The sequence below is a fragment of the Calypte anna genome, chromosome 15, assembly GCF_003957555.1.
Source record: "Calypte anna isolate BGI_N300 chromosome 15, bCalAnn1_v1.p, whole genome shotgun sequence".
NCBI classification, from domain to species: Eukaryota; Metazoa; Chordata; class Aves; order Apodiformes; family Trochilidae; genus Calypte; species Calypte anna.
The window spans coordinates 1,250,023-1,522,879 of NC_044261.1; the positions used below are offsets into that span (position 1 = coordinate 1,250,023).

The window sequence follows — 272,857 nt, forward strand, 5'->3', positions numbered from 1 at the left end:
CACACAGAGCTGCTCCCCCTGCACCCAGAGGTGCTGGGCTGAGGGGCAAGGAAGCAGCAGCAGCCACAGCTCCCCTGGGAACTGGAGGCTCTAAAATCAACCCCAAATGCTGCCAGGACACAACTCACTGAACTGCTCTTGATCTCCATCCTTGCTTTTTAGCTCTAAACACCAGAGGGTTTGGTTTTTTTCAGCTCTGACATGCTTTGATTTACTGCTGCTGGACCAGAGGCAGCTCCTTAATGAACCCTGAGTCTGCTAATTGCAGACGAGGACATCTTATGAGAAAGCAGGAATTGCTGATCAGCTGCAGGACATGTGTTCCCCAGCTAACACACAGGATTTCCACCTGGAAAGGCAACAGCCAGAGCTAAAGTTTCTGCAAAGAAGGGGGAGCAGATTTATTCAGCTTCTGGGCAAGGGAAGGGCAGTCCTCAGGCATCTGCCCATCCATACATTACAGGGGGAGCATTAAACACAAGGTTCTCATATTCAGAAGTCTTGCAGATGAACAGAAAAAAAAAAAAAAAAAAAGAAAAAAAAAGGAAAGAAAATAAAAAAAAAGGAAAAAAAAAGAAAAAAAAAAAAAAAAAAAAAAAAAAGAAAAAAAAATCCTTCTTAACACAACTTCTGTGTTGGGAGGGCTTGACTTTGCTCTCAGGCAGGAATCCAGCCTTTCCTGCTTTTTCACCAACACAAATCTTCATTCTTACACTGCAATTCCAGTGTAAAATCCCCCCTCATGACCCCTCACTAAGGGATGCCAAGTTGCATTGAAACCCAAGTGAACACATGTATTTTGCAAGCCTTCAAGACAGCCAGAAGAGAGAATTAGAGGAAAGTTGCAGCCAAGCAGATATTTCTGTTCACAGGAAGGCCACAGATAAAACACGTCCTGGCATCACATCTCTCATAGAACTGCTCCAACACAAACCCTGCTGATAAAAATCTTTTGGGCATCAGGAAGCAAAGAAAAGCTGCCTGGTGTCACCCCTGCTCTCAAAGGAGGTGTTGAAACTGAAAGCAGACAAGATGAACACCACCTAGGACAACAAATTGCTGTGCAAACCAAGATTCCAGCTCCAGCTCCCCCAGCAGTAACTTCCAGAGGCTGGCAGTGCAAGGTCCAATTCCCATGAGTTACAGCAAAGGGCACTCAGATGCTCCCATTAATTCGGAATGGCTCTGGGGCTGCTCTGTCAGGCTTGATGCAGCATCAGCTGCCGAGGCTGCAGTTTTGCACCCAGGTAGGAAGAGCTTGGAGAGGGCACCAGGAGAGGCTGGGAGCACAGCCCATCATCTGACTGCTAATTTATGGACAAGTGTAAAACATCCCAGCAGAGCCTGGGGAGGCAGCCACAACAGAGCAGGGAACAGACAGCAAAATCCCTCCAAATGGAGCCTGAAAACTTCTTTATCAGAGCTCCCTGGGGGTTGGAGATTTCCTGGGCTCCCTAACACACCAAGCACTTTTGGCTTTCAGTGCAGGAGCTGAGCACAGAGGCTTCATCACCAGATCACACTGATAATTCCCTTCTGGAAACTACAGCCTGCAGCCCCAGCAGAGCCTTCCCCACCCAAACCAGTTCACAAACTGGGTTTGCTTTGCAGCCACCTCCAGCATGAAGCAGCCTGCTGGGATTAATAGAGGACAATTTAGTGTCAAGGACAGGCAGGGTGTTACCTTCAGGTGAAATCCCTGTACTAACCCTCACAAGACTTCTGCAGGGCACCAGAGCTATTTCTGAGAGCAGGAAGGGTCTGGTCATGGTACCCACAGGGAACTCCCCTGCAGCTCTGAGAGCAAGGGAGAGGAAAGGGGAGCACCCTGAGATGGGGACAGAGAAGAAGGAAAAGCACAGGCAGCTCCCTTGGAGCATCCAAGTATTTTTTACTCCATAACTAATCCAAAAGGTGGTGGGGAAGTCTTGAGCATCCTTCTTGCAGCAGGACCCACTCATCAGGCTCAAAGGGCAGTTTATTCTGATTTTTTTTTAATATATAAAGGATCACCAGCAGTCACACTTTACCAGGCAGTCTGGGGGGTGAGTTACAAGCTCCCTTCTACACCCACCAGAAAATCATTTCTCTGTTCTCCAAGCAGATGAGACTCAGCTCCTTCCCTCCAAAACACCCCAAGCCCAGCTCTACCTCTCTTCCTTTGAGGAGGAGCAAAAAATCCTTGCTACCTACAGCATGGGAGTCAGGAACCCATCCACCAAGAGAGTTATTCCTCTGCCCTTAGCCAGAAATCCTCTGTTTAAAGCATAAAACCTCACAAAGAGCTCTGGACTTACCCCCACTTCTTCCCTACTGACACAAAAAGGGAACATAAAGCAGAACAGGCAGCAAAGAGTAAAAAATAAACCCCCCCTCTCACCTCCTGAAACACAACCCTGCCCCTTGGAGGAGGATGCAGTGACTCAGCTCTTTGCTCTTAATGGCTAAAAGGCTGACACAGGGGAACTTAATCACCCGAACCAGGGAAAACCTGGTGAAATAGGTAAGTGAGGAGGCATGTTTGAAACACCAACCAAGAATTAATCACCTTTTGGCCCAAATGACCACTGTGGGGCAGCTGCTCTAAAACCACTTTCTTTTTCCTCTGCTGGCAAAGAAGAAAGGAGTTTGGGTTTAATATACTAGCAGTGTTTAAGAATAAAGCATTTTTCTCTATGAAACTATTCTATATGTGCTTAACAAGGGTAAAAAAAAAAAAAAGACTAAAAAGAAATGTATATTCTGCTACAAGCAAATTTCTTTTTTTTTTTTAAAAATAAACTCTGACCAAGCAGGGTAGGTAACTGCTGTCAAGTTAGATGGTAACAGAATTGTAGGTTAATAAATATAAGACAAATATATCTGTGTCTCACTGTAATGTCTGTTAGGAGATGATATGAAATCCTTGGATTGAGGGGCAAGTTTCAATCAGAAGTGTCACTATTGAAGATTATTTTATCTAAAAAAAAAAACAAACCTTTTTTTTAAAGAGCTTCATACAAGGGCACAGGGAGCTTTGCACATGCTTTTTCTTGGGTTTTATACTGAGAGCTGAGTGTTCCTTGAGGAAGTGGAAATAACTCCAGTGATTTAGAAGTATTTTACATCTCCTCAATAAAAGAGAGGGGGGAGGAAGAGGAGGAAAGGGATGTGGCACCTTTATGATCCTCTCAGTCTTTCCTCTGAGAACTCCTCACAGAGAACTATTTACAGTGAGTGAAAATTATCCTGGATCCCAAACTGAGCATTTCCTTTCTGGGTGAAAAGCCTGGATTTCTTTTTCTAGGTGAAAATTTCTTTTTCTAGGTGAGCAAGGAGAGGATGTGGGGAAAGGGAGCACCAGTGAGAGGGGGGAGTCTGGGGATGGCTCCCACATCCCCCCTGCAGCCTCCTTCATCTTCAGGGCTCTGTGGAGCTCTCAGCTGTGCCAGCCCTGGAGGAAATGATGATAATTATTGCAGTAATGAATGTGCTGGGCCTGTTTGCTGTAACTCTGCCTCCTGTCATTAATACAGTAAATAACCACACAGGGAGTCCTGTCTTAGGGTGAAAAGAAAGGCTGTGCCAAACCCCAACCATATGTAGGCTGCTGTTTGCTCCTCAGCACTTGGTGGTGCAGATAATGTTTTCTTTGTTTTGCCTTTCATTATGTTTCTAAAATCTCCATTTCCATGGCAGGGGGCCATGTATCCCCTCCTCCCCCCCCAGAAGAGCCCTGGGTTGCCCCAGCCCAGTGCTTGCTGCTACCAGGAGAGAAACTGGAGCTGGAAGAGGGGAAACTCTTCCAGCCCTTCCCTTCTCTTGCAAATCCTGAATTCAGTTCTTAGCAAAGAGAAGGATGTGGCTCCTGTCCCCAGCAGATTACAGCCAGTTCATAAAGTGTCCTGAGGAGCCAGGGGTGCCAAGAGGGCTTGGGGACACCCCAGCAGTGTCCCAACCCTGGAGCTCCAGAGCTGGATACACAGAGGCTGCTGCCTGAGGAATTACTCACAGATCCTATCAGGATTACTGTGCTGACTTTATGGTCTTTAAAGCTGACCTTCAAAATGACAAACTGAGAAGAAGGAGCAGGGTAATGCAGCCTTGGGTTTGCTGAAATGAGACACGCAGGGCCCAGCTGGATTTTCCTGGGAGGATGGATGAAGAAGAAGCAGGTTTAACATCAGCAGGGCCAAAGGAGCTGCACAGGGCTGTCTGGGGAGAGCAAATTAGGTTTTCTTTGTGCATTTGTGAGGTTTCTGTCTGAAGACTGTAATTTATTTCAAATATTTGTCGTGGAGGGTAACAGTGGGAAGGGAAACTTTCACAGCCAAGCTGCAAAAGCCCTCAGCTACTAAAAGCTGTTAGAAAGCCTGGATCTGTCCAAAAAAATGTACATTAAACAGGAAAGGTAAGAATATTTTTTTTTAGTTGGACAAAACAAAGTACTTTTTTTCCTGCTGATTAATTCTTTTCAAGTCTTCTACAACCATTAATAAAAGAGATTCCCTCATTCCTGTATCAGCTGAAAGCTTCAAGGTCCCTATCATTTCCCATGGACTATTCTTATATCTCAGCTTAAGTTTGGGTGACTGAATCAGGGGTTCTGCTGCCTCTGATTCAGCCAAACCAAACACTCCTGAGCAGCACTACTGCAAGTTGCATGCAAAACACAAACCCTTCCCTTTGCAATAGGCAAAGCTCCAGCAGCTTGAACGGGGCCGTTGTGTGGGCAGACACCCACATCACCTCCCAGTTCAGCAGCCACTACTTCATCTCACTAAAATACACCCCTTTATCTCCCTCCCTGGTGCTACAGCACATGGAAGCAAAACTGCTGTTACTTTCTTTCGCCATCTTCTCACCAGACATCAGATGTGGAAGAAATTAATTACGGCTAATTAAAAATTAAATCCCCCGTCGTGCCTTCGGTCACCGTACTCCTCCCTCTGACTCAGAACCTGCAGATTAAAGGCTCTGTTACCTTCTCCCTCCATCACTTTTCATTTGGGAATTATTTGCTTACTTCTCCTGGGCTTTGGCATCAAGCTCTGTCATTTGGTCCCCGTGGTTCAGGCTGCAGAGCTCCAGTCCAGCTCCACCTCTGCTCCGTGCTGCTGCTCCCCGCTGACCACCTCAGCACCTTCCCTGTCACTCCTTACCTCACCACCCCCTGCCAGCAAGGGCCTCCCTCTCCTCATGTGCCCAGCTGACTCTCTCCAGCCCCATCCCTCCAGGGAGCAGCTCCCTGGGAAGTTTTGCAGCCAGGGTTCCCCCGGGGACATCACCTCTGCTGCTCGACTCACCTCCAGCACACGCACCGGGAGCGTGAGCGCTGCTGTCCCTGCCAAACCTAGGCAGCAATTTTCCATGGGGAAGAGGGGAAAAGGAGGTGCAGAGACCTCCTCCCAGCAGGGCTCAGCACACAGGTGCTCAATAAATAAACAGAGGATTAAGGAAGTTATTTTGCAGCAAGTGGAATGCTTGCCAGGTAGATGACAGAACTTCACCGCCGCAGTCGTTCGCCTACGGGTCAGCTCTGGACCAAAGAACTTCAAGGCCACCTGGATGGATGCCCCACAAAAACTGTCACCCTACAAAAACTGTCACCAGGTTCTGGGGTCAGATTTGATGGAGATGCCACCCCAAGGCTCTGACCACTGCCCAAACAGCTGCAGAACTTCCTAAGCATTCACAAAGACTAAAGTGTTAGTGACGCAGCACTGCTAGGAAGGGCTCACAGAATTCTCCCTGGAGGTTTTGCTTCGGTCTGTGGCAAGAGAAAGACAACAGCAGACACCAAGAAACCTTCACCTTAGTTGCAAGAGCTCTTATAAACCTTGAATTTTAGCATCTTGTTGGAAAAAAAAGATCCTGGAGCTCCATCTGTCACCAGGACTTCATTAGCGTGCAAGTGAAATGTCACCTCAGTCTCAGTCACAGCTCCCAAGAAGTTTCCTTCTGGAAGTCCAGAAAATGAAATTAACCAGCAGAAAAGTGAAGCTTTTATGAAGACACAGGAATCAAGAATAATTCCTCACTGCTGGAGCTGGGCTGCCCAAGCTAAAGACAACACACACTTTTGCACCATGGAGTTTTTGAAGTGAGCTGAGTTACTGGTGACTGAATTACCTCAGTTGTGTGCTTTACAAAAATATTATTTTCACACTGTTACACCATCACCCAGCCTATGGAAACACACTACTCCAGCAGTTACTAGTGCAGCTAACAGAAATGCCCCATGGAACCACATGCTAGCTACCTGCTACACATCTACCACCACAGCCACCAAGCATTAAAGTTACCTGGGTGTCCATCTTGAATGCTGTTAAAGTCAGCTGCTAACAATTATCCCAGCTAAACCATTCAAAAGGTGCTTTGAACTTGTTTAAGGTCCTTGGTGACACTGTGCAGCTGGACCAGGTCCTCCCCTGGATAGCCCACCATGAATAATTCACTGTGGGAGTCAGGGACTTTGTCCTGTGGCACTTGCATATGCTTAGTGGCCACTTTCCCCAGATAAGAACTAGAAACTGTATCTTCCCTGGCATTACATAGCAGGCCCACTGATGAGCTGCTGCAAGCATTATATGTTAATTACAAACTACCAAAATGAGGGAGTGCAGCCAGCTGCTCTTTTCACCTGGCCCAGCCCAGGCCCACTCCAGAGCTGCAGGCAGGGTGCTGGGTGCTCCTCTGCTTCTCCAGGAACTGGGATGCTGGAGGCTGCAGGAGTTGGCTCAGCCTGGGAGCCTGGAGGTTAATAATGCATATTCTCTTGGTCATAGTATCCCTCTTCCCAGGCTGAGGCTAAGACGTGCTTAAAAATTAAAAGTGCAGATATCCCACAAAGGGGGAGCAGATGCTAAGACTACACATTAATCTTTAATGTGATTCTAACCCACACACTAAAATTTGACTCGTTTCCCTGCACTGCTGCACCCCCACTTCACCCCACAGGGCACAGGGGTGGGCACAGACCTGCCCTGCAGCAAACAGCCCCAAAACTGGGGTGATAATGAGTACTCATCTCTCACATACTGTGTTCTCCCTTTTTGCTTCTGCAGGGTCCCCACGTGTTGTAACCAGACCTGAGGAGAGGCAGCCCCCCCTCTGCTGCCACCCACCCCCCACATGCAGCCCCCCACACAGCAGCTGCTGGAAAATCAGACCTGGAGCTCCAAGTGGTTTCTGCAGCTGCTTAAGTAGAGAGAAAGAGCATTTATTAAATTCTTACAGGTTTATCTAGCAGCTCAGTCCCCAGGAGGTATCAGGTGGTGCCTCTAAATGCAATGTGAATATTTATGCAGGTGTCTGGGAGCCAGGACAAGGCAGCAGAGAGCATGGGCCATGCAGGATGAGGAGTGATGGGCACTTAGAGCAGAAAACTGAGCAGGGGAAGAGGCTCAGGCTTCCTGTCCCACAGAGTCACTTCTGTAGCTTCTGTGTACACTTGTATCCCAGGAAATGCTGATAAACACTGCAAAGCCACTCAGTTTAGCTCTTCAGGCACCTTCCAGAAAGGGGAGAGGAAAAGAAAATAAGTTAATATGGCACAGTATAATAAATAGATGAAGAGTGTATGAACATGTCTTATTGATTTCAGGGCAGAAATCAGGGGGAAAATTTATTAGTTCGTGTTGGGCTGGACATCAGAATGGAGATGAGTGTCCCACTGAGTGTCAGGAGACAGAAAAATAAAACATGTTGGTGCCCAGACAAACTCTAGGCAGGAAGCACTATGCTGATCCCTCACAATCACTTATATTTTTATCCCCTCAATCACAAAAAAAAAAAAAAAAAGCCCTGTTACTCCTTCAGATAGTTACAACTTTGAAGTTGCCACCAGATAAAATACTTCTCATGCCATCTGTAGGGAATGCTGAAGAGTTGTTTCACCCAGAAAAACAAGCACAGAATTAAATGACAGAAGGAAACCATATTTTTTGCTGACAAATGCAAAGTGACAATTCCTTTTGTGCTTGGAGTCCAGGTGCTATGATGGGCAGGTACAACTGGGGCTCTTCAGACAGCCTTTGCAATGCAGGCTTCAGAATTTAACCCAGAATCCTGCTTTACTCCAGTGCCCACCTTGATAAAAGCAGAGACAAGAACACTCATTGCATTCCCTCCCTCACACACCCAGAGCACTCAGTCCATTTCTGCAGCCAGTTCACAGAGTGTGTCCCCCAGGAAATCATTTTAATGTGTCCTGCTCTTCCCTGGACATGCTGCAAGCACAGCACTTAGGTACCTGCCCTAATTACAGGAGGAATATTTTAGCAGCTGGAAGTGGCTTCATGCTGCAGTACCTTTGTGCAGAGAGATCACCTTTAGCCACTATTTATTTCAGGAGTTCAGATTCCTGCCTTCCTGTGACATGATGAATGACTTTTAAGTAACATAATATCTGGTTTCCTCTTCTTTCACACACCCATTTCATTGCCAGTTGTCTTCAGTGACCAGATCTGAAAGGATTGTTTGCAGTCAAAAGGGAAAGAGAAATTCTTTACCTCCTGCCCAGCCTCCTCTTGTTCATATTTAATTGAATTCTTGCTTGTGTTTAAATGCTTATCAATTATTCACCCCTGAGCTCATTCATCCCAAACATCCCAAGTCAGAAATAGAACTGCTCAGCTGCTCTGCTACAAATTCTGAATTACTTTTTTTTTCCTTTTTATTCTGTTCTCCATGTAACTGCAAGCTACCAGTGAATTATCTGGGCCTTTCCTGGATAGATGGTTTACAGAAGGATGCAGGTTAGCAGGCAAGGTGCAGCAGTGGTGCTGAGTCAGGAGGTAGCTCTCCCATCACTGCTGGAGCTGGTGGTGCCTAAAGAGCAGAGAGAAAAAGTCCTTTCCTTTCAGACCAGCAGCTCAGACCTCTCTGCCAGCCTCAGTTTCACCATCTGAAAAGAATTAAAGTAGCCAAATAAAATCCTTGACATCTCTTGTTTATTACCCACATTCATTCTCAAGCCAGCTGAGAAGAAACAAACAAAGCAGACAAAAAAGAACCCCCCCAAAAGAACCCCAGAGGGAAGAGGAGATCGTTCAGCCCTGGCAAAACAGATCAAACCCACAACCTGCTCTCTGAGAGGCTCCCCAAACCACACTGTGCTTCAGTCACACAGCAGAGAATATTTCAAGATGCAAAGACCCTTTTTCTGTCACTTGAAGATTGGAATTCAGTATTTTCATGTTGCCTCTGAGGCCCAGACAGCAATCCCAGCACTGCTGAGCAAGAGATGTGCCCTCTATACACACAACTACTTGATAGAGCCAGGGCAGTCCCTCTGATCAGCTTTAAAACCCTGCTGAAAAGAGACTGGCACATACAGAAGCCTTTTTGCCTTTTTTCCTTACAGTTTTCATACCAATCCAGCACGGCCATGACAAGGTGGTGTTGTGCAAGTCATGGAATAATGGCCATTTAAAAGCTGATCTTCACAGCAAAACCAAGAAATCATGGCAAGGTGATATAACTGACCTGACACTTCACCAACTGCCTCACTTCTCCTCCCTGTGAAATGGGAATTCTTTTACATTTGACTTTTGGCTGGCATGGCTCATACTGGTATCTGGAACAGAAAAACCCATTTTCCCATGGTCTGAGTCTCCTGGCCTTCCCAGAGATTTGGCATTCCAGAAAAAAACAAGCAACAACAGAAAAAATGTCACAGAAACCTTTGTCTGTACCTTTTTTGCTGTGCCATGCAACAGAATAAACCCTTTCTCTTCTCAGCTCTTTCTTTTAAAATGAACATGTCTTTCTGTTTGCCCTTAAAACTGGGGGGAATTTCTTAGAGCAAGGATTTAAAGTTTCATATAATGTGGAAAACATTCAGACAGAAACCACCCCAGCAAGCAAAGCTGTGACTCAATGGGAGAACTGGAACATACAGAAGTTAATTAGTACAACAAATATGGAAGTAATATTTTTGTTAACTTTGTTCTCCTGCTGACAATGGAGGGGGTGACACGTGGAGCTCTGCAGCTGAAAGGGGTCATTATGCTCCCAGGGAAGGTGTTTTTCCTGCCTGGAAGCATTCTGCTGGCTCCATGTCATGGAGTGATCTGCAGAGGGGCTCAGCACACAGGACAAAGTTTCCTGGTGACAAAAACCAAACCAGGTGGCTTAAACACATCAGCAAGGTTTGGTTTTCCAGCATGTGCTGATAATTACTGGGAACGATGAACACATTTATGGTGATTTAATAAATTAATCTGTAATTTATCCCCCTGGGGAGTACAGCAAGAGGATGGGTACAGCAGATCAGGATCTGTGACACCTGGAGGCTGCTCTCTGCTTGGCCAAAAAATCCTTAGTGTGAATTTTCCCAGAAAATGCTTACTGCCCATGGGATAGCACTGAACACTGAGCATGTGTCCCCAAAACCTTAGAAACCAACCTGCTTTGCAGGATCCATGCCCCTTAAGTCTACCCCCATATCAGTCTTTCCACAGCATTGTACTCCCACATAAATACACCCTGCAAGCTTCAGCCCCACAGCTCAGAACTGTGGCTAACAAAGCTTCCTCCCCCTGCAAGGCTGCTGGGAATATTCAGACATGAACCATTTTGCAGTGCCCAAATGCTAATGTACAAGAAAAGCATTAAAAATCCCAGCCCTAGGTTTCCAGGGGCTGTAATAAATCTATTTCAATCTCACTTCTCATGCAGGTCACTAAACCTCTGCCTATAATATTAGGAGTGTGCTGGCTAACTGGCCACAAGCTATACAAAAGCCTTTTCTCTCCAAGTTCAATCAAAAGGACAACAGCATATGACAGAGCCCTTGTATCTTTTGGTATTTTAGCCTGTCACAGCAGGGACCTCCTGCAGGGCTTGGAAAAGGGGGTTTTTCTGCTGGCCAAGCTAAAGCTAACAAAAATACCTAATGAGTAGAAGAGCTGAGAAGCTCATGCATTTAGCTGAGTCTAAAGCAGCATGTGCATACTGAACATGGGCATGAAAAATTCATTCCAGAGATGCTATCAGAGACACCTGCAAGTGACTGCTTAGACTGAAAAACAAAAACCAAAAAACCCCCCAAAACCCCCAAACTATTTTGATAACTATTTTTACTTCAATTAAAAATATTTTTTGGGGAAATGATACCATTCCCTCACACCCCCATTCTTCCCAATACCATGAACACTGTCCCCAATTTGTGTCCTTCAAGCTGTGCTCTGACCCTTCCTTTGCTGCCTCTAGCACTGCTTCCTCTCCCTGCTTACCCCCACCCATCTGAGCCCCATCCCACCCAGTCCATGGAGGAGGAAGATGGGGTGGTGTGAGGAGCAATGTGACCATTCCTCTGGGAAAGGAGAGAGGGAGTTGGAGAAGCTCTGCCCTGCCCTGGAAGAGGAGGAACTGAGGATGCTGGAAATGTGTATGAGGCTGAGGGACCTTAGGACACACTGCAGGCTGGGGTTTGGGAATGCCACCCACCTCCTGCAAGTGCCAGGCACTCCCCATGGGGTGAGCAAAGGTGGAGCAGACTTTTCACCTCTTTCTGTGTTCAGAAACCAGCAGTGCAGGGAGAAAAAGCCAGAGGTTCAGTGTAATAGACAGCAAAACACCCACCCAGGTGGTGCTCAGTGCTGTGGGTGTAACACACTGCAGAGGGAACTTCAGAAGCATCTGGGAGAAGCAAGGCACAACTGGTGGTGGGTCTGGAGTGGATGGCTACAGAGAGGCCAAGGGAAGCAGTTAGAAAGGCAGAGTGACTATAAAAACATTGGGTAACCCTTGTTCTTCTTCTCCAGGCCAATCCTAGCCTATAGGCTTGATAACGTGTCATTTCCATGATTAGGTATCTGTTAGTTAAACACACAATATATAATTACTAACTGCAAGCTGTGGGAGTCCTTAAGAAGGGTTAGAGTTCCTAATGCTCCAAACAGAAGGATGTTTGGCTTGGATTCCTAAAGAGACACATTCTGTGAGGAAAATGTCCAGAGTTACAAGTGTGTGTGTGTTACACCTCATTGGAGACAAGGTGTAGTTTATTTACTTGTCCTTCTAGCAAAGGTGAAGAAGGATTCCAGCAAAGACAAATATATGAAAGGAAATGTCCTTTGGAAGGCATCTGTTAACCTCACCTGTGTAAAGGGAAACTTGCATCTGAAAATCCAATATTTAATCAAAGCCTTCTGTAATTAGGGAACTCAGTTGTGTGATCTCTAATCCAGAGAGGAGCACAACTGATGCAGTGCCTCCTCCCATTGCTCTGGCAAAGCTAAAGAGTCAATAAAAGTTGGCTTTGTCTTGCAGTTCCCTACATGCTGCAAAGAAAGCACAGAGAAGGATTTTACAAGCTGTTGTAGAGCTGAAGGCTACAAGAGTAGGGCTGGTAAGACTGGATCCTTCAGCAGCATGGGCTGGTGTGTCCTTCCCAAAGAAAATTCAGTGAAAGAGCTTTTGGAGCATTTAGAGCAACAGGTACCTGAGTAACAGGATGGTTCACCTTCTTTATTCAGCTTTTATTTCAGAAAAGCTCCACCTGACAGTGAGAAAAGTGTTCACTTCCTGCCAGAAAAAGGCCAGCTGCTCTGAAGCAGTGCAACTGCCCTTGGGAAGGTAGAAGGAGGCGTCTTCATTTTAAACTTCTGAATAAAATTTCCACTCTGGAGTTCTGGGAAAACTTTCAGGAGTTTCTGATATTTGCATGTCTAGTGACTGCAAATCTGTTTAAAGCTACCTTAAGCATTGTGTAGGAATCTGTCACAGAGAGCCTGAGCTTATTAGAGAATAAAGAGTTCTTCATCACCACCTTATGCCTGCATTACAACTTCCAGTATAGAAGTGCATGCAGTGAGGAGGTTCAACAGGTGCACCAGCAGGTCAGAGTCTAATTAATGCCTGTGTCATCACCCAATATGCAAGTTTTAAATAATGCAGAGCTCAAAGCAGTAAAACTCTGTAAAAGCAAAGCCTGGAAACAAAAACTGTTGTTTCATTAAACTTAAAACACAATTTGACTCTGTCATACCAATGTATATGAGCTATCTGCATTAAATTGTGTTTAATTTAACTCTAGAACTATAGGGCCCAATTAAAAATAATGAGGCCTGTCTCCAACTGTCAGGCTTAATTAGAGATAATGGGAACTGATAGCTCCTGGAATAGATTCATTTTTGTCTGATAGACGAACTGGGGCAGGGGTCTTGGCAGGGGTCATTGGAATAGACCCAGCAACAAAACATGGGTCATTCAAGCTTAAGGAGTCTTAAGGAACCCAGTTATTAAATAAGGAAGTAGGAAGTAAATCAAATCCAAAAGCACATGAATAACCCCAACAGATTCTTTTTTTTTTTTTTTCCTGTATATTGCAATTCATCTAACCATTAAACTGCTCATTCTAGACCTACAAAATATATAACCCGTGAAGGTTAAACCTATTTGACCAGACAAAAGACAGACTAGAAAAATAAGTGCCCCACTTCATATTCCAGTGCCAATTTCCAGGAGTTTAGCAGGATCAGTATTTTCCTTTGGTAATGCTCTGAAGATTGTAGCAAAGTCACCGAGCATCCATTTTACAGCAGTGTTCTAAAAAGCAAGCCAGGGAAAGATAATTTGAATATATTAGGAATATATTCAATAAACCTGGCTGCCTTGATAGTGCTGAACAGATTACTTCCTATTCAGCCTCAGCAGTAAAAATAGGAGAAAAACGTCAGGCTTTGCTAAGCACTTCCAGGGGCATTTGAGCAGGTTCAGAAACACACCCCAGAGAAAGGGAACCATTTCTCCTTGGAGGACCATGAATGGGTGATGCAGGGCCTGACAACTTTTAGGCACTAGACAGTAGCTGTCATTTCAGATGAGTAATTAATCTGGAGTGGGGAGGGAGACGTGGAGCCCTGGTGGCTGCTTATTGGGCTGGGCTGACAGGCAGCGTCTGCCCGCGGCGCTGGGACCCTGCCTGGGGTTGCTCAGCTCTCCCTGGTGCAGCTTGCCCGTGCAGCTATTGTCAGCAGCAGTGACTCTGAGGTTGGCGTTGGGCAACCCTTGCCTGGCCTTTTGTTTCCCTGTGAAGACACTTTTTTAATCTAATGATATCTTTCTCAATGCCTAACGATGCTCGTGCAACGTGCCGCCGGGGGCATTTCATCCTCTGCCCCCCCTCCTCCTCTCCTCCCCTCCCCAGTGCACACGTAGGGCCCTGCCAAGCCATGCCTTGCATTTTAAATCTCTTCTCTGGGACCTGCAAGGAGAGAAAGAAAGAACAGTTGAGCACTGGAGCTTCTCCCCAGTGCCACTTCTCCTGAAGGAAGGGGGGAATTCAGAAGCTGGTTTGTGGCTTTCCATGGCGTGTCCCTCGTGGCAGGTGAAGGCCCTCAGGAGGAGGCTCTTTTAGGGCCACATCAGAACAACCCCAATGTCTTGTTGTTAAAATACAATGCAAGGCTTCAGGCAACTCCCAGTGTTGTTCCCTTCCTCCAGTCTCTGTCATTTGTAGCAGTTGTTACCTGTACTCAGCACAAAAAGACTTCTCTGAGGATGCACAGCTCTCCCTCTGTTGGGAGCTTGGTGAACATGGGCATTAATAACTTTTAACCCCCCCAAAACCACTACTGAACATATTAATTGCTGCACCCTTCACCTAGAAGTATCAAATGTTTTGTTAATTTCATTCTGACTTGAGCTCCATGACTTTGGTCAATGCCAAGGGGTGACATTTTCAAATCCCTGTCTTGATCCCAGCCTCTGAGTCTCCTTGGTCTGTAACACCTTTGCATGACAAACAAAAGCAAAATGAAAAACCATGACAATCCAATGAACTCCTTCATATTTTAAATCCAAAGTGAGTTAGCACATTGAAGGATGAAGAATTAAAACAGGGTTGAGTTAAATTACATAGCTAAGACATCCACTATCAGTAAATACTTCTGGGAATCTGGGAATCTGACCATGCAGATGATTTGTGATAGAGATGGGAAAAGAAATATTATTTCCCAAACATGTTTAGACCCATGGCTGGCATTCTGCACGCTTTGCTACATTACTTCCAACTATTAAAATAAGGAATTTACTTGTGTTTCCAGCTGTATTTCTGCTCTTCATTCAACAGCTCATTTCCTCCCCCAGAAACCAGCTTCCCTCAGCTCTCCAGAGCTCCCTTCCCGTGCAGTGCAGTAGCTGAGAGCCAGCAACAGGGGATGGTGCTGCACCCCAGAGACCAGACACTGACCAGAGACCAACTTCTCTGAAATGGCTTTTCCCATACAGAACATAAAACCATGAGAAAGAAGGAATTATTATCAGCTGCTCAGAAATGACCCTTGGCTACACGTGTTTGGAGGGAGAAAGAACCCCTGGCACCAGTGGCATTTGGACTGGATTTCATTTTTTAAATCCTTACTTGGAAGGAAGGTAATGAAACCCTAATTTTAGACACTACTAATGGTTTGCAGACGTTGTGAAACCTCTTAGTTTTCAGGGAACACTGGAACATAAGCATTTTTCAGTTTAAAGGAGTCTCATGTATGTTTCTTAGTGGGTAAAACATGGGAATGTGCATTCTAACAGAACCCTGGGGACAAACTGAGCCACTTCAGCCAACAGCACACACTGTGAAGGACAAAACCTTAACCAAAGATCTGCATTCAAAACAATGTTCAAGCAACCCCCATTCCTTCAACATATTAATATCTCAAGTTTGGAGCACCACTCAGGGGCAACTGAGGTGTTTCAGACTGTACTGCAGACAGCTACAGTCATACAGCAACAACCCCAACACCACCTCTGGCAGTGCAAGGGCTATGCCAAGATGACAAAAGGCAGGAAAATCAGATTTACTGGAGGAACCTCCTGCTCACCTGTCACTGAAGTGTTCTCATTTCACCCAGTGCCACCATCCAGCATTGCCTTCTATTTTAAATTAGGTCCTGAGCTTCAGGGAAGGATCCACAGCATCCAAAGCCACACGTTGGGAGGTGCTGAAGTCATCCACACAGCTGGGGACCTGGGAAGGTGAGAGGGAAAACATCAAACTTCACTGGCCAGGTTGGAGAGACACAACATTCTGATGCTGAGTGGAATGAAAAATCCCAACCAACCAAACAACAGAATAAAAAACTATTCCCTTGTCCATGCAGCCTGCAGAATGGTGCAACAATGCTAATTATACAGTTCTGGGGTAAAAGCAAAAAGCCAGCTCCTAGATTTCAATTTCCATGCAGCAAACTCTACAGAGAAGATGATTTTATTTATGGCTAGTTCTGCCTCCCTCGTGAAACCAGAGGTTCTTTTGACTTCAATAGGCAGGACTAGACCCTTGGTTTCTTTTCAATTTCACAATAAAATCAGCTCCCTGCAGCCTGACAGTGCAAGCCTCCTGAGAGGGCTAAAATGGGCACTCCTGCCTTTCCTCAGCAGGTGCAGCTCCTGAATCCATGTCTAAAGCTCCACAAAATACCCTTAAAATTTGGAATAAGAAGTGAGATGTTGCTGTCACTCAAATCTGAGGACTGTCCCCACTAGAAGAATCAGGCATTTATCTTACACTGCCATTTGAGGAGAACTGGAAACACAAAGAAACTCAGTGGGCAGTCAGTCAATTCCCCCTAGCCACATCTTTAAAAAAATCCCCCCAAAACCCACAATAAATCACAAAAACCAAAGAACAAACCATCCCACCACCTTATGGAAGATAAAAAAAGACACATAAATCATCTTGAAGATAAAGAAGATTTTTTTTTCCCTGTTGGGTGACTCTAGTTTTGAGCAGGCTGTATTGGAGGACACATCCCAGTTGGTCACCCCTGTACTGTAGCAGGAACTGCCAGCAGTTTATTCTCTGGTGACAGTAACCCAGGAAACAAATCTATGATGACACTGGTACATGCATTCATGAACTTTGTGGCCTTGTAGGTCACTGGACAAATCTCTCTAAACTGAACTGTTGACAGTTCTTTGCAGGGTTCCCCCCAGGAAACAGAAGGTTAATTGACCATTCTTTCAAACCATGAAATGCTTTTGAAAATGTTAGTTTTAAGTCTCATAGCCCTAAAATCTGATGAAACAGCATGGCTGGAGTGGGGTGTCTTCTAATTACTGAAATTAAGAATTTTGGTTGTGGAAGGTAGGGAAATGGTTTAATTAGATTTCTGTGCCATGGAACAACTCTCCTCTCAGCTGGGATATTGTTTAGAACAGAGATGCTGAGGTAGCAGGGTACCTGCTGGAATAACAGAACTACTTCTTGATTATGGTAATTTGGCAATGGCCTTATTAAGAGAAAGGATCTTGAACTTTTCAGATACTTGGAAAAATTCACAGATGCTTATCTTTGCTCCCATGGAATGGCTCCCAGACCTCAAAGGAATGATCACAGAGCTGGTTTCTGCAGAATGCTTCCACCTGTAGGGTTTTTGTTATGCAAATACTTGGATCTTGAGAACCAGAAATCCCAGAAAACACCCAACCTCCTGGAGCAACCAGCAGGAAAGCAGCTTTGCTCTTCTGAGGTATGATACATGAGCAAGACCAGTCATATATTCACCCAAGACTCAGAGAAGCTGGGAAGGAAATGGAAATCAATTGTTCTGTCCCAGATTATGGAAGTCATTTCTCATGCTGCAGTTGGGCTTTGCACATTTAGAGTGTTGTCCTGACAGCCCCTGGTGCTATTTTTTTTTTTTTTTTAGATTAGATGTGTTGGTGTTTATGCTGAAAAACACTGCACAAACAGAAACCAAAACTCCAGAAACCTTGGAGAACTTCACATCAGTATTTTTAGCCATGGTTAATAAACTTCATGCAATCAAGGAAATCTGAGTTCTGCAGAATTTTAGATTCCAAACTAGACCTTGGCCTTTCTCCAGCTGTTGCCTTGCACTGCACTTCTGTAAGAAATACCAGTTTAGATATTGCCAGATTGTCATCTTCAGCTGCTGCCCATCTCTCTGTGCAGCTCAGCACCATCCTGGGCCAGCTGAGCTCCACTCTGCCCAGATCAGACCTTGCTGGGAGGCAAGGTGGACCCAGCCTGGGCTCTCTCTGGTGCTACCCAGTTCTGCCCCAGGGCTCCATCACTGACTTTGTCTTTCAGGGGCTGAAGATTCAGCTGTGCCTCCAACCCAGGCAATGAGGAGTCCCTCAGAGGTGAATTTCCCCAAGTACTGATGTGAACATTCATTGTTTCTGCAAAAAAAAAAAAAAAAAAAGGTGTATATTTAGCCAAAGCTGAAAGCAGGTAGCTGGAAAGCTGTTCTTCTAAAAGAAAAGGGGTAAATTATAAACAGTCAGGCTTTGTGTGGGTCTGGTTTTCTGGTTCTGACAGCTCTTAAAGCCAACATAAAACCAGCTCTGTGCTGTTCCTGTTACAGGGGCACTTGGAAGCTCCAGGCCCATTTTCCCAGGCACTCTGCAAGCAAACAGCAGTGAGATGGTTTCAGCCTCAAAAGGAATTCCCTATGAGATGCAGTTGTGTTTCATACTTTAGAAAAATTCTACGAGACATGTAAGTATCAGGAGAACACTTGAGGTAAACAGAGCAGCCATCTCCAGCTCATTTTTTTTTTCCCCTAAACTTCAGAGCTATTCAGTAACACTGCATTCTAAAAACTGTATCTTAACCCACAGAAAAAATTCAGTTGGGATACCAGCTTCTCCCTCTGCTCTGAGCCCAGCTGCACTGCAGTGGGTCACACAATATGATGGATTTTTCCCCAAATTATTAACAACTTTACATAGAACTCAGTGGGCAGGTGAGATGGCAGTTTTCACAGCTATGCAGGGCAGCAAGATCATCTTCCTGAGGATGATGATTAATTTTTTACAGGCCAGGCAACCAGCAAAACAACTTTGTCCCTGCTGAAGAGAGAGCAGCAGGCAGGAGTTTTAGTAATGAGGACAGTGATAGTTAGAAGCTGCCTAACTCCTTATGAAGGAATCACCATATGTTTGCTGCCTAAAGAGGCAAAAAGCAAAAACAAAACAGCAACAAGAAAAAAGAAAAAACCAAAACCAGTCAGAAAAGCAGCCATTTGCTTAGAAAGTAAAAATGGGATCCTACTGGGAGTCAAAGGCAGTTTTCCCTTTGCTTGGGATACAGATTGTGAAAGTTTTCCACAGTAAAGGCATCTGGAAATGTAGTTTTTTTCTGAGCAAGCCAGGCACTAGGACCTCCAGTGTGTGCTGCTTACCTTAGCTGTGAGGAAGGGCTTTTTGTCCGTTACATCCATGCATGTAATCAGTGATTGTGCCTTTTGTCCAACTCAGATTCACCATCTGCATGCTCCCAAGTGGCCAGACAAGGGCTAAAACCCTATCCCGATGGGATTAATCTGCAATTTCACACTAGATGATTTTTAAGTATCATTTGTTACGATACAGTATTCAAAAAAGCAGAAGGAAAACCCCAACGGTCAGATGCTTTCGGGTTGGAAGGACAGGAGGGAGGCTGCAAAGTTCCCTGTGTTTCAAAATGGGGTGCAGGGAATGCAGTGGCACAGGAGTTTCATTCAGATGTGAATGCCAGTGTCTCAGGAAAAGAACCTGCAGGCAACTGAAGTAGCTGCTTTTTCTTTCTGAGGGAAAGAATTCAAACCCCAACGTGGAATCCGTGCCCTGGCAAGGGGATGGAGTGGAACCTCCTCCCCATCTCGTGCAGGGACTGGGAATTTGCATGCTGAGGTTGGAGTTGAAAATGTAAATAGAATATTTCACTTTTGTGCTGAGAGGAATAGAGGGATGAATTGTAAAGGCACTGGGTAAATAAAGGAGGAGCTAAAGAATCCACTCTTTCACATAAAACAAAGCTGGCTTGAAGTGTGCAAGGAAATTATTCCCTTTTAAGCAGCACTAACTGCTTTTGGAAGCAGCTCGTTCCCCTAACAGAGGGCACTGAGCTTCATTCCCATCATTATTTTCCCCACACACTTTAGAAACTCAGCTGAAGAAGGATGAAAACTAAAATCAGAAAATATTCCAGGCGAGGAGTTAGAAGGGTCAGGACACACTGATGTCCTTTGGCAAAAAAAAGGAGTGATGAGCAAACATGAAGCTGCTTCTCAGCCATGCTGAGGAGTTCAACACAGGAACATGAAGTGAGGGAAATGTTTTTATCTTCCATCCTGACTGGATGGCAGATAGAAAACACACACAAAGTCTTCACAGAGTTCTTATAAATATCTAGTTTTGAGTGGTCCTCAACTCTCTCACACCCCCCTACCTTTTTTTTATTCTCTTTTTTCTTTTTTTTTTAATTTAAACTCACCTTCCAAAGCACACTTCAGAGCAGGAAAAATAAAACAAAATTGTTTATGATGGTAGCAAAATGAATCCAGTTCAACATCCACAAGAAACTACAGTTTAAATGACATTCAATAGAAATTTGAGCTAGTTTTAGGAGAAACTCACACACAAGGAAGCCAATTCCTTAACAGAGCAAATCCTTCTTTTGTCTCTGTTTTTTTATCACATATTTGCTACAAACGAGTTACTCAAAGACAGGAAAACTTAACTGCTGAATATCATATTTTTTATAAAAAGCTGTATGTAATCTTGCATGTTGCAGAAATAAACTACCTAGCAATGAGATTAATAGATATGCTTACTACAGTTTTTTCTCTCTGTAAAAATGACTCCAGTTGGGTCAGGTGAATTTGCCCTGTTCCTTCCTTTAGACAAGACTATCAATTAATGCAGCCATTGGCCATGATTTTTGTATTCTCTTGTTTTAAATCACATAAAAGAACCCAGCTGATGTATGTTTGAAAACAAATACACACCAATATTCCTGTTCACACTTGTTTCATGCTGTTCTCTCAGGCAGCATAATGTCTCCAGAGTAACATTAATTGGGTGAGAAAACACCTAAAAAAGGGCAAAATTGGTTATCATCCATCCCTATGAATACAGCCATCAGTTTGGAGTTTACCTGCACTGAAACTGCTGATGTAACACAGAAAAGTGATAGAATTTCTGAAAATACACAGGGAAGTGCCAGAAAGGAGCAAATAAACAGTAAACAAAGTAATATAACACAAACATGGACAAACATGGCTCCTAGGGCCAGCTGCTCACTGAGGAAACTCTGCTTTAGAATCTGTTGGGTAATTTTTAACAGCCTTTCAGCTGGTAACTGGCAGACTCCACCACCTGCTCTGCCTAACAACCACAAACACCCCAGCCTCCAGATATTCCTCTGTGTGTTTCCCGAGGAGCACCAGAGCATTTGAGGTTGGAAGTGAACCTCCAGAGGTCTCTGCTCCAAAACCCCTGCCAAAAGCAGGGCCAAAGCAGATTTGCCCCCAGCTCTGCCCAGTCAAATGCTGATTATCCCCATCCTCCTGGATTATTCACCATCCTCCTGTGCCCCACTGCAATGCTGGGCTCCCCTCCTTGTGGAAATTTCCTTCGTGATGTTTGATTTAGACCTTTCCTTGTTGCAACCTGTACTCTTCCAAGTGTTTGGAGAACTAAGCTCTTGATCCCTCTGCATTTCAAGTTTAAGCTCCCCTAGTGAGCAAGCCGGGTATAAACCACCCTTGCACCTCCTTACCTGTTATAATCTTGGTTTGCAAACCAGCTGAGGAGGAACGAAGCTCTGCCCTGAGTGCATTGCCAGGAGGAAAGCACTCAGGCAAAAAGTCCCCACACAACGGCTCCAACAGACTCCAAAAAAGTCTGAAAGAAACAGCACATTTCACCTTTATTCCTTCTGCAAGTATGAAGCTACAGGAACGCAATTAATAATCAGTTTTTAAAAGTGCTTTTTAAGTTACAGGGTAAGTACCTGACAACTGTAAATTGACCTTGCAATAAGCTACAAAATGGCACAAGACGTTGCTGCAATTAAGGAACCACTTGCAGCTGTGCAAACTCCACTCCTTAGGCTCCAGCAGTACCCGGATTTTTTCTTTTATTCTGCTTTTTGTTTCTCCAGATGTGCCTGGTAGAGGCCTCGATGCTGAGAAGTATTGATTAGTCTCCATTTCTATTGCCAGTAATTAACAGAGAGAGGTTTGATGCTCATCAAAGTGAACAGATTCTCATTACGAGCAGAGAAAAGCTCTCTCCTGTCTTCACATTTCATTCCCTCTATACCATGCAGTTAACTGTCAAGGAAAGCAGAAGGAAATCAATTTTTCATGAGATCATCTCGTGTTTTCATCCTGCAAGTCTATTTTAAGTATTTCCACACTTTACACAGAGCCCAAATGACCCGGTTTCATCACCACTTTCAAACTGCTTCTACACACAGGACACCTTTCCTGGCAAGTAAAGCTGGCACCCGTTTTGCTGATGGGTTTATAAGCAGAAAACTCGGGTCTCAAGAAAAAAACCAGCGATATTCAGGGGGTGGACTCGGGGTTTGACCTTGTTCCAACCATTGCCCTCCCATCCCCCTGGCAGAGGGCGGTGACACCGCACCAACCTCACACCTTCCCGGGCAGCTTCACTGAGGGATGAAAAACCCTCTGGTGACAGGAGCACCAGCACTGTGTGGGTCAGAATCAAGTCTTTCATTTCCTATTAGGTTTTGGGGGGGTTTTTTAGGTATTAACTGAAGTAAATAAGCCTGCCCACACCTCCCAGGCACCCTGAGGCCAGGTCCCCAGCCCCTCACCCTCAGTGCCCGGGGCTGCTCCGGGCCCTTCCCGCGCTTCAGGGCGAGGAGCGCTTCCCCTCAGCCTCTGCCCTCCAGCAACCAAAGCCCCTCCTGGGATGGAGCCCCACGGACCGAGCCCTCCCCGCTCCCTGCCCTCAGGGAGCCCCCAGGGAGCCCTCGGGGACCCCCAGGGCCGGGCCGCTTCCCTCAGCAGCGGCGGGACGGGCAGCGCTACCCCCGGGCTCTGCCCGCCGCCCTTCCCGCCGCTCCTGTGGAGGCTGCCGGCAGCTCCCGGGCTCCTTCCCGCGGAGGGGCCGGGCTGGAGGCCGCTCCCAGGCACGGCGGGACCGGCGGCGGGGAAAGCGAACGGGCGGGGAGAGACGGCCCCGGGCGCTGCCTCCCATCCCATTCCCTCCCCACCCCTTCCCGCTACCGAGCGGGGTCCGCGGGTACCGGCGCAAAGTCCGCTCCCCTCCACCCCCTCCCAATTTATCCCCTCCCGCGGGTGCCCTGGGTGGGTCTCCCTCTGCTTTCTGTAAAGTTACGAGAAGTTTGGGGGATTTTTTGTTTTATTTTTGTTTTGTCGGAGTTTGGTTGGTAAAGGAGGGATTTTTGTGGTGCCTTTTTTTTTTTTTCTCTTTTTTTTCCCCTCTTTTTTTTTTTTTTTTTTTTTTTTTCCTTTTTTTTTTTTTTTTTTTTTTTTTTTTTTTTTTTTTTTTCCTTTAATTCCCCTGCCCATCCCTTTCCCCCGCCCCATAGCAGGGTCCCCCGGGGGCGGGGGCTGGAGGGGAGGGGGGTTTTTTGGGGGGGTGACGCCGGGAAACGCAGCGCATCCCCCGGCCCTGCCCCGGCCCTGACCCTGCGGGCGGCCGCGGCCGCGCATGCTCGGGGCTGGACAGCTCCGGAGAGGGAAATTTAAACCGGGCTGGAGCCCGGCCCCGCCGCCGGCACCGTCCCCCTCAGGGCCAGCTTCAGCTCCATCCCCCCCCGGGCCCGGCACGGCCCCTCCTCAGAGGGAGACCCCGCCGCGCTTGAGCCGCAGCCGCGGAGCTCCGGCCGGGCCCCCCCCCCTGAGCCCCCCGGCCCCGCCAGGTTTGTGGAAGGAGAACCCAGCGCTGGTCCGGGGGGTGCGGGGTTGGAGGGGTGCGGGGAATCCTCTTTGGCTACGGGCTGAGCGCCGGGAAGGAGTCGGGGAAAGCTCGGGCAGGGGGGTTCTGCTCCCCCCGGCAGCGCCCGGAGCTCTGCCCGCTGCTCCCTGATGCTCCGCGGGTGTTTTTGGGGAGCTGCGGGGAAGCCCCGAGACGGGAGCGACTCCGGTACCGGCCCCCGAGCTGCCCCGCCGTGCATCCCCCCGCACATCCCCTTCCACCGGGGGCAATGTGCCCGCTCTCTGCTTTTTTATTTTTCCTCCCCACCCCATAAAACATTTTACAGCGCAAATCAAAGCAGTGCCCCCGGAGGGGAAGGGCAGGGTGTAGATCGGGGCTGGTTTTTCCTCGGCCCGGGTGTTTTTGGGGTGGTTCTGCAGCCGGGGCCGGTGCTGAAGTGCTGGATAGCTACTGGGGCCTGACCGCCGCCTCCTCTGCTCTTCCCAGGAGATGATAGAGAGCCAGATCCCGGCCAGAATGTCAGGAATCCTTAGGAATTCAGGGCAAAGCCACCACCCGCCACAGGAGTACAGGTGAGGCATTTATCCCTTTCAAATAAACCAAAACAAACCAAAAACAAAAAAATGCTCACTGCCCTCTCACAGCCTGCTAACTGGGGTTTGTTTTCTTGTTATTTCCTAAAAATAAATCCCTTGGCGTATTGAAAGCCTTTCTTTTTCTTAAAAACAACAACAAACAAACAAACCCAAAAGTTAACTGCATCATTTCTCTCAGTTTCATCTCTAAACTGTTGATCAGTTGCTATGCATTGCTTACCTAGAAACTTTCCTGTTTAAATGATGTTTGATGTTTCAAAGCCACGGGTTGACTCTAGTAAACTCTTTCCACTGTATGAATGTTGCCAGAAAAGGGTATTCTTGCTAAATAATACTCATCTAAAAGTTCCTTTTCAGATCACATTTTGTATTGTTATGAAGCAGTCAGAGAGAGGTTAAATCAAGTGTGATTGGCACTAGAGGAGCTTTTCATTAAAACAAGTATTGCTGCAGTGCTCCAGAGCCCTGACTTCTGTCAGAGATCTTCTAATATCAGTGGGGACAAACCTGGATTTGCCAAACCTTGGGTAATTTACCTGTGATTTATAAAAGCTTTGTTGGGAGTCAGGGGACAGTTCTGCATGAATTACAGTGCTCTGGGTTAACTTAGGTTACATCTTGTCACATGATGCAAAGTCCCAAGAAATACAGAATAGCAGAACACAGTCCAGTTCCCACAGTAAAAAAAAATTAAAAAAAAATCATCTGTATTCTAGTTTTAAAATGAGGAGTAAGAGATTATGACCTTCCTCCCAGCCTGGGGGTGTTTTCACCCATTTCTGGGGGTAGAAGTGGTCAGTGTAGGGACTCCTGGATCACCCTCCTCTCTTCAGAACACAGACACTGCACTGCAGCCTCTTGCAGCTCAACAAGTGATTTGTTATTCTCTGAACAACTGGGGGAAAAGGTTTGTGGAGCTCTGTTTTGCTGTTTATTAAAGCCCTGTTTGCTCCGGGCGTTTTTGTTGGCTGTGTAAATATTTGTAAAGGAATTATTCAGTATTTAATGAAGGGTGTGCATGAGAGAGGCTTCTGGGGACCTCTGAGTCTGTGTCTTCAGTGCCCTGAAGAACACAGCACCTTAACAAAGACCTTTTTAATGCAGAGAACTATTCTTTGACTCAGGGCTGCAGAAAACCACTCTTTTGGGGGGGAGGAAGACAGGATTTTTCTGGCTGCCTGTAAAGGAATTGTGAGGATTTCTTCTTTTATTCAGAAGTCAGCTGCATTTAAAAGCTAATTTCAGTTCTCTGTTAAACATTTTGAACTCAAAGATCCCAGTTCTCCACAGTTTTTTAGCACACTTGCAGTCTCCCTAAGGCAGCTATAAACTGAATTATTTGACCTCCTTTAACAGTGGCAAATTCTGATAAAGGTGCAGAAAATCTGAACTGCACCATAAATGCAGAGCAGTATTTGTCCTACTTCATGAGAAAACACTTTGGATTATGTAAAAGAAAATCTTTTAGACTGAATGATTTTAAGAAAAGAATAGACCTGTCAAATTCTATCAGCTCTGTTTACTCTCCTGCTGTCACCACAGTCCAAGACTGGAACCCAGAGTCCTGAGTTCTCCATGGGGGAGCATCAAGGCTCCACAAAATGGGGAATGGCCTCCAATTAGTGAGTGGGAGGCTGGGGCTGTGCTGAGAATACTCTTCTGTCTCACTTGGAATCTTTCAATGGGACAGTTGGACTTGCAGGAGACCAAGGAGGCTTTTCCTGTGAGTGTCAGGGAGGAAACACCAAAAAGGGAGGGAGGGAGGGAGGGAGAGGCTGGGTGTGTAAGCAGGGAGCAGATCAGCAAACACCTAGAAGTCCTCATGCAGCTGATGCTTACAGTTTGAAATGATGGGAGCTTTCTCTCTTTTTTTTTTTTTTTTCTCTTAATAGTTGAGGAAAAAAAAAAAAAATCCCTGATTTTAGCAGAGCTCTGAATTCCAAAGCACCTACAGTAAATTTGATGTAGCAGAGAGTGATGAGGATGAGGCTGTTATGCAAAGCCCAGGGATTGTTTGCACCATGGAAAAAATGATTTTAGACAACTATCTCCTCCACTGATGCAGCTGGGGGGTGTAAAGCATCCTACTCCCCAGGAATGATTAAGGGCCACCATATCTTCTCTGCTGCCATATCTTCTCTGGCTTTATGGCACTGTCACTGCTTGGCTGCCAGTGCAAAATAAAGCTTCATGTTAGCAGATTCCAAAGGAAATACTCCCAATATTTTTATCATTGTCACAGGGGCAAATATTTCCAGTGAGTTCATTTTACATTTCAGGGGACAAAAGCAGAGAATTGTAACACAGTGGGTTTGGGGTTTTTTTTAAGCCCTTAACACTGTATTCTTATGAATGATAATTAATAATCTATCATGCTGGTTCAGTGTAAATATTTTGATGATCAAAGCAATAGCCAGACTCCAAGTTCCCTTTGCCATGGTGGCTATTTCAGCACAAAGCTGTGTGAATTCCAGCAGCCCATTCCAAGGCTGCTCCATCAGTGGAGAGTTCCTGTGGGCTTGGAGCAACAAAGCTCATGGAAATCTGGGGTCTTTTAAGCAATATTCTTAACTGAAAGCTGCAATCTATCTTCTTGCAGTCTAATTTAATGTACATAACCAGTGCAAGAGGAGATCAAAGGGGATTTCAGTTTGAAATAGATATATTTTTGATCAGAAGTTGTTATTCAGTCATTAATTATTCAGTGTATTAGCAGGCTATATCCTCCTTCACCCCACCTTCATTGTCCCTCTGATTCTTAAAAAAAAATCAGTCTATATTCATTAGCTCATCAGATTAATTTTTTGCTGTAATTACTTCATGCTAGCAGAGTTTAGCTTAAAATTGGATTAAGAAACAAGGACACATAAAGCAGCACCCACTGTATTCCTGGTTTTCTGGACATGGCAGCATCACAGGGGTGAAGGGGGTGAGAGGTCTGTCCCCTGGTGGCACCCAGGACATTTTTCCTCTCACATCTGGTGTTGCACTTGGGTTTCTGGAGAGCAAACTCCAGCTGAGGACTCCTGAGCACTGGGGATGGGTGGATGGGGTTTGCTTGAAGGCAGAATTTCTGCAGAAAAAAGGTTAGAAATGCATAGCTAACAAAACTGTGATTGCTCCTGAAGAAAATGTCAGTGCCCATTGCCTTGGCACCCTGTGTGCCTGACAGGGACTCAGATAATGACTCCATGAGCTGGAGGAATTTCATCTCAGGAGTTGCTTCATCCTTTAAAAAAAAAAAAAAGTGAGAAACCTCCTAGGAATCAGTCAAACTCAGGCCAGTGTGGATTCATTTAAGTGGATTAGCTCAGCTGTTTCCTGTGCAGTTCCTGAAATGTGCTCTTCTGGAGTAATAAAAAATTGTGGCCCTTCTTCCCTAAAAACCTCCTGAGGACAGAGGCAGGGATGGGCAGGACTGGTTTGTACTGGAGGCTCACAGCTCCTCTGCCTCCAGTGGGAACACAAGAGAGTTCCTGTCATGCCTGGTGGGCAGTGCTTGACTTCCCCTCCAAAACATGGAACTTGGAAAGGAATTGGGAGTTTTTCAGCAGTCCTGGGAGGCCACAGGTTCTCAGGGTACCTTGCTCCTATTTCACCCATCTCAAAAGATTCCTGCACGTGGAAAGCAGAACTGCTGCATGGGGGCAGCAGCAAGTGGTGGCACTGGGATGGATTCTTACAGCAGTGCAAAACAAGGGTTAAGGGGGTATTTTATATACAACAAAAGTGTATTTTATATTCCCTTTGCACTGGAGTAAATGAGTACAGAAGATCCCAGGCAAGCAAACCAGTTCAGTGCTAATAAACAGCAGCTGAAGCAACACTAAAGGAAAAAAAAACCCTTCCCAGGTAGATAATGCTCCTGGTTTTAACAGAAAACACTCCTGTAGGACCAGGTACTTCAATGTATTTTTACATGAAGGAGGAGCTTATTTTGACATCAGCCACAGGTTTGGTTTTTGTCATTTTTTAAAGAAATTGCAGGGTCAGATACTGGCTGCATTTGGCAAATCTGCCCCTCAGGATGGTTCTGCGAGTAAAGCTGAGCAGGGAGCGAGGCTGGGAGCTGCTGACTTCCTCTTGGGCTTAAGCACATCATGTAGGTCACTTGTAATGCAGTTTGCCTTCATCCCATAGCACAATGATGTAATGAGGGGTTGTGAAACTTGGAGCTGAAGTGTATAAAAGTCTCCAGGAGCACATCTCCAGCCTGCTCTGTTAGTGCAGGAGGTTTCTGGAGAATAATCTTCTCTGCTGAACCATGGTGTAAGAAAAGGAGAACAGCAAGACCTGACAGGGTAATCATGTTATTTGCTTTTTCCTCACTCGTTTTGATTCCTGTAATCCAAAGTTTCATGAGCTGTAGCTGAGGAGGGACTTCCTGCTTGTCCCTGGGAAGCTGCCTGGTTTCTGTTCTTATTTCCAGCAAGGCCAGAAAGTCCTCAGAGAGCTTAAGGCAGGGAGAAGAAAGGTGAGCTGGTGGTTTGGGGGTGGGTGCCTTCAAGAGGCAAAGAGGAACCAGACAGAAGACCTAGTGAAGAGGCAGAGAGGAGAGAGATGGGAGTGGGAAAGAGAACCAAGAGCAAAGTCCCTGGAAGGGTGGGAGAAGAGGTGGAGGGAAGGGAGGAGGAGAGCAGAGGGGTGAGGAGGAGAGCAGAGGGGTGAGGAGCTTTTCTTGTGTTGTTTTAGGAACCACTGTGGCTGTTTGCAGGGCACTAGGTAAGCCCAGACAAGAAAAAACAGTTTCTCATCACTTTCCAAAGAGGTTTTCTTGTGACTCTGCCTGTTTGATTCTCACTCACACCAGACAAACCACTGCAAACTGTTTGCTCCTGTTTGCTGAACAGTTGTAGGGCTTCAGCACAGGCAGAAAGCTGAGGTGTCAGAGCTGGCAGTGGTGACAGAAATCGTTCACTGGGTGAGAGACAAATCTGTGGTGGAAGCTGAACATGCCAAGGGCACCTGCAATCTTTTGGTCTGACTTTTGTGCATAACAGTGAGGTTTGGGACAAGCTGCAGCACTGCACTGACCCTGCAGCATCCATCACCTTCAGGTCTTGCAGGGACAGCTTCCAGAGCAGAGTCCTCAAGGTGGGAACAGTGCATGGAAACATGTGGCTCTGCACACTAAATCCTAACCCCAAGCACTGAGTTATTGGCCAAACTATCTGGAGATCAAGTACCTTAAGGTGTGCTCATCATTCCCCAGCTGGCCTTTAGTCTTAAATTTCTTTTTGGCAGACTGTTCTCTGATGCTGTTGAAGAGTTGTCCTCCCAGCCTCCAGGGACACACTCACCACACCAGAGGACTGGTAAATGGAGAAGCAGACAGCTCACCTTGGCAGTGGTTTCTGTGCTGAGGAACCACCTGAGATCCAGCTCTTTGGAAGCTTGGGCAGCAATGCTGGAGCAGAAAGCAAAACATCCCCAGCATCCCAGGGATTTGTGACTACCCCAGGTGCCCATCTAGGACAGCAACACCTAGGGACAGAAAGGCATTTTCCTGCAGAGGCTTGAAAGGAGAAGGATAAAACCAGAGTTGCAAAATTCCACCACACCCTTAAAAATAATATCATGTTTGCAACACACTTGGTGTGAGTGTAACCTTTCCTTCAGAGGTGTTTGGTGGCTCAGGAGCAGACAGAGAGCCCTGGGCAGTGTGCAGCTGGGGACATTTTCAGTAGGGTGCATTAATTACAGGGTATCACTATTTATCTCATTTACATGCACTGAAAGGAAATGGCTGCTTTTACCACAGTGCCCCATTGTGCCAGGGGCTGTGAACACCCAGCTCCAGGCAGGAGCTCTGACCCCTCAAGTTTTGCTTCAAACGTGAGAGGGAAAAGGTGCTGGGAGGGGAACAGAATCCAAGCAGATGCAATGTGGGAGAGTGAACTCAGGTGTTTGGAGCTGACCTGATTTTTCAGCTCAGAAAGCTTGCACCCCGTGAGATGAAAATGCCAGCTATTACTGGGCACTGCTCACTTCCCAGAGACTGTTAGGTCAGCATTTTTTCACTAAAAGCAGGAGACACCTGGAGCCTGTCTGCTGTGAGATAAGCAGTGATTATGCTGCAGAAAATACCTGGGCACTTTTATATATATATATATATATATATACACAATATATATAGAGAGAGAAAATACCTGGGCACTCAGAACAGCAAGCAGGGCAGCAATGGCCATGCCTGAGGCAGATTCACCTTCTTGACAGGACATGGAATTTCAGCATCGGTTTTGGAGACAGCCTGGAGAATAATCCTTAAATGTGAAGTATTTTCTTTTAGTTAAATAGACATTTTTTCCCCTGCATCATTAATGCTGCTGCCTGTCACACAGGACAGCTGTCTCAGCACCCTCACAGGGAAGAATTCCATGGAATCACAGAAAGTGAGGGGTTGGAAGGGACATCGAAAGCTGATGGAGTCCAGAGCAGGGTGACCTGCAGGAGGTCACACAGGGACACCTCCAGGTGGGCTTTGAATGTCTCCAGGCAAGGAGACTCCAAACCCACCCTGGGCAGCCTGGGCCAGAGCCCTGTCACCCTCACAGTGACAAAATTCTTCCTGATATTTAAGGAAGAATATAGGAATATATAAGAATATCTATTCTTATATAAGAATACAACCTCTGTTTCAGTTTATAACCATTGCCCCTTGTCCTATAGCTTGTCACCCCTGAGATTTCCTCCAAATCTCTCTCCTAAATCCCTCCTCTTCTAGTTCAGACCCATTCCCCTCACCCCCATCCCTCCAGCCCCTTCTCCCAAGTCCTTCCCCAGCTCCAGGATCTGGAAGGTGCTCCAAGGTCTCCCTGGAGCCCCCTCCAGCCCCTTCTCCCAAGTCCTTCCCCAGCTCCAGGATCTGGAAGGTGCTCCAAGGTCTCCCTGGAGCCCCGTTTTCCAAGCAAAGCTGGAGGCAGGGAGGCTGCTGAGCTGCTGGGAGGGAGGTGTGGGGTCAGGGGGTGTCTGGAGGAGCTGACAGGCAGCGTGTGTGCTGGGTGCTGACCCCAGAGCCCCCCTGACCCCCGGGGGTGTTGGAGGAGGTGACTTGTCTGGGAGGGCTGGCAGGACCCGGGGTGCCAGATGGCATCTGGATGTCTGCTGTGTGTCGGCTGTCATGCAGGCAGATTAATGTGAAGTTTGGGGGAAAAAAAAAACAAAAAGAGGAGGAAAGGAAAGGGAAGGGAAGAGGGAAGGGGGGGGGGAAGAAACAATTAAGCAGGAATCCCCAAAACAATGGGGGCCACGTGCCACTGGGCAGTCGTTGGCCACACAATGGGTTCTCAGCTTCCCCTTGAATGGGCCCAACTGTTGGAAGGGACATGAGCCTGCCCAGTTTTCAAATCATTTCATTCCCCTGTTTACTTCCAACCCAGCCAATCTGCAGCCCAGCAGAGCTGTCACCTGATCGTGTCCTTTTTATGGATTTAACCCCCAGGCCTCACAAAATCACTGAAGAGCTGTAACCATGGCAATGCTAATTATTGCTCTATAACTACAGTAGGGAAAAGAAAAGAGGGCAGGCTGGGAGGGAGAGCTGGAGATGGGGGTTTTGGCCAGGATTTGAGCTTTTGGCTCTTGGTGGTGTGTTGGTTTGGTTTTGTTTGGGTTTTTTTCCATCTCCTCCAAATCTTTTTTTGCAAACAAATAAAGTGTAGTCTGCTTGCAAGATCTCCCAGATAATAGTTTAAGGAACTTTGATACAGGTTTCTTGGTGTCATGAATAGTGGAGCTGAAAGCTCCTGGGCTGCCAGGCACTAGAGTTCTGCCTGGGTCTTTTATGCTGTTTTGGGATTGTATAGAACATAAAAGATGCCAGCAAGAGGCCAGATTTCTGTAAGGTTTCTGCATTGTCATTTGGCAGCAAACACATCAGTACCACACAGCTGACTTGGCCACTGCCAGGAGAGAGCACTTGAAAGCCTTTGATTTGGAAGCAAAATCAACCCCATCCAACTAAACTTGGTTCTACCAAAAGAAAAAGATGCTTCCCCAGACCTGGATCCCTTTGGGTTTACCCTGAGCATCTAATGATAACTTCCTGACATCTTCTAATCCCTGCTTTATCCATGAGTTCTGTGAGAAAAGCATCTTAGCCCTTCCTTTGCAGCAGTTCTGTCACTGAATTTCATGGAAGTTTTGACCTCACAGGAATTTCTGAGTGCTGTAAATATATTCCAATGTTTCACTTTTTTTTTTTTTTTTTTTACCACACACTCTATCAGAAAAGAATAAATCAGGTAGGAGCATGCAGAATCTGTCAAAAAGGAAGATTTAAACCACTGGATATGCTGCTTAAGTCACCAGCTTTGAATTCTGAGCCTTTTCCATGCCAAAAACTGCCTGAAAAGTTGTTTCCTATGCTTCATGGTTCTTTGTTAAGTATCAATAACTTCATAAACCTGAATGGAGGAGATCCCCAGTTCATGCTCTAAGGTTTTCTTTATGCAGAAGCTCTCAGCTGATCTGTCCCACCAAGAGGATGCAGTGGCAGGGAAATTCCTCACCAGGATTCCCTGGTCCTTGAGGATCAAGCACAGATTTCTGACTGATGTGAAAACAAATCAGCTTTGGTTTCATTTCTGGGCAGTTTCTCTTCCCCGTTCTCACACCTCCTTTCCCTGCAAACACCACACAAGAAGTTTGCTAACCCAAAAGGTTTCAGATGGAGGGAGGCTCATGTGATGAGGTGAAGGGCAGCAGGAACCAGCAGTGAGACCAGAGGTCACCTCTGGATCCTGCAGAGGGAATTCCCTCCTGCCCTAGGGGAGCTCTGGCATCCCACTCCTTTCCCATTTCACCAGGGGACAGTGCAGCAGCATCTCTGCTAACCTTTTGTCCTGTTTTGCAGACTCTTAGCTTCTGACCCCTCCCAGCTGAGGGAAGATGACCTCCCCAGTGACTTGCAGTCCTTGTCATGGCTGACATCTGTTGATGTCCCTCGGCTGCAGCAGATGGCCAGTGGAAGAATGGATTTCAGCCTTGGTGCCCAGAGCACGATGCTCCAACAGACAGGTGAACTGTTAGGAGTTAAATAACTGCTCTTCAAACAGCACAGCCTGCTGCTGCCTCTCTTCCTCCCCCTTCCCTCCCCCCCAGAATAGCTTTCCTATCAGTGGATTCCATTTCACTTCCTGACAGAAGACCTGGAGCCTCTTGTCTTCTGCTCTTGCTGGGCAGGAGGCAAAGATCTGAGCATCCCACTGCCTCTTCTGCTCCAGGTAGTGCTGGTGCCTTGCTGTATGAACTTGGGTCAAGGCATTTAAAGCCTTGCACTTCAGGGGTTTCTAACAGCCCTGAAGTTAGGTAATTAGTCTTTCTCATTTGTTTCAACACTGATAAAATTAGGAGTATCTCATTTGCCCTACACCTGTTTGCTTCACACAGCCTCACAGTGTGTGTTCACCCAAGGCCTTGCTTTCCTTTCTGACCATCCTTTAGGTAACACACTTGAGATGTTCTGCTGAGAGCTCAGGGCATCCTCCTGCTTGCTGTAGAGCACAGACAGTGCTGAATATGTTGGGGTTTTTTTTTCATTTTAATTTTTTTTCTTCCTTTTGTAAGATGCTGTGGCTGTAACCAGGCTGTGGACTGTTCCACAGCTGTCATCTTTCATTCCCTGCATAGCAACTTTCAGAAGCAGCTGATGTCATCTTTGCAAATTGTGAAATGCTCTGGGTTCTTTGGGGATGGAAAGGCACTGAGAGGTGTGATTATCCACTCCACAGCTTAGCTGCCTTCAAGGGTGTCTATTAAGGACAAATGCCAGCTCTCATTTCTGAAGGGGACTTTCAGGAGAACATTCATTGCCTTTGCTTTCTCCAACACAGGTCCCGTGGCAAGCAGCATGCACTCCACAGGAGCCCCTGGAGCAATGATTCATGTCCAGGCCAGCCTGCCACAGGGCATCCTGGGCCTGAATTCCATTTCAACACATGGAACAAACGTAAGGTTCAGTGGGTCATTACTGCAACACTGCTTAGGAAAAGGTGCTGGTCATTTGGGGACTGCCATGCCTGTTGTCTCTCTCTCAGCAGATGAGCCCGTATGCCGTGGCTGGGCAGCCATCTCCTGGTTTACAAACACAGCAGCAGCTCTTCCCTCTTCCTCACTCACAGCAAGTGTTTGCCCTAGCACAGAACACGCAGCAGGTACTGCTATTTCCCTGTGGTCTGGGTCTTGAAGTGCCTTCCAAAATCCTACCTAGAGCTGTTATAAAAGGAAAGCAAGAAAATAGCCCTGAACCTACCTGCCCACGGACATTTTGTATCCAACATTTTCCTTCTTTTCCTTCTGCACACAGTGTCACCCAGCAGCAATCTACAACACATCCTATGGGTCCCAGCCCCACTATCCTCAGCCACGCCTGGCTCCTCACTCTGCCCAAGAACTGCATCCAAAGCATTATCCCAAACCCATCTACTCCTACAGGTGAGTGAGTAGGGAGCAGGGCAGCTCATTGTGTTGGGACAACACTGTTGGTTCCTTTCGAATCAAAATCCCATCATCTGGCTCAGGACCACTCTGGAAGCTGCCTCTGGGAGGTAGCAGGAATGGAGAAGCATTCCTGGGCAGTGGTGTGGAGATAGGGTAGCAGCAGGGAGAAGGAAAACCTGTAGGATCCCAGGGTGACTCCTGAGCACTTGAGAACGGTCACCCCACCTGCATCCAGCTGTTGCTAAACCAGAAGGCAAACGTCACCCCACCCTCAGCCAGCTGTTGCTGGGAAGGGTTGTGATGGCCAAGGCCACCCCCTCTGCTGTCATTCCCTCTCTGTCTCTGCCCTGCAGTTGTTTGATTGCCATGGCTCTGAAGAACAGCAAAACAGGCAGCCTCCCGGTGAGCGAGATCTACAGCTTCATGAAGGAACACTTCCCCTACTTCAAGGTAAGGCAAGACCTTGCAGCTGGGAGCAACTCTTTTGCTCAGGGTTTATTTCACTGCCCCCCTCCTGCCTCCTCCAGACAGCCCCAGATGGGTGGAAGAACTCTGTACGCCACAACCTCTCCCTCAACAAGTGTTTTGAGAAGGTGGAGAACAAACTGAGCGGCACCTCCCGCAAGGGCTGCCTCTGGGCTCTCAACCCTGCCAAGATCGACAAGATGGAGGAGGAGATGCAGAAGTGGAAGAGGAAGGACTTGGCTGCCATTCACAGGAGCATGGCTAACCCAGGTAGGGCTACCAGTACACTTCTGCTGCCAGCAAGGAGGGGAAATGGCTCCTGGGCCAGGAATGTGTGAAAGAAGTTAAGAAATTAAATAGAGCAGGTTGGGGCTGAACCCCCCCTGCTCTGCTCTGAATTAAGTCCCTGGCTGTGTGGCAGGGTGACACACCACAGCAGGAGGAGGCACCTGAGCTGGCAGATATTTGGGGGGCCCTCAGTGCAAGCTTCCAAATGAATTGTCTTGTTCCCCTGTGCTAACCTATCCAAGGCCTCCTGAGGAGTTCTGCTGCCTCCAGTGTCAGTATTTATAGTGCCACGTTTTAATGCAGTTTTTCTACTTTGCAAAACTCTTCTTACTCACACTTCCCCCCTTCTTGTTTGCAAAGACACATTACTGAAGCTCTCAGGAGCTCAAACAACTGAAGGTTTTTGCTGCAAAACATGCAATTGATGATAAATTATGTTCTCCTTTGCTTAAAAAGGGAAAGTGCTGGGGGAAGTGTCAGGAGTCTCTCGTGTGACCCTGAGACACAAGCAGAGTTCAGAGTATCCCTGTCAGCAGGTGACCCACTGGGGGTGTTTGGTCCTGTGGCTGTGGGTCAGCTGCCTGCAGTGGGGGTTTGTTTGCTCTGTGGGACACTGGTGGGAACATCTCTTCAGCCAAGGTTTGCCTCCCGTGCTGCACCTCGTGGGATGGCAGCAGCGAACACAGCGAAACACCCAGCCAAAGGGGTGAAACTCTCTCTTTTCTTCCTTGGGAATGGGTGTGGCTGGTGCAGAGGAGCTGGACAAGCTGATCACAGACAGACCTGAGAGCTGCAGGAGGCCCAACAAGCAGGCAGAGCCCGAGGTCTCCACCCTGAGCCACATGGCAGCAGCCCACGGCCGCATCTCCGTCTCCCAGCTGCAGCCCCAGCCCATCATGACCCTCTCACTGCAGTCCCTGCACCACCAGCTCCAGACCCAGGCTCGCATCACCCCTGACTCCCCAGCCCCTGCACAGACCCCTCCTCTCCACACCCTGCCTGACATGACCCACAGCCCTCTGCCCCACCACCCCCTGGGCCGGGCACCGCCGGACTTCCCCAACGTGACAGCAGACATGAGCACTGAGGTGGATGCTCTCGACCCAAGCATCATGGATTTTGCATTGCAAGGTAAGGGAAAAGGAAGGGGGGGGCAGGGGAGGGCAGGGTTTGTGTGATCAGGCAGTCACTGAACACAGAACCAGGGTGCTCAGGGGGGAAAGTTTAGAGTGGGTGTTAGGAAAAATTTCTCTGCTGAAAGGATTGTCAACACCAAAGAGGCTGCCCAAGGCAGTGGTGGAGTCACCATCCCTGGGGGGAGCTAAAAGCCATGGAGAGGGGGTGCTGAGGGACACAGTTGAGTGGTGGCTTTAGCAGTGCAGGATTAATGGTTGGACTCCATGATCTTAAAGACCTTTTCCAACCCAAGCATGCTGTGGGCTGACCCCCCCTGCCCAAAGCCTGGGCGGGTGGACGCGTTGCTGTGACCAGAATTTCATCTTTTAAAGGTAACATATGGGAGGACATGAAAGATGACAGCTTCAGCCTTGATACCCTGGGTGCCTTCAGCAACTCCCCACTCCACCTCTCAGACTGTGACCTGGGCACCCCTGGCCTCACCCCAGCCTCCAGTGGCAGTGAGCACTCCTGCTCAGACCTGCAGGTCACTGGCCTTTACACCACCTACACCACCCTGGACAATGTTGCAGCAGCTCAGTACATGAACCCCCAAGGCAACAAACCCATTGCTCTGCTTTAAGTTTTGAACTGCTCCAGGCTCCTCTGCCAAGCACCAAAATCCAACCATGAAAGCAATAAAAGCTGCTCCTCCCACAGACACTGGGAACGTGGTGCCGTTCCCTGGGAGGCAGCTTGGGATGCCAAAACAAATCAAACTGTTCCAGGCAGAACCACTTTCACCCACAACAAGACTGAGGAAGGGTCCATGGCATGGACACTGTGTCACAGGACTGGGGAGGAGCCCTCAAGCAGGACCTGGAAGGCATCAGCCAGCAGAACTTTCACTTCTTTCACTAAGAAAAGTCCTGTTCAGGTAAATCCATGGAACTGACACACTGTCACCTGGACATATCTATGGACCACCACATTGGACTGATCACCACCACCACAGAAGCCAACACAAGTCAAGAGGCTGGTCAGCACCAAGCTGGAGTCCAACATGGACCCTGTGTTATCATTTTTTCTTTCAATTGCCAGATAATTATTGCCACTGAACAAAAACTACACAGTCTCCAGAGACACTTGCACCACCACCACTTTCCTGACATGACTACTGTTAATTTATTGTTGTGAGGTGGGAAAAAGGGAGGAAAAATGTTAAAAATTCAAAAATCAAGCCCCTAGCAGACACCTGTTACAGCTAGGCTTAAAAACAAAGTCCTTGCCCCACCACGAAGGAAGCAATACTACTGAACTATTGAACTGATCACTGGCTAGAAGATTGTAGAAATTATGCCTATTCTTAGCAATTTTAAGAACATTATTAGCTTTGTTTATAGTCTTGTGTATTGTGCTTCTGTCCCTTGTGCTAGGCAGTATTACTGTTTGTAAATTTATTTATATTTATTGTTATGAAGAAAGAAGAAATTATGTGAACTGAGCACTGTTCGATTTTTAAATGCTGCAGTAACCTGGTTTACATCCACTAAATTATTCATAATCAAAAATGCAACAATTCTGATCACTGCTGTTACACTACATTTATTTTAAATAAGCACTTTTGATACTGTGAAACTTGGGCTTTTAAAAACAAAATTCAGAGACCAAATACTGTAAGTGTACCAGCCAGATTCCTGAAGTTTTCTTCCCTTGTTAACCAAGTAAAACTCATTCTGATGCCATCTTTTTCTCCTAAATTTGCAAACCCTGTTCTATAATTGGTAACACCTTGCAAAAGTGTGATGAAACTACTGAAAATGCCAAAAACCAAACTGTGTGTGGGAACATTTAATCTACTTACACCTCTGTGACCAGGAAGTGACATTTATACCTTGAGTTTGGGCTGTTCCTCTGCATTAGCAGCTGTCCCAGCCTGCCCGTGCCTGGTGCTCAGGGGCTCCTCTCTTCCTCACTGCTCCTTGTACCAGTGCCTGGCGGGTGCAGGATGCTGGAGCCACCTCAGAGCAGCACTTTCTTCCTTGAAAATTCCCACTGGGAGGATGAGGAGCTGGAAAATGGCCCTGCCTGGGCCTGCCCCAGCACCAACCTCCACGGCGACCTCTTCCACGATGCTCCACGTCGTAATTTATTGTTCAAGAACAGAAGTGATTAGTGATCATTTGCTGGGACTGACGTCATCTACGATGTCTTCATTTTTAAAAAAAATAAATCTTTCTTAGCACCAGGCCTGGCTGACTCTGGATGTGTTGCATTAGAACTGTGCTGGTGCCCAGCGTGAGCCGCCCCGAGGCACCTTGGCTGGAAAGCAAGGGAATGGTTTCATGCAACTCACAGGTGGTGACAAAGGGCCAGAGCTCCAGCCAGCAGCATGCTGAGCAGCAGCAGAGCCTTCTCTTCAGCCTAAAACCTGCATGTGTGCAGCCACCACTGACAAAAGCACAAAGCATCCATGCATGCAGTGTTTGCAGGGCTGATCTCCACAGGAGCAGCTTTCCCCAGGCTTCACTGCCCAGATTGCTGTGTCCAAGCTGAGGTTTTGGCCCTCCAAAAGAGAATAAAAGTTTCTAGGTATTAACCATGAGCTCTCTGTGCTGCCAGCTTATTCCTGAAAATCTCTGTAGCTAAGCAGGTGGAGAAGCTCCTGTTTGGGGACAGGCGTTGGAAGGAGGGCAGCCAGGAGCTGCTCTACACTGAAATGGTTTCTGTGCTGCAGATCCACCAGGTTCATCCACCACCAAAAGAAAGAGAAGTCAAGAAAATGTCCCAAGAACTGCGTGTGCTTTATTGGTGGGCATTGGCTCCCCTAGGGCACCCACACCCCTGCCCTGCCCAAGTGCACATCTCAAACCAGTCACTCACAATGCCCTTCCCATCCCCAGGAGAGGGAGAACCCCCCCTCTGCAGCCCCTGCTGGGAACCCCCAGGCTCAGGCACGACCAGGGAGGTGTCTAACACCCCCACAGCAACACCAGCACTGCTCTGGAACCAGAACTGTGTCCCACCTTTCATCACCTCCAAAGCTAAACCTGTGCTGGTGAAATGCTGCACACACCCAGCCAGGGGCTCTGGAAAGCTCATGGTCCAATTTCCCCTCTGTGAACCCAGCTGAGTAAAAGCCACCAAAGAATCAGGGTCTGGGTCCAAGGAGATGGAGAGCTCACCCTAGCACCTGTGCTTCAGTGGAGGAATCAGGAGCACCTGGAGCAATGTTCTCCTTCCTCTCTGAACTCCACAGGAGTCACAGGATGGAAGCACCTGAAGGAGCTGTGACAGGAGCCAGAAAGGACAGGAGATGGGTGAGAGAAAGTCAGGTCAGCCAAACCATGGTGGATCCATTGATGTTCCTGCTCCAACAGCTCCCAGCACAGCTCACTGCCATCTCTTCTGGGCCATCAGCTACTCAAAGTCTCATCTGCTGGTCACTCCCCAGTGAGAGGAAGGATTAAACAGACTGCTCCTCAGAGTTCCTGAGTTTATTTTAAAACACCAGTTTCATATTGCTTCTTAAGCAAGGCTCTATTTCCTCGTGCTGGTGCCTGGCCAGCTTCAACACAGCTGTACAGAGACCTCCTCCTGCATCCTGCTCCCTGGAGGTGCCTGGGCCAGAAGGTTTGTGCTTGCAGCTCCATCCAGTCTGATGAGACACATCTGAGACTGGTGCTTCTTTTGAAGACCAAGGCCAGAGCTTGCAACTAAAACGCAGTAAAAGATTTTAGATTCTTTTTAAAACCAAGTTCTGCACCAGGTCCAGACTCCAGGCTTGGCTCGGGGCAAGTCTATCTTCTGCCAGGCTGCCCCTCTGACAAACATCCCCAGCAGCAGAGGGAACTCTGCATGGATGGCAAAGCCATTTTCATGGCTCAAAACACAAACACCAGCACCCTTTAGTTAGGCACACGAGGGAGAGTCCAAGGCTTCAGTTCGAGGGCTGAGGAACCAGGTGGGGAGGTGAGGTCGGTCCTCTGAACAGCAGCACGTCCTCCTAGTGCCCCTCCTGCCCCGTGGCAACTGCCCTGCCACACTGCTGGCCACCAGCTCAGGGGGGGCTCTCATCATCCACCGTGGAGAGGAGATGGGCGACCCGAGCCTTCTGCGCACGGGTGAGGTGCTCGGCCATCTGGATGATGCAGTCCATGGCCACCTCAGGGTTGGCTTGGAGCAAGCTGCAAGGCAGAGGGGAAAGTGCAGCTGCTAGGGAGGCCTAAGCAAGAACCACCTCATCTCCACCACCCCAGCCCAGGGGACAGCAGTGCCTGTCACATCCCAGCTCTTGCAGCCACTCACCTGCGGATGTGTTTCAGCATGTAGTCCCTCTTCAGGTACTTGATGTTCTCCCTGATGGCTGACTGGATGCCATCATCCTCTTGCATGTGCTTCTCCAGCCACTCCACCACCACCTGGTTGTTGTCCCAGAGGTAGCCCTGGGGAGAGCAGCACTGTGGGCAGGGGTCCTGCTGCCTGCACACCCTGAACCCCCTCCCTTTCTGCTCCAGCCTTGGGCTTTTTTCCCACCCATGACAAAACCAGGTAATGAGGGTTTTCTTCTGTCCTCCACATGTCACAGCACAGCACAATCCCACACTCCCACCTAACAGCTGCTGGGTTGAAAGGTTCAGCCTGGAAACTGAAAGTCAGGAAACCTTTGTGGACTGTTTAAAATGCAAACAGTTAAGGTAAAGTGTGTGCCCTTTGCGTGCCCTCACTCCCCGGCTCAGCAAGTGCAGGACAGACACAGCAATGGGTGTGTTGGGGCACTTGCATTAGAGAGCAGCACAAATGCAGAACCCAAATCCCCTTTTTGCCCTGAGAAGCCCTATATGATGCTGGAAAACTTGTCTTGGGGGCCACCTCACTCCTGCTGAGCACCAGTGTCCAGCTGAGGTCACCAGATTTGAAGAGAGAACTCCAGCCTGGCACAGGCTGCAGAGCAGGAATTCTCATCACATGTTTAACCCCTCAGAGAGGCACCAAGGAAATGGCTGAGTGATGGGTGAGTAAGGTGACAGCCCTGGGGTTCCCCCAAGGGAATCTGGGGGAGCTGGGGTGAGGGGTACCTTTGTGGCTCCCTCTGCCTCCATGAACCAGCGGCGCAGCATGGACTGGATGTGGATGTGGCTCAGCTCACTGTTGGCCTTCAGCACCTCTGCCTTCACCATCTCCTCCAGCAGCAGCCGCCGCAGCCGCCAGTAGAAGAAGGAGCGGGCGTTCTTCCACTCCAGGATGTCCTGCAGGAAGGGGGGGGACACAGGAATGGGGGGGACACAGGAATGGGGGGACACAGCCCACGTTTGCCTCTGCAGGAAGAAGAGGGGCTGGTGTGCAGCCAGCGCTTGCTGGAGGGTCTGAAGGTGACTTGGCTGGGTTGGAGCAGCACCTGGGGCAGGAACACTTTTGCTGCTGCAGCCCAGACCCCCAGGAGGAGATGGGGGGGGGGCTTTGCCTGCTGCCTTCATGCCACCACTGCAGAACCCCCTGCACTGAGCCCTTTCCCACCACCCAGGGCCCCTGGCTCACCGTGATGACTCCTTTCTCCTGCATGCGGCCGGGGGTGTCATGCAGGTCAGCAAAGCGAACGGCCACCTGGTAGTACACGGGCAGGAGCAGCTCCTCCCGTGCCTTCAGCTGCTTCTCCAGCTCCCTGCGCTCTGCCTCGGGCAGCTCGGGGGTCCCTGAGGGGACAGGTCAGGCTGAGCAGCCCCGTCACCACCCCTGGTGGAGTTTGGGCTCCACTCAGTGCTCCCACATCAGCCACCCCACTCGGCGGGACTGCGTTTTAGCAGGGTGCAGGGGCACAGGGACAAGGACCTCCAAATGCATCTCCACCAGGTAGGAGCTGATCACAGGGGGAAAGGAGACCCAGGGCATTAAAGACAAAGAATTTTCCCAGGGGAACCATGGTGTTGGAGCCTCATGCCTGAATTTACCACTACCAATGCCCAGAAGCTGAACCGCCCTTACCCAGCTGCTCAACAATCTTGGCATAGACTGCATCAATCCTTCTCATGGTCTTCACCAAATCTTTCTTTCTGAACTTGATCTCCACTGTTCCTCCAGGCTCCAAAATGCCTCCCCTGGAAGGAAAGTTTGGTAAAGCAGAGAGTGGTCTGCACAGGAGAATGAATCCTGGGACAAGAGGTCCAGGCAACTCTGTCTAAGAACTAGGGAGAAAGAAAAGCTGAAAGAGTTCTGTTTCCAGTCTGGGATTCTTGTCTATCCTCCCACACCCTACAGCTTGCTCCAGTGTGCAGTAATTCAGGTTACAAAAAAGGCCTCCTGATTCCTAGAGAAACACTCAGTTTACTCATCCAGAGCCTTTACTGGATGCAGGAGGGTATCCCAAGGGAGATATCTGCCACACTGCTCTAGAACTTTCAGCTGAGGGCTTTGATTAACTTAAGGGTAAAAAATCACACACCCCAAGTGACCAGAGGTCTCTGACAGGGGTCAATGGCTCTGCAGACCCCATGCACCCACCCTCCTTTCTCTGCACAGTGGCTGCAGAGGATGCACATGTATTTCAGGCACTGACCTGCTCTCCTTGTCTGCATAGAGCTCCACGTGCAGGGGGTTGATGGTGGAGTCGATGACCACCCAGGAGCCCCCCCGGAGCTCTGCATGGGGGGGGGATGTAGACCAGGACAGGCTGCTTAAAATCCCTGAGGCTATCCACAATGAGGGCACCAAACTTCAGCATCTGGTCATACATGTCTGAAACACAAAGGGACTCAGCAGCTGGGTGCCACAACTGCCATGGCCCAAGAGATTGCCCCTCACCTCCTCCTAGCAGCCCCAAGCCACCTTCTCCATCGGAGAGACCAAACAAGCACCCAAAACCAGCCTGGCAGGAAGCCACCAAGCCCAGGAACCTGAGTCCTGGTGATGCCCCATCACCTTCCCAGCCCAGCCCCACATCCTGGCATGGTGTGGGTAGGATCCTGGCAGGCTGTGTCACCACAGGACCTGGGGGATGACAGGAGAGCCAGCAGGGTGGCACAGCAGAGGGAGCTGGGTACCTTTCATGCCACTGGAGAAGCCTCGCCAGTTGGCAAAGATCATCAGTGGGAGATGCTCCCGGTTGAAGTCCCGAATAGCCTGGGCTGTTTTAAAAGCAGAGTCTGGAAACCAGACCTGCCCAGCCTGCTGGATTATCTGGAACAGACAGGGAGCAGCAGTGCCGAGCTCAGTGCCTGTGCTTCCCAGCACACTGTGCTGGCAGCTCGGCAGCACGCAGCGTGAAAGAGCTGAGAGAAAGCTGAGCAAGCTCCCTTGTTTTCACCAGTCCTTAAGGAAAATGGAGATGGATCAAAGGGTTACACTTAGCTTTGTCCCTGCTGTCCCCTCCAGCCTCCTCCTCCCCACACACCTTTGCCTCTGATTCCGGGTTGGCAGGGTCTGCAGGTATTGTCACCTCCACAGTGCGGGTCTCAACGGCGATGACACCCACGGGGAGCCCTCCCAGCCTGCAGGATGCAGGGTGCTCAGCAGAGCCCAGCTCCCCTGCAGCCTTCACACTAGCCCCACCAGAGAGGTGCTTCCCCTCCAACAACCCAAAAGCAGTGCCACAGACAGGGCTTGAGTGCCCTGGGCTACACGTCCAGGCTCCATCCCTTACTCCAGGTAGTACCTTGCTCTGCCCACCACAACAGTCTGAGCCCACGGCCTCATGATCTCTGAGAAGCTGCCCTGGTCGAAGAAGCCACTCTGCCAGGTTCCCTTGAGAGCTGCAGAGCACAGGGAAAGGCAAAGCTGTGTGATAGTGAAAGCTGAAGGGCTCCCTGTGCACTGTGGCACAGAAAGCACCCTCTGCACCAGGGTGGGGAGAGCTGCAGCCACGGGTGACATTTGGCAGTGTTGGTACTGAGGTCCCAGGCCACCCTTGCTTACTTGGATGGGGTCTTCCTGCCAGCATCCACCTGGGGTCGTAGGGGACTTTGGAAGGGACAAATTCAATTTCTCTTTCAATGGGGTCACTTATGGCAGTGATGGGCACTGGGCTCTGGTTATCCTGCAAGGGAGAGCCCCAGAGGGCAGGTCACCAGCCTGGCAGGGGGTGACAGCCCACAGCACCAGCCTGCAGCACCCTCCTACCTTGGGTATGTATGAGAGCCACTTCAGGATGGTGTAGACCCCCTCAAAGTCATCTGGGACAGTGACATGGGAAACACCATTATTGTGCATGATCTGCACACCTCCCAGCTGGTTATTGGATGTGTAAACTTCCCGTCCTAACACCTAGAGAGAATTATTAACAAAAACACAGATCAGGCCCTGCTCACCCAGGAGTTGCTCCTCCTTGCTCTGTTTATTAAGTCAAAACTCCATCCAGGCACATCCCCCCTGGTCTGAGGCTGTATTTCCACCTCTGCTTGCCCAGCTGATGCTAAAATGAAGGGATCCTGCTTTAGACAAGTGCAGGGTTTAGCTGAACAGGTTTCACATCAGTTCCAACCAGTGAGATTCTGCCCTGAGATGGGTCCTGTCCCTGGGACTGGAGGTGAGCAGTCCCTGCAGCAGCTCTGCTGCCCAGCCCTGCCCCTTAGTGACCCCCACAGCAACACCAAAACTGCAGGGTGGCATTTTATTGATTCTCCATGACACAAGCCCAGATCCCCTGCATCTCCTCCAAACCCCTACAGGTCTCACAAGGTGACACACAGATTACTGCCACCTCTTCCCATGGGACAGGGAAGGAGCCCAAGCATGTAGCAGTGTTAGGGACAGTGTCAGGGAGCTTGGTACCTTATTGAGAGCAGTAACACCCGTGAGGATGATGTGGGAGTTCTCCACCTGGATGACACGCTGGCCAAGCCGCACCAGGTAGGCACCAATCCCGATGGCACGACAGGTCACCTGGGCACAGACATAAGGACACAGGGGGTTAACCAGAAAGAAAAGGCTGCAGCAGTGTCTGAGAGCACTGGGAGAATGACAGGAGCTCCACCAGGTCACTTGGTGACCGTAAAGCAAGTGGGTAAGAGGGAAGGAGTGGAGCAGGGGAAGGACCCAAGGCTGTACCATGCTGATGGTCACTATTTCATCATAAGCACGAGAGGACTCCCCAGCAATGGTACCAGCAGCTCTCAGGTTTTCCACCCCAAATCCATTGTCCTTCCCGATGATGTCCAGCAGGACATACCTGCAGGAAAGCAGAGCTATCGTGGCATGGGCAGGACAGGGGAAGCAATCACATACATGATGTCTCTGGCAGGATGCTAAGCCAGAATGTGGGAGCTGGGGGCAGCTCTGTGCACCCCACAGAATAGTAGGGCTCACCTGGACTCGCCCCCTTCCTCCACGTGCTCACAGTGCACCGAGTTCATGGCACTGATCCTCGCATAGTCCTGGGGAGTCAGGTACAGGTACTTGAACCCCTGGAAATAAGGAGGAGGAGTTGTGGACATGCCATGAACGTGGGACAGCCCCTCTCCAAACCCTCCTCATGAACCAGCTGTGGCTCAGGGAGCAGAGTGGCCAACCAGCCATGCTTTATCCCCACTGCACTGGGGACAGCAGAGGGAACCAACCCCACAGCAGCAGGTGCACACCTGAGCTCACACCCTCCCAAGCACTGGTCCCAGTTTTATCTCCCAGTTTAGCTCCGATCTTTCCTTTCCTAAATAAGTCCTCTGCTGTTTCCTGTGATGGCAGGAGGGGAGGTGCCCACACACCTTTTGGGGCTGTTCAGGGTCCTCCCAGGCCACCTGGAACATGTGCTTGACCTCGTCAGCAAAGCCGATGCGGGCGCCGCTGTTGGCAGCGATGTAGACGCGGGGAATACCTTCGGCCCGTGCCAGCTCCGAGGCCCGCAGGAACACCAGGTCCTCCTCTGGCCCAAAGGAGCCAATCTTGTGGGTGATGTCATTGCAAATGAGCACAATGTCCCGGCCTTCTGGATACTCAGGGGTCTTCAGCTTCATTTTGAAAGCAACCATCCCCACCTGCTCCAAAACAGCACAAGGTCACGGGACACAAACCGACGGACAAGACGCTTGAGGAGCATCTCCCAAGGTTTGAAACACAGCTGGAGCAGCCATTCCCACCTGCCACAGCACAGCTTCCCCCACCCTTCTTCTCCTGCCCCATTTCCAGATCATTCCCAGCTACCTTGTTCTCTCCAGAAACCCTGTTCATCTGCACCAGGTGCCCCTGCGAGTCCAGCACAAGTTCAGTGTATGTCAGGACATCCTTGGGGTACTGCTCCAAGGAGCCCCACAGCTTGAAGAGAGCCTGCAGAGACATGAAGGAGCCTTTTCCTCAGATGGGAACATCTGGGGATGGTGGGGAAGGAAAACGCAGCAATTTGGAGCCTCTTTCTGTTCAGACTCACCTGCCTGATCATCTCAGGGAAATCATACACATAGGTGGTGCCCAAGGACTGTGCCTGGAACCGCTTGGCCTGAAGCAGATCCTTGGTGACGTAGGGGGTGTTGATGAGCATCCCATGCTGTGGCCCTTGCTTGTCCCCATATGACTGAAACATGATCTGGAGAGAAGGGCAGAGGTTTGGTTGCCTTCCCTCAGCCAGACAAGCTCTTTCTGCAACACGAAGGTGCAAGAGCCCCCAAGGGCTGGAGCAATGCTGAGCTTTGCCTGGCCATGACACTTGTGCCTTGGCTCCACTCAACCAAAACCCACAATCTCCCAGCCCAGCTCTTGTGGGCACTGAGTGCCACAGTGCATCACCCTGAGGTGCCCAACTGGATGCAGCACAGAGGAGAGAGGAAACATCTCAGCTGCCATACAGTCCCAGGGACACTAGGACAGACCAGCACTGCAGAAGCATGAGGAATTTTGCAGAAACCACCCCAAAACTTCACTGTGGCTGATAGCTGCTCACACAGATGTGCCTGGGCTCCCGTGTGCAGCCACTGCCTGTGGTTACTCACACTGCTTGTGCTGGGGTCCTTCACTTCCTTGTAGAGGCTGATGTCCAGGTAGTAGCCAGACTCGTTGGTGAGGAAGAGGCGGATGGGGATGGCGGTGGCAGTGGGGGTCATGCGGATGTTGATCTTCACCTCAGCCTGCAGTACCCTCAGCTTCCAGAGGCGGCTGCCGTACCGCATCACCATGGACCGCACCGACTCCTCGATCTGGGCACAGGGTGGCACGGAAATGGGATGGAAGCCTGGAGCAGCCTCATTACATCTCCACCCCAATTATTTCAGGTTTGCTTTGGGCAAGCCCCTTCTCTTTCTCTCTCTCTCTCCATCCCTGAGGGGTGATGCTGCCATCCAGCCTCTCCTCTAGAGAAGAGGGAAAGATGGTGCCCCAGTCTCCTGAACAGACACAGCCCCACTCCTTCACAACACACACTGCCTGGGAAGAGCCTGATGCTCACCCTCATGCTCTCCAACGAGCCACCTGCACAATAAGCTGTGATGGTTGCCAAGTGTGAAACCTCATCACCTCCCAGCAAACAGCCCACAGAAAAGCTCTGACACAGAAATTAAGCTGCAGGAGTCTCTGGGGCTGCCAAATCCATCTCCCATTCAGGGTTGGGTGGGCACTGGAGGGGACCAGGTCCAACAGCTAGCCTGGGAGAGCCAGCCCACCCAGGGCATGACACAGCCTCCCTCAACAGTGTGCTGACAGAGGGGACACCAAGAAGCACACCTTGGAAGGGTCCATGACAACAGTTGGGACAAAGTTGAGGAAGATGTGGTTGCAGTCGGTGCGGACAGAGGTGTTGTTGAAGGCCACCTCCAGCTCATCCATCGCCTCCAGGAGCAGCCGCTCGCCCTCATTCTGCAGGTACTCAAAGGAAGCCTCCTGTGGGAGCCAACCACAGGATCACTAAGGTTGGAAAACCCCTCTAGGATCACCACTTCCCATCCCCAACTCAACGCCACCAACCAGGAGTGATCCTGGCAGCCTCAGCAACCCGAAAGCGCCCGCACACCCAGGGGGCCCGGTGCCACCTTGCCTTTGTGATGAGGTCAGAGTGGCGCACGATGGCACGGATGAAGAAGCGGCAGTCGGTGGCCTCGGTGCCCTCCTGGACCTTGGCAGTGCCCAGGTAGAGGTGCATCTTGTGGCTGGCACAGGGGATGGCTGTCAGGTCGAAGTTCCGCATGCGGCTCAGCTCCAGCTGGAAGGCCAGAGCTGGCTCCAGGTGCCGGTAGATTCGGTCCTCTGCAAACTGGGGGGGTGAGAGGGGCTGAGAAGGGGGCTGAGAAGGGGGGCTGAGAAGGGGGGCTGAGAAGGGGGGCTGAGAAGGGGGGCTGAGAAGGGGGGCTGAGAAGGGGGGCTGAGAAGGGGGGCTGAGAAGGGGACTGAGAAGGGGGGCTGAGAAGGGGGGCTGAGAGGGGGGGCTGAGAGGGGGGGCTGAGAGGGGGGGCTGAGAGGGGGGCTGAGAGGGGGGACTGAGAGGGGGGACTGAGAGGGGGACTGAGAGGGGGGGCTGAGAAGGGGGGCTGAGAAGGGGGGCTGAGAGGGGGGGCTAAGAGGGGGGCTGAGAGGGGGGCTGAGAGGGGGGCTGAGAGGGGGGCTGAGAGGGGGGGGCTGAGAGGGGGGGGCTGAGAGGGGGGGGCTGAGAGGGGGGACTGAGAGGGGGGGACTGAGAGGGGGGACTGAGAGGGGGGACTGAGAGGGGGGACTGAGAGGGGGGACTGAGAGGGGGGACTGAGAGGGGGGACTGAGAAGGGGACTGAGAAGGGGACTGAGAAGGGGACTGAGAAGGAGGCTGAGAAGGAGGCTGAGAAGGAGGCTGAGAAGGAGGCTGAGAAGGAGGCTGAGAAGGAGGCTGAGAAGGAGGCTGAGAAGGAGGCTGAGAAGGGGCTGAGGCAGCTCTGCCAGACATCCAGCAGCAGCCAAGACCTGCTGGTAACTGCAGCTCTTACCTCATCCCTTGCTCTGAAGGTGAAAAACTTTGGGAATTCTCTCTGGAGAAAAAGGAGGGGAAAAAAAAAAAAAAAGAGTCAAAAAGATTGCTGTGGATAATACTGCCAGGCAGAGGGCTTTTCCAATTAGCAGTGAATTCATTAAGGAGGAAAAAACCTTGCAGGCTTCTTCCTCCCCCAAAGGGAAAGGAGCTGGGAGTAATCGATGCCTCTAAAGGCAACCTAAAGCTATGAGGCAGGGACCACACGATACTACCACATGATACTGAAGAGTTAGCAGCATAAAGGATCATACAGGAGATAAATCACTCTCTGAATCCCCCATTAATTGATTCTCAGCTCCTGATGAGCAGTATGTACACCCAGCAAGCAATGCCATGCCTAGAAGGTACTTTGAGATGTTTGTAGGGGCTTAAGAGAGGTGGGAACAGGCTGTGTCTGAGGTCCCTCTGTCTGTGGATGGCTCAGTCTGCACTCACCTGCTGGGCAACAAGAAATGTGATTCTCCGGAGGCCACAGTCAACAAGGATGTTTTTCTGCATGGAAACATGGAAACAGAAGACTCCACCAGTCATGAAAGCTTAAACATCTCCACCAAGGGAGGAAACAAACCCCCAGTGGATGCCATGTTTTGAGGAATGCTGCTTGGGGATGAGGCAGCACCTTGGGACACAGTGTCCTGGTTTAAAGACATCTCCTAAAAGAGGGCCCAGCCGCAGCAACAGACCTTGGACTGAGCAAATGCTCTGAAGATGGGCACCAGTTTCTCATCCTCTGCGTGATGAGCCCAACGGAGTGCAACGTTGAGGATGTGGATAGGCTCCTCATGGACATTCTGGCAACAAAACCCCCCAGTCAGACCTGACCAGCAGCACCACTGCCATCCTGGTACCCCCTGGGGGGACAGCAATGGCTTTGTGCCCACCTTGGTGTCCTCCTCCTCATACACAGTGCCTTGTGTCTCGCTGATGAGTGCACTGTCTGAAGGTGGGTTGGCAAAGCAGGAGATCACCTCATCAAAGTTCCTGCCCAAATAGTGGGGATGGGGTAGCAAATCAGGACATTGTGTCCATCCCCTGCCCAAGGGGACAGTGCCAGGGAGCTGCTGTGGCAGGGATGTGGGTGCCAGGGCAGTGGCCCAGGAGGCATATGCCAGCACAGCCAGCTCCACCAGCCCACAGCAAGGCCACAGCTCTTGAAATGCAGTTCTGAGCACTGCTGTGTTAATGTACAGAGATGCTTAACCTGTGCCAGGCAAGCTCCTCCCAGGCTCCACGTGTCCCCAAATGACACGTTATGTCCCCAACCAGGTAACTGCTGTACTGAAAATACCACTTGGCCCTGACCTCCAGCTGCAAGTGGCACAGAAGCTGCCCTGAGCACTGCTCAGCCACCACCAGTTTTGGCTCTTCCACCCCTTTGTGCTCTCTAATGACTGCAGTGGTACCCAAAAGACACGTGCACAACCAGCCAGGCACCTCTCTGCACCCCCACCTTGCAAAGTCCTCAAATCTGTTGAAGGCCACCATGGCTCCCATCCTCTGGCTCAGGGGAGAAAAGCCACTGTCCATTAAGAGCTCAGAGCTGTGCCGGGCCAGGTCAGGGTTGGAGATGCTGATGGGGACAGCCATCCTATGAAGGGGAGCAAGGCAACCATCAGCCATGGGAGGAGACACTGCTCGTGGGTCCAAAAGGGACCATGCAGCTCCCTCTGAGGGTCCCCATGTTTTTTTGGGAGAAGACGATACACACCCAACAGCTCCTCAAAAAGGACCACATCCAGGGGAGTAGGCCAGGCGTGTGGGGCCTCCCTTCATACCTGTTGGGGTGGGAGAAGGGTAGCATGAACTGGAACTCCACCAGGCAGGTGCCATCCGAGAGCTGCCGGTGCTGCAGGCTGTTCAGCTCGTAGGCGATGTACCCGCGCCTCACGTACACCTGGGAGGGGGAGAGCAGGAGGCACCACCACAGCCTGGATCCCACTGGGGCAGCCAGCCCACCCCCCCAGAGCTCCTGTGCCCCCCGCAGCCCTCACCTCCAGTGCTGCCATGCTCACCACCTTGTTGGTGTGGTAGAAGAAGGTGGGAAGCACATCAAAGATGCTGGTTTCTGAGAGGATCAGTTTCTGTGGGAAGGAAGCAAAATTTAGGGTTAAGGATGAAGCAAGACCCCCTCAGCCCATTGGGGGATAGGGGGAGGCACATTCCAGAGGGGTCTCTCAATGTGGGGGTGTGCCATGGGACACCCAGACAACCATGGGGACATTGCCAGACCCAACATGGATCCACACAAAATGTCCCTCTACATGGGGTGAGGAGCAGGGAACTGGCAACAAAGGGGTGCACCCTCTCATCAGTTCCACACAGGCACTGACACCACGGCAAGAATTCTCTTTTTTTTTGGCTACTTTGAAGGCCAAACCATTTGCAGCCAGGTCTCCTCCCCAAAGCCACCCCAAAGCCAAATTCCCTCTGTGGAAAACCCCACAATTCCCAACCTTCAGGTTTTCAGGGCAGAACTCGTGTCCATACATGTCGATAGCAGAGAGGAAGATGGACTCCACCTGGTTGTGCCTCAGCTCGTAGGAGGGCAGGTGAGAGGCAATGAGCACCTGCAAGGGGAGAGGTGGCTGGAAGGGTGGGGGACAACAGGGACAGGGCTGGGGAGGGCATGGGGCTCACTGACCTGCCGGGCTCTCAGTGCCACTTTGGAGTGCTCAGTCTTGCTGAGCTCTGTCAGCTCGTGGAGGATGGCTGTCAGCTCATCTGTCAGCGTGGGGTCCCGGCCACAGAGCTGGTCCTGCAATGCACACACCCCCACGGCTTGCCTCAAAACCCCTTGCTGTGGGATGGCCTCATCCTGCACCCCCAGCCCCCATCTGGGCAAGAACCAGGGAGCTAAAATAGGGAAAATTCTGCTCTCTGAAGCAAGGGCAGCAATGCAACAATACAGAAGGGAGAGAAAAATCACAGAGAATGTTTTAGGTTGGAAGAGGCTTTCAAGATCATCCAGTCCAACCTTTAACCAACACCATAACCAACTACTAAACCATGTCCTTAAGGACCAGGTCCAAATGCTTTTTAAACACCTCCAGGGATGGTGACTCCACCACTGCCCCAGGCAGACCATCTGAGTGCAAAACCCAAACTTTAGGGATGCATTAAACAGAGGAGCACAACAGCAGTTCCTCAGGAGTCCAGCCAGCCAGCCAGCAGCAGCCACCTCCTGTGCCACAGTGAGGCAGAGCTTCCCTCAGCTTAGGGGCTTTTCCCTGCCACCAGCCTTTACTTCTGGTGTCGTAGGACATGGGCAGTACTCACAATTAACATGGTCACCAGCAGATTCTTCTTTGCCACCTGGGCATGAGAGAAGATGCTCTCTAGCACGGGGGTCATGTCAGGCTTGCACTCCTCCCGCAGGCTGATAACACACTTGTCATAGTGAGCTGTGGGGCAGAGCAACGTGAGCCCTGCAGACCCCTAGAAAGCCCTGAAGACCCCCCCTGGAGAACCCCTGAGCCCTCACCATGCTGGAACTGCCTCTCCACTTGCAGGTATCTTCTCAGCAGATCCAGCACCACTGCCTTCATGTAGCCCCGGATGCCGCTGCGGTACCTGGGAGCAGAGAGCCCAGAGTGCTGCAAGGAGGTGATGGGGGGACCAGGGTGGGGGGCTACGGGCAGTGGGGGGCTCACCTCTGCACCAGCTGCACCACACTCTGTGTGTTCATGAAGAAGACCTCCCGCTCAGCCTTCCTCTGCAGGGTGGCTGCGTGGGTGTCCAGCACGTTGGCAATCTGCAAGGAGAGGCCACAGGGTCTGGTGGAGCTCTGGGCCAGCTCAGCTGCAGGGCTGCCTGGGGACAGTGATGCTGCACACAGAGCCTCTCTTTTGTTTTGCTTTGTTTCCCTTCCCCAAGTGAAAAATGCAAAATAACAAATAAATACAGAAACGTGAATATAAACACAAATGTAAAACCCCAAACATAAAGCCAGCAGTATAAAAACACTAGCATAAAACTACAAACACAAACCCAGGGATGTTTCCCTCACTTACTGAATTTTTGATAACATCTCTTGGCTGGATAAATTCAGGCAGAAACTCCTAATGGGTTCCAGCAAAAAAGGATGCAAAGGCCAAGCTGGGGCCACGCTGCTCACCTGCAGGCTGGGGAAGCGGCAGAGGACAGAGGTGATGTTGCTGGCGTACTGAGCCATCACCTTCCGGATCGAGTTCTCCACGGATAGAGGGATCCTTCCTGAAATGCTGGTCATGATCTCCTGCAGTTCCAGGAGGGGCAGGGAGGGATCCCGCAAGGTCTTCATCAGTTGCCCCACCCACTCCTTCACCTGCAGGGAGCAGAAGTTGGTGCTGTTTGCACCCACCGGACCTGCCTTGTCCTCATGGCAAACACCAGCACCCCCGGCAGGACACCCGGAGCACCTCTGCCCCCAGCACCCACCTTGGTGCTGAAGTAGGGCTCGGGCAGGCAGTACCCGTTCATCACGTTGGTCAGATTGTCCAGCACGTTGCGGAGGACCTGGTGCTGCTTCTCACCAGTGATGGGGAGGGGCTGCTGGGCCGGCAGCCCTCCGGTGAACAGCTCTGCCTGCAGAGAGAGAGGTGGGACTCACCAACGTGGCATGGAGATCCCCGAGAGCTACAGCTGTCCTCTACCAGCTTGGGGACACATCCAGGGCAGCTCCTCCATTTTGTCCCTCCACAAGCATCCTCGGTGTCCCACAGGATGCCGTTTGGGAGAGGATGAGAGGGGAGGGTAGCAGGGACAGCCCCCAGCAGACTCACAGGCTTCACTTTGCTGGGATCATCTAGTTCAAGGCGGGCTATGACACAGCCTGCCTCCAGCAGGGCACCCGCCCTCTTGACATAGTGCACCCGCCCAGCCTCCTCCACCGTCAGGGTCATGATGATCTTCATCACCTGGGCAAGGACGGGTGAACCGCTCACTGGGCAAGAAGCACCCACATGCTGCAGAGAGCCTGGAGCATCCCGGCAGCATCGCTGGGTTTCACCTTCCCAGCATCCCAGGAAAGCTGCTCCTCCAGGCTCCCCTGCAAAACTCACCTCGATCTCTGCAAAAACACTGCCCTCAGCCACATGGCCGCCGTCATCCACCGTGTACTGCAGCAGCTTCCCCGCAGAGGGCGAGCGCAGCACCGTCGGGTCCTTCTCCTTCTCAAAGTCACACGTTTTGTTGCCAATGGTGATCCGGTATCTTAAAAAGAGAGGGAAAGGTCTGCTCAGTCGGCTGCCAGACAAGCAGGGAGGGCTGGCGGCGGCCTGGCGGGGAGGTACCTGTCGATCTCCTCCTTCATGTAGGTGGTGTAGCTGTTGCCATCGTAGGAGAGCAGCAGCCCGCCGTCGTTCAGCCGGTGCACATCTATCTCGATGTGAGTGTGGTTCATGATGATCACATAGGTTGTCAGGGACTGGCGGGCAACCTGCAAGCAGCAGCCAGACAGATCCCTCAATGCCAACCCCCTGAAATGTGTGCGATGACCCTTTGGGGGTGGTGGGCATGGCAGAGGGGGAGCAGCATCTCCCCAAGCTCGGTGCAAGGGCTGGGGTGGGAGCAGGATGCTGCCAGGCAGGGTTGGAGGCAGCAACCTCATCCTGCACCCAAGAGCTGGTTCAGTGTGCAGCCTGGAGCTGGTTAACTCAAGGCTCACCTGCTGGTTTCATTGTGAGTAGGGATTTTCTGCACTAAGTTCAACTAATTGGGTTTAACAGCAAGAAAAGGAAGTCCTTTATTATAAACTCAGGGCAACAGGCTGCACGAAAATGTTTGTCTAGCTAGAATGAGGTTATTAACCTCATTACTGCACATTTTTAAAGGACAACCTTATCTTTACTGCATCTTTTTCCTTCAGGACAGGAACACACGTCCCTTACCCCTGTGAGAAGCACAGTTCAGGAGGAGCCCAGCCCAGCCTCACCTGGAGAACATACTTTACACCTTCGTGGATGAGCTCCACATCAACAATGTTCAGCAAGGAGTCTGCTGGCATCACCTGCCCCCTGAAACACAGCAGTGGAGTCAGAGGCACCACAAACACTGCTGGCAGGGAGCCAAACGGGAGAGATGTCAGCAGTGCTGCTGGCACCAGGCCCTGCAGGCTCTGAGCTGCCTGGGGAAGGACAGGAAGGTGACCAAAGAGGACAAGAATCTGCTTCAAATGACCCACATGAGTGCCTGGTAAAAATGCACCCGGAGGCAGGCCAGACACTGGCAAAACCACACTGAGAGATAAGGGCATGGGGGAGAACTCCAGGCGTCCTCCAAGTCTGGAGGAATAACCTTGATGTTCAAGTGTAAAAAGAAAAGGAAGCTGCATTCAGCCAAGCCCCTTTCCCTTGAAATTTTCCCAATCCTGGGAAACTTTTTCCTCTCTCCAGATAAAGCAATAGGTGAGGAGTTGGGAGTCAGAGCAGATACCCCTCTTTCTCAGGCTGTTGTAGTGCCACTGGCACTGCCTTTGGATTTGCAAAGGTTTTGCAGCAAAAGTAGGAAGGAGGATGGTGAGGGAGAGAAAAACTCAGGTCCTCCAAGGCACAGCCCCCTGCTGCCTACCTCTCCAGGGAGTGCAGGAAGTCAGTCATGCACGTCCTGAATGCAGCATCTGCCACGTTCAGGGCTCCACAGACAACACCCAGCATCGTGTCTGGCTTCTCAGCCTGGGGGGAGCAAAAGGAACAGGGGTTGAGACTTAAACCCCAAGGAGAGCAGCAACCCCAGGGTGGCTGATCTCCCCCACCTGCACTTTCTCAGCGATGAGATGGTCCAGCCAGCCAGTGTCTATCTCATTATTCTGGAAGCTCTCTGTCTCCAGAACCTTAATGAGATACTCCACTGTGGTCCGAAAATCCCCACGGATAGACAGCTCTTTCAGGGCCACCACCATGTTCCTTTTAGGGAGAAAAACCCTCCATTAATGACCAACAAGGAAGTGCTTGGCTTTTAGGAGAGGAAACCAGGGAACCACAGGCACTGGGATGATGAGCTCCTGAACCTGGGCACCCTCCCACCCAGACTGAACAAGTCCTCTGAGGTAAAAGCCACTTCTCCCAGCTCATGCAGCAACTGTGATTCTTCCCAAGGACACCCACCCTCCACCCCCTCCTGCCACACTCACGAGATGGCCTCCTCCCGGTTCTCTCCCCAGGAGAAGCAGTGCCCAAACTGGGAATCAGCAAACTCGTGCAGCCCCCCAGCTGCTGCCACACTGAAGTACCCCCAGACATTCTTACTGCTGCGGAAGTTCAGCTCCTGCACTGTCCCCGAGCTGGGCTTGAAACCCTGAGCAAAACCAGAAGAGAAGACACTTGAGAAGACTCTCAAACAGGCTTGAGACACTTGTGTAAACAGAAGGGGAACCCCTGTGCTCTTTATCTGTCTGCACAGGGATGTCATGAATCCTATGGGTTTCAAACCCATGGGAGTTGTCTCACTGGGTAGGAACGTGCCCATCCTAACCCCATGAGCTGGTGCACAAGAGCCTGTCCCCTCAGCTCACCTCCTCAGGGTTCTCACTGGTGATCCGGGCAGCAATGACGTGGCCCCTGGGCACGGGGGGGTTGGTGGGGCTGTGGAAGCAGATGGGTGTGTCACCCCAGGGGCTCTCCCCATACAGCACCCTGATGTCTTTTATCCTGTGCAAGGGGATGCCCATGGCAATCTGCGTGAGTAATAAGGAGGATTTAGCTGCTGGAACAAGACTCGAGCATCAAAGTTACAACAAGAAGACACTGACAGATGATCTAAATTAAGAGTGAGGGGAAGAGGAGCCATGCTGCAAGCAGCTGCTCACAGCGTGGAGCCAGAGGTGCAGAGGGATATTACATTGCTTCTGCCTGTACCCTACACGCTGGCAGATGGGACAGTTTCCCCTCTGCCAGGCTCCAGCCTGGCACTTCTCCCTGAATTACCAAATTGCTCCATCTCACACACCTCAGGAACCCGTGTGCACTGGGGTACCTGGAGCTGGGCAGCAGGGAGGTTGACATCCGCGATCATCTCCGTGCAGGGGTGCTCCACCTGCAGGCGCGGGTTCAGCTCCAGGAAGTGGAAGCTCCCGTCCTCGCTGTACAGGTACTCCACGGTACCGGTGCTGACGTACCCCACCATCTGGGCCAGGCGGACAGCACACTGCGGGAGAGGGCAGAAAAACCACCGGGGAGTCGGGATCCTCGCATGGATCCAAGGAGACGAGCCACGCGGGGGCTCCCCAGTTTTATGGGGTGTCCCTCCCTTCCTTTGGAGCCTCAGGTGCCAAAAGCCACAACAAACCCAGCAGAGAAGGGGCCGTTTTCTCCCCAGAACCCTGCACAGAGACCACCCACCTGCTCCATCACTTCGATGACAGAGGGAGCAGCGATGGTGGTGGGTGCCTCCTCGATGATCTTCTGGTGTCGGCGCTGGATGGAGCAGTCGCGGCCGAAGAGGGAGATGGCGCTGCCGTACTCATCAGCCAGCACCTGCACCTCCAGGTGCCGTGCGTGCTGCGCCAGCTTCATCAGGAAGATGGGGGACCCCGGTGCTTCTGCCTGCACCTGCACAGCAGGGAACAGGGTTGTCGGCTGGCATCGACCCCCAAAACGCATCCCTAGATGGGGGCGGCTCCCGCGGCGAGGGGTGGGAAGGAGGAGACACCCCGGGTGGGAGCAGGACGCTGCTATGTGCCTCAGGATGGGACAGGGAAGGGGATGGAGGTTCCTCACCTGCCGGAAGCAAGCGGCAAATTCCTCTGCTGACTCCACTTTTCGGATGCCTTTGCCCCCCCCACCTTCTGATGCCTTGATCATCAGGGGGTAGCTGACGCTCTTGGCCACCTGAAGAGGGGAAAATGACTGGAGTGACTGAAGTGCTTTGGACCCCAACCCAAACCCCCCAACAGCCCACCCTGCCCCAGCCTCTGCAGCACAGAGCTGTGTCTGTGCAGAGGGCAGAACTGCTGGCACGTGCTGGGAGCCCAAAAGGGCTCCAAGGAGAGCTGTAAGAGTGAGCAAGAGATAACAAGGTGCCCATGGGCTCAGCTTTACCTCCAAGCCTTCCTCCATGTTCTTCACACAGCCTTGTGCATATGTCTCGAGGGGGATGCTGATCATCTGCTGATCCTTCTGCTCATCCTGAGACCACTGTGCCACCAGACCTGCAGGAATGGCCAGGGCTGTGGTCACCCCCAGGGTGGCATGCTGCCTGTGCGCAGGGCAGCTGGGGACACCATGGTGGCACATGCCACCAGGAAATCCCCTGCTCCCATTCACCCCATCTCCAAATATCTCTCTGCCCAAAGCAGCAGTCACTTGGCTGCAGTGGGGTCCCTGTGCTGGGGACCCCAGCTCTGGTGCTTGCTTTGGGGGAGAAGGGGAGGCAGGAGGAGAGAAATGGGGGAGCAGGGAGGGAGTGTGAGGCTGGGAAGGAGGCACTTACCACTCCCACTCCATGGCAGTGTGGGGATCTGGAGTGTCTGAGCCACAATGGTGGAGGCAACTTTGTCCCCCAGTGCCCACATGGCATCACTGGGGGGACCTGCAAGCAGGGAGGGAAGGGGTGAGCTGGGCCTAACCCCAACCATGCCATGGATGCTGCAGAGAGCTGCTCCCCACTGCACCACCACCATCCACCATTCTGCAAATACTGGGGGAGTAAGAATCCCCCCCACACCCACTGCCTGGTTCAGGACAGAGCTTGGCCCTTCTGCAAGGGGGAGCTGAGGCTGTTCCCTGGCTGAGCAGCACACGAGGTCTGCTCCTCCTCCCACCTGACCTTTCTTTAGCAGTGCTGCATCCCCATGAGCATTACAGGGAAAACCCAGAGTGGGATTCCTGGGACAGCTCCAGGAAACCAACCTGGGGGCTGCCACACCAGAGGGTGGAGATGCCAGAGCCACAAAATGTGCATTGCCCAGCACAGCGTCCCTGGGGAGCAAGCCTGCATGCACACACACTCTCCCAGTGCCCACTGTTCCCTCCAGCACTGGGAAGGCAAAGAAACCTTACCAAGGAAAGCTATCCCATTTTTCTGCAGCAGCTCTGGCAGCTTGGGATTTTCTGAGGCATGTCCCCAGCCAGCCCACACCGCCTGGTACAACAGAAGGAGCAGCACAAGCCATTACCCTCCCTGCTCTGGCATCCTCCCTTTGCCCACAGCAGCACACTCAGTTCCTCTACACGAGGGGATGTCACCCCCTGCCTGAGGGCTCCTCCTTCCCCACCCACATCCCTCAGAAAAGGGTGGGAGGCCAGCACATGGCTGCTACCTGGACTGGGATCCGTTTGGAAATGTCCACAATTAGCTCCACGTTGGCATAGTTGTTGTTGTTGGCCCCGCCGGGGACAGGCACGTAGTGATCTGCCATTTTGATGTACTCTGAAATTCAGACAACACGTGGCAGCCCTTGTACCTCCTCTCCCCAAATCCTGCAGCCCAGGGAAGCTGGAGTGTAGGGAGGGGGGAATTATTTGCTCCTGGATTTGGCTGTGCAGAAAGCAAGTGTGTGATCCTGTGTTGTGCAGAGACCCCCATCGCAGGCAGCAGCAGAGGGAGAAGCAAAGAGCTACCCCAGCTCAGCCCTGGGGGGGAGGAACAGCCTCTCTAGGATGAATTTAGGAATTACCAGCATTAGCCTTGAGGTCTTCAGGGGTGACCATGACCACGAACCGGATGGCACGCTCGTTGCGGAACATCTCGTAGGCCCAGCGGCGGATGGAGCGCATGCACTTCACTGCAGCAATGCCATTGTTGGCAATGAGCACCTGGGGGGGACAGGACATGGGGTGCTGCCAGGCTGAAACCTCCCCTTGCTGCTGGGGTGCCTGGCTCTGAGGGACAGCAGCACAGGGGTGAGCGTTGGGTGCTTTGCCACAGCCAGTTGGATGTGCCAGCGGAGCAGGAGGCTCCTCAACAGCAGCTTTGATGCCTGGCACTGGGGTTAATGCAGGATGGGACTTTGGCCTTCGTTTGTGCCAGGCACACAGAGCACCTGCAAGGGCAGTACTGGGAGGGTTTCCTGCTCCCAGCCCACAAGGAAAGGTGAAGCTGTGGGACAAACAGCTCTGAGCTGCCCCTTCCCACCCCCCGATTATCATTAGTCCAAGCCTGGTGGGTTCAGGAGGCTTGGGCAACACTTGAGGATGCCCTGTGGAAAGCACAGCCCCTCCAGGTGGGCAAAGGCATGGTGTCTGGGGACAGACCTTCTCGATGACACGGTTGCCCCCGAAGCGGGTGACAAACTCGGCCGGGGAGGCGACGCTGAAGTCCCGCTGCAGATCCATCTTCCTGTGGTCCCGGCCCCTCTTTGCCAGGTGCAGCCCGGACATGCTGGGTCTGCAGTGACCACCAGAGAGCCCTCAGTCACCTGAATTAACCCTCAGCAGACACGGTGTGTGCTGCCCCTGGCTCAGCCTCCCCTGGGGCAGAGAGCCCAGCAGCCTGCGGCAGTGGCGCTGGGCACCAGGCTGCTGCACACACCCACTATTGAGCAACTCACTGCAAAACTTTTCTGCCTTGAATTAATTTAGTAGATGTGAAGAGAGGAAGGGCAGGAGTGGCACATGAGCCCTCCACGTCCCCCCATCCTCCCAGGACATTGTGTTTCCCCTCCACATGCAATGCCAGGAGCATGTTAGCATCTCTGTAGCAGGAGGAGCAGATCCCAGCCCTGGGGGCACAGGGCAGCATTGGTACATACAAGTGCAAGTGCCCTGCCAGAAAGCTCAGCTACCAGGCTTCCACACAACCCACGATATACCCCCAGCAATGTTCACACAAAATGTGTACCCAGAAGGATGGTGAGCACAGGGCAAACCCTATCCACACGCTCACCACAACAACTGACTGCAATCTCACCTTGCCACAGAAGAAAATCCCCGTTCCCCAGTTCAAATCCATCCTGTGCCAATCACAGCCGTGCCCAGTGCATGGGCACAGCCTTTCCCAACACCAGGAGATGGTGTGGGGACAGAGGGAAGCAGCAAAATGAGAGATAAAGCTGAGATAACTGGAAATTTTGGGCAGTTTGGCTGCAGCACTGGGGGTGCTGTTTGAAGGAACACTATACACACTAAAAGCACTTTCCACTCCCTTCTCTGACATCCAAAATCCCTGTAACAGACCAACCCCTGCCCCAGTCCTTGCTGTGCTCACATGGTGCTGCTGTCACATAGAGCACTTGGACACATCTGCTCTTCCCGGAGTGCTGCTGTTAACCTTATTATCAGGGGTTTTCCCACAGCCCCAAGTCAAACACAGTATGATGAGGGCATCAGTTTGGGACTTTGAGGATCACATGCACCCTGATTTTAGCAACAGGGTCCCCCAAAAACACACCCACATAAAGCATCTGCCAGCCCCAAACGGGACACCTTTGCCCCACTCACTGCTTGTCCTGACCCCACATCTTACCCCATGCTGGCTGCCGGTTCCTGCAGAGGGTACAAAGCCGAGGGGTCAGCCCCAGTCCCCCCCATCCCAGCCAGGCTGCTGCGCCGCCGTCCCACCCTGAAGGCCGTGGTCATCATCTCTTCATCAGAGGAGTTGTCATCAAAGGAGCCCAGCACGAACTTGGCCAGGGTTGGCCGGCGGAGAGCAGAAGGGTTGTACACCATGATCTGCTCCTTCTCCCTGGCCGCAGCCTTGCTGCTCCTCTGGGGAGGGGAGCTCAGCCGTACCGGGGGCTTGGCTACGGCAGGAGCCACCGCCTGCTCCTCCAGGACCTGCTCCGGCTTCTCCTCCTCAGGCTCAGAGTTGGACATTTTGGCCCAGACAAGCAGCAGCAGCGGTACCAGCAGGAGCAGGGCAGCCACCAGCATTCATCTGCCCTGGGGGCAGACACGGAGATGCTCCATCAGGGCAGACCCCTGTCACCCAGTCTGGGGGGCACAGCACCCCACAACGCTGCAGCTCCTTCCTTAGTGCTCCCCCACAACACCCTCCCTTGGTGTCCCCCCCCTCCTCTAGCTCACCCAGGCTGCCTGCATGCTCAGCCAGAGCTATTTTTATTCCCCAAAACAAGCAGCAGCTGGCAGGGGGAATGGCGGGGGGCACAACTCTGTTGAAATGGCCCCCGTCCTCCCAAGTCACTCACAGCAGCCTCAGGACGGTGGTGAGGCTGCCCTGCCGACCCCAGCCCCTCACAGATGGGGTGGGGGTCTTTAAACCCAAACCCTGAAATCTTTACAAGCAGCTAAAGCTGGGGATGGCCGTGAAGGGAAAATCACCACAGCCCCACTGTGCGCCCTCAGCCCCGCAACGCTCCCCTCACAGAACTGGGTTGGGAAAGACCTTTAAGATCGTCCAACCTTTTAACCCAACTCAACCCTCAGTCTCACCACCTCCCTTCAGCCCCACAACTGTTCTGCTTGGAAAAAGACCTTTAAGACCATCAAGTCCAACTTTTTAAGCTAACTCAACCCTCAGCCTCACCATCTCCCCTCACTCCCCCCATGCTCCCCTCATTGCTCCCATGCTCCCCTCACCACCTCCCCTGTCCCACCCTGTGCTCCCCTCAGCCCCACAACGCTCCCCTCACAGAACTGTTTAGGTCAGAAAGGACCTTTAAGACCAAGCCCAACCTTTTAACCTAACTCAACCCTCATCCTCACCCCCTGCCCTCAGTCCCCCCATGCCCCCTCAGTCCCCCCAGTGCTCCCCTCACCACCTCCCCTCAGTCCCCCTGTGTTCCCCTCAGCCTCACAGAACTGTTTGGGTCAGAAAGGACCTTTAAGACCACCAAGTCCAACCTTTTAACCCAACTCAACCCTCACCCCCTTCCCTCAGTCCCCCCGTACCCCTCAGCCCCATCCCAGGGTCCCATGCCCACTCACCATGGGTGCCAAGCCCTGCGGGTCCCCTCTCCAGCTCGGCAGGGACAAGCCCTGGGCTGTGCCTGCCCACACCCTGGCTCCCTCCTGCCTTTATCTGTGCCCGTGGTCACTCCATGGCCCCGGGGCCAAGACGCGGCACGGTGCCGGGCAGGCCCCGGGTGATGTTGGGGACAGGGACACTGCGTGCCCTGGGCCTCCCCGCTCCCACAGCCACGTTCTCACACGTGATGGAAACGTCAAGCTGAAATATTCCCCCCGTTAGCACGCCTGGAAAACTTCTGCTGGAGAGGAGGGTGGAAATGGAATAAAGAAAGCAAGGGGAGGGCTTGGCATGGGGCAGCGGGGGACACCCGATCCTTGGGGGACAAAGTGTCCTGGCCATACGCCCGGTGATGGGGACATGGAGGGGAAGATCCAGGACCTGTGGCTCTGCCTTCTGAAGGGTGCAGAGGGAAACCCCCGGGGGGTGCAGGGGACACCCCCTCCCCTCCACACCACCACCCCCGGCAGAGCCAGGGCCCCATCACTGGCACCCTGCCCACCCACAGCCTCCTCCAGGCTGCTCCGACCAGGGGAAGGTCACACCACAGCGTAAACAAACTGGGTTTATTAAAAACAAACAAGGGGAAAAAAAAAGAAAAAACATACGAACAAGTTGGAGGGAAAAAAATAACAAACTGAGGGGGGAAAAAAGAAACATGGAAGCAAGTTGTACAAAAACCAAACAACCACAAAACAAACAAATAAACTGAGGGGGGGGGGAGAAAAAAACAGTCAACAGGGCAACAAAAAGTGTAACTTCACCTGTACTAGTGTTACCTATCAGAGCAAATAAAGAAAGGTTTATGGAAATAATCCTCAAAACCAGATGTAATTTCTTAACAAAGAAGGCACTTCACTCCATTAATTACAAAGTCAAAGACAGGCTGAAAACCCAACCTTGTCTCCATCTTGAAGTCCCAACACTTATTTTTAACAGTAGTAGAAACCTCTATTTGCACCCATGAAGGCAAACCCCCAAAGTCTGTTTTAAGATCTTAAAAGATCTTTAATGATCAGTAACTATCAGCCCATTAATTGTCAGATTTTAAAGAACAAGCCTTTGGTGCTGCTGTCAGTGTGTACCACAGAGTTCATCATCATTGCAGCTCACCTGGCATCCAAGTGATTCACACACCCAGTAAGAAGCTAAAAATTTAAGTTTTCCTCTCTAAACACCACCAAACCCCCAGCTCACAGTCTGTCCCTCAGCTGCTGGGAGGGATTAGCCCTGAAGTTTGGGACACAGATACACCAAGTACACTTCCAGTAGTGTCCAGTACTTACAGTGCCAAGGGCTGTATTTCTGACAAATCTCAATTTACAGCAAAAAGTTAAAACCAACAGCATCTGTCTTTTCTCCCATGGCCCAAATATGAAATCTGAGTTTCTCCATCAGGAGGCAAAGGAGGTGCAGGTTTGTCTCAAAAGCTGAGCAGCTTCACCTGTAGGAATTAACATCCCTTTACAAGAGCCTGAAAATATATTCCTATTGCAACAAACAAACAAATTAATATAGAACTTTTTTTTTTCTTTACTTCAAGCTAGACTGAGACCTGTTCAAACACCAGTTGTCCATGTAACACTCCAATCTGCTTGTTACAAAAAGAGTTGAAAAAAAATAACCTCTCTGTAAAAGCCTGGTTGGTTATTCCTTGAGCAACCACCTGAAGAGTAGTTCCCAGGTCAGCAAAAGTCCTTCAGGAACAAAACCACCCCTGCAGCAGGGGCTGTTTCCAACCAGCCTCTGGCCAGCTCAGAGGGCTCGCCAGTCAATGGGTTTCTTGCCAGATTTCTTGAGCAATTCATTGGTCTTTGAGAAATGTCGACAGCCAAAAAACCCTCTGTTGACAGAGAGAGGGGAGGGATGGACAGTCTGCAGGACGTGGTGACGTTTCTGCCAAGCAAGAGGAAACTTGTTAAGATTCCCATCTCTCAGCTCCCTGCTCCTGTCCCTACAAGGCAGAGGGGCTTCCATCTCTGCACCTCCCCAACCACCAGCCTGACAACCCAAAGGGACCAGCCAGGAGCACCCAAAAGGGACCCAGCCAGGAGCACCCCAAAAGGGACCCAGCCAGGAGCACCCCAAAAGGGACCCAGCCAGGAGCACCCCAAAAGGGGACCCAGCCAGGAGCACCCAGACTTCTGTCCCACTGAAAGGGTTGAACTATGCACAGCAGCAGCAATACCCAGGTAATGGTTCAATTGCTGTAATCCTAACAGCAAGTTTTATACTTATTCATGAGCCTTTTCCTAGAAAAGGACAGATCTGCTCTCAGCTGGAGGCTTGTCCAACAACAGAAGGTCACATTTGCTCCACTTTGGTTGCTTAATTCTGGCAAAGGCCAAGGTGGAGCAGAAGGCTGACTGAGTTTTGACAGCAGAGTTGAAGCAGAAAAGCCCAAGCCTGCAAGGGAAATGCCCTCTAGAATCCACCCCACTGAAAAAACAGTGAAGGGGAAGAGCTGAGGAAACCTGTACCCTGTCAATGGAGCTGCCTTTCTTCTGGGCATAGGCTCCCCACAGCATGAAGACAACCCCATGCAAGTTCTTGTTCAGCCAGGACACCACCACATCTGTGAACTCCTCCCAGCCCCTCTCCTTGTGGGAGGTGGCCTGGTGGGCTCGCACCGTCAGGACAGCGTTGAGCAGCAGCACACCTAGCAGGGAGAGGAGGAAACAAAAACCAAGGCTGAGCTGCTTTTTCCTGCTTCCCCCGAGAGCTGAGAAATCCAGTTTTTGCTCTAAAGTACCTGACAGGCACTCACTATTGATTTTGTCTTTTATATGAGCTGTTTCTAACCAGGGGTTTATTTTCTACACAGTTTTTTGGGTTGCTTTTTTTTAATGAGCTACAGTGGACACATTACTAGAGTGTCTGTCAGCTCACCTTGCTTGGCCCAGCCAGTCAGATCACCATGACCAGGATGAGTGAAGTCCTCAATATCTGTAGATAGTTCTTTGTAAATATTTTCTAAACTGCAAATAAAAAAAAATAATGGTTTTTTTTTTTTTAATATGCACATGTTAGATAAGAGCAAACAGCACCACTCACCACTCTTACATTAGGCAAAATGGTCTTAATTTTCACCTTATAAATCATGATAATAAAGACAGTTGTAAAAACAGGGCAGCAAGGAAGTCCCCTGGTGTGTCTGGCTGGAAATCTAATAAGATCCCAGCATCACTGAAAAAATGTAAGTTTATCACCCACATGCTCTCCAAAATGCCACCAAAGTGCACAGAACTATCCACACTTTGCAGCAATGTTTTTTTCTAAGCAATCACATCTCAAGTGTCAGCAGTTCCAACACACTGACCTGGCTCCCAGCTGGGAGTAGCAGAACAACAACAGGTTGTAACCAAAAGGGATTTTGCAGACTGAGCTCTGTCTTACCTGGGGGGAGGTGGGACAGGCTTCTGGACACTGAAACAGAGCCCGTGAGCTTGATTAGGTCCATGATATGGATCTTGTCCCAAAATGACAACCTTCACCTGGAATTAAACCTTTGTTAGCTCTGAATTATAATGAGTATTATTACCAGAAGAGGTAAAAAATAAAGCAGCTTATAAATAAGCAAATACACAGACAGAAAACAAACCCAAAAACCAAACAGGAACTGAAGGGACATTACTGACATTTCCTGCTAAACAAGTGGAAGAACACCATCTCCCCCTAACGATAAGGATTAACATCACCACAGCTTTGCTGCTAAGATTATAGAGTGCAAAAGATTCTAAAAGAGCCACAATAAAACAGCTCCTGAGGGTACTAAGCAAATTTCCTCCCACTCTTGTTTTAGGGCAAAATTCTGTGCTATTTGTGGCAGATCTTAGTGGCAATGGGACTACCTCAGATGATATCTTTTTTTATTACAGATTGTCAGAGACTAATTAAATAACCAAGAGATACAAGATCCAAAAATCAAGCACTGCAATAAAGTCAGTAACACTGAAAACAAAAGCCAAAAGTCCAACTAGAAAGAAATTCTGCAGCCAGTGAGTACAATAAATGAATAAACTCAGGCTTCAGGAGCAGGGATGAAAGGGAAGGGAGGATTTACAAATTACACCAGAAAAAACAACAGCATCCCCACCACGTGGGACCAAACAAACATGAACAGAGGGGGTTGTGCACCCAGCCCTGGGCTCTCATCCCTTTCAGGGTCCCAGCAGCTGCAGCAATGTCCCCAGCCCCCTGTTATGAAGTCAGTGGGGTACAAGATAATACAAAGTAGTAAAGGAATAATAATAAAGTAAAACAGCCAAGTCCCCAGTCTGTTATGACAAGACCAGCACGATCTTTTTGCAGCCTAAAGCCCTGCTGCAAACAGTATTTTCTGATGCCTAGATACATCACATTTACATATATACAAAGTGAATGAATACAGCTATAAAACTATGCTTAGTTTTTGGTTTTTTTTTTTTCCTTGAAAGGAGCTCCACTCACATCCCTGATGTCACACATCTGCGTCCAGGTGAAGACTTGCTCGGGGGGGGGATAAACCGTGTAGCGCTTCCTCTCCTCCGCCACAAACTCCATCAGCTGAGGAGAGAGCGGGACAGGGGGCGGAGATCAGACCGGGGGTCAGCTCGGGGACCGGGGAGAGGGGTTAAGGCAGCCCCTACCCCGCTCACCTTCACGAAATAGGGTTTGGAGAACTCTCCCGCCAGCTGCCGCCGCCAGCTCTCCCCGAACCCGGGGGGCACGTTCCGCTCTGCCAACCGCTGCAACGCCGCCTCCTTGTTCTTGCGGATCCGCTCCAGCTGCTCGGAGCTGAGCGGCGAGGCCGCCCCCGCCCCATCCCCCGCCGCTTTCGCCTTCTTGGCGGCGCTGAGCTGGAAATGGCGAACAAAGGAGGGGATGCGGAGCGGGCAGGGATGGCGGCACAGGGACAGCCCCGGGACACGAACGGCGGCCATGACGCGGCCCCGCCCTGCGCACGCGGCGATTTCGCGGCAAACACAGAGGAAGCTCCGCTCCCATTGGCTGCCAGGACGGGCGGGACACGCCCACAAGCAGAAAGGAAACCCGCGCTTCCCATTGGCTGACGAAAAAGCGTACGCTCTTTCCTATTGGCTTGCCGTGGCTGGCGGAGAACTGCTCTGCCTAGCAACCGTGACGCGCCGCCGGCTCTCAGCGCCCATTGGGCGGCGGCGGAGCAACACCGCGATTAATAAATAATTAAAGGCGGACAGGAGCGCGGGATATTGGAAACGGCCGCGTGGAGGGGTCTCTGCCCCCCCCAACAACAGACCCCCAGCTACAGACCCTGGGTCACAGACCCCCCGGCACCTCAGCCCCCGGCACCTCGACCCCCTTCAGCGCCGCCGCCAGCCCCCCGGTCCCCTCTCCCCCTTTCGTTACCTCAGCATCGCCTCCGCACTCCGGGGAGCGGCCGCGCTTCTTGGCGGGCACGGGGCTGAAGAAGGAGTGCAGCGTCTTCTGCCCGATCATGGCTGCGGAGCGCTGCGGGGCTGGAGCGGCAGAGCGGGGGCGGGGGCTGCGCTGCGGGGATTTGGCGCCAAGAGCGAGCGGGGCGGGGCTGCAGGATTTGGCGCCAAGAGCGAGCGGGGCGGGGTTGCGGGACCCTCCTATGCGCAGGCGCAGTCGCCTCCTTCCCCGCAGGGTGTTGGGTCGGAACCTCCCGCTCTGCTCCCTCAGGGGGTCCCTGCGGTTCCCTCCGAATCCCGCCGCGGCTCTGATGGAGCGGTACGTGGTTAAACGCCCCGCCGGGGATGCGGGAGGCGGCGGGGGCAAGAGGCCGCGGGCGGCGGAGCCCGTGTCTGGGAAGCCCCCCTGGCAGGAGATCCGGGCCCCGGGTCTGGACTGTGACTACCGAATGCTCTTCGGCAAGGCTGAGGCTGACGAGATTTTCCGGCAGCTGGAGGAGCAGGTGGAATATTTCGAAGGTAACGGCCCGGTTGCCACGCACATCCCGTTCCCCTGCCCCCTGAAGGTTCTGCCGGACCGGGCCGGGTCCCGGGAGGGTTCGGGTGGCCCGGGTGGAGCTGGCAGGCGGGCAGAGGCTGGGGTTTGCCCTGCAGAACGAGATGCAGGCATAGGGCTGATCCTGCGTGTGCCAAGGGATTTAATTCAGGTTTCAGGAGGAGAGCTGGGCTGGACCTGGGCTGGTCCTGGGCTGGGGAGAGGAGATTTGTTGTAGATGTGACCTTCCGGGTCATGTTGGGTCAGTGACATCTTGGTGTTCATCCCACTCCCACATTCAAGGGGGATAAGTGGATCAGTGGCAACCTTGAGCATCAAGTACTTTGTGGGGACAGAAACACAGGAGGAGGGTGACAGCTCTTGGGGTGTCATAAACATCATTCCTGTTGTCCCACTGGGGGTTCACAGAAGCTCCAGATAAAGGAGAATGGTGAACCTGTGAGGTGCAGGGGTAATATAGAGTTGGATTTGATCTCCTCATTTCTTCTTGTAACAGGTGAGATGACAAAATTGCATGTGTTTGGGAAGTGGCATGACATTCCAAGGAAGCAGGTAACCTATGGAGACCCTGAGTTAACCTACACTTACTCAGGTGTTACCTTCTCTCCTAAACCATGGATCCCAGTCCTCACCCGCATCAGAGACCGTGTTGCTTTGGAGACAGGACACACTTTTAATTTTGTTCTTATTAACAGGTATGTCTTAAAATTCAGTTGCACCACCCGTGCAACACTGTGGGCACATCAGGGGGGAGTTTGACTGCATGGGTGGACAAACTGAGCTAAAATCTCTGCTCACTACAGATACAAAGATGGTGAGGACCACATTGGTGAACACCGGGATGATGAGAGGGAGCTGGTGCCACGCAGCCCCATTGCCTCCGTGTCCTTTGGAGCTTCCAGGGACTTTGTTTTCAGGCACTGTGATTCCAGAGGGAAAAATGCCACGTGCCACATGAAGCCCATCAAACTGCAGCTGGCCCACGGGAGCCTGCTGCTGATGAAGTACCCCACCAATGTGTACTGGTACCACAGCCTGCCCACCCGCAGGAGAGTGCTTGCCCCAAGGATCAACCTCACCTTCCGAAAAGTCATGGCCACAGCCAAGAAGTGAAGGGTTCAGCAAGCAAGCACCTGGGCTTTTGGCTCTGAAAACAGCAGTTTTCCTCCCCAACATAACTCTGCATTTTTTAACTTGCTGTCCCTGGTGATCCAAGGTACCAGATGTGCAACTTAAACCAGGAGAGGAGGCAGTGTGCTTGGTAACCTGATAACAAAGACTGCAGCCACTGACTTTAAATGCCCGGAGTCTCCATGAAACGTTGCTGTGGTGCCACTGATTGGTACTAATCATGAGTAAAACCCTTGTACTGCTCAGGAGGAAGACATCACCACACATGAACAGCTCCTTTGTTAAATAAGTTTGTTCCTTTATTGCTACTGTACAGTTACAAAAATACCTGAAGTGAAAACACAACTTCAAACAGCAGTGCAGTGGTTTGACTACATTATCATACGTTTTAAATAACACACAAAATAAGACAAGAATAATCCAAACACAGAGGTGTCATCTTGGAGGTTATCTGATGGTTTTTAGCCTTTTACATTTTATTAACATTTTCTGCACCATGGAAGCTTGTGAGTACCAAGTCAGAGCATCTGATGAGCCTCGTGCCTGCACAGAGCCCAGTGACTGCAACAGGTGAGGGCTGGGGGGCAAAGGGTCTTGCTCACAGGAAGCTGGGAGTACCTAGCACAGCTCAGGACCAGGACTGAGGTGCTGATACTTCCTTCCTCACACCAATAGCTAAGCCAGGACTGTCTACTCCTTCCTCACAGGGAAAGCTAGAACAAACACTGACTGCTCAACCTTTGTAGCCCTCGAGGAAGCTTTCAGAGTAAACCTGCAGAAACTGAGCAGACTGTGAGTGTCATACAGCACCTCTGCTTTCATTCTGATCAGACTCACCCCTGCTGGGAAGCAGCTCTGTGCCAAAGGAAAAGAAAACCAGTTGAACCTTGGGGTAGGTAGCTTTATGTCTCTGTTAGAAGCTGATAAGTTAAAGACTTTGTCTGTCGTGTGCATATGTTCTGACCCACCTCCAGCATCACTGCTTTCTAAACAAAGTGACCTGTTCAGATGAACTTCCCAAAAATTCAGAGGTAAAACCTCTAAACAGACCCCACTGAGAATAAATATTGCAGAATACACACTGCTGGCAGTGAAAATGATTTGAAGTTTTGATGTACAAATGGCAGACCTGCTGGAGTGAGATGTTTTACACAGTACTTTTCCTTAGGTGATGCCCAGCACTGCTTTACAGAGCTCCTGCTGCCCAGAAGGGAGGGTTTTCTCCTCTTAGCTGCTGCAAATCTGCCAGTTCAATGGCCAGGGCATTTTTGGCTTTTTGCATCATCCTAGGTTTCTTTTTTTTTTCTTGTTTCTCCATAAAACAGAAAGGTTAAAACCATGCTAGACCTAGCACAAATAGGGAGGTTTCTCAGGAACTAGTGTGTTGCTGGGCTTATAAAAACTATTTGATGTATTATGAGCATTAATTGGAGCAGGAATTGTGATCCATGCCCTGGAATGATGAGTTTTTCACATACATCCATTACCACTCCTGTTTTGGCTGGTTTTGAGCTTCCCATTAAGAAGCTCTGAATGTCTATGAGGTCTGTGCAGCAATATGAATATATGAGGTACAAAGTTGCCCTAAAAAAATATTATTAAGACAGTTGTTAACATTTGCAAGCTTAGTTGCTGTTCTACTCTGCAAGAGCTTGGCTGATGAATTAGCCTTTATTTTCCTTCAAGCTTACAAGGGTAGAAAAAAGCTAAAACCAGCCTAGATAATGAATTCTTGGTAACTTAAAAGCAGTCAAAAGGGATAATTTTTGCTGCTTCTTCCTCCCTTTGTTTGGGATTATTTTTTTTTTAACACATCAAACAATCCAGTGCCTCAAAGTGCACCTGACTTCTGTGTCCATAGTGCAGTGACAGAGTGACAGACTCTCAGCCCTGTCTGCTCTATCTTAACAAAGATGTTTGTGTTGCTGGACTCACAATCACAACCTGTCCCAGCTCAAAAGCCTGACTGCAAGGCAGATGGCAAGGATCTGAGTGAGAAATGGCAGTTTTCAGCATTAAAAACTGGAGGGGCAGCTCCAGAACCCCAACAACAGTAGCCTTGAAATCACAGCATTAAAAGCTGTAGTCAATACTACAAGCAACCACATGAAACAGTCAGTAGTGACAAAGGAAATTACAATTGCTAGCAAATGCTCCTGTCTTTTCATTCCAGAGCAATAAATCAGGGTCTCAGCTCTTCATAGGTAAAAGAATTTATCCCTTCTCCCAGAAAAAAAAAGGAGACTGCACTTTGAATCAGAAGTAAAGAGCTGAAATATTAGGAGGATGAGGTGAAGAGGGGAGTAGTTTTTTGGATGATGCATGTTCTGCAGAGCTGCCTGGCTGTGCTGATGAGCTGGGCTGGCAGGAGGAAGCTGATTCCATGAGCAGCTCATCCCATCATCTGGAGGCATTGCTGAGAACACAGCTGACATGCAGCAGACTCAGATAATGGTCGTGTTGCTCTTCAGATAAGCTCAAGGCACTTTGTTTCTTCAATCCTTGCCTTTGATAACAGCAGCTTCCCACCAGCCCTTCCTGGGGCTCCCCTCTTCAGTGAAAGGTGTGGGATTCAGCATCTCCCTTTGGAGATGCACCTCTGTGCCAGCAGATGGAGTGCAGCCTGGGGAAGAGGCCCTGTCTGGAACGGCTGTTTCAGAGCTGTCACCTTGTCAGAAGTGCTGCCCAAGAGGAGAAATGCTTCTCTAACACAGACAAGACTTGGGGCTGCACAGCCTTAGCAGACCAACTTTGGGTCATGTAATTTTGGTAGGAAAACCCAGCTCCCAGCAGGAGCCAGCCATTGCCAGGGAGGGAGGGAGGAAATTAAAGGGCCTGCGGTGGGTTATTTTGCATAACAGAGAGGAGGTGAGAGTCCATCTCATAGCAGGGATTCCCTGCAAAGTCCTGCTCCTCTCTTCATCACTCCTCAGCCCTCCCCCCCGAGCTCTGGTGCTGCACCCGGGACTGGACGCGTTCGTAAAACAGCAGATAAGCGCTGGAGGAGAGGACTTCCTGCAGGCTGGCTCTGCGGACTGTGTCATCCGAAACCCAGAGCCACTGGCTGCTCACCGGGAGGGGGCTCTTGGGAGAGGCAGGGGACCGGCGGTAAGTGACGAAGTGACCCGAGTGCATGTCACCGTGATGGACCACCACTGCCATCAGGCGGTAAAGGTACACGGGGGAGCTGGAGGAGAGGGACAAGGGGGTCAGCACACACATACAGCACCCCCTGCCTGCTCTTTGAGCTGAAATTTCCCTTTTAGAGCAGGAGACACCCTGCCTTGCAGCTATCATAGAATGGGCTGGGTTGGAAGGGACCTCAGAGATCATCAAGTCCAACCCTTGATCCACTCCCCCCGTGGTTCCCAGCCCATGGCACTCAGTGCCACATCCAGGCTCTTTGGAAAGATCTCCAGACACGGAGAATCCACTACTTCCCTGGGCAGCCCATTCCAATGCCTGATCACCCTCTCCAGAAAGAAATTCTTTCTCATCTCCAACCTAAACCTCCCCTGGCACAACTTGAGACCCTGCCCTCTTGTCTTGCTGAGAGTTGCCTGGGAAAAGAGCCCAACCCCCCCCCTGGCTCCAACCTCCTTTCAGGGAGTTGCAGAGAGTGATGAGGTCTCCCCTGAGCCTCCTCTTCTCCAGCCTCAACACCCCCAGCTCCCTCAGCCTCTCCTGTGAGTGATCCCTTCACCAGCCCAGTTGTCTCCTTTGGACCCGCTCCAGGACCTCAATCTCCTTCCTAAACTGAGGGGCCCAGTATGTTTCTGGATGCCAAGGCTTCACTGCAGTGCTAGCTTGTTCTACTATCAAGAAAATCAAACTGTTTATTTCAAAAGTTTATCCTGCAGGGGGGCTGTGCAGCAGAACCTGGCTGAATCCTGCAGCAGCATTTCCCATCAACCCCACTGATGTGCCACGATGCAGTTCTTAAAGCACAGCAAAGCTAGCCTAGAAGAATGTGCTTTTACCTAAAAAAGAGGCAAGAATGCAGAGGTAACCCAGAGATAACCCTGGATACACTTTCCAGGACTGTTTTCCTAACAAGCATTTAGCACAAAATGTTTCCAGGCTTCTCATTTCACACAGTGAGTGTGGGAATTGTCTTGCCCCTGGGGAAAACATGCAACTGGAGATAGAAGAAGTGGTGTAGAAATAACAGAATTGGTCACTGGCCTGAAAACAAGGGAATGTTCTCACAGGGCAAGAAAACAGATTATCAGGAGAAAAGCAGCAAGGCTGATTTACTGAGCAGAGTCATGGCAGCAGCAACTTGAGTTTGTTAAAGAAAATGGAAAAAAATCTATGAGATGTATGCATTTCTTGCAAAGCTTTTAAAATCAGGATAAGGAAATGAAAAGGAGCAGAAGAAAGCATCAAGAATAAGATCATGACTACTCAGGATGATTTACTGCCCCACAGAACAAAGAAAGGAGATTTTGAGTTCTGCTTGTAATCTACTCTCTTTTCTAGAAGAGAAATGGAGCCAAACACAACACTGAAGTCATCCAAGAGCACAGCAAAACAATTCTGCAGAGGACCTAGATGTTAAGACTATGCAGCCTGATCATAAAGACAGGATAAAAGAAGACTAAATTTAAAGAGACAAAGTACAAGATAGGGCACAAATCCCCAACTTACCTGCACTCAGGGAATGGAGCAAGTGGGAAAGTTCCTGAGGGCATTAAAAATGAAGAGGAGCAGGCACCATTCCTAAAGAGTGGTTTGGGACCAGACAGCTGCTCTGCATCTGCAAGAGAAAGCAGATATTCAGTAAGTTAACTGAAAAGCTACTGGTAGTATTGTTAATAACACTCCTTCTATCCCTGCCCTGCCTTTCATCACAGAATATGAAAGGATTTTACTTATTTTAACTCATTACACCTCACAGTCCCTTAAGAGATGCAGAGGAGCATCATCTCACCCCCAAACACAGCAGTCATTGTTTCTACATGACAGAAATATGAAAATGACCACAAAATCCCAACTCAGCACTGAGCTGCCCAAGTGACAGGACTACAGTGAGACTTGGGTTGTTTCTGAAGACATCACCATCCCCAGCATTCTTTCTCTGCTTGTCCTGAAGCCTCAGGAGAGATCACTAACAAGATAATCCCTCAAATTCAACATTCTTTCATCCTCTGGACAAGAAACATGAGACTTATGTGCTATCTGGGATTTTTCTTTGCTTGTTTGTAAGTTTTTTTAGTAGGATCAACTCCAATTCTCAAAACTGAACTGTAAACTTGGAGCAGGATCTCCTGCTGCTTGCTGAGAGACCCAAATAAAGATCCTGCTCTTCTGTCTGTTCTGCAGCTTTTATCACTGAAACACAGAAATACACAACAGATTGCTTCTCAAAATAAATACCTGAAGGTTTTACTGCTCTCCCATCCTTTGTTCCAGGTGTTGCCTCTTCAGAGGTTTTCTGATTCAGCTCCTTCTGGCTTGATTTATGGACAGGGATGTGATATTTGTAGATGTCCATGATGAGGAACTCATTGAACTGGACGTGTTCTTGTCGTTTCAGGGGAGTGCCTTGGTTTGACCAGCTCAGCCTTTGCAGATGGATGCACAAACACTGAGGGAGCTTCAGCAATATTCCATAGGAAAAAAGAGCCAAAAAACATTTTACAGGAAGAGAAGCAGCTGTCCAAGTGAAAAGCACACTGACCAAACTGGTAAGTCTAGGGAAATCCATCACTGAACTGCCTCCAAGCTCACTGGCAATAGCATCCCCAAGATACCTCTCAATTCTCTTGCCATTTCTGCTCGTGCAGAAGGATTGATAATGGGCATTATTTTCTCCCAAATGGAAGAAAGAAAAAAATCTATAAAAATACATCCATGTTCCTAAAAAGCCCACCAGTCAGTGCCAGGGAGCTTGTTGATCTGTGAGGTAGAAATGAGGATTGGAACTTGTTGCAGTGAGTTATGGCAAGATACTGGCTAATACTTGTTAAGGAATGGCTTTGCACAGTGAGAGTACTATGGGGGAAAAAAAGATGAAGGAGTTATAAATATCTGACATCCAGAGTCATGCCAGGATTAACTTCTGTCAATAAGTACACGTGATTATTAACAGCACCTGAGGCTCTTAATTACAGACCAGAGGACCCTGTTGTCCTCTGCATTATCTGGTTGTTACATACTATTATATGATGCATTGCATCAGATATATAATTATATGATGTTTAGCAGCATATTCAACTTGTTTAAACCAGATGTGTTTACAACATCTGAATTTCTTTGAAACATGCAACTGCTAAAGGTCCTACAAACACTGTACACAAAAATCACTTAACTTACCAAGGAAGTTAAGAAGAATTAATGCAAGACACATGAACTGCCACTGAGCCAAGCTCACACTGAAGTGTTTTGCTGACTAACAGTAGAATACTCATGTTCTTAAAGCTAGAGAATCTGAGGTTTTGCTGAATTGAGGCCTTAATACCTACAAATATGTCACAATTTAAAAAAAACCAGCTTTGGAGTGTTAGCTTCTCTCACCTTTCCCAACTTTAATTGCTTAACAAATGTTGTTCTCTGGTTTTCTATGCTCTGTCCATTCAGAGTCCCTTCTGCCTGGATCTGAAATCAAAAGGAAACAATTAAGAGCCATTTGATGAGCTGCTGGGTCAGACTGCACCCAACAGAGCAGCTCTGCACACTGCAGACAAGAACTATTTGCAGTGCATTAATTACATTTACAGTTTTCTAGGAACTTGAATTTGGCCTGTGCTGATGGATCAGAATCATAAATCAAAATCAAGCAGAAATGAGCAAAATCAAGCATTTTCAGGCCCAGGTTGATGTGTGGCTCTCTGCCACCTCTCTTGGGTTTCAGACAAGCCACTTTGGCTCTGTGCTACCAACTAATTACAGGCAATTGTCCAATCCCAGAGCAAAAGAATTATCCCAAGTATCTTAATACCTGGTTATTAGAGAATAAAATATTTGTCAATTTTGTAATCTTAGTAAGAAATAAAGCTTAAAAATATTCAGTGAGATAAGAGCTCCATTTTAAATACAAGAAATCCCAAGTGGGCCAGAGGCTTTCCTGAAGTCACATAGAAAGGAGTGGAAAAGTGTAGCCATAACCTGTCAGCAGGTTTAAAACTGAGCTGGAAGGCTCTATAAATAAAAATGACATACTTTAGTGCAGTTGTCACACACCACATCCTTCACAGATTCAGAGGAGATGAAATGATGGAGGCAGTGATCCAGTGTCATAGGACGACCCTTAGAACAACAAAAAAATAATTATTATTTGCAGCAATTTTAAGGTCCACACCACTTAACTTTGTGAAAGGATTCTTTCATTATTTCTTCCACAGAAACTAGAGAATTGCAAACTTATTTCTTGAGGAAACTGGCTAGATGGCTTTGAGCACAGAACTTTAAGTAACTGTGAGGATTTTTCCTCAGCCTGGAGTAAAGATGGGGAACACTGCAGCCTCTGGCTGCAACACTAGCTCTGATTCCCTGTGCAACTCCTTTAGTGGGGCTTTAAACTACAGATTCCTGGCCCTGTTACTGTTTTCCTCTAAAGTTCCAGCACTTTTTGCACTCTGACCCTTTCTGTAGGGAAATACAGCATTTAATTGAATTTAGGCATTCCTTCCTTGTGGACTGCCAGGCATGATGGGCATACTCTATGATGGGCATACTCTTCATTGATGGTATAAAATAAAACATCAAGAGCAAAAGATAATCTCCAAATCCCACTCCTAGCTTTCCAGGAGTGTATTCCATAGGTATGAGTCAGAGCTTCTGTGAATCCAAGCAGTTCCTACTTGTCTGGAAAGACAACTGGCCAGCAGACATGAAGGAACAACCCATTATAGTTAAAAAAATACCCTGCCCATTTTGTCCCCCAAAAGCTGCAGTGTTTTGTCATTCAGAGAGCCAAAAAGAACTGGAAACAACTTCCAGTTGATCCAAAAGCTTGAGCTGGGTAACTCGTGTGCTGTCACCACAGGGACAGAGCACCCAAAGGTCACCTTCCAAGACTGCCAGAAAGAGCCCTTGGGATATGATCTGGTCTGTTCAAATTACACACAAAGGACTAAATACTCCACCAGGAGACACAGAAAAACCTAGTGGTGTCAAACAAAGTCCTGTTTGTTTCACTAGCTGCTCGTTTGTAGCAATACCTGAGTGACAAGGTGCTGTATTAGCACAACAAGATTATTTATATCAATTGCAGCTACAGCACCTTGGGCTGCAGAATCTTAGAATCCACTAGTGAAATAAAGCTGTGGGAGCAGGAAGAAGGGAGGGATACATACCCACACAGCTGCTGGAATGCTCAGGGAGAGACTGTCAAAGGTATCATACCTCACAGGACTCTGCAAGAAAATATTCCACATTCTTAGTGAGCTAAAACTTAAGACAGTGCAAAAAAACCCAACCCCAGATGAACATTTGGCCTCTGCTGTCCTCAGTTACCTGGTGGGAAGGTCAGACCCACCTGCTTTCCCAGGGTACAACAAGTGCTGCTTCACTGCTTCTGTTCACTTCAGATTTGGTGGCAAGGTTTTGATAAGGTATGAAATGGACTCTTTAGGGTTTGGTCTACAAATGAGATTTACTTTCTGTATTTTTTTCTTCCTCCAGGCTATCTCCACCTCCTCCCTCTGGATAATTGGGCTGCCACTTCATTTGGCTTTGATTGTGCAGCTTCAGTGAGCAGCTCCTCCTGCACCACTGCCCATGTGAGTGGATTCTCAGTATGTGAGAGGTGTGGTGCTGGATGTTCACTGTTCTCTCTGATAAGCTGTTAGCCCCACAGAGTGGGTCAGTGAGACACATGCTGCAGGACACACACTGTCATACCTGGTGTTCACAGTGTTTGCAAACCATGTTGCTGGTCAGCCTGCCATGAAAGGGGTGCTGAGCTTTCCAGTGACTTGACACAGGGGGAAGAGACCCTGAAACACAAGGGAATTGTCCTGTTATTTTCAATACCTCTGTGTTCACCACTAAAATTCCACATCTGTGGCCCACGGTAACAAAAGTAACTGCTCTCAAACATGTTCTGTCCCACTGACAGCTATTTTGGTTGCTTGGGTTTTGTTTTTTACAGCTATATTTTGATCAAACACTGACAAAGATTAATTAATATTATCCCCATAAGAAACAAAGCAACTCCATTACAAATATTTCAGAATTGAAAATGTCATACCTCTTGTTCTGCAGATTATTTGCTTTTGCTTTATTTCTGGCTGCTACAGAGGAAGATAAAAGATTTCATTAACCCTACCTCTGAAAGCATTAAATATGTTGCTGTTTCATCCTTAACATGCTTTTCTGACAACAGAACAATTGTGGGGGGTTTCCTGTCTCTTTATATTTGAGGAAGGCAAAAAATCCTAATACACAGCAGATTGATCATTGACAAAAACAACACTGCTAATAAAGTGAATAATTCATCTGATAATTCTCTGCCTCAGAGCATTAAAACAAAAGCATAACAGGTTTTATAAACGTTTTGTGTACATTTTAGACAAAAAGAGGAACTTTCCATGTGCATCAAGTTTGCCACTAAACTGGGGGATAAGAGAAACTTCACCTCCAAATGGATGACTCCATAAATGTCCATTTTGGAGCTTTCTATCCTTACAGATAAGAATAACTGCTTGGATGGACTCCTGTTCCACCTAAGCATTCAGTCCTGGTATTTCAATCCTGATCTCCCATGGATTTAGGAATGCAGAAGCCCTCATGAAAGTGGGAGCACTGAATTCAAACACCTTTGCTTACAGAACAGGAGTTTTGATTCTTTGGATTCCCTGGGCTATGGATTCACTTGTCGGGAAATACCAAGACACTGAAGAACAGCTTTGTAAAAACAACTAAAATGTCTTCCATTTCTAAACAGCCACTTGATACTGGACACACTTAGGAGCCTAGGCAGAGCAGGAGGCTTCTGGTAATGAAATGAGAGTGGTAAAGGAGTCACCTCCAGGGAATGGACATCAAACAAATGTGTCACCCGGGGCTGGCGATCCCGCTCGTCTTCTAAGGAGGAGGTAAGGACATGGAAGAGTTCATGGGCATCCTGTTAAACAGAGGCATCAGGTTTAGGGGAAGCAAAACCAAAAGATGTCAAGATGTATTCCAGGAATATACTATGACTCCATCACATATTATATATATGTATTTATCACCAAAAAAAATGACTGCTGAGAGCCCACCACCTTATGTCTCGACAGTGATCACTTGTGCATCCACTGCAGTCTTGCCAAGAAGCTTTTTCTGTAAAGCTGAACTTCCTAACAGCACACATTATTCAAATATTCTGGGCCATATAAACTCAAGAGACTGCAATACTTGGAGAAAAAAAAAACAAAAAAGAAAGAAAAAAGAATGCACAAATGCCTGCTGTCCTTGACTTCAAAAGAAAGTGCAGCTGAAACCCCTGCTGTTTGCTTTGGCTCTGAAGTATAAATGATATTTAAGAGTGAGGTCAGCCAGCTGCACTTAAATAAGGGCTGAGAATACTGAAATTACAAGAATTTAGCCATTTAGCCATCTTGTATGTTCCATGTAACTAAATCTGGGAATCCTGGTGGAGTCCATCCCTCCAAGCAGCGTGGCACATCAGCACAGACCCATCAGCTGTAACACCCTAAGGGCTGTGCCCCTTTCTTTGATTACTGCTGGCTCCACTGCACCAAATCTGAAGGGACTTAAGTATGGGGAAGCAGCCAGGGTTTCCATAACAAATTCCCCAGAAACCTCCAAACATTATTAACCAATCAATCAATCAATCAATCACATGGTGCTTTTCCCTTTTTTAAGCAAAACTTTTTTACTATGGCAAAGCTTAAGATTTTAGTACAGGGCTTTTAGTACCACAGCTGCAGTTTTGTGTCCCTGAGAGGTGCAGATTCCACAATCACCTGCTCTTCAAATGAGGAGATCTGCCACCTGTACATCCGTAGGACTTCTAGCAGGCAGCTTGCATCCAGGACATCATCATCCTCTGCAGCCTCTTGACAGGATAAAGCTGGAAACATTGCATTTAGAGATGTTAGCAGGAGTTGGGTATGTTTATTTTAGGCTGTTTGTTACTTAAACATCATGCCATGGATTACAGCAGAGTTATTCTGAAGGCAGGAAGACAATGGCAATCAGAGATTAATTAATTACCATTCTCTTCTGACTCAGGCTGACTGAGTGCAAAGTGAAAGGTTTCTGAGTTGATACTGACAGAACAAGCACTGTCTGGAAAGACAGTTGTTTTACTGGTGAATTGGGTAAAAACTGGTACTTTACATGCCACAGAGTCTCTGCCCCATGGTGTCACCTAACCAGACAGGTTGGACTGGGAGTGCTGAAATAGGATGTAACTGGCACAGAGATTTAGCACAGGGCAAGTGAAATGGGCAAGCAAAGAGGGCACAGAGGCTTCAGCATTTTCATCCAACCTCATACCAAATCTCTCATTTAAGAGCCCAAACAGCAAGCTTGGGAAAAAAATGCTTGTATTACTTGATAATGCACTCTCCTTCAGACAGAATTCTGAGTGCCCATTTCACTGTGATGAGATTTTCCCAATTACTGAGTTTTACTGAGTCCTTTTCCACACAGTTTTAACTCCCAATACTCAGTGCACCTGACACCTCATGGCAATGGGTCCCACAGCCACATTTTCAGACCCCTGCTGCCCCTGGCAAACCTCTGCAGAGCTGAGCACTCAGGGCTGGGGTGGCTGCTGCTCCATTGCCAGGTGAGGCAAATCCAATTTACAGCCCTTTGGGTCTCTGCTCCTCAGTGAGAGTTGTTGGAACTCGAGGTTAAAATTAGTGGAGGGAAATCAGACTATCACCCAAGCTTCTTTCCTTTAGAAAACGAGGCTGTAAATGATAAATTGATGTTAAAGAATTCCTGCTGAGTTTATCACAAGGTGGAAATGTTGAAGTACCTCTGAGGAGATGCAGCAAAGTGACTGAGAGGTACTGGTGCTCAGAGGGCTGGGGCTGCTCTGTCCTGTACTGGGCTGTAAATTCCTCCAGCCACTTGATGAAAGAGGGGCAGGAAGATAAACCTTGCAGCAGAGAGTTCATGAAACAAGTGTTCCCCAGGTTGAGAAGCCCAGGCACAAGCCCTGCAAACAGAAATATTAAGAGTTCACACCCTAAAGCCTGGGAAAACCTTAACTTTTCAGCAGCAAGTGTCGTGTTAAGGTATCAGATTATATCAGTTTATTCACCTCATGAAACTACAAGAGCCTGGGGTGGATTCAGGGTGGATTTAAAGGAGAAATTGTTCCCTGTGAGGGTGCTGAGCCCCTGGTTGTCCCCAGAAGCTGTGGCTGCCCCATCCCTGGCAGTGCTGAAGGTTGGATGGGAGGTGACACTGCCCAGGGGTGGCACTGCAGGAGCTTTAAGGTCCCTTCACACCCAAACCAGTCTGGGATTCCATGATTCTGGGATTCCAGGATGTACAACAGCAAATACCCAGTGTCACACAGCTGGTGGTCTCTGAGGTTTGCAGGGCTGTGAAAACTCTTTCAATTTAACTTAAAAAACCCACCAGTTTCTTACTTGGAAGGGACTGATCTGTATCCAGAGCACTAAGGTTCTGGATTATCCCTGAGCTGCTGTACAAACTGTACAATTCTTGGTTCCAGCACATCCAGCAGGAGCCCTCGGGATTCCTGCTGCTCCCAAGAGCTGTGTCCAGGGACCCTTTTCCCTTTTCCTCAGCTCAGGGTTATGAAAACCCCAGGATTAATAACAGGGATTAATGGGGTATGAAAACCCCAGGGTTAATAACAGGGATTAATGGGGTATTCCTGTACAACCCTGCTGATCGGGAGACTTGGGCTTCTCCCAGACAGAACACGGTCGCTCTGCAGTCTAAAAACGCAGAATAAAGAGGCAGAAAAGAGGGAAAAAAATAAATAAATAAGGAGGTTTATGTGCTCAGAGGTTTATGTGACCTCCCCTCCCTCCCTACCTCTCCTCCGCCGCTTCCTCTCGGTCATCGGCCCCCACAGCACGTACATCCCCGCTGCCACCGCCGCTGCCACCCCCCCGATAACACCCCAGTTCTTCATCACTTTATACCTGAAAGATAAAGGGGGGGGAAGGAGAAAAAACAGCGAAAAAAATAAACGAAATAAACCCGGTCCCTGAGGAGCCGCGGGGCTCCCAGCGGTGCTGGGGCAAGGCCCGTCCGGAGCCGCTGGCCTCGCCACGCCGCTCACCCGGTCCCGGTGTCCCTCCCGGCCCTTGTCCCGCTCTGTCCCGCCTCACCTGGCCGCCGAACCGACCCGCAGCACCCTCCGCACCGTCTCGGCCGCACCGCCCGGCATCGTCGCCACCCCGCCGGAACCAGCGCCCCGCGGGTATGCGGCGCGGCGGACGAGGAGGCGGGAGGCCGGAAGTGGGGCGCGGGGGAGCGGAGAGCGAACGGACCGGCCCTAGCAACGGGCGGTTGCTAAGGAGGGGGCAATGGCGGAGAAGCGGGCAAGGCCCGGGCAAAGCGGGTGGAACAGGCACCGATCCCCGCGCCGCTCAGTCCCCCGGCAGCCCCTGAGGGGATGGCGGCAGCGGGGGGAGATGGCTCGAAGCTGTGGGGAGGAGGTGGGAGGCGTAAATCCCACGAGGTCCGGTTGCAGCGGGGGAGGTTGAGGTGGGATCTTAGGACAGATTGCCGGGGGAGGTTGAGATAGGATTTTAGGACAGATTTCCTCACGGATAGGGCCTGGCACAGGCTGCCCAGGGCGTGGTGAAGTGACCGTCACTGGAGAGGTTTAAAAGCCATGAGGGCCACGGGTTAGTGGCAGTGCTGGGGGCACGGTTGGACTCGATGACTTTAAAGGTCTTTTCCCACAAAAAGATTTCTGTGAAACCCTCCAAACCCCACGGAGAGAAAAGAGCTTGCATTGCCCCAGAGCTCACCCCAGCCCTCAGGCTCCTCCATGCTCCTTGACCCCCCCTCTCTGCTTTTTGGGGGCTTTGCTCTGTTTTCTCTCCTCCTAATGCTGTCATTTTTGTCTTTGTTTGGTTTTAACCGCTGAACTTTGGGGAGAGGAGAGGAGAAGGATGAGAAGAAATAAAGTTGTCCTGAGAGCTGCAGCATCCATCTGCAGTTCTGCCTCACACACATGAAACCCAGGAGACTGCTGAGAGGCTCCATCCCATCCCTTCAGCTTACCAGCCCCTTATTTAGTGAAAAAATAATTTAACTGCTGTATTCTAAAAAGAAAATTGTTGCTTCTGTCCCTTATTTAGTGAAAAAAATAATTTAGCTGCTGTATTCTAACAGGAAAACTGTTGCTTTTGCAGTGAGCACACGAGCCAAAGCTTTGCTTGAAAAATGACAGTTTTTAATTGGGGAGAAGCAACCCAGAGTCACTGTGAGCTCATGTTTGGGGGAGAAATCCTGTCCTGGGACCCCCTGGGTCATTAACAACTCCTCTTGTCCTGACTTTATTCACAGGTTTTTACCCAGTGGAGCAGAGCAGGCTCCTTGGGTCCTCTGAAGCTGAGGTTGGTCCCAGTCCCTGCAATAACTCTGCTCTGCATTTGTCCTGCCTCTTGCAGCACCCACTGCTCCCTGGACTTTTACACCTTAATTCTTCTTCCTCCTCACTGCAGCAGGTGAGACTTGCCTTCACTGGACACAACTGTGTTGATCTGGGGCCATTTCTCTACTTTCTCACATGTGTTTTAGATTTTAACCTCACCAAATGCCCCTGAGTCATCCGTTTCCTCTTCATTTCCCCCCACAGGTTTTTCTCTGCCTGCCCAAACTGTCCCTTCCAGCTGAAGGAGAAGCCAACAGGCACAGATCTGCCAGGGTGACAGTTTATTTTCCAGGTAAGTAACCAAGATTCTTACAAACAGATTCTTACAAACAGCCCCCACCCTGCACCCACAGGGCACCCAGCAGGGACACCCTGCCAGCTCACCACACCTACTAACACCATTTTCTGTGGAGCCCCTCACCACAACCCACCAGTTCTGGGGCCGTGCACCCCCAGAGCCCCCCTGGGGGCAGAGCCCTCCACACCAAGGTGATTTTCCTGCTGGATGCCTCCATCCCCTCCTTCTCACTGCACCCTGCCCGAGGGGACCGGCAGGGACACGGGAACTCAGTGGGGCAGGAAGGGGAGGGGGCTGCCCAGCCCAGCTCAGCCCAGCTGAACCGAACCGAGCTGAGCTGAGCCGAGTCGTTTCTTCCTTCCATGCCTGCCCGTTTTATCCCTCCCGCAGCTCCATCCCTCCATCCATCCCTCCCTCGAGCATCTCCATCCCTACCTCAGCTCCTTCCCTCCCCGCAGCTCCATCCCTCCCGCAGCTTCCTCCCTCCCCGCAGCTCCCTCCATTCCAGCGTCCCGCAGCTCCATCCCTCTCTCCATCCATCCCTCCCTCGAGCAGCTCCATCCCTACTTAAGCTCCTTCCCTCCCCGCAGCTCTCTCCCTCCCTCCCGCACCTCCATCCTTCCCTCCCCGCAGATCCCTCCCTCCCGCAGCTCCCTCCCTCCATCTCTCTCAGCTCTCTCCCTCCCGCACCTCCATCCCTCCCTCCCCGCAGCTCCATCCTTCCCTCCCGCAGCTCCATCCCTTCATCCCTCCCTCCCTCCCCGCAGATCCGTCCCTCAGCTCCCTCCTTCCCGCACCTCCCTCCCTCCCGCACCTCGCTGCCTCTCCCCGCGCCATGCGGGAGGGATGAGCGCAGCTCCTGCAGACGCAGCCCGGCAATGGAGGATGATTTATTCCAGCTGAGACAGCTGCCGTGAGTAACCCTGCTGCCTGGGGAGCGGGAGTGCGCGGGGCTTCGGGCAATTCGGGAAGATTGGGAATCCCGGGGACTGGTTTCGTTTCACCAGTTCTCTCTCCGAAGGGCTTTGGGCCCCAACCTTGCAGAACCGCCTGGCTTCAGCACCCCGGGGCATCCAGGCATCCGTTTGTTATGTAAATTCACTCCATTTATATATTTTTTTAATTATTATTATTTTTATAAACTTGAGGACAGTAAAAATAAGGTGGAATAAAAGCACGGAAGTGCTAAAAGACATCTTTTTTTCATTACTCTAGCATTAGCACGGTGGCTTGTATCAGTAAATACTGGTATCAGGGGGGAAGGCAGCAGCCTCGGCTCCCTCCCCGGTTGCAGAGCAGAGCTTTGGGGTTTATTTTTGATTTTTTTTGCAAAGGTTTGTTTGCAAAGAGGCACCGATATTTGCTAACTGCACGGTTTGGAGAAGCAAAGGTTGTTGCAGAGGGAAATGCTGTTATTTGGGAGGAACTCCTCTCTGCTGGGATGTGCTTGCTGGTTCTGTTAAAAAATAATAATCAATAAAAATAATAATCAAATAAAAAGGTGATAAAAGCATCGGTGCTTCCTTTCCATGGCTGCAAAATGTTTTCTTTAAAAACAAGCATTCCTCCTAATGCTCCATTAGCAGGTGCTTGGAAACATATTCCTATTTATAAACCAAGGACTCTGCAGGGAATAGATGCTTAAGTGTTGTAATTAACATTGTAAATGTTAATGAGCATCAGTGACAGAGCAAACTGTTCCATCCCATTGGGAATAAGTTGGGAAAATGGACACAAACTCCAGTTATTTTTAATAACTTAGTGTGGATGTGTCCAGCTTGCCAGGAGAAGGAATCTGTGGTTTCACTAGGCCATTTGCCCCAATCTTTTTATTATTAAAAAAACCCAAACAAACAAAAACCTCTCAGGAAACTGTTCTGAAGTGCCTTTAATGCAGGTGACTTGGTGCTGTGAGATACTGCAAATAATGCAGCTGTCTCAGGTGTTTCAGCTGTGAAGAATTTGCATTTATGGAACAATAAATCCCACTCTTTTTTTCCTTAGTTTGTGTTAATTTGTTTCATAGCTTCCTAAGTGGTAAACACTTTTTTTTTTTTTTCATTATTATTATTTCCTGTGATCAGGAATTTCCCAGCTAGCTCTGTGCCCAGGTTGCCACTGAGGTATTTACAATTTTCAGCTCAGTCCCTGCCTCTCCAGAGCATCTGGAACCATCACCTCCAAAAGGGTCAGGTCTGAAAGTCTCCTTCAGACACTGCAAAACAAGAAACAGGGAGGTTGTGAGCAGGGACTTTAAAATCAGGAAGGTTTTTATTGGCATCTTTATTTTGCTTGTGGCTTAGCAGGACACTGAACCAGCATAGGTTGGATTTTCAGTCACATTTCCATGGAATAATGGCATTTTAGACCTGAAATCTGGGGGAAAAGGTGGCCATATGCTTCAATGAACTTTGCACCAGGCTGCTGAAGTTATAGAAACAGTTTTCCTTTTAAAGAAAATACAAATATAAAAGTTTCCTTCCTGTATAGTTAAACCAGGTGCTTGTAAAGCTTTTGCAATTAAGATATTAATTGCCCTTTGTAATAAAAAAGGTAATTTCCTGGGCATACACATTTCAGTGCTTGTCTGCTGTGAGTGTGTATTTCACATGGCATGTGAGGAGTTTATCTTCAGTGACAACTTTAGCACGAGAATAAGAATTAGTTGTGGTTGTCCTGTAGGGCCAGAGAAAGAAAATGCAAACCAGAACAGTTGTACTGAGGTTAAAAAAATAAATCAGATGAAGGAAATTAAAATTGAGCTTCTCAGTGGAGCTGGAGATGAACCTGAATTCAAGATACCTCATTTGTTTTGCCTTTCCTTTAAGCTGAGTGAAAGATCCTCTGCATACCTCAGATCAAGTGTGAGAGAAACTCAAGTTTTGCTGCAGTCAGGGTTGTTTTCTTGTCTCTCTGTCTCATTTCCAAGGGGCCTGGGCTTTTGTTCTCTGTTCTTATGTCTGAGATCTTCAAAGGTTACCTTAGAAAAGAAAATCTGTGACTGTTGTCTGTCTGCCAAGACATCAGGACCAGAGGAAAGCATTCCTGCTGCAATGAGAGCATTACTGAAGGAGTACAGGGAATATTTGACCCCCCAGATCCTGGCAGAGACCTCCCCAAAGCTTTAATCTTGATTTTTCTGTTCTTAGGGTGGTGAAGTTTCGTCGCACAGGGGAAAGCTCAAGGTCAGATGAAGATGTCATTTCAGGAGAACATGAAGTTCAGATTGAGGGTGTCCGAACAGAGCTAGAGCCTGTTGAGCTTGAGGATGGAGCTGCAGTACCTAAAGAATTTGCTAACCCATCTGATGGTGAGTAGCTTGCTTTTTCAGTCAGGAGAAAGGTGGGGCCTCCTCAGCCATGCTGCAAGCAGGCTGAAAACATTGGAGGAGTTAAAGAGCCCCAGATGAAAGAAGAAGAAACACAGGGAAATGGTGTTGCAAATCATGATTTGGCAGCCTTGTTCTCTGAGGGCTGCTTCTGTTTGGTTTTATATTCCCAGGAGCAGAACCTCTCATGAGTTGTGTACCCAGTTGTCACCACCTGGTTCACACAGAAGGTTTGACTTAGGAACACTGCCCAGTTCCAGAGAAAACTAAAAGATCACCAAGTTTGCTGGAGCAGTGACACATGGCTCACCTGCAGGGCTGAGCCTGAAGCCTCTGCAGCATTCCTGTGTCCTCCTTGCCTGGACAAGGACAGGACAGGATGAGTACACACACTCTGCCTTCTGCCTAGCAGGGAAGTGCTGAGTGCCCTGAAGGCAACACCCATTTAGGAGATCTGAGAAGTGTTGTGTCTGAGCACAAAGCACACTAAATTTTGCAGGATGATGTTTTCCCAGGGCTGTAGCTATTAACATACTGAGGGAAGAGGCAGCCAGGGTGTGGGGGAGCTCTGTGAGTCTCAGAAAGACTCAGTGCAAGTCTGCAGACATATGGAGAGCTGCAGCTGGCACATGGCCCAAAAAAGTGTGAGTGCTGCAACAATCTGCTGAGCTTCAGTGCCATCACATCAAATGCCTGGGATAAAGTCACAACCTGAGTTCTTCTGATGCTGCTTCATTTTATCAGTTAGGTTTTGTTTGGTTGCTTTTTGGTCTTGGGGTTTTTTTGTCTTTTGTGAGGTTACCCAGCTTGTACCTAGATAAAGCTTTGCCAAGGTGAATGTACTTTTTAACACTGCCAAAGTGTTAAGAACTTTGAGACTGGAATTGGTTTCAACAACCTGGATATCAAAATGTATTTTTGTTGTGTATTTCATCTTGTGCTTGAGCAAAGGAATTTGAGATATCTCAGCTTCTTCAGACAGAGCAAAATAATGAGGTCATGGCAACAGAGGGGGAAACAAGGACAGTCAGCATTTTTAACAGAAGTGTGGTTAAAGATGGATGTGTCCTGCACAAATGCTGCTTTCAAATAATTACAGTTTGGCTCTGCACTCATTAAAACATTTCCCTGCCCTTTCCATCTCTTGCATAGGATTTCTGTATGCTGTTCCATGTGCTTCTCCCCAGAGGAAGCTGCAGTTCAGGTGTCACTCCAACATGTGCTGGGGTCCTTGGTGCTATGCTGATTTACTTCTGCCTGATTAAAAGATGTTAGGAGGATTTAGGATTAGTTTGATTTTAGCACAGTAGCTGAAGAACACAGAGACTTTCCTGAGCAGGAACTGTATGAAAGCTAAGGAGCTCTCTGTTAGAAATGTTAGATTTCAGTAGATTACCCTGTTAATAAGTAACTGGCTCTGAGCAGGGCAGGAATACACCTGGCACTGGAACTGTTTTCTTCCTAGATACTTTCTTGGTGGAAGATGCGGTGGAAGCCATTGGATTTGGGAAGTTCCAGTGGAAGCTGTCTGTGATTACTGGATTAGCATGGGCAAGTAATTGTTCTCAAGGTCAATTGCATGATCATCAGGTGGAGAATCTCAGTGAATTTCAAATTCTCCAAGCAGATAATTCTGCAATAAAGAAGGAATCTTCCTTGAAACTGTGAAATGACAGCTGGACACAGCAAGGAATAACTGATTGAGTTCTCCCTCTCTGAAGTTCTTATAAGTCAGGATTTGAAAACTCAATTGGTTTCCCTGCTTCAGGTTCTGGTTTCAAATGGGAAGGGAACTGGGCTCTTTCTGCAGAAGCAAGTCTCAGGTTTTGTGCAGTGATTTTACCACACTGATCCCATTAGCTACAATCTCTATTTTCTCTCTTAGTTGGTGTTACTCTAATCTCTGTTTCAGGTGAACAGCAACCCAGTACTTCTGGTCTTATCAAGAACAGGAAGATAGGCTTTGTTTTTATTTTTCTGCTGTGTCTGAAGCACTCTGTGTTACATCTCTGGTGGTATTAGGATAAAGGTACCTGGAGCCTGTGTTTACCAGCTATGCTCTGTGTATAAGGTTACAGCCTACTATGGTTTAGATCCTAAATGAGCAGGGAAATTTGGTCTGCAGGTGATCTCTCAATATATTTAATACAAATACAGAAGTAGGGAGAAAGGGAGTGAGTTATAAGGTAATAAACAGCTCTGTCAGAATCTGTGTAAAGGAGCTGAAAGCTCATCCCTGTGGTAACTGCTGTGGAAGTGGATGAACCTGGATGACCAGACATCACCCACCCAAAACTTCTGATTGGGCTCTTGGACTCCTCTCTGCCAGTGTCACCACTCATTAGGACAATCAGAAATCAGTTTCAAAGGGCTGCTCTTGCTTTTTTCCTCTCCCCTGTGTGCATCCCCTGCACTTTCCAAACTTTAACCCTTTTGTTTCCCCTCTGGAGTGAGAATCATAGAATCATAGAACTGGCTGGCTTGGAAGGGACCTCAGAGCTCATCAAGTCCAACCCTTGATCCACTCCCCCCGTGGTTCCCAGCCCATGGCACTCAGTGCCACATCCAGGCTCTTTGGAAAGATCTCCAGACACGGAGAATCCACTACTTCCCTGGGCAGCCCATTCCAATGCCTGATCACCCTCTCCAGAAAGAAATTCTTTCTCATCTCCAACCTAAACCTCCCCTGGCACAACTTGAGACCCTGCCCTCTTGTCTTGCTGAGAGTTGCCTGGGAAAAGAGCCCAACCCCCCCCTGGCTCCAACCTCCTTTCAGGGAGTTGGAGAGAGTGATGAGGTCTCCCCTGAGCCTCCTCTTCTCCAGCCTCAACAGCCCCAGCTCCCTCAGCCTCTCCTCACAGGGTCTGTGCTGTGAGTCCCTTCACAGCCTCCTTGCTCTTCTCTGGACCAGCTCCAGCACCTCAATCTCCTTCCTGAACTGAAAGTTTGTTTCAAGAAGGTATTTTATTACTGTTTTATTGCAATGTCACTTCAAGGCAGTCATTTACTGGTGTTTCTTTTTTCCCCTTCTAGATGGCAGATGCTATGGAAATGATGATTTTAAGTATCCTAGCTCCTCAGCTTCATTGTGAGTGGCGATTACCAAGCTGGCAGGTTGCATTGCTCACCTCGGTAGGAAAAATAACTGACAGCTCCTGTATTCTGTAAGGCTTTCCACACATTGTTGTTCAGACATGATGCTTCATCTCCCAGAGGCAGAGCTGAAGTTTTCTAGTTGCACTGTGAATTTGTGTTCTCTTTGCTGCCATGTGGAAGCTTTTGTTTGTCTGGTTGTTAAAGGGAAGATCATTTCTCTGCTGTCTCACAGGTGGTGTTTGTGGGGATGATGTCCAGCTCCACCCTCTGGGGAAACATTTCAGACCAGTATGGGAGAAAAACAGTAAGTCTTCAACTCTTACTAGGGTGTGTTCTAATCACAGAATGTCTTAGGGTGGAAGAGACCTCCAAGGTCATCCAGTCCCACCTCTGACCAACACCATAACCAACTACTAAACCATGTCCCTAAGGACTGGGTCCAAATGCCTTTTAAATAATTCCAGGGATGGTGACTCCAGCACTGCCCTGGACAGGTCATTCCAATCCTGACAACCCTCTCAGTGAAAAAATGTTTCCTGACATTTCACCTCAGCTGGTGCAGCTTCCATCCATTCCCTCTGATCCTATCACAGTCACTCAGGAGGAGAGGCTGTTTCCCTCCTCACTCCAACCTCCTTTGGTATTTGTATTCTGTGGGTGTCTCAGTGCATGATGTTCATAGTCCACATGTGTACAGCAGGATGAGGCAGAGGTAGAATTCTCCTCCCATGAAATAAAAGGAGCTTGAAGCTCTACTTGATGTTTCATTCCTTTCTGTCACAGCAGTTTCTTTGCCTCATGCTGGTTTGTTAAATGCAGGGCCTAAAGATCAGCGTGTTGTGGACACTCTACTATGGGATCCTCAGTGGTTTTGCACCAGTGTACAGCTGGATCTTGGTGCTGAGGGGCCTGGTGGGCTTTGGGATTGGAGGAGTGCCTCAGTCGTAAGTAAATATTCCCAAACCCAAACTTCCTCTTTTCTGTTTATTTTTTTTCAAAATGGTTATGTCAAATCAAAGTCGTGCATCTCTTCTGTTGTCCCAAACTCATTTTTAATAAGTACTTTGGAACTAATTTATTAAACTCTGAGAAGGCTTTGATGCTACTGCATACATCACTGAGGTGAGTCTGATGTACAGTGACTTCTGTGTGAGCAAGCTGGGATCCTAACATGTTACATGTCTTGATTCTTTTTAAGCTTCTTGCATTCCCTTGGGTAAACCAGGGTGAAAGGAGAGGCCTGAAGGGGGTAAACCACAACAAAACAGCATTTTGTAGCTGTGCCTAAACTCAGAGTTGCCAGATTGTGTTGGTGGAATCCATAAGGGTCAACATGGTCTTGGTACAGATAGGTCACCACCTAAGGAGTGGCACTGAGAGGCAGAGCTGAGCCCCAGCTCCTGACTGTAAAACTCCAGATTATTGTTCACTCAGAGCTTGGACTTTCACATCTGGACCTGAGCTGGAGTTCCAAAATCACAGAGCCCAAACCTGGAGCACTGAGGATGGCTCAGGCACATTTCTAACAAGGAGGCAGCAACAGGAGATTTCTCTATTACTCTGTTATTCCATTCACTGAAGAGAGGGAGCTCTGAATTTTCCACCTGGAATAAATAACTCTGCTGTATGGTTTTAATTATAAATGTAAAGGGAAGAGTGTAGCTTTTCTCTCTCTGTAGTCCTTTATCCTTTTTAATAATTGATATTTTGCTACTTCAGAGCAGTCAGAGCCCAACTTTGATTAATGGCTCATAGACTTCTTCACAAGGCCAGTCAATATCCTGGCTTTTCTGTTGCCATTCCCAGATAAAAGATTCAGAGCTGAGATGGAACATCACAGGATTATTAATTTTCTTTTACTGCTCTCCTGCCCCCCTTCAGAAGCTGCACAACAGTGGAATGTGTCTGTAAGGAAAGTCCTTACCCTGCTGGGGCAGTTCCTGCCATGCAGTCCCAGCTGAGCACAACTGAGACAAAGCATCAGGGTTAATAATGCTGTGTCCAGGGAACACAGACTGATGCTGAGCCCCAGAGGAACAGCTCCAGCACAGCCAGTGCCATTTTAGAGAGAGGCAGGTAACACCCAGAGCTGTGTGGCTTAATCTCAGAGGAGATTCCCTTCCTGCTGAGTCTGGTTCTGGTTCTAAGGATAACAGGGATGGCTTTGACAGAGGAGTACATATGTAGGAAGCAGGAAAAGTTGCTCCTTTTTAATATCCTCAAGCAGGCTTTGAGGATAGGAATGTTGAATTGCAATGGAATGACATGGGCAGCTTTATAAATGCATGTTCTGTGAGGAGAATGAGAGAGAGGTTTTATGGAAGGTGCTATTAGAAAGCAAACATCCAGCAGCATGCAGTGAACTGACTGTGTGAGTGGAGGAGCTGCACCTGAGAAGCTGTGGCCTCCTCTGGGAATTTGCTGCTGGATATTATCTAACACAGAGCATGACTGTTCATTCACTGAGCCAACACCCAGCCCAAAGGTATGGAGTATTCTCTTCAGAAAGCACTTCTGCACAGGGGACTGCTCTACCTTTCATTACATGATTCTGCTTCCTTCCCCTCTTAATCACTGATTTAATATAATGTTGTCTGCAACTTGGTACTTTGATGAGCAGAGTTCTGAGAGGCTGCTTGGAGATCAGGCCACTGTTTGTCAAGTTAGGGAGAGTTTTGTCACAAACATCAAAGAAAACCTAAGCAGTTGAGAAGCAGAAACAGGATGAGTCAATGGAAGGCAGAATAGGAATAAAGGGTGACAAGTCTTACCTGGTGGTTTGCAGAACATGAGGGAGCCTTGACTGGCTGCTGGTCCTTCCATTTATCCTCAGGAAAAACTCCCAGAGAAGCTGTAGCATTGCTCTGTGGCACAGTCATCAAAGGAAGTCTCTGCAGGGTTCAAGGATTTCTTTTGGAATTCCCAAAGTAGAGGAATGCAAATTGTTTCATAGCAGTAGCAGGATCAGACCTTGAAAGTATTCACATCTTGGAGGATTGAATCCTGACAGGGGAGACCCATGTGGAATTCTCTGAGCCAGTTGTAAAGCCCTGGAGAAATACTTTACCCAGCAAGAGTTTGTGTTGAATGCTGATGGTTTGTTTCTTTCTGTTTGCAAACACAGGCATCAAGAACTGTTCCATCCAGCTGACAACTCTGGGGTTATGAAATCACAGAGCAGTGCAAATTCTGCCCTGCATTGCAATGCTGAACCAAAAGGGCTTTGTTCTGGTGCAGAAAAGGAAGTCTGAACCAGGGTCCACAGCCTTGCTGACTCTGAGGACTGGGAAGGGTTTAGCATTGCTGCTGAGGGTTTGGCAGGTTTAGTACAAGGCAAACAAAATGTTTGAACCTCTCTCTTGTGCTAACGTGGCATTTTTCTCAATGTGCTAACCTGACATTTTTCTCAATGTTCACTCTTCACAGGGTAACCTTATATGCTGAATTCCTTCCAATGAAAGCCAGAGCAAAATGCATTTTATTAATAGAGGTGAGCAGTGAAGCTTTGCTGGTCCCTAGAGGGACAGATTTTGCTGTTGCTTACATCAATTCCCTCCTCCTGACTGGAGAGCTCACCCAGAGCAGGCAGATCTTGCTTGACCAAGTTAGCATGGAGCAGAGGTTACCCCCATACATTAATTCTAGCTCAGGTCAAACAGCAGCACAAAACATTCATGTAACAATCCCCTCTTTTTGGTGATTCTGCCTTTTTACAAGTTCTCACTTCCATCCTGGGCTGCAGAAGTTATTGCTGGGGCATTTGGGTCTTGCCCAACTTCATGGTGAAATGAATCCACAGTTCAGTAAATGCAGGGCTAAATTCAGCTCCCCATATTCAGTCCAGATGTGTCAAAGTCACAGAGAGCAGAATTTTGCCCTGTTAATACTTTCAGGCAAAATTTCACCACCTTTAATGGGTGGTCAGAGAGCAGCACTGTTGTCTGCATCAGTCAGGTTGGAAGGATCCTCCCCAGACTGGAACAACTTCTCAAAGCAAAACTAGTCTTCTAAGATACCTGCTGGTTAGTCCTCCTTTCAGTTGATTAATCTTTCCTAAATAGAGTTCAGTAGATTAATTACTCCTTCCTGTGTCATTTTTATTCTGCCACAGTTTGGCTGCCTCTTGGCAGCCCAGCATTAAAATATATTTTATTCATTAAATAATGATCTAAGTGGGTTCAAAATCTAAAGGAGAATAATCCTGCCTGGGCAGGACATGCAGGAGGATGTCAGCTCTGTTATTTATTTGTTAAGAAATTATCAAATCTTTCTTTTGTCTGTAGGCCAAACTCTGTGGGCTTGGTAGCTGGGATTTGGAAAGGAGAACAAAACCCATAAATCTGGTGGGGGTAGCTGGGAATAATATTCATAGACAGAAACATGAATAGTAATTCTGCCTCAGACACACCATGTGATGGATGTGATCCTTGTGAGATCACAGTGTCTGGAGAAAGTCACTGCTGGGGTTTTCAAAATGAGCATTTTAGCCTCTGCAACATTTAAACAAATCCCCTTAAAAAGCTTGGACTTTCTTTCCATGCAGTGGTGCATATTTGGAATGTCTCTGGCATTTCTCCCTCCAGTAGTCCCTAGGGAGCACAGCACAGGAGGAGGCTTGAGAAACACTCTTCTTCTCACTTGTGACTCTTTTCTTTTCTTTTTGGGCAGGTCTTTTGGGCCATTGGGACTGTGTTTGAAGTCCTCCTGGCAGTGCTGGTGATGCCCACCCTTGGCTGGAGGTGGCTTCTCATCCTTTCTGCCCTCCCCCTTCTGCTCTTTGCTGTCCTGTGTTTTGTAGGTATTTTTTCAAAGACAAAGATGTGTGTTCTATCCATCTACCACTTCTCTAACCTGGCTGAAGGAAATCCTGAGAGTTTTGAGCTCTCTGTTGCTGTTGGTTTTGTAACGTGTGAAATAATGAAAGAAATGTTGTACAAGGATTCCAGGCAGAGCTGAGTTTATGTGATTAATTGCTGGAGGACAATGGTGAGCTGGAATTTTGTGAAACCAAATCAGGCAGTTTAATGACTTTTTGTTTTTTAAACTAAGCTCAGTGGAATCAATATTTTATCAAAAACTGTTCCTGTTCCCCTGATTTCTCTTTAGATTTTAAAATTATTTTGTCAAAATCATAACTTTTATAATTAAATCTGCCCAAAACAGGGATAAATCTGCACAGTGCAGGTCAGGTTCTGAAATAAGATGCATATGAGTTCAACTTGAGCTTCTGTGCACTGTTAGGTAATATATTTGCCAGTCACTGTCTTCTCAGGTTGTTCTGCAGCTCCTATTATTCCTTAGTCACTGAGACTGTTTTCCAGAAACACCCCCAGTTATACAGGTGCTTCCATGCTTGTCTTTAAAAGCTTAAAAATGCAAGTTTTGGAGTTCCTGGAGCATCTTGCTGTCTGCCCTGGATGCTTTCCCTTTCCTACTGGAAAAATACAATGTAAAGAACCTGCAAAAAAGCTTCACACTGCTCCACAATGAAACCAAAGTACCAGAAGGGAAAGATTTTAGACTGGAGTTCTTGTTTTATGGTGTAAGTGGGGTTTTGCAGGTTCTTCAAGCCTAATCTGTCAGGAGGATGGCTCTGAACTGTTAGAGATCTGCTGGAGTCAGAGATTTCCCACCATAAACCCACAAAAAAAAAAATCCCCAGTTTGTTTATTGCTGTGTTTCTGACATCACTGTGTGTGTGTGATCTGCTTTGCTCTCTTAGTGGCTGCCAGAAAGTGCCAGGTATGATGTTTTATCTGGAAATCAAGAAAAAGCAATTGCCACTTTAAAGAGGATAGCAACAGAGAATGGAGCTCCTATGCCTTTGGGAAAATTAATTATTTCCAGACAGGTATGTACAGGTAACAGGCACAGGAGGAACCTGGGATCCAGTGAGACTCTGCTACACTTAGATGGATTTTTATAAGCAAATAATCAATGTGAAGTTTCATTTTAATGTCTCAAGCAGAATAAAAAATGAGAGATGGTTGTATCTGCCTCCTGCACAGTGAAGAAGAGTTAGTTTCTGATTTTTATTTTGTTTAGATGAAAATCCTAAAGTGAAAAGGACCTTTAAAGTGGGCATTAGTGTTATTTAACCTAACTCTAAGGCCCTATTACTAAAGAGAATCAAAACTCAAGGTTTCCAAAGAACTAAGAGCAGAATTCCCAGACCTGAACTCATGAGACAAGATGGAAATCAACTCTAACTGTACCACATTTTTAATCTAATCCTGATTTTCTGGAGTGGGAAAGCTGAAGACTCCTGTTCAGTCCTGATGCATGGAGTGATTCAGGCTGTTGCTGCTGAGCTGCAGATTACTGGATGAATTGCAGTGGATTTTTTTTTTCATTTCAGCTTTGTATGGCCAACTTCTCAGCACCCTTGTCAGCAGAGAAAGCAGCTCAGCATTTGCAGAACAAAGAGCAGACTTTTATAAGTAAAGAAAGTTATGAAGCTGGCCAGCAAGGAAGGAGAGCAGAGGGAGAGCTGTAGATTGGAACAAAAGCAAAATGGTAAAGGCAGGCAGGAGAGGGCTGGGAGTGACAGCATTTGACTGATCAGGGATGGAGCTTTGATTTTCTAAGGTCTGGATCAGGAAGGTTTGAACTCTCCTGCCCTTCACAAACACCTGGCTCAGTCATGAGGATTCTGATGGGCTGTGCAGGAAAGCTCTCCAAGCTTTGGCTGGTTTTGTTTTCAGGGTGGGGTGGGAAAGTTCTTTTTCCTTAACCACAAATTAATGGGCTGAGCCCTCCACTCTCTCCCTCTCAAAGAACCACCCAGTAGCACCGGGGTCTGCCTGCAGAGGGGCTGCTTGTAGGATTTCAGAAGCCCTGAGGGGCTGCTCCGATTGTCAGGAGCTGGCTGGGGGCCACCCATGGCCTGGCAAAGTTCTGCTCTACCTCTTTCCATCTCCTCCTTGTTCTGACAGATCCTCACCTTCCCTGTGTTTCATTGTTGTGCTCCTAAAGAATTCCCCGTGGCCAAGGAATTCTTTACTTGGACCCCAACTCCAGTGTGGCTCCTCCAACCTCAGCTGAAGCCAAAGACTTGTTCTGAGATGGAGTGCATAGTTCTGGGGGTTGTGTATTCTCCAGGGAATGCCCTGATCATCTGGCTTCTGCTTGTTTCCAACAGGAAGACCGAGGGAAAATGAGGGACCTTTTTACACCTCATTTTAGATGGACCACATTGTTACTCTGGTTTATATGGTAAGAGGAAATAAAAATGGCTCAGGGCCAGCACGATTCTAAATGGTTTTTTAATGGAGGTGTTTTACAGGATTGCTGAAATACAGCAGCTTCCTCCTCAGAAAAAAAAAAACCCCACCCCAATCTGTATTGATTTGTAATTTATTAATTTACCCAGTCACCAGCACTCTCAATCAAATTGCCCTTCCATTTCCTAAATACTGCTAGGAAATAACTTGGAGGTGGCTGTTAGTGGAAGTCCTCAACACAGTGGGTTCAGTTTTGATGCCTGTTGTTTGCTGAAGGTTTGACCAGCTGAGACTTCCTCTCTCCTTTTCTCCTTTGCAGGTTTTCCAATGCTTTTTCATATTATGGGTTAGTTTTATTAACTACAGAGTTCTTCCAAGCAGGAGATGTCTGCAGCAGTGAGTACCAGTCCTTCACTTCTTTTTAAAATACATCTTATTAAGCACTGCAGTGTCTTTTATTGGATCACCTTCTGCTCTTAGTTTGGTACAGACTGTGGCTGCCAGCCTGGATCTTAAGGCATCCACTTAGAGGGTTACTTATTTTAAACATTTTGATGGACTTGTTTCCTGCACAATGCAGAGGAGTCCTGTGATGTCTCTGAGCCCAAAATGTAAAACAGCAAGACAAGTTTGAGGGGAGACCTGTTAGAAAAAGCATCTGTTCCTCTTGAGAAAAAAAAAAATGATTTAATAAATGTAGGTTTCCAGATTTGACAGGCCTAATTAGTTCTGAGAAAGAGATAACTGCTGCTGCTGTGACACTCCCAGGTTCTTAAGATGTGAAGACCTGCTGAGAAAAAAAGATAATTGTAGGAAACCATCACCCTTTTTTGCTGCAGATTTTTGTGTAAAATATAAAATAAAGTGCTCTGACCTCCTTAAGAAAGGCTTGAAAATCTTGATGCCCCAGGGAAGGCATGGTTGTATTCAGAATACTTAAAATTTCTGGAAACTGTCTGATAGTAAAAGGGATGGGTAGGGTTGGGAGAAGGCAAAGATTCCCAGCTTGGAAAGGAGGTGAGTGGCTGACACACCAGAGGGCTGTGCTGCCATTCAGAGAGACTTAGACAGGCTGGAGAGTTGGGCAGAGAGAAACATGATGAAATTCAACAAGGGGAAGTGTAGAGTTTTGCATTTGGGGAAGAACAACACGATGTCCCAGTATAGGTTGGGGGCTGACCTGCTGGAGAGCAGTGGAGGTGAAAGAGACCTGGGGGTCCTGGTAGACAAGAGGATGACCATGAGCCAGCAATGTGCCCTTGTGGCCAAGAAGGCCAATGGCATCCTGGGGTGCATTAGAAAGGGGGTGGTTAGTAGGTCAAGAGAGGTTCTCCTCCCCCTCTATTCTGCATTGGTGAGGCCGCACCTGGAGTATTGTGTCCAGTTCTGGGCCCCTCAGTTCAAGAAGGACAGGGAAGTGCTTGAAAGAGTCCAGCGCAGAGCTACTAAGATGATTAAGGGAGTGGAACATCTCCCTTATGAGGAAAGGCTGAGGGAGCTGGGTCTCTTTAGTCTGGAGAAAAGGAGACTGAGGGGTGACCTCATCAGTGTTTTCAAATATGTAAGGGGTGAGTGTCAGGGAGATGGAGTTAGGCTTTTCTCAGTGGTGACCAGTGATAGGACAAGGGGTAATGGGTGTAAATTGGAGCACAGGAGGTTCAAGTTGAATATCCGGAGGCATTTTTTTCCTGTAAGGGTGACAGAGCCCTGGAACAGGCTGCCCAGGGGGGTCGTGGAGTCTCCTTCACTGGAGACATTCAAAACCCGCCTGGACACGTTCCTGCATGATGTACTCTAGGTGGCCCTGCTCTGGCAGAGGGGGTTGGACTAGATGATCTTTCGAGGTCCCTTCCAACCCCTAGGATTCTGTGATTCTATTTGAGAGGTCTGACTTTGGTCATCCTCCACAGATGCATCCTTTATAAATACTTGTTGTGTGGGGAGAAACTGAATGATTGGTGTTAATTCTGGGCTCTGTCATGAACCCTGGGCTGAAAAATAACTGAGCTTTTGTAGCTGATAAGGAAGTGCAAGTTTTCAGGCTGATAGTGATGGCTGCAGAGGTATCATCCTGCCACAAGAAAAGGTGACAGACTGTTCAGTTCCAGGTAGGACACACCTGCTGTGCAGCAGGGTCTTGTCAGGAAATCCCTTTATCAGTTTCAGCAGGAAGAGTGATAAAGGTCAGGCAGGAATGAAGGAAGGGAAGTAGAGATGACTTAAAGTATGATCAGTGGTTGGATTTTTTTCTTCTTCCCCCCACAGTATCCAGCAGAAGGCAAGAAGTCAAATCAAAGTGCAGCCTGACCTGTGAGTACCTGACAGAGGAAGACTACACTGATCTTCTCTGGACAACCCTCTCAGAATTCCCTGGTAAGTGGCAAGAAGCAGCACCAGTTTCTCACTGCCAGAGGCTTGGTGGGATTGGAAGGGGCTCTGGTGCAAGCAGTGAAACAGAGCTTGGGGTGTTTGATCCATGCAGGGCACACGGTGGCTGTAGCTCCTTCCCCTGTGCCCACTACAATCCTGGATAATTGCTCTGTGGAGCTGTAATGGCCCATCTGACACTGGATTCTATCCAGGCAACAGCTCAGGCATTCAGAGGAAGAGTAACAATTAAATCAACAAGGAAAATCACTTGAACTTTTACCCAGAAGTGACTTCCCAGAAGTACTTCCCAGGGATGGTGGGTACAGTGAGTCACTGGAGAACTTGCTGTGTCCAGCCTCAGCCAGGATTTTCAGTCCATTTCCCTGAATTTCAGTCAAAGTCTGATGCAGGGCAAGCAAGAGAGTTAGTGTGTCATAGCCATCATCTATTGCCTTTATCAAAGAGCAAGTGGCAAGTAATTTGATGACAGCATATAAATACCAATGTGGAAAGAAAATCTGAAGTGCTAAAGAAGCCTGAAACCTAGCAGAGGGGAAAGTACCAGAGAATGATGGTCAGAAGCTGAACAAAAGATCTAAGATGGGTTTTTTAGCATTGATGTTGGTAACCACTGCAGTAATCAGTGGCTAAGGGATGTCAGAGTTAATTGCTCACTGCTCCCTCAGTGTGTGGAGCAGGGGAGCTGGGAACATGGAGCAAGACTCACGTGGAGCTTCCCTATGGAGCTTCCCTTCTCACATGGCACCAGTGGCTGGGACAATCCCTTCCATCCCCCTGTCTGATGCCAGCAAAGTATTAAATTACTATTCCTGGTGTTTTAAAGAAAGAGAAAACAAAATTTAAAATCTAAATAACCCAGCCTGTGCTGACAGCTGGCTTCTCCCCCTTGGCTCAGTTCCCAGCAGTCCCTTTCTCTCCTCCTGCAGGGGTGTTGGTGACACTGTGGATCATCGATCGGATCGGCCGCAAGAAAACCATGGCCCTCTCCTTCCTTGTCTTCTCATTTTGCAGCCTTCTGCTGTTTCTCTGTGTTGGAAGGTAAGAAGAACACAGGGAACAACTGGTATGTCTGATTCATCCGTGTTCCCTCTTGGACTGTGGCAGGAGAGCTGGAAATGGGGGTTGGAAAAGTCCCGAGATGCTCATGCTCAGCTGGAGGAAGAGTTAAGGATGGGGTTAGGTTTTCTCAGCAGAGTCTGGAAGGAAACTGAAATAAGCAGGAGAGGAGAAGTCCTTGGATAGGATCTTGCAAATAGAGCAGTCTCAACTTATGTCTGAGTAGGAGGTAACCACTGGACAATTTTTAAACCAGATGTGATACCCTGAGCCTTGGTAGCTGATTCATGTCCTGCTCTCTGCCATTCATTACCTGTGTTTCCCCAGGCTGTTTGTACAATAGTTACCAGGGCAGTGCTTCACAGCCAGCCCTGCTCTCTGCCTCCCTTCCCACTGATCCAGCTGCTTCCCATGTCCCAGGCTCTGAGTGGGATTTGGCACAATTAAGGGAGAAGCAACAGACACAGAGTGGCACAACCTCCATGGCTGGTGGAGCTTGATGGGGGCATTGCTGCTACACAGGGTCTGACTTCCTAAAGGATTGGGTTGGTGTGTTTGTATTGTTCAGTAGCTGTCCCTCCTGCAGCTTTTCCAAAGAACAACTCTGCCCTTGTGTCTTAGTGCTGCCAAATTCCCAGCCCAGCTCTGAAAGTCTGGAAATTCTTTTTCTGACTGCACCTGGCCACAAGCATGGAGCAATGTCTGCCATTCCTTGTTCATCAACCAGAGGAGAGCTCTCTGAATTAAAACCTTTTCAGGCACTGTACAAAACCCAAGAATACAGAAACTTCATAGTAAGAAACCTTAAACAGTTGCAAGTATTCAGCTGGTGTGTAGGTTTGTGTCTTTTCAAGAGGAAGGCTGCACTCTCATTTTCTCCTCCTGTCTGCTATTTTTTGTTAGCACCATTCATAATGTGGAATATATTTTTCTTATTTAGATAATCTTGGGCATTTGCTGCTTATTTCAATAGGCCACAGCTGTCAGTTGGAATGAATGCCCTTAGAAAACTGATGTGATTGTGGGAATGCAGATTGTTTGGCATCATTGTGATATTAAAGGTCCAGAAAAAATACAAAGAGCTCATTAAAAAACAAAAGGAATCGTTCTAACAAATTTAGCATTTTTATTGCACTTGCCTCCAAGTTAAACAAACAGATTGTACAGAACAATCCCAAACACTGCTCTCCTTTTTATTCTCACAGAAATGTTCTTACTGTGCTGCTCTTCATTGCAAGAGCTTTTATTTCAGGAGGATTTCAGGCTGCTTATGTTTACACTCCTGAGGTAAGGAGGTTGTTTTTGTCATGAGAATATTTAAGGGGAGTGAGAACATGGTGGGAAAGTCATTTTTATGACCTCTTCACAGTGGACCTTACCCCAGATATGAGCTGATGACCTCATTGTCATTGCCTAATGGAACTTGCTGTAGTAGCACTTCATGATTTCCATGGATTTAGGAGACTGGAGGGAAGAGAACTTCCTACAGCATTAATGGGCTGGTGATTTATTCACAGGTTTATCCAACAGCCACACGGGCTCTGGGCCTGGGAACCTGCAGTGGCATGGCCAGGGTGGGAGCCCTGATAACCCCCTTCATTGCACAGGTAACATCCCCTCTCCTCCTGAGGAAGGCTGCAGGCACAGGAAGGTGTTGGGCAACCTGTTTTTCTGCTGGAAGTGCCAAACCCAGGGGAATCTCTGGTGCTGAAGGAGGGTTGGTGTGGTGCCTGTTCCTGTAGGGAGAGTTCAGGCTCATCTCCAAATTTACCTCTTGCTCCAGAGTATCCTTGGGGCATGAATAACCAAGAAGCAGGCTGCTGGGTGGGCATGAGGATGTCTCTGTAGCCATCACCTGGAGATTTGGGAGAGGCAGAGAGTTTCCATGTGTGGTGTAATGTCACCTTTCTCTGGAGAGCCCAGGCTGGTGTCCTGGGGGATGCAAACATTCAGAGGATGTGGACAGAGCAGGACAGGGAGGTTGGGAGAGCCAGGATCTGCAGGGACAGGACTTGGAGGACTGTGTCAGAAGGAAACTTGTGACTTGCTTAAGTCCTGTCTAATGCATAACCCAGCCTGGTTTGTCAATTATTAATAAGTACATGGAATTGAGGGCAGGAAGCATGCAGCACTGCATAACAAACGTTTGTTCCAATACTGTAATTAAAATTTTTACTGCTGCATTAGTATTTCCTGCTTTGCCAGGGCTCAGGGGTACCAGTTTGTATTTTCTGCCTTTTTTTCCTCAGGTGATGTTGGAATCTTCAGTCTATTTAACACTGGTGGTTTACAGTAGCTGTTGCCTGCTGGCTGCTGTGGCTTCCTGCTTCTTGCCCATTGAAACCAAAGGTCGTGGGTTACAGGAGTCCAGCCACAGAGAGTGGGGACAGGAGATGGTTGGGAGAGGACCTCACTCCCCAGAGGTCACCAGGTCAAACTTTGGATCCCAGGAATGATGGGAGATGAAAACCTGCCAAAGGAATGGATGTTTTGAGCCAGATCTTTCACCCAAAACCCAACCCTGAAGCTGACCGTGCTGTCACTGCCAATGTCATGTGTCAAACTGCAGGACCTTTTGGGTTGAACCTAAGCAAATTGTGTCTCTGCTGCTCTTTGCTCACACTCCTAAAAACTTTACTTCTGTATTGAGAGGTATTTGATCCAGATAGCATTGGAAGGTTAGCAGGAAGAGGTTTTCTTAAGTCTGTTGTGCTTGCATGGTCAGCTCTTCAGCTTAAAATGTCCCGTGTCAAGCAAATAGCTAACTGAATGCACCTCAGTATAAGCTGTCATTAAAATAATGTACTCTTGATGCCTAAAACCAAAAGATTACTATTTATTGTGTACCTGGCACAGCACAAGGTGGATTCCATGCACTACAGAATAGGTTTAATGAATTAGATGCCTGCCTTGCACTTTTCAACCATCAACAACAACAACAAAATGTGCTAAGGGCAAACCAACCAATGCTTTCTAGTTCCCTGGCTTCTGGGTTCTGTTCCTGGAGAATTAACAGGCACTGATTGCTTGGAAACAATCTTCTGAATGTTTCTCCCACCCAAGGCAGGTATTTTGAGTCAGTGAGGAGTGGTGGTTGGTGCAGAGGTGGAACCTTATGTAAGAAATGTTAGATCCTGATGGTTTGGAGCAGACTTTGACTTCTCTAACACTGCCAGAAACATTGAGCACTCTGTCTGTTGCTTGGTGAAGACTTCTTCAGCTGTGCTGGTGTCTCTGTGTGTGTGTGGAGATCCCCTCTGTGGTTTTCTGCATGGGTCCAGGTATGTTTCTGCTCAGTTTATCCAAGTTTGTCCTCTTGGGGGGTATAGCTGAAACCTTTGATACAAATGCCTTGGTCTGAACAGCTGTGTTTGGATGGAGCTGCTCTCCAGGTGGTTTCCTGACAGCTGGAAAGGACTTTTTGATAGCTGCTGATTGTACAATGACTGTGACCTCAATCTGGTGACAAAGGAATGTAGCTGGCAGGGTGTTGGAAGCACACAAAATCCATGGGAATTGCAGTCATCCTTCAGGAACTTCACTCCTGCAGATGCTGCTCCTCAAGGCTGCTGCTGCTCTGCCAGGGAATGTAACAGAGTCCAGGTGAGGAGCTGTTGGTGTTTGTTGGAAATCTCTGGCTGTGCAGGAAGTTGGAGCTCAGAGGTGGGGGATGTGGAACATGAGGAAGCTGAGGACTCTTCATCCAGGTCTCCAGGATTCCAGACTATGGAACACACAGCCACATGTGAGTGAGCTGGAGTAGCTGCTGATCACTGGGCTGGGGGAAGCAATCCATTTTTATGGTGTGTGTGGTCAGGTGTCTCACATAAATGTAATAAGTGTACAACCAATTTTTGCACAATAGAATGGTTGAGGTATTCTGGGAACCAAGCCCCTTTTCTGTGGGGCAGGAATAGGTCACTAAGTCCCAGTTTGGGTACAGTTGAACACAGTTGGGGTTCAGCTTTCACTTAGAGTTTTACAGCACTGGGATGTAATGCTCCAAGACATTTTAGGCTGTTTTGTGTCGAGCACGCAGGAAAATCAGAAGTGGGTAATTCCTTAAAGATACTGAGAGAACTCAGACTAAAAAAAAAAAAAGGCCAAAGAGGTTATTGACATTCTGTGTGTGGGCATCTGCTGAAAAATGTTCAAGTCTGACAGGACAGGATGTCTCCATTTGCCACCCAGGGATGGGGGCAGCAGGGAGAGCCTCCAGGAGTGGTTGGTCTAACCCTGCAACCTTTCCTTTTCACAGTAACATCAAAATGCAGCTCAGCTGAGAGGGGACCCCACTGTAGGTGTGGCTGGTGGCCCAGACACCCTGCTCAGTGGCTCTTGGTGTCTGCTGGTCTGGTTGTCTCTGTCCCTGCTGTCCCATGTGCTCAGGCTCCAAACTCAAGTCCCAGCTGAGGTGCTGCCAGCATGGATGAGTTGTTTGCACCTCTTCCAGCTGTGGTTGGATAACTCACTGTGCTGCCCCAAAGGACTCATGTCCCTTGGGCTGTCCCTGCCCCGTGCCAGGTGTGGGCAGGACATGGCAGTGAGGAAGCAGTTTTTTGGGGGGTTTAGGTGAGGTTTTAGGTGACCAGTGAGCTGGAAAACCTGTCTTACCTTTGCCTAGGGCCACCTGTTCAGCCTTTAATGATAATTCTGACTCCCATCCTCTTCCTCCTGCTCTTGGGAAGGTGCCAGCCCACCCCGAGGTGGGGACACAGGGTCTCTGCCCCTCTGGGCTTGCCAGGAGCTGTGTCTGGAGTTTGGGGCACACCCCAAGGCAGGCAGAGTCCCAGGAGGTGTAAAAATGCAGGGGAGAGAGAACATAAAGTGTGTGACATCCCTGGCCTGGGGAATGCCACCTCCCAGCCTCCCTGCTGGGGTGCTTGGGCTGTTATTAATTGCCTTTAGTTAAAACTCTGCTTTTCCAGTGTTAATGTTGATATAACCCTTTGTTTTGTTGAGTTCTCTGTTGAGTTTTGTTGATTTCCAAAGGACTGCATCACTATGGCCCTCAAAGGTGCATTCCCAAAGCTTTAGGTGAGGTATAAATACCTCAGAAGTTTGCACATCTGGATACTGCAGGGCAAGTATTTCACAGGTAAAGATTTCCAGGCAATGCAAAACCTTTTGATGCTGTGGGGTTGTTCAGTTTTAACCTGAAAAAAAAAAAAACAAAAACCAATTTGAAGGTGGTTTTGCTTTTCACTTTTTATAAAACTGTGCATTGAAAATGTATTTAATGATCTTAAAGGCGAAGACTGGTCCTGCTGAGACAACTTCATACTCTGGGTCTTTGCTTTAAAGACAGTGATGCCTGAATCATGATCCCAAAGCTCTCTGAAGCCTGGGAGAAACTTCCATGGATATTCCCAGGCTTTGGAGCAGCTGAAGAGAGGCAGGAGCCCCCCTGCAGCTGATCCCACCTCACCAAAACCAGTAGGAGCCTGTTGGGGACAGAAGGAAGTTGAGGTTTTGCAGGTCCTTGCACACTGTTAATAAATGAAGGAGATTTTCTGTTGTTCACTGAAAGACTGGAGGACGTTTGGGTTGATACACAACAGCCTGTGAATAATCACAAGTCATATTTTGTTAATATGGCAACACCACTGATGTGTATAAGAAGCTTCCAAAGATTGTTTTACACACTGTTGAGTATTTTTCACTGCTGAAGGAATTGATACAGTTCATTTCAGACAATAAAAGGAGATAATTTTGAATTAAAATCGAGAGCAAACAGAATTGTGGGGTTCAGAGCTTTATCAGCTACCCAATATATTGATGTGCAAAGCTGTTGTGGGGAAAATAATTCCCTGAGTGTGCTTTGATGGAATGGTTTCTTACTCCTAAATGCTTGCTGAAAGAACACTGAATGTTTTCCTGTGTTTGAATGTACAGTTTCTAAGCTGGACACATTTTAATGTTTAAAAACTTTATGTATAATCTCGAGCTTGTTGTAAAATACTCCTTTTGTTCTTCTGGTACTGATGCAACACTGGATGGTTCAATTCCACACTAGGTATTTTATGTTAAACAAATAAATAGTTTTTTCAGTAAAAAACCCCAAGCTTTTGGCTGTTCTGTGTCCTTTGTGAAGGGTCAGCACTGCCCCAGTGTGTGTGTGTGGACAGAAAAGTCACAAGATTCGTGTTCTCATCATGAGTAACCTCACAGCCAACCTCAGCTAGATATCTTTAGAGTTATCTTAAGAACTTGAGTTGTTTGTTGGACAATAACACCCAGTCAGGTTTGCTTCTTGGCTGCAGGTAAGCTCTGGCAGTGCCTTTGATGCTGCAGTTGGTGGCTCAGTGTGAGCCTGGACTTCAGGGCAATCAGGGATCTTTATTTACTTCTTTAATATCAACTTTTACCTGTCGTGTTTTTATGGAATATAATAAGTGCATAACCCCAGCTGTATTCCTCTGCCCTTTATTATTATTCTTCTTTTGATGTCCAGTAATTACAAACTCAAGCTTGTTGGTGCCTGCCTCAGGCTGAGTGACCATCTGTGGGTGCTGTGTGCGTCCCCAGCTCAGCATCAATCCTCCTGCCCTGGCACCAAGAGGCTGGGAATGGAAATGGGAACTCCAGGAGGGTTTCTGTCACCAAAGGAAATATTCATCCTTTTTTTTTTTTCCCTACAGCCAACTTTTTGGCATCCCTTGGGCATTTCTAAAGCTCCTTCTGTTCCCCAAAATGCCCGAGCTGCTCTTTGCTTACAGATGATAACTTCACTGACTGCTTGCTGCATTTCCAGCTTTGTTCTGTGTCACATCCTTTTGGGAACTCTGAGCAAGGGGGTACCCAGGGGTGGTGGCTCTGCAGCCCCCCCAGCTCCTACCCCTGCCCCAGCAGTGACCTTCAGGCTCCTGTCTCTTCTGTCCCTCGGTGGCTGCCATCTGTAAAACACTCCTAAAATCCCAAAGCTGAGGGATCAGTGAGCTACCTGAGAGTGTCCCAAACATTTCTGTACAGGGAATGGGTTCTCTGTGGGCTGGGAGCAGCAGGCAACCACTTCACACCCTGGGATTTCAGTTTCATTTGTCTACTCAGGATCTTCCCCCTGCAGGATGGAAGGTGAGGAGCCAAGGAATGAGGATTTTCTGGGATGTTTCCATGGCATCAGCTTTTGAGGCCCTATCATTAAAAGGAGAAAGCATCACAGGTGAGATATTTGAATATTACCTTTATTCACTCGTATTTAAACTGTGGCTTTTTAGAAAACAAACAAACTAAGGCTGCAACCAAACCATGCTTCTGGGGCTTTCTGTTGGCTGTGTCAGATCACCTACAGGGGCTCCTATAAGATCAGAAGAATCAACCACTGACTGCAAGATAAGCAATGAGCTGCTACAGCCCTGCTAATGCAGTGAAACTCCTCTGAAATCTGAAAACTTGGGTTTAGATTTACAGCAGTGCAACTGGGAGGAGAACATGGCCCTTTCTGCCCCTGTGCTCAGCCCTGGTGAGGCCACAGCTTGAGTCCTGTGTCCAGTTCTGGGCCCCTCAGCTCAGGAAGGAGATTGAGGTGCTGGAGCAGGTCCAGAGAAGAGCAAGGAGGCTGTGAAGGGATCCAGCAGAATTCCTGTGAGGAAGGGCTGAGGGAGCTGGGGGTGTTGAGGCTGGAGAAGAGGAGGCTCAGGGGAGACCTCATCACTCTCTGCAACTCCCTGAAAGGAGGTTGGAGCCAGGGGGGGGTTGGGCTCTTTTCCCAGGCAACTCTCAGCAAGACAAGAGGGCAGGGTCTCAAGTTGTGCCAGGGGAGGTTTAGGTTGGAGATGAGAAAGAATTTCTTTCTGGAGAGGGTGATCAGGCATTGGAATGGGCTGCCCAGGGAAGTAGTGGATTCTCCGTGTCTGGAGATCTTTCCAAAGAGCCTGGATGTGGCACTGAGTGCCATGGGCTGGGAACCACGGGGGGAGTGGATCAAGGGTTGGACTTGATGAGCTCTGAGGTCCCTTCCAACCCAGCCCATTCTATGAAATGAAATCTCTGAAATCCTGGGTCTGGAGCAAAAGGAAAGGTTTCACCCAGTGACTTCCACCACAGCAACATCACAGCTCATTAGGGTGAGCAGTAATCAATCAGCGACTTTACTCCACTTTTATTCCATCCTTTTCTTGATTATCCCTCTGGCAGGAGGCTGCAATACCTCAGGGGAGCTGCCAGCTGAGGGGGGAACCCTTTTCACAGACAAGGGACAGGACAGGAGCTCTGAATTTTCCTGTGGCTGCCAGGCACTGCTCTGCCCTCCCCTGTGCCCTGGCAGCCAGGGGTTTCCTCTCACCTCTGCTGAGTGACTGCTTGAAATCCAGGTGCCCAGGAGGTGAAAGGAGCCCAACTGCACTGCAGTCTCTCTCCTTCCCTCCCTGCAGCTGCCTGGCACATCCCAAATGAGGCTGGGGAGCTATTTCTGGCACATGGAGTCAGAGGGAGAGAGAAGCTGCATCAGAGATGAGTAAGTACCAGTTGGCTGCTCTGCAGAGGAGGGAGCCCAGCCCTGTGTGCCAGCCTGGGACAGCCCCTGGGTTTGAAGTTAATGCTTCTTGACCATTCAGGACCTTTTTTTGTGATGTTTTTTTAGAGCAGGAAAGACACGTGGAGTGGACACATCATCCAGACTGTACCTTCAGACCAGCACCTTGGGTTCTGAGCCACTGGCCAGCCCTGAAAAGCCATCTCCTCATGGGATGTGTCCCCACTGCTCCAAGGATTCCCAACCTCTGCCCAGGCTGCTCCTCTCAGAGCTGCTGCTCCAGCCCTGAATCCCAGATGGAGGGAAGGAGGAGCTGAAGGAGTTTTAGGGAGGACAGCAGCTATCTTGCCTCTGCTCTCTGCTATATATAGAGCCTGGCAAGTTCACCAGGCTGGAGCATGTGGCTTTTGTTGCTAAAAACATCATTTGGGAAGCCCATTTTAGGCAACTGCTGCTCCCTATTGCCTGGGACAGAACCAGGTGCTGCAGCCCCGGGCTGTGTCCTGGCATCCAGGGAAGGAAAACTGCTGGAGCTGAGGCACGGTGCTCCCAGAGCTGTCCCTGCTTCCCTGGGAGCTCCCGAGCTGCTTCCTAAGGAGCTTTTGCCTCCTGGGCTCAGCTTGGAAATCTCATTCCAGGTGTCGGGGCAGCCCCTGGGGACCTCAGGTGTCACTGGCTCCGTGAGGATCCCGTCCCGATGTGCAGGAATTCCAGCTGAACCCTTTGCAGGATGATTCCCGGGGCCATCAGTTTCCTTTCCCAGGGATAATCAGCCTGGGATTGAAGCCTGGTGTTGAAGCCCTTCCCTCGGGAAGGTCCTGCGAGGCCGGGATGGAGGGAATCCTGGGGAATGGCAGGGACAGGAGTGGCAGCCACCTGGAATGGAGGGTTGAACGTGTATCTCTGGGTTATTCACATCTTCCTGCTGGGATTTCTCCAGGTGCTGCTGCTCCCCTCATCCCGGGGGATCTCAGAGGCGGGGCTGGAGCTGCTGCTGCTCCCGGAGGATGCTCCCGAAGAGCCGCGCAGCTGCCAGGGCACAGCCCCAGTGGATGGTGATCCCGAACCCCCCGTGGCCGTAGTTGTGTATCACCTGGAGGAGGAGAGAAGGGATGGGTGCTGGGAACCCTCAGCTCGGAGCCCTCTGGGGCTGAGGGCAGCCGGGAGCCCCGGCAGAGTTTGGGAATGTCCTTCATGTGTCCACCCCCCTCCAGGAGCTCCTGGCACAAAGCTCAGTGCCTCGCTGCTCTTTCCCTCCCTCCAAAAGCCTCTGGAGGGGCAGGAGAAACTCCCCGTGGTTCAGCAGGACCCTGGAGCATCTCCTGCAGCCTCAGAGCACGATGTGTTCCATCCTACCCACAGCTTGTTCCTGCCAAGGTAAATTATTCTGCTTTGGTGGGAGCCCTGACTCCCAGCTGGGATCAATAACTTCACCTCCCCTGTGCCAGAGCTGAGGTGCTGGTACAGGCACAGAGTGATCCATAAATTAATCCAGCCACAGCACTGCTTTGAACAGGGCTCTGAATACACCGATTGCTTCCCAAGGCTTTCCAGCTAAAAATTGAATACATTCTCATGACATTTAATTACATTTTGCAGTTGCCTTCGGAGCTTTAATCTCTCCTTCCAAGCTGCACTCAGATCAAGGTCTGCTGGGGAGTGATGTGATCCTACAGGGAAGGTAGGAGCCAAGAGCAGATGGCACTCCTGCCATGCCCTGTCTCCTTTCTCTTAAAAAAAGGATATATTAGCTGTGCCAGGCAATTTAAGGAGCCATTGCCCTGGGGGAGGTTTGTACCAGACACCAAGCTTCACCTCCACAGATGCAGCTGGGTTTTGCAGAGCCCTGTGGCCCCACCTCTGGTGCCTTCCCCACATCTCATTTCGTGCTGCTCGGCCCAATCTTTCCCACCCTGAGCATTTCATCAGAAACTGAGTGTTGGGTGTTATAAATCAGGGACATGAAGTTCCCAGGCACAAGGGCTGTGCACATCAGGGCTTCCTGCAGAAAACCAGCCTGCTTTAAATGCTGAAACATGGTTCACATGCACCTCGTGTGACCCTGGGATCAGCAGAGTCTGTCTCCCTCCTGGGTTGGGTTGGGTTGGGTTGGGTTTGGTTTCTATCAGGAGCTAAGCTCCAGCTGCAGGTTTTCCTTTAGCAGGAGCTCTCCCTGCCCACCCCCACCCCCATAAAACCCCCCAAATTTCATGTCTTTGGCACTGGGCTGAGCCTGGCTCAAGGATTCTCCCCTAATCAGAGAGGGGGCAGAGCAAGGAGCCACATGCAGTGCTCAGCTGGAGCTCAGGGCTGCTCTGCCAAACTCCCAGGGACTCAGGCACAATTAGCACCCTGGTTAATGACATCCAGGGGTGTCCCCAGTACCTCTGCCTGGCCGTGCCCATGGCTCAGGGTCTCCCTTTCCAGGCGGACACGGGGACGTGTTGGTCTCAGGCCACTCCACTCCTCTGCCACCTTGGCTGTCTGCAAGCAGAAACCCCTCAGCACCCAGGCAGTGTTCACCCCACTTCCAGCAGCCCAAAGTGGGGGCACTGCAGGTGGGGGGGACACAGAGGATCCCCCATCCCCACTGCTGCACCCATTCCTCTGTTCTGTGAGGGATGAGGGGGCAGAAGAATTTGGGGTCCCCCCCCAGCAGGTGGTGGGGATACACCCCGGGGTGGCTGATGCTGCACAAGCCATGGGAGCTTTGCAGAACCCCCCCAGCTCTCATGGAAAGATGGAGATTCTGTGATTTGTGCTCAGTGCCCGTGGCATCATCCAGGCTCTCCATGCCCCCCTCCCCAGAGGTTGTGGGGTGGGGGTCCCCCACCTGAAGCTCAGGGAGGAGCCTGCAGCAGCTCTCCCAGATGGTTTTGTGATCCTGGGTGCTGTTCTCTTCATTCCAGTTTCCAAGCTGATTGATCCCTCCCAGGACAGTAAACTCACTCCTGCACCAGAAGGAGATAAATGGGGGTGAGTGTCCCCAGATGTCCCTTGCTGGGGGGTGCAGCAGGGGACCCCCAGCATGGATAGAGGTGTCCCCTGTGCCTGATTTGCCTCCCTTGGGAGCCAGCCTGGTGCCCAGCTCAAACTGGAATAAGCACAGGGAGAAAAACCCACATGTAGCTGGGACTGAGATCAGAAATCGCTTGGGACACTTTGCCTGGGGGCTGGGAGCATTCAAAGCTCCCATTTATTTAAGGGTTTATTGCCTAACCCTGGAATATTAGCCCAGCAGGGAGTGCCAGAGATGCAGCCTTCAAGCTACAGCTAAAAACCCCTTCTGCTTTGCCAGAGCTGGGCAGATCACTGCTCTCAGGAGGAAACCAGGGCAGGATGAACATGCATTTATTTATCCTGCAGTTTAACTCCCCTGGGTACATGCAGGTGCTGCTGCTTCAGAGAGATCCCAGCTCCCCTAAGGAAGCTGCTGGTGGGAAGCAGGTGGAAAGTGCAAGGAAAATGCTGGAAGTTGGGCCTGGTATGGACCTGGGAGTTCCCTGGGAAGCAGAAAGCCACATCCAAGCTGATGGGTTTGGTGTCCTAAGAGCAGAGCAGTGCTTGCCCTCAGCTGTCACCTACCCTGGGATGATGTATGGGGAGTTGTAGATACCAGATTTAGTGTCATGAGTGATGATGAAATGCTTCACCCACGGGGCCAGGACCTGAGAGATGAAGGAGAGAGGGTGAGGGAAAGCCAGAGAGAGGGGTCCCTGGCTTGGGGAGGCAGCAGGAGGGATGCTGAGATCTGCACATGGTGCCCACCCTTCTGCTCAGCTCATGGGAGACTGGGAGGGCAGGCAGGCAAGTGCAGGAGCTTTCTACCTGCTGTGAGTCTGTGTTTCCCCAGATAATCATCCTCTTTCCCGAGGATTTAATATCTTTTAATTACTGATGTTATGCCTCTGGCCTCCCCCCACCTCTCTTTGATGAAGAAATGTCCTGGAGACTCAGGATGTCCCCCCAGCTGAACCAGGAATGAGATCCAGGTTTCCAGCTCTGGTGGCCACTCATGAAGGTTTTCCATGACCAGGGTTTGCTGGGAATCAGGAGCTGACCCCAGTGTGGCTCTGGCCCCCTGAGTCCATATCTTGTAAGGTGTCTATCAAATGGCTCCTCCTGAAAAAAAAAGGACACCTGCCCTGCACCCACCTCACCTTTATCACCTGTCCCCGGCCGGGCTGTAGCTGAGGGTCTGGCTGTAGCTCCCCTGCCCGCATCCCAGTGCAGTTGATCACAACATCCACACCCTGGGCAAAGACCTGGGGAGAGGCAGAGCCAGGGGCTGAGCAGGGCTGAGGTTTCCCTGCAGCCAAACCAAGGGCTGGGTCCAACGGGCTGGGAATGACCCAACCACAGGGGCTGGATCCAGGGCACAGCTCCCCCAGCTCCTGTCCCCAGCACTCCTCCGGGTGTTGCTGGGGAAGGGAAAGGCAAAATGCTGGGTTTGGCTGCAGCCTCCCTCAGTGCCAGCAAAACGTGGCTGCTCCCTCCCCTCTCAGCTACCTCTTGATGCCCAAAGGTCTTTCTCTTTCTTGGTGGCATCTGTCTCCCAGATCTTGGTGAATTCTTGCCACTGTCCCATCACTCAAGCCAAGGGACATCATCCCAGAGCAGCACATCCCTGCTGGAGGCTGGGGGATGCCCCGGCTCCATGCAGCCACTCACCTCCTGGAAAGATCCAACCTTCTGATGGAAAAACTTCACTCCTCCCTGCCTTAACCTGGGAAGAAGGAGTTCCTTTGTTACCAGGAAACTGGAAGCAAATGTACCGTTCAAATTAACACCTCTAATTGATACCCAGAGCAGGGACAGCTTGTTGCTCCTGCTAATAAACAGCCATTCACTTCTCAAAGGTTCCTAATGGTCTCCAATCATCAGCTCAGCTCCCTGATGGCCCAGAGCCTCTGAGGGTGATGAGTCCTGCAGCAGAACCCTGCTGGACCCCACAGGAACAAACCCAAGCCCCACTCCCTTCCTCCCCCTCCTTTGGCTCATCCTGCTCTTCCCCTGTCCCGGTGCTGCCGGGGGGCACAGGGTTGTGAGAGCAGGAGAGGATGCTCAGGTCCCCTCTGGGTGCTGTCACATCGAAGCCACCAGCATTCCCAAGCTGAGCAGCTCAGAGGGGCAGCAGGACACGGGGCAGCAGCCTTTGGAGTCAGCTCAGCCCCAGCTCAGAGTGAGAGAAGGATCTGGAGCGAGCCCTTGATGTGCAGGATGAAATCCACACAGCTCCCACATCCCACCAGCATCTCCCCAGCACCAGCACTCACCTCTTGGTGAGCCAGGGCAGGTATCTCCTGCCCTCCAGCATCAGCGCCGTGTTGAACCAACCATAGCTGGAAGCAGAGGAGGAGAGGACCTGGTAAGGACCCCCAGCAGCTTTACACCCCCAGCCACCTCCAGCCCCTCTGCTCCCCACGGCTGCTGCACCTCTGGGACCCCAGTTCTCCCTTGGACAACAAGTGTACAGGCTTTTCCCTCTCCTTACAGCATAAACCCCATTCTGCTGGTTTTCCTCCCCTGGTTAAACGTATCTGGTGAAGGAAGAGAGGGGTTGGAATGGTTTCCATGCTGGGCTGCTGCTTTTTTGGGCTTGTTTGAGGTGTTTGCTACTTATGTTGAGGGACGTGGCTGTAAAAAAGCAAGGCCACTTCTGCACCTGCCAGTTCTTGTCCTTGCAGCCCGTTGGCAGGACAGTGCCTGGGACCATCCAGCCTGTCCTTCCTGGAACTGGACTCTCTGGAAAACAGCCTAAAAAATACCTGTAACCAGGGAAGAGTTCAAGCTCTTTTGATGTCAAGTTCCTGAATCCCAAGACAATGTTCTTCCAAGATGGGTCCTGCAACAGGGAAAAAGGCCCAAACTCGTTAAGAAAACTGAATCCCAACAAAACCACCCCACCACTATGGGACAGAAGCCACGAAGGGGGACACATCCCACCCCAGAGGAGCACAGGGATCTCCCAGCTCCCACCCTCGGAGGGCTCAGCCCTGATTTGATTCCAATATTGCATCAGGGGGTGTAGAAAACACCGAGTCCCGAGCAAACTGTCCCAAGACGAACTTGGGAGGATTGGGAAGCATTCAGAGCATCGTCTGGGAAGAAGCACAACCCTGCCCGCCCCGGGGCAGCCTCCAGACCCTGCCCAGCCCTGGCTCTGACTTAGCTCCTTACCGGCACCGGCTGCGTGAACAAATTGTAGCCAGAAATGAGGAAAAGTCCCATTTCCCTGGCTGCCGCTGAGCCCAGGTGCCTGAGCAGGTAATCGAAGGTCTCTTTATTCCAGATCCTGCCACGAGAAGAGGAGAGCGGTGGCTCTGCCAGCCCCGTGGAGCTGCGCCGGCTGCTCAGCCCCTCGGGTAGGGATGGGGGGGACGGGACGGGAGCCCCCTCCTCACTCACGTCTCCTCCAGGTTGCCGTGGTCGCTCAGGTAGGGCTGCCACAAGCCGGCCGCCCCGTCGCTGGTGGTCTGGGGGGTGTAGCGATCGGCGTAGACCTCCAGCTCCAGGCTGGGTGTCAGCCCCTGGTACTGCTGGTGGATGCAGAGGGCGGTGGAGAGGCCGATCACCCCCGCCCCGATGATGGCCACACGCATGGCTCCGGCTCTCTGTGCGGAGGGAAATGCCCCGGAGGGCACCACGGGGGGTGAGGAGCAGCTCGGATAAATTGGGGCTTGCTGGGAGGGAGCATCAGCTCCTGCAGGACTGGACTGCAGCGAAGGGGCTGGGTTGCTCCTGGTGCATTGGTGCGAGTTGTTTTTAAAGCCTCCCAAGTCCTCTCCAACACCCACCCGAGCTGAGGAGGCACAAAATCACAGAGGGAGGGCACTGCCGTTTGCCATGGTGCCAGGGGAAGGCTTCTCTATCGATCCAGCCTCTCTCCAGGGAGTTCTGAATCCTCCCCAGTCCCTGGCACGGGCTGGAGATTGGTGGGAACAGATGAAAGAAATGGGAAACCGCGGGTGTTTTCCAGGGATTGATGCCATGTCTGATAAATCCAAGGATGGTTCCTCGGGGCTGCCTGCACATGAGGGTGGCTGTGCCACCACCCTCAAACCTTACCACCACCCCAAACACCACCACCTCCCAAAGGCCCAAAAAAGGACCTGCAGCCCTCCTTGAGCCCCTGATTCTTCAGTCTTGCTTGAGCTTCCCTGCCTTGTCCAGACTTGGAGAAAGCCCCATGGACATTGTCTGGGCAGAGAGCAGCCAAGGACTGATAGGAGGAAGGGCTGAGGGTCCAACAGGGGAGATCACCTCAGCCTGGGTCACATCCCTGGACACTCAGCCAGTGTCTGGACAGGAGGAGGGATGCCAGAAGCACGCCAGCCCTGGTTCTGGACAGCCTGAGTAAATCCTAGCCCATGGTTTTATTTGGACAAGGTGAAGTGCAGCAGTGAAAGGCAGCCCGCAGCGGGCCTGACATTTGCTGGGATGGGGGATGAGCACTCAGCATAGCAAAGCACCAGGAGGAGCAGGAGAACCGTGCTGCTTCCCATCTGCTGGCGTTTTGTTACCCAGAGCCAGCCAGGACCGAGGCCACCTCCTCTACCTGCAGCCACAGGGATTCGCCCCGGGCTCAGCCACGACCTCCCTGATCCATAAACAACGGAACCAGAGGCTTCCAGCAGCTTACCTGCAGCCTGCGTGGGCTTCAAGATGTTTCCAGAGGCTTGGACCTCCTCAGACAGCTTGTTTACAGCCCAAAACTGTCTGCAGGACAAGGTCCAAGCAGCCAGGGCAGCAGCCAGCCCATCCCTGACTGATGGGGACAAAGTTTTTCTTCTGGACCCAGGGAGGAGGAGTTCCTGTGTTGGATCTTGGCAGCCAGCCCCAGAGTCACTCCTCTGGAAGGAAAATGGGGTCGCTATGGTCCCTGCCAAAAAGCTGATACTTGTCACCATGGTGACTGTTGGATGCCCTGCCCAGTCCTGGCGGATGGGGACAAAGGGATGGGACTCTCCAGCCACTGGGTTCCTGCAGGATCTGGGAAAATCGGATAGCTCAGTCTTAATTTTTATTTTGGTAAGAGAGAAACAGCATTGCCTCTCCTGGTAGACCCCCCAGCTCCCCCCTCTCAGGGCTCAGATGGTTCCATTCCTCATGTCTAAGCTGCCTCTCCCTTCACAAAACCAACAACTTTAGGTTTTGGGTTAAAAAGCCAGGTTTGTGGGTGTGGATGCTGTTAGCAGCAGTGGAGGCACCTCTAGTGGCTACAATAAGGGATTTTTCCATGGTTAAAGCTTTCATAAAAGGGGCAACAAAGATAGAAGAAATGGGAATGAATCCCCTGCCCAGGCTGAGGGTTTCAGCCAGGCAGCACAACCCACACTGGCCACAAGAATTTGGAGCCACAAATGGCACGGCCAGGGGTACATGGGCTGGGGCAGGGGGATGCTTTGACCTGACATGTCACCAGGGATGCTGCAGGAGGGTCTCCTGGTACCTTTAATGCTTCGGGGAGCAGAGTGCTGCTCGCACACAATTTTGACCCAAGAATCATCATGGGGTGCAAGCAACCGACCCCATCCATGCTGCCTGGATGGCTCCCGAGGGTGGCACTGGGGACACCAGGGCTCAGGATCTCTCTCCGGGGGGATGATCTCGTCCACCGGGTGTGCTGCCCCAGGAGAAACGTCTGGGGCAGGTGGTCCCTGGGCCCAGGGATGCTTTTGGCCCTCACCCAACATCCTCAGTCATTTAGGGCTTTGCACACAACCAGCAAAGGCTCCGACACGAGTTACCCCATCACTCCTCTGCCTCTTCCTTTGGCCACCCCCGACCCCCCGCACTTCCTTCGCTCCCCTTTGAAGGATGCCCCGCGCTGCTCAACCCCCACCAACACCTTTTGGGGCCTTTTTGGGGCGATGGGGATGGTGATTTTCCCACCTCCTGAAACCAAGGATCCCCCCTGGAGGGGCTGACCCGCACCCTCCCTCCTCAGCCCACCCCAGCGCTGGGGTCCCGGAGCTCGGTCCGGTCCATCCCTAATCCCGTCCCGTCCCGTCGGGTCCCGTCCCGCCCCGCCCCGGGGCCGCCCCCGCCGCATCCTTCGCTCCTCCCCGCGGTGCCGGGGCCCGTGCGGGCTGCGCAGCCGCCGGGGCGGTGGAGGCGGCCGTGGTCCCGCAGCCTCCGCTCCGGACCGGGCCGGGCCGCCGCCATGGCGCTGGTCACGCTGCAGCGTTCGCCGACCCCCAGCGCCGCCTCCTCCGCCAGCACCAGCGAGGTGAGCCGGGCCGAACCGGGCCGAACCGGGGAGCTGGGAGGGACGCGGCCCCGCAGCGCCTCGGCCGGGCCCCGCGCATCGGCCGCGTCCCGCAACCCCGCGGCCCTTCCCGCCCCTCCGTGCCCAGGCGGTCCCGGGATGCTCCATCCCCCCCCGCACGCTGCTCTCTGTCCCTCCCAGCCCCCTCCCCACCGGGGCTGTGCCCCCCTCCTGCCCCCCCTGAGCCCCGGGGCAGCCCCGCTCCGCTCTTCCCCTCTGCTCACCCCATTCCCTCGCCCTCATCCCGCAGCCACCACCGCCTCCTGCCCAGGGATGCTCTGCCCTGCGCTGTCCCTCTGCAGGGCACCCAGGACAGGCACCCTGGGTGTCCCCAACACCCTCCCCTGGCTTTTCCCAGCTTTGGGTTTCTGTCTTCCTGCACTGCAACCCCCACATGCCATCCAAACACTGCTGCAGCCCCCAGGATGTTTTGTTTTGTTTTGTTTTATTTTATATTTTATTTTATTTTTTCCTTCTTCCCTACAAATCCCTTTTTTTCCATCCCTTTTTTTTTGTGACTCCCAAAGACCAGCCCGGTGTTTCCCTGCCTCTCCTTCTTGTGCATCCTTCCCTCCCCCTCCCTTCCCTTCCCCTTGGTGCTCCCTGCCCTTGGCTTCGCTCTGTCCCTGCTCCCCCCAGGTGAACAATCCTATTTGTCACCTGTCAGGTCCCTGTGACTCCCTCGATTAGCTGAGCTGAGGAGGGGGAGGCAGGAGGGGGACAGGGACACCAGGCTCACAGGTTCTCCTTTGCCTGGAGGGACCCTGGGGGTTCCCTTTTCTGGGGGTTCCCTTTTCTGGGGGTTCCCTTGGCACAGCCCTGGCTGGGGGATGTGACCCATCCCCACTCTTCTGCCACAGATCTGTGTGCTGGGGTTTGGGCTCCTGAAGCTGCAGGGAGTGTTTCCTTCAGAAACTTGGGAGGCAGGATTTTTTTTTTCTTTTTTTTTTTTTTTGGTGCTTTCCTGAGGAATTTCCTTGGGTTGTGGTTTTAGAGTCTTAAAGGGGACCCAGTGGCCACCTGATGGACAGAGCTGTAGATGAGCTGTAACCCTGATGCAGGCAGTGGAATTAGACTGGATTTAACTGGTGCAGGTGGGAGAGGAGTCACAGCAGTCTGCCTCACCTTGCCACCTACATCTGCTTTAGGTGCTGCGTTGTGTTCTGTCTTCACTATTTTATTTTTTTTTTCAGTGGATTGACTGTGTGAGTGTCCATTTCCCTCTTGAAAGTGTTGTCCCAAACCTGTCCCCTGGTTTTGTGCATCCCAGGGCACTTTGGCCACTGGTGTGTGTGGCTCCCAGAGGGACTCCTCAGCTGCAGTTCTCTTTGAGTGCTTCCTTTTGGCATGAAATACCATAAAACCATCAACCCCCCCTTTTCCAAACCCAGCATTTTGCTTTTACAAAGCCAACTTCAAAGGAGAATCCCATCAAAAAGTGCCAGTGTGGCCTTTGGCCTTCTGTGATCTTTCTTGCAAGGAAAACCAGGGCTGTCTGGAGCTTTTAGCCTAGGGGAACAATTATTAGAGGATTGTTTTTTTAATGGGAATCAATGTCCAAATGGCCTTGCTAATTGTCAGTGTGCTGCTGGAGCCTCTCTTAACTCATGATCCTGAAGGAGTTCAGAAAATGGTCCCTGCAGGAGTGTTCATGTAGCAGGGGGAAATCCTGAGGAGCAGAGAGGAGTTCATGCACACTTCCCAAACTTCCACACACTTCTCAGCTCTGGTATCACCTCTTTCCACACCCCCTCCTGCCCCATTCCAGGGCTTTCAGCCCTCCTGCACTGTTTCCCAGCTGGAAAGGGATGGGATGGTGGTTGTGGTACCCATGATGGGATCCCTGGTGAGGGTCACAGCACCAGGTGCTTGGTGCACCATAAAATCTGCCAGCTCAGAGGATGCTCTCGCCAAAACAAGATGCACTTGGTGTTTCTGCTTTGTTTTGGGGTCACTGCTTCTTTTTAAATAGAAAACACAAGGAAAGTCAACTTTTGAAAGTCGAGGTTTCTGCAGAAGATGAGCCTGGAGCAGATTCAGCAGCAGAGCCACAGCTGAGGACACTCAGGACTTCACAGTCACATTTGTTTAAAAAGAAAAAAAAAAAAAAGTTTTTTCTTCCCCTTGTTGCTACGTGACAAACCCAAACAAACAGCTTTGACCTCACACAGGCCAAAAATCTGCCAGACCTTCCCAGGGCTGGGGGGTTCTGCTCTTGGGGGGCAGTGGGGCTGGGGGTGTTCCCAGGGCGATGCTGCTGCTCCATCCGGGCTCTGCTGCCACTGCTCACTGTAAACAGACTAAAAATAGCCATGGGATGATTCCTGCCATCAGCTGCAGTCCTTTTGGATGGGCTTTGTGTCTCTCTCCTCCTCCAGATGGTTATATTTCTAATATCCAGCCTGTGTGGTTGCATTTGGGGTTTGCTGCTTTTTTTTTGGTCTCCTGGCATGAGTTGTTCCTTGCAGTGTGTAAGCAGAGCAGGTCCTGCATGCTCTGACCTCCAGAGCCTTCACTTGGAGTGCTGGGGAACAGCCCAGGGCATGCACACACACACACCACTTCAAGCTTGAATATTTTACATGAAACTATTTGCTGATTTTTCACCTCTAAAAAAACCACCTGGAAACATTAACCCCTATGGTGGCTTCTATCTGATGTGACTTTAGGAGGTGAGGTAGTAAATAACAAAATGTTCCCTGGGGGTTGGCACTGATGGAGCATCTTGGGTCCTTCCAGCCTCATCAGACCCCTCTGTCTGTTGTGTTCCATGTTTTTCCTTGTGCAGGGGGATATCTCAGCTCCCTTCTTTCCTTCTCGGGTCCCAACCACCTCTCCAGTGCAGCCTCAGGGGATGCTCCTGCCTCCTTTTGTCAACTTCAGGACCAGAGGAGGAGAAATATCTTGGGGCCAAATTTTTTTTTCCCCTGTCACCTCTGGATGCAATTGACTCCAGCTCTGTTTTGCTTTAACATGGAATTCTGTCCAGAGGGTGATGGAGAGGTTGAAGGAGGAGGCGTGAAAACGTTCCTCTCTGAAAGCAGCCTTAGGTCAGCTCCTGTGCTTCTGTCTTAAGGGGAGGCTGTAAAGTCAGCAGCCAGGTTTGCTACCAGGGGGACTTTCCCTGGTGGAAAAGTGACCATTGTAATACCTGCCTGGCACCAAAGCAGTGAATTTATCAGGAAAGCATCAGACCAGGGCTTGTTGATGGGCACAGTCCTGGCCTCAGGACCTGTCTGTGCCAGCATCCAGGTGGAGGTGGCCTCACTGGGGAGGTGACAGCTTCAGGGCTGGGTTGGGGTTCAGGAGCTGGAGGTGTCTCAGCTGAAGGGTTCCTGTCCTGTCACTGCACACCCTGAGCAGCATTCATTTGTGCCCAGCATTCATTTGTGGGCAGCTCTTCCCCTGCAGCCTCCTCTGGGCCAGGCTGTGCTGCCACGTGTGGGCTCAGGGGCAGGGCTGTGTCTGCACTCCTGGTGACGTGGGGGTTGGTGATCATCAGACAGATCTCTGCTCTGGGACTGGCTTCCAGGATAAGAACCTAAGAGCTTTACAATCCCCCTGAGCCCCTCTGTCACCCGGCACTGGGTGCTGATGGCAGCCACAGCCAGGGAGTGGCATTTGTCCCTGGCACCAGACAGAAGAACCCCATGGGAAGCCACTACCCCAAACCTGTGACCCCCAAACCCATTACCCTAAACCTGCAACCCCGGGGGTGCTTTTTATTTGATTTTTTTTTTTTTAATGGGATTTAAAAAAAAAAAGTTTCAGTATGGCAACAAGCAGCATGTAACTTTCTCTGTATCCTTCTTTTCTCCCCCCAGCTGGAGGTTGGCAGTGATGAGGAACGTAAATTAAATGTGAGGTAAGCAGAGATTTTGGGCTGGACACATCATCCCCACTGTTGTTAATTATCTGCCATGTAACTGAGCCCTCATCCCATGCAGGACTGGAGGGTGTGAGCTTGCCAGGAGGGGTCTGCAGAGAGCTAAATACTGGGGAGGCATAAGAAAAAAAAGCCTAAAAGAGGGTTTGTGGGGTTTTATCCTGGCAGAAAGAAAGTAGAAAGTTGCTCATCAGCTCTGGTCACAGCACTCACCTGTTGCAGCAGCATCCCTGGGATGGAGAGAGGGTTCCACTCCTGGGTAGGGGAGAGCCCTGCTCATTCCTGGGTAATTACCCCTCAGGAATTTGATAGTGGGGCTGTGTGGAGTTGCTTTCTTCAGGCCAGGGAAGGAGAGGACTGAGATATCTTGCTGGAGAAGAGAAAGGAGAGAAAGGCTTCTCTTGCTGACCTTGTGCATACCCCTTGTATTTAATAGCAGTCACCAAGAAGATGGTTTCTTCTTTTGCATGTTTGGTTCTTGTGCTGAAAGAGGAAACACAACTTTATCCCTTTTCTGTCCAAATTAACTCTCTGTCCATGTACAGATAAGTGGCTGGGAGATGGTTGGTTCTGGTTGGGTCTTTCTGCCCATTTTGCAAGGCAGGCACCTGCATCCACCCCTGACCACAGGGACTGTAGGGGTGGCAGGAGTGGGACTGGGCTTACAGGCTGATAATCTTTTACTGGCTTGTAAAAATGCTGCAGCAGTGGCTGTGGTTATCCTGAGAGCTGTCCCTCAGTCTCTTGGGGCTGCTCTGCCATCTTCTGTTTTCAGGATAAGAATCTGGTAATTAAATCACTCGATAGACCTCGAGAAGAGCTGGGCAGAGAGCCTCTGATGGAAACACTGCCAAGGACTGAAGGAAATGTGTGGCCCTGGTGTGGACACAGCCCAGATGATAACCAGAGCTCCTCTGGTGGGGAGGAAGGTCCATCCCACCCCCTTCAGTGCATGGAGACTTTACCCAGTGCCCATAGGGTGGCAGAATTGTTCAACTTCATGGTGCTGCTTCTCCAGCAGCTGAGTTCAGGTCAAAAAAAATAAAAATAAATTGCAGGGTATGATATTTGTGAGTCCTTAAATCCTGGTCCAGCCTTGGTAGGGACTTAGGTGACAGCTAAGTGCCCTGGGTGCAGGGGTTGGCAGTCCAGTGCCTGACTTTGCAGATCTCCAAGATGCTAAAGATTGGGAAAAGGGGAAGGGCTGTTGGAAAGCAGCTGCCAGCTCAAAGTGCATCATTCATTCAAAAGCAAAACAAAACAAAAAATCCAGGATTTTTGTTTGAGACGGTACAGTTGGGTCTGGTTATGTGAGCTCTGGGATTATTTTCTTATGGAATGGGTCTGTGTCATGGTTTTACAACCAGCCCCATGCCTTGGTGCTCTCTGGTGTAAGAGCAACAGACCCTCCTGGTGCTTTCTGTCATTCCAAAATGCTTTTCTTCCCGAAACAACTTTTACCCTAAAATAGACCAAGGGGATGTGTTCTATCTTCAGCTTCTCTGTCTTCTTTCTTGCTATCTGCCTTTTCTTCATGGGCTTTAAAGTCTTCCTTTTCACTCGCTTTCCCAAAATTTTGCAGAAGCAAAGGAGATCTCCCAGAGATAAGGAGATGCCCACACTGATTCCAGCAGGCAGCCAGGAGTCCAGTTTGCTCCCCAGTAAGCTTCAGGGCAGAAGAAAAAGCAGGAGCACAGATTCAGATGAAAACCTTGGTGCAGCTGGTGCAGACAGAAGCTCTGGTGTCTGAGTCTCTGTGTTTCTGTGTCTGCTGAAATCTTCCTGGATGCCAGCCAGGGGATGCCAGGGATGTTGTGGCTTGGTCCAGCAGGACCTTGAGACATCTCACCCAAATCTTAACAAAACCACTGGCAGGGTTGTGTTGAGTCTGGGTTAGCTCAGAGTTAAGCACAGCTTTAATTTTTACAGGACCTTATTATATTGACCTTATTATATTTAAAAGCACTAAAACTTATACATTAAGCCCTTGACCTGTAACTTTTTTAGGGATTTTTAGGGATTTATGGATGTGTTTTGTTGGAGGCAGCACTGAGTGAATGGTTTCTACCCACAGCTTGATGTGACCACGTTGATAGTACCAGGAAGGTGCAGGGTGCTGGGGCAGCTGTCTGGAGGATTTATTTGTGGAGAGAGCAGCTTAGGAGGCACTTGACAAGTCCTGGAGTGTTTATTGTCTCCCAGTGAGTTGGTGGGAGATCTTGGGGCAGAAGTTGCTGACTTGAGGAACTGTTCAAAACAGGATGCTGAATCACATCCTGGCCAGGCTGCAGCATCCTGCCCGAGCCTGCTGCACACAATGGGGAGGCAAAGTCACAAACTCCTGACCCTCTGTGGCTCTCTGGCTCAGAGGTGTGGCCCTGGGAGCTGATGCAGATATAATTAGTGCTTCCCATTTTCTGGTGGGGTGTGTGGGGGACGTTCAAAGCCCCAGGAGCCGGGGAAGCGTGTGTGGATTTGCGGCTGAATTGGAGATTTTGGCCTTTCCAGGAAACTGTTGTGGACTTGAAGCTGAGCAGCACAAGGAGTTTACTTGGGTGTAGGTAGAGTAACAGCAGGAGGCTGCCAGTTTGACAATGTGATCAGGCCCTTTTTGGAACCCTGTATGAATTTCTTTTTTTAAATTTTTGTTCCATGAAACCTCAGCAGTTTGGCAAAAACCCTGCTGGCCTCGTTATCAAAGCTTCTGGCTTTGCACTGAAGGTTTTGTTGGTTTTGTTTTTTTTTATTCTCTGAAAGGCCAGCGTGGTTACTGTTTATTTAGGTGTTAAAGAGCAGGGTCAGAAAAATATTTTGGTTCCAAATGCCTCTGGATTTTAAATACCTTAATCTTTGCTAATCAGTTGCCAAGTTCTGTGAGTCAGGGATTTCTCATAGGAATCAGAGCTGTGCTCTGCCTGGCAAGTGCTCTTAAGATGTTTTTGGAGAATGTGAAATGGACAGGGTGCCTTCAGGAGCATGGCTTTCCTTTTATTGAAGGGAGGGTTCAGGTGGTTTTTCTTCTTAATTCACAAACATTTATGCACCCCTCTGCTGCATCTGGATCCCTGATGCAGAATCACTCTACTGCTACACAAAATAATAAAAATAAAAATAATAAAAATTAACCAAAGCCAAGCCCAGCCTCGAAGAGCTGAGGATGCAGAGTGCATCCACTGCCTGTTGAGGTTTGTCAGGGCTCAGAAGGACTCTTCTCTGCAGAGCTTGCCTTCCCTCTGGAAGCTTTAGAAGCAGAAGGCAGCAGGGTTGGGGCTGTGCAGCCCAGACAGAGCTCCAGCAGCTCTCCAGAAGGCAGGAGATGAGCTGTGATGGTGGTGAATTGTGTGTAGGGGCTTCTTCCCCTGGCAGCCAGTGCAAGGGTTGGTTGTTTGCCACCCCAGAGGGGGATTTCCCTGTTTCCAGCCTCTCCCTGCTGTTCCTGTGTCAGTCCCTGCCAGGTGTTGCCCATCGGACCAAACTCTCCCCAAAGCCTCAGTGCTGATGTGGGACCTGAAGTCCCTGCCTGCTCCTCATCTGATCAGCACACAGAATCTGTTCAGGGGGATTCATTAAACTGCCAGTCCCCCCCTCCCAGCTCACCTGTGTTTCTGGATGAACTCCTTGCTGCAGGAATCTGTGGCCTTGGGCTTTTGTCTGCTGGGCAGAAAACCTCTGGGGCTCAGCATCAGGGGCCAGGGCATCCTGAAGTGCAGTGAGCAGGACACAACATCCCTTTTATCTTTCCCAGAAAGCTGCCAGGTTGCTTGTTTGCCCTGTGTGCCCTCCAAGCAGTCACATCCAACACTGACATCCCTGTGGAGATCACTGCCTGGGAACATCTCCCTCCCAGCCCTGGAAAACTGCTTGGAATATGCCTGCTTCTGATTCTGCTTGCAGGAGATGGGTTTGGAGTGGGGAGGAAAAAGAAAGGTGACCCTAAAGTTTTTACCAACACTTGGCTGTACTCAGGTAGCTTTGCCCCAGCTGGCTGTCCCCTCATTTCTGGGGTGCAGGCTGCTGGGCAGGCAGGTTGTGGTCCAGCTCAACTCTAGAGGGGGTGTTTGGGTCGAGCTGGAGCGGTTTCCACTCTGCTTCCACCCCACGTGATGTGTCTGGATTTATTTTATTTTGTTTTTACACGTTACCAGCCTGTCAAGTGCTCCCTGGGCTCCGCTGCCTTTTTTGGAGTCCTCCTGAAACCCAGGATCCAAGCTGGTTTTTGGGTTGCTGGGCCACCAGCAGGGTTCTCAGTCGTGCTTCCCATGCTGTGTCCTGGCTGACCTTGGTGCACAGCACTTGGAAGCTGCTTCCTTAATCCTTGAAACTATTATTCACCTTCCTTTTCTTTTCCAGGGGTTGGCCTTGGAGAGTTTCCACTTGTTTCTCTGGGAGCCACTGCTGAGTGGGTGAAGTGGGGTGGCTTCAGAAAGTAATGGAAAGGATTAAAACAATGAGTTGGTGAGAGGAATGCAGGAGGGTTGGCTGAGGTGCTGACAACTCAGCTGGGGAGGAGAAGAGAAGGATCAGCTCCTGCCTGGGAGCATGGGTGGGATGCTCTGCCTCTGATGGGTTCTCCATGGCAGAACCTGGGGACTGGTACCATCCCATCATCCCAGTATCTCTCCTTCAGCTTGAACCATGGCTCTGAGACACCTCCCTGGCACTCCTGGGCTTGTGGTGTCCTCCCTCCCTGCAGCTGTGGCAATAACATGGCAACAGCAACACCCAGAAAAGTGACCTGTAGGAAAACACAGGGGGTCTGTTGGGGCTTTTAGTGGGGGGCAAGCAAGGAGCCATTGTTTTGGAAATAGCTGTTTTTCCTCAGCCCACCAGGATGCTGCATGGGAGCAGGTTCACCAGGCTGGAAAACCATTCTGTTGCTTGAGCTGGGACCTCTGTTTGTGCCTCCCTGTGCTGTTTGCTGCCTTCCCTTTGGGTCTGTGTGCCTGGGCAGGAGGGAGATGCTCCACGGAGCTGGATGGAGAAGCCTCCCTCATCCCTGGAGCAGGGCTAAGGGACAGGGGCTGGGGTCAGTCCCCAAGTGTGGGCTGGGGACAGGGGTGCTGGGGGGCTCTGTAGGGTTAATGCTTTTCTCCTAAGAGTGAGAGAAAGGTGACTTTATAGCAGTTGCAGGGCAGTTGTGCAGTCTGAGGTCCAGAGGGGATCTGGCCCCGTTCTCTCAAGGCTGTGGCTGTCACAAAAGTGACATCACATTTCAGTGGGAATCTCAGAAATGCTCCTTGTGATTCAGCCCATCACATAGCTGGGGGATGCTGTGAGCAGCCTGGTGCCTTTTTGAACCCTGCAATTAATGGGATGAGCAAAAAGGATTTCTTCTTTTCCTTGTGAAACAATCCCTTGTTTTACTTGGCTTTTCACCATCCAAGTACTGGGGATTCCTAGAATTTTCTCTTCCCAGCCTCCTGGGAGCTGTTCCTCTGACTTCTTTTGTGCAAGTCCTCTGGAACAGGGTTTAATCCTGCTCGTTTCTTTGCTTCCCTTTCTCTTGGATGCTTTCTCCAAGCTGCTCCTGTGTTGCCCATGGGCACAACTCAGGTCGTGCCACCACAGTGTGGGTCAGTCAGTACCTGAGCCCAAAGCATCCCAAGCCCAGTGTGCAGGAGGCAGAGGAGCAGCAGGCTGTTCCTGGGGGGAAATCAGGGAAAGCAGCTTTTCTGGGCTTTGGGATTGATTGTTTGGTTTTTTCCCTCTTTTTCTTCTTTTCTTTTTCCTCTTTGTGCTCGAAGAGGGTTTGTATCTGGGGCTGTGAATGGCCCACAGTGTCTCAAACCCTTCTCAGCATTCTTGCTCTGTGGATGTGGCCCACGCCTCTCAGCCAGACAATGCAAGCTCAGACTCCCCTTTTGTTGCTGCTCTGCTAAAAACACCAGAGAGAGTGAAGCCTTCTGGGTCTTCCTGCCTGCCTGACCATCATCATCACCTCTGAAATGGATGGGGGGATCTTTGCCCCTGTGAGAGGCATTGCAAGACCCCCCCCTTCATAGGAGCTGCTGGCTGGAACCTTGGCAGGCAACTTGCTGCTGCATGAAGGGCCCTTGGGTGCCTCCAGGGAAGGGGAGATGTTCTCCAGGTGTCTGTAGGAACATCAGACCCTGCTGGGCTTCACAGCTCACAGTTTGGGTTTCTTCATGGGGTGACTTGGGGTCTGCAGCTCAGGGAGTCTGAGAAGTGATGACTTTTTGTAGCCCATCAACGCTGCACCCTTTGGTTTGTTTGTTTGTTTGTTTGGGGTTTTATTGGTAATAAACTTGTATTTTAGAAGACTAATGTTTCCAAAAATTGCCTTCAAGGTATCTGCCTCCTCCTGAGGTGCACCAGGGAGTTTTCAGCACCACAATCCATGAAGTAGGGAGGACAGGAGAAGGTGCCTGGTCTGAAGGATGGTGGGGATGGGGGAATGGTGGGGATAAAGGGATGAGGGGACAATGGGGATGATGGGGATGAGGGGATGGCCATGCCCCAACACTGCAGGCTGCTGTCAGATGAGCCCAGAGGCCATGTCTGTCCCTTGAGTGCTCCAGCTCAGCCCCTGATGGGCACCCCCATCTCTGCCCCTGCACCATGTGTGTGTTTTGCTCCCTTAATGAGGGGGAAATTAAGAAACTTAATTTGGCAGAGATTTAGTGCCCAGAGAACAGGATGGAGACCCAGAGCCTGGTTGAGGTTTCATTGCAGAGCTTTGGAATGTGGAGCTCTGCATCTGAGCAGAGGTGGAAGGGCAGCAATGGGAGAGATGCTCAAGGTGGAATATTAAATAGAATCAGGAAAAGGAAAGAACATCAGAGCAGGGTTTTGGTTGGAAGAGACCTTTAAAGGTCCCATGGTCCAACCCTTTGCAGGGAGCAGGGACATCTCCAAGGGGATGATGCTGGAGCTCCATCCAGCCTGCCCTGGAACCTTCCCAGGGATGGGGCATCTCCCACTTCTCTGGGCACCCATCCAGACCAAGCCCCTGGGGTGCTGTGTTCTGCCTCTCCCAGCTGGGCACTGTTTTCTGAGTTTTTAGCCTAGCAAGAGAGTGCTGAACCAGCCTCAGGCCTGGCTGTGCCTTCCCAGGGAAAGGAGTTTTCTCTCTAACTTCTCTGTATGGTTATTTTGGGATGAGTTCTGTAGCTCATACATTAGTAGAGGTTTTCCTCATGTCCTGCAAGGTGACTGCATCTTCTCTGAGAGTTCCCATTCAAGCAGGGACTGGGGTGCCTGAGGCTTACAGGGTTTTTCCTGCCTGAGCTGCAGTGCAAAGCAAGGGGAGGTGGTTCTGGGACTGGCTTCCAGCTTGCTCTGTCTGTCTGTCCAGCTCTGCCTCTTGTTCCCAAACCCAGTGTTTTTAGACAGATTGCTTGCTGGCATTTGCTGACCCAAGGGGCAGCATTTCATAACCATTCACAGGCAGTGCCTATTGTGTTCTGCAGCAACTCCAGATGTAATTGATGTGTCTTGCAGCCATGCTCCTCTGGAGCTTTCCCAAAGGGGAAGAAATATTTCCTTTGCAAGTTGAGCAGTGTGGAGTCAACAAATGGAGCAAGGGACAGTGAAGCAAGAAGCTCACTTTCCACCCACTCCTTGCCAACCCTTGGGTGCCATCCCTTGAGGTGCAGAAGGGCTTTACCAAGTCTGAATCTTCCTGCTGACACTTTTGGCATTTTCCAGGTGCTTTTCAGCCTGGGTTTTGACCTCCTGTAGAGGGTTAATGCCTCTGGTTGGATAAGCTGAGGTTCTGGGGTGGAAGGAGGGCTGGTGTGCACTGGTTCTGGAGCACCAGGGTCCTGGGGCTGTGGCAGAACTCCTGGGCTCTGGGTTTGAAGGGAGTCCTGTACAGTAGCCATGCTGGTCAGGATTCTTGGAAGGGCATCCAGGGAACGGGTGGTTTCTGTTGGGCAAACAGGGAACAGAGAGCTGCTTCTCCCTCTGGTTGTGCTGGTGGTACTGGTGAGGCACAAGCGTGGTGTTAGGGAATATGCCTGGAGAAGGAATTAGTCAGGGGGTTAGTAAGAAGCAAGTCTTCAGTGAATTTGGGTCTAGCCAGCCACAAAGAAATAAATCCCAAGCCAACTGAAAGACTTTCTTGTCCTGCAGGAGCTCAGTAACTCACGAGTCACGCTGAAAATCAACCCCTGGGGTGGCTGTGTGGTCATTGGAAGGGGACAGCCAATGCCTTGGTCAGATCTGTGTTACAGGGGTGGTGAGCAGAGTCTGAATGGTAAAGAAACCAACTGGCAGTGGGTGAGAGGATGCTTTTTCCCCAGTCCTGTCCCAGGGAACAGGGACTTTGTGGGCTGGGTGGTTGCTGCTGGAGCATGCGGGGGGGAAGCAAACAAACAAACAAGTCTGGAGGAGGGAAATGCTTAGCTGAGCCTCAGCTGGTTCCCCCCCTCCTGAATGGCTCTCTTTCATCAGGATATGTTGGGACAAGTGCTTTTTCAAGGCAGGATATCAGTGGAAGACACAGTGTTCTGTAGAAGTCATCCAGTTCCTGGGCAGCAGCAGCAGCAGCCGCGAGTCTCCTGCTCCGCATGGAATAAACGCTCAACCTTTTCCTTCTTTTCTTTTCCTTTTGCCTTTTGATGGCTTCAGAAGCAAAAGGATGTGAGCTTTACGGCTAGTTATGAATCTTTTTGAATTTACTGACTTCTGTCTGACTCTTGGGCCAGCACAATGCTTCTGCTGTTCAAAGAAACCCCGTCCAAATTAGTATGTATAAGCCACTTGTTTTTATGCTGCTAACAAATGCTGCTTACAGGGCATTTATCACTGCTGCTGAGGGTCAAAAGTTGGGGATGTTCTTTCAGGATGGGATTTTGCTGTTCTTTAGGAGTTTTTGGTTGTTTTTTTTTTTTTAAAAAGCCCGGAGTTTTAGCTGTTTGCTGGAACTGCAGGATTTAAGAGGCTTTTTAAAAACGGGGGTGGAATATTGTGCCTTGGCTTTTTACTTTTGTTATTCTGGCTTTGGGAGCAGCTGGAGGAGTGATGGAGAGCAGAGAGTGTTCCTGGAGTGGAGATCAGGGGTGGTGCTGGGTGCTGGGGCTGTTTCAGCTGGGTGTAAAGGTTTTGCAGGGTGCTGGGGTGCCTTCCCTCTGCAGGGCTCTCTGTGGGGTGTGTGGAAATGGGAGCTACTGGGGGAACTGGGGAGGGATGGGCATGGCTGGCTGCACTTCCTGAGGTCAGTGCCCAAGTTAGGAAACAGATGTTTAAATTAAAACAGAAATCTTGCTCTCGACAGGTTCTTTGGCTTTTGGGTTTGTTTCTAAGCAAATGAATGCACAGTGACAAAAACTTTGCTGTGTGGGTTGTCCTTTTCCTGCAGTCGCTTTCTGCTCCTGCAACTGGGAATATTCTGCTTTGTTGTGGAAGATTTCCTGACTGCAGGGCAGGGGAATGTCAGGCGAGATGAACCTTCAGAGCAGGAGTTACCAATGCCTGTGGGAAGGGACTCTGCCTCTTCCAAGGTTTTTCCTGCTATACAAATCCCAATCAGGGTTTTAATAGGGACAAATATGACTTTCCTGAAGACATATTTCCCCAGATTATTGGGAGAGGAGCACTGTGTATTATTTCCTGGTGCATTATCCACCCTTTCCCCTCCTCTTGGCTGAAAAACCCAGCTGGGTTTGCATGGGGCTGCTGTGCCTATAGCTGGATGTCCCATACAGCCTGCTGGGGTCAGGGCTTTTGTGTAACTTCTGGCCTTTTTCTGACTGTTTTCCTGTGAGATCTGGTGTGTGAAGGAAGCCAGACTCTTCCTGGCTCTCTTCTGGAATGAACCAAATTCCCATTTGCAGAAACTCTCCCCAGGAGCCAGCGTTTGGGATCCCCAGCTCCCGTTCAGACCCAGCTTGCTAGAGAAGTGAGTGGTGAGTGCTGGAATACTGTGGGAGTGTAAATGGAGACAATCTTGTTTTAATTAGAGTGCAGTTGGCCTGCTGGCTTTTTATTGATCTGATGTATGACTCGTGGAGCCTGGAACTTAGGAGGAAATTTTAGTTCTCTTTCTAAAAGCAGCTGAAACCACAAATTTCAACCTGATCCAGATTCTTTCTGGGAAATTTGCACCGTGAAGATTCAGTTGAAAAGTCAGAAAGCTTTTCCTGGCTGTGTTCTCAGAGAAGGGAGGATCTGAGCTTGCATCAAAAGCTGCAAAGCCGTGAAACTCATGTCTGGCTTCACAAAAAGGCAGAGGTAGAACGGAGCATTCGGGTTCACTGCTGCCCAAAGGCAAAGACCCCGCATAAAGTGCAGAAAAGGTGAGTGCTGGGAGTAGTAAATCCTGTGGGATCTCTTTCCATAGCATGAGTAACTCCCATGCAGCAGTCTCCTAATGGAGATTCTCTATTTAGTGGATGGCAGAGAGTAATTAATGATGATCTATGTGTGGAGGTGTAGGGCGGCAGCGAGTTGGGCTTTGGGACAAGGAATGTCTCTTGTGATGTTTGGAGTGGTGGAGGGAATGCAGTGTAAGCAATTGCTGTGGCAACTAAAAGGTAGCTGAGGAGATGGTGATTTTGCAGCCTTTTGGGAAATGGGAGCTTCACCACTCACATCCCAGCCTGGTTCTGCTCTGCTGGGGAGCTCATTATGGGACTCTGTCATTAGGCTGGTGCTGGGGCTCTCTGTAACTACTGCTTTTCTTCAGCCTTCTCTTTAGTTACTTCTGAGGCCTCTGGGGTGTTTGGCTCTGTGGAAATAACACTCTGCATTTGCCCAGACTGTGTCCTGCCTTCTTATCGTTCTTATTTTCCAGCAGGGCTGTTTGCAGCCAGGGCAAAGCGAGATCTTTGCTGTTGTGTCACTTGTGTTTTATCCCCTGAGGTTTCAGTGCAGTTTCCTTTCTCTTGTGATGTGCAGGTTTCATCTGCCCTCCCTTCCTCTTTGAATCTACAGACAGTTTATGGGTGCATGTTCTTGTTTTTGCATTCCAGAGTCTCAGGAACTGAAATTAGTAGGAACTGATTGACTCGGGACCCGATCTGCAGCCACTTTACAGGTCTAAGCCTGTAAAAAAAAAAAAAATTCCTACCCTCTGCTGTTTTTAAGTTGCAGAATTTGATAATCAAATGATAAAGTCATTTCAACCCATGACAGCTCAGGCAAGTATCTCCTGCAATGGCCAAGTCATAAAATGCTGGTGGAAAATGACACATGAATAATCCATGAATAATCCTGGAGCCGTGCCGTGCCACTGGCAGGAGCAGACTGTGGGAACAGCTTCTCAGGGCAAAAACCCTGCTCTGCTTTAGTCAGGGGAAGCCCTTCCCCAGGCATACAGACCTGAACATGTGTTTTTGCTGATCATTCCCTTTCAGCTGACTTCCTCTGTCATTTGTTTTCCAGCCTGAGCGAGAGCTTTTTCATGGTGAAGGGTGCAGCCCTTTTCTTACAGCAAGGCAACAGCTCCCAGGGCCAGCGAAGTCTCCAGCATCCTCACAAACATGCAGGTAGTGGATTCCATCACCTCCTGAGATTCTTTTTCCCCCCCTTTGCTCATCACACACGTGGGAGGGTGGGTGACCCCTCTAATTGTCATTAGTGTCTTGTTTTACAACCTGCTGAGTTCAAACCGAGTTTCCAGCCCACTGGGTTTGAATGGGACCCCAAGAGCACTGAGGTTTTGTTGAAATTTCTGTCATTATCTCAGAACTGTGACTGGGCTGGGACTCCATTCTCTGCAGACATTCTTCAGGCCAGGCAGCCTGCTGAGCCCAGGGGTCTGTGCTGAATGTGTGTCCCCAGCCACAGAGGAAGAAATGTCACTTCTGCTTCCCAGTGATTTGTCCTTGCCTTCCCCTTTGGCCTGTGGGGGGGAGAATTGGATGGGCTGAGCCCCAGGGCTCTAGCTCCTCTTCTGGAGTGACTGATGTCCTGATTCAGGGACTTTTCTCCAGGTGCTCTCCCAGCCTCCAGTAAGCTGGAGCTTGGGATTTCGGGTGCCAGCTGACACCAGGTGTTCTTCTGAAACCACCTCTTGCTTCTTTTGTTCCATGTTGCTGGTGAGAGCAAGGAACATTTTTATAAGATTTGGGTCTCTGGGTAGACACACATTGCTCAGCTCCTCATGTCCCCTTTCCTGGATCCAGGAAAATCCCCTTTTCCAGGTGACTCATCACATTCTGACCTATGACACGTTCCTATGCAAAGTGCTCTAGGTGGCCCTGCTCTGGCAGGGGGGGTTGGACTAGATGATCTTTCGAGGTCCCTTCCGACCCCAAGGATTCTATGATGATTCTATGATAAGAGTTTATGATGGTTTCAGATCAGACTCTTCCCCCTCCCCCAGTCCTACCCAGTGTCCCAAACTGGTTGGAAGAAATGGCAGGGAGCTGTTGGGTGAACACCAGGACTGATGAGCAGACAGGGAGGTCAGGCAGGTGGATTCTACTTTCCCAGTGTTTTCCTGGCTTCTGTCTCTGACAGTGCTGGAATAAGTGATCCCTGGGAAGGAAGGAATAAGCTCATCAGGGCATTTTGAGAGCAGGAGCACGTGGGCAAGGCACAGTGTGGTTCTGTGTGTCTGCTGCTTAGTAAACACTCCAGGCACAAAGAGGGGGTTGGAATGCCAAGCTTGGCTTTGGCTTTCTTTAATTGTCAGCAGTTCCTTATACCCAGCAAGCATCCTACAGAAGGAATTTTATCTGGTATGGAAAGTTAGGAGTGCATTACCAAGTCAACAGATGGGAACTTGGTTTGTTTTCTGGTGGATTCCTTGTTCCTTTTGCTTGCTCTCCCCAAACACTAATCTACCTTCAAAGGATCCATCACCCAAAGCAGTCTGCTCCTACAGCCCTTCCTCTGCTCAGATACACCCTCCCTTAGGCCAGTGGGGCTGACCCCACAATTCTGGGTCTGTTTCTCAGTTTTTCTTTTCTCTTTTGTCTCTTTTTTTTTTTTTCCAACTAGAATTGTTCCTCTTGCCCCCTCCTCTCCTCCCCTCAGTGCTTGTATCTTTAGAATCATAGAATTTTCAGGCTTGGAAGGGACCTTTAAGATCATCTAACTTCTTCTCTGAGAAGCTGTGACAGGAAAGTGTCACCTTTTTGTGCCACTCAGACACAGTTGATTTCCATGTATTTGGTGGCTTCCAAATACCATATGGCCAAGTTGTCACCCAGCCAGGTAGTGCTCACCCAAGCAGCTCCCTTCTGGGAGTAATCTCTGGGATTACAAAGTTAATTGGCCTCCTGTACATGGTTTTTTGTTTTGTTTTTTTACTTAGAAGCATCCAGTTTCATTAAAGGTCAGGACTCTGCTGGCTGTTGGAGCAGTGAGTGAGGGACCCTTTCTGCTTCTCTCCCTGCAGGTGATTTGCCCCAGCACCTCCAGGTGATGATCAACCTCCTTCGTTGTGAGGACAGGATCAAACTGGTGAGCAAAGATCCCTTTTCCTCCTCTCCTTTCAGGTGGAAGCATCTGAACCAGGCCAGGGGAGGCTCACAAAAAGCATTGGCAAATCCAAGGTTTCAGAGCCAGCTTAACTCTGTGCTGGTTGCCAGCCCTCCCACCTTTTCCTGCCCATTTCTGCCCTGGTCCTTACACCCAGGTAATGAGGTGGGTCTGAAAACTGAGCTGCCTGAAGGGTATTTATTTTTATTAAGTTTAATTTTCTAATCACCTGACAAACACTAATCCTGGAGCAGAGGATGCTGATGCCATTGGGCATTAAGTCAGCCTTGAAACTGCATCCAAATGGGGCTGGGCTTTCTTTTCAAGAATCTGCAGAGCCTACAGAAGTCACTGCAGAGAAGTCTCAGTTGTCCCCTCCAGTGTCCCCCTGAGACATTTCAGAGTGGTGACAGTGGTGACTTTTGGGGGACAGAATCCTCTGAACCTGCCTCTATCACCAGATCACTGCATGACCAATATCTTTACCACCCTTTTAGCTGAGCCTCTCTAGGATGAATCTTCCAGTTGGATTTCCTAGTGTTTCTCTGAACTGGGAGAGGTTCTCAGGGCTCTTCTCCCCACCCATTGCCAGGTCAAGCTGGAAACTGCCCTTACTGGGAAGTCCCAGCTCCTTCTGGGGCTCCATCCCTCCCCGTGTCAAACACTGCAGCTGAACAAAGCTTTGGGGTGCAATTACACCTTAAATAAAGAATCTGGGGCAGCAGTGAGCACCCCAGAGGGACTGTTTTTCAGAGGCTGATGACCTTCTTGCAGGCTGTACGTTTGGAGAGCGTGTGGACAGAGCGGGTGCGGTACATGGTGGTTGTGTACAGCAGTGGGAGGCAGGACACAGAGGAGAACATCCTGCTGGGGGTGGATTTCTCCAGCAAGGAGAGGTATGTCTGGGGCAAGGCTGGGCTGGGGAAGCAGGCAAGGCAGGCAGGCTGGGCTCCCTGGGAAGCCTGTCAACACCAGGCTGTCCCCAAGCAGACAGGTAGCTGCAAATCCGAGCAAGAGGAAGGATGCCTGGAGGTTTTTTGCACAGAGAGGATGAGTTATTTGTTTAATTTTTGCCCCAGAAAGCTTTTGGAATCCTCGGGCAGTTGTGGGGAGGGTGTTCCCATGTAGGGCTGTGGCATCCACCTCACCTGTGGCCGTTCTGCTCACTCTGGAATGCTCTTGCAGAGACATTGGCAAAACTGGAATTTATTCTGTCTGCCAGACTTGAAGTCTGGGGATGGGGTGAAGCAATGGAGCTGGGCTTAGGGGGGTAGCTGAGTTGCCTCATAACATCAAAAAAAACCCAGCCCTACGAAAAGTACCTCCAAAACCAACAAACAAATGTGTCAGTAATGAGCTGTTGCTTTTGTCTAACTGATAAGAGCACATAATATTTGGGAAGGCAAATAAAATATTTTGTTATCACAGACCCTCTCACAGAATTCCAGCTCTCAGTGAGCCAACCAAGGCAGAAAAGCTCTTGGCTCAGGGAGACAGGGCTGGTTTGGCAGAGCTGGAGTTAGAAGTCAGAGCTCCCAGCCTGTTCTCTCTGTTCTCTGATGGTTGAGCTGTGCTGGTGCAGCCAGTGTGAGCTGTGTTTGCTTTTTGTGGTTGTTTCCATCACTGTAAGTGGAAGGGGGAAGCTTTGGTACTGCAGTGAGACCTGGAGGGAAACTCCAAGCAGTGCCCTCCTAATGAGATTATTGTCCTTGGCTTTGATGCTGCCTCTTTTATCTGCTGTTCAATTACTGCTGGTGGGGTTCAGGAGGAAATCCTAATTCCTAATGGAGCATCTCCTCCTGGGACACTCCACAAGGTTTGCTGTGTCAGCTTCACATCTCAAACAGCCTCCCAGTCCTCCTTCTGATCAGGAATGCAAGAGGAAAGGTGCAAAAGTCAGGACAAATCCCCCCTAGCTCTATGCTTAGCTGCTCTTTCTGTTGCTGTCTTACCCCTGAAAGCCAAAGTTTTTGTTAATTTAAGGGTAAGTCTGATGCCTGAAGAAGTCAGTTGGCATCAGTGACTCCATGGAGTGGCTCCCTGGCTCTGTGTTGGGGTTGGAATGTCACTGCTGAGCTGGAAGTGCTCTGACTGCTGGCAGTTTGACCACTGAGGCACTTTGCTGCATTTTATTCCTTCTACATGTGTTTAATAAAAACCACTTTTTTTTCTTGCAAGGCTCTAACGTGCACATTGGCCACATGTGTGTTCAAACTGGCTTGTCAGAGCCTTTGATCTGTTGTGGGAAGCAGCTGAAGTCTTTTGAGAAAAAAGCAAGGAAAAGAACAAAACCAAACCTGCATTCTGTGCTCGCTGGCTGTTGCTCTATGCATCCCAATTCCCTTTAAAACCTCATCACAGTACCTTAATTACTTACCAGCTGAAAGTTGCTGATCCCCAGTGCAGTTTCCTTGCCAGATTGCATCTCTGAAAGTGTTCTTTTGGGTTAGGTAAACTAATTAAAAAATCTGCTTTTGTCTTTGCCCCCAGCTGGAGTGATGAAGTGCAAATGGAACACCCAAGCCTTGGAGAGGCCCCTTGGGTCCCCTTTGGGAAGGGCAGGCAGCAGCTCTGCCACCTCCTGGCCTTTGCTTCACTTTTAGGCAGCTCAACCTCTGCAGCCAGATCCCTGCCATCTGCTCCTCTGTCCTGTGCTTCCAGAGGGAGAGTTGATGGGGCAAATCCTGGGGTGATAACTGAAGAAATTCTGGAGGAGTTGGGAATTTGGACTCTTGCTTTCTGGAATATTTCTCCAGCCCTGTGGAGCAGGCAGCAAATGATGCCAGAGCAGAGCTTCAGCCTTCTGCTGCTGGTCTTTGTGTCATGCATTTGATGGCCTGAGATATTGCCAGGAATCACTAGAGCAAGGCTTGAGGGTTTTAAAAATTAAAGAGTATTAATTATTTAGGCTGCTGGCATGACTGAGTTGTGGCCTATATTTAACATCCTCTGTTACAACCTCTCTTCCAGTAAAAGCTGCACTATTGGGATGGTTCTTCGGCTGTGGAGTGATACTAAAATCCATCTTGATGGTGATGGGTAAGAAACCACATTAAAAGGATAAATGTCAATATTCTTCCCTGCTTGGGGGCTGCTCTAGGAGGAATTCTCTGTCACCTTGCAAACCAAGTCCCAATTTTGGCTTTGTGGCTGCAGTCCTCCTACTCAGACAGCGAGTTGTCCTCAGACTGCTGGGTGGAACCTCTGATAGGCACTGAATGTTCCCTGAAATCCTCAGGGGTGGAGCAGTCAGTGCCAGGAGGGGGTCTGGTGGCCATTCCTCTTTGCCAGGATGGTGGAAAATCAGTGCTACAAATTCTGACCCCTGATTCTTTTTGACTGGGAGTGCCCCTAGAGCTGCCTGGTGGTGGCTGTTTGTAGAGTGCAGCTCCTGATGCAGAGAAGAGCAGTTTCTGACTGGTTTTTTTCTTTTTTTTTCCTTTTTTTTCCCCTGTAGAGGCTTCAGTGTGAGCACAGCTGGCAGGATGCACATCTTCAAGCCAGTGTCAGTGCAAGCCATGTGGTACGTGTGTGAATGGGCTGTGCCTAGAGAGGAGCTGTCATTTCTGGGCATAAATTAAAAGGCAAATAAACAAACTGCATTTCAGCATTCTCCACGATGGGTATTTAGTGAAGTGCAGCAGAGCTGCTGCTCTCCTGTGTCAGCAGGCAGCAGTACCATGAGAACACTGCTCCAGAACCAGAACCAGAGAATGGTTTCTGGTCTGAAAGCCTTTGTTCAGAGCAGCCAGAAGGGGAAAGGCACTAGTGAGAGGAATAAACACTAAAAAACAACTTGGAATTCATCAGGCTGCAAACCCAGTCTTCCTCCTCTCCCCATGTTTTTCTAACTGGCTGAAGGAGGAGCCTGGGGACCATCCTGGTGCCATTCCCCGTGTTCTGCCTCGTTGCTGGGGTTCCTGCTCCAAAACTTTCTGTGCTGCCCTGGGTGCCTGTTCACCTTTCAGCTCCTGTCACCCCTCCCATGTTCAGGGATTCCAAAACACTGAAGCAGAGGTGGCTGAATCAGCAGGAGCTGTGCCAGCAAATTCCTCTTTGAAGAGGCTGCTACCCAGCACTGTGTAGAACAAATCCATCTCTTTTGGGCAGTTTGTTGGCTCCTCTTGGAGCCTTGAGACAGCCTTGTCCTTGCAGCATCTGACAGGGAGAAGATACAGATGTGGAGAAGGATGTTGTGCTGGGGATGATTTGGTAGAGGATCAAATGGAACTCTTGGTCTTGTCGTTTCTTCACGCAGCCCCTCCTGTTGGCAGCCTGAGATGTGGTTAATGCCTTCAGCACGATGACATCTTCTGAGCAGAGCCTTAAAAAAAAGGGGAAAAAAAAAAAAAAAAGAAGGGAGGAAGGAAAAAGTAATGCTAGAATTTGCAAAAACAAATGACCCAATCTGGGCCTTGTCCCTGGAGCATGTCAGGGGCCAAGAATGCTGGTAAATAGGCTTTTGACTCCTTGCTGAAGGTGGTTTGAAAACTGTCCATGTTCTTTATTTTCCTTTGGTCTGGCTTTAGGAGTTAGCTAATGGTCAGATCCCAGGGTGACTTGTGCCTTGTGCTTGCATGTTAATCAGAAGATTTCAGCCTCTGCCATCAGCCAGCTCTTGAAAAGGGCCTCCAAGGTGCAGTTTGTGCCCTCTTTGAACTCCCATACAACAAATCTGGAGCTCAGAAAACAAACAGTGACAAACGACACTGAAATCCCTTTTTCTTTGTGAAAATCTTTCAGCTCCTGCTCTGCCTGTTCCTGCTGCTCACATCTGCCCCAATTTTCTCCTCCAAACTTACAGGTCTGCTTTACAGATCCTCCATAAAGCCTGTGAAGTTGCAAGAAGGTACAACTACTTCCCTGGGGGGATGGCCTTGGTCTGGGCCACCTACTACGAGAGCTGCATCAGCTCAGACCAGAGCTGCATCAATGAGTGGAATGCAATGCAGGACCTGGAGTCCACCCGCCCCGACTCCCCAGCCCTCTTTGTTGACAAGTCAGTGCTGAATTTTATTAGAAAAAATTGCCTTGGCTCACCAGAGAAATCTCCCCTTCTCCCTTTTGTTCCTCTGGTGGTTCCTTTCCTTTCTTTTCCTAAACATCTTCAGCTGTTGGGTTTGTTGTTTGGTTTGTTTTTTGTTTTTTTCCCATTATTCTCCTAAAAATTGCTTTAAAGCCCAGTGTTCCCCACCACCCCTCTGTACAGGAAGAGTTCACTGCCAGCTTGGAGACATCTTCTCCTTTCCCTTTCCAGGCCAACTGAAAGGGAACGCACTGAACGGCTCATTAAAGCCAAACTCCGGAGCATCATGATGAGCAAAGACCTGGAAAATGTGACTTCTAAGGAGGTAAAGAGAAAAATTCCTGCTGGTTTTCTTCTTCCTGCTACACTGCATTTCCAGAGGGTGCTGCACTGGGGAAGAGACATCCTTTGCTCTTGGATGCCACTGGCTTTGCAGTGTGTTTTTCCAGCTGTTCTGTCAAGTCTCTGCTCTTTGGCTTTGCTGTGTTTCCCCAGCAGGAATATCAGGGTAATACCCACCTCAGAGTGCATTTCCCAAAACCTTAGTGACAGGGATGTGACTGTCACATGCAAAGTGCCTGTTCTGTGCCCAGGGAGTGGCAGCAGAGGTTGACACCTGCATTACAGTTGGCTGTAGGTTTGTCCAAGCAGTCAGTTTGCAGCCTTGGTGCTGGTGGCTGCAGAGGCACAGGCAGCACCCTCAGAAGGTGCAGTTGGTGGCTTGAGGCCTCACAGAGGTGTTTGATGAGTGTCCTGACCTAGGCTTTATTTTTTTTAATTTTCTTTGTTCCTGAAGAAGTGTCAGAGGGGCTTGCAGGCAATGTTTTGATGGGTGGGAAACCCATAGTTAGCTGATGCTAAGTTGGATCCATCCCAGAAGCTGATGTAAATACATTCAGCTGCAGTGCAGGCATATTCAGGACAAATGGAAATGGTTCTTTTGGGGTTGTTTTGTTGTTGTGGGTTGGTTTTTTGGTTTTTTTTTGAGAGAGAGAGGCTGTTAACCTCCAGGGCTCACCCTCCTAAAGCTTCACCCTTCAGGCTTCAGCTGGGCTCCTGTGTAACAGCATTGCTACAACTTGGAGGTGTAAGCTGAAACCTCCTCTGTCCATCCACATATTCTTCACCCTTCCCTGCAGTTGGGATGCTTTGATTTTGCTTCCCCTGGTTTTTTTTTTGTTGTGCTGCCTTGCACTGCACCTTCCTGAAGCTGAGGTGCAGCACGAGGCTGTGCCAGAGCATTTTAAAAAGGGAAAGTACTGGAAATCTCTCCCTTCCCCATCACTGCTGCCTTTACTCACTCCTTGCTTCTCCTGTATTTCATTTTTTGTTTTGTTAGCTGCTCTGCAAGGTCTTACTTCCATTTGTTCTTTCCTCTGGAGTTATTTTGAAGAAGCAGTTACCCCAAATCCATTTCTTTGTGCTGAGATGTTCTCTGCAGCTTTGTTTACAGATCTTCAGTTTGGGGGCTAAGATACTTGGAGAGAGCCCACATGGAGAAATTCCTGGTCTCCAACAGATCAATCCCTCTTGCTGTTTTTAATGAAGTACAGAAAAAGTGTTCTGCAGAGGAGTGCCAGCAAATGTTTCTGTTGAAGAGTTGTGATTCTAGGTGGCATCTTTTGTTTTCTCCCCTGCAGATACGAAACGAGCTGGAGAAGCACATGAACTGCAACTTGAAGGAATTCAAAGAATTTATAGACAATGAAATGCTGCTTATCCTGGGTCAGATGGACAAGCCTTCTCTGATTTTTGATCATTTATATCTGGTAAGTTGCTGTGGTAGGAGCTGTGGAGCAGCAGGAGGCTCAGTGGGAGTGAGCTGAGAAGTCTTTGGGCTCTGGGGAAGCTGAATTTTGTGTCAAGGCTGATTGATGGAGCAAGAGTCCAGTTCAGGAAGGATATCGAGGTCCTGGAGCAGGTCCAAAGGAGGGCAGCCAGGCTGGTGAAGGGACTCGAGCACAGACCCTATGAGGAGAGGCTGAGGGAGCTGGGGGTGTTGAGGCTGGAGAAGAGGAGGCTCAGGGGAGACCTCATCACTCTCTACAACTCCCTGAAAGGAGGTTGTAACCGGATGGATGTTGGTCTCTTTTGCCAGACGACTTTCAACAAGACAAGAGGGCAGGGTCTTAAGTTGTGCCAGGGGAAATTTAGGTTAGATATTAGAAAGAATTTCTTTCTGGAGAGGGTGATCAGGCATTGGAATGGGCTGCCCAGGGAAGTAGTGGATTCTCCGTGTCTGGAGATCTTTCCAAAGAGCCTGGATGTGGCACTGAGTGCCATGGGCTGGGAACCACGGGGGGAGTGGATCAAGGGTTGGACTTGAGGATCTCTGAGGTCCCTTCCAAGCCAGCCAGTTCTATGATTCTATGATTCTATGCAGAGCCACAGCTCTGCTCTCCCACCCTCTCTGCAGACCTGACTCCAGCACTGGAGAAGCCTCCAGTAGAGAAATCCTTCTTTTTTTTTTCTTTTTTGTAGCTGCATTCTTGTTTCTGGCACTTGGTGTAATGGTTCTTTCCTGGCAGGTTGCTCCTCTTTCAGGGCATACCATGGCACAGCTCAAGTTCTCTCTGTGCAGGCTCAGTTTCTATTTCTAGCAGTGATTTTAGTTTCAAGCCAAACAAAGGGGCTGGCTGTGGCCACTGCCCTGCTCTGACAGCCCTTTGCTCTTTGGTGGTGGTCACTCTGGTGCTGTTCTTCTCCACGGAGCCCACAAAGTTCTTTGCCATGGCCAGAGCTGTGGGCAGATGGTGACATCTGAGCTGGTCCAGTTTGGGCAGAGCAGGGGATGGGGTGTGTGTGTTTTCTCTAAGCTTTTGCCACTAGATGGTACTCCAAGCAAAACGGGGCTCTGCCATCTGGAACAAAGACTTGAGATGAACAGGGTTGTGCCCTTTATGCTTCAGTCTGGTTTGGTTTGTTTTCTTCTGGGGAGAGGAAGTGCTCATGTTTGAGGGCAAAACCTGTTTTTTAACCCCTTTTTAGCTTCCTGTTTTGCAGGTGGGGTTCCCAGGTGTAACCACCCTCAGAGCTTTTGGGTTTTGCCTCCTTTCTCATACACCTCTGGTCCCAGTCATGGTACTCACTTTCTTTCCCTGCACTGTTTATCTCTGGGGTTAACAATCCAGAGTGACTTGGGATGTGCTTGGTCTAGAACCATCTCCTTTGGTGAGGAGTCCTTGTCCCCTCCTTCAGGGCATCTCCATGCTGAGCTGCAGTGCTGCCACCTCGCTGGTTCAGATCCTGTTCCCATATTTTGGTGAGGTTGAGGAATTACAGGATTTAGGGAAGAGAGGTGGTCTTGGGCTCCTCTGAGACCTCTGTTTTGTTGCAGGGCTCGGAGTGGAATGCTTCCAACCTTGAGGAGCTGCAGGGCTCGGGGTGAGTACTGCACCTTCCAAGCACCATCCCTGGATGGTGCCTTTAATTTACATTTAGCTTTTAATTTACGTTTAGCTCTCTTGAGATGCCACGTGACATCTGTAAGCTGTGAGGATGAGTTTGGGCCCCTTCCCAGCCATGTTGGTAATTCACCATCAGGACCTGGCTCGAGAAACCCTTCCCTCCTTTCTGTCAACTACGTGTGGGGTGGAGATGACAAAACTTCTCCTTTTTGAGCTCTGAACCCCTTTTCTGTGTGCAGCAGCTGAGCATGAGATGGCCACAGATTCCTCTTGGGTCAGGTGTGAAGTCCTGCAGGCTGCAGAAAACAGCACAAAGTTTAAGGAGAACAAAACAAAACAAAAACCAAACCCCAAACCTCTACGTAAATGGAACAGAACTTCCTGTGGCTGAGCAATCCCCACCTCACCTGCCCAGACAGGCAGCTGCAGGGCTGTCTTTCAGCACACTCTCATCACCACACCACTCCTTGGCTTGATTTCCCTTCATGCTTTTTGGAGGAGCGAGAATGTTGTAGATAAATATTTTGCTGCTTGCCCAAGGCATCCACCAAGCCTGATGTGAGAAAAACATTGCTCAACAGCACGACTGAAAGTGTTTAATTTGGAGTCCTCGGGAGCAGATGTCTGAACATCTTTGAAGGAAGAAACCAAGCAGCACATTAATACTTTTGATGTATTGGGGAAGGCACTGAGTGTCTAAAAGTCAAAGCTGGACAAATTCTGAACCAAATATCCTGTGTCCTTGATTTGTCTGAGTGATAGGAGGTCATAAATCAACGTGGGCATTCGTTCTCCCTGGGTACATTGTAATCCCTGCTGTAATATTTGGCAGGGATCCCTGGGATGCCATGTGACTCACTTCATGCTTTTGGTCAGAAAAAGGAGAAAAAGAGAGTTTTGCAGCTTGAGCCTGCAGCTGAAAATTGTGATTCCTGATTCCCAGACAAATCACTTGCACCCCAAGTGTTTCTCTCCTTTCAGTGCCCCAGAAACTTCGTGGCACAGTGAGGAGTTTCTGGGGAGGTTACACAGGATAAAATCAGCTTCTCCCTCCTGTGCCCAAGGTGCTGCTGCTGGGAATGGGATGTGCCAGTGGTGAGGGATGGATGAGCAGGAAGCACATGGAACCTGTGTCACCACCTGTCCCCAGGGATCAGGATTGGGGCTGGAGACAAAACCTGACAGTTTGTGTTGTCTCAGAGTTTGTATCATGGAATGTCAGGTTGGAAGGGAGCTCAGGGATCATCCAACCCTCCTTGGTGGTACTACAGTTTATTTACGAGCTTCACGAGGTGTCCTATTCCCTCTGGTGACACTTCAGCTTGGTTTTTCCTTTTGTTCCTCACAGCATTGACTACATTTTGAACGTGACCAGGGAAATTGATAACTTTTTCCCTGGTTTGTTTGCCTATCACAACATCCGGGTGTATGATGAGGAGACAACAGACCTGCTGGCTCACTGGAACGAAGCCTACAACTTCATCAACAAGGCCAAGTAGGTGGGCTGGGAGCACACCAGAACCACAGCTTCTCAACACCTCTTGAGCCCAGATGGAGCTGGGCCCTCCCTGGGTCCCCAGCACCACCAGAGGAGGCAAACAAAGCTTTGGCATCACTGTTTGTGTCCCTGGAGCTTCCCCCTACCTTGTCTCTTCCTGTACAGACATTAACCTCTTCCCAGCCTATGATACCTTTTATTATTGTTATTATTTTGCTTTGCTTCCAAAAGGAAATGAGGACATTTCCTCTTCTCAAGGAGTTCTGGAAATGCTCCAGCTCTTGTGACCAGCCCCAGCTGTCTCTGCAGACAAGAGATGGTGACAGAACCCCTCAAACTCTCTCACACCCGGGTTGTTCCTGCTTGCCCCTCTCTCCAAACCTCGGGTGGGCAGGCAGGAGGCTCCATGGTGGTCTCTGAGGTGGCTGCATCCCCACCTTTCCTGCAGATCCATCCTTCTCATGGCCTGCTCAGCCCCAAACGTTCCTCAGGGGGACACGGTGCTCAGAGGGGGGGACACGGCTCTGCTAAAAGTTAACAAAAGGTGTCCTAACCAGACCCACCAGACTTATTTCCCTGTTTCCTCCTCCTGCAGGAAGAATCACTCCAAGTGCCTGGTGCACTGCAAGATGGGTGTCAGCCGCTCGGCCTCCACCGTCATCGCCTACGCCATGAAGGAGTTCGGGTGGTCCCTGGAGAAGGCCTACGGCTACGTGAAGCAGAAACGCAGCATTGCCAGGCCTAACGCCGGCTTCATGAGGCAGCTCCTGGAATATGAAGGGATTCTGGATGCCAGGTGAGGCAGGGGATGGATGGGTGGATGGATGTGGATGGATGGGTGGATGGATGTGGATGGATGGGTGGATGGATGTGGATGGATGGAGGCCACCTCTCCGGGTGTCATGGCGGACAACTGGGCCTCTGGGGGTTGCTGGTGAGGCAGGAGGTTCTGCTGGTGTTTTGCACACCTGTGTGACACCCAGTGATGCCAGGTGAGGCAGGGCATGCATGGATGGATGTGGATGGATGGATGGATGGATGGATGTGGATGGATGTGGATGGGTGGATGGATGTAGATGGATGGAGGCCACCTCTCCGGGTGTCATGGTGGACAACTGGGCCTCTGGGGGTTGCTGGTGAGGCAGGAGGTTTTGCTGGTGTCTTGCACACCTGTGTGACACCCAGTGATGCCAGGTGAGGCAGGGGATGCATGGATGGATGTGGATGGATGTGGATGGATGGGTGGATGGATGGATGTGGATGGATGGAGCTCGCTGGAGGTCACCTCTGGGTGTCATGGAGGACAAAAGGGTCTCCAGGGGTTGCTGGTGAGGCAGAAGGTTCTGCTGGTGTCTTGCACACCTGTGTGACACCCAAGGACACGGGGAGAGGTGCCATGGTCTGCAGGGTCCCGTTCAGAGGGCAGCTGCAGAAGCCTGGACTCATGGTGGTTTTTCTAAACCTTCTCCAGGCCAGGCCTCCCTGGATGGGAATCAGCTGTCTTCTAGATCTCCTCTGGTTTAATTCAGTGAGGGTTGCTGGGTGTTTGGGAAGCACACTCTGAGTTCCCAGCAGCAGAACATTGTTCTGGTTTTATGAGGCAGAACTGAGCTGGAGCCGTGTTGGAGGCAAATCCCTCCCTGACCGTGCCAGTCCCCGGGCTCTGTGACCACTGCTGCATCTCCCAGGGGTTTCTGGAGGCTCTGCTTGGCCTCTGCTCTGCTGGAGGGAACATTTCCCTCTGGTTCAGCAGGAGCTGTGCCAGGAGACGTGCAGAGGTGTTGGTACAGTCAGAGGGCTCTGTGCCCCTCTGCCCCGAGGTTCTCTTGCCATCCAGGGCACTCCTGGGAGGCTCCTGGATCCAGAGACAAAAGGGAACCAAACCAAGCACCAAACCCTGATGCTTGGGGTGGTTTTGCCAGGTGGGACTGTGTGGTTGGAGCCAGTGGTTCCAGGTTGTGGAAAAGGAGGTGAGGTGGGATAGGGAGGTGATCATCCCTCTGTGCTCAGCTCTGGTGAGGCTGCATCTTGAGTCCTGTGTTCAGCTCTGGGCACCTCACTATGAGGGACGGGGAAGTGCTGGAGGTGTCCAGAGCTCATGAAGAGCCTGGGGAAGAAATCCTGTGAGGAGCTGAGGAGCTGGGAGTGCTCAGTCTAGAGAAGAGGAGGGGAGAGGAGACCTGATGGCTCTGTGCATCTCCCTCAAGGGAGGTTGGAGGAGGAGGGAAACAGCCTCTACTCCTGAGGGATGGGATGGGAGCAGAGGGGATGGATGGAAGCTGTGCCAGGGGAGGGTCAGGCTGATGTTAGGAAATATTTTGTCACTAAGAGGGTTGTCAGGCATTGGGGTGGCCCAGGACAGTGGTGGAGTCACCATCCCTGGAGGCATTAAAAAGGCATCCTTAAGGACATGGTTTAGTAGTTGGTTATGGTGTTGGTCAAAGGTTGGACTGGATGATCTTGGAGATCTCTTCCAACCTAAAACATCCTGTGATTCTGTGGAAGGGATGAACATTCCTAGAGCTGAGCATCCCCCAGCTGACCAGCAGTGACTTGTGCCTTTGTCCTTTCCCCCAGCAAGCAACGCCACAACAAGCTGTGGAAGCAGCAGGCAGAGAGCAACCTCCCCCAGAACACAGATGGAACCACGGGCTCGGGCAGCTTCCTGCTGGAAAGCTTGGACATTGACCTGGAAAACCGCCTGGCAGAGCTGGACAGGGCTTCCCAGGCAGCGTTTCTGGACAACCGCGCCGTCCCCACCGTCCCCGTGGGCTTTGGTTACTGCTTCCAGCGCCTGTCGGACACGCTGCTGGAGAACAAGATCCCTGGGGACAGGGAGGGCTTTTTCCCCGTGGAAGAGCTGGAACGGGATGCTCTCGGGGAGCATGGTGCCTCACTGGTGAGACAACCTCCTCCTGCCGCTCCCCAGACAGCCAAAGGCCCCGAGACTGCGGAGCCACCGGCGGAGCTGAGCAGCTTCACTGAGAAGGAGGTGAAGAAGAAACTGGAGTTCAGCCCCAGGAAGGGCAGGATGGTGCTGGAGCCTGGGGAGGATGGTGTGCGGGAGGAACACCCGATGGAGAAGTGGAAGAGGCGTTTGTCCACGCACAAGGAGGAGAGCAGGCTCAATAGGGAGAACCTGAACAACAACAACAGCAAAAGGAGCTGCCCGGAGGATTTTGAGGTGCGTATGGAGGTGAAATGCAGGTGGTTAGCATGGTTGAGTTCTACTGCGAGTGAAACTGCTCTTCTCATCTTCATAGCACAGTTTCATTTGACTTGGATAAAGCCTTTCATTCCATGATGAGCTTCTTCCCTTTCGAAGTGCTTCTGAACATGGCTTTGCTTGCCCAGGCTATGGATTTAGATGCCAGAGAGAGAGAGTGCACACATGTGAGTGCCCCATAAGCTGCTTTGGGCAACTTGCTTGCATGGCCATCACTTGACATGGTAGGTATTCTTCCATGGAGGATACTGTCTGCTGGGAAAGTTCATGGCTTTTGTCTCTGCTGCAGGGCCTTAAGGGATTCATTTCAAATCTGCCTGGCTGTAAATAGACCACATCCTGTGGTCTCTGTGCTCTCTGCCTCTCGCTCTGCTGCTTGCTGCTGCCCTGTTCTCTGCACATTTATCTGTACCTGGTTTTGTTTTGGTATTTTTTTCTTGCAGCACGATGCCGTGTTTGGGATCCTCAGCAAGGTCAAACCTTCCTACCAGTCCTGCACTGACTGCATGTACTCCTCCTCAGCCAGTTTGTCTCCTGACTCCTTCGGGGAGCAGTGTGAGAAGCTGAACCCCGGCACGGCGCGACGCCCCGCCACCATCTGCACCCAACCAGCACTCCTCTCCCACATCAACTCCAGCCTGGGGGACCACCTGCCCAGCAAGGTGCTCACAGAGGAAGCCATCAGAACTAAAAATAACGAGGCTCCCCTTCCTCTGCCAGCAGGAACTGGTGCTTTGGAGGTGGGAGCTTGCAAATCTCTTGATCGGCACTGCAGCGTTTTGGAGAAAGGAAAAGATGCCCCCAAAACCCTGGCCAAAACTCTGCTGCCCAGGAGAAACTCACACTGTGAGAAGAGACTCCTTAACACAGAGGTGGTAAAAGAAGAGTCTCTAGCCAGAAAAGACAACAAACCTACCAAGGATCTGAAGTACTTGTTGTTCAGCAAAGACTTGGAAAAGCCAAGTGCAAACAGTTACTTGATGCAGCATCAGGAGTCGCTCATTCAGCTGCAGAAAGCGGGCTTGGTTAGGAAGCACACCAAGGAGCTGGAGAGGTTGAAAAGCCTGCCCTCAGACACCTCGGTGCTGCTCAGAGAGAACCCCCTGAGCAGGGTGGACTCAGGCATTGTGGAGGAAAGTGAGGATTTGATTGCACACCACAGCCTGGTGCCTCTTCTGGGAGCAGCACCCTTGATACCCCAGGAAGCAGAAAACACCGTGGAGAAGTTAGAGGTGAAGCGCGCCTTGGAGGGGATCTCTCCAAAAACCTCCATGCCCGTTGTCTGCCGCCTGGAACACACGAGCAGTTTCACCAAGGACTTCCTGAAAACCATCTGCTACACCCCCTCCTCCTCCAGGAGCTCCAACTTGACCCGGAGCTCCAGCAGTGACAGCATCCACAGCGTGCGGGGCAAGCCCGGCTTGGTGAAGCAGCGAACGCAGGAGATCGAGACCCGGCTGCGGCTGGCGGGCTTGACTGTGTCTTCTCCTCTGAAAAGGTCCAATTCCCTGGCCAAGCTGGGGTGTCTCGACTTGTCCTCTGAGGATTTATCAAGTGACATGGACGTGTCAACCATAACGGACTCCAAGGAGGCTGTTTCCAGCGAGTCTTCCGTGCTCTGCGAGCCGCAGCCCGCGCTGAGGAGCGCAGAGGTGGCCTCCAAACTGGCAGTGAAGTCACTGGTTGGAAACTTGAAGAACACACTTTGGATGGGCAAAAGTTGATGCCTTCTAGGGGGGGGGAAGTCGGGTGGATTTGGGGGTTTTTATGGCATTGATTCGTTGCACCAATACAGTTTTATCACCTGACCTGCAGTAGTTCATCTGACGCCACCTCTGCATCCCCTCCTTGTACTCTAAGTAAGGAGAAGAAACCCATAATGGGTCGTGGTGAATGGCACAAGGGAAACCAAAATGTATTGCATGGCTTAGAAGAGGACTTGGTGTGACTTTCCTGTTGTCCTGCAGGATGCTATCTCTAGTACTGTTTGCCAAGTATAATAATGTGGGTTTGCGTGTGTGTATATAGATAGATATTTGTCTCTATTTATCTATCTATATATATATAAAATGCTGAAATACTCTTTTTCAAAGACTCAAAAGAACTAGTCACAATTTTCATTACTTTTTTTTTACAGAACACACACAAGTCTCTGCTTAAAACAGGGCACATGTGGAAAAAATCCTTAAAATGGTGACATGACCACTACCTCTGTTCTCGCTGACTTTCAGTCTTGGTTTGTTGTTTGTTTGGGGTTGTTTGTTGTTGGGTTTTGGTTTTGTTTTTGGTTTTTTTACAAAAAAAAGGCTTTTCCCACAATACTTAACTGTTGCTTGAAGGTTTTCCCTTGATGTTAAGTGTAAAGACCTGGAGGAAGGTGGAGCCCGAGGTGTTGTGAGTGACCTCGGGGAGGCTGTTGAGCTGTGTCCGTGGTGCCTGTGACCTGCTGGTGTTCATCCATCCATCCATCCATCCCTCCATCCTCACAGGGTGACTTGGTGACTCTTCATAGCCCTGTGTTTGTCCTCAAGTGACACCCAGGCCATGTCACTGCCACCAGGTCCTGGGAGGAGGTGTCTTGTTCTCTTGGTGTTTGTGCTGTGGTTGTGGTTTGTGTTGTCCCTGTGCCAATGATGAGCCTGGCCAGGGAGTGACCTTAGTGAAGCTTTGTGTCAGGCTGTGTCAGTGTCGTGGATCCTGTGCTGGGGACCTTGCTTCCCCAGCTGGTTGGTGGCACACTGCTGAGGAGGGATGGCTCCTGGGGTCCCCAGATCCCCCTGGGCAGAGGGTGAACCTGTGTCTTTCCTAATCATTGATGTTGGGTTGAATGGTTCCTGAGTCCTGGGTTTGCCAGGAGCTGGGGAGCTGCTGGCCAAGCCCAGGGGGTTATTTACACTGGGTGACAGGAGGCTGGGTGGCCACAGAGCAGGGAGCTGGGGTGTACGTGTCCCAGCTCTTGCAGAGCTGTCACCAGGGGTGACAGAGGTGTAAATCTTGCTCTCAGGGGGTGCATCCCCCGGGGTGAGCAGTCTGACAGAAACACAGACTCAGTCCCAAGACAGAAGGATGGTGACTGTGAGATCTCCTCTGGGAGGGACACTGGTGTGACCCTTGGGGAGGACAGCAGGGCTGTGTGTCCTGCAGCAGCCAAGGAAGTGTGTCCCTTCCCACGCTGGAGGTTGGGCTCTCAGGGACTGCTCTCAGCTCCTCCTCTTGCTGTCCTGCTGTGGGAAGTGCTCAAAGCACAGCCCTTCACCCATGTTGGATGAAATGCACGTTTTCTTCAAAACTTTGGGGCAGGCAGCCAGGCCAGGGACTGCTCTGGCTGAGATGTGCTGGCCAAGAGCTTGAGAAGGGTGTAGGGGACCTGCTCCAAACCTTGGGGCTCCCTGAGTCCCATCTGAGACCCTGCTGGCTGCTTGTGCCTTGGGGAGGTGTCTTCAAGCAGCTCTGGGGGCAAAACAGCCCTTGGGGATCAGTGCTGGCAAAAAAAACCCAAAACTTTTGCTCATTCAGTGAGCCTGAGCTCTCCCACATTTTAGGTTCTCCATCCAAAGCCATTCCTACAAATCCCCTCCTGGAGGTGGAGGGGAGAGAGCAGGGCTGCAGCAGTGCTGACCCTGAATTAATCCCAAACCTGCAGTCCTGAGAAAGGGAGCCATGTGGTTTACTGCCCTAAACACCCAGAGTTTATTCTTTTTTTTCTTCCTTAAGCATCAGCCCCCACATTTTTCTCTGAAGTGTGAGGAACTGTAGGGACTGGCAATCAGTCAGTAAATGTCCCTCCTTAAAAAGCCCAAAACTTGCTGTAGGTGTTCAGCACGAGGCAGGCCTCCTGCTTCACCCCTGAGAGCTGCTTGGAAGCAAAAGCTGCTGCCTGAGGGGACCTTGGAAAAAGTGCACAAGCTTTTTTTTGCTTTTTTTTTGGGTTGGGTCACGTTCAGAGCAGGACTTGAAATGCTCCATCCTTGGTGCAAGTCCAGATCTGCAATACATTTCCTATATCAGAAAAATTCCATTAAGTGATGCAAGCAAACATGGATATTTCCTTCCTGCTTTCTTCAGTGCCTGCCAAGTTCTGCCATGGTCAAGCCCCTGCTCTCCATCAGCTGCTTTCCCCCCCCCATCCCTCAGCTCTCTCTGGACCACCCCCCTGGGCTCAGGGCTCTGTTGTCACGACACTGTCGGGATAGTGGTGTGGTTTAGTGGGGGTTGGTCTCAAAGCCAACGTTGTGCCATTTCCAAGGTTTTTTTGTAGCCAAACCTCAGATGCTTGCAGACTTCATTAGCTGTGTTGCATGAGAAGGTAGATGTGTTTGTCCTCCCCCTTGTATTGTAATTGTTCTTTTACAATTGAGTGCCTTAATAATAGTTTACAAATACTGTGTATTTATGCTGAGCTGTTTGACTCTGCTGGTTGCTGTTCATTTATTTGATCTTTTTTTTTTTTTTCTGGGGGGGGGGGTTTGGTGCTTTTGGTGTTCCTGGTGGCAGTGAGACCATTACTTCTCCTGCACATCACCCTCCTGGCCCCAGGGAGCTCAGTGCTGCCAACCCCTTCCCCTCTGCTCTCTGCAGAACCTAAGGGCTGTCCCGAGGCACTGGTGACAACTCTAAGGGCATGGTCATGGAATTCAACAAGTTCTTCTACAACTGGGGATGAGGCATCTCCTGGTGTCCCCTTTATCTCCACCTTGCTGCAAAAACAGGGGCAGGGGGTACCTGAGGGGTGTTTGGTCCCACTTTACTGGGTGTGAATCCACACCCAGTCCTGTTCTGCCAGAAAAAAAACCACCCAAAATGCACCAAACTAGCACCTTATTTCCAGCCCAGGCATTGCTGGGGTGTCCTAGCAGTAGCTCTGTCCTCCTGGGGGTCCTTTCCCTGCAGGTGGCCTTGGTTGTGTCCCTCTGTCCCCTGCTTTGGGGACACACAGCCCCAGAGAGGAGGAGTGGGTGAGTAAGGTGTAGCTGTTGCCCTGCATCACTGTACTCCCTGATAACAATGATCCTTTAATTCCATGGTGTTTCTTCGTTCTGGTTTTTGTATTGAAATCCACAGTATCTTTTGTACTGTACGTGTGCAGTAGAGGATGCATTATGCACTTTTTTTTTCTTTTTTTTTCTTTTTTACTTCTGTTTGTAAAAATGTACTGTATATTTTATGTGCTTCTGGTGAGAAAAATAAACTTTTGTTTTGCCTTTTACAAATCAGCTTTTCAGCAGTTTTGGAGGTGAGGAAGAGGCAGAAAGGAGACAACGAGCACGCGTCACCGGGGCATCAGCTGCTGTGTTCCCACTGTTCCCTGTCCCATTTTATCCCTTCCCAATGCTCTGGCTGCACTCCCCTTTTTTGGGGTCCTGGTTGTTCTCTGCCACCCTTGAAGGCCACATCAGGAGATGCCTTTGTCCCTCTGCATTGTGTCCTTGCTGTGTCTCAGCCCCCCTGAGCACTGCAGAAAAGCACCCGAGACAGCCCAGGCTCACTCACAGCGTTTTTAAGGGAAAAAAGGGAACAAACCAGAAATGCTCTCAGTTCCTGGGGGGGCAGCTCTGTAATTCTCTGCCTGATCTCTTCAGAGACCCCAGGCTGGGTTTGAGGAGGAGCTGTTGGTGTTTTGTTCCCCAGCCCCAAGCATGGAAAAGCATTTGCCTTGGAGAGGGCTTGGAGCAACGTGGGCTGCTGAGTCCCTGCAGACCCGAGCTGCCATCTCCTTCCAAGAGCAGATCCCTGGTGTGAAAGCCAAGGAATTAAAGCCCAGGATGAGGCTCTCCTGCCCCACACCAATCCTGCTGCTGCCCCACGGTCCCCCCGAGGTGGCACCGGCCCTTCCTGGTGCTCCCCAAATTTTCCCTTTAAAGGCAAAGGGTGAGCGTCTGCCTCGGGTGCCTGTGAGGAGTCTGCTTCTTGCTGGGCTTGTTCCTGCTCTCCAAGCTGCTCCAGGGAGGAACATGTCAGTGTTTACTTTGGCAGTGCTGCAAAGCACAGGCTGGGGATGCTCTCCAGCTTTGGCACACTCGCTAATTGCCTCAAAGAGTCCTTAACCCCCACCAGAAATACTCACTTTTGAGGGCTGGTTGATTTATTGGGGGGTTTTTTGGGGGGTTGGTTTGGCTGGGAGGTGGAGCACAGCAAAGCAGGGTTTAGTGCCTGCCCCAAGGAGCTGGGACCTTCTCACCAGGTCCAGGCGGAGCTGGGCAGGAAGCATCACTTGTCACCAACCTCCTGATGCCAGTTTGTCACCTCCTGCCCACAGGGCTCAGGCTGCAGACTCCTTGAGGTGAATCAAGTGACTTAAAGTCAGCTTCAGCAGAGGCTGAGGTCGACCCCAGTGTGATCAGGGTGCAGCAAGGTGCTGTGTGAGAGCAAAGGGCTGGGGAGCATCTCACTGTCACCCTGCAGCCACATGGCACAGCTGGTGCCACTGTGTGGCACTGGGACATTTCTGAGCTGCACTCACAGCTTTGCAGGGACTCCCCCGCCCCAAGGAACAGCTCACCAGGTGGAAAAGTTATCTGCAAGTGATGGAGGACCAAGCCCTGGGCTTCCTGGGGTAGGTTTGGGAGGGGTTTTTGTGTCTTTCTCACACCTGGGAGCATCTCCAGTGGGAATGGCACTCGTCTGGGTGTGGGAGCTGAGGTGGCATCTGCTGTATCAGGAGCTGGGATCAGCATCTGATGGAGAACAGAGACCCTGGGGTTGAGTCCCCCCAACATGGAGCACTTGGCTTTGTGTCAGGGCCTTCAGAGAGCTGCCCAGCCACAGCTGTGTGATGGCACGTGGAGGAAAACAGTGGGACTGAGGGGTGTGTGTGTGTGCCTACAACTTTTACCCCATGGGGTTAATTCTCCCCAGCAGTGCTGGAAGCTCCATGCTGAGCTGGAGCCTCAGAGGCTCCACTCTGGGGACACAAGAGCTTTGTTTCAGGACACAGAGCCTGGTTTCGAGGTCCTTGGGGCAAAGCCTGTCCCTCAGCCAACAGCATTTTGGGGTCAGAATTGTGCTGCTAGCTCAGCTCATTCACCTGCCCATGATTCACAGGAGGATGCTCCCTGCTCACCTCAGCTCTCCCCAGCAGAGCTGGCTGCAAGTCTGCATCTCAGGATGGGAGAGGTAAACGGGACAGGACTGTGGGATGGCCAGAGGGTGCCCTGTGACTGCTGGTGAGTCCATGTGTCTTTTCTTGTTGTTTTTGTGAGGCTGGAAGTTGGTCCTTGTTATGGCCCAATGTTACATCCTGTTGTGATGTTGCTATGGCAAAGCCAGGAGCAACATCTGGAGCAACACAAATTCTCTGCAGTGCCCAGCAGAGGGGTTATTTATAGGCTCGATGGTGAAAGGAGATGCCTGAGCATGAAACCTCCATGGGCAGATGGTGGCTGGGGCAGCCTGGCACTGGGTGAGCTCCTGACTGGGAGCTGGGGTGATGGGAAGATGTCCCTGGGTCTGTCCCAGCTCCTGGTGGAGGAGCCTGCAAGTGGCACCGAGCAGCAATTAGAAAGGAGCAGAAATCCTCTCGCTCCCTTCTGATGGGAGGAGAGGGGTTCCCTACCAGCACCTCCCAGTTTTAAGTTGGGGTTGGGTGGCTGGAGGGGCAGTCAGCAGATACTGACATGAAATTATTGGGGGGGAAAAAAAAAGAAAAGCTTTGGCAGGGAGCCTGTTTTATTGAACAAAGTGATGTGCCCAGGGAAGTTGCAGGGAGGATGCAAGGGGCTGTGGCTGCACTTTGGTGCCTGTGGTAGCAAAGAGGAGAAGCTCCAGCTCCCCAGCAGTGGGGTTCCTGCAGCCCCAGGAGGTGACCCTGTGGCTCCTCACCGCAGGGCACAGCAGGACAGCCCTGCTGGACTCTGAAGAGACAGAAATGCAAATATTTTTCTAAGCTGAAGCTGAGGGTCGGCAGCTGCTGAGCTGGTGGGGTTTGCTCCAGCCTCTGCCCTCGCCTGGGGCGTTGTGTATTCCCTAAAAGTCTGTTCCTCTCTGGTTTGAAGGATGGGGCAGTGGTGATGCTGCTGCAGCTGCCATTGCCTTTTATGCAGAGGGTTCAGGAGCAGAAGCTGCCTCACTCCTGCCTCAGACCTTCCCGAGCGTTTATTAAACAGCTGGCAGGAAAGCAGTGCAAGAAGCTGCTGGGCAGAGCAGGGCAGTCCAGCCCAGGGGCTGATGCTTCTTGGTTCCTTCTGAGCTTGGCCACTGGGCTTTTTGCCCCTCAGCACCTTGCTGGCAGAGCTGTGCATTCAGCTGGGTGCTGGTTTCCCTCCTTTGGGGCTGGAGGAGACCCCCACCCCCTCTCCAGTGACCAACATGTTGTCTCAAGGGAAAGAACCCCAAATTATTGACCAGGTCACCCTGCCAAGCTCACCCCAGTCTGGTGAGTTCATCCCACGGGGTGGGTGACTTGGTTTTAAAATTTGTCACTTGTGCAACCATCAGCAAATCTTGCTGCAGCATTTTACTGCCTGGTGGGACTGGTGCTGTGAGGTGCCCCCAGTGCTGGTGACAGCAGGAGCATCACCAGCCCCTGTCCCGCTGGGCAGTGGTTGTGTCTGTTTGGGGCAGCCTTGGCTGGGATTTCAAACTTCCCCTGGTAACAAATGGTGTTTTGTCGATAAAAACCCATCCCTGGCAGGGACCTGGCAGGCTCCTGGCGTGATAAGGTTGATAAGGTCCCTCTTGTCCCTCACTCCTGCCCCTTGATGGTGGCTGGCACTCCTGAGCAGGAGACAAAGTGGTGGCACTGTGACAGCCTAGGTGTCCCCAGCACAGCCTCTGTGTGCTCAGGGGACTGCAGATATCCCTGGCTGTCCCTGGCAGCATTTTCCTGCCTCCACGAGTGTGGGTGGGATGTCTCCATCCCAGCACGGGTGGGCTGATGCCTGACATCAGAGTAACCCAGACCCTGCTGGGAAACAGCTCCCAGCTCAGCCCCGGCAGCAGGGAGGTGCCTGTGCGGGCTGTGCCGCTGCCTTGTGTCTCTCCAGGAATCCTGGAGGTGTTTTCCTGCATCCCGCCCCGGGATGCTTCCCCAGCTCCGGCGGGGGCAGCCGGCACCTCCTGGACCATAAAAGGCGAAGCGCTGGGGAAGAGCTGCAGGGTGGGAGGGAGCCCTGGCTGGAGGCTGCTGTGCCAGGCTGCCTGCACAGCTCCAGCTCCCGGCTCCCCCTCCTTCTGGAGAGTTTTCAGGAGCCCGTTTAGCTCGAGGATTACCCAAAGCCAGGAACTTTCTGCTCAGATGGTTGTTTAGAGAAATGCCCAGAGCGTTAATAGGGATTTTTTTGGTCAAGTTACACTTGGGAGTCTCCTCAGGGGGCACAGCTTCTTCCTGAGGATTCTCTGTTTCTCTCGGGTGGCTTTTTTTTTTTTTTTTTTTCTTTTTCCCCTCATGTCACAACAATTCCCTCTAGCAATAACAAATTCCCGCAGATCATTCCAACCCATCCTGCCGGCTCCGGGCAGGCACCATCTCTTCCCTAAAACTCTGGGAACTCAGCCCAAGGTTTCGCTGCTTCCCTGGAAGGAGCTCTGGGGCAGAGGCTCCGTGTCCGTCCGGGAGCGGGGCAGGGATGCAGGGATGCAGGGATGCAGGGATGCAGGGATGCAGGGATGGGCTCCCGGGGCAGGCAGGGATGCGGCTCTCCAAGCTTTCCGTGAATCCCACGGAGGAGCTGCGGGAAGTGATCCTGCCCAGGCGAGCCGCAGCAGATGAGCTGGAGGTAAATCACTCTGGAAGCTGAGAGATGGGAAGGGAGCCAGGGAAAATCGCTGCACGGGACCTTAGGGAGCTCTCGCTGCTGCAGGTTGGGCAGAAAAGGAGAATCCCTGAAGGAAGCTGCAGACGGGCAGCAAACCTTGCCCGTGAAGTGCTGCGGAGCAGCAAACTCGAAGCTGGAGGATGCTTTTCCAGTTCCCCGGCTGCAGGGTGCTTTTCCAGTCGTTCAGGTGGGATATATTTGGGTAGGGAGCAGCGTAGCATCAACTCTGGGAGCTGCTGTGTTAGGAGAGAGGCTCCTGCCCCTCGCAGAGGATGGGCTCGGTCCTGCCAACGTGTGTTTGCATCTCTGCTGGCCATGAGGCTAAAAACTGCTGGTTCACATGACCCAGGCACGGAGGCTTCCAAGCTGCCTCTGTCTCCCCCAGAAGCGGAGGGGAGGAAGGAGAAGGCGGTGCCGAAAATCTGCCGAGGCACCAAGGTGGGAAGAAGTCTTGGCTGTCCGGTTTCAAAGCACTCGGACCAGGAGTTACAGTGCCTGAGCTGCCGGCCATGGAAACCTCCACCTGGCAGTACTGTGGATATTTACGGGATGACACAAGTAAGGCGATGGGGAGAGGCTGCACCGCTGCCCAAGGAGCCTCGGCGGGGACATGTGAGGGTTACAGCTTGCTCCAACCTGGGCAGGAGGGCCCGGGGCACAGGGGGGACCTTCCCCATCCCGGCAGAGAGCTGAGAGCCCCTGCCAGGAATCCAGAGCTGAGCAGCAGCGGGAAGTGGGGGCTGGCAGGGGACCTGTGCTTGGAAACCCACCCTGTGTGCTGGAGAGGGGAAGAGGGAGAAGCCCCTCCGAAGGTTTATGAGATGGAGGTGGGGCAGGGGCCACCGGGCAGGGGCAGGACGGTGAAACCAGTGGTGTACAGGCTGGAGGAGAAGGAGTACAGGCGCCTGCTCCAGGAAGCAGAATCTGAGGAGGAATGGGAAGTGATGGAGCAGAAGGTACCTGGGATTCAGGAGAACTCCCCGGGGAATGGGAAGGTGGCAAGTCCAAGCCTAAAGAGGCTCAACTCCTTGGAAAGAGTCCTGAGGAGGCAGATGAGCCTTTCGGACTCTGAAAGCAGCGGGGAGAGCTGGCAGGTGAACAAAGTGACCCTCAACTCACCCTCGGAGAGGAACAAACCCAGTGTCCCCATCAGGTCAGACAGCTTCGAGAGAAACGCCGTGCTCATGGATTACATTTTCCAAAGCAAACAGGAGGCAGCCACATCTGTTTCCTGCGTCCCTGGAGAAAGCAGCAAGGCAGCCGAGAGCTTCAGGCAGGCACCGAGCTTCAGCCCTCAGCCTGGCAGCACTCTGGACCTTTGCCAGAACGGCCAGAACAGCCAGGAGGATCTGGCCTGGAAGCCTGAGCCAGACAAGCAGGGAGCAAAGGGCCTGCAGACAATGGTCTCGGGGGCTGCAGATTATGCTGGAGACACTGGGAAGCTTTGGAGCCAGAGCAGCATCCAGCTCCTCGAGAGCAAGGAGCCGCTGGGAAGCCAAGCAGATGTGGGGATATTGGATTCATACAGCCTGAGAAAAAAACCCCCGGCCCCTCCTGTCAGGACCCACAGCAAAGAGAGCCTGGCCTGGAGCATGAGCAGGACGGTGGCAATGGCAGAGGCACTGCTGGAGCCCCACGGCCACCCCGAGAAGGCTGGAGAGGAGCAGCGGGCAGGAGAGGAGCAGCTCTCTGGAGGCAGGACTGGAGGAGGAGGAGGAGGAGGAGGGGGCTTGGAGGAGGCAGAGCGGAAGGGGAGGAAGAGTCAGGAGGATGAGAAAGTGCTGAAAGTTGCCGACGCGAAGAAAACCTTCGAAAGGTCCAAGTCTGTGGAGGGGAAGGCACCGGCACCGGCACCCAGCGGTGCCAGAAAAGGTGAGAGGGCTTGGCAGGACCTGCCAGGGGATCCAGGGCTGGGAGGGGAGGTGGGAGCACAGCAGGTGGGGGGCTTTTTTTTTGGAAAACCCCTGCCCTGTGGGAGCCGAGCAGCAGATGGGATGTGCTCGGGGCAGGGGGACAATCAGGTGTTGATTTCTGGCTGCTCACTGCTTGGTAAAAGTCATTCTTGCAGGGAATCTGTTTCAAAAGGAAGGGATTTGCTTTGTAAGACTCTCTATAATTAAGTAAAATACCCAGTATTCCTGTCCTGCTTGCTGTGGACAGACCCAGCACAGAAGCACCTGTAAGGCACTTTCTCCCAGTGTCATGTGGGATTATTATTATTTTCCCATCTCTCCGGGCACTGGGGGAGCCAATCTGAATTTATTTTAGGTATGGCATAGAAAGGAGGCACTATTTTCCTTCTCTTCTTTTTCTCCTGCACTGTCACTGAGCTCAGGAAGGCTTTCAGGAGAAGGGCACCAACTTGGAACCCCTTTTCACTGAAAAACTCTGGATAAATGAACTCTATTGAAATCTGAGTGGTCAAACAGCAAGTTAGGCAGAGGGGGGGAGAGATGAGAGCTGAGTGTTTGGGGGAGTTTGGATCCCACAAGGCCGTGTCAAACCTACACTGGTTCACTTGCAGCTTCTTTTTATTGACAATCTGTGATTGTGGATTTCCTTATAAGGGAAAATAAATGTGTGAAGGCTCAGGAAATCTCTGCTAGCTTTGAACTGAACACTGTGTTTACTTCAAAAATAGGTGCTTGTGCTGTCAGCTCCTCTCATTCCCAGAAGCCACAAAACCAACTCAGAATATTAACGTTGCTGCAGAGTTTGGGTCTGTGTGTGTGGCAGTGATAACAAAAAGCCTGGAGCAGTGACAAACAGCTCCTGTCCTCTCAGGAAGCATCTGAAGACACATTATCACTCTATAAAAAAAAAGACAAGGTTGTGAAATATCTGCCACTGGGAAGGAGCTGGCACCAGACAGGCAGGGGCTCTGTGCATTATCAGGGTGTCTGGAGCTCCTCTCCTCTGCTCCTCGAGTGGGAGATGTGTCTGATCAAATGGTACAGCTGATAGCCAGAGAGATGAAGGGACATTGTCACCAGCGGTGAGAAGTGTCCTTTGTGGGAGCAGAAGGAGCAGGTGGATGCAGGAGGTGATGGTGCAGAAGAAGGGGGTGAGGATGGGGGCAAGAAATCCTGCTCTGTGCCCACGGCAGTGCTGCTGCAGCTTCATGTCAGCCCTGACAGATGTTTGCATCCTTGTTCAACTGAAGAAAAAGGAAGGAAGGGTCAAGACAGTCTGTTCCAGTGCTGAACTGTGAAAATGTCACAGTAAAGAAGAGCAGGAGCAGCTTCTCATTGTGCTGCATCTCTGACACTGCCTCTTTGGGTTTTGTTTAAACCCATTTCTGAACCTTTGCCTTCCCACCTCTCACCCTGCCCAACTTGGGCACCAACATCTTGTTTTTACTGACCCTTTTATGATCCCTTTCTTATAGCTCTGGTTTGTCCACCTTGATCCTAGCCAGCAGGGAGAGAAACAGAACAGGCTGGCAAAAGGGTTCAGAAGGGGTTGAATAATGAGGCCAGGATTAGGATCTGTGCTACGTGTAACCTGGAGTGCAACAGGACTCCCAGTCCCAAGCCTCACCTCACTCTCACTGCCCAAAGCCCCTGCTCCTTACCTGCCTCATTTTTTCCCTGCTATTCAGAATGATGGGAAGTCTCAATCCCAAGATCTCCATGTTAAAAAAGAAATATAACTTCCATTTGTCTTGGGTTTTTTTTTTTTTAAATTTTCTTTTTGTGCGTGTTCTGCTTTCCTGTCTCTTTTTTTCCTGGTTAATTATCTGGCTTGGTGGAGGTAGCAACAAAGAAAATCCCATCTGTTGCAACTAATTGCTTCATTTTTTTTTGCTTGCTGTCCCAGTGTTTTAATTAGGCATTGGGACCACCTCCCCTCTCCTGCAAAAAGGGGGATAAAGGAATAAAAATACACTTCCCAGTCCTGTAGGATGATGGAAAAGAAAACCAGGAGAGGAAATAGATTAGCTCCAAATTAAATTGGGTATTTTGCTGCAAAACCTGTGGGCAGCAGTATTTCCTACAGCTGAGTCAGTAGGGATGGGGATGACATCTGCATTACTGCATATAACATGGGGGAGAGTGTGTAGAGAGTCATAAATGAAATGGATTTTAAATCATTAATAACAATAGCATGAATTATTAAGACCCATCCTGACTTAATGTTCACTTCTAATCATTTATCCATCTCCAGCCTCTTCCACCCAGCAGCACAAGCCCTGTCCCTGCCACCTCCCTTCTCCCTTCCTGCCTGTTTGGTTTTTAAAGATCTGATGAATATATTGCTCTCCTTATCTTCATTCCATAATTCTACAGCTCCCCTTTCTGGCCAAGGATTGAATAGGGCCAAACCAAATGGATTTTGCTCTTTTCCTCTCCCTCTCTCTCTCCAGACAAAGACTTTTGGTGGATCTGGGGAGCAGAGCAGCCCAGGGCAGGACACATAATGCTGTCCAAGTGACAGAATTGATTACTCCTCATCAAGAGCTGCTACGTGGTGGCTGTTGGTACAGTTTTGTCTTGGCAGCTGTTCAACATTTGATCACTGAAAATGTCTCTTAAAAACCAGGCTTGTAGGCAGTTCCATAAAGCTGCCCCTGCTATTTGATCTGTGCCCAACAGGCAGTGAGAAAACAAGGCAGAAAGGATAAATCTTCTGCTATTCCACGCAGAGAAAATGGCTTGGGTTTGGGTTTTATTTTCCTTTTTTTTTTTTTAATCATTGCAATCAAATAATATTTCCTTGCATAAAAAAAATCTCTGTGATTTGGTAATGTGAAGCAACCTGTAAGATCACATTCCCAGTTTCAGGGGGAGCAGCTCCTCTTAGGGCTGCAGAATCTGGCCTCACCTAACAAAATCATAGAAAAAAAAAATATAAAATATGCAACTTCCTGTGGGGAGAACTCTTCCTGTAGAGTTCTTTGAGTAAAATAATAAATCAAAAGGCATCAATAAATAAATAGATAAAGAGTGGGCATAGAATCATAGAATCATAGAATAGGCTGGGTTGGAAGGGACCTCAGAGATCATCGAGTCCAACCCTTGATCAACTACCGCCACAGTCACTAGACCATGGCACTGAGTGCCATATCGAGTTGCTTTTTAAATGTCTCCAGGGACGAAGAGTCCACCACCTCCCCAGGCAGCCCGTTCCAATGTCTGATCACCCTTTCTGTGAAAAAATTCTTTCTAATATCCAATCTGAACTTCCCCCGGCACAACTTGAGACCCTTTGTGCCCTCTTGTCTTGCTGAGAGTTGCCTGGGAGCAGAGCCCAACCCCCCCCTGGCTCCAACCTCCTTTCAGGGAGTTGGAGAGAGTGATGAGGTCTCCCCTGAGCCTCCTCTTCTCCAGGCTGAACACCCCCAGCTCTCTCAGTCTCTCCTCATAGGATCTGTGTTCGAGTCCCTTCACCAGCCTGGTTGCCCTCCTTTGGACCTGCTCCAGGACCTCAATATCCTTCCTGAACTGAGGGGCCCAGAATTGGACACAGTACTCAAGGTGTGGCCTTACCAGGGCTGAGTATAGGGGCAGAATCACTTCCTTGGACCTGCTGGTGATGCTGTTTCTGATACAGGCCAGGATGCCATTGGCCTTCTTGGCCACCTGGGCACACTGCTGGCTCCTGTTCAGCTTCCTGGCAATCCAGACTCCCAGGTCCTATCAATGTCCTTGTAAAGTTGTATAACTTGGATGCCTCCAAACCCCGGGTCCCAGACACAAACCAGCACGTCTGGCATGTTTGTGTGTGACTTAAAAGTTAAGCTGCAAAATAACAGGACTTGAAATTGCTGATCTCTCTAAACCCTCCATAAGCCGTTTCCCTCCATTCAGAATATATTTAGCAAGGAGGATTGAAGCAAATTGAAATGGTTGGGACAAATTCATCCCTCGAGTGACTCGCCTGGTTCTGAATGATGGGGTTTGCCATCCATCTCAGACCACTCAGAGACTCCCAGGCAAATCACGTTGCAGCAGCCAAAGGCCAAAGCAGCTGACAAAATTCCTCCAAAAAGGAGGTGCCCCAGGTATTTATCTCTTTATTTCCCTCCCCTAACTCATCACACCTCCCTGGCAAGAAAGGCTGCGGGGCAGACCAGAGGCGTTGCTTATGAGGCACGTCAAGATGGGGATGGGAACAGAGCAGAGTGATTTATGGCAGTGCTGGAATTGATGTGTATTTGCAAGGAAGTTATATTTAGCTGCTGACAGAAGTTGGAGAGGTGGAGTCTGCAGACACGGGGCTGTTTCCCCATAAAAGCTGAGGGAGAGGCTGCTGGCATCGGTGGAGCAGAGGGCGAGACAAACGGGATGGGTGAAACTGGTGAAATGGGGTTTTTTTAATAAATCCTGGCTTTCTTCTGCTAAATGTAAGGCTCAGGAGTGTTTGGGCTGGTAAAATAGAAGGACAAATGTTGTTGTGTGGTTGCTTGTGGCTGCAGGAATTCAGTAATAGGATATTTTCCTTGGCAAAAATTAGAATTTGTGACATATTTTGACAGGCTCGTGGGCTCCCAGCACTCCAGCTGTAATTTAAGCACTGTTTGTTAGAATGATTTTGTTCAGCTGAAGTGATGAAGATTACTGCTTTCAGTGGAACCAAGGAGCATGTGCAACACTTGAGCTATTCCTTCTGCTGCTGGAGATTCCAACCTGAGATCCAGGTCATTCCCTCATCACCTCACACGACGATCTAAAAAACTCCTTAACCCAGCTCAGGATCTGGGTGAATTTAGGAGCAATTCCATCCTAGCTTTTAAGGAAGCAGCAGTGAAAACCCCACAGGGATTGCTTCCTTCCAGGCCCATCTTTAGTGACCTTTCCAGCACCACACCAAGATAGCTGAGCTGCAGGAGCAGCCACCACGTGAACCAGGAACCAACCCTTCCCCTGGCAGCTGGTGGGAAGTGTAAGTTCCCACTGGCTTTTTTTGGGGAAAAATAACTCCCATTGTGTCCTCTGTGCACTTCTGTCCTTTTAGATGGATCCCCAAACAGATGGAGGAGGTTTCTCCTCCAAGCTGTTGGGGTAGTGCTGGGTTTTGCTGCTGTGCTGTTGTTTTGCAGTCCAAGGCTAAAGCTTGCCCACTCTTTTGAGCTAGAAGGGGCAATATACATGGATATTTTTAAGTCCCGTTTGATATGTTTTTTTAAAATAGTTTTTTAACAAAGTTTTAAGCCCCATGCCCAGGTTCAGCATCCTAACAAATTCCTGGCAGTCAAGACACTCAGCTCTGTCCCTGACTCACTGGGTGACCTTCAGCAAGCCACAGACATACCTGGAAAATATGAATCACCATCTAAACCCACTAAACTACAGATTACCTGCTCTGAGGCTGCCAAACTGCCTTTGTTTTCTTCTGGTTTTTTTTTTTTTTTTTTGAGCTTTAAAGAGATGGTTTGAGGGAAGAGGGGGGAGAGTAAGTGTGCTGGGCTGGGTTTCAGAAGGAAATTATTAATTTCACAGTAATTGGTGCCACAGGCAGTGCCTGGCAGGGCTGGAGGTTTGTAGCTTGTATCTTTGGGTGTATAATTTTTATATCGAGGTATTTCTCAGTACACAAAGACCTTGCTGCTTCTTGAGTCAGCGGTTAAACTAGTGTCAAAATGCTGGATAACATTTGTTTATGTGATTTGGTGCTACCGTGGCATCTGATCTTTCCATCAGCCCTAATCAGAGCAGCAAGCCCATGACAAATGCATCTCCGTGAAGCTTTTTTGCATGTTTTAACACCCAGCTGTCACGGGGGGGTTGTTCACAGCTCTGCTGCAGCTTCCCAGGGGAAGAGCCCAGCTCCCAACACACATTTCCCCAAGTTCTGGAGGGTTTTAAGGGGAGTTCAGGACGTCTCACCCCCCCCTGAAAAATTTCGGCCTCTTAAGTACCTCACCACATGCAAACGAACTTGCAAATATTGGCCCAAAAGCACAAGGAAGCTGGGTGAGGGTTTGGTTTTGGCCATGTATGGTAAAGCCTGTGCACCGTGGGCACTGATCTGGCATCATCCACCCGCGCTCGGAGCTCCCTGGAGGAACAGAAACTCGCAGGGCTCTGAGAGGGGCATCACCCTGCCTGCCCTCAGCTCTTTGCTCCCTCTCTTGCTGTTACTGCATTAATAACCGCCAGCTTTCCACTGACAGCAGAGATAACAAACCCTCCTCACAGCCACACAAACCAGCAGCCCCAAAAGCAGCTTTAGTTTCAGCGGGAGCTCCTGTCCTCCGCTTCTCCTTGGAGTGTGACTTTCTGAGCAGGGGTTTCAGGGCTCCTTTTGTCCCCCTCTTGCTGGCAGTGCCATTTTGCATGGCCCTGGCGAGCCAGCCTGACCAAACGAAGTGACACGTTAGTATTTTATTGCAGAACTGCCGGTTCTCTCTCGGTTCTCGCCAGCAGCAGCCTCAGCTCTGCCCTGCCCGGCCCAGGAGCCGCATCCACCGCCTTGCGCTTCACATCACCGCTTCCTCATTTGCGATTTTATCACCGTAGCGCCCCAAAACCTTCCCCGTCCTTTTCCCGGTGCTTCCCGCACCTTGTTCCTAACGAAGGCAGAGGACGGGGCTGCTCCCTCAGCCCGGAGCAGCCACTGAGGGGAGAGGCTGAGGCGGGCTGGGGAGGTGAGGGGGGGCTGAGCGCTGAGGGGAGCCGGGGAACCGTGTCCCTGCGGGAGCACCCACCCAGTGAGGGGCTGATGGGACCGGAGCCACCGTGTCCCTGAGGGAGCACCCATTCCATAAGGAGCTGATGGGACCGGAGCCACCGGAGCTCCCTGAGGGAGCACCCACCCGGTGACTACCCGAGCCCTGAGGCTGCGGAGCCGCCGCGTCCCCCCGGGGCACTGAGGGGACCGGGGGAGGGGGCGGGCAGGGAACTACAGCGCGCGCCGCCAGCTCAGAGAGGGTCTGGCGCCTCGCCGCCATTGGCTGATGGAGCTGCCACTCACCGCGCTGTCCCCGCCCTCCGCCGTGCCCGGAGGGGAGGGGCGTGGCGAGACGCCGGGCGGGGCCGGCAGCGAGGGGGCGTGGTCGCGCGGAGCGGGAGGGGCGTGGCCTGGAGGCGGCGCTGCCCGCCCCCGCCCCGCGGCGGTCAGTCGGGCGGCGGCGGCGGTGGCGGCGGCAGCGGCGGAGGCGGCTCCGCCGGGCTGAGGAGCGGACGCGGGGAGGCGGCTCGGGATCGCGGTGCGGAGGGGAGACGGGGAGCGGGGGTCTGCGGGACGGCGACCCGCGGTTCAGCGGGTGGCAGCTGGCGGGGCGGGCGGGCGAACGGAAGAGAGGGAGGCGGGCGGCCCGCCCGCCCGGCGTGAGGAGGCGGCGGTGCCCGCGGTGAGGCGGCGGCGGGCGCCGGGGCCGGGCAGGGCGGGGGTCCGGCCGGGCGGGCTCTTCCTGCGCGGGGCCGGCAGCTGCCGCCGAGCCCTTCCTGAGGTGGCGGCTGCTGTCAGCGCCCGGGCCTGCGGGGGGGAAACCGCCCTGCCCGCGCCGCGCTCGGCCCGGGGCTTCTTCCCCGCTCTCTTTCCTCCTTATTAGGCAGCGGAGCGGCTCGGGGTCGCCGCGGGTTCCCGCATCCGGCCGGGGCTCGCAGGTTACCGGCGGGGCATGGCCCAGGCGGGGCCGGGCTCTGCGGCCGCACACCTGATGCCCGCCGGCAGCCCCGCTGCTCCCTGCGAGCGATGGGTTTGGGTGTTGGGTTCTCATTTTTTTGATGGGAAAAGGGTTTTTTTTAATTTTTTTTTTCTTCTGTTTTTCATGGCGGTGCAGCCGCAGCTCGTTGGCACCGGTGTGTGTGAGGCTGTTGCCCCCGCTGCCAGCCTGTAACGTGTCAGGGGACAAAAGATGACAGGGGGGAGAGTTTTGGGGGTTTTTTCCTTACACCTGGTACGTGTCACACCATTAATCGTGTCCCTTGTGAGCCTGTGCAGGAGATAGGTGAAGTCCTGGCTTGCATGACATGTTGCTGGGTTTTGTTTTTCTCTGGAGAAAGCCACATTGTTTGAATAGCAGTATGTCAAAGGCCGGGATTTAAAGGTTTGCACTTCCCCGTGCTTTGTGGAAGGAGCTGCTGCTCCTCTCACCCTACACGAAGCAGCATCTGACATGGAACTGCCTGCAGGTCCAGCTGTGTCCTACCCTGCTCCAGACAATGTGATGGTGTGACTGCACGGGTCTGGGAAAAAAAAAAAAAAAAAGGACTAAAAGCTTGCTGGAAACAACAGAAACCTGATTGGTGCAGTTTTATTGTTAAAGATAAGTGATATGCATTAGTGCTGTGGTTTGGTTTGTTTTTTCCTTTAGTCTCAGCCCTGTACGTGGTTGTTTGAGCACATCTATTCAGCCTATTCACACAGCTGTGTGTGGATTAGTGTGAGCAGGACCAAGGATGTTAGCAGAGCAAGAGTGACATGTTGAATGTCCTAGGCTGTGGCTGGTTTCTCAGCGTGCAGGTACCAGTTCTGGTTGAATTTGAGGCCAGGCTGTACCTGAATTACCTGACACTCCCCTCTCTGTTCCTCTGCTGCTGTGCACACATGCAGGAGAGAAGCTCTGTGCCTGCTGGAAGTGTGGGGAAATGGTGTGAACTGGCACAGTGCAGCCTGTAAGAAACATGTTCATATGTGTGATGGCTGGAGGAAAAAGTGGGTCCCTTGTGCGTGAGGCAGCAGAGGATATATTCAATTTTCAGCTGAATAACAAGCCTTGAACCATCTTTTCTGCTCAAGGGGAAGACCAGATGGCTCTGCACTCACCGAGATGTTTTATTGCTGCTAACGTTGGTGTTTGCTGAAGGCTGCACACACAAAGCTAGAGGATCAAATGCTGGTGTGATAAAGTCAACGTGTGTTTGGTTGGTGTAGCTGGTTTTTGAGTATTTTCAGTAGGCACAGTGAGGGCTGACACACTCAGGTACAGGGCAGGGAGTGTTTGCTTTGTGTCTGTTTTAATACAGCTCTTCATAATAATAATTTTTCAGTGGTCACTTGTAGCCTTTCAGACAGATTGCTTTAATCAGCATTTGTGTGTCTCTCTTTATGTTCTCTGTTGGCATTACTCAGTCTTCTAGTGAGCTGCCTTTTCAAACATCATTGGATTTTTTCAAGTTAAATCTTCATGCTTATTGCATCTGTCACTTCTGGGATTCACTCCAAGCAAAAGGCAGGAGATTCAGTTTAATGGCAATGAGGAGGAATGCACAGAAGGGTAAAATATCAGCTTTCCAGAGCCATGCAGCAGAGGACACCGAGAGATCTGCCCTTAGCAACCCTTCCATGCATCACGTTCAAGTTCAGCATTAGCCTTTTGTGAGGACTTCATAAAATGGCTCATTAAAGCAGGAGGTTGCATTTTGATCAGCAGAGAATTTATCTCCCTGGCTTTCATTTGGTGATCGATTCTGAGGAATGGGACTTGGATGCCAGCTTCCTAGTTTGAAGACATGAGCAAAACACTTCCTGGCCTGGGTTTGCAGCTTGGTGAGGTCATCAGTGCACCACTCCCAGGGCTAGGAATGTCCTTTCAGGCAAACTCACAGGCACATTTTCACTTGACTTTTCAAGTGCAGAGTTGGTTTGTTTTGGTTTTTGCTTTACTGAAGCTTTTGTGATAATCTCATCCCTCCTGTAAGGATGGGTTGGAACAGAAACTCACCAAGGATTTGAAATGCCCCAGTTTTAAGCATTTACAGGGCAGATGAGCAAGAATTAAGTATCTGTGTTCTCCTCTAGCTCTTTTTTTGTAGTCTCCCTTGCTTAGTATTTTTGGTCTGCTTATAGTCTGGTGGTTAACTCTGAAATCAGTGTGATCAGAACCTGCTTACAGCTCCTCTTTGCTTTTGTGGCCACACGTGAGGAGTCAAACTCTTGCTAGCTTGAGGCTGACAGGATGTGAACTGATGGGGTTTTTTTGTCACCATATGCACAAAATGCAGGTGGTGGTGGCATTGCTGGGCTGAATGCCACATCAGATTGAAGGCAAAAAATGTTTAGGTGAGCTGCAGCGACTCAGGAGAGGTAGCAATGGAACCTGATTATTCCAGATGTGTTGTATCTGCCAGTAGAGTTGGGAAGTGGATACTGAGCCCTGGCTTTCTATTTGCTACTTGTATTGCTTTGTTCTGGTTTTCCTCACATGGGTAATTATACTAAAAATGGATTATTTGTTGCTTTTTGAGGTTATAATGGTTCAGTACATGACTTTATGTTTGGGTTTGGCTGATAAGCATTAGGCATCTAAAACACCAGGTGTGACACTAGAATTATTCAGCCTCTCAGGACCTGAGGGGTCTCTGGCTGGAGGAGCTGCTGATGCCAAGTCTGCTGCTGCTGCTGCTCCTCAAAGGATCAAACTGTCTGGAGATGTTCCTCATGGGATACACCAGCCATTAGCAGCATTACCACCCATTAGTTGTGTTTGTGCCACTGTGGGTTTGCACAGTGAGCACAAATCTGATCCCCATTAATGGCTGGATGTGAGTGGAGGCAATGATACAGCATAAAATGGAGGAGGGGACTGTTTGGGCACTGCTGGATGCTTCTCCAAAGTGGTGATTTTACTCTACACCTCTGCCATGCAGTAGGACAGATATCATCTCTTCACGGCAGACATCTTCAGGACAAGCCACAAAGTCCTCCTGTGCTGGAGTATCATAAAAGCTTTAAACTCCTGCTCTGTAGGTCAGGAACCCTGACAGAGAAATCATGAAAATGGTGTCTGCTGCTTACTTCCTCCCATGGGGAAGAAAACTCAGTTCTTCAGGAGGCTGCTGGTGTTCCCATGGTGCCCATGGATGGAGGAGATCTCCTTGGTTTAGAGGTGACAAAGACAGAGAAGGGCTCTTGGGCCATTTTTCCTCTTTCCTTTTTGTTCTTTGTTGATGAGGCAGATGCTAAAGTAGAATCCCCTGCACTGGGGAAAGGAGGAGAGCATTTCTTCACTGCTGCTTGCTTTGTCTTACCCCAGTTTTTTTGATGATAAGAATAAATAATGGATCATATGCTTTCTGCTAGGAGTCTGTAATGACTTTTGAGGTCTGGCTCTCCGTGGGAGCAGTTGGATGTGGCTGGATCACTTAGAGTGATTCTCTTTGACATTGAGCTGGGCCCCTTCGATCCATTATAATTAGGTTTTCCTTGTTTTCCCTTTTAATAATTGGATTTGAAAAAAAGCAATGGAAATAAAATCCTAACAGTGGTGGAGTCTGAGGCTGAGATGAGCTCACAGCATTGCTGGGCTGTGCTTCAGGCCAAGGGTTCCCTTCAGGAAGGACCACGGTTGTCCTGTGGTTCTCCAAATCTTGGTCAGCCACAGCATCTTTATCTGTAACCTCTGAATGTCCAAGCATGTATGTAATTATTTACAGTTCCTCTTAGCTGAAGATTAAGCAACCATTCCTGCAGTCTCCCCAAAGGTGCCTGAGCAGGACTTCATGAAACTAGGCAGGGGTTTTACTCCAGATGCCACCCTGTTTGCATCCAGGTGTGAAGCCAGGCAGTGATTTCACCTGCAGTCCCTGCAAAATCGTTTCTGATCAAAGTATTTAGCAACGTGGGAACTTCCCCTCCATCCCCCTAGTTCTGCATATAGTTGCCATAGAGACTGTGCTCTGGAGTCCTTGAAAAATCCATTGTTTATCTGGCACAAATGTATAAACCTGCAGTACTGAAACCTTTATGTTTTGAAGCATCCTTTTCCCCTGCAGCTCTGATGAGGACTTGACATCCTGCAGTGCTGCAGATCTGGATATTATTGGACATGGGTCAGGCACAATCAGACAAACTGATAATGGGTATAATTAGCACCACCAGGGATTAGCAGGCAGTAACAAATTCAAGCCAGGGTAAGCACTCCCTCCCTTGGGAACTGGGCAGACTGGCAGTGCTGGGCAGATGAGCACTTGATAGGGGAGATAGGCATCAGCAAAGGCCTCAGCTCAGCACTTGTTACCTCTTGAAATTGCTTTTTTTTTTTTTCTTTTTAATACTTAAAAACCTCCTGGTGATTCAGTTCACACCCAGCTGCCTTGGGGATCAGCCTGGCATTTCCTTGGCGTTTCCCATCCCATGGGGGGCAGTCTGTGGCACTGTTGTTTCTCCCAGTTTCTCCATCTGAGACAGATGGATCTCCTTGTTCCCAAACTGGAAATGGGAGGTTAAGTGGTTTTGCTCAGGGTCTTGCCAGGTACAAGGCTGGGAGTACTTCTGGCAGCCAATCCTATGAGCTCTTGTTGTTTTGCAGGTAATTCATCTGTTTGCAGCAGCAGCCTGGTGGGCTGTGTGTGTTTGGGTTCCTGTTCCTACACTCAGCATTCCTTGCTCATCTCTTACTGCAGTACTTACATTAATTACTCTGGATTGGAGTAAATAGGCAGGAAGCTCCCTAGTTTAGAACAGGAGGTGGATTAATTTATTTTTTATTTAGTTTGTAGTGATTTTGTGGGTTGTTTGTTGGGTGTTTTTGTCTTCTGGGGTGTTTTTTGTTGGTTTGTTTTTTTTTTTTCTAGGTTTATTATCATTTTTGGATCTGCTGAGATCACTTTGCAAGGCAGGAAAAAAAATTCTGAGCCAGCTTAGACAAACTGGAGTTGCCAGACATACTTCAGCAATAGATACTTCTGCTTTAGCACAGCATGAGGTGTAGGCACAGAACACTTTTAGCTGAGTGTGGTTGTGCCTTCCAGCATCTTTTTCCTGGCCACTGCTGCTTTCTGCTGCAATCTGTTACAAGTTGTGTGTGGTGTTTCAGGGTGGGTTCCCCTGCCTTGGTCTCCTGTTTCTGATGCATGTGTGTTATCTCTGCTCTCCACTTTGCTCCCTGATGTTTCCTTAGGGGTGAAGGTTATCTTTCTGTTCCTTTTATGTGGTGCTTGCCATGCTGGCCTTCTGGTCAGTGAGGTGAATTCTTAAGCACTCTGAATGATGACACAGAAACCAGCTGGGGTTTATCTTGGTGTAATACTACCTGTTGTTTTGGCTGGTTTCCTCCAGAGCTGCTGTAAATGCCACGAGGGCTCTCAAAGGGCTGGAAGTGTGGGTTGCAGGTGCAGAAGCATGACTGGCAGGCCAACAGGTAAGTAAAGCTTAAAGGTCATCAGATGCAGGCTGTAATTCTTCCTGCCTCTTGCTGAAAACAAGCATCCAGCTGCGGGTCCCCTCCCCAAAAAATCAGCCTCCCCCCAGCCATAGCAGGGTGTGAGAGCTGCTGTGGGTGTTGGGGACAGCAGGTCCATCTCCTGTCTTTGCCTGGAGCAAAGTGTTCTTCTTGCATCTGAAACATTTCTTTAAAGTGGAGCAGAAATATTTATTAAAGCTGCTTACTGAGCTAAGTGTGCTTTCCTAAGTCAATTTTTTTTTTCCTTGGCTGCCTAGAGAGGTGGGAGATGCTTGGTGTGGCACTCAGGGCTTGACACCAGCTTGCCCAGGTTGCTCCCCTTGTAGCCACGGTGGGCAGTGACCAGGGCTCTACAGCATTGGCCTGAAATGCATCAGTGACAAAGAACATCTGTAGGACAGAGGAAATGTGTCTGAACTTGGAAGCCTTTGCTAAAGCAGATGTTTGAGGGGCTGTAATTGGTACCACAAGATAGGGATTTAAAATCAGGGTAGCAGATTGAACTATCTGCATTTGGGTTTTAGCCTCCTTCAGTCCCTTCCTCCCTCCCCCAGCCCTGATTTCAAATTGCATGTTACAGAAAGGGGACAGGATGACAATGGTACTCTTTGAATTATAGGCTTCTTGGCCAGGAGAGCTGGCAGGGCAGCAAATGGAAATCTGGAGAAATCCACTCCATTTCCAACTGTGAGAACTGAGATTCATTTTGCAGCTTATTTGTCCAGTGTTAAAATCTGAGACACGTTTGTGTTGTCCAGCCTGAACCTTCTGTGTTCTTCTGTGCTCAGGGGATGGTCTGGGAGTTTTCCTTGGTGGGGCTTCTGTTGAGAACCTCAGAAATCCCATATGAGGGCCTCTCCTCCTGGGTGGGTGTTGGGGGCTTGGAAACTGGAGGTTGCTGCACTGGGCTCTGCTTAGGGGGTGTTTGGATGAAGGTGTTTCTCAGCCATTAACACTTTCTGGAGCAGTTTCTCCATTCCAGATGGACCCCACTGGTCTTTGCTGGAACTCCAGACTAACCCTGACATTATCCAGCTCTCTGGACCATCCCATTTCCCATTACAAGGCTGGAATCAAACCTCAGGACCCTACGACAGTGCTGTGCTGGTCCTGGAGGCACTGCCATGACCCTCGGCCATCCTCTTCCTCTGGGATTGCATCTCTTGGGGCAGTGCTGTGGTCTCAGGGGGCTCCCTGCAGGTCTGGGGGTTTTGCTCCATCCCACAGAGCCCTGGAGCCTCTGTGGTCAGGCAGGGCCATCTGGAGAAGGCAGCATCCTCACTTGGTCAGGCTGACTCACACTTGGCTGCTTGGGGTTTGAGCCTGGCTTGTGCTGATCTCTTGTTTCTGTTTGATTTCTAAGTGGTGAGGAATCTGTGTCCTAGCTCACTCTATGTTCAGAGCAGAGGGCTTTCTGCTGCCCTTGGTTTCCTGATGGTGGCTCTTAGGCTGGGGTGCTACCAACCTCTTGAAGAACTGGGACCTGGGATCTTTTATCTAGGAGACCATTTGTCTCCTGAAAACATCTGTAACATCTGGAGTTTTCTTCCTGGGGATAGCATGGCATGTTGTAATTGAGGAGTAGAAAACAGATTATCAAGTCCTGTGGAGATTTCTCTCTTTGATACATCTTCTGGTCATTTTTTAAAGGAATCCAGTTGGTTGTAAACCAGGAGAAGCAGTGTGATGTTTCTAATAATGCCTTAAAGCCACTGGAGTTTTAACAAGAAATTTTCTTACCTTAGAATTATGGTGTTCATCAGATGACCTTTGTGTCTGCACTTCTTGACTTTTGCAGGATGTGAAGTCCTGCAGGACTCATTCTGTTGGTGCTTTGGGCTCCCAGCAGAGGGGTGCCTAGTTTCTTACTGGAGAGGACAGACTGTGTTGTGCTGGGAGCCCAGCTTCAGGTCTGGTGGCTACTGGTGAGCTTCAGGAATATGGTCTGGAAGAAGCTTGTGTGTAACCTTCAAGGGAGCAGAAGAATTCACCAAATTGGGCTAGCAGCTCTGAGCAGATGGATACTTCCTTGCCAGCTCAGTTGTGCTGATAAGAGAAGTAGGTCAGCTCTGTGGAGAAAGCATTTTATCTGCATACTTCTCTTAACTGGAATCCTGGTGCTCAGCTGTTGGAGCAGGCTTGCTGACTTGCAGCTCTGCTGTGCTCCTGTTTTCCTTGGGCTCAGAGGGTGGTCTGAAGCCCTTTTGCTTTCCTCCCTGTGCCATCCCCTGCTTTTACTGTGGGGGTGATGCAGGGGGTCCCCAGGGCTGTAAGTAGCATCTTCCCTGGTGTTGGTGTAATGTCTCTGGCTGAAGTTCATAGGGCTGTTGTTCAGCTCTGGAAGTGTCTTGCTCTGTCTCTTGGCAGTGGAGGAGGATACATCAAGCAAAGAAACATCTCTGGTGTTTATTCCAGGGGAGAAGGCTCTTGGAAGGCAGCATATGAAAAGTTTGGCCTTTTGTGGTCAGCCAGGGGAGCAGCTGTATCTCAAGGTGGGAATCTGTCTGCCCCAGTCCCCTTTCCTTGCCCAGGGAAGCTTGTTTGGTGCCCACTGATGGATCAGCCTCTGGTGGCTGCAGAAGTGGAAGCTGAAATGTAGAGATGCACTCATCCCCCTGGATGTTTAATCCAGGGGTCCCCCAGTCCTTTTTTCCCCATTTATTTGGTATATTGCTTGCATCTTTGAGGTTTTCTCCAGGTCCAGGGAACTGCTGCAGTGTTTCTTTTTGCTGGTTACCCATCCCATTACAGCCTCTTGATGAATTATTTTGTGTAATGATTTTTGTGTGTGTTCATTGCTGGAGCTTTACAGTAGATGACACAGATTAAATGAAGCCAGACAGTGCTCTCTGCTCAGGGTAATGACTGCAGTGTCCCTTTTGTCACTGCAAGTTATGCTAAATGATGCAATATTAAACTGTGAAGATTCAAGCTACAAAATGGTATTAGTAAGGTCCCCCAAGAAGATGAATTGCATACCTGGAAAGCTTTAAGTGAAAATATCCCTTGCATGCAGAGGATAAACACTTTGGGAGTAACACGTGCTCCTGGCTGATGGATGCCCAGGAGCATTAAGCTTGATTGGCACTTCTGACTTGGAATTCTTCATGTTAGAGCAGTCTTAGTGTGACTGTGTATCAAGTATTTCCCAGGTTAGAACCAACACCTTGCACTTTGTCCAGACCAGCAATTTCAGCTCATTTTCAGTTTGGGTTGTGTTACATTTTTGAACGTTCTGGGCTCCCCAGTTGAGATATAATCGAATTCCCTGGTAGTCTGTGGTTTGGGTTCCCATCCCAAAATAGAATCTTGCCAGTGGTATAACAGCTGGAAATTTCAGTATTAAGTTCATATTCCAGCTTTTTGTCTTTAAAATGAAGTGAAATCAGATGGCAGGGTCTTGCTCAACCTAGACTAAAGTAACCAAAGGCTGAAAATAATCTGCACAAATATGATGTATTTTGGAATTGTCACCATCTGTGGTAGTGTTCACCCATGGTTTAGATAACTCTGAACATCTGAAAACAAAAATTCTGTCAGCAGTGGACTTAATGTAGATTGATTTGAAATGGTATAGCCTAGAGAGAACAGCAGTGTGTTTAAAAGTAGAGGAGTGCATCAAGGTACTCCTGGCTGTTTCACATGAAGTCGTAGGGTGAGCTGCAATTTTGTCACCATTTGATGACTTTTTTTTTTCCCCTGCTTCCTCCCTTGCCCAAATCTTGCAAGACTGACTATTGTGAGGCTGAGTTCGTTGATTCCCTTGCTACTTGGAGAGGAGATGAAGTCCTGGAGTCCTCCTCCAGCCTTACTGGGACACTCTGGTTTTCCACCATGATGATTTCCTGCTCCTGGGGTGTAATGCCAGGCATGGCCCTGAGCTTGCTGTAGGACACATGCTCACCTTGTTCTCCCATGGGGTTTATTTTAAGCTTTTGGGGCTTGTGAGCCCCTGCTAGTCTGGTTGCCATGAGTGGGTGGGCTTTGCTGTCCTTGTTCCCTGCAGGATTCAGCTGGTGGAGCTGGCAGCAGAGCTTTGCCTGACCCCCCCACGGATGGGTCTCACTTTCCTTCCTCTGCCAAAGGTGCACTGAAAAATCCTGTCCTTAAAATGATCTGCCAGCCTTCTCTTCTACCTGACTGCAGCTCCAGAGGCGTTTGTAAGACACCATCCTGTGCAGTTTGGGAAGGCTGTAAAATATTTATGTGGAATGTGTAAGCAGCTGGACTAAGCCCAAGGCTGCCTGTGTCCCCCAGCACATCCTTCTGTCTGCAGCATGCTGGGCACTCACTGGGGTTACAGTCCCCACAGGTTGCACAACCAGGCCCTCTGAAAGGCCAGAAGTGAGTGATGGGGAAACAGCCTGGGTCATAATTTGTTCCCTTTTCCCCATGCAGTGGGGTATGGCTGTTGTGCTCAGTGCCTGCTCCCCCAGCCTCTTGCTCTGCTGGGTTAGGTGATGGAACAGAGTCCTCCTTGCCCCTGTGGATGGGATGTTGTTTTCTTCAGGGCTTTAAAGCCTCTGCATGCTTCCATTTCTGTTCCATATGCAGCTCTGTACCTTATCTAGCACGTGATGCTCCAAGTGTTTGGGAGAGTGAGTTACTAGATTCCTTGTGGGCTTTTCTCTGGTGCTTATCTCAGTGGTGGCCAACTGCTCTGCAGATGTGGAAGCATCCATGGGCTGATTATTGGCTTGGCATTACAACTTGCTTTCTGTTATGTTTTTTTATAAAAGGTTTCATCTCAGGGCTCAGTGCTTTTGCAGATGAGGCCCAGGCATCTCAGGCCAGGTGTTCAGAAGGACCTTGGGCTGCACAGTTGCTGTGTTGCTCCTCAAGAAACCCCTGAACTACCCTGCATCAGGGGACACCATTTCACTGGTGGGACTGTCCCCTCTCCTTGCTGGCCTGTAACAACTATGGCAGGTGCCCCTGCTATTTATCACCATCCCCTGACATTCCCTATAAGGTATTTTGATTTTTTTTTTCTCCTTATCTGCTTCTCATTGGTTTATAGATGTCTGAGACTGTACATTTCTTCCAAAGCTGCCACTGGAGCTTTGCAACCTCTTCAGGAAGGCTCTAATTCCAAATGTGGGATCTCACACTCTACTGCTGCAACTTCTCTTGCCGTTTCCCACTTCAGAAAGAGCCTTCCCAGTCCTAATACCAACGTTTTGCAATTGCTGTTCTCTCTGCCCAGTGGATTTGTATCTCCTACCTCCTTTTAACAGTTGCCTCCGGCTGCCTGGGACTTCAACCAGCCTTTTATTTCAAATGTCTCCTGTTCCAGAAGGGATCACAATCACATGGGCTGAGCAGGATTTTGCCATTAGTGGGGGGTTTTCCTGCCAGTGTTCCCTAGCAGGATGCGTTTCCTCTTGCATAAGCAGGCAGCAAAACCCTCCGAAGCCACAGAAATACATCTGCTGGATTCTGGAGACAGATAAACCCTTTATAAACAGGAAAATGGGCAAACTCATGGTAACACTTGTGACACATCATGATGGGAGATCAGAAAGAAATGGAATGAAAAGTATTACTGTGCCGGCAGGGCTGAGGGCATCCTGCATTTCTAAGCTCCTTTTAACTGCTGACACAAAGACCAGCAGCCAAACAGGCCCAGACAGCAGGCAGCAGAGTTCAGTGTTTGGTAAAATTCAGCTGGAAGTCACTTGATGTTTGGAGGGGCAGAAAAAGAAGAGGTTTTTTGAAGGCTCTTCCCTGTGTCCCCAGTGGGATCTGTAAGATGCCGTGTGTGGCCGGGCGGGATCCAGGAGATCAGAGCAGCTGGGGATCTGTCAGCACTTCTCTTGTCGTGGGCTTTGCAGGGTGTCTGATGCTTCTGGTTTCATTTTGCTGAGGGCTGTAACTCTGGCAAAATTTAAACTCCTTTCAGCTCCTAGTTTTGAGGTTTTAAATCCTCCAAATTTGTTCTTTACCAAAAATAAAATAAATAAATCTGTGTTTCCTGTCTAGCAAGTGTATGGAGATGGTTCCAGCTCCTGAGCTAAGATTGAACAGCACAGACAGTGCTCTAATTAATTTCCTTTTATAAAACTCTTGCTCCAAGCCTGCTTCCTAAGAACAAATCCCTTGCACAGCCCTGTTGACCTTGGATTCATGTTCCTGCCCACTCGGGTATTTCCAAGAGTCCCAGGTCACACTTTGAATGTTAGAGGGGCTGAATCAGCCTTTCCTTGGGGTGAATCATCCCACATGTTGGGATCACCTGCTGATCCTACAAGTAGGAGGTGGGAGCTCCAGCCTGCCCTGATGGCCATGCTGAGAACCTTGGGGCAACCAAATTCAGCTGTGGTTTCCTTGGAGCTGCTGGAGGAGGGGATCCTGTGCACTGCAGCACGGAGAAAAATGAGGATGCTCAGTACACTTCACCTTTTTAACCAGAGGTTGGGTAGGGAAAAAACGACATTTTTGTGGTTTGTTTTTTTTTTTTTTTGATCAAGCCAACCCTGTTTGGTTTTCACCTGCTCCTTTTCTGTGCTGAAAGCTCCACAGTCCCTGCTCTTTCTAACCACAGCCTGCACATTTTCCTTCCTTCCCTCCAGCTCCCTCCCCTCCTTCTCTTTGGAGAGCAGCCAGATCAAAATGGCTGTGATCCAACGCCAAGAATCACTCCCTTTGCTATGGAAATGAGGACTTGGAGGCTGCTCACCATGTGTTCGTGGAGAGTTCCTGCTGGGGATGATGAGCTGGAGGTGGGGAAGAGGGCAGTGAAGGTGTGCTCCCACAAATCCCTTGGGAACAAATCAGGGTATTTTTGGATACATCTGACTCCTTGCATGCTTAAAAGTCACGTGTAGAAAACCAAAAAAAATAAAAATAAAATTGCCTTTTCCATCAAAGGGTGAAAATGAGGGAACTGAAGTACTAGAATTGCCCTGTAGGATAAAAGGGTGTTTCTCTGCCATTAGAGCAGGAGGGGTGGCAGATTTCCCAGTACCTGATGCTTGAGAGAAGCATTTTATTTTTTATTTTTTCGTGGTGTTCTGGTACTGATCAAGAGAAGGAAAGTGATACTTGCCCAAGCTATACAAATAATCCTCCTCCTTTGCCATCATATCCACATTCCCAGTATTAAAGCAGACAAATTGCAGAACCCGTGGGTGTAGGATGCACTGACATGGGGCTGTTTTCTGCCTGTTCACTCAGCAAGGCAGCTTTAAAATGTCTTCTAAACCATCAGATTTTCATCTTGGTGCACAGGGGGATGGATGGAAACATTGCCAGTGGGTGAACAGTCAGGAAAATTGACTGTGCAAAGCAGGGGACTTCTCTCCCTTCTCCTAGACCAGGTCCTCACCCTGGTTTTGCTGCAAGGTGTTGTTTTCCAGAGGGATAGAAAAGGCTGAGCTGTTTGCAAGTTTCCTGTGGTGGTGCAGCTTGATGGGCTTTGCAGGAACATCCCTGCTTCTTCTGGGTGGGCTGGTGGTGTCATCTCTTGTGTGCCAGCCAGGGATGGATGGATGGATGGATGGAGGGAAGGATGGAGGGATGGATGGATGGAAGGATGGATGGAGGAGGAGGTGATGCTGCTCTTGCAGGATTTGGCAGCATCAAAGCAGTGGATGCAAAGGCCCAGGCAGCACCCAGATAGTGGATGGCTGGGAGGAGCCCTCTTGGGATGGAAATGTCTGTCAGGTCTCTGAATGAGTCTGCAGAATAAATTAGGACCTGGGTGTGGAACTGCATTTTTTGATGATGTATCTTATTTAGGCCTCAGGCAGTGTGATAGTGCAGTGTGTTTCTTGTCTTTTGGGGATCTGTGAGGGGAAATTCACCTTTTTTGTGGGATTCAGTGGGGCCAGGGCTTGGTGGGGATCCTGCTCTGGATCCAGCCAGGGCAGGGAGCTGGTACCCTGGTATGGGAGCTGGGTCCTTCATTCTCTGGCCATGGGGGGATGGCCACAGGAGCCTCCCTGGGAGCACTCAAACCACAGGGTGCCATCTGCAGCAGCAGAGATTCACCCATCCATTTTGGGTAACTTCATCTCTGCCTGAAAACGAAACCAAAACCTGCACTGCACTGAGCTCAGCAGTTGTGCTTCCCCTCCCCAAATAATGTGTGCATTTCACTGCCAGGTGATTAATTACCTGTCCAGGGTGTGTAATTGTTTGCTCCTAATATTTTACAGCCCCCTTGCAGGGCACTGCCTGTCCTTTGGCTGCAGCTGGAGGGGAACTCTCAGGGTGCTCCTGTGTCTGGTTTTTGCACCCTTACCTGCTGGCTGGGGCTGGAAAGCAGCTCCTGGTTTGTCACTGTGCTGTCATGGGGTGTGTCTGGCAGGGCCTTTTCTTCCTTCTGGAAGTGAAAAAGAGTTGGCAGAAAATGGATTATGCAATTCTGTAAACTCGTGTGAGTTGGGAGGAAGCCTCAGTTCATCTATGATATGATAGTAATCATTAAGAATTTATATATAGCTCTTTCCACATGGGCATCTGGAACACTCCAGTCATTCATAAAATCTTGCATTGAGAAATGACACCTGCTATTTTTTTTTTTTATTTTTTTTTTCTTGAACTGCCTGAGTCTGTGATAAAAGGGAGGATTGTGCAATTCTGTAGCTTTGAAATGACCAAATTAATTGGGGAGATTGCAGAGGCCATCAGTATAGAAATAGTACAGGGGAAAACCCACCTTCTCCCAATGGCTGGAAATAAACCCAGAGCCCTTTGTGCCTCTGTCACCAGCTCAGTGGTGGCCAGAAGCCATTGCCAGCTGCGTGGCCTCTGTGAAGGGTTGGTGGCCTTTCCTCCACACCTGGGGACAGATGTTCTCAGTGCAAACATGACTCTAACTGATGCATTTATTACCAGTGGCTGCAGAGGTTTTTCTCCAGCAGGTAACTGGCTGTGACCCTCAGTGGGGACTCTGCTCTTACCATGACCCTGGTGGCACTGATGGCACTTGAAGCCATCCAGGTCCATGCTGGCAGCAGCTGCTCAGATGGAGCCAGAGCTGCCCTGGGGGTGGTCTCTGCTAATTCCCTGGTGGAGGTGGACAGGGGGAGCTGGTGGAAAAGAGATCCTCTGCTTATTTGTGCTTATCTGTGCAGAAACCAGAGTGTTCCACTCCATGGCTGTTATGTTCACTGTAACATTTTTCTCCTCTTCAGGCATCTTACATGACTGCTTATTTCCCAGCTCTGATGAGTGCTTTCCTCCTTTACTTACTCAGCTTTTTGTTGCTGTTGATTTTTATTTTTTTTTTAACCTCTGAGACTACAAAAGTCCCTCTTTTCTTTTCACACAAAGCCTTTGCAGCTCCAGACATGATGTACAACCCTTTATCACTTCTGCTGCACACAGGTTGAGCTGCATTCAGTGTCTCTCACTCCAAGAGCATCAAGCAAGAAGCTCCATGAAGCTTGAGCAGTTTGGATTTATTTTTTTTTCCCATTTTCTCCATGTGCTTGGGGGGGACCTACTGGGAAAGAAGACTGGAGATGGACTCTGCTTATTTTTAATTTGGGATTTTGCTTTCCCTAGAGACTGGAGCAGAAATATCTTTCTCATATGGAAAAGCAGGATGCTGTATGGAGGTTCCTTGGTCTCCTGCAAGTTTTAAAGGGGGGGAAAACCATTTATGATGGGGAAAGTCCTTCATGACTCTCCTGTCCTCCACGTGTGCAACCACACGAAGCTCTCATGTTCATGGAGGACAGGAGAGTTGTTTGCTTCCAGGGTTGTTGTTCACATCATGCAGTGTTGTTCCTGTGTCATCTTCTTCCAGGGTTCTGATGCTGGAATTTTCCACACCAATCCTTCTATTCTAACTCCAGCCTTCTTGAAAATGAATTTTTTTCTGAAGTGCTACAGACATGCTAAGTTAATTTGAGTCATTAGCTTGTTTCCATTACTCCTGTCTGCCTAGGAGACTAATTTTATTATTTTATTTATTTATTTTTTTTGACTTAGTGAGATTTTGGAGTTAGAAAAAAGAAATGGAAGCTAGTGAACATGTGGAACCACTTCACAGGAACACCGGATTTTGAGAGCTTGCATTTTTATTTACATCTTCAGGACCCTGTCTGACTTGAAAGTAAACAAGTTCAATCCGAGTCTAGATTTATCCCTGAAAATATGTGGAGACTTGTCTGAAAACTGCTTTTAGGATTAGGAACTTCCTTCAGTGAGAGAATACATTTCCAACAGGGAAAAAGGATGCTTAACTGGCAGATTCTTTCTGGGAAGCAGCCTTGGAAATGCACCTCAGTTGTGTTTGGTACAGAACACCCCGAAATTTTATTTAAAAGGCAAAACTGGCTGCAGACTCCTTAGGTCTGAAACAACCTGAATTTTTTACTTATAAACCAAAAAGGCAAAACTGGCTGCAGACCCCTCAGGTCTAAAAGAGCCTGAATTTTTAAAAAAAAAAAAACAAAAAGGGAAAACTGGCTGCAGACCCCTCGGGCCTAAAGCGCGGTGGAAGAAGAGCGAGCGATGCGATTTTTGCGCCGCTGGAAGGGGGTGATGGTGCAGCTGAGAGGGTCCCAGCAGAGGCCCTGGGGCAAGCAGGAGGTCCCTTGCACCCCTACCTGATTTCCTTCTCTTGCCATTCCTCTCCCCTGCAGACACAATGAGGCGAGTGGTACGACAGAGCAAATTCCGGCACGTGTTTGGCCAGGCGGTGAAAAACGATCAGTGTTACGACGACATCCGCGTCTCCCGCGTCACTTGGGATAGCTCCTTCTGTGCTGTAAACCCCAGATTTGTTGCAATAATTGTAGATGCTAGCGGTGGTGGAGCATTCCTGGTGCTGCCTTTGCACAAGGTAAGTGGGTTTTTTTGGAAGCTTCTTGCTGTGACACGTGAGGCTGTGGTGGTGTTTCCGTGCTTGTGTAGGAATGGCGCTGGGGCTGTGAAAGTCGCTGCTGTGTCAGGCTGTGTAAGGATCCATTTAATGTCCCTCTAATCACTGGGATGCTTCCTGTACATTAAACACAGTAAATAAGTGGTTTGCTTGACTAATCTGAGCCAGTTCTTCGTGGCAGAAGTTTCTATGGAGAATCATGCTCCTAATTAAGCCTCTTGATTAATGATAGTGGTTCAGCCTTTTGAGCGCTGTGAGCATCACACAGTTCAGGAATGCACCTGATCCTAACTACTCCTTGCAGCCCAAACAAGACAAGAGTAATCTTGATAAACAAACTATCTCCAAGTACTATCACAGCTGGCCTGCAGTTCTCCCAGACCACAGGACTGTGTCTTGGCTTTACTCCAGCCAGATGTTATCCCCTGGTACTCGATGTACCAAGGAGATGGGCTTCATCTGATCCTGGGCAGGGAAACACCCTTGAACATTCTCTGCTGTGCAAAATGCTGCTAAGTCTACAATAAATAATCTTTCAGCGAGCCCAAATACACACTTTCCTTCTTTGGATTTATTTGTAGAGCCCCAGGGGTGTGCTTTGCAAAGCACACAGAGAAGTTTGGTCCCTGTCCATCAGCTGTGAGAATGGCTGGATCAGGAGGCTGAAGATTTGGGTGCTGGAGCCTTCTCTTACCATGCTGTGGTATAAAGCACACAAATTAGCAGGAGCAGTGTCTCAGACTGAATATAAATTCCTGTTGTCCCAGTACTGAATAGAAAAAAACCCAAACCCACAGAGCACCTTGTTGGAGAGTGGTGCTCTTGTCTCCCTTTCAGCAAAGTCTTGGGATGAAAGCCTTTTTCTGTGATATTATTTTCTTTGTGGCCCTCGAGCTTCTCTTAACTATACACTTAAGATGTCCTCAGTCTGTCATCAGCCCTGTCCTGTTTTCCAAGCTCCATCTGCAGATCTGCCTTGGTTATATATAGAAATAGTGACCAGAATTGTATATAGCAACCCACACGGCGACTGCATTACAGGAGCAGAGGCAGCAGCTTTTTCTCACTTGTGCTTTGGTTGTCTGAAGCAAAGCAAGCCAAACCCCTGCCCTCCTTAAATAGCCCTTTTTTTTTTTTTCTCATCTTATGAGCAGCCCTTTTTTGCAGGTATTCTGGTTTGTGCTCATCTCCAGGGCACGTGTCCTGCTCTTGCCCAAGCCACGCGGGGAGGCACTGATCTCCATGAGAAGTCTCTTGCTCAACCCCGCACGCAGTTGCACCCATGTTGCATCACAGCACCCTCAAATGCTGGTGGCAGAGGATGCACACACACCCCCACCCCTCTTTTTCTCTCGCTTCCCAGTGTTTTCTCAGCCCCTGGAAGCAATTCCTGCTAATTCTGAATGACGTAGCCTTCTGCGTTTTCAAGTGCCATCTTAAGGTTCTGAGGTTTTTTTTTACATTTATTCAGCTATTCTTCCTGCCTTCCTCGTGGCCTTTGTGCCCTCCGCTGCATTCCTCTCAAGTCTTCTACAGCTTACTATTATTATTAAAATTATACTTCATATTTGTATGTGAGGTTTCACGTGAAGGGGGAGGAACTCTGTTCCTAAACTCCCCAGCCCAGCACGTTCTTTTGCAATGCAACACGTTGCTGGTTTTGCTCTAACCAGTTCCTGTGTTCCTCGTTTATTTTTATAGCCTCAGCTGATGAAATTGTTCCTTCACCACCCCAACGTTTTGAGTTGTTTCAGAGAAGCAGAGGTGCTCATTGTGCTCATGCTGCGATATTCAAGGTGCTGAGGGTCAGTTTCAAGCCGTGGCTTTGACATGACTGTAAAATTGAGCTGTGAAACTGCACTTGCTGCATTTCAGACAGAGGCTCCCAGGGTCTGCAGAGAAAATGATCCCCCTAAAACTTCATTTTGTCATGTCCACACTGTGTGGGTCACTCTGAATTACTTCTAGTGTGGCCTGACCCCCAAGCCCAGAAAGAGCATTATTTCCTCATGTTAAATGTCTTGCTCCTTCCCAGATTTTCTGTAGTAGTCCAATTATTTTTTTTAATGTATTATTTTTTTTATTTTTGCAGACAGGCATGTAGCTCCCTGGTCTTGCAGGGGGAGGTTTCGGTGGGGGGGTGAGGGCCCTGGGCACCCGCAGCTCTGAGGGGAAGGGACACAGGGGTCCCCCCACATCCCTGTCCTGAGGGAAAGGGACACAGGGGTCCCCCCACATCCCTGTCCTGAGGGGAAGGGACACAGGGGTCCCCCCGCATCCCTGTCCTGAGGGGAAGGGACTCAGGGGGCTCCCCGCAGCCCTGTCCTGAGGGGAAGGGACGGAAGGGACTCCCCGCAGCCCTGTCCTGAGGGGAAGGGACTCAGGGGTCTCCCCGCAGCCCTGTCCTGAGGGGAAGGGACTCAGGGGGTCTCCCCGCAGCCCTGTCATGAGGAGGCGGACGCCGCCCCCGCCCCGCTCCCTGCGCTGCGGCACTGCGGCGGCCGCCGCTTTTTACCATATATGGTCATGGCAGCTCTGGCGGCCGCCGGCAGCCGCCGCGCTGATTGGCCAGGACGCAGCGCGCGGCAAGTGCGCCGCCATTAACCCCTGCGCGGCCGCCGCCGCCGCCATGAACCCCGCCCGCAGCAGCCGCTCCCCTCCTCCTGTCAGCGGCCGCTCCTCAGGCACCGCCGCCCGGGAGGGTCCCTCCGGCGGGAATTGCGCGGAGACTGCGGGCACTGCGGTTTCGTTTTGCATCCCCCTGGACTCCCCGCAGAGCCCCGTGCTGAGCAGCCGCAGCAGCAGCAGGCGCCGGTGCCGGTGCAGCTGAGGCGGGTTGGGTTTTGCTGGCTGTGGAAATGCTTTGTCTGAACTTCCTGTGTTCCCGCATGCACATGTGCAGGGGCTGTGCCAGCAGCTCCCCATTCCCATGCTCCAGCAAGCGCCGTCTTGAGCTGCTGAAAGCTGCAGTTCCCACAGGTTGGTTGGGTTTGCAGAGGGACGGCCTCCCTTGGAAGGAACTCGTGTTTTTTTTTTTTAAAAAAAGGCTTAATTTGTATCAATAAATGTATACATTTATTGTATATATGCAAATCTGCATTAACTGCACACAGAAAACTCAATCTCAGGCAGTGGGTGAGTGGCACTGAGCAAAGCACTGGTGTGGAATTTATTCCATTAAACTGGCAGCTTGGAGGCTTAGAGTTGAGTTGATTTTCTTAGAGCCTCATCCCAGGTGCCAAACAGTTGGGTGTGCAGGGAGGGAACCCCAGGATGAAACTCAACAACCCAGTTGTGCCTCATCCTCTTGCTGGTGTGCGTGTGCTGGGTTGTCACTGTTGGGGGGTGAAGGCAGCTGAAAGAAGAAGCAGTTCTGCTGCTGGCATCCCCTGGACATTTCTGGTGTGAGCAGGATGAGTGCCTGGAGCAGCTCTTGGTGCCCAGCTCAGCTGCAGGTTTGGTGCTTTCACAACAGCCTTGTGCAAGGACCAAGAGATCTGCCTTGCTCTTGCAGCCTTCCCATGCTCAGCCCAGACATGCAGGTTGCTTGTGGTGGGCTTGTCATCTTTTGGCATCCTTTGCAGCAGGAACCCAGGACTGTAACCTTCTGGAATGCTGTGTTTGGGCTCATCTCCTTTCAGAGGACTGGAATCAGCAGCACAGGGATCTCCCTGTCTCTGCTGTCCAGGGAGAAGGGTTGGGGGGCTGTGCTCACCCAACCCTGTGGGTGAGCCCTCTTTTACAGCCCAGAATTAAACTTTGTGGTTTTCTTGAGGTACTGGGGACAGTGACTTAGAAACACCTGGGCTTCCTGCATGGTGCTGGCAGTGGTAACAATATTTTTTTTTCTCCCCTTCCCTGAAAAATCTTTAGAGTTTGCATCTGCAAAGAAAAAAAGACTGCCACAAAGGCAGCTTCCTCTTTGGTGCAGTTCATCTCTTCTAAGAAAAATACTGTCAGCTGAAAGTCGTGTTATGTAAGGCCTTTAGAAGAGGCTTATTCAGTCCCCTTGGATATTCCTTTTATTAGATTTTCCATTTGTGTGCCTGACTCCTTCCTGCACTCCCTGTGCACAGGCAGCAGCATTCCTGCAGAAGCTGTGATCAGATGGGTGCCCTGAGAGGCAAATGAGCGTGTGGGTGGGTGAGTGCACACCTCGGAATGATCTTGAAGGAATATGTTGTTCTGCAAGTGACATGCCTCAGTGTTCAACCCTGGCATATGCGAGTTGTTAATCAGCTGTTCCAGATCCTCGTTCCTCCAGGAAGGTCTGGGGAAAAAATATCTTTGTCTGAATTGTGTGTAAAATAAAATCAGGGGCTCCTGCTGTGATGGGTTCGCTGAGTCCTTCCAACAGTTTTAGGTGGAGTGTAGATGGAGGGACATGAATTAAATTGAGTTCCTGTCATCCTGACTTAGGCTGCTGCAAAGCCCATGTCAGTACTGGTGCTGAAGGTCTTTTTTTTTTTTTTTTTTTTGTAGCTGTGAGAGAAGTTTGTGCAAGGTTGAAGACCAGAAAGTGATGTTTTTCCCCAAAATTCTGGTTGGCTTGCCATGCAGCTCTGAGTGTTTCTGTACATTGGGCAGAGGAGATAAAAAATAAAGGCAGCTCTACATCAGGACATGATGCAGAGACATTTTAAACTATCTTAAGTTATTCTGTGACCAGCAGAACTGCTAAACCCTGCTTTCTTTCAGGTTACATAGAGCAGTTGTTTCTCATTTCCTTGCACATCCTTTCTCTCTTGGTCCATCAGCACCCATGGGTGCTCCTTAGCCCAACCAAAGTGTCTGTGCTGCTCTTGAGAAAAGTGGTCTTGGTTCAAACTGCACTGTCCTCAGAGGGGCAAAAATCCTGTTTATTTCACCTTGTTTTTTTTTCTTTAAGGCTGATTTAAAAAAAAAAAAAAGGTTGAGTTATTTACCACTGTCACTTTGATTGCAATGGCTCATCAGGTTCTGGTGTAGCAGGGAAGAGAGGGCAGGCAGTGTGCTTAATAAATCTCATTTTTCTAGGGAGTTGATCAGCAAATACTTCCTGCTCCTTGTCTTGCAGGTTTGTACAAATACTGCTGCAGTTCTGAAGCCTTGTCCAGTTCCTGAGTTGGTGTCACTGGTTGAGTTCTGGAAGCTTTGATAGGTTTGCTGGGTGGCTGCTGTCTGTTTGTCATGGCCACAAGAGAGCCAGACACCTTCAGTGCATTTTCTGCTCTGTTTTCTGCCTCCTGCACCAGCAGCTGCTGCAGCCAGAGGTGGAGTTTTGGTGGCCAGTCAGGACCCTGTGAAACTCTGAACTTCTTTGTAAGGAAAATGGACAATTTAGGGAAGAAAAAAGGCAAACTTTCTCAAACAGAGAAAAGATACCAGTGGGTTTGTATTTCAGACTTTGCAGTTGTGACCTGATTTCCTTCCTCAAACTTCTGCACACGAAGGTGGGGTGGGAGCTGCTTTTGCTTGTGCAACTTGATGCCACTTCCCTATTTTCAGTGGCCATTCTCATGAGCACAACCCTGGGCTGGGGGAAGCAGCTGCTCCCTCTGATATTTTTACCATAATCCCTGAGCTGTTTCCTGCAACCAATTGCCCTTTTCTGGCAGAGAAACTATTGTAGGACAGTCAAATTAATTCATAAACCTGCCACTTTGGGAACACTTTTCCTGTGCTGCTTACCTGTCCCTTTGGGATTTAATAACAGTTTTTTATTCTCATCTGTGATGTTTTTCCTGACCTGGAGTAGATGAAAGCACTAAGTGAATTAATTTGGCTAGGTCAGCTTTCTGCCTGTGGAAGGACCTGAGTGTTGAGTGTGTTTCCAGTCAACACCATCCAGTACATTAATGGTAATCCTCAAATTCACCTGTTTGGCTAACTTTTTATGAAATATAACTCTTGAGTTTCAAAAGTTGTTACTGTGATGTGTTGCTCAAATGGAATCCAAATGGATTATGAGAAGGATTTAATTTCTTGAAGTCATACTGAGTTAATTTCAAGCTGTGTATCAGCACTTGAGATTTATTTTAAATCCTCAACTAATTAAAAGATTACATTTTAAAAATAAAGAAATCTCCAAACCTGGGAGTATTACAGCAGTATGAAAATGCACCCATTTGCCAGCAAGGTTGCAAACCTTGTGGTGTTCTTGTGGCAGAGGGATCTCTTTTAAAAAGAACTGTGTTTAGAAAAGGTTGAATTTGGTAATTTTACAGGCTGGTGGGGGTTTTAATACCCTGCTGCAGGCTTCCTGGTCTTTTCCTTTTGGCAGTGTCCCCTAAATACTGTATTTTAAAGCTCTTCTGTGCACAGCTAATCCCACATGATGCCAGGAATAGGGATCCCTTGCTCTGGAGAGGGGAATGCTGCAGGGAGGAGGAAGCCTGTGGTGTAACCTGCACTGATGGCGTTTGCAAAAGAGGCTCAGTGAGATGACAAAGTAGCACGGGTGAGCTAAAACCAGCTCGTTTCTCACCATTCTGAAGGGCTGAGGGGAAGGTGTGTGCTGAATCAGGCCCCAGGGTGCTGGACCTGGCCTTTGACAGCCCCCCATCCCCTTTGCAGGTCAGACTTTAATACAAGTGGTTTGGTTTGGTTTGGTTTGGTTTCCAAAGGAGCAGATGCTGTGCGTTTAGGAGCCTTGCTGAGGAGAGCTCTTGCTCTGATGTGTGCTCAGGAAAGCACTTTGGTTTCCTCTGCCCTGCAAAGATGAGTTTGTCTCTCTGACCACAAGTCAGGAACTTCTCTGCAAGAAGACTTCTTCTCTCTGAGCTGCAGCTCTGAGCACTGCTGCAGCCTTTCCAGTCACCTCATCTGCCCCTCTGCATCCCCTTTTAGTCTCATCTTGCTGCTGTTTTGACACTGCTGAGCAGCAGGGTTGGTCCTCACCTGCAGCACTGCTGCACTGCACCCTCCTTGCTCAATTTTGTACATTTTTTGGTGAATAAATAGATGTGAGGTTGCTTGAAGTCACTGCATCTCCCACGCTGCTGCTAAGTAACATCTCATTTTCCCCATCCTTGTTCTCCCTGTTCCCATGTTAGAAATGATTTTTCCAACACCAGGCAGAAGAAGGGTGCACTTTGGTGCAGATAAACCTCTGTTCACCTGCAGCATGCTGCAAAGTTAGCTCTGCACAGTGTGGTTTCACTTCTGCTTTGCATCTGCTGTTTCCTCTTGATCCAGGTGTCTCTGGACCTGAAAAAATGTTGTTGTTCTTCTCCAAGTGCCTCTGCATCCATCTCAAGTTCCTCAGCTTGCTCCTCCATAAGAGCTGGAAACCCATGGCTGCTCCAGTCCCTTCTGCTTTGGGGCACTGGGAGCTCCCTCTTCTTCCTCACCCAGGGAGAGACACTCATCTTGTTCTCCCCTTGTCCTCAGATCCCTGCTGCTGGATATACAAGATCACAGGTTTAAAAATGAGCTCCATTTTTGGTGATCAAAAGCAGGCAGTGGGGTTGTCTGGTCCCTGTGGTCAGCTGGCTGTCACAGGCACTTGGCTGCTGCTCCTGCTGGTCAGGTTCATCATGATCGAAACTGAAAGGTGAAGTTTCTGGTTTAATTTGTTCAAATTGAATTTTTTTTTTTTTTTTGCCTCCCTCCAGTAATAAATTACCATAAAAACTCTAAACTGAGCTGACAAGCACCCGTGCAGCCTGCAAATAATTATCAGAGGCTCAGAGGATTACTCTGAGCCCTGTCTAGGAGCAAGAATAGGTAGTCACTGACATCTCAGAGTCTTATTTTTCTTTTGGTTTGGGTCTGTGTTGGTATTTAGCCTGTAATGTGACTTGTGAAATGTGCTTTTGTGGATATGCTCTGCATGGTTCTTTTTTAATTGGATAAATTAAAATGGATGGACTATACATGTCAGTTGGATGTAGTAATTTTTTTTTTTAATCCTATTTCTCATTATGACATCCAGGAGGGATTACACAGACTAATTTTTCAATGTCTGGTTTATAGCTTTTCATCTACAACACTTTCACTTTTAATAATCTCAGGAACCACTTGAGTCCTTGGGACAGTTTTTTTTTTTTACTTTATTTTTAGAAACCTAAATTTGCCCACTTAGGAAATAGTGTGGTGAGTTCTGTTACTCAGTCTGTTTGGATCTAGATCTTGTTTTGTTTCTAGCAGAGGTCTTCAGGCCTCTGGTCTTCCAAAGCTGGTATCCAACATTTTTCTGATCCTTTCTCCATAAGGCAGCAGTGACCAGGAGCAGAGGGAATGGGCAGGGAGCTTCTGTTGGGAGCTGCAACTTCCAAGGCTGAGGAATATCATCACCAAATGGCAGAAGTGAAATACCACCCAGTTCTTCTGCATGTTTAAACACAAAACCCTGTCCCAGACCTCTTCCTCTTTCCTCTCTTCTCCCATCACACGTGAAAAGGTCATTATGGCATTCCCAGGAAACCAAACCCCTTGGAATGGGACTTGGATCTGGCTCTGGAAGCACAGGAGGCTCCTGCTCACCCTGCCATGTGTCTTCAGGATTTTAAATATTGCTTCCCAGGTGTGCAACACTTGACCAAGAGAGAGAATAAAGAGCTAGGATGGCTTTTATTGCCTTTCTCACAGGGGAAGCTGAGGTGCTTGGTGTCTCAGCTCACTAACTTATTTTTTTGGGAAGTTCATGTGTGGTGAGCTCAGCTTTGGCAGCATGCTGCTGGCCTCCTGCCTCTGCCTGCAGAGGGTCAGGTAGGGGCCAGGGGTGGGTGGCTGTGGAAGGCTGGATCAGCAGCATTTACCCCTGAAAAAAAGTGTTTTCCTCTGCACAACTGTGTCCCAAAAGCTTTCCCTTTGAGCAAAACACTTCTTGGTAAAATCAGTGACCAGCAGCACCCTTCAGTGTAAATTCTGGCTTGGTTATCTTCAGCACAGCCCAAACCAGTGCTCCTTCCTCCAGCACCACTTTCCAGCTCATTGGTGCTGGAGAAGAGTCCCTTTTTCACTTCCTCTCCTGATGCATGAAGTGATTTAAATTTCATGGAATATTTAATGTTGATGGAGTTGATGGAGACTTGGGAAGCATCTTTGTGCACTCTGTGAGCCTGTGCTGTCCATGTATTACAGCTCTCTTCTTTGGTTCTCTCCTCCAGACAGGCAGAATTGACAAGTCCTACCCAACAGTGTGTGGCCACACTGGGCCAGTGCTGGACATAGACTGGTGTCCTCACAATGACCAGGTCATTGCCAGTGGCTCTGAGGACTGCACTGTCATGGTAAGTGTGTTTTCACTTGTCTTGGGAGGTGGTGGTTGCTTTGTGCTCCTCCAGGTGACACTGCAAGTGACAATTGTCCTGTACTGACCCTGAGGGCAGAGTTCCTGCTGATGTGAGGGTGCCCATGGGTGTTCTCCAGGTCACAGTGTGTCTCAGCTGCAGACATGGTGCTGGCTTGGCTTCAAGTCCTAGCTAAAAATTGGAGCAAAAATAGCAGAGCAAACTTTATTACCTGCATCCCAGCAGGATTTGGGCTCCTAGAACTGGAACTTCTCACACTATGGTGGAGAAGGTGAAGCCTCAAGCTTCTGAGAATTTCTTCAGCACTGAGATGATGCTTTGAGTGTCACCTGGCCTGTGCCTTTCTGCCTTTGTCTTCACTTGCTCTGCCATTTTTCCTTATCCTGTGGATTTCTCTGATGTTTGGGAAGAGGAGAAAGAAGAGCTTGCCAGCGAGGTGTTTTGTTTGTAGGGCTTTGCAGAAGGCTCCTTACTCAGGTATCCTGATGGATGTGTGTTGGGAAGAGGTGGAGATTGGAGGGGAACAAGCCTGTCAGGTTTCAGAATGGCTTCAACCCTTGATTTAAGGGTGACACTCTCATTTTTCCTGTATCTACAGGTTGTAAGTAGATGTCAGAAGGGTTGTTTCTAGGGTTTTTTTTAAATAATAAATGAATGATAAATAATCCAGTTCTGCACCTGCCAGCCTTGGTCCTGGGACCTGTTTTACCTCAGTCAGAGCCCACTGGACAATAGATGACCTTGCTCCATGATGGATGTGGAATCCCATGCATGCAAACACAGCAGAATAAGTGAAAGAAAATCCTTCTGAGATGAAATAATGCCAAATAACTTCAGTGATCTTTGGCCATATTTAGAAATGCTGTAGGCTGAATGTTATATTGAGATCTTATTATAGATCCTGTCAGATAAATTCCTTTGCTTCTCTTCATCGTTCAAATGTTTGGGAGGGGATTCATCCCAAGAGGTTTATCCTGGGACAGCTCTCGCCTGTGATCTCTTGGAAGCTGAAACATGGTAACAAAATGTACTATATTTAATATAAAGAAAACAACAAGCTTCTGTGTTTGTAATCTTTGCTACTGGGCTAGAACTAAACAGTGAAGGATGCAGGAATGTTCCTCCAGAAATCAGGATCCAGAAGGAAGGAAACAGTGTCTGAAACATGAGCATCAACAGGAGCAGGCAAAGCTGAGGTCCATGGCTGCCTTCTTGGAGGCAAAATAAGCCTCTAATCCAAGTGCAATGAGAAGTATGTTGTGAGGCTCCAGAGGGATTGAATTCTGTAGAAAACCCAACAGTGTTCAATTACAAGTTGTCCAAATGCTCCTAAAGTGTCTGCAGGAAGCTGAGCCCACCACTGTGCAACCAAATCCCTCCAGGCAGAGCTTCACAGGGGGCTGGCTGGCTGCAGCTCAGCTGCAGGTCCTGAAGTGAGGAGTGACCTTCCCTCCATCCCTGGAGGTGACAAACCTGTGGGCAGGCACCAGGGTGTGAGTCTGCACACTCGTGTTCACACGTGGGACCTGTGAGTGGGGCTGTGGAAGGCAGGAAGCAGGTGGGAAGGTGGAAGCTGTGCTGTGCTTGAAGGAACAAGCAGATGCAGCTCATGGTTTAGGTGTTAAGTGCCTCTGAGCTGGGTGTTCAGGTGCTGTGAAGCTGTGTGCCAACAGCAAACTGAAGGTGAATGTCCTGTGAAGTATCCCAGAGCTTCCCATAGGAAATGAGGTATCCCAAACCTTTGGGACAGCTGTTAACTGGGCTGGACAGAGCTGGAGTAGGTAAAGAACAGCCCTGGCCTAGACTGTTTGGAAACAAAGTGGGTGAACTAATGAGCCTTCCCTATTTTAACTGCTTTTCTGTCCTGACACAGGTAATTTAGCAGCCTGTTTTCTCTCCTTGTCTTGGCTCTGGATTCCTGCTTCCTGAGCAGCCTGTCAGGGTGAACTCATCTTACTTGGAAGGACACAAGGTTGTTCCTCAGCTCTGAGCTCTTCATTAGCCAACATGAAATCAGAAGTGATGTGGTAGAGGACATCAGATGGCTTGCTGCACAACTGCCAGCTGCTTTTAAAAACTATCCTGTGTTTTTAAAGAGCATCTGTGCCTTGGCACTCAGAGATTTAGGATCTTACCCTCTGTCACCCTGCAACATCAGCCAGACATGTTCTGAGGGACAGAGCATGGCCTGGAGGTGCCAGCCAGCCAGTATCTCCAGCATGAGCAGGGCTGATTTCCTGCAGCCATCATTTTGAACTGCTTGTATCCTTGGTGTTCCCCAAGGAGTTAGCTGGGCCCTTTCAGAAACTAGAAACATTTTCATATAAATAAAAGCTCAGATTTGCAGAAGGTGGAAATACCCTGTGAGCTGCAAAGAAATCTTGTACAGGGATAGTATTGGAGATCTTGGACTTGGGGCTGAAGTAAGTGGCTGGGAAACAAGACTTTTTTTTCTGATACTGCTGGGCTTTGTGGCTGGGACTGCTTTAGAGGTGTAACCATTTGCAGCTGATCAAGAGGTGACTGGCAGGGGTCATCTGATGGGTTCAGGTGATACACCCATCACTGCTGCCATCACATTTGACACCTTCAGAAATCATTTGGAGGCAGAGAAGGAAAAGATGGTGGGGGGAGAGCACTTAGGGCAGTTCACCCTTGCAAGACCAGCTTTGTGCCAGTGGGCATAAGCACAGGAGTGAGCCCAGGGGAGGAGAAGGCAGAAGGGAGCTCCCCAACCCACCTCCTGCTTTCTGCTCCCTGGGAGCAGAGGCTGGGGCAGCAGGGAATGCTCTTCCTTCATCCCACACTGGGTATTCCTCAGGGCACTCCTTGGCCTCCATCCCCTCCTGCCCTTGCCAGTTAGGGCATGGAGCCAACCAGATGGCTTTGGAGTTGGCAAGTACAGCTCCTTGAAGTGGCTGGGGAGAGAATGAAATGCTTTGTAGTCTGCAAGAGTTGGAGCATTTCCTCTTTCTGCCTTGTTCTCAGCTCCAGTTTTCTCCATCCAGAGGAGCACAAGAACCCTCAGCAGACAGGAGCTGTAGGTAATGGCCTGGGCCTCCCTGCCCCATTTGCTGGTTTCTTGCTGAATTCTTCTCTCCTTTTAGAGGAATCCCCATCTCCTCCACTCCACATTGCTTCCTTTGAAACCCTGTGGCATGCAGATACCTTCTGTGGCCTCTTCTGGTCTTCTCTTTGAAGAATGATTTTCTCATGCCAACAAATGAGGAATTACTTAAATATTCATGCTTGGTATTCTGCTGAATGACTGTAATGTACTGCAGGTTCTTTAATTCATCTGGAAAATGTTTGATTATATAGAGGCTTGTAGATGGGATCAGATGGCCTTCCTCAGATAGGGAAAATTCCCTTCATCAGAAGGTGAATACTAATGAGTTTGTGGCCAGAGCAGAGTTTGTTTGATTGAGCAAATCATGTTTAAATTTAACCAGAAACTGAGACATCATCCTGATGGCAGGCAGTTCAGACATGGTTCCAGGGCCAGCTAGCTGTGGAGGAGGTCTTGCAGCTACAAAAAAAATGGCCTTTTCCTGCAGTGATAGGAAAGCAGAGCTGTGGGTAAAACCCAGGGCTCCAACTCATTTGTTTCCTCAGGTAATGTGAATATAGGCATTGATATTTCCAGAAATTGCCCTCATCTTCTCTGCAGGTTGGTGCAGAAGAGACTGATTTTGATTCTCTTTAAAGTGCATCCAAAAGTGCTGAAAAAGTTTCTTTTCTTTTCCTTCTCACATGCTTCTTTGTGCAAAACTTTTCCCCCCTCCTGCTCTTCCTCTGAGACCCAAACCTCCCCACACCACCCTGGCCTGACTTCACTTCCTCCATCACAAACAAACCAACTTGAAAAAACCCCAACCACCCAAAACCCCTGCAGCTGAGAGAGCTGGCAGACTGATACTGATTCTGAGTTAATCTTGCACAATTTTAAGGTTTCCTTGGTGTACTCATCCTGAGCCCTGATGTTCAGCAGGGTGAGTCCTGCATCCAAAGTTCCTTAATTTGCCCCTTGAATCCAGTTCCATCCCAGCTGGAGACAGGCACCCCACCCTCTGCTGGAATGAGTGGCCCAGCTGGCTTGGGAGCATACCCTGACCTTTCACACTCCCAGGTTGTGGTTTGGTTTTGTGTTTTTTTGGGTTTTTTGCAATACCAAGCAGGATCATTAGGTCAATAGTTCCTGTAATCTGCAGAGGATTACACTGGTCTGCAGCTGCTGTAAACTAGAGGGGCTTTCCCTTAAAGAAAAAAAACCAAAACAAAACAAATCTGCCTGTCCTCCAGAGGCTTATAAAAAAATCCTTTTTGTTGGTATTTTGTCTCTAAAACCTCTCTTTCCTCTCCCACCCCCTGCACTCTCTGGTTTGAACTTGGTGGTGGAGTTTTCTGGCACAGAAGTTACTCTGCAGGAGGATCCCTGCACTGGAGCAACACAGCAGAAATGGGGACCTCAGGGATCTGGTGCCTTTGCTCCAGATGTCCCAAGGCAGGGAGGCATTTGGGGATGCTCTCCCTTTGTGGCTTGTCTGTAGGCCATGCTTGGCCCAGAATCTTGTGCTGCTTCTGAATCTTTTTGTCAATAAATTAAATTTGCAAAACCCCCCCTGCACAGGGAGGGAGGCTGAGGGAGTTGGGGCAGCCCCTTTATCTGGTGGGGGGAGAAGTGGCTGTGTTCATCAAGGCTGTGCCATTTTTAAGGGCTCCTCAAGCTCTGGGATAACCAGATGTCTGGCTTCCTGCTTCATCCTCAGTGTAATGTCAGCTCTCAGGTCAGCCTGGGCTGTCATGGCCTTTTCAGCCAGTGGAGAAGTGGGTTTGGTGTTTTTTGCTGGTTCTCAGCTCAGTTTCAGCTGTGCTGCAGCATCCTCCTGCCAGAGCTGTCAGACCCCAGCATCCTCTATCCCTGCACCTCCCAGACCTCTGGTTCACCTCCCCTGCCTCCTGTCCTGCTGGCATTTCCCAGCTCCCATTTTCTCTCCCCATCTTTCCCACTGGTTTTGGTAGTGGCTGTTCCCTGCAGCTTGCCATGCTGTCAGGGGCTTGGAGTTGGTTCATCCCAGGGACCTGCACACAGTCACAACATCAAGTGTCAGGTTGGAGCTTGAAGTTCCCATCTCAGCAGACATGTTCTAGGGTTGTTCTGCCTGGCAAGCAGCAAGCTGCTCCTTTAAAAACTGACAGCTTTGTAACCCAGTTTTATCCTGGGCAGGTGAAATTATTTTTTTGCAGTTCATAAACTGTGTTGTGTTTCAGCACAGTCCTCAGAGCCTGCTGGGGTGCAGACAGGAGCAAAGCTGGTGTGGAACTGGAAGCAAAGCAAGGTGACATCAGGCTGAACAGCTCCAGTTTGCAACTCAGTTTTTCAAATGGGATTGCTGGTAAAAGCCTGGGGTTCTGGAGTCAGATCCAGAACTGTTCCATCAGGCATGAGGAGAAAGAGGGATTTTCAGTCCTGGCAGAGAAATTCTCTGCTGAGGTTGTGTGGCAGGTCATTCCTCCTGGGATGAGGCAGGTTATTCCTTTTGGGATGGGGCAGGTCATTCCTCCTGAGATGGGGCAGGTCATTTCTCTGGGGATAGGGCAGGTCATTCCTCCTGGGATGGGCAGGTTATTCCTTTTGGGATGAGGCAGGTCATTCCTTCTGGGATAGGGCAGGTTATTCCTTTTGGGATGAGGCAGCTCATTCCTACTGGGATGCTGAAGGTGCTGGGAGTTGCGTGGGTGAAAAGTGAAACCATTTCAGGGTTCCTTAGAGGTGAGCTGAGAATCTCAGTGGGTTTTATTTAAGCAGCAACCATCCCTGGGAGAAGGGAGGAGCTGGGATTAGTGCAAAAATCCATATTGCCCTCACACATGGCTGTCTGCCTCACTTCCCAAATCCCCTCCCTGGCATCTGCTGGCTCTGGCAGCTTGCTTGGGCATCCTGGGCAGGGTCTGGCCAGCCCAGTTCTTCAACTCCAGAAAAAGCAAACAATAGAAGGCAAAGCAAACGTGCTCTAATGCTGCCACCTATCTATAGGTAACTATAATTGCTCCCGGATGGGTTTTATTTAATTTTTAATGCACTATATATAGGTCAAATTCAGTTCAAAGATGATTGTCCAGTGCTGAAGTGCAGGAATAGTTTTGGTGGGGTTGATCCTGAGCGTGGGGCATGGGGTGATGAGTTTTGCCCCTCCCCAGTCCCTCCTGGTTGCAGAAGCTGCCTCCTTCAGTGCATAAAAATCTGCAGCTGGGATTCCAGTGCTTGGGAGCCTGTTCCTTCTCCTGGTGGCATTTTTCCTGAAGGTGTTTGTAGCAGAAGGGTTGTGACCAAGCAGGAACCATGCAGTTTGCTGCATTGGAAAGCACTTTCTGCCTTCCTAACTTGGGCTTCTTTAACTCTTGCCAGGACCAAACTGCTTTTCCTCAGTTCAGTGATATAAAAGGAGGCTCTAAGCATAATGGGGAAATCAATCTCTAAATAAACCAAAAGTAGGCACCAGTTTAGCTGCTGTACTGGTATTCTGAGGGACAGGCATGGTTTGAAAAGACAGCAGCTCGGGTGGGTGGCAGGGGAGCTGCAAGGCAAATCTTTCAGGAGTCCTTCCCCTGCAGCTCCTGAGATGTCTGGATCCCTGGACACAGCAACAATTGGGTGCTTGGTGGGTGTGTGCTGGCAGTGTCAGCTGGGAAGGATGTCCCACATGGAGCAGCTGAAGGAACAAATCCCTCCCCAACTCTCTCTTCCTGTTGATACAGAGAAGTGGCAGCTCAGACTCCTGCCTTGGTGCAAACGGGTAACGTGGCCTCCAGAGGGGCTGGCCCTTGGCTAACCATCTTTCCTTTCTCCTTCCCAGGTGTGGCAGATTCCAGAGAATGGGCTCACCCTGTCCCTGACAGAGCCAGTGGTGGTGCTGGAAGGCCATTCCAAGAGGGTTGGCATCGTGGCTTGGCACCCCACAGCACGCAACGTGCTGCTCAGTGCAGGTACAGTGAGGCAGGGGGTTCACAAACATCTCTCCCTGGTTTTGCTGGCACACCAGCTATTTTGGAGAGGAGCTTTTTGACTCCTTTTCCTTCTTTCCTCTCCTGGCTGCTCTAGGCCTGGTGAATCACAAGGGGAATGGCAGTTTCTGGGAACACTGGGACACGTGGCTTGCAGCCTTCTCCTTATTTGGCCTTTTATTATCTGCAGTTTACAGGGACAAGAACCCAAAAATTATCTGGAGGAATGAATTACTGTATTAAAATTGTTCCAGACTTTATTTGCAAGCTTCAGATAACTGCTACCTACTTACATCTGCACTCTCCCTGTCCCTGTTTTCACTTTATAAAAGGCCTGACTGTTTCTCCTTTTCACTCAGCCCTGCAAAGTATGGCAATTCCTTCTACAAGCTCCCATTTTTAGCCTTTTCCAAATGGTCTTCTTGACTGGTTGCTCTCTCTGCAATGAGATTCTTCTGACCACTGAAAAACAGTCACATCATTATGGAAAGGAAATGGAGAAGTCATCATCCATTAGTGTGGTCTGAGGCTTTCATAGCATGACCTTTAGGTTGGAGCCCAATAAAAGAAGCCAATCCTTCTGGCCAGACTGTCAGTGGAGCTGGGTGTTTTCTGGGGATATAAATGGCTTCTGAGGTACCAGTTTGGTTTTGATCTGATTTCCCAAAAACAAGTCTTGGAGTTGCAGCCCTTGTGGCAGTTAACTTAATGAAACTCCGTGTGAGAACTGACAAAAGGAGGTGGTGATTTTTCTTAGACAGCTTCTTCAGACTCCTAAGCAGCAAGATAGGTGTGTCCAGGCAGTCCATCCAGGATTACTCCTGAGAAACACAGAGGAGAAGGGCTGCTGTCAGGTCATTGCAGCCTCCAGGGTTCCTCGTGGTGGCAGGGAGCTGATTTTGGATGTCCTTCATGCCCTTTGGGAGGTCAGAGTGATTATCTCTTGCCTTGTTACATGTTTTTACTCCTGCAGAGCCCCAGAAGAAATTGCTCAGTCACACATTGCTCTTTCCTTCCCTTACCTGGGCCTCCAGTCCTGGTCTTTATTTTGCTGTCATTTTATCTTAGGCTTCTTGCTGTCTGGTCCTTGAACAAAGTGACCTGCCTGATGATTGGAGTACTTGGGAATCTGCTGACCTCAGCTTTTGCTGCCTGCCATTCTTTTCCCTCTTTGTTCTGCTGTTTTCCCATTGTTCTGCTCTTTCCCCTGCTGTCTCTTGCCTACTTTCCATCTGTGCCACTTTGACTTTTTCTTGCCCCAAATCCCTCTGCCCTCAGAAGGCAGTGACTGCTGCCAGGCAGTGGCCTCACATGCAGAGATGTGAAACATCCCCTCTGTGCCTTTGGTGGCTGCAGTTCTGCAGTCCTGCAGCTGAGCCTTCAATACCCAAGAGCACAAAGATCCTTTCAGAAGGTGCTTGACACTTTTTTGTGCCTTCTCTGGCTGCTCAGTCCCTGCTCTCTGAGCCTGTGTTTGAGTGAGGATGTGCTGCCTGCTGCTCCTCCTCCATGGCACTGCACAGACCATGTTTAAGAATCAGCATCTGAGGCTTTGGAGCTGCAGCAGGTTTTATTCCTTGTTCCCTGCTGATGGTTTGGAGATTTTTTTCTGTACACACCAGTTCTGTAGCTCTATATGTTGGGGTTTTTTTCCTTTTAGGTTGTGATAATGCAATCATCATCTGGAATGTGGGAACAGGTGAAGCCCTCATAAACCTGGATGACATGCATGTGGATATGATTTACAATGTGAGCTGGAATCGCAATGGCAGCCTCATCTGCACAGCTTCCAAAGACAAAAAAGTTCGAGTTATTGACCCCAGGAAACAAGAAATTGTTGCTGTAAGTTTGCATGATAAAAGAAACAACTTCCATGTCATGATTTCATGTCAGCAGAGAGCTAGCAAGGGCACACAGAGAAAGAACCTTCTTGAAACTGTGTTTCATCATGTTCTCCAAAGACAGGGAAACAATTCCAGGAGGGACAGCAGTGATTGAAGGATTTGTCTGGGTTTATTGAGATTAGTGTTTGAACTGGGATTTTTAGGGCTGCATTTAAAAACCTGCAGGAGTGTAATTCCCCACCTAATCCTTTTCTATAATTACTGTTCCAAAGTTGTGGATGCAAAGCAGAGATTTAGCAGTCTGTATATGTGTCATAGCTTGCAGAGAAGTTTTCCTTCAACCTTGCAAGAGTCTGTTAGGCAGAGCTGAAAGCAGCCAGGGAGGTTCTCTTGCAGTGCAGTGACTGATCCCTTCCTCCCAAAAATAGCTGGATGTTGCTCTGTGTAGTCAGCATCCTGCATGGATATCCTGCAGCGTGTCCTGCCAGGGATTTTGTGCAACCAGAAGAGAAGCCACCACCAGGTGGGCTTTTCCTGTTCCTTGCCAGAGGCTGATCTGCAAATCTCTTGCAGGAGAAAGAGAAAACCCACGAGGGAGCCCGTCCCATGCGAGCCATTTTCCTGGCTGATGGAAACATCTTCACCACCGGCTTCAGCCGCATGAGCGAACGGCAGCTTGCCCTCTGGAATCCAGTAGGTCCCTGGAACCTGGCTGAGGGTGGCTTCATTCTGTACCTGATATGTGCAGCAATGCCAGCAGGCTGGCACAAGACACTGGCTAAAAGGCTCTGTCACATCTTTGCCTTTATGGGTTTTCTTGGGTCCTGTTTTTGTTGCATTTCGGGATTAAAACGTTCTGGGGGAACGTGTGAGCTTGTGAACAGCTGCAGCATTTGTTACTGGACCACATGGAAACTTCAGGGTGGTGAAGACACAACTTAGAATGTACAGTCTAAAACCAGAATTTACTTCCTAGAGCCAAAAGCCTCTCTGTTCTTTATTAACATCACTGTCATTTTTTTTTTTCCAGAAAAACATGGAGGAGCCCATAGCTCTTCACGAGATGGACACCAGCAATGGGGTCCTGCTGCCCTTCTATGATCCAGATACCAACATTATTTACTTGTGTGGCAAGGTAAAGAGAAGCTTTTGGAATAACTGGGCTTGTCTAGAGGGATCAATCATCCTGTAGAGTGAAAGATGCCTGTGAAATGTTCTCCAAGTGTCTCAGCTGAGAAAGGTAGAACCAAAAGTCAGTGCTGCAGTGTTGGCCTGGGCTGCAGACGAATCAGGCTGCTCTGCAGGACCATGCAAAGAGCCTGTGAAGTCTGGTGTAGAATCAGATGTTTCTTTGATAGGGATTTACTTAGGTAAAGCTGCTCTGAAAGCAACAAGTCAGATACTGTCATCAAAACGTCTCTTGTTGGTGTTGAGCTGAGTGACTGTTCATTTGTGTGGGAGGAAGGTGCTTTTTAGATGTTATCCACCTTATGCCTAGGGATGATGGAGCATGTAGCAACACTGACTGTAGTTTTGTGGGGTTAGCTAATAGAAAACTGGAATCATGTGCTCCTTTCTAAGAGCAATTTGTTGGCTTTAAGTGCTCCAGAGTGCCCACTTCTGAGTGCTGCAGCTTTGGGCTTCCTACAGACAGGAGCCAAAGATGAGGCAAGATGAACAAATTAATTACAAAGGAGGATCCATGCAAGTACATTCAGGAGTCTCACCTTTGTAAACAGCTAATGAGAAATACTGGTTTGCTGTGTCTGCTGCCTCTTCTGCTGTTTCAGAGGTGTTAGTGTAGTAGAATTGCCTGAAATCAAAGGGAGAAGCTGGGTGGGAGCCTTTCTGCCTGACTGTGGCACAAAGTTGAGCTTTTTCACAAGAGGAAATGTGGAATTTCACACCTGCACTCTTGAAGCAGGAGCTCGGGTTGGTGTTCCACCCCGTTTTGAAGAACAGTATTTTTGGGCAGCTCCTGTACTTGGGTTCTGCTTGCTGGCAGCTCTGCTGGTGCTGCAGGGATGCTCAGAGCACTTCATGTGGCAGCTGCTGTGAGCAGCCCGAGATGAGAGGCATTCAGCTGAGAACCAGGGGAAGTTCTAGCCTGAAAAAAAAGAAAAAAAGAACTCAGCTATGATCTGTGGCAGTGTTCCTGGAAGGAAAGGCAGTTGGGTGAGGGAGCAGGCCTGCAGGCAGAGCAGCACTGGCCCCTCCAGCCCCTGGAGTGGTCCCTGCTTTTCTTTCCCCCAGGGTGACAGCAGCATTCGCTACTTCGAGATCACGGATGAATCCCCCTATGTTCACTACCTCAACACCTTCAGCAGCAAAGAGCCACAGAGGGGAATGGGGTTCATGCCAAAGAGGGGCCTTGATGTCAACAAGTGTGAGATTGCCAGGTAAGGAGAGCTGGGGCAGTGCTCTCAGAGTTGTCTTAGCAAAGACACCCCCTTGCCAGCTCAGGTCCTGCTGCTGGGTGTAGCTGTCAGACTGTTGGTGCAGCAGTGTTGTTGTGATACAAAACAACACTTGTGCCAAGCATAAGGTGATACAGCCTCAAAGTGTGCTGAGATTTGTGTAAGTGACCAAGTGATACCCTGCAGAAAACATGGTCTGCAGAAAACCTTGCAGCAGGTCAGTCACAGCCTAAGCTGTCAGCGGATCAAAGATAAACTTCTGGTGCCTAAATCTGATATCAATGTCCAGCTCTTACACAGCAAACAGGTTGGAAAGTGGGTTTAGGAATTCAGAGAGTAATTAAGGCAGCAGCACAGGGACCAGAGTGCAGCTGTGACTCAGGAAACAGAGGAGGGAAGCACCTCAGGAGAGTGTGTGTGTGGCACTGCAGTGGCTCCTGGCACAGCCCTGGTGGGGAACATGCTGGATGTTGCCCCTGATGATGCAGGGACTCCTGAAGGGGAGCAGAGCCTGCAGCTGCCTAAACAGAGGAATATTTCAGCAGCAGGGCCCAGTGGTCAGGCTGAGGATGTTGGAGTTTGTGGCACTGCCATCTTTTCTTTTTCTTGGAAAGGTTCTTCAAGCTTCATGAGAGGAAGTGTGAGCCCATCATCATGACGGTTCCTCGGAAGGTGAGCATTGCCTCCTGCTTAGCTGGGTTGTGTCTTCCAGCCCCAAAGCACCTGATCAATTAACTCATCTCTTCTGCCTTGCAGTCTGACCTCTTCCAGGATGATCTGTACCCTGACACAGCTGGCCCAGAGGCAGCTCTGGAAGCAGAGGAGTGGTTTGAGGGGAAGAATGCTGATCCTCTTCTCATCTCCTTGAAGCACGGGTACATTCCAGGCAAGAACAGGGATCTCAAGGTGGTCAAGAAGAACATACTGGACAACAAGCCTGCTGCAAATAAGAAAAGTGATCTCATAAATGCTCCAAAGAAAGCAGCTGATGCCTCAAACACTGTGAGTAAAATCCAAAAGTTTTGGGGGGTGGTGGCCTGAGACATGATGATGGGGGTGCTGCATTTTCAGGAGCAGTTACAGCAAAGCTCAGGAGTGGATGATTTGAGTACCCTGGGACTTTGGTGCCAGTGGGTGACCTGGTACAGGAGCTGTGGCTTTCCAGGTAGAGTTTCTGTTAGCTCAGTGGGAAGCTTGGCTTGTTGTCCCAGCCTGGGTCTGCCTTTTCTGTGAGTGAAACCCAGCACAGTGGGACAAAAGGATCTCAGACAGTGCAGGTGCAGAAGGAGGTGGGACAGGTTCATAAGTGGGGGGCTGTGGCTAACGTGTGGGTCACACATGGAACACAGAGATGTGGCAGCTGGCAGTCCAGTGGGTCCTTAAACACTGCTGAAGAGCAGATCCAGGATGTCCTGAGCCCTGGAGCTGCTCCGTGCCCCGAGCATCCCAGGAACGCCGCACGGAGGAGCCCCCGGCTTTGGAACCCCCCGGCTCTCCTCACCAGTTTCCCTGTCTTTTCTTCCAGCAAAACGAAGCCAAATTGGATGAAATTTTGAAAGAGCTGAAATGTATAAAAGACACGATCACCAACCAGGACGAGCGCATTTCCAAGCTGGAGCAGCAGATGGCAAAGATCGCGGACTGAGCGGGGCAGAGCGGCGCTGGCCCCGCCGCCAGCCCAGGCACATTCCAGTTCCCCCAGTTCAGCAAGCAGCAGCATTCCAGTACCAGCTTTCCTCTTCTCCCAAATTCACCCAAATTCACGTCAACGAGAGCCGATGATTAAAAGCCAAGCTTTTTAGTGAAAGGTTTTTTTTTTTTTCCTGATGTTTTAATGAGTTTATGTGACTGTGTCAAACGAGTCAAAAAATAAGTGCTACTTTTACAGTCTTTTTTTTTTTTTTCCCAGATGTTATGAATTCTTGAAAACAAATCCATTCTGACTTTCAGTGTTGTGCCCAAATGTCTTTTCTAGATGTAGGGACCAATGCCACATTGTTCTTAACCATTTTTTTTTTTTTAAAGTTGCCAAAAAAAAAGAGAGAAAAAAAAAAGTTGCTTTTTTTTTTTCTTATTTGCCACTTTGCAGTATTTTGTGTTTCTAATTGAAAGGGACAGCACTGTGTGTGTGTGCGTGTGTGTGTGTGTGCACAGTGGGTGTTTATACTGTTCAGAGAACAAAACTGAAGCTATTTTGTATAAATCTTCAATTTCCAACAATCAGATTGGTTTCCTTTGCAGAGTGGCTGAGGCTGCTGCTGCTGAGACCCCTCAGAGGTGGGACAATCTGCCTTCCCTTCCTCCCTGACCTGTCCCCACCACCTTTGTCTGGCAGTTTAAAGGAAAAAAAAAACTAAGTAGTTCTGAAGGAGATGATTCATGCCACAAAATGCTGCTTCTTTCTTACACCTTGAAGAACTTCAAACCTTACATCATCTTGTGCTTTTCAACTCATGTTTTGGATTTCTCTAGCCCCATCCAAAACATGGTTTATTTCCCAGTTGGTTTTTTTTTTAATTATTATTTGATTTTATCCTGGGGCAGAAGTTACTTCCCTGCAGGAGATGTTTTCAGGTTTATCCCTGGAGTGGAGAGGGGAAGGTGCCATGGGAGAGGTGAGCTGGGGGCCTTTGGCAGTCACCATGGTGTCTGTTCCAGCTGTGTGCACTGCTGTAAATACTTCTTCCTGCACCACCACCATCAGCTTTAAGAAGCTTTTAAAGACCTGCAAGCTTGCAGTTAGTTCTCTGGCCCCTCACATTCATGCTGATTTTAGACATTTAGACTTTGCTTCCCAAACAGCATTAGCAGTGTTGTTTTTTCATGATGGGTCTCCAGAAACAAAACTCCTCTTTTTCTTTTTTTTTTTTTTCCCTCATTTTATTTTTTGTGATTTAATCTTTTTCCCCCCCTTTCTGTCACTCCTGCCTCACCACCACTCCCTAAACCTTTGCAGGAAATTCTTTGTTCCAGGATGAGTGAACTCCATCCCCACACCGCCCCTGTGCTGCCAGGCCTGCGGATTGGAAGTGACTGGGGAGGGTGCTTTTGATCCCAGTTTGGAGAACTGGTTTCTCACAGGGATTTTTGAGATCCTCAGGACAGAGACCCCCGTGGGCACTCCGAGCTCACCAACTCCTCATGGAATTTTTTGGATGCCTCAGCTCAGCAAAGCTCTGCTCAGGTGGGGTTTGCCCTGCGAGGGGGCTGCTTGGGTCAGGGATGTGGGTTCAGGGTGCTGAGAGGGATCTGAGGAGCCTCAAAACCTTTCCCAACCTGGGATGGATCCCTGGATGGATCCCTGGATCCCTGCAGCAGCTCATGTGTGTGCCTGGGAGCTGCTGTGCCAGAGCAGTGTCCCCCACCCTGGCCACCCCCCCCCCCAAGCTGTCCCTGTGTCCAGGCTGAAGTGATTTTTTAATTTTATTTTGTTTTTAATTTTTTCCCCGTTAGGTTAGCTAGAAACCCTCACATTCTCCATTTCCCCCAGTGTTTGCATGTTCAGAACTTGCAGGTGGAAGCTTCTGTGTGCTGGAGGGATGGCTGTGTGTGTTGGGATGGCTGGGAATGGAGCTGGAGGGGCACGAGAATGGGACATGAGGAGACAGGATGTGTTGTTGTTGCATAGCATGAAAGCTTCATAAAAATGGGATATTTTTTTTTTAAATGTTTGAGGTGGTGAGCACAGCAAGAGGGACGAGTGTCCCCTGCCACTGGTGCTGGAGTCACAGCTCAGACACTCTGAGTTATATTTGAATGTTTGGTGACGTTCTTGTACTGCAGTAAATGGCTGAGATGATCTGTATTTTTATTCCCTTTTTTTTTTATTATTATTATTCTTTTTTTTTCTTTTTTATGAGAACAAAACCAAGCCTCATGCTCCTCCCAAACGTTGATCTCTGTGTCCATTTGTACGTGTGACTCCAGGGCTGTGTGCTGGGGGGGTTCTACTTGGAGGGGAAGAAGTTTGCTGAGAGGCCGGATTGAAATGCCCAGAGGAGCTGGGTGTGTGGTGGATGGGCTGAGGGGGGCAGGGGAAAGGCCCCCCCTGGTTTTTAGCTAATTTGCCTGTATTTTATTTAAATGAACTGATGCCTAGCCAGGCTCAACTGGAGTCAGTGCCTGAAGCTTTTTGTAGCCGTGATATCCCAGAAGAGAAGCAGCAAAGTCCTGAGAGAGGCACTCTTATAGAGCTGCCCTACTGTCTGTCCAAATACTTGCTTCCATTTTCAAAAGATAAAAAAAAGAAAAGAAAAAAGAAAAAAAAAAGTCATTGATTATAAACTTCCTCTGGTTTTGCTTTTTCTTTGACTCCCTGCGTCCTGCCCACTGAGCCTCCTGCACTTTAAGGTTTTGTTAGTAACCAGGTTAGGAAATGATGGCTCTGCCTTAACCCCAGTGTGGGGGCTGAGTGGGGTCTGACCCCTGGGACCCCCAGACTCCATCCCTGGGGGGTGATTTCCCTGCCAGGGAACCCCAGAGCTTGGCTGGATGCAGGAACTGATGGTGATGGCCTTGCTGGGGTAGCAGAGATTGGGGTGAGGAGGTCTGGGGAAGGCACAGCATGGGCTGGGAGCTGCCTTGGAGCTGGGGAGGTGGAGGGGGGGCTCCTCTGGAGCTGGAGGGGCTCCTCTGGAGCTAGGGGGGCTCTTTCTGCTCTTTTGCTGGGTGCAGGAAACGCTGCAAAGCCCAGGCTGGAAACCACAGGCTGGGAGCCCAGCTGCCTCTCAGACCTTCCCCCAGCACCTCGCAGCCTTTCACCGGCATTTCACAACATCTCAGCTGCATCACCCGCACCCTGGCACCTTCCCAAAGCTCTGACCAGACCTGAGCAGGGGAGGGGGATGCTCCCTGGCCACCCACGCGTGTCCTGGACCCATCTCTGGGGCATGCTCATCCCACCCCTCCTGCAGACCTGAGCCCCATTTTCTGCATCTTCTCCCAGAGGGTGACCCAGAGCTGGCAGGAACCGGGACCCTTTCCCCCCTGTGGCTGGGAGCTGTGGGGAAGGGCTGGGGGGCTGCTGGGGGACAGGCAGAGGAGATGGGGTTGTTGAGAGCCCCGGGTTGGGGTTTTGGGGCGGATGTTGCTCTTGCAGCATCCTTCCTGCTGCCGCACCTCCCGCCCGGTGCCTGCGGTCAGGGTTGTGGGGTGTGGGGGTGTCAGGGGTCTGGGTGTCTGGGTGTGTGGGGGTATGTCAGGGGTCTGGGTGTGGGTGTGGGGGGGGTGTCTGTGTGTGTGGGGGTGTCAGGGGTCTGGGTGTGTGTTGGGGGGTATGTCAGGGGTCTGTGTGTGGGGGTGTGTTTCTGTGTGTGTGTTGGGGGGGTGTGGGTGTGTCTGCGTGTGTGTTATAGCAGCAGCCGGGACAACACCCAAACCCCCAGCAGCCTCTCAAGAGCTCCTTGGCCACCAGCTGCCATCACACGGGTGTCCCAGCACAAGGACTCTGCAAGCAGACAAAGCCAGGCCCTCACCTTCCTCCTCCTCCTCCATCTTCCTCTGGAGGCCTTATCCTGGGGTTGGGGGCACCTCCGTGTCCCCTCTGGGGCCACCGTGCCCAGCACCCTGCTCCTGTTTGTCCCCAGCCCAGGGGAGGGCTGGCAGCCCTGGCACCATTTTTGCCATCACTTCTGCTTTGGGGTTGGTTCTGGTCCCAGCACCCTGCTGGGCTGAGGTGGGGCTCAGCCAGCCGAGGGGCTCCCCAGAACCAAAGGCCCCTCTCCTTTTTGGGGTGCACCCCATGTCCCAGCCCCCCTCGGGGCGGGCGCACCCATCCCACAGTGGTCCCTGTCCCGGGTGACGTCCTTCCTCCCGCAGCCTCTGCAGCCACAGCCGCTCTCCTGCCCCCGCCTCTCCTTCCCCGCCGGGCAGAGCTCAGCCCACAACACCCCTCGGGTTTCGGAACCGCCCGGGGCTGCCCCGGTGCCCCCGGGCCCTGGGGGTGCTGCCGACCGGAGCTGCAGCTCGGGGTCCCTCCGCAGCCCCCAGCACAGGTGAGCCCCAGCTGGGCTGGGAGGGTGCAAGGGATCTGTGGATGCTGTGGGGGCACAGGGGATGCTCAGGGTGGGGGACACACACGCGTGGGTCCCTGAGGGGTGGCACCCTCCCTGCAGGGCTGGTCCCTGGGGATTTGAAGAGGAGGGTGGGGATGTGGGAGCTTCCTGGGGGGTGATTTCCCTGCCAGGGAACCCCAGAGCTTGGCTGGATGCATTCCTGGGGGATTCCATTTGGATGCTCTTGGGTGTGGGGACACAGGGACCTTGGTGGCCGACACCCAGGATGCTGTGGGGCTCTTGGTGAAAGAAAGGAGGGATTTGGGGTGGATTTGCCTCTCTTCCTGGTCCGGAGCAGAGGCACATGGTGGCCTCGGCACAGGAGCCCCTCGCCAGCCTGGCTAGCAGAGGGGGAGGACAGGCAGCCCTGGAGGGGCAGGGGGGGCAATGGAAACGTGTGCGTCGTCCCTGTGGTTTCATTTCTGCCCAAGGAGTCATCCTGCAACCCCCCCTGTCCCCCAGCAGCCGTCTCCAGCGCGGCTCCTTCCCCATTTCCAGACTCTCAGCTTCCTTTTCAAAACTTTCTGCTCAAGCAGAGCCGGCAGGACCGGGCTCCACAGGTGGCAGCAGCTCCATTGGGTTGGCCACAGCTTGGGGGGGTGGTGGTGGTCACATCCTTCAGCCCCCCCAGGATGTGGGAGGGGAGGGGAGGAGGATGCTTCACCCCGGTGCCCTCCCACCTTAGGGCTGTTTCCAGCCTGAGGGATGGAGCTCAGCATCCTCTCAGCACCCCAATGTCACCTGTCCCCTCTGTCCTCCTCACAGGTCCCACGGTGCCAGGCTGGGCCATGCTGGCGATGCTGATGCTGAGCACCCTTTGGGTGTGCCGGGCCGTACCAGAACCGGGGCAGCACCTCGAGGTGCTGTGGGTCTGGGGGCACCCGGGCAGGCACGGGCTGAGCCCCCCCCTGCTCCTCTCCCGCAGGAGGAGGGAGGATGGTGGGCAGCAGCCTGGGGTCACCACCTCCCTGCCCATCAGCAACGCTGTTTCCTTGGATCCTGACCCACTGGTGGGCTCTGGGCCAGCACCAGCCCCCAGCACCAACAGCAGCCTCGTGGTGACAGGCACAGCCCATCCCTGGGATGAAACCCACTCCCCAGATCCTGACCTGCAGCTGAGCTCTGCACCAGCACCCACCAGCGAGGCCAACCCGGGCCGGGCCCCAGAGGTGATGACCACAGCTGATCCCTGGGATGAGACCCATTCCCCAGATCCCGACCCGATGCCACCAGCACCTCCCAGCACCCGGACCAGACAGCACCAGGCACTGGAGGTGACAACAGCAGCAGAACTGCAGGACGAGACCGATTCCCCGGATCCGCTGAGCTCTGCACCAGCAGCTCCCAGCACCCGGCCCAAACCCCAACCCCCCACCACCACCACCTCCAGATGGATCACATCACCCATCAAGGAGGGGACAGCAGCCACGGGCAGCAGCTCAGCGACCCCCCAGCCCTCACGACCACCACCGGAGCCTCCAAGAAAACCGAGAAATCCAGAGCTTCGCCCTCACCGACTCCTCCATCCCCTTGGGACAGGGAAAGCAGAGGGACAGCGGAGCCCGACGTCCCCTGGGACCCCAGAAGGGTGATGGGCAAGTGCCTGCTGGCCATGCTGCTGCTGGCACTGGTGGCCGCCACCTTCATGGGGTGCACGGGGGTGCTGGGGGCTCTGCTGTGGCAGCGGTCACGGAGAGCTCGGCACCAGCTGGGCCCCACCGAGATGGTTTGCATCTCCTCCCTGCTGCCCGATAGCCAGGTGGCCACCAATGGCCCCAGACCCATCCCAGCCCCACGCCACAAAACCTTCCTGGATGGTGGCACCGAAGCTGACAGTGACAACCTGACTCTCAGCAGCTTCCTGCCCTGAGCTGCTGTGTCCCCCCAGCACCCCTGTGCCAGGGAGGGTTAGAGGGAGGGGGGGGTCTGGTCCCAGCCCCTCAGGTTTGGGGTTTAACTCGGGATGTTGTGAGGAGGGGGCTGCTTTCCTTTAGGGTGAGCTCAGCCCTCCAGGTTGACCCATTAAAGTGCTACCCCCGGACATGGTGGTCTCTTCCTACCCCCCTCCCACTCCCTCACCTGCCCCCATCCCTCTGCCAAAATTCCAGCTGAGGTGGGGGGGCAGCAGAAATGAAACCCTCAGCCACCCTGGGGGACCAGGCCCTAAGGGATTTGGGGACTGCAGCCCCCCAGGACCACCACCCCCCCCCAGGACCCCTCCCCAGGTGGGGCTCAGCCTCGTGCCGTGGGAGCGGAAGGGTGGGGGGGATGGGGCGGATGTGCCGGGGAGGGACGGGGTGGGGATGGGGATGGGGATGGGGATGGGTGTGCTCGTGGTGTAACGGGTTCCTGCCCTGTGGTTGCCCACAGTGGGGTGAGGGGACACCTCCGTGACTGTCACTGCCCGTGGGGGGAGGGGGGGGGCAAGGCTCATTCAGTGAGCAAAGGGTGGTCACAGGGTCCTGGGAGGGTGGTGGTGGCCTGGGCTGTCCCTGCTGGGTTGGGGCTGGGGACAACAAAGCCATGAGCTGCCACCGAGGGTCCCACTGCCTTGTCTGTACTGGGGGGGTCAGGTTTGTCCCCAGGTGTGTCTGTCACCCCTCAAGCTACCAACCCAACCCTGGCAGAGCCACCCGAGGGAGCAGAAATGGCTCAGGACTGTCCCTGTCCCCACGTTCCCATCCCTGCCCCAGCTCCATCCCCACCCATGACCCACCAGGCTCAGTGTCCCTGTGCACAGTGGTGGCAGGATGGTGGTGGCAGGGTGGTGGTGACAGGATGATGGTGGCTTGGTGATGACAGGATGCCGTGCAGGATGCTGTGCAGGATGGTGTCACAGTGCTGTGCAGGATGGTGTCACGGTGCTGTGCGTGGTGCTGTGCGTGGAGCAGGATCCTTCCCCCCCCCCCCTTCCACTCGGGACTCCTGCGGCACAGCAGAGCTCAGCCCAAGGCAGCAAATTACAACCCGGAATGTCCCAAATTGCAGGTTCCGCCGGGCGGGCTGTGCCACCTTTGCCGAGCCCTCGGGTCCCCTCCTTCCAGCTGTCCCCAAATTATACAGCGGGACCCGGGTGGCCCGGCCCTGCCCAGCCCCTCCCCGGCCGCAGGCAAAAACGGCATCGTAATGGGTGCTGGGTGCTGGCACCGGGCTGGGGAACCGGGCTGGGCAAGGGTGGGGACACTGGGCAGGGAGGGGTGGGGACTCTGGTGGGGACAGAGAGGGATCTGGGATGAAGTGGGATGGGGACTCTGGATGAGGGATGGGAACGTTTGGCCAGGAGCGATGGGGAAACTGGATGAGGGATGAGACCCCTGAATAAAGAGGGATGGGGACCTTGGATGAGGAGGGATGGGGACCTTGGAGAAAGAGGGATAGGGACCCTGGGTGAGGGATGGGGACCCTGACTGAGGGATGGGGACCCTGGGTGAGGGATGGGGACCCCGGAGCAGGAGGCTCAGCCCAACACCGACACCCCTGGGCTCCCGGGGGGGTTGTGAATCGCAGCCCCATTCCTGGCCGGGCTGCCGGAGCGAGTCGGGATGCTGCTGGCTCTCCTCCAGGCATGGCAGCTCCCCCGGCCTTTCCCCCCTCCCCTCCAAGATTCCAGCCCTGATCACTTAAGGACGGGAAAAGCCGCCCCAGCAGCTGCCGGAGCCGCCGGCTGCAGCCAGACGGACCGACCCGGAGTTTCTGGGAGCCACGATTACATTTGGCGACTCCGGGACAAACCCAAATGGCGCCAGTTCCCCCCTCCCCTGGGCTTCCCAGTGCCAGCAGCGATGGGGACAGGGACCCTCACCCCCACCCCATGACAACCACGGGCCCTGGGGACAGACAATGGGTTTTTTTGGGGGGGATCTGGCCGGGTCCCCGGGGAGGAGCAGGGGGAATAGCAGAAGGATGAAGTCACCCGTGGCTGCAGCCGCTTGAGCAACTTCATCCCGGGAGGGGGGGACAGAGGGGATGGGAAGGACGATGGGGACTGTGGGGGGGGACAGGCGGTGCCCCCCAACTCAGAGTCTCTGCCCTGGGCTGGGGAATTGCTGCACCCCAAGGTGCCTGTGCTGGGGCATTTCCAGGATGGGACATTTAGGAAGTGATTTTCTGAAATCACGGGGGGGTCTCAAGTGCTGTTTGAGCCCACGCCACCCCCCAGGGACCCTCCTCAGCCCCTGGGTGCTGGGTGGTCTCGGTGCCCACACCCCGACGTGGCAGTAGGGCTTGTGTTGGGCCTGTGGCCAAGCCCACTTATTTTGGGGGTGCCAGCACCCCCTTGTCCCTTCACCATGGCTCATCCACGTGGCCAAAGGACAGGGTTTTACCTCCGTCCTCATGGATTAAAAAAAAACAAACTCCGCAGCAAACCTCCCTTAGGGCTCCCCCCTTGGCGGGGTTGGGTTGGGATGGGATGGGATGGGATGGGAGGGGGCTGGGGGGCTGCTCGCCCCTCGCCGGCCTCCTGCTCCCTCCCCAAATCAGCCCTAACGAGAACAAGCTGGTCCCGGGCTGAGGAGCAGGAGGAGCAGGAGGAGGAGGAGGAGAAGAAGAAGGAGGAGGAGGCGGCGGCTCTATCCCAGCAAGCAGCAGAAAGAGGCAGGAGGGGTGCGGGACAGACCCCGTCCTCCCGGCTCCCACCCGCACAGCAAGGTGAGGATCCCCCCAGCCTCAGCCCCCCAAAGTTTTGGGGTGGCTGCTGAGCGGGACTGGGGTTGCTCCATGTCTGGGGGGGCCCGGGGAGGGGTGGGCACGGTCCCACCCAGGCTGTGTGTCTGGGCAGGCTTGGAGGGTGCTGCCTGAGGGTGACCCTTGGAGGGTGATGTGGAAATTGGGATTTTTATTTTTTTTTTGTTTTCCCCCCTGAGTTTTGGGGAGCGCAGAGGAGTTTGCCTGTGTCCCGCCAAGCTGGAGCTGGGACCCAGGATGGGTCTGGGGGATGGGATGGGGGTGGCCATGGGAATGGGCTCTGCTCTTGGCATGGGTTTGGGCTTTGCTTGGCTCCTCCGTTGTTGCATCTTCTCCTCAGCTCCTTGTTCTGAGGCAGCTCAACACCTTCCCCTTCCCTGAGACCCCTCTCCTTGCCACAGCCAAGGGCCCCAAGCTCTGCAGGGAAAGTGGGGGAGCAGGAAGGGGCTCATCCCAGCCCCCCAAACCCCCTCATCCTGGCTGTGCTGCCCAGGGCAGTGGTGAGGCTGAGCCGGGAGGGATGGGGGTCTGGGGGTCTCTCCCCCCCCTCCTGCCGTTTGTTTGCTCGGGTTTAATGCAAACCAGATTCTGCAGCTGGGAAGGAGCCTGGGAGCTCAGTCCCACTGCCAGAGCCCCTCTTGGTTTGCAGTGGGGTTTGGGGAGGATATTTTTAGGGGGGAGCAGGTTGGGATTTGGAGGGATTCCCTCAAAGATGAGGGAGTTGCCCTGGGGGGGTCCCAGCCCATGGATCCGAGGAGCTGGTGGGTGACACTTTCCCGTGGATGAGAGACCCCTGGGACCCACTCCATGGTGTTGTGTCCTGCCTGGATCTCTCTGGGGACACGCTGGGACCTGCTGGGGACATTGTCCCTGCTGCCAGATGGACCCCACCTTCCCCAGGGATGCTCAGCCCCCCCGGGACCCCCCCTGTTCGCTCCGGGGCTGCCTCTTTGCTGAGGCTCTGGGGTGCAATCCTATTTTTAGGCGTCCCGGAGCTGGGAATGGTTTGGAACAGCCGGGCCGGGAGGTTGGGAAATGCAGCGTCGCCTCTGTCAGAGTTTCCACTGGAAACCTCAGTTTTTCAGGAATTTTCTAATCAGCCAAATGACCGTGTCTGCAGCGGGCTCTTGGCGGTGGCCCCGCTCCCTTCGCCGCTCTCGCAGTGTCCCCCAGGCTTGAGCAATTCGATCCAGCTGCCTTCCAGCTCTTTTATATTATTTTTTTTTTTTTTCCAGCCTCTCGTTGCAAAACAAACGCAGACCCTGGCTCGGGAGGGGAAGAGGGGGAGAGTGCGGGGGGCAAGGAAACCAGAGCTGCGCTTTGCTTATTTTTATTTTATTTATTTTATTTTATTTTATTTATTTTATTTTATTTTATTTATTTTATTTTATTTTATTTTATTTTATTTTATTTTATTTTATTTTATTTATTTTATTTTATTTTTAAGGAAATTTCACCCCTAAGCAAGCGCCCGAGCTGAGTGTGGGTGACACCGGGCTCGGGCTCCGGGACACCCCGGGGGGTTCGGATGGGCTGACGGGGGAGGGGGGGTTGGTTTGGGTCAATGCTCAGGGGTCTCGGTGTTGATGTTTCTGCCTCCCGCAGGAGCCGTGTGGCAGCGATGGGGTGGTGGCGGCTGGTGCCGGTTCTGGTGGCGGTTCTGGTGCTGGCGGTCCCGGCTGGTTCAGCAGCCCCTCGGCACTCCGTGGTGCTGCCCGAGGACGGGAGCAGCGGGGACGGGGAGGAGGTGTCGGCCGTGCCCCCCCTGCCCCGTGTGACACCGGGGAGCGGCCCGACGGCGGGGGATGCGGTGGGGACCACGGTGACCAACAGCTCGGCAGCGGGGGGGGTGCTGGACGGGCTGGTGGATTTCTTCAAGGAGTACATGCTGCTGGTGGTGGTGGTGGGCTCCTTGGCCTTCGTCCTCCTCTTCATCATCTGCGCCGCCGTCATCGTCCGTCAGAAGCACAAAGCCTCCGCCTATTACCCCTCCTCCTTCCCCAAGAAGAAGTACGTGGACCAACGGGATAAAGCGGGGGGGCCCCGGGCTTTCAACGAGGTTCCCGAAAAAAACCCCGAGCCCGGAGCCGAGGAGCAGCAGCACCTGGACTGCAACCGGCAGCTGCAGGCAGACATCCTGACTGCTGCCCAGAACCTCAAACCCCCCCCCAAAACCAACCCCGCTCCCCCCGAGGAGGACGAAGAGGAAGGGAGCAAAAAATCAGGGGAGAAGCAACCGGCTGAGCCCCCTCCCCCAAATCCCGGTGCTGAGGAAGCAGTGGGGACGACAGGAGCAGGGGGTGAGGGGACCCCCGGCACAGCCCAGGATGGACCCCCGGGCCCCCCCAGCGTTTAGGGCAGGGATGGGGTCCTGGGTGAGCCCCCCTGGCTCTGGGGGGTGTCCCGGGGACGCAGGATGGACACGGTGGTGGCTTGGTTGTTGCTCCACAGGCACCTGGCAGCTCCAGGAAGCTCTGATGAAGCCCCCCCTGCTCCCCCCACCCCAACCCTTGCACCACTGGGGTGCTGAGGCCAAGCCACGGGGGGGGGGGTTTGGCAGATGGTGATTTTTGGGCAGCCCCAAGGGGGGCTTTGCCCATCCCCAGGCACTGGGTGGGTGCAACCCCCTCCCCCTAAAACCCCAGCTCTTCCCTCCTGCTGCTGTGTCCCTCACCCCCACCCCTCAGCTTGCTCCCAAATGCAATTTTACTGCTCAGCCCCTGGGGTGTCCTTCCCCTTCCCCCCCCCCCCCAGACACGGTGCAGCAGGGATGTGACCCTGGGCTGGCTCTGCTGTGACACCAGGGACACGAGGATGGGACAACCTTGGCCGTGCCTCATGGTCAGGACCCTCCTTTCGTTTTTCTGCCCCCCCTCCAGCCCCCCCAGCCCATCACCCAGAACCTTTCTGGACTTTTTACCTTCTTTCCCTGCCCCCCCTCAGCTGGCAGCAATAAAAGTGTTCCCTCTGCAGATCTCTCCCGTGTGTTCCTGCAGCTTGGGGGGTGCCCCATAGCCCCCCCTCCCCACAGCCCTGGGGTCTCTTTGCCTCCTCAGGTCCCTCCTGGTGCTGTCAGTTTGGGGTCCAGCCCTGCAGTTCCCCTTGTTTTGGGGTGAAGGTTTTGTGTAGCCCCCCCCAGGGCCGTGCTTATCAGTCACAAAATCTGGACCCAGAAGCTCCAGTTCTGGGAAATTCTTATCTCCCCCCCACAGCCACGGGTGGGGGGGTTGGTGCTGCCACCAGTGACAGTGACACCAGTGACAGTGACAATCCCAGGTGGCAGCACACCCCTATATCCCCACGTTTTGTCCCCAAATCCCTGCACTGGGATCCCCTTTCCCTTTGGAACTATCCCGTGTTTGGTTGATGTTTTATGTCCCTCACCCAAGCACGTTCTGCCCCAAAGTGTTTTGGGCATCTGAAGTTTTCCTTTTTTTTTTCTGTGTGTTTTGTTTTAAAGCAGGAAATTTCAGGACTTCCCAGAGGTTCATTCCTGGTGGCAGGAGACACAGGGACTGCCAGAGCTGCCCTGTGAGTGACAAACCACAGTGGTGACAACACGTGGCCTCACTCCTCCTTCAGAAATAAAAAGGCTGTGACAGAGCTGACAGAACCAGGCACTTATTCCTAAATGTGGCTTCCAGGGTTTTTCAAAGACCTTTGGTGTGGAAAAAAAGAAAAAAAAAAAAAAAAGGCAAGTAATGTTTAATGCTTCTTGTTGGGGTCTCAGATCTTCAGAGCAGGTGAGGTTTTAAAATGTGGTTTGGTTTTGGTTTTCTTTGCTTTTTTTTTTGTTCTTTTTTTTGGGGGGAATCTATAGAAATGTTCCCTGGGAACAGAGAAGCCACCAGGAGGCAGAGGAGAAGTTTGGTGAAACACTGAACTTCTCACACGTTTGAATCCTCAAGTAGGTGAAGATCAGCAGAGCTCCCCCAGAGCTTCCCCTCAGCTCCCCCAATTCCCCACCTGAATTCAAACCCCAGAATTCTCTTTTCACAGAGAACTGAGGCTGGCTTCTTACAAAAGACCTTCCAAAAGGAAGGTTGTTTCTCTAAGAGGTGGTTTAAAGAAGAAAAAAGAAGTGTTGGTTTGTCAGGACAGAGGCAGAGGGTGCCCAGGGGTGGGTGGGTGCCTCCTGCTCTGTGCTCCCAGTGCCTCCCAGGGCCTCCCCACTCCCAGACTGGGAAATGAGACTCTGAGACTGGTGCAGTTGGTGGGCAGAGGTGCTGCCCCGTGTTTGGACACTGCACTGATACAGAGCCAGAGCTGCAGCTCTTACAGAGAGACCCAAGGCAACGATTCCTGCTCAATCCCACCAAATATCAGGCAAACCCAGACAGGAAAAGTGCAGCCCTTCCAGTACCAACACAAGGGGGAATTCTCATTCCTGGGAGAAGCCACTCAGTTCTCTGCAGTCAAGCAGTCTTTGCCCTAACCTCTCCAACACAGTCCTGCCAGGATCCATCCTGGCTGCTGGAAGGCCCAGAGAGCAGCAGAGAGAGGAGCAGGGAGAGGCTGTGAGTGACGTTGTGCGTATCTTACAGCTTCAGTGGGAGCAGTGCACGGGGGCTCCTACAACTACAATCATTGCACTGCAGAGTGGGGTGACAACAACAGTCCCTTCAGGCACTCTTTGCTTGCTTTGATGCCTCCTCTTTGTTTGGATCCTGCTTCAGCTTGTAGTCAGCCAAGGCAGCCTTGATGGCATCTTCAGCCAGCACTAAAAAGGACAAAAAAAAAAAAAAGGAGCTGTTTAGGGGAAAAGGTTCCAGAAAAGGAGAAGCCCCCAGTGACCACTGGTCTGTGGGCTGCAGAGCTGAAACCTCTGAAAATCAGCCCAAAATCTGGACATGATGTTGCTCTATGTGGGCCAAACTCAGCTCGTTGGAGAGCAACCTCTCCACTGTTCCCAGAAAGTTCCCCCTTCCCAACCAGTTTGTGTTTCCACCCCCCCAGCTTGGTTCCTTTACTCACTTGAGCAGTGCAGTTTGACTGGAGGAAGGCAGAGCTCTTTAGCAATATCTGTGTTCTTGATTTTCAGTGCTTCATCAACCTGAAACACAGTGTGAGGTCACAGGAGGCATTTTCCTCCACACAAAAGCATTTTCCTTGCTGCTTGAATGCTCCAGGGCCAACAGAACCCAGAGGGAAGAAAACCTCAGAAAAATGCTGGAGTCTAGGAATGTCTTGGTCTGAATTCTGTCTTGCTACATAAACCCCTGAGTACCTCCCTGCAGAATGATGGAAGTTCTTGGAAAAAGCAGTTACTTCCCTAGAAACCAGGGCTGACAGAATCACAACCATCCACAGAATGATTTTAGGGCTGTACTATAAGCTCCCCTGTACAGCCAGCACTGGGATCCCTTGGGGTGATTCCTAACGTGGTCCCAGCAGAGAGCAGAGAGAGGTTTGAAGCTCTGAAGGTTTCCTGCCCTCTCCCAGGGTCTCTTACCGTTTTCCCTTTGACCCACTCGGTAGCCAGAGAGCTGGAGGCAATGGCCGAGCCGCAGCCGAAGGTTTTGAAACGGGCGTCAACGATCCTCCCGTTTTCATCCACTTCCACCTAAACACAGAGAGCTCGCTGGCACCTCAGGCCATCCAGAGCCGCCCTTTGAGGCCCTGGCAAAGCCTCGGCTCCCGCTGTGCCCCGGGGACACTTCAGGGCGGGGAGTGCGAGGAGGGAAGGGCGGCTCTGAGGGGGAAGGGGAAGGTTTGGGCCTGGCAACTCCCCCCCTCCCTTCCCCCCTCTCTCAAGGTGCCATCGGGTCCCCAAGGTCACCTGCAGCTTCATGACGTCTCCGCAGGCCGGGGCACCCACCAGCCCGGTGCCCACGTTCTTGGCGTTGCGATCCAAGGAGCCGACGTTGCGCGGGTTCTCGTAGTGATCCACGACCTGCCCGAGGCACCGCGTTACCCACAGACACCGCACCCACACCCCGGGGGATCCCCTAAAGGTCCCCTCCGCCTCCACTCGCCCCTCACCTTCTTGTGGTAGCCCAGCCTGGCCGGCAGCTCCCCTCGCCCGGGCCGCAGCAGAGCCGCTCCCGCTGCCCTCAGCGCCGCCATCTTGAGCCTGCCCGGGGCGGGCGGACTCTCCGCTGGCTTATATAACCTCGGGCGGGGAGGCCACGCCCCCTCCGCGCTGGCCCCGCCCACGCGCTGCCTCAGGCCCAGCGCCGGCGCGGTTCGTCCCGAGGGCGGTGGGGATCGGCGTGAACAGGAGGCGGGGGCCGAGAGTCCGCTTGTGAAGGGGGTGGGAAAACCTGGAAGGACTCGCTCTGTCGCTGAAGCGATCGATAAGCGCTGTTCTCAGTCGCGACAGAGTTTTTATCGCGACACGCGAGGCGGCCGCCACACTCAATATGGCGGGCGGGAGGAACCGCGCACGCCTCGGACCTTCTCGAAGGTCCCCTTGGCGGACGGGCTTTGAGGTGGCCACGGCGCCGCCTGCGCCGCAGCGGGGAAGACAAAGGGTTCGGCCTCGTCGGTGCTCATCGCAGCGCGGTCCCGGTGGATAACGGGGCGCGGGGTGGTGCGGGAGGCGGCTCGCCCCGCTTCTAGCAGCGGTCACCGGGCAGTAGTACGCGGTCAGGGGACAGGCGCGGCGCGAACAGCCCGGTCGCCAGGCGGAGCGCGTCGGGCTGCTGAGGGAGCTGCATAAGATGGCGGCGGCGGGAGCCGAGGCGGCTGCGGTGGCGGCGGAGGAGGAGAAGCGGCTGCCCGAGGGTGACCCCGAGTCCGGGGGAGACTCGGAGGATGAAGGCGATTCCGACTCCTCTGGAGACGGCGAAGATGAGGAAAAGGAGAACGAAGCCGAGATCCAGCGGCTGGAGGAGCAGGTGGGGCCCGGGCCGGGGTGGGGAGGGGGCTCTGGGGCAGCCCCGCGGCCTCCGCCGGGCCCAGACCGGACTGGAGGTTCGGCCCGGGGGAGCGGTGCTGGAAGGTGGGGGAGGGTGGGTTGGGCCCGGCGCTAGGGACCCTTCCCTAGGGCTGTGAGGGCCGCGTCCATCCCGGGAGCCCCTGGAGAGTGGTCCCGGGTTGGTGGGAAAGGTTCGACCCGGAGAACCGAGGGAGACCCGGACCTGGCGGGGTCTGTCCTGGGGTGACTGCCGGTGGGAGCGGCTGCGGTAGTCACGGGAAAGAAATCCATGGCTGGTCGTGTGGTTTGGTGCTGGAACTGGCGAGAGGGGAATGCGTGGAGCGGGAAGTAGGGATGCGGGGTTTTCTTTTTTGGGAGGGAAGCTCCAAGAGAGCCCTAGTGGAGAGGTTAAACTCGCTGAAAAAACAAAACAAACCACCTAGTTAGCTGGCTGGGGGTTTGAAGAAGCCAAAGAGTGGTTGGCTCCATTGGTTTTCTTCATTTTTTCCACGCTTGGGGCCGTTTCTGGTGCTGCCATTGGCACTGCTGAGCTTAGAGTTATAAACTGATCTTAACTTCAAAGCTCTGTTAAACTTGGGGATGAGTTTTTTAAGGTGTCTGCTGGTGACCTGAAAGCATCCTGCAAACAGAGGTGAAGTTTGGTGTGAGTTTGTGCAGGAGAGTGGGGAACGTGAGCACATGATGAGATTTGTGTGGCCCAGCAGGGAGTTTGAGGTTCTACTCTGCTAAACCTGTGTTGGTTTCTTAGTGCCTGGCAATCCATAGTGCTTTTTAAAAAAAAAATTATTTTTTTTAAAGCTTTCTATCAATGCTTTTGACTATAACTGCCACTTGGATCTGATCAAGCTGCTGCGCCAGGAGGGAGAGCTGATCAAGCTCAGGAGAGCTCGACAGAAGATGAGTGAACTCTTCCCCCTTACTGAAGGTACAAAATGTTTTCCTCTCTTGTTGCAGCTGCTGCAGCTTAAAATCCCTGTAAAATGCTGCAGTTTCAGGGTTCTCTCTGCTCTGTGTTCCAGCTGTAGCCCAGAGATGGGAATGTGTTTGCTTGTGCTGCCTTTACTGTCAAGCTGGTAGCATCCAGCAGCATGGAATGACTCTGCTCACTTAGTGCATTTGTTTTGTACTGATTTGAAAAGATCTTTAAAAGATCTCTAAAAGGTTGAAACTTTTAAATGCATTGTGAGGTGTTGGGGGAGGCTAAAGTTGCTCTTTTCTCCCCCCCTTGGCTTTTTTAGTTTTTTAAGTCTGTTAAATTCTCAGTAAGAATTCCCCAAGTGGGTTTGACTTATTCTTTCTGAGCACTGGTGATGTACTCTAAACTTTTTCCTTTCAGAGATCTGGCTGGACTGGTTGAAGGATGAGATTAAAATGGCTTCTGAGAGCTCTGAGAGGGAGAAAGTTTATGAGCTGTTTGAGAGAGCTGTGAAGGACTACATCTGTAAGTTGGGAACAGATGCTGCAAAACGTGCTGTGCTGCATTCAGGTTGTGGCTTTCTCTTCCTTCTGCTGCAGATGCAGAAATGAGATTTCAGATATTAGTGTCAAGGGATCCCTGGGTTTCCTGAAGTGCTGGAGCTAAAGGCCAGCCCACAGCAATGCTTTTAGTGCTACTTTTAGTGCCTGTGCAGCCTTCTAAGTGAACATTGCAGCAAGTTTTCAGTGCCTATTTTGCACTTTTCTGTTGCCTGAAGCAGAGGGTGTTGTGCTCACTTAGGAAATGCTTTTTCTGGCATTATTTATTGGTTCTTCTCTGCTGGGGGTCCCTGAGCCTGAGTTGCTGTGAGCCTGGTAGTGCTGGGGGAGGTGCCAGGCAGCTGGTGCTGCTCTAACAAACCCCCAGCAGAGATGTGCTGCTGAGCAGGAGTCTGGAAGGAGAAGCAGAACCTGTTCTGAGCCAGGTTCTGGTGGTCCCAGCTCAGCACAGGTGCTCAAGACAAATCAAGTGGCTGGCAGGAGGCGGGGGGAGGGAATTGGAGCATCTCTGGTGTAGTTTGTGTCCCAGAGGTGACACAGAGGCTGTCAATCCATGTCAGCAGTGACAAGTGACTGCTTTCATGAGGAAATTGTAGCAGCAGGTCCTGACCCAGCAGCACCAAATAAAATATTTGGATTTTCCTTTCCCACCTTGGCCGGGACAGAAACCATCACGTGCTGCTCGGGTTGGAAAGCAGCAAGGTGCCTATTTATTTGTTGTTTTAAATTTTCACACATTTCTATTGTGTAATTTGAATGGATTTCTCTCTGTTTCTTTATTCAGGTCCTGAAATCTGGTTGGAATATGCCCAGTACTCCATTGGGGGCATTGGGCAGGAAGGAGGCATCGAGAGAGTCCGCTCCATCTTTGAGCGAGCGCTGACTGCGGTCGGGCTGCACGTGACCAAAGGGACAGCCCTGTGGGAAGCTTATCGGGAGTTTGAGAATGCCATCCTGGAAACAGCACAGGTGAGGACACCCCCATGAGCAACCAGGGGTGGGAGAGGTTCTGAAGCCTCTTGGAAAAGAGGCTCTCATGTCCTCTTGCTGTTTTCTCTTCAGCCGGAGAAAACCGAGCCATTCGGCTGGGAGAAAGGCTCTGGGTGTTTGGTGGGAATTGTGATGGAGTTGGGTTTAAGTAAGAGGAGAAAATCTAAGGTCCAGAAGCAAAGTTTGACTCTGCTGCTTCAGCTTGAACTGACAAGAGCAGCTTTGCTTTTAGTGGCTTTGTTACTAAGCAGTGTTCTCTTCCAGCAAGTAGTTTCACACATAGTCAAAGTTTTATTTCTGTGCTGTTTTCTACTTCAGCTTTTTTGTTATTTCATATTTTATTATTTCATTTTGTTATTTCATTAGGGGCTTTTGGTTGGTAGTTTATTATCCCTGGAACGTGCTTTTTGACATCTGCAGCAGTTTGCCCTGAGGGTCAGCATTCCCACTGCCATTTACTATGTAAAATATGGAAGTTAAAAAGTGTAGCATTTACACGGCCCTGCCCGTGGTGGGGGCTGGAACTGGATGAGCTTTCAAATGCCCCTTCCAATGCCAAATGCTCCAGCAAAGGAGGAATGGGAGACCACCCTCTCCTTCCCAAACAGAAGGGAAAGGCTTTAACTCATCTGTGCACACAGCAGGGATTTACTGAGGACCTGCTGGGTTTGTGCAGTGGCCTGAGGAGTGATTCTCAGCTCCTCTGGTGATCCCCAAGTTTCACCTTTCCCAGCAGTGAACCCCAAATGCACATTGGCCTCCCCAGCCCCTAAACAATTACCCCATGGTGTCCATCAGCTCTGGCTTGAGGGAACCAATTCTCTTTCATCCCTTTTGTCTGCAGCCAGCTCCTGGCAGTGTTCCATCTCCTGAGCAGCAGCAGGTGCTGTGCAGCCAGCTGGAGAAGATCCACACCCTGTTCAGGCGCCAGCTGGGGATCCCACTGCTGGGTAAGAGCTGAGCTGGGTTGGAGGCATCAGTTATGGGTATTCCTGTGGTGGAGCCTCACAATCTGCAGCTGTAATCACTGGTGTTTGGCTGTGGGGCCTCTTGAGTGATGCACAGATCCCTTTTGTTCAGAAATACTCAATGAAACATGGTTTGTTTGGTTTGTTTGGGGTTTTTTCCCCAGTAAGTAACTTGATGCTATTTAAAGTACAAGTGATGAGCACAAAACTTTGGCCATTAGGAACAGGAATTCAGGTGTGGTGCTCACCACAGGGGATTGTGGTTGATTGGTAGAATCCTGCTAACTCTGCTTCATTCTCTAAGCTCCTTGAGTCCCTCTTCTGCTTTGTTCACAAGAAAACTTATTCTAGTTCTTTGAAGTCTTGATTTGCATATTGAAATAATGTGGGCTTTAATTTTTTGCTTAAGCCTAGGGAAAATCTTGCCACTTTGGTTTTCTCTTTCCAAATCTGTGGCTTTATTATCACTCACCCTGAGTTTTCACTGCCCTGTGTAAGAGGAAGTGTCACCTGGTGGTGTGAGAGTTAAGAAACAAAGGTGTAAACAAATACAAGTGTGTTGGGATCAAACCCAGGCTGAGTTCTCTTTAGTTCATCCCAAGTGCTTTGCTGATGGTGTTCCATGTCTGTTTTCATAGATATGGAGGCTTCCTATGCTGAGTATGAGGAATGGTCAGAAGATCCAATACCAGAAACAATAATAAAGAGTTACAAAAAAGCTCTGCAGCAACTGGAGAAGTGTAAACCATATGAAGAGGCACTGGTAAGGCTGGTGTTCAAAACTAGGAGTTAATTGCTTTAGGGTCCCCTTCTCCTTTTAGTATTCCTGGTCACAGGGCTCCAGCAGCTCAGGTGTGAGCAGTGTGAGGCAAGAACCCCACCAGTGGGTGTAATGGGAATTGTGGAATCTCCTGACTCTCAGCCCCTGAGGTGTTCTTGAGAACTCTGTCTCTTTCTTCCAGCATTCTTGAGCATGCTGGGCTAAGGAGAAGGAAAGGTTGGGGGCTGAGTGGGTTCAGAACCAGAGATGTGTGAAAACCAAAAGCTGCTGATGGAGGCCAAGCTTTTGCACAAGACCTGAGTAACAGCTGAGTTGTTTGAACCTTTCTTTGTTTAGAGGATCTTATGTTTTCTGTCTCCTTTTGTTTCACAGCTGGGTGCTGAGACCCCAAAGCTGGCAGAATATCAAGCTTACATTGATTTTGAAATGAAAGCAGGTGATCCAGCTCGTATTCAGTTGATCTATGAGAGAGCTTTGGCTGAGAACTGCCTGGTGCCAGACCTGTGGGCTCGTTACAATCAGTATTTGGTAAGGAAGAAACCCAAATATTTGGTTTTTGTGTTTGTTTGGTTTTATCTGGTAGCTGATACATGAATGACCAGTAAATTCTACCCCAGTCCTCTCTTGAAATGCTTCAGAAGCTGATCAGCTGTTGGCTCTGAGCTGGGATTTGGGTTTTATGGGTTCTCTGTCTAACAGGCACTTCAAACTTTCTGGAATTCTCATTTCAGGACAGGCAGCTGAAAGTGAAGGAATTGGTTCTGTCTGCTCATGACCGTGCTGTGAGGAACTGTCCCTGGACTGTGGGGCTGTGGATTCGGTACCTCCTGGCTCTGGAGAGGCACAGAGTTGATCATGGCACCATTTCTGGTAAAGACCCTCTCAGCATAAACCTTTCTAGGGCACAGAGCTGCTCACTGAGCTCCCACTCGCAGGTGACAAATGGTGACCTGCAGGCTTTGTTGTCATCCTGCTGCACCAGTCTTAAAGCTGATGAAATGTTTAATTTGATGCTTCCAGGGCAATTGTTTCAGCAATTTGCTTGAGAATTGGATGAATTCAACCTGCTTTACATTGGCTTTCTGACCCAACTGAGCATGTGTAGGATTATTTCTGGTGTTTTCCTGTCATCTGGGGAGCAAAAGTTGTCTGTCTTTTGGGCTGCTTGCTGATCTTGTCACTGCTGGGAATGTAAATCTGTTTCTCTGGGTGTTTTTCCCCATTTCTTTCAGAAATGTTTGAGAAAGCTCTGAATGCAGGCTTTATTCAGGCAACAGACTATGTAGAGATCTGGCAGGCATATCTTGATTACCTGAGGAGAAGGGTGGATTTCACACAAGGTATGTGTGATCTATGTGTCAATAACTATTGGAACTGTTCTCTGTGAACCTCTCTGAAGCAGTGCTATTGCTTTTTACAACATTTAACAGTCATTTCATGCCTTCTTTCTGGCCAGTTAGTCTGTGAAATAAATGAAGTGAGTTGGTTTAAAGCAGCTGCTTGGTGACAGAACAGATTGTGTTGATGCCCTGGATTATAAGAATTTCAAGTCCTTGGTGGCTCTTTTTGCTGTACCTGTAGTTTTACTCAAGTAATACGTATTGACTGGGTTTTTTTTTCCATTTCCCTCATCCCTAATAAAATCAGTGTGGGTGGTAGGGCATGGGGGGTGAAAAATTACTATTTTAAGGCAATTCTTTGGTTTTTTTTTTCCTAAAGATTCAAGTAAAGAACTAGAAGAGCTGAGGTCTGCATTTGCACGTGCTGTGGAGTATTTGAAACAAGAAGTAGAAGAAAGTGAGTTAAATCATCCAGTCTATTGTTGTCTTTGGTTCCAGATTTTCTAAGATGAGCTCTCTGCAGTGCTTAACTTCTCTTCAAAGTCTCTCAAACATTTTAAGAAAGCTGCAGATAAAACCTTTTGTCTACAAGGGGGGACATTTCAGAGAGCCCTTCACCAACAGTACTTCTTGTTCCCAGGATTCAGTGAAAGTGGAGACCCCTCCTGCACCATCATGCAGAACTGGGCAAGAGTTGAGGTGATGTTTCTCTTCTTTAGTATTTAAATTGCTAAACTAGAGGAAATGGATCCTTTTGACATTCCTCCTGCACACACTGCCTGGGTACCTGCAATGAGTCAATCATCTGGGGCTGAGCTGCTCAGGTGTGTAGTGGAGCTTTAGGGACAGCATCCCAGGGAGGGAACAGCATTCCCTGGGGATCAGGAGCCCAGGATTCTGTGGTTTTGTGCTGCTGTGCCTGCAGTCTGGGGCAGAGATGTGTGAGGAGGCTTTGAATCCTGCCTGAGTGCTGCCTGCACTAACTGGTTTCAGACTGGGACAGGTACCAGTGTGCTGGTGCAGTTGTTGGTCTTGACCCTTTTTCTCCCCTCTTGAAAAGGCTTTAGGGGGGTGACAGAGCTGAAACATTTCTCATAGTCTGAGAACTGGGTTTAAATGCTCTGTTAGGTCCAGTCATGAAAAAAAGGAATAAATTCAGATTTTATTTCTTTTTTTCTTTTATAATGACCCAAATGTGTGTGGGAGCAGCAACCAAGAGTGCTGCAGTGGGTGGGCAGGGAATTACTCAGCAGCAGGATTGCATCAGGTGCTCACTGTCAGGAGCTTCCTGGGCTGGTGTGCATCAGCTCTGGGTGTTTCTTGTGGGGAGAGAGGGAGGGAGGAGGTTTTGGACAACTGCCCCTCAATGGTGCTGAGTGCTGTGGGTGCTGTTTCAGGCTCGTTTGTGTAACAACATGCAGAAGGCCAGAGAGCTCTGGGACAACATCATGACTAAAGGGAATGCCAAATATGCCAACATGTGGCTGGAGTATTACAACCTGGAAAGGTAGGAGCATGGCTGGGGGGGGAGCCTCAACTTCTTTCTTCCTTCTTTGTGTGAGACAAAGCTTAGCAAGGGTTGTCCATGCAGGTTTATAATGGGGTTTTTCAGCTTCAAGCTTCTCCCAGCAGCTCTGCAGAATATTTTAGAAGTGGTCTCTTTCAGAAGTGTTACTGCAACAGTGTCTTGTGAACGTTCACCAGAGAAGGAGGGAAAATACTTGCTCCAGACACAACTAACTGTCCTCTCTGGTGGTCCTGCTGTGCAGGACTGGCTCCTTACTGCCCTGCTCTCCCTCCTGCAGGGCTCATGGGGACACTCAGCACTGCAGGAAGGCTTTGCACAGAGCTGTGCAGTGCACCAGTGACTATCCAGAGCATGTCTGTGAGGTGCTGCTCACACTGGAGAGGATAGAAGGTAACTGACTGCATGGCCTCATGTTTTACCCTGTCACAGTCATACAGAGTCCTGACCTAATGTTTTCTGTGCTGGTGGAAGCTCATTTTCTTTTCTGTAGTATGCACAAGCAGCTTTTTTTCTCCTGCTTTCTTCTTTTCTGGCCTGCATTTGGGACTGGATTTTTCCATGTCTTTTTGCAGTGTTGCATTATAAATGAGAGGTTTCTGGCCTGCTTGGGTTGTGTGTTCTTTTTCTTTGAAGGCTGCTTGTTATATTTAGAAGTTGCATGGGTAATGGCTCCCAGCAGAGCAAGGTCCAGGAACTCACTGACACTTACTTTTCCAGAATTGTATTTTGAAGTGATGGGGAAGTGATTATTTTCTTTTTTCCCTCCTTATCCTTTAGGAACATTGGAAGACTGGGATGCAGCTGTTCAGAAAACAGAGAACAGATTAGCTCGAGTGAATGAACAAAGAGCCAAGGTCAGAACCTTCTGGGAACAACCTGAGTGCTTTATAGGCAGTACCTACATTAAGGTCATGCTTAACCAGGTCATATTTCTAATGGTGGTTCCCAGAAAGCCTCAGAATTACTGATTTTGGTTTAAAACCTTGTTTAATGTCTTTTGCTGCATTTTATCTCTCACCTCTTGACCCTTGGGTACAGGAGGAACGTGCAGCCCAGGAAAGCCCTAAGAGCAAACAGAGGTGTGTTAAATGATGCTCCTGTTATCTCTGTTTCATGGAGATTGGGGGGGAAAAGCCTCCAGGTTCAGCCCTTCAGAAAAGAGCATTTAAGAATGCTCTGCAGTCACTGAACAGAAAATGTGCATTTCTAGGCTGCTGAGAAAGAAGCTGCTCTGGCAAAGCAAGAGGAGGAGAAAGCTGAGCAAAGAAAGCAGGCTCGGGCAGAAAAGAAAGCTTCCAAAAAGGCTAAAAAAACCAGGATTGGAGACAAGAGGAAAGCAGATGATGATGATGATGATGAGTGGGGACAAGAAGAAGAAGGTAAGAAAAAAAAAAAATCAGAACTCCAGACTTCTGACAACAAAGCTGTGGGTTGTCTCCCTTCAGTCAGATGAGGAAATGGCATCACTGGTGTCTGTTCCTTCTAGGAGATCTTTGTGGCAGTGAAATGAAAGTGAATGTGGTTTGATCAGCAGAAGTATATGTTTAAGAATTATTATTATTTAGGCTTTTCTTCCTTCAGGGAGAGACTGGTTTATTTTTTTTTTCCTCTTGGTGTAAAAGTCATTTTCCTGACTCATTGCCTGACACAGAGCCCTGTGTCTCAGTCAGGTTGTGCAGTGCTGTAGCAGTCTCTTGGAAGGTGGCAACAGGAGATTTTAATAGATTGTTGCCCCTGGGAGTTTTAGGAGCTTTTACATTGTTGTGTTTCTTACTTTGAAGGATAAAAAGCCCCCCACAAAGCCCATTAGGCAGAGAACAAGAATTGAAGGTTTCAACTGACAGAAAAAGGGAAAAAACATCTCTCCTTTCAACTAAATACTCTGTCTTGGTTAAATAATGTGTTGTTACTCATTCTTAAAAACCTGAGGAAGTTTTTTCTTAAGACTTTGTGGTTTCAGGTGCCATTTCCAGACTCCACAATGGTGGTGGAGTGGTGATGAACTCTGCTTAACTTCAGTGGTGCCTCTTTTTATTTTCTTTAATCAGCAGAGCAGCCCAACAAGAGACACAAAGGAGATGGTGATGGGGTGCTACTTGAAGAAGACATGGAGGTAGAAATGGGGCTGTTTGGAAGAAGTGGGCCTGAAAAACCAGCAAACCAGAAGGAAAAGGCATCTACCAGTAGGAGAGACATCCCCAAAGTCCTACATGACAGCAGCAAAGATCACCTCACTGTCTTTGTCAGCAACCTTGCCTACAACATGGCAGAGCCTGAAGTGAAGCTGAAGGAGCTCTTTGAGGGCTGTGGGGAGGTGGCAGAGGTCAGACCAGTGTTCAGCAACAAAGGGACTTTCAGGGGCTACTGCTATGTGGAATTTAAGGAAGAGAAATCTGCTCAGCAAGCCCTCAGCTTGGATCGTAAGGTTGTGGAGGGGAGACCCATGTTTGTTTCTCCATGTGTTGACAAGAACAAGAACCCAGACTTTAAGGTAAACTTTTATTTTGGGGGTTGAAGATTGGGACTGCCCGGGAAAGCAAGCTGAGTGTGTTGCTTCCAGAATCCAATGGATTCCTCTTGTGCCAGTTTGGGATTGTCACACACTACTTTAACAGGAAAACTCTTTCCTGAAAGTTCTGGCAGCTTCAGTTCTCCATAAACCAGGACTGAGATGGCTTTACCCAAGAGCTGCAGGAACGTGTTATCCTGGGCAGCTTGGTGTGAGGGAGCCAGATTCCTACTTGAGCATCTCTAATCTGGGGAATCCTTTTTTTGGTTGAGGCTGTGAAGCTGTGGCATTCCTTACCCAACCCCTGGGTTCTTCTTCATGCTGGTACAAGAGATCAGCTGTATAACTGGTGTTAGAGGACAGAAAAATCCAATGTTTGGGTAGTGGCTACTGGACAAGAAGACATTACCAGTGGCTGCTTTCCTTGGGAAGGAGGTGTAGATGTTTAGAAGCATTTTCCTTACAAGTCCTTAGTGAATATCTGTGTTCACATGCAAATATCTTTCAAGATTCTCCTCTTGGCTTCAAGGTAGTTTTAGATCACAAAAATACTGAAGTACTCAACGTTTTGGGGGTGTAGTTAATTGCCATCCTCAGTTTCTTGACCAGTTTGGTATCTTAACATCTTCTATTTTATTCAGGTATTCAGGTATAGCACTACACTGGAGAAACACAAACTGTTTATATCTGGTTTGCCATTTTCCTGCACTAAGGAAGAGCTGGAAGCTGTGTGTAAAGCACATGGGAATGTGAAGGACATCAGGCTGGTCACCAACAGAGCTGGAAAACCTAAGGTAGGCATTCTTAATGCACTCCATGTTAAGAAATCCTGCAAAAAGAAGCTCTTTATGAGGTTTGGATACAAAAAGGAGGGGTTTGTGTTTTCAGTTTCCAACTCATCCCTGCAGAAATGCTTGGGATTTATTTGTAAAGAGTAAGAAAGTAAGAAAGAAACAGGAGGGGAAGAGGAATTGTTTCCAAAATACTTCTAAAATTGCACAAAAAAGGTGTGATACAGATGGGATGGAAGGGCAGATGGTTACAGCACTTTCAGTACAGTAGAAATTGGCAAAAATTGTCTGCAAAGAATATTTGTTTTTCAAGTAACTGGTTAGAAGGGGCTCACCTGCTGTTACCAGTTCCCTTCCTCCCTTTTTTCAGTGTCCTGAGGCTATTGTTTGTAACAGCTGCTGCAGTCATGGGTTTGCCAGTGAGAAATGAGCCACCTCCCTGACAGGGCTCATTATTCCCACCCTGGAATAAATGGGTCCTTGTTAAATAAGAGACTCTAAACCAGCTGCTGCTCTGCCAGCATTCCACCTGACACCTCAGCTGTGCTGGGCCCTCCTGACAGGTGTTTTTCTGGCAGTGCTGTGCATGTATTTTCAAAATGTTATTTTCCAGCTCTTGGCAGTAACTCAAGTTCAGTTCCTGTCCCCTCTGTGCTCTTGTGTAGCCCAAGTCTTGCAAAGCAGCTTCCCAGCTTCATTTGGGCTGAGATTCTCTCTATCTTTTAGATAAATACACTTTGCTAGACCCAACCTGTTGTGTTTCCTGTGAAACTGGATAATCCAAAAATACAGCTGAAGGGTTTGGATGTCATTTAGAACAACAGGAATGTCAGAGGAGGAGGCTCCTCCCTGCCTGCTGTAGCAAATGCTGGAAATAAAACCCCAGGAGTGAGGGTTCCCCAGCAGCAGTTACCAGCTGGTTACCAGCTGCTGCTCATGAAACCAGGGCAGATTCATTTCCTGCTCTGAGTGCTTTGTCTCACCAGTCCTGGTTTCAGAGACACTGCTCATCAGTCCTGTTGGAGCTTCTCAAGATGGGTTTTACTGCCCCTGGAACAGAGGTGCCCACAGTCACCCCGTGCTGGGGGATTTAGTGCTGTAGGTAAAAACTGTAGCCTAGAGAGGAATCACAGAGCTTGGACCCTTCTGGTTTAGCACAGATTGATTTATCTTCTATGAATCCAGGTCTGTCCAATACCAGATTCAGCCTGGGTGTGTGGATATTAATATATTACATATAAATTGTGTAATGTATAATGATCCCACTTAGGAGTGCAGCTTCCCACTGCTGCAGTGCTTCACCCTGTTCACTTCAATCTGGATTTTCATTTTTTGTTTATTTATTAATCTATATACCTCTTCCTCAAGTTAGGGCATTATGAGGGAGTGTCCAGAAATGCAGGTTGTGGATTTGTAGGTAAGAATTCTTTTAGGCAAAGTCTACTGGGACTCTTTTTGGCCACATTTAACTCTGTTTTCCTGACACTTTTCTTCTCAGCTGACCAAACAACTCAGCAAAAGCTCTCCCTGAGAGAAAGAGGCTCTCAGACTAATGAAGGTCACCTCTTTTCCTGATTTAGGGCTTGGCTTATGTGGAATATGAAAATGAAGCTCAGGCCTCCCAGGCTGTGCTGAAGATGGATGGTCTGGTGGTGAAGGAGCACACCATCAAGGTGGCCATCAGCAACCCACCCCTCCGCAAGCTGCCAGACAGGGCTGAGGCAGGCAGGGCCCCACAGTTTGCAGTGCCACGACAGCCTTATGGAGCGTGAGTATCCATCTAGGAGTCTGGGAACAGGGAAACTCTCTGGGGTTCAGTGCAGGAATCTCCTCTAGAAGGTGAATGTTGGAAAGGTGGTGAGGAAACAGTTTGAGTCCTGTGTCCAGTTCTGGGCCCCTCAGTTTAGGAAGGAGATTGAGGTGCTGGAGCAGGTCCAAAGTATCTTGGAGGCAACTGGGCTGGTGAAGGGACTCGAGCACAGATCGAGTCTGGAGGCTCAGGAGAGAGGAGAAGGCTCTCGAGGCTGGAGAAGAGGAGGCTCAGGGGAGACCTCATCACTCTCTCCAACTCCCTGAAAGGAGGTTGGAGCCAGGGGGGGGTTGGGCTCTTTTCCCAGGCAACTCTCAGCAAGACAAGAGGGCAGGGTCTTAAGTTGTGCCAGGGGAAATTTAGGTTAGATATTAGAAAGAATTTCTTTCTGGAGAGGGTGATCAGGCATTGGAATGGGCTGCCCAGGGAAGTAGTGGATTCTCCGTGTCTGGAGATCTTTCCAAAGAGCCTGGATGTGGCACTGAGTGCCATGGGCTGGGAACCACGGGGGGAGTGGATCAAGGGTTGGACTTGATGAGCTCTGAGGTCCCTTCCAACCCAGCCAGTTCTATGATTCTATGAAAAGCAGGTTTTTCTGCTTTATTGATAGAAACGTCTGATGTTGGCACCCAAGTGCTAATGACTTCCACATCCTCTGGTTCTGGAGAGGCAGCCATTGCTCATTAAAGCTCCTGGGTCAGCTTCTGGAGTTCTCCTTAGTGCTGGATTGGATGTGCCCTGTGGATAAAAACTTCCTTCTCAGTTCCTGGGGGCTGGTGGGTGGTGGTTTCCTGCTAGGACCCAGGTCTCCTGTTTGAGAGGGTGCCTGTTGAAGGCTTTTGTCCTACTTATTACTGAAAGAAAAGTCAGGAATTGTATTTACATGAGTGTTCCTACTATTTCCCTGGCTAAAAGAGCTTTGGGATCTCTTTCAATGTCCCTTTTTTTGCCCTGCAGGCGAGGGAAGGGAAGGACCCAGCTCTCCCTGATGCCGCGGGCGTTACAGCGCCAGAGTCACCCTGGGGCTAAAGCTGAGAATGGGATGGTCCAGAACTCACCAGCAACTTCCTCCAAACCCCCTTCTGAGGAGCCTAAAAAAATGTCCAATGCTGATTTTGCCAAGATGCTACTGAAGAAGTGAGCAGGAAGTCTGGAAGCAGCGAGTCTGGTGAAATGTGAAATGCCTTTATGGAAGCCATGTTGTGTCCTTATGCTAGCAAGGAGAGAATCATGTGTAAATACCCTTCTGGACTGCTGCAGTCATTGAGGTCAGTGTAGGATGGTACAAATCCAGCTGTTTTCCTCTGTTTCTAAGAGTAAAAAGAGTTATACTGTGTTCTGGTCAAATGGTGTTTATATGATTCCTCATATTGAGGGTAACAAGGAGGGAAATATCTCCTGTAGAGGTTGGATCCCACATCAAGGTTTATGAATCCCTTGCAAATATTTCTCTTTCATTAATGAAACGAGATGAAATGTGAAAGCCTGGTGATAACCTTGTTGAGCTCCACTGGTTGGTTCTGATTGTGATTGCTGTCATTCTCTCTGACAAAAACCCCTCATTTTCCACCCAAACACACCCACCACAGGGACATCCATCTCCTTCCATTACCAGTTCAATGGCAGATGCTAGTAACCTCACCACTATGGCCTATTTTAGTATCCAGAGTTTCTATACATATGTGTGTATATGTATATACATAGATATGTATTCAGTTCATGTTCTGTTCCAGTTGACCTGTTTTTTTTTTTTTTTATATTGTGTATTTGTAAAAGACATTCAAGTTGTTATTTTTAAGTGTTATGAGAAAATACTTAGCTCTGGTCATTTTGGTTTCCCAGAAAACCCAAAGCTGTACATGCTGTTGTTGAGGACCATTATCCTTTTTGTTGTTTTTTTTTATTTTTTGTTTTGCTAGCTAGCTCATGTCTTTTGCAGGTGGTTTCTGTATGGTTTTGTACAAATGTGAAGTGCAAGCTGATGTTTCTTGGTTTATTAAACTCAAGTTCTCAAAGGTTTTCTATAAACACTGTTGCTTTTGTTTAAATGTGGGGGTTGGAATGGCTCTTGCCCCCTGGCAGCTGGGTGATCCTGCTGTACCTTGCCTCTCAGATGCACTGAGATTTGGGGTGTCCTTCCTTTCATCTTATCAATAGCCTGGAACCATTCAGGAAAACTTTGGAATAATCTGTGATAGAAATAATCTTGCTTGTCAGCTGCCAGCTTTGGAGGTCAGCAGATGTTGGGGAGGGGGAGCCCTGCTACCAGGCTCACTTGTACAACAGTGGCAGTGCTGCAAATAAACCCTAATTTTAGTGCTCACCTTGTGCTGCTCTGATTTGCCTTTACTTGGAAAGGACAAGGCTGCTTCACAGCTTTGAACCATGCCCTAGGAGTGGTTGTGGTAATCACCTTAGCTTTCCAAACAAAAAGGCTTTAATATTAAAATAATTTATTAATCTGTTACTAAAATAACACATTTTTTTTCCCCCCCCAGAGCTCTTAAAGTGCAGATTTTATTTATACTCCCCTTGCCCTACAAAAATAAGCATGCTTTGTAAGGACAGAACAACCTGCTTCAGTTCTTGTTGGCTTTCCAGGTCAGTGGTAGCAGAGCAGGAGGGGTGCTGGGTACACCCCTCACTCCCCATCTCATCCTCTGGTCTAAAACGTGCCCCAACCACCTTGCAGGTAAGAGAGAGATGGAAGGGAAGAAACTGGGACAGCTGTGGAAAGGGTCTGAGCTTGAACAGCACTTGAAACTGAAGTTTTTCTGAGCTGGAAGGTGTGGGGATAGGTTACACAGCTGGGAAAGCAGAGAAAAGCTGCTGGGAACTGCAGGGCAGCTTCCAGGTACTGCAGCAGCAGCAGCAGAATGAGGCCTCCTGTGATTTGGGATGTGTTCATCACAGTAATGAGGTGACCTAGTAATTAATTGTGAAAAGTTCTCTGGTGGAGCTTGAAGAAACTTAATTTTTTTTTTTCCAAATGTTATATACACACTCTTACCAAATTGGCACAACACATAAAAGCTGTCTCATGATTATGTATCACAACTTCTTCTGCCCCCAGCTCTGCAGACACAAGATTTTCTCAACCCCTTTGGCTGAAATGTGTGAGGACAGCTCCAGGTTCACAGAGATCCTGCTCCATGAGGTGGGTCTGAGGCACAACCTCAGCACTGCCCAGTCCTTCTCTCAGCAAATGCACCTCCCAGCCTGGTGAAGTGACTCTCAGAGCATTCCTTCTCCTCCCAGCCTGGTGAAGTGACTCTCAGAGCATTTCTTCTCCTGTTCAGTCACACAATCTGTTACCTTAAACCAGACACTTCCCACTCATACAAAACCTTGCCCTGGGAGAGGCAAGTGGGACATGCAAAGTGCTGCTGAAAGGGAAATGGGAGGAGATGCTTGTGCTGGAGTTTGTCCTTCCTGCTCAGTGCTATCAAAGCTGTGACTGAGAGGACAGAGCCTGATTCACCTTGCTGGGAGATCACTGTTACTGGGAGGTGGGGGCTGAGGGGGAGTTTGGTTTTTTTTTTTGTTTTCTGTTTTTTTTTTTTAAACACAGGGAAGAGGTAACACAAAAGGAACAACTTGAAGACCTTGTCTTGCCTCCCAGCTCCTTGGTGAGGTAAGACCATGCAGCTGGGTGAAGGGTTGTGAGTGGAGCAGCTTCTCAAAGCTGAATTTTAAAGGGAAATTCAGCTCCCTGAGCCACTCCCACACCTCTGCCCCCCTCCTTCCAGTAGCACAGATGAAGCTTTCAGCTTGGTGTGTCCTGTACACAAATAAATTATGTTAACTTCAACGTAAGACACTCTAAAGAAATAAAATGCTAAAGAGTGACCCTTCCTCCTCTCTAGTTCCTTCCCAGCAGGCACAGGCAGTGTTTTGGTGTTCTCCTGGGTGTTCCTGAGTCTCCTCAACCCTCAGGTCTTGATGGGGATTGTTCCTCTGCACCCAGCAGTGCTGCCCTCAGCCTCAGGTAAGCCCACGGAGTGCTCGGTGGTGGCAATGAGCAGCATGTCCAGAGTGGTCTCTGTACACTTGGCAATGAAACGGATGAAAGGCCTCACATCCCCCTCGTTGGCCACTTCCAGGACGTGGTAATACTCTGCCCGTTGCTCCTTACGGATGGTGATGGGGGGGTAGCCTGCCTGCATGAGGATGAGGTTCATCAGCAGCCTGGAGGTCCTGCCATTGCCATCCACAAAGGGATGGATATAAACCAGTTTGTAGTGAGCCAGTGCAGCAAACTCCACGGGGTGCAAGCTCATGGCATCCTCAGAGTTCATCCACTGCACAAACTCCTGCATCTGCTTCTCCACGTCCCGGGGGTGTGGGGGGATGTGGTGTCCCACAAACACCTGGGTGCTCCTGAACCTCCCAGCTTCCACGGGGTCAGCGTAGCCCAGCACTCTCCTGTGGATCTCCAGGAGGTCAGTGCTGGTGACAGAGCCAATCCTGGACACCAGGGTGGTGTTGACATACTTGAGAGCAGCGTGCATGCCCAGCACCTCGTTCTGCTCCAGGAGGCTTTTCCCGGGCACCGCGTAGCGCGTCTCGATGACGTGTCTGATCTCTGACAGGGTCAGAGTGTTCCCTTCAATGGCCACTGTGTGATAGATGTGGTGGTAGTAAGACTCCTCCATCACCCTCCTGAGGGCAGAGTTGCCTTTGGGGATGGCCATCACTTTTTTAACTTTGCTGTCTATGATGCTGAAGTATCTCTGATCTATCTCCTCAACCAAGGGCAGCGTCCGGTCCCGGTTGATCAGAGCCTTCTCGTTGCAGGGGGAGATGGTCAGTGCTTTGGAGTACAAGTAGTCAGCTTGCAGAATGTCTTTTTCCTCTTCTGAAAAGATACCAAACTCGTTCAGGGCATCCACGTAGTCGGGGTCCATTTTGAGGGCATACACAAAGAGTTTGTGAGCTTTCTCCCTCTTGCCCTGGCGCTTCATTTCCAGGGCCTGGTTCAGAGCTGCTTTGGCTTCTAACTTCACTTCTGAAATGCAGGAAACAGGGCTGAGTTTTCCTAAAAAAACCTCAGGAGACCCAAAACCAAACCCAAACCCTTAGGCTGTAAGAACCATAACAGAGAATTTTCATTCCAGCCCCTGCTGTGCTGTGGGTGCAGAGCTGCTCCTGGCAGGGCACAGGGGGAGGCTGGAGGGGACACAAGGTGGCTCATGCTGGCCACAGGTATGTGGCCATCCTGGCAAAACTCACTCTGGCCACTCAGCTGCCTTGTGTGGGAGGACTTAAAAGATATTTTCCTGGCAATGAGAGCAGTTCTCTTGCAGGAAGCCCAGGCAGCAGCTGGACACAGCATTTCCATCTGGTATTTGCCTGAGTTATTAAACGTTTTCCCAGCAATAACACAGACCCAGTGCTGGGATTGTAATGATGCCTGGGAGCATTTTCCAAATTAACATCCTGGTGTTAATTTGCAGCCAGGAAGGTTGCTCTGTGCCAGCCAGGATTTTGGGATTCAGGCTGTGTACCCCAGGTGAGTGTGGACTGAACCACCACTCCCTATTCCTTCAAACTTCACAAAAGCAGAGGGAAAACTTCCCAGAGAAAACAGCAGGGGGGATGGAATGCAGCTGGGCTGGTGAGGACATTCCTGACCTCTGGCTCATCAGCCCAGCTGGGCACTGAGTTGGTTATTATGGGCTGCAGGAGCTCATGGAGCTCTGCAGATCCACGCAGTGAGCACCTGGCACCCCTCTTACCTGGGGAGGCTTTGCCTTTCAGCACCAGCAGCTCCAGCCCGTTGGAGGTGACACTCAGGCTGGTGCTGTGTCCCCTGTAGCTGGTGACCCCCGAGGGGCCCGTTCTCAGTTTGCTTTTCAGGAAGGAGAGGCCCCGGAGCACTGCGTGGCACTGATCTTCCACAGCAGCCAGGGGGAGCAGCACCATCACCAGGGATGCCAGGAGCAGCAGCAGCACAGCTGCCCACCTGAGCCGGCCCCACAGGCTCAGCCATTTCAGCTCGGGGGCTGTGGCTGTGGACACGAGATTCATCCTGCTCCCCCCAGGAACATCTCCTTCCCTCCTGCTCGCACCTGCCAAGAGAAACAGCTTTACCAGGAGCTCTGGCTCACTGCTGGTGAGCTGTGTGTGTCTGTGTGCTCTGGGGTTCCATCCCAGCTGTTTGGGGGGGAGCCACCCAAGCCCCCAGTCTTCCCAGCCCCCTCTCAGGACTATGGGGCAGAGTGTGTGCAGGGCTCAGGGTCACACAGATCCTTAGGGATCTGCTCTGCCCAGCACCACCGCGGGCACCTGCACCTCTGGCCCACCTCCCCCCCTCAGACCCCTGCCTGCCCTTCCCCAGACCCCAACCAACCTTCCCCTTCACCCACCCTCCTTCCCCAGCCCCCTTTTCCCCTTCCCCAGCCCCCTTCCCTCCTCCCCCAGCCCCCTTTTTCCCGCCCTCCTCCAGCCCTTTTTACCCCCTCCCCTACTCCCCTTTTCCCCTCCTCCCCTATTCCCCTTCATTCCCCCTCCCCCAGCCCCCTTCTCTCCTCCTCCCCCAGCCCCCTTTTTCTCCCCTTCCCCAGCCCCTTTTCCCTCAGCCCCCTTTTTCCCTTCCCCAGCCCCCTTTTTCCCTTCCCCAGCCCCCTTTTTCCCTTCCCCAGCCCCCTTTTTCCCTTCCCCAGCCCCCTTTTTCCCTTCCCCAGCCCCCTTCTCTCCTCCCCCAGCCCCCTTTATCCCTCCTCCCCCAGCCCCCTTTTGCCCTCCCCACCCTCAGGTTCTCCCCTCACCCCCCTTCCCCCCCCTCAGCCCCCTCCCTCCTTCCCCTCAGGCCGCATCCCCCTCCCCACCGGGCCCGACTCCCCGCAGCCCCCAGGCTCCCATCGAGCCGGGGTCCCCTGCACCCCAATAACCCCCGGGGTCCCCTTCAGGCTGCCCCCCACCCCGTGTCCCCCCCATATCCCGTGTCCCCCCCTGGCCCCCTCCCCACCTTTGCCGCCTCTCGCAGCTCCCGGTTGCCGGCTGCAGTAGCCCCGCCCCCCGGCAGCTCCGCGCCCTGCGATTGGCTGAGCCGTCCGCCTCCTCTTTTCCTATTGGCTCTCACAGCCGGTCTCTTCCTCCGCTCTTCCGCCTTCGCTTCCAGTGGCGTCTTCCGGGTAGGGCCACGCCCCCGGAGCGGGGAGAGGCTCGTGGAGGGCGACAACTGGTCAGTGCTCACGCCAATCATAGGAGGAGCAGCCAATGAGGAGGGGAAACGGGGGAGGGGGCGGGTCCAAGCGGTCTGTGAGGACGGGGAGCCGTTGCTAAGCGACGGCAGCGGCCTAGCGGGGCAGTGCGGCCCCTCCTGGGGAGACTGCAGGGAAAATCCTCCTTTTCTCGCTCCTTTTTTACTGGGAAAGGCTCCGTGGGTGCTGAGGCTGCTCTCAGGTGTTCGTTGGCTTTACCGGGCGTTGATAAAAGCAGCTTGAGGAGCTTGGTTCCACCACTGTCCCTAGAAAGAGAGTGACAGCACCTCAGCACTCAGCAGCAAATGGAGCCCAGGGAATCCCTGCAACATAAAATCACCTCGTCCTCCAGACACCTGGAGCCTGCAGAGCCCCTTCAGTTGGGGGGGATAATTAACAGCTGAAGGACGAGCAAATCTTTGTGCCCTTCAGCAGAAAGCTTTGACAGAAACGTGGGTTTTCCTCCCGTGGCACCCAAACCTCCCGTGGCACCCAAACCTCCCGTGTCAGGGACAGCAAAAGGAGCTCCCAGGGCAGATGAGGGGATAGAGCAGGCTGAGGCAGGCTGCACCCCTGGGTCTGGCCCTTTTTGGGGTTCTCTGGCAGGGGGTTGGACCTGCCCAGAGTTGTGGTTGTGCTGAGGGAGTTCCACCAAGTCTGCCCTTGGTTACAGCTGGAACAGGAGGTGTGGGGGTGAAGCTGTGTCAGGGCTTGTGGGGTTGTTCCCCAAGCTCTGAGGCAGGACAGGGGGACAGTGGGAGCAGGAGGGGCCCTGCAGCCACCAGATGGCACTGAGTGCTCCAGAGAAACCTCCTGGGGACCCTCAGAGCTGCTGCTGTCAGACCACGCTAAAACCTCTTTAAAAGTTGAGTGAGGCTTTGGTGTCCTTTTGGAAGGGTTCACAGGGGGATAAAAATCACCTTTTCTCTGCACCCCCAGGTTTCTGGGGTCTGCTGCTGCTGAGAGGTGCTGGTGGCACAGCCCTTGGGGTGCTGGGGCTAATCCTGCCTGAAGTGTGGCTGGGAGATGGGATGAGGCAGGAACACCCCTGGTGCTTATTTCCAGCTTTCCTGGGCCACATCTTTGCCAAAGGGAGGACATGGAGGACGTGTCTGCCCTCCCTTTCCAGCTGGGGAGGTTGCTTTACATCATGGGGGGGTTGGTGACCTCCTTTTGTCGCCCTCCAGCTTGGCTTTCAGAGGTCAAAATGACACAGCAGCTGCTAAAGCCAAACCAGTGACTTGCCTCATATCTAACAGGGCTGTTTGCTGGTGTTGGAAGAGTGGAGAAGCAGCTGGATAGGTGTGAATGTTCTGTGGGACCTGTGTCCTTCAAGGAGCTGGTGGGTTTTCCTTGCAGGATGCTGTGTTCCTGGTGCCTGCCATTGGGAGAAGGTGACAAAAGCATCAGGGAGGAACATCTGGTTGTGGTGAGATGGCATTTGTGATCCAGGTGTGTGTTTGGAAGGATGCAGGAATGCACATGGAGCACCTGAAAGGTGAATATTGAATATCTTGAATATTTCCTCTTGGGAGAGAAGTGAGAAAACCCACTGCATCTCAAGGAGAGAGTGCTGAGGAGGCATCCATCCTGCTGGGATGATGGATACCTTGGAGCAGAGCTCTTGGAAGGAGTTGCTGGGACAAAGAAAGGGCTCAGGTTTGTTGATGTGTCCACAGGGAGTTCAGATCCAGAGAGCAGAGGAGGGGGATGCTGGGGCTGAGTTGCTGGGAGCAGACTGGTGGGACTGGGCTGGGCAACACTTATCCCAGTGGGCTCCCAGCAGCAGGACCATGAGTCAGGAATGCTGAAGTTCAAGGGAGTGCTTGACTGGTTCTCTTCTCATGTTCTGCACCAAAGATCTTGGTGTCAGGCAGAGCCCAGCCCCTTGGGATCCATCTCCTTCTCCTGCCTTTTTGGGCAGAGCCTGGGGTGGTGGGAGGCTCAGATCATCCCTCCTGCCCTGGCTCTGGGGGCTCTGCTGGAAAAGAGGCAGAAGGCAGAGGCAGGGAGAGGGTTTGGGAAGAGCAGAGCAGTGTCTGGGGTTGAGCTGGAATTGCAAACCTTGTGAATCCAGTGGTGAGAAAAGGGGAAAGTGCAGAGAGCTCTGCAGTTGGCTCTCTGGGAGGTCTGACCTTTCAGAGCTTGAAAGTCAGGACTGAGACAGCAGCATCCCAGCTTTCTGGCAAAGGAGATGCCTTTCCTCCAGACCGTCTGGAATGGAGTTTGGGGGTTTTTTTCTTTTTTTTCTTTGCTTTCAAGTGTCTTTTATTTAGCAGGGAAAACAGCTAGAGACTGGGTGAGGAATCAGGGAGGGGCAGGAAAAGCAGGAGGCCTGCTGCTTGTGTAAAGGCTCTAAAGAGGAGCTGAAGGGTCCCTGCCTGTTCTCCAGCATCAACAGGGGCCAGAGGGAGCTCTGTCCTCTCCCTGCCACCCACCAAGCACCCAAATTTGCCTTTTGCAGACCTGGCTTTGAAGGGTGCCCATCACTTGGTGCTCCCAAACAACCTGGGGGCTGAGCTGCATCTGGGTAGGACCAAAGGGAGGTGGTGGGAGCAGAAAAGGAGCCAAGAGGATGCTCAGTCTTCTTTGTGGAGGGAGGAGAGGCCCTAGGAGAGCTGGGTTGTGCCTTTGTGTCACCCAGGCTGTGGTGGGGTCCTGTTTCCTGGCATTTCTTGGTGCTGTCCTGGGAAGCCCTGGGGTAAATAAAGCTCTTGGCGGTGCTCACAGGAGGAAATCAGTTCCATTAAACTGGAGTGGCTGGAGGTGCAGTGTGGGTGCAGAGGGCTGAATCCTGCTCCCTGCAGCTGCCCCTCTGCTTTCCATCTCTGTCAACTGAAATCAACTCCTTTTCCAGCTCCTTCCCTTGTCCTTCCTTCTCTTCTCCAGGAGGAGAGGAGGTTGGGCAGGGGGTAGAGAAATCCTTGCTGTGTTTTGCAGGAAGCTGCTTCACCTGCCCGAGGAGTCAGCCCCGTGGAGAGCTCCTTGCCTCACTCTGAAGAAACAGGAGCTTGCCAGAGGGAATTTATTTATTTTATCCCTGGGGTTTGCAGACAGGTTGGTCCCAGCTGGATTTGAATTCAGCTTCCCTGCTGGCTTGTGCTGCTGGGGGTGGGATCCCTGCTCCAGCAGGGCTGAACAAAACCCCACACAGAGCTTTGGGGTTAAGGAGATTAAAGGTATCCAGTGGAACATCTCCATTTGTCTGGAATGTGCTTCTTCTCCAGGCACTCTTTCAATCTGGGTTTGAAGATGCAAGGGTTGGCAAATCCACCTCCCAGGGGCACATTCCCTACATTTTGGTCTGAAATGGGGTGGAGATTTTCTCCTGAGGTTCATGGAAGCCTTGCCCTGGCAGCAGGCAGCCCCCAGGCTGATCCCCCAGCCCCAGGGACACCCCTTTTGATGCCACCAGCAGCTCCCTGTTTGCCAGCTGAACAGGAGAGGGAAGGAGGATTTTGAAATAAACACAGGCTGAGAAAACCCAACCCCTGATCTAAAGCAAGCAAGCAAAATCTCATTTTCTCCTTGAATTTCAGAGGGCTGAGCAGCAAACAAACAATTATTTCCCCTCGACTTGGCTGGGCAGATCCCTGATTCCTGGGTGATGGATAATGGGGATGGTGGCACTCAGAGCTCCCTCCTCCTCCTCCTGCTGGGTTAATCCAAGCTCCTGGGGGTGTGGAGCTGCCTCCAGCTCTTGCTGAGCTTGGGAGGTGCAAGGACAAGGTGGAATCCAGCACTGCTGGGAAGCAAAGCCTGGAAGGAACAAGGAATTCCCTGGGGGAGGTTTCACCCCCTCAGCACACGGAGTTTGCTGTGAAATCTGTTCTGTTCTTGGGAACATTTTGACTGGGGTTGGTACAAAAGAGTGCTGCTAAATTTAAATTAAAAGGCAATTGTGATTTCTTTCAGGCAGAGCTTTAATTTTTCTCTTGTCCCACAGCCTGGAAATTCAAACCCTGCTCTTCTATGGGGACTGGAGGTGCTGCTTTCCCTGCCTCTCAGCAATCATTTTATAAAGTGAGGGATTCCAACTGGTCCCAGGGGGGGCAGGTTGGGAGCAGGGCTGTGCTCAGGTCCCAGAGGTGGCTCCAGCTCCCTGCTGTAGCCAGTTGCACTTTTGATTTCCATTGAGAAAAAGCCTCACTGCAGCCCAATGGGGTATTCCAGTGATGTTCATCTCAGTCCTTTGCCTAATTAGCTTGTAAATATTCCTACAAGATGTTTTTTTTCCTTCTTTTTAGGCTGAGCACATTAGACAGTAAGTGGAAGGAGAAATGCAGTCTGCAAACCACAAGGGACAAGCATCTGTTCCCTTCTCTCCCAATCCCAGAGCCACCTGCTGCTCCAGTGGTACCAGGCACAGCTCTGAACTACCTCATCTTGTTAGGTGAGAGCCAGAGACACTTCCAAGTGTCAATATTGAAGCTTTTCTGAGGGCTCATGCAGCTGGGGCATGAAATTTGGGGGAAAACAGGGCAGAGAGGGAGGAAAAATCCCCTTGCTGTTAGCAAAGGGGATGCTGGCTGGGTGCATGGGGCTGAAATCCCCCAGGAATCCTCCAGCCTTAGTCAAAGTGGTCACAATCCAGCAGGATTTAGGGAGGTGTTCCTGTGCCAGCTGAGTTCTCTGTGCCTGGTGGTGCTGGAGAGCAGAGCTGTGTCCCCTGAGTGTCCCCTGCCCACACAGAGCATCCCGAGCTGCTGCCCCAGGGATGGGGCTTTCACTGGGGAGCTGCTGAAAACACCTTTGGCAGGGGAAAGCTCAGCAGGGCTGGGCAATTTTACACCTGATTAAATATGATTCTAATTAAAATGACTTCAGAGGGTGGGGAAGGGACCTTGGCAGGGCCAGGGCTGGCACTGAACCCTCCATGGGACAGGCAGGGACAAAGCGTGGCCTCCAACTCTGCTGCCCTCCTGCTCCCCTCCCATTTCAGTTTTGGTTTGGGCAGCTCTTGGTTTCTGAAGTCATAGGAGAAGCTGTGGTATTTCTTGTTTTTAAGCTTAAAATAGCTTGGAATCAGCTCTTTGTGTTTCCTGGAGTCTGCTTTGCTTTTCCCAACGTAAGCAGTGCAGGCAGGAGGGAACAAAGCTGTTGCAGGCTCTGGGTTGAAATCCATGTGTATTTTAGGGGCCTGTGACAGCTAATGCAGGAGCTGCTCCCCTGACACCCATTATTTGGGATCCCAATAAAAGCCAGATCAGATCAAGGCTTTTGGTGAGACTCATTTTATGGTGGTTATTAAAGGCTGAAGTGAGCTGCTTGGGGATGGGCCCCCAGGTGCATCAGTAAAGAGAGAATGCAGAGGATCAAATGAAATGAAACAGGTCTGGGGGGCTCTGGAAATGCCTGGCATTGTTGTTGTTATTATTTTCAGCCTCATGTTTGCTGCCTAAGTGATGTTGGGGAAGTGTCTTGAATAGCTTCCTAATTTGTGAGGGTCCCAAAGGCAAAACATTGGGAAGGAGCTGGATTAACACTTATGAAAAACAAATTACAGGCTGAGTGCTCGTTAGATGACTCTGAATTAATTTATTGATCTGAGGCTGGAGTGTTAGAAAAGAGAGGGGTAAAATAACTGGCAGCACTTGATCCCCAGGCACAGAGAATAAACAGAGGGACTGAGCAGCATTTTCCTGGCACCTCTTGGATTTGAGCAGAACTCCATGGAGGGGCAGAGCTGCTGGACTCAGGTCTTCCATAGCCCTCTTGGGGCAAGAGGAAAAACTGGAGGGACTTTCCTGGCTTGAGCAGCCTGCCATGGCCCAGGGGAAGAGCTGAGTGCTGTGGGATGCTGTGCCCTGCTCCAGCAGTGGGAAATCTCCCTCCTGAAGGTGCTATTGAAAGAAAAAAAACCCTTTGCAGGGTGGGGAGGAACATCCCTGGGTCAGGATCAGAGTGCTGGGGGGGGTCTCCATCCCAGGAGGTGCTCAGAGCTTGTCTGGAGAAGGTCCTGAGCTGCCTGATGGACTGAGAGAGTGATGGACAGAGAGAGAGACTGATGGACTGAGAGACTGGCTCTGCTTTGAGCTGGGGCTCAGCCCAGAACATCCTCATGGTCCCTCCAACCTCACTTCACCTGAAATTAATGCAGATAACTCCAGACACAAGGGAGCTTTCACTCCACCTTTCTGTCCAAGCAGGGCAGGAGCAGTGCTGGGAGCCCCTGAGTACAAACCAGCAGTGTCCTTGTGCAAAAAGCACCCCTAAAAGGTTGGCTTGAACAACATTTTTTTTTTTTTTTGGGAACCAAATCTTTGTAGAAACTGTCAGGGCCATTTGCCATTTCCTTTTTTGTTGCAAGCTGTGCCCTCCCTCAAGGTGCTCTCTTGCCCTTTTGCAGGCCTGCTCTGGTGAAACAAGTTTCAGTGAAACTTGGCAGACTTCAGCAGGAGAAAGTGAAGCTGGGTTTGTTTTTTTTTTTAAAGGCTGAAAGCAAATCCAGCTGAGGAATGGCCAGGCCACTAGAAACAAAGATATCAGAGTCCCTGGGTGCCTCTCCCTGCCTCCTTCTCCTTCCTTGATAATGAGCTGGCTGGGGCAGCAGGCACCCACAGCTCAAACCATCCCAGGGAGCTTGTCCACCAGGCTCTGGGTTAATCAGGTTTGGGGGAAAATGATCCCTAGGGTGAGCTCAGAGGATCCCACTGCTTGGTTTTGAACAGAAAGCAGGATCTGCAGCACTGGGCTGAGTAAATGAAGAGCTGCCCTAACGAGGTGCTCATCACAGAGCTCAGGGTGAGGCTTTCCACTCTGGTCAGTGTGGGTGTGCTCTTACTGGTGTTACTGGTGCTGCTCTTGGTGTCGTGGCATTGCTTGGCACAGGTCAGCAGTGCCCACCCAGCCTCAGCACCATCCTTACTGGTTTGTACTGGAAGCAGTGGGATGGGGTTGCTGGAATGCCTGTTGCCACCCTGGATGGAGGAAGGGAAGAGCTGGGATATACCTGGGGGATTTCTTTGCCCTGAAGGCTCCTGTGGCAACAATCTGGGTGTTGATGATTGGGGCAAACCCTTTTCTACCCTTTTTTTCATTTTTTTTCCCTCTCTTTCTTTCCTGGAGACAGGTTTGGGCTTGGTGCAGCAGCTCAGCTCCAGGATCTCATCCTCTACCTCCACACTGGACATAAATCCTCCCAGAGGAAGGAGAAATCCACTGATGCTGAGAGGCTGCTGTAAATCCTGGAGCTGGGTGAGCATCCCTGGCAGGGCTGTTCCAGGGGCTGAGCCTGGGTGGGAGGCAGAGGAGGGGGGTCCTAAAGCAGGAGCAGTTCTTCAGATTAAAGGCTTTGCTGATGTCTAATGAAACAAGAGCCTCCAGGCTTCCATTAATTAACAAATTAGCTCATCAAGAGTCTCCCTAATTTGTCAAATATAATGCTGCCCTATTAATTAAACAAGAGGAGGGATTTTAATTTGCCTGGCAAAATTGCACATTTAATTGATAAATGACTCCTTTAAACCCTTCCTGGTTTCCAGAATCAGTGACAGGGACAAGTGAGGCCCCAGCACTGGGCTCCTCCAACCCCCCCTTGTCCCCTGCCACTGGTCCCACCACCTCTGTAGCACCAGATTCTGCTTGTGTTTAATTGACCCATCTACTAATTGGGTCTGATTTCATCCAACTGCTTGTTCTTCATCCCCTGCATCCCCTTAGCTCCCTGGCTTCTGCTCCTGGCAATGGTTTTGCTGTCCTGGGCTTTTCCTGGGCTTGGGAGATGCTGGGCTGGGGGTGGTTCATCCCCAGATGTGCCAGGGAAGCAGCATCAAGTCAGGGTACCTCAGATTCCCCTTTCCCAACCCATTTTATTTTATTTTTTTTCCCCTAAATTAAAGAGAATTCTTAACAGGGGAGCAGGTGAATTCATGTGGAGTCCTGCCCTGAGTTTTCAATTTCCCTGCATTGATTTATAAGGGCTTTGAAATGACTGAGTCCTCCTCAGAGGCAGCACCTCTACGTGAGCTTCATTCCCCAGCAGGCCAGGCCTTGTGGCAGGGACCTTCTGTGTCTCCCCCAAGGCAGCAGTAATGAGGATTTTCTCTGCAACCTGCAGTAAATAAAGATCAGGAATTCATTAGCACAAGAATTTGTCTTATATGAAGCAAGGACTGAAGGAAAATGGGGAGTGTGGGAGTTATCCTGAACATAATATATGAAGCAATTTGGATTCAGGAGAAGGCACTTGGAAATTTTATTGAGTTTTTTTTTTTTTTTTTTTCTTTTCTTTATTGTGCAGGCATGGTTGGGTGATTTCTGAGGGAGCTGGAGATTAAAAAAGACATGGGCAAGAAGAAGTGACCTTCCTTTGCTGCTGCTCCCTGTTGCCTTGAAGCTCACAGACAGGAGCTGGGGAAGACACCATGAACCAGGAACCTGAAAAGCTCTGAAATCCACCCAAAACCAGAGCAGCCCACACATGATCATTTCAGTTTCTCTTCCCAGTGAGTGCTGGTGTATAAATTACCTTTTTTGGTGTAAAATTTCCTTATGGCACCACAGGGCATAAAGCAGAGACAAACCTTACTCAATTACCCATAATTAACTTGCTGGCCCCTCCAGCAAAGCTGGGGGGGAGGGAGTTGATCCCTCCAGCTTTGCAAGGATCCAGCTAAGGTGATATCCAACCCCACATCCCTCCTTTCTCCATAATTGCCCCATGGATTTACACCATGGAGCTGGGCAATGACATTTCTCTCCTCCAAGGACTTCCAGCCCTGGGAAATAAACAGCAGCTCCCTGAGGAACAACTCAGGAGATAATTACAAGGATTGTCTGATAAGCCCCATGCTCCCTGGGGAGTTGTGTCTGGGAGAGGTGCCCAAGGCCACCAAGTCACCAGGGCTGGCTCCAGAGGCAGTTCCTGAAGGCTCCCAAAGTGTCCCTGCTGGATCCCAGGTGGGTGTTTGCTTTATGGAATATCTTGTCCCTTCTCAGAGGGAGCTGGGCTGTCCTCTGCTTTCTCTCTAATGCCATCTTCAAAGTAAATTGCCAGCCATTTATGTCTTTTTTTTAATATTTCTATATATTAATATCTATTTTATTTATTAATGTATCACATGTAATATTTTTATGTGTGTTTATAGAATTATTTTCATTTCTATCATCTCAATCTATCAGGAAAGCTGCTGGGTCACCCCACTCAGCACCCAATGCTCACATCCTGGGATGATGGGTACAGGGACACCCCACCCATCCAGGCTTCTCACCCTTTTGGGGCACCTTCAGGGGTGCTGATCCTGCCCTGAGGGTGCCCCAGGAGGGACTGTGCTTGTGCAGCCCATGGCAGGAGCTGCTCCTGCTTCCCCCATCACTCCAGTTTTTAGGTAGCTGTGAACCTGAGCAATGGTGCTGTACCTGGGGATCCCATTTTCTGCCCCAGTTTTTCATGGAGATGGGAAGTGCAGCTCCTGGGTTACCCAGGGTTCATGTCAGGCCCTTTCTTTTGAGGTTAAAAAAATAATAATAAGCAAAATGGAAGTAATTTAAACAGACACTTTGTGCTGTCGGTGTTCCAGCAGCTCAGTTCAGTGCAGGATGTGTTATTGATGAGATTTTATTAATATGCAAATCAGCACCACTTGATTGGCTCTCCTGGCCTGCTGCCAAGATCCTTATAAACCATCAAAGTGCCTGGATGGCTGGAACAAACTGGGGGAGCCCTGGAGGTCCCTCCCTGGAGAGGAGGAGGGGGAAAAAAAAAACCTTAGAAAAGGGGAGGTGAGCACTGGTGCTGGGTGGGTTCTCTCCCAGTCTCTGCCTTTAACTGGGAGCAAAAAGTGACAGGGATGGATTTCTGTGCCCCTGGGGCTGAGGTGTAAATCAGACACAGGAGTTTTCTTATTTTGGTGTGGTTTGGGATGGGTGGGTTTGACATTTTCTGCAGAATAATGACAAGTTAATAATAGCCTGGCAGAGAGAAAATTAGCAGAGGGGGGTTGGTGGTTTTTTATGGGTTTTTTGCTTCTTATAAAGTCAAAGCTGCTGCTTCTGGCCTCATCTTGGTCTCTTACGTGGAGGGAAATCCCTGGTGGGGTTGGATGAAATGATGCTGAGCTGCTTCCCCTGAGGGCCACCGAATGTCACCAGCGTGTCACCAGCTCTGTTAGGAACCAGTACATCCATCAGCTCATGGAAAAACTCTCCAGGATCTGAGGAGCTGTTAATTTATGAATGGTTTATGTGCCCTCCTGGTGTCACCATGGCACAGCCTTGCTCTGTGCCTCATCTCTGGCATCCCCTTCCTTGGCTGGAGGTGACAAACTCCTGGAGCTGTGACACGTGGGCAGGGATTTATGGCTGCTCCAGAGAGAGGCAAGGGGCTGAGCTCCCCACAGAGTTCCCCCCGGGTTAGATTAGGCTGTCTGTGAAGAAACTTAATTGATTCTTTAGGTTTAAAGCCTTTTCATCTGCAGAGCCAAGCCCTGCTGCTGGTAATTCTCTGTGATGTGACAGGGAACATTTGCCTGCAGCTCCCTGGTGCAGCTTTCCCATCCCTCTGCTCCCCTTTGGGCTCTGATTTGTTTTCTTTCCAAAGCAAATTCAGGATCTGGCTTCCATCAACACCACTAATTAATCTCTTTCAAGATATCCCAACGTTTATTTGTTTATTTATTTACTTATTGTATCAGTCCCCAGTTAAAGGGTATCCTGAGCATCCCTGACAGTCCCTGGGGGAGGCTTTTGCATCCAGTTTGGAGCTGAGTTTTGGATATCTGGCTATCCAAATCCTCACCCAGCTGGGAGAAGAAGCTGATGGAGACCCCAGGAAGGACACAGGTATCCCAGCACCACCAAGCAGCTCTCTCATTGCTCCAGAAATAGTCCCACTGCTGGCATGGGCTTGGGAAGAAAATGTCTTTTTTGCTGTTATTTTTAACAGGGTGGGGGGAACAGAGCCCCAGGGGACCTGCACCAGGGCCACCCCCTGGCCAAAACCAGACCCAAAATGGCATTGCTTGCTCAGAGCTGGCAGGGATACTGAGCAGGGATGCTGAGCTTTTCCTGCAGGGAAACAGCAAGATGCTTCCCAGCTCCTGCACCCATCCCTGGGTTGAAGGGAAGCAGGATGAGGCCATTGGCAAAATCAGAGAGCACCAAGCAAGCTCCCAAACACTTGTCTCTGCAAAGCCATGTTCTGTGGGGTGGTGACAGCCCAGAAATCCATTTTCCTGGACAACTGGATTGATCCATTTGGGGTGATGCTGAGGTTCTGGCAGATTTAATAATCTGGGGGTAAATTTGGGATGCAGAGCATTCCCATTCCCTCCTGCCTGAACAGCTGGGGGATAAAAATCCTTCAGATGAGCTAAAGGCTGTGAAGTGAAAAAGCAGAACCATGCCTGGGAATTCAGCTTCCTGGCCCTCATGTTCCCAACCCAACCTTGCAGGAGGGGAAGAGCCCAGAGGAGTTTGCTGCACCCCACCAGCCTTCCCAGGGGATTCCTCTGGGAGTCTGAATCCCAAAGGATTCAACCCAACTCTGGGTCATTAAATCTTCCTGAGCAAGTGTTCCAGATTTATAGCAATGTCCCGAGAGGAAAAATGTAATTTTATATTCCCCATTAATCTCACACAACAAAACAGATGGAGAGGATCCATCAGGGAATTCTAATTAATTAATGGAGGTGATGAGGACTGGCACAGAACCCACAGAAAGGAGCTGGAATTGCTCTTGGTTTAATCCCTTACTTGGTGGCCTGGCTTTGTGGTCTTCCCCTCATCCCTGTGGCCTCAGCTGGGTTGTGGATCCAGCAGCAGGATGGAGGGAATCATCTCCTGGGGGGTGCAGAGCATCTTGGAGCTCAGAGCTGGCTCAGCATCACCTGCCCCTGGAGCAGGAATGGCCCCATCCTGGCACTGGAGTGCCAGGGATATGGTGGGATGGGGCTGGATATGGTTGGGATGAGGCTGGATATGGTTGGGATGAGGTGGGATGAGGTGGGATGGGGTGGAATATGGTTGAGATGGAGCTGGGTATGGTTGGTAGGAGGTGGGATGAAGATGGATATGGTTGGGATGAGGTGGGATGGAGCTGGATATGGGTGGTCTGAGGTGGAATGGGGTGGGATGATGTGGGATGAGGTGTTTCCAGCCCCAGCATCCCCCCAGGTTTGGCTCTGCAGGGTCCTGCCCCCTTCCCAGGCCAGGTTGCTATTTATAAGCCTGGAGTTGCACAAGGTTTGGGACTGTTTTTTGAGTTTTTTCCATGATTGTATCAAATCAGCAAAACGGGGAAAGCTCTGAGGCTGTCTGACATCCTGTATGTGGGCTTGTGATTTGGGCAGTGAGGTTTCATTTCCACCCAGCTGGTGAGGCAGGGCTGGGCTGGGCTGTGCAGCCAAGAGCAGGAGGGATGAGTTTTCTGCAGCCTGGAGAGACCCAGCCAGGATGATCCCTGGGGATAACCTTGGTCCTGGGCTGGGGCAGGCTGGGGTTGTGTCCTTGATGCTCATTTTCCAAGCATTTTTTTCCCCAAGGCTCAGCCCGGGTGAGGGAAAGCGTTGCTGAAGGATGGAGAAAGCTCCCCCAGAGAGGGAAAAAGCTTCCTGCAATTTCTTCCCCATTAAGCATGACATCTGCTTCAGGATGACTCAGGCAGGTTCCCACCCCCCCCACACAGAGGAGAGGAGGCTGAGCACCCACCACAGCTGGGCTGGACCTGCTGGGCTCCCCCCTGCCACCCACCTGGGCTGGAATGTGGGGTTTTTTGGGTTTTTTTTTGGGGGGGTGGTCATAATAAACCCAAATCAACCATTTCCCCCATCCCACTGAATTTAGAGCTGAGCCTGCCCTGTTCAGCGTGGGTGGCACTGGATGGGGTGGCACTGCGTGTGTTTGCCAGGGATGTGGTGGATGCCAAGGACTCCTCTGGGCTGGGGGAGGTCAGTGGTTTGCTGAGCAGGCTGTGCCCCAAAAAGGGAAACCCCAAACCACAGCTCAGGGTTGTGACGTTTCAGCCCTTCTCAGCATCTTCCTCACTTCACTGTCTTGCTGAGCACGGGCTCAGCACCCCTGGGCTGGAGCCTGCACCCAGGGGGGAGCAGCAGGTCCCTGGAAAAGGCCTGGGAGGCAAAGGGATGGACTGATCCTGCCCAGCTCCTGCCCCAGTGCTGGGGGCTGGGAGGCTCAGCCTTGCTGGGGAAACTGAGGCTCAGGACCCCTGGGTGCTGCTGGGCTGCAGCATAGCTGGGCCCTGGGGAGCATCCGTGGCCAAACCCCAACTCCCTGGGATTGTTTTTGGGGTTTTTGGGGGATCCTTCCCAGGCTATCTGTACAGCTAAGGATAATTAATTATCCTTAATACACAAAAATCTTTCTGCTGGGGAGAGAGAGAGGTGGTGACAACCCCAGAGCTGCTCTGGCCTGAAGGGATGGATCCTGCTCCTTCCTCCCTGCTTCCTGCTGCCAGGAGGAGGTGTGTGAGGGGGGGTTGGGAAATGGGGGCATCACCCCCGAACCCCCCTCGTACTTCCCAGGCACTGGGTTGATCCGCAGGGCTGAGGGAAGCGTGGGGAGGGACACGGGGAGGGACACGGGATGTCCCCGGTGCCACATCAAGGCACTGGGAGTTCTCCCAACCTCCTGCTCGGCGTGGGTGGGGGCTGCTCAGCATGCCCAACGCGGGGGCTGTCCCGGAAAACCTCCTCCTCTCCTCTCCCTGGATCCCCCCTGAGCCCCATCCCCTCCTCCAGCCCCGTCCGGTGCCCCCCCCCCCGGTGTTAATGGGGTTGGGGGGGTGTGGGGGGGGGGTGACGGAGCTGCCACCGCATCCTGGCGGTAATGAAACCCATCGGGGAGCAGAGCCCGCGGTTTGGGAGCCAGATTTGGGGAAGGGAAATGACTCAACGGCTTGGAAGGAGTTGGGGGTGGCTGTGAAAAAGAAGGGGGGGTGACAGTGGGCAGGGGGTGACCCGGGATGGGGACAACACAGCCACCTGCCTTCCCGTGGGGACCGGAGCCCTCTGGGCTTCGTTGTCCCTCCTTAGGGCAGCGTGTTCCTGGCTGGGGGGTTGGGGGAAGCGGGACAGGAAAGGAGGTCCCTCGGGAAGCAGCTTGTTGCTTCCTCACGCTGGGTCGTGGCAAGATCCGGGCCAGCGTTCCCAGCTCCCGGCGTCACACCCTCTTCCAGCTGTTGCTGGCGGAGGGAGCATCGTGCTGCCAAGAAATTCCCTGTGATGGATGTGGCCGCAACTCCTTCCCCCTCCCCTCGCCCTTAAATCCGTCCGGGAGCAGCTCGGTCCCCTTCTCCCCAGCCTCGGGATGCGATCCCGCTCCTCCCCGCTGAGCCGTCGGGGCTGGGCTCAGCATCTCCTTCCTCAGCCTCGCCGGGCACGGACAGCCCTGGCACCTCGGCCCCGGAGAGCCTGGCACCACAGCAGGTACCCGAGGAGCTGGCAAAATGGATATGGAAAGAGGGGAGACGTGGGGAGCTTGGAGGGGGAGCTGGGGTGAGGGTGGGTGCTGCAGCATGGGGCAGAGCCCACCCGTGTGACCTGTCCCACCAGGAGCCTCCTGGTTCCCACGGGGGTTTGTGGCTTTTTGAAGGGAATTGCAGCTCTGGCTGCCAAGAGGAGGTGGCTTGAGCAGGGGACAGAGGGTTGGCATCCCCTTGGGGACCTGCCACCTGCCACAAAGGCCACAAACGTGGTGTCACCGAGGTCACGGCTGGCACCCGCAGAGCTGCGGCTCCGACCTGGGGCTCCCACGGAGCAGGGACCCCAAAGTGTGTCAGGGTTGGCACCTCCCTGCCTGGTGCAGACCTCAGGGTTTTTTTCTCTCCCTTCTCCATTCTCCGAAGCAGCCGATCCGGGCACATCAGCAAAATTTCTCCTGATTCAGCCCCGGGGATGTTGCGACACCGAGTTGTGCAAAGAGGCTTCGGAATCCACCACCGGTTCCTCTTCTGCAGCTCCTGCACCCCTGTGGGGGGACCTCATGTCCCCACGTCCCCAGAGGCATCACCTGCAGTCCCCTGGGTCGTGCTTTGGTGGCAGTTTTCCCATGATGGTGCCTCTGGCTCTGAGGAAATTGGGATTTCCTCCTGCTGGAAGAGCCAGAGTTTGGATCCTGGTTCTTTGGATCTCTGGCTCTTGGCTTTGCCCTGCTCACTGCTGCCTGGGCTGGAGGGGATGTCCCTGGTGCAGGTGTTTTGCTCCAGCTGCTCCGTGTCCATGAATTTTAAGTCTTTCCCTCGGGATCAACTTCCCTGGCCCCAGGTGGAGGTTTGTGGCCATGGGGGCTCAGCCTGTGTTGGATCAGAGGGTGCTGCCCCTTTGCATCCATCCCTGGATCCCAACCCAGCACAGCATGTGGGATGAGCAGCTGGGAAGAGGCAGGACCTGGTGAGCAGTGGTGGGAAGGGGGTGGCAAAGCCAAGGGGGGGGGACATGTTGTCCTCCAGGGATGGCTTTGGGGTCCTGCATCTTCCAGGACAGGAGCATCCCAGGTGCTGGGACTGGGATATGGGGAGCTGGGATGTGAGGGTCCTGGAAATCTGGGATATGAGGGTCCTGGGAAGCTGGGACATGGATGTCCTGGGACATGGGGCTCCTGGGGATCTGGGACATGGGGCTCCTGGGGATCTGGAATAAGAGGGGTCCTGGAGTGCAGGTTCCCCTCATTCCCCTCTCACTGGGGACAACATGACCACAGCTTTTTACATCAGTGAGAGATGCCCAAACCCTGCCTGAGGGATGGATCCCAGGGGAATCCCGGGCTGGGACACATCCCCCAGGACACCCAGCTCTCCTGTCCCCTCTCCACGTCCAGCCAAACCCCCTCTACCCACGGTCCCAAGTCCCCACATCCTGCCCCCGAGGATCGCTTCCCCCTTCCCAGGCACTGCCCAGCTCTGCTCTGAGCCCAGCAGCTGCTTTATACCACCAGCTGCAGTTATATTTTCTTTTTTTTTATTCACCCTCCCATCAACAACTCAGTTGCATCCTTCCTGGCATGAGGGAGCTCAGCCAGACCCTCAGCACCCTCTGCTCGGGTGCTGAAACCATTTAACCCCCAGGTCGTGCGTGTGTGAGCCCCAGGGAGCTTCTGGAAGGAGCAAGGACGTTTAATCCAGCTCTCAAAACCCCCAGGGATTTCTCAAGCTCAGGTAAATACTTGTTTAATATTGTTTTTTTTAATAGAAATAGAGACATGAATTCTTTTTGTCTATCTGGGAGGGAGGGTGTTGCTGCAGCTGCCTGAAAATCATCGCTTTGCTCAAGGGGGTTGTGTCCACTTGAGGTTTTTTGCTCCTCTCTTATTTTAAAGTGGGTTTAGGGTTTGGCAGGCTGGCTGGGGGTGACCTCCAGGGTCCCAGCGTGCAGCACACATTGGTCACCACCACCCAAAACCTCCATTTTTTTTCTGATTTTCCATAAAATCTGCAACTTTTGGGGGGTTCGCAGCCTGCGCTGCCGGGAGCCCCCGCGGTGGCTTTGCAGGTGGGAAAGCTGCAGAGAGAGGAGAGGAACTGGGTGGGAATTTGGAAGGGGGGTGTGAGAAGGGGAAGGGGGGGGGGAACATCCTTATGAGTGTGGCAGTGTCACCTCGGTGGGGACAAGGGGACAAGGAGCTTTTCTTTGCCAGGCTGATCAACATGCAGGGAACGTGGCACGCAGCTGCCAGCCGGGAGCTGGAGGATGCTCCAGGAGGGATCCAGGGTGACTTTCCCACCTCTGGGGGGGGACACGTTGTCCCCATCCCCAGCCACGGTCACGTCCAAGCCTCTGGCAGCAGGAGGGACAGAATTTTATTTCCTTTTTCTTGGTTTCCTTCCTCTTTGTACTCACAAAATCTCGAGCAGCCTCGCAGGTGGCACCTGAGCCTCTGTGGTGTCCCCAAAGCTTCTGGTGGCTTTGTCCCCAAGCAGATGGGGTTGGAGACGTTCTCATAGGGTTGTGGCAGGTTTGGGAGCCCTAAAGAGGATGGAAATTCCTTGGGATTGCAGTGGGTTGTGCCCTGTCCCAATCCACCTGGGCTGGTGGGATGCAGGGGGAAGGATGCTCAGAGAAAAAGGAGTTTTATTGGCTTTGTGATGCCTCAAAGAGCCAGGAGAGCCTTGGGTTAACAGCAACCTGGATGTATATTAAAAAAAGAAAAGAGAGAGAGGAGATGAAGGAACTTTTATGATCATGGAAGCAGCTTGAGTCATTCTGAGCAGCCCAGAAACACAAACTGCCCTTTTTAAAGGAAATCTTTACCCATGGAGCTGTGAACACCCAAGATTTTCCCTTTTTCATGCTCAACCCTTCGCAGGCACAGAGAGGGTGGGAGCAAAGGGAGGGCACAGCTCCATCCAGGCTCCCACTTCACAGCTTGGGCACTTTCTGTCCCTTTGCCTGACTCCTGCAGCAGTTTCCCCCTGGGAAGAGCTGGGTAGGGGGGTTCTGAGGTTCCCCACCAGGGTCTGGAGGGCTCCGGGTGCCCTCTGCAGGGAGGTGACCCCACACCATGCCTGGGGACAGCTCACAGAGCCCTGTCCCATCCCCACCCCCCTGCCCTGCTGGGTTCTGCCCAGACAAACACTGACTCAGGCTGTTATTCAGTCCCACCCTGGGCACAGCTGCTTTTTTTAAGGCTGCCTTTTCCAGACAGGCCTTTTTTTAATTTTTTTTTTTTCCTTTTCATCTCCCTGTTCACACGGGGAGGGGGGGGGGGGGGGATGAAGCTTTAGCCAGGGGGTGCCAAAGGCTCTAGGGAAAGTGAGGAGGGGATGCTCCATGGTGGCCGAGCAGGGATGTGTCTGGATGCAGTGGATGCAGATAGGGCTTCCCCACCACCCTGCAGAGCTCTGTGCCTCAGTTTCCCCTATTTCCCTCCTCCTCAGGGCTGCCAGGGGTGTGGGGGAGCAGCTCCTCACTCTGCTCAGCATCCTGCTGCTGCCATCCTGCATCCCTGTCCCCTCCTCACCCAGCTGGAGGGTTGAGAGGGGGGTGGCAGGGCTGGGACCACATCCAGAGGCAGCTTTTGGGCAGGCTGGAGCTGGAGAGGAGATTTGGGGCTGAGTTGTCCATTCCTGGGCATGTTTTGGGGTGGTTGGTTCACACCAGGGGTTTGGGACTCCATCCCAACAATCCTACAGGGCCTGGGATGCTGTGCAGCATCTCCCCCCGTTGCCATGGCAACTGGGGGCTGGGACCCCTGAGCTGCTTTCCTATTCCTTCTGCTTCCTTGTTTTTCCCACTGGAAATCCCTGGCAGGGGTCTGGATCCTGGTGGGACCATTCCCCCACCTCCCTGTGGAACCCCAGGCTGGAAAAATGTGGGTGCTGGAAAAAAAAATGGGGTGACCTTGGCTTGGGATGGATCCTGCACCCCCCAGCCCTACAGTGGCTGCACTCAGGGGGCTGGGACAGGAGGGGGATATCCCCCTGGAACTGGGAATTCTGGGGAGTGGGGTTTGGGGGGTTTTGCACAGAGTCCTGCAGCATCAGGAGGGCAGGAGGTGCTCAGGGGCTGCTCTGCTGGCTTTAGCTGGGCTTGTTTGGGTTTGTTTGGGTTTAGTTTGTTGCTTTTCTTTGGGTTTCTTCAGATTTATTCAGGTTAATTCAGTTTTACCCATTTTTCTTTGGGTTTCTTCAGATTCATTCAGGTTAATTCAGTTTTTCCCACTTTTCTTGGAGTTTATTTGATTTCCTTCCAGTTGATTGGATTGGATTTGGGTTTCTTTGATTGTTCCCCCAGTATGTACCAATTCCTCCAGTCAAACCCCTGCCCACAGACACTGGGGGAGGCAGAAGGCAGCCCTGGCATCCTGCCTGTCCCTCTCCATGCCCAGGGCTGGATTTCTGGGCATCCCCTTCCCTCTCTGGGGCTGCTCCATCCCCGCCCTGCAGCTCCGCCTCAGTTTCCCCCCCCATTTCCCCACTCCCATCCCTCCCATCCCTCCCCCCGCCCGTCTGGGCCAGCCATGGAAGAGCTTTTGCCCAGAAAAATAGGGATTTGAACATTTTCTGCTGTTCTCACCGTTTCCTGTTGCCTTCCCAAGAACAACAGCCCTGACCTCATCCTCCCCTGGTGGGCGCCGGGGATGCTGGCGGCGCTGGAGCTCCCGTTGGGAATCCCATCCTGCATCCCAAGGATCCCAGATCCCAGGGATCCCATCCCGGATCCCTTGGGCCAGGCTCAGCCTTCCCAGCCACCCAGCTATGGGAATGATGGGGCTGTTGGGAGCTTAAAGGATTTATTTTCCTTTTTTTGGGGTAGATCCCACGCAGGCTCTGTGCTGTGGGGGTGGGAGGACAGAACAGATGCTGAGCAAAGTGGGTTTGGCTCCAGCCTGATTTTTGGGGTTTTTTTTTCAGAGAGGAGTCCTGAGGGATGTTAGTGGTTATGGGGATTTTTTTTTTTTTTTTTCTTGCCAAATTTTGGAGGTTTTTTTGTTTGGTTGGTTGTTTGTTTTCAATGAGGTTTCCCTGCAGCCCTCCCTCAGCCTCCTGGGGACAATCCCATCACCTGCTGGAGCTGAACCCTGATGTCCCCTTCTTCTCCAGCCCTTCCTCCTGAGCAGGGACCAGGATCCCCCCCAGCACCCAAACTCTGGTTCCTTCTCCTTCACCTGCCCAGCTGCCTGGGAAGGGCAAACCCAAGAGAAGAGAGCAGATGGGGGAGGGAGGAGAGGAAAAGAAAAGAGGGGATTCAGATAAATAATCCATTAAATACAGGTTGGGAATGTCAGGCTGAATGTCACAGCCCTGGCTGGGCTCAGCAATTAAAAAAAAAAATAAAATAAAGAGGTGATTTAGTGTTAAAAATAGATGAGTGGGCAGAGCTGGAAAGCCACAGGAAACCCTCCCCAAAACCCAAGCTGGCAGGGGACCAGTGGGGACAGCAGCCACCATGGGCTGAGGTCTGTCCCCTGGAGCTCAGCCCCTGGTGACACCAGGGTGCAGCTGGCAGGGGGTGGCATTTCTTGGGGGGTTTCTCTCTCCCTGGTGGTAGAGCAAGTTCTGGGATTTTGGGGGCTCTGCAGCTGAGGGTGGGGTGGAGCAGGATGGAATAATGGGATGGGGTGGGGTACAGTGGGGTGGGATGCAATGGGATGGGATGCAGTGGGATGGGATGCAGTGGGATGGGATGCAGTGAGGTGAGATGAGATGGGATGGGATGGGATGGGATGCAATGGGGTGGGATGCAGTGGGATGCAACAGGGTGGGATGCAATGGGATGGGATGCAGTGGGATGGGATGCAGTGAGGTGGGATGCAGTGGGATGCAATGGGGTGGGAAACAGTGGGGTGGGATGCAGTGGGATGCACAGGGTGGGATGCAATGGGATGGGATGCAGTGAGGTGGGATGGGGTGGGGTGGGATGGGATGGGGTGGGATGCAACAGGGTGGGATGCAGTGGGATGCAATGGGAAGGGATGCAGTGGGGTGGGATGCAGTGAGGTGGGATGCAGTGGGATGGGATGCAGTGAGGTGGGGTGCAGTGGGATGCAATGGGGTGGGGTGAAAGGTGGTGGGCCAGCCATGGAGCTGTAGGCTCCCCCATCTTTCTGCAGCTTTGCCTTTGGGAAGGTGATGACCTTCTGGGACAAAGCACTGGGTTGTGGTGGCTGTGACTGGGATGGCTCAGTGCCCAGGAACATGAGCACTCAGCAGGGTTCCAGTTCCAGCCCATTTTCTGAGCCCTTCCTTCCCCCAGCTCAGCAGCTTCAATTCAGCCTTTTGACCACCAAAGCTTCTCCAGCCTCCTTCCAGCTCCCACCTCATTCCCAGGCTTTGTGCTAAATTCTTATTTATTCCAGCTGCTGATAGGGAAAGGGGGAGTTGGGGCTGGGATTTAAGCCCTAGCTGGGACCTTTGTAGGAACTGCAGGAAGGAAGAGGAGGAAAAGCCCAGGGAGAAACAATGGGGTACAGCAAATCCCAGTGGGGATTTCAGAGCTGGGTTGGGGGGGAGGAGAGTCCAGGCTGGGTGGGCAGAACCAGGTCCCCTTCCCCCACATGGCCAGGTTCTAAGTTCTAGGCCTTTGATTAGAGCAAACGTTGCCCTTCATTATCATAATGAACCTTTTCAAACATGATTTAATCAGAGAAGGAACCATCTGGGAGTCCAGGCCCCTCATGAATATTTATGGCATCAGCCACTGCTGATAACTTGGCTGGGGAGGTCCTCAGGGTCCCACAAACCAAGTGCTGGGGCAGGATCCCTGCATGGGATCATCCTGGCAGATCCCACCAGAACCCCCAGTCCCATCTGGGGATGTCTCCTGCCCAACCCAACCTCCCAGGGTGGCTGCAGAGGGTTCAATCCTGGTGGCCAAGTCTCTGTTTCCTCCCTTCAGCCCCCCCTGTCCCAGGGTGATGGATTTTGTTTGAGCTTTGCTTTGATATTCCAGCTCCATCCGTAGATCCACTGGACACTGAGCCCCACATCCCACCAGGAATCCCCCCGTGGAGAGCCCAGGAGCAGGGTTGGAGCTGTGAGAGGTGAGAAGGTCCCAGACCAGGTTCTTGGTGTCACTTGGGGACCTGGTGAACCACGTTCTGGAGTTTCAACCCAAAAAAAGAGAAAAATGCTAATATTGTGGAGCTGGGAAGGTCTCCAGGCTGTTAATGAGCTGTCAATGAGCATCACTCCACATTTCCCCTGGAACTCAGGGGGTAATAAAGCAGTTTTTGGCAGGATGAGGCTACAGCCACATCCTGGGGGAGACCAGAGACAGAACCCTGGCCTGGGGCTGGTGGCTGTGAGGAGCTGCAGGAGCATCTTCCTCTGGGGCCAGCAGTGGGGTCCCCAGGGCTCCCCAAACCTGTGTGTTCTGTCCCTGTCCTGCTTTTTGCCAGGATAAAGGTGATTTCTGTCCTGTGCTTTTGCTTTTAGCTGAGTCTCTTGTAAGTCTTGCATCCTTGTTAAACCATGACAGTCCCTTCTTCCCATGGCTCCTCTTCCACATGGGTCCTGGTGTCCCCCCCAAACCTGGTGATTAACCCCATGAGTTTCCTCAGCAGAACTGCCCAGAAAACAACCAGGCTGCCTCTTGTTTGCAGACCATGGCCTTGTCCAACTGGTCGGGTTCCCTGTTTGATGGGGAGAACTACAGTGACTACTTAGACTATGCCTACGAGGAGATGGGCAACGTGTGGACGGAGCCATCCCACGACCCCAAGGACATTGCCAGGATCCTCTCAGTCATCATCTACAGCCTGTCCTGCATCCTGGGCATCCTGGGCAACGGCCTGGTCATTGCCATCATCACCCTGAAGATGAAGAAATCCGTCAACGCCGTCTGGTTCCTCAACTTGGCCGTCGCTGACTTCCTCTTCAACATCTTCCTCCCCATCAACATCGCCTACACGGCCATGAGCTACAACTGGATCTTTGGGACTGTCATGTGCAAGCTCAACTCCTTCCTCCTCATCCTCAACATGTACACCAGTGTCCTGCTGCTCACCACCATCAGCTTCGACCGTTACATCTCCGTCGTGTTTCCCGTTTGGTCCCAAAACCATCGTTCCACCAACCTGGCCTGCACGGTCTCTGGGATCATCTGGACCCTTGGGATCATCATGAGCTGCCCCTCCCTCGTCTTCCGAGACACGGCCCGGGACAGGGACTCTGTGGTTTGTTTCAGCAACTTTTCCCTCTCCAGGAACAAGTCCCACCAGGCCCTGGCACTGGTGAGGCACCAGACAGTGAACATCACCAGGTTCCTGGCCGGGTACATCCTCCCCATCACCATCATCACCTCCTGCTACGTCGCCATCGTCCTCAACCTGCGCCGGAACCGCCTCGCCAAGTCCAAGAAACCCTTCAGGATCATTGTCACCATCATAGTCACCTTCTTCCTCTGCTGGAGTCCCTACCACCTCCTCAACCTGCTGGAGATAGAGCCCCAGATGGTCCCACGCTCCGTGTTTGAGGTCGGGATCCCCCTCACCACAGCCCTGGCTGCCTCCAACAGCTGCATGAACCCCGTGCTCTACGTCTTCATGGGCCAGGACTTCAAGAAGTTCAAGGTCACCATCTTGTCCAGATTGGTGAATGCCCTCAGTGAGGACACAGCTCACTCCAGCATCGTCCACAGGAGCTTCTCCAAGATTTCTTCCATGACTGAGAAGGAGACCACAGTCCTCTAAACTCTAAACTGGTGGCCACCACTGGGAGCAGCAGCAGCAGAACTGGTGATAGGTGCTCTGCTGGTGTCCTCTGCCCCCCAGCCCTGTGTTAAACCCCCCCAGCCTCGATGGACTGGGACATCTCTGGGCCTTCTGAGTTGCCAGGGTGGCAACTGGGCTTGGACACAAGGTCATGGATATGGAAAAGTGGGAGAAAAAAGAAGGAAAGCTGAATTTCCAGTGTCCTGCTCTGATGGGCACCTTGCACCCCCTGGTACCTTTGGCAGAGGGGTTTTGTTGGTTGGGATTCTGAGTCCCCAGGACTCCAAGCCAAGTGCTAGGGAGCTGGGAAGGCTTTGGGATGAGGATGGGAAGAAGAAACCCAGGCTGGACTTCCAGTTGCTGCCCCCCTGAGCCAATTCTCCTGGGATCTCAGGAGCTCCTTTTCCCACCTCCTGGCAGCTGCCCCAACACAACCCACTCAAAGTGCATCCCTACAAACCAGAACCAGGGCAGGATCCTCAGTACAGGTGCCACCTTCTCAGGGGGGTTCCCCTCCTCCTCTCAACCCCCCCAGGAATCACCCCAACCCCTGGGACACCACGGGACACCATGGGACACGTCATCTCCCTCCCCCTCTCTGGGTTCTTTTGCAGAGGTTTTGTTGCCCCCAAGATGTTGAGTTGTGGGGTCTTGGAGCTGTTCTGGTGTCCCTGCTGCCTCCCTCCTCCTCTTCATTAATGTCACCAGGAGGTTAATGACACCACAGCCACCTCCATGTGACAATTGCAGTGTCCAGAGCTGGGGCCTGAGGGCCATGGCCAAGCTTCCTCAGTGCCATATCCACCCCTATATCCAGCCCTGAGACCCCAACCCCAGCCCAGCACCCCCCTTGCACCCCACCACCCAGCTGAGCAGGATGTCATCAGCTCTGCATGGGAAATGATGGAGAAAGGCTGTTTTTTTTTTTTTTCCAAGGGGAATATAAATGTTAATATTAAATATAAGTTTATCAACCCCACCTGGTTAAAAAAAAAACCACATAAATAACCCCCACCCCCTCTGTTTAGGAATTAAATTAAAAAAAAAAAATGGGAATTGCTGTGAAATAAAGGCAAGGAGCTTCAGTAATCCTTAAAGCCATTGGAGGAGGAAAAATAAGGATTTAAAAGTAAAAATAAAATAAAAAATAAAATAAAACTAAAAAATAAAACTAAACTAAAATAAAAAATAAAAATAAGGGGTAAGCTGCTGGTGCCCAGGGAGGTTCTGCTGTCTGCTTGTATGGGTGAGGAAGGGCTTTGGGGGCATTCTCAGCTCTCCAGTGGTTTAGTTTTGAGTTGAATTGGCTTTTTTTTCAGGTTTTATTCCTTCTGAGGGGCAGAAGGGAACGAGGCCTGTCCCTACAAACCATCCCTGGCAAAATAAAATAATAAAAAAAAGGCTATTTCATCCTCTCCTGAGAAGAGGACCAAAGGGCCAAGAGCAAAGGAATAAATCCCCCCCAGCCTGGAGCTGAGGAAGGATGAGAGGCCATGGGAAGAAATCCCCCCTCCCACCTGAATAAATTTCTTTTTAAGGACACAATAAAGATTTAAACAAAACCCCAAACCTCCCAGGAAGGAGCTGCAGGAACAGCATGGGTGGGATTGAAGCCAGGCAGGGGGAAGGAGCTCCCATAGCCAGGGAGCACCCAGCCCCTGGGTGGGGGGTGGGTGGGGGGGTGCCAGGATGGCCTCACAAACACACCAGGAGGTGAAACAGCATCAAAATCTCTCTTTTAATACCTGCTTGACCTGAGGATTTGTTGGGAGGGAAGGAGGGAGCCCTGGGGCTGCTCCATGCCCAGAGCTGGGGCTCAGCCACACTCCTGGAAAACCTCCAGCCCTCTGGCAAGGGAAGAGTTAAAACCAGGGACACGTTCCCCACCTCTCTCCAAGGAAACAGGGACCCCTCCAGCCCCCCACCTCTGCTCCCTACGTTAGAAAAATAGAATTTTATTTAATTTCTTGGTTTTTCCCCCTCTTGGGGGGAGTTTTCTTCTCTCTCGAGCTCCAGGTGCCCAAACCTTCCCGGGATTCCCATCCAGACCAGGAGTTAAAAGCTGAGGGTTGGGATCCCTCCCCCTCCCAAAGGCTGCCCAGGAAATATGGCTTTTGCAGCTACAGCCCAAGGAGGGGGAAGAATAGAAGGATTTGGGGTGGGGGGACTCATTTGTGCCAAAGCCAGGATGGGGATGGGGGGGGGCAGGGGCTGGGGACACATCCAGGGACCCCCTGATGCATCCAGAGATCCTTTGGCTTCACTTGTGCAGGGGGAGCCCTGGATCCACAACCCACCCCCCCCTTCCCAAAGTTTGCTCCTCACTGTTGGGGGGGGGTTCAAGGTGGCCTCAGCCCCCAAAACTGCTCCTGGGGGGGCTGTGCTGGCTCAGGAGCTTTGGGAAGGAGGGAAGGAGGTGGTGGGACCCATCAGCTCTTCTGTCCCCCTCTGGAGCATCATCCCACCCCAGGGGGGGTTTATGGGTGTCCCCCCTAAGACACCAGGGCTGGAGCAGCATCAATGTCTGGTTTGGGGGGGGCAAGGAACCCTCTGAGTCCCCAGGGAACCCTCTGAGTCCCCAGGCTCCAGGAAGGTGTCCCCAAACCCAGAGCAATGCCAACCCCTCTGGTGTCCCCTCCCTCAGGAAAGCTGAGGGGCTCCAGAGCCCTGGGCAAGGAGCCAGGGGACTTTGAGGGTGTCCCCCCACGCCCAGTGCCAAGGGACACATCAGGCATGGCACAAGTAGCATCAATGTCCCCCCCCAGGACACCAAATCCCCCGTGGTGGTGCCAGGGAGAGGCTGGAGCAGCCAAAAGAGGAGGAGGAGGAGGATGGAGATGTCCACCTGGAGAGGACTTGGAGCAACCTGGGCTGCAGGGGCTTGGAACTGGATGAGTTTTAGGTTCCTCCCAAGCTCCAAGGCTCCGTGTGGTGGCACCCACATCCTTCTGGTGGCACCCACATCCTCTGGTGGCACCACCCTGCCAGGGGCAGCGAGCGAGCTCAGCGATGGCTTGGGGAGCCTTGGGTGCTCATGCAGGGAGGTGATGAAGAGCAGCAGATGGAGAATTCAAAGAAAAAAAAACCCAAAACCCAAACCAAACCACCCCCCAGCGGGGTGGAAGGTCCCCTCAGCACCATCATCTGGGGTAATAATCATCTGGGACCCCCGAGAGGTTGCGGAGCTTCAGGGCTGTGTCCACGGTTCGGATGTAGCCCCCGATCACCTCCCTCATCTGGGGGGTGTAGGGATCATATTCCAGCTTCCTCAGGCCAGACCTCTTGAAATTCCCATCCTTCTGGCCCTCCACGCAGAGCAGTCTGTCCTGGCAGGCAGTGATGCCCAGCAGCCCCACCATCCTCTGCAGCTGCACGAACAGGTCCCTCTTCAGGTCCTCGAAGTGAACCACCAGAACCTTCCGGCCGTAGCGCAGCCAGTCCAGGGTGTGGGTTGCCCACCACGGGGCATAATTAGCCACAAACTCTGGCCACTCTGGAAAGGGCAGAGGATGTGGTTAGGGATGGACGTAGCACCTCGAATTCTGGGGGACTTTTGGGTCCCTCGTGGCCAGAAGGACATTGAGGGGATGGAAAGTGTTCAGAGAAGGGAATGGAGCTGGGGAAGGGGCTGGAGAGGAAGGAGAAGGGATGGAGGGTAAGGAGAAGGTCTGGAAAACATGGAGAAGGGTCTGGAGAACATGGAGAAGGGGCTGGAGAACATGGAGGAGGGGCTGGAGAACATGGAGAAGGGGCTGGAGAACATGGAGAAGGGGCTGGAGAACATGGAGAAGGGGCTGGAGAACATGGAGAAGGGGCTGGAGAACATGGAGAAGGATCTGGAGAACATGGAGAAGGGGCTGGAGGGTAAGGAGAAGGGCCTGGAGGGTAAGGAGAAGGTTTGGAGAAGGTTTGGAGGGTAGGGAGAAGGTCTGGAGAACATGAAGAAGGTCTGGAAAACTTGTGAGGAGCAGCTGAGGGAAGGGATGGATCCCTGTGCTCAGCACTGCTGTGGCTGCACCTCGAATCCTGGGGTCAGTTTTGGGTCCCTTGTAACCAGAAGGACACTGAGGGGATGGATGTGTCCAGAGAAGGGAATGGAGCTGGGGAAGGGGCTGGAGAAGTTGTGAGGAGCAGCTGAGGGCCCTGGGGATGCTGATCCTGGAGCAGAGGAGGCTGAGGGGAGACCTTGTGGCTCTCTGCAACCCCCTGAGAGGAGGTTGGAGCCAGGGGGGGTCGGGCTCTGCTCCCAAGGAACAAGGGATGGGACAAGAGGAACTTTTGGCACAACTCAAGTTGTGCCAGGGGAGGTTTAGGTTGGAGCTGGGGAAGAATTTCTGCCTGGAAAGGGTTGTCAGGGCCTGGCCCAGGCTGCCCAGGGCAGGGCTGGAGTCCCCATCATCCCTGGAGGGGTTTCAGAGCCCTGGGGATGTGGGGATGAGGGCCATGGGGTGGGGGTGGCTTTGGCAGTGCTGGGGGGAAGTGTTGGACTCAGACCCAACCTCTGCTGAGTTTTAAGAAGAGGTTTAAGCCCCAGCATCCCCACTGGAGCCCAGCTGGCTCTGGTGGGGGCAGAACCATCCTACCTTTGCCTTTCCAGTGGGCGTGGGAGGCGAAGCCGATGTGACCCCCGTATTTGCGGTTGAACTCGGCCATCAGGGCCTTGTAGGGGTTCCTGATCAGCAGGATGGCTGAGTCAAAGGATTCGATCTCTTTCTGACCACTTTCATGGGTTTTGATGCAAATGGTCCTCCCACTTCTCCAGTGGTCCCTCTCCCCCTTGAACCCTGCAGGGAAGGAGCAAACGGCGCCTGAGCGGCATCCGGAGCCAAGGAGGAGGAAAATAAATCAAAGGGAAAAGGCAGATCCAGGGGGACATCAGGCTGGGAAGCAGCTGGACAGAAGTAGATGGGGCTGGAAGCCTTCTCCCAGATGGAAACCATGGATTTGCCCCTGTTGGGAGTCATGTAAAAGCCACCTTGAGGCACATCCAAGGTGATGGGCAGCAAGGACCAGTTCTTCAGGATGTGCCATACACCAGCTCCTGGGGAAATCTGACCCCAAACCCCCATTCTGGGGGGGCAAAAAGTGCAGAACTTGGTTTGTTTGCCTGCTTGGCTCCTCCTCTAGAAAGTCCCAACCCCTGAAGCAGGCTAACAACCAGCAGGCTGACAGAGAAGCCCCAGTTTTGCCCCAGATGGGTCCTGCCCAAGGTTAGGGGGTGAGGTGACAGCCAGGGCACCTTGGGGTCCCTCCAATACCCATTGAACCAGGACCCATCCAGCACCAACCATAGAACCCCAGCCTGGTTTGGGTTGCAAAGGACCTTAAAGACCAACAAAGCTCCAACCCAGTGCCATGGGCAGGGACAGCACCAGCCCAGGTTGCTCCCAGCCCCATCCAACCTCACCTTGAACACCTCCAGGGATGGGACAACCTCACCCCAGGGAGTATCACTGACCCAGCTCTGCCCAAAAAGGGTGGCACCAGGATGTCCCCCTGGTTCTGGGGGGACTGCTGGACCCCCAGCAATGATTTCTCCTCCTCACCTTTGTTGTAGAGGGAGCCATCAAAGTAGTAGCTGCCGGTGTAGAAGCCGGTGGCCAGCTCAATGAGGTGACGAGCCCAGGTGTTGCCAGCTCCAGGGAAACTGGCCAGGGCCACCAGCTGCTTGGCACGGGTGGGCAGAAACCTCCTGTCCATGCAGCGGTTGTCTGCCAAGAGAACACCCCCAGAGAGACATCAGAGCTCTGCCAGCATCACCTGGCCTCCTCCTCCAGACATGGCCCTTGGCTTCCTGCTGCCTCCTGGAAAGGGACAGGGGAGGGTGGGAGGAGAAATAGGGTGGGCAGAAGGAGCAGGGAAGGGATGGGGCCCTGTGGTCAGCACTGGTGTGGATGCAGCTTGGATCCTGGGGTCAGTTTTGGGGTGCCTGGTGAGCAGAAGGGGATGGAGATTGTCCAGAGAAGGGAATGGAGCTGGGAAAAGGTCTGGAGAGTAAGGAGAAGGTCTGGAGAACATAGAGAAGGGTCTGGAGGGTAAGGAAAGGGTCTGGAGGGTAA

At 50.7% G+C, this 272,857-nt stretch overlaps 16 protein-coding genes and 1 long non-coding RNA gene across 32 annotated transcripts in view; 9 read left to right on the plus strand and 8 right to left on the minus strand.

The window, feature by feature from the left end:
* The first annotated feature begins 24,147 nt into the window (after positions 1-24,147).
* Positions 24,148-37,206, plus strand: FOXN4 (forkhead box N4). Its single transcript, XM_008493854.1, has 9 exons — positions 24,148-24,230; positions 33,109-33,272; positions 34,088-34,203; positions 34,295-34,408; positions 34,561-34,688; positions 35,048-35,144; positions 35,222-35,429; positions 36,201-36,578; positions 36,956-37,206. Exons 1-9 carry the CDS (start codon positions 24,148-24,150, stop codon positions 37,204-37,206), a joined length of 1,539 nt encoding a protein of 512 aa, XP_008492076.1.
* A 2,140-nt stretch (positions 37,207-39,346) lies between these two features.
* Positions 39,347-63,528, minus strand: ACACB (acetyl-CoA carboxylase beta). Its single transcript, XM_030460857.1, is given in 54 exon segments — positions 39,347-40,750; positions 40,872-41,008; positions 41,642-41,812; positions 42,102-42,256; positions 42,546-42,658; positions 43,117-43,211; positions 43,213-43,295; positions 43,601-43,736; positions 43,951-44,047; positions 44,212-44,308; positions 44,472-44,592; positions 44,676-44,819; positions 45,327-45,437; positions 45,603-45,723; positions 45,861-45,958; positions 46,256-46,525; positions 46,692-46,814; positions 46,915-47,070; positions 47,474-47,677; positions 48,201-48,356; positions 48,511-48,726; positions 49,427-49,468; positions 49,906-49,962; positions 50,154-50,261; positions 50,352-50,451; positions 50,921-51,058; positions 51,246-51,364; positions 51,462-51,551; positions 51,924-52,037; positions 52,112-52,225; positions 52,747-52,871; positions 52,952-53,040; positions 53,121-53,221; positions 53,585-53,773; positions 53,887-54,033; positions 54,231-54,365; positions 54,510-54,660; positions 54,741-54,886; positions 55,382-55,463; positions 56,017-56,120; positions 56,201-56,351; positions 56,579-56,742; positions 56,960-57,121; positions 57,421-57,591; positions 57,786-57,995; positions 58,164-58,274; positions 58,485-58,594; positions 58,876-58,974; positions 59,445-59,526; positions 59,705-59,814; positions 60,062-60,200; positions 60,639-60,771; positions 61,849-62,264; positions 63,270-63,528. Coding segments are annotated over 53 exon segments (7,131 nt in total). The 5' UTR covers positions 62,256-62,264; positions 63,270-63,528; the 3' UTR covers positions 39,347-40,623.
* Positions 63,529-64,818: 1,290 nt separating this feature from the next.
* UNG (uracil DNA glycosylase) lies at positions 64,819-68,807 on the minus strand. Of its 2 annotated transcripts, none has more exons than XM_030460903.1 (7): positions 68,677-68,807; positions 67,947-68,147; positions 67,759-67,854; positions 66,706-66,803; positions 66,199-66,287; positions 65,790-65,968; positions 64,819-65,205 (listed from the first exon to the last, which is right to left on the minus strand). In XM_030460903.1, the coding sequence occupies exons 1-7, from the start codon at positions 68,764-68,766 to the stop codon at positions 65,065-65,067; spliced, it is 894 nt and encodes a 297-aa protein (XP_030316763.1). In that variant the 5' UTR covers positions 68,767-68,807; the 3' UTR covers positions 64,819-65,064. The 2 variants fall into 2 exon arrangements, with proteins under 2 accessions (XP_030316763.1, XP_030316764.1); XM_030460904.1 differs by lacking the exon at positions 68,677-68,807 and adding an exon at positions 68,149-68,252 and having other exon boundaries at positions 67,947-68,091.
* Positions 68,808-69,013: 206 nt separating this feature from the next.
* Positions 69,014-70,829, plus strand: ALKBH2 (alkB homolog 2, alpha-ketoglutarate dependent dioxygenase). 4 transcript variants are annotated; one of them, XM_008494551.2, is made up of 3 exons: positions 69,014-69,221; positions 69,755-69,953; positions 70,062-70,829. In XM_008494551.2, exons 1-3 carry the CDS (start codon positions 69,014-69,016, stop codon positions 70,369-70,371), a joined length of 717 nt encoding a protein of 238 aa, XP_008492773.2. In that variant the 3' UTR covers positions 70,372-70,829. The 4 variants fall into 4 exon arrangements, with proteins under 4 accessions (XP_008492773.2, XP_030316771.1, XP_030316772.1 ...); XM_030460911.1 differs by having other exon boundaries at positions 69,755-69,810; positions 70,062-70,177; XM_030460912.1 differs by lacking the exon at positions 70,062-70,829 and having other exon boundaries at positions 69,755-69,781; positions 69,871-69,935.
* A 154-nt stretch (positions 70,830-70,983) lies between these two features.
* On the minus strand, positions 70,984-83,740 carry USP30 (ubiquitin specific peptidase 30). Of its 2 annotated transcripts, none has more exons than XM_030460891.1 (13): positions 83,667-83,740; positions 83,368-83,477; positions 82,331-82,513; positions 81,306-81,412; positions 80,363-80,461; positions 79,586-79,625; positions 79,237-79,331; positions 78,690-78,749; positions 77,554-77,640; positions 76,909-76,989; positions 75,769-75,988; positions 75,040-75,148; positions 70,984-73,576 (listed from the first exon to the last, which is right to left on the minus strand). In XM_030460891.1, exons 1-13 carry the CDS (start codon positions 83,723-83,725, stop codon positions 73,312-73,314), a joined length of 1,515 nt encoding a protein of 504 aa, XP_030316751.1. In that variant the 5' UTR covers positions 83,726-83,740; the 3' UTR covers positions 70,984-73,311. The 2 variants fall into 2 exon arrangements, with proteins under 2 accessions (XP_030316751.1, XP_030316749.1); XM_030460889.1 differs by having other exon boundaries at positions 79,586-79,628.
* Positions 83,741-86,018: 2,278 nt separating this feature from the next.
* On the plus strand, positions 86,019-105,108 carry SVOP (SV2 related protein). The gene is made up of 16 exons (XM_008493843.2): positions 86,019-86,154; positions 88,391-88,551; positions 90,035-90,120; positions 91,603-91,701; positions 91,898-91,969; positions 92,485-92,609; positions 95,092-95,155; positions 96,334-96,459; positions 97,388-97,516; positions 98,807-98,880; positions 99,208-99,284; positions 101,154-101,261; positions 102,206-102,317; positions 103,541-103,622; positions 103,853-103,942; positions 104,585-105,108. Exons 1-16 carry the CDS (start codon positions 86,120-86,122, stop codon positions 104,789-104,791), a joined length of 1,647 nt encoding a protein of 548 aa, XP_008492065.1. The 5' UTR covers positions 86,019-86,119; the 3' UTR covers positions 104,792-105,108.
* LOC115599242 lies at positions 91,594-94,514 on the minus strand. Its single transcript, XR_003988241.1, has 2 exons — positions 94,437-94,514; positions 91,594-91,932 (listed from the first exon to the last, which is right to left on the minus strand). It is a non-coding gene; the product is annotated as an uncharacterized LOC115599242 (long non-coding RNA).
* Positions 105,109-111,689: 6,581 nt separating the features above from the next.
* DAO (D-amino acid oxidase) lies at positions 111,690-118,559 on the minus strand. 2 transcript variants are annotated; one of them, XM_008494529.2, is made up of 11 exons: positions 118,451-118,559; positions 117,217-117,422; positions 116,989-117,103; positions 116,577-116,653; positions 116,085-116,150; positions 115,480-115,534; positions 114,969-115,073; positions 114,394-114,476; positions 113,642-113,759; positions 113,194-113,292; positions 111,690-111,901 (listed from the first exon to the last, which is right to left on the minus strand). In XM_008494529.2, the coding sequence occupies exons 2-11, from the start codon at positions 117,408-117,410 to the stop codon at positions 111,779-111,781; spliced, it is 1,035 nt and encodes a 344-aa protein (XP_008492751.2). In that variant the 5' UTR covers positions 117,411-117,422; positions 118,451-118,559; the 3' UTR covers positions 111,690-111,778. The 2 variants fall into 2 exon arrangements, with proteins under 2 accessions (XP_008492751.2, XP_030316759.1); XM_030460899.1 differs by having other exon boundaries at positions 117,217-117,441.
* Positions 118,560-119,910: 1,351 nt separating this feature from the next.
* SSH1 (slingshot protein phosphatase 1) lies at positions 119,911-155,718 on the plus strand. Of its 4 annotated transcripts, none has more exons than XM_030460863.1 (15): positions 119,911-120,040; positions 123,904-123,944; positions 135,312-135,415; positions 137,275-137,339; positions 138,132-138,253; positions 140,328-140,396; positions 140,815-140,880; positions 142,162-142,356; positions 142,615-142,708; positions 144,024-144,152; positions 145,721-145,767; positions 147,139-147,285; positions 147,884-148,084; positions 149,866-150,472; positions 150,958-155,718. In XM_030460863.1, exons 1-15 carry the CDS (start codon positions 119,975-119,977, stop codon positions 152,236-152,238), a joined length of 3,234 nt encoding a protein of 1,077 aa, XP_030316723.1. In that variant the 5' UTR covers positions 119,911-119,974; the 3' UTR covers positions 152,239-155,718. The 4 variants fall into 4 exon arrangements, with proteins under 4 accessions (XP_030316723.1, XP_030316727.1, XP_030316724.1 ...); XM_030460867.1 differs by lacking the exon at positions 150,958-155,718 and adding an exon at positions 150,552-150,735 and having other exon boundaries at positions 119,940-120,040; XM_030460864.1 differs by lacking the exons at positions 119,911-120,040; positions 123,904-123,944 and adding an exon at positions 133,789-133,834 and having other exon boundaries at positions 150,958-155,685.
* Positions 155,719-162,116: 6,398 nt separating this feature from the next.
* On the plus strand, positions 162,117-210,565 carry CORO1C (coronin 1C). Of its 2 annotated transcripts, none has more exons than XM_030460881.1 (11): positions 162,117-162,138; positions 185,935-186,134; positions 195,266-195,388; positions 202,267-202,396; positions 204,075-204,256; positions 204,832-204,951; positions 205,289-205,393; positions 206,512-206,657; positions 207,290-207,347; positions 207,432-207,677; positions 208,201-210,565. In XM_030460881.1, exons 2-11 carry the CDS (start codon positions 185,940-185,942, stop codon positions 208,318-208,320), a joined length of 1,425 nt encoding a protein of 474 aa, XP_030316741.1. In that variant the 5' UTR covers positions 162,117-162,138; positions 185,935-185,939; the 3' UTR covers positions 208,321-210,565. The 2 variants fall into 2 exon arrangements, with proteins under 2 accessions (XP_030316741.1, XP_030316742.1); XM_030460882.1 differs by lacking the exon at positions 162,117-162,138 and adding an exon at positions 169,310-169,417.
* A 1,740-nt stretch (positions 210,566-212,305) lies between these two features.
* SELPLG (selectin P ligand) lies at positions 212,306-214,769 on the plus strand. Its single transcript, XM_030460799.1, is given in 3 exon segments — positions 212,306-212,668; positions 213,494-214,290; positions 214,293-214,769. Coding segments are annotated over 2 exon segments (1,071 nt in total). The 5' UTR covers positions 212,306-212,668; positions 213,494-213,525; the 3' UTR covers positions 214,599-214,769.
* Positions 214,770-216,617: 1,848 nt separating this feature from the next.
* On the plus strand, positions 216,618-221,084 carry TMEM119 (transmembrane protein 119). The gene is made up of 3 exons (XM_030460797.1): positions 216,618-217,378; positions 219,020-219,714; positions 220,875-221,084. The coding sequence occupies exons 2-3, from the start codon at positions 219,036-219,038 to the stop codon at positions 220,967-220,969; spliced, it is 774 nt and encodes a 257-aa protein (XP_030316657.1). The 5' UTR covers positions 216,618-217,378; positions 219,020-219,035; the 3' UTR covers positions 220,970-221,084.
* A 126-nt stretch (positions 221,085-221,210) lies between these two features.
* ISCU (iron-sulfur cluster assembly enzyme) lies at positions 221,211-223,507 on the minus strand. The gene is made up of 5 exons (XM_030460798.1): positions 223,397-223,507; positions 223,194-223,307; positions 222,867-222,977; positions 222,389-222,467; positions 221,211-222,134 (listed from the first exon to the last, which is right to left on the minus strand). The coding sequence occupies exons 1-5, from the start codon at positions 223,478-223,480 to the stop codon at positions 222,037-222,039; spliced, it is 486 nt and encodes a 161-aa protein (XP_030316658.1). The 5' UTR covers positions 223,481-223,507; the 3' UTR covers positions 221,211-222,036.
* Positions 223,508-223,975: 468 nt separating this feature from the next.
* Positions 223,976-238,515, plus strand: SART3 (spliceosome associated factor 3, U4/U6 recycling protein). Of its 2 annotated transcripts, none has more exons than XM_030460795.1 (19): positions 223,976-224,253; positions 225,093-225,219; positions 225,631-225,735; positions 226,555-226,739; positions 227,605-227,710; positions 228,367-228,491; positions 228,882-229,037; positions 229,241-229,379; positions 229,742-229,849; positions 230,229-230,306; positions 230,490-230,548; positions 231,247-231,356; positions 231,655-231,767; positions 232,155-232,231; positions 232,588-232,756; positions 233,426-233,868; positions 234,528-234,680; positions 236,258-236,445; positions 237,445-238,515. In XM_030460795.1, exons 1-19 carry the CDS (start codon positions 224,077-224,079, stop codon positions 237,626-237,628), a joined length of 2,802 nt encoding a protein of 933 aa, XP_030316655.1. In that variant the 5' UTR covers positions 223,976-224,076; the 3' UTR covers positions 237,629-238,515. The 2 variants fall into 2 exon arrangements, with proteins under 2 accessions (XP_030316655.1, XP_030316656.1); XM_030460796.1 differs by having other exon boundaries at positions 233,429-233,868.
* Positions 238,516-239,473: 958 nt separating this feature from the next.
* FICD (FIC domain containing) lies at positions 239,474-243,502 on the minus strand. The gene is made up of 3 exons (XM_030460743.1): positions 243,458-243,502; positions 242,226-242,558; positions 239,474-241,495 (listed from the first exon to the last, which is right to left on the minus strand). Exons 2-3 carry the CDS (start codon positions 242,515-242,517, stop codon positions 240,420-240,422), a joined length of 1,368 nt encoding a protein of 455 aa, XP_030316603.1. The 5' UTR covers positions 242,518-242,558; positions 243,458-243,502; the 3' UTR covers positions 239,474-240,419.
* A 14,311-nt stretch (positions 243,503-257,813) lies between these two features.
* On the plus strand, positions 257,814-267,904 carry CMKLR1 (chemerin chemokine-like receptor 1). 5 transcript variants are annotated; one of them, XM_030460746.1, is made up of 4 exons: positions 257,814-258,076; positions 259,714-259,803; positions 265,037-265,127; positions 265,647-267,904. In XM_030460746.1, exon 4 carries the CDS (start codon positions 265,692-265,694, stop codon positions 266,775-266,777), a length of 1,086 nt encoding a protein of 361 aa, XP_030316606.1. In that variant the 5' UTR covers positions 257,814-258,076; positions 259,714-259,803; positions 265,037-265,127; positions 265,647-265,691; the 3' UTR covers positions 266,778-267,904. The 5 variants fall into 5 exon arrangements, with proteins under 5 accessions (XP_030316606.1, XP_030316605.1, XP_030316608.1 ...); XM_030460745.1 differs by having other exon boundaries at positions 265,650-267,904; XM_030460744.1 differs by having other exon boundaries at positions 257,815-258,076; positions 265,689-267,904.
* Positions 267,905-269,693: 1,789 nt separating this feature from the next.
* The window catches only part of WSCD2 (WSC domain containing 2), a 9,333-nt gene continuing 6,169 nt past the window's right edge, over positions 269,694-272,857 (minus strand). The window contains exons 6-8 of the mRNA XM_030460757.1: positions 272,345-272,509; positions 271,382-271,582; positions 269,694-270,291 (exon numbers count right to left, since the gene is read on the minus strand). Coding sequence (XP_030316617.1) covers positions 269,939-270,291; positions 271,382-271,582; positions 272,345-272,509 — 719 coding nt within the window. The 3' untranslated portion in view covers positions 269,694-269,938. The remainder of the gene's footprint in view (positions 270,292-271,381; positions 271,583-272,344; positions 272,510-272,857) is intronic.

Coding starts and splice junctions, on each gene's coding strand:
- SSH1 (XM_030460863.1), top strand. CDS start 119,975: ATGGCGCTGGTCACGCTGCAGCGTTCGCCGACCCCCAGCGCCGCCTCC. Junction 120,041..123,903: donor CCTCCGCCAGCACCAGCGAG/GTGAGCCGGGCC, acceptor TTCTCCCCCCAG/CTGGAGGTTGGCAGTGATGA. Junction 145,768..147,138: donor GAGGAGCTGCAGGGCTCGGG/GTGAGTACTGCA, acceptor TGTTCCTCACAG/CATTGACTACATTTTGAACG.
- SVOP (XM_008493843.2), top strand. CDS start 86,120: ATGGAGGATGATTTATTCCAGCTGAGACAGCTGCC. Junction 90,121..91,602: donor TGATTACTGGATTAGCATGG/GCAAGTAATTGT, acceptor TTCCCCTTCTAG/ATGGCAGATGCTATGGAAAT. Junction 103,943..104,584: donor TAACCCCCTTCATTGCACAG/GTAACATCCCCT, acceptor TTTTTTCCTCAG/GTGATGTTGGAATCTTCAGT.
- CMKLR1 (XM_030460746.1), top strand. CDS start 265,692: ATGGCCTTGTCCAACTGGTCGGGTTCCCTGTTTGATGGGGAGAACTAC.
- ALKBH2 (XM_008494551.2), top strand. CDS start 69,014: ATGGAGCGGTACGTGGTTAAACGCCCCGCCGGGGATGCGGGAGGCGGC. Junction 69,222..69,754: donor GCAGGTGGAATATTTCGAAG/GTAACGGCCCGG, acceptor TTCTTGTAACAG/GTGAGATGACAAAATTGCAT. Junction 69,954..70,061: donor AATTTTGTTCTTATTAACAG/GTATGTCTTAAA, acceptor TGCTCACTACAG/ATACAAAGATGGTGAGGACC.
- FOXN4 (XM_008493854.1), top strand. CDS start 24,148: ATGATAGAGAGCCAGATCCCGGCCAGAATGTCAGGAATCCTTAGGAAT. Junction 34,204..34,294: donor TTTCAACACATGGAACAAAC/GTAAGGTTCAGT, acceptor CTCTCTCAGCAG/ATGAGCCCGTATGCCGTGGC. Junction 36,579..36,955: donor CATGGATTTTGCATTGCAAG/GTAAGGGAAAAG, acceptor CATCTTTTAAAG/GTAACATATGGGAGGACATG.
- CORO1C (XM_030460881.1), top strand. CDS start 185,940: ATGAGGCGAGTGGTACGACAGAGCAAATTCCGGCACGTGTTTGGCCAG. Junction 204,952..205,288: donor AGCTTGCCCTCTGGAATCCA/GTAGGTCCCTGG, acceptor TTTTTTTTCCAG/AAAAACATGGAGGAGCCCAT. Junction 205,394..206,511: donor TTATTTACTTGTGTGGCAAG/GTAAAGAGAAGC, acceptor TCTTTCCCCCAG/GGTGACAGCAGCATTCGCTA.
- SART3 (XM_030460795.1), top strand. CDS start 224,077: ATGGCGGCGGCGGGAGCCGAGGCGGCTGCGGTGGCGGCGGAGGAGGAG. Junction 229,038..229,240: donor CTCGTTACAATCAGTATTTG/GTAAGGAAGAAA, acceptor TTCTCATTTCAG/GACAGGCAGCTGAAAGTGAA. Junction 233,869..234,527: donor ACAAGAACCCAGACTTTAAG/GTAAACTTTTAT, acceptor TATTTTATTCAG/GTATTCAGGTATAGCACTAC.
- UNG (XM_030460903.1), bottom strand. CDS start 68,766: ATGATCGGGCAGAAGACGCTGCACTCCTTCTTCAGCCCCGTGCCCGCC. Junction 67,855..67,946: donor CCAAACCCTATTTCGTGAAG/GTGAGCGGGGTA, acceptor CTCTCTCCTCAG/CTGATGGAGTTTGTGGCGGA. Junction 65,206..65,789: donor AAGGCAGCTCCATTGACAGG/GTACAGGTTTCC, acceptor CTTGCTTGGCAG/AAACGTCACCACGTCCTGCA.
- FICD (XM_030460743.1), bottom strand. CDS start 242,517: ATGAATCTCGTGTCCACAGCCACAGCCCCCGAGCTGAAATGGCTGAGC. Junction 241,496..242,225: donor GAAAGGCAAAGCCTCCCCAG/GTAAGAGGGGTG, acceptor CCTGCATTTCAG/AAGTGAAGTTAGAAGCCAAA.
- USP30 (XM_030460889.1), bottom strand. CDS start 83,725: ATGCCGGGCGGTGCGGCCGAGACGGTGCGGAGGGTGCTGCGGGTCGGT. Junction 79,629..80,362: donor TTGATGTCCATTCCCTGGAG/GTGACTCCTTTA, acceptor CTTCCTCTGTAG/CAGCCAGAAATAAAGCAAAA. Junction 78,750..79,236: donor GCAAACACTGTGAACACCAG/GTATGACAGTGT, acceptor ATTTTCTTGCAG/AGTCCTGTGAGGTATGATAC.
- TMEM119 (XM_030460797.1), top strand. CDS start 219,036: ATGGGGTGGTGGCGGCTGGTGCCGGTTCTGGTGGCGGTTCTGGTGCTG. Junction 219,715..220,874: donor GGGGACGACAGGAGCAGGGG/GTGAGGGGACCC, acceptor TTTGTTTTAAAG/CAGGAAATTTCAGGACTTCC.
- ISCU (XM_030460798.1), bottom strand. CDS start 223,480: ATGGCGGCGCTGAGGGCAGCGGGAGCGGCTCTGCTGCGGCCCGGGCGA. Junction 223,308..223,396: donor GGCTGGGCTACCACAAGAAG/GTGAGGGGCGAG, acceptor TGCCTCGGGCAG/GTCGTGGATCACTACGAGAA. Junction 222,135..222,388: donor AGTCAAACTGCACTGCTCAA/GTGAGTAAAGGA, acceptor TGTCCTTTTTAG/TGCTGGCTGAAGATGCCATC.
- DAO (XM_008494529.2), bottom strand. CDS start 117,410: ATGCGTGTGGCCATCATCGGGGCGGGGGTGATCGGCCTCTCCACCGCC. Junction 114,477..114,968: donor GCCGGGGACAGGTGATAAAG/GTGAGGTGGGTG, acceptor TTCATCTCTCAG/GTCCTGGCCCCGTGGGTGAA. Junction 111,902..113,193: donor ATGGGCACGGCCAGGCAGAG/GTACTGGGGACA, acceptor CTCCTCCTCCAG/GTGATACACAACTACGGCCA.